This window comes from Acartia tonsa, chromosome 10 (genome assembly GCF_053477335.1).
Source record: "Acartia tonsa isolate MP-2025a chromosome 10, ASM5347733v1, whole genome shotgun sequence".
Lineage (NCBI taxonomy): Eukaryota > Metazoa > Arthropoda > Copepoda > Calanoida > Acartiidae > Acartia > Acartia tonsa.
In genome coordinates, this window is record NC_137269.1 from 6,929,538 (window position 1) to 7,148,535 (window position 218,998).

General features: G+C 34.4%; 10 protein-coding genes across 19 annotated transcripts in view; 8 read left to right on the forward strand and 2 right to left on the reverse strand.

The window, feature by feature from the left end:
* Positions 1–16,757, forward strand: part of LOC145329276 (leucine zipper transcription factor-like protein 1) — a 21,727-nt gene extending 4,970 nt beyond the window's left edge. The window contains exons 2-14 of the mRNA XM_080173331.1: positions 330–379; positions 1,524–1,587; positions 6,614–6,682; positions 7,542–7,610; positions 7,976–8,040; positions 9,473–9,527; positions 9,767–9,895; positions 10,165–10,237; positions 10,650–10,717; positions 11,419–11,525; positions 14,306–14,345; positions 15,882–15,961; positions 16,564–16,757. Of these exons, the coding sequence (XP_080029457.1) occupies positions 330–379; positions 1,524–1,587; positions 6,614–6,682; positions 7,542–7,610; positions 7,976–8,040; positions 9,473–9,527; positions 9,767–9,895; positions 10,165–10,237; positions 10,650–10,717; positions 11,419–11,525; positions 14,306–14,345; positions 15,882–15,961; positions 16,564–16,618 (924 nt within the window). The 3' untranslated portion in view covers positions 16,619–16,757. The remainder of the gene's footprint in view (positions 1–329; positions 380–1,523; positions 1,588–6,613; positions 6,683–7,541; positions 7,611–7,975; positions 8,041–9,472; positions 9,528–9,766; positions 9,896–10,164; positions 10,238–10,649; positions 10,718–11,418; positions 11,526–14,305; positions 14,346–15,881; positions 15,962–16,563) is intronic.
* A 5,393-nt stretch (positions 16,758–22,150) lies between these two features.
* Positions 22,151–33,058, forward strand: Droj2 (DnaJ heat shock protein family (Hsp40) member A4-like). Of its 5 annotated transcripts, none has more exons than XM_080173335.1 (13): positions 22,151–22,466; positions 23,112–23,190; positions 23,601–23,767; positions 24,096–24,205; positions 25,454–25,572; positions 26,215–26,307; positions 26,889–27,008; positions 27,690–27,816; positions 28,962–29,022; positions 30,049–30,153; positions 30,701–30,989; positions 31,804–32,258; positions 32,444–33,058. In XM_080173335.1, exons 1-11 carry the CDS (start codon positions 22,387–22,389, stop codon positions 30,861–30,863), a joined length of 1,224 nt encoding a protein of 407 aa, XP_080029461.1. In that variant the 5' UTR covers positions 22,151–22,386; the 3' UTR covers positions 30,864–30,989; positions 31,804–32,258; positions 32,444–33,058. The 5 variants fall into 5 exon arrangements, with proteins under 5 accessions (XP_080029461.1, XP_080029462.1, XP_080029465.1 ...); XM_080173336.1 differs by having other exon boundaries at positions 32,771–33,058; XM_080173339.1 differs by having other exon boundaries at positions 32,825–33,058.
* A 12,443-nt stretch (positions 33,059–45,501) lies between these two features.
* LOC145330412 (uncharacterized) lies at positions 45,502–98,529 on the forward strand. Its single transcript, XM_080175049.1, has 38 exons — positions 45,502–45,578; positions 46,858–46,935; positions 49,489–49,594; positions 59,347–59,388; positions 60,297–60,392; positions 60,947–61,004; positions 61,188–61,220; positions 61,966–62,054; positions 63,484–63,566; positions 64,090–64,173; positions 64,380–64,429; positions 65,123–65,197; positions 66,396–66,471; positions 67,109–67,136; positions 67,773–67,826; positions 68,387–68,458; positions 69,470–69,569; positions 70,501–70,575; positions 70,852–70,881; positions 73,070–73,107; positions 75,223–75,258; positions 75,993–76,074; positions 77,308–77,394; positions 78,501–78,562; positions 80,447–80,522; positions 82,281–82,366; positions 83,795–83,825; positions 84,905–85,013; positions 85,619–85,672; positions 86,493–86,577; positions 87,905–88,002; positions 90,738–90,822; positions 91,713–91,806; positions 93,670–93,701; positions 95,310–95,436; positions 96,507–96,568; positions 97,323–97,385; positions 97,661–98,529. The coding sequence occupies exons 2-38, from the start codon at positions 46,860–46,862 to the stop codon at positions 98,361–98,363; spliced, it is 3,237 nt and encodes a 1,078-aa protein (XP_080031175.1). The 5' UTR covers positions 45,502–45,578; positions 46,858–46,859; the 3' UTR covers positions 98,364–98,529.
* On the reverse strand, positions 56,511–59,121 carry LOC145330333 (uncharacterized). Its single transcript, XM_080174967.1, has 3 exons — positions 58,517–59,121; positions 57,011–58,022; positions 56,511–56,585 (listed from the first exon to the last, which is right to left on the reverse strand). Exons 2-3 carry the CDS (start codon positions 58,001–58,003, stop codon positions 56,511–56,513), a joined length of 1,068 nt encoding a protein of 355 aa, XP_080031093.1. The 5' UTR covers positions 58,004–58,022; positions 58,517–59,121.
* Positions 98,530–106,694: 8,165 nt separating the features above from the next.
* Positions 106,695–141,072, forward strand: ps (RNA-binding protein Nova-1-like protein passilla). Of its 5 annotated transcripts, none has more exons than XR_013883352.1 (15): positions 106,695–107,381; positions 108,123–108,190; positions 112,238–112,311; positions 113,035–113,122; positions 113,498–113,636; positions 114,316–114,462; positions 115,375–115,453; positions 116,752–116,820; positions 128,156–128,305; positions 128,806–128,906; positions 129,176–129,253; positions 129,463–130,420; positions 131,018–131,133; positions 134,238–134,554; positions 140,270–141,072. XR_013883352.1 is itself a non-coding variant. In XM_080174927.1 (14 exons), exons 2-13 carry the CDS (start codon positions 108,177–108,179, stop codon positions 131,128–131,130), a joined length of 2,010 nt encoding a protein of 669 aa, XP_080031053.1. In that variant the 5' UTR covers positions 106,695–107,381; positions 108,123–108,176; the 3' UTR covers positions 131,131–131,133; positions 134,238–140,045. The 5 variants fall into 5 exon arrangements, 1 of the variants encoding a protein (XP_080031053.1); XR_013883353.1 differs by having other exon boundaries at positions 140,297–141,072; XR_013883350.1 differs by lacking the exon at positions 140,270–141,072 and adding an exon at positions 136,942–140,045 and having other exon boundaries at positions 134,238–136,523.
* A 152-nt stretch (positions 141,073–141,224) lies between these two features.
* LOC145330285 (uncharacterized) lies at positions 141,225–168,902 on the forward strand. 2 transcript variants are annotated; one of them, XM_080174923.1, is made up of 25 exons: positions 141,225–141,826; positions 142,254–142,313; positions 142,665–142,811; positions 143,487–143,628; positions 144,344–144,555; positions 145,452–145,556; positions 146,067–146,237; positions 147,011–147,135; positions 152,003–152,172; positions 153,212–153,293; positions 154,782–154,963; positions 155,779–155,851; positions 158,868–158,976; positions 159,943–160,053; positions 160,612–160,730; positions 161,302–161,443; positions 161,660–161,896; positions 162,464–162,684; positions 163,004–163,162; positions 163,371–163,535; positions 164,069–164,234; positions 164,658–164,770; positions 165,767–165,892; positions 166,062–167,440; positions 168,619–168,902. In XM_080174923.1, exons 1-24 carry the CDS (start codon positions 141,758–141,760, stop codon positions 166,312–166,314), a joined length of 3,459 nt encoding a protein of 1,152 aa, XP_080031049.1. In that variant the 5' UTR covers positions 141,225–141,757; the 3' UTR covers positions 166,315–167,440; positions 168,619–168,902. The 2 variants fall into 2 exon arrangements, with proteins under 2 accessions (XP_080031049.1, XP_080031050.1); XM_080174924.1 differs by lacking the exons at positions 141,225–141,826; positions 142,254–142,313; positions 168,619–168,902 and adding an exon at positions 142,381–142,421 and having other exon boundaries at positions 166,062–166,422.
* Positions 157,082–158,352, reverse strand: LOC145329280 (uncharacterized). Its single transcript, XM_080173340.1, has 2 exons — positions 158,304–158,352; positions 157,082–157,722 (listed from the first exon to the last, which is right to left on the reverse strand). The coding sequence occupies exon 2, from the start codon at positions 157,714–157,716 to the stop codon at positions 157,198–157,200; it is 519 nt and encodes a 172-aa protein (XP_080029466.1). The 5' UTR covers positions 157,717–157,722; positions 158,304–158,352; the 3' UTR covers positions 157,082–157,197.
* Positions 168,903–168,944: 42 nt separating the features above from the next.
* On the forward strand, positions 168,945–170,641 carry LOC145330413 (mitochondrial import inner membrane translocase subunit TIM14). The gene is made up of 3 exons (XM_080175050.1): positions 168,945–169,010; positions 169,185–169,323; positions 170,505–170,641. The coding sequence occupies exons 1-3, from the start codon at positions 168,945–168,947 to the stop codon at positions 170,639–170,641; spliced, it is 342 nt and encodes a 113-aa protein (XP_080031176.1).
* Positions 170,642–171,063: 422 nt separating this feature from the next.
* Positions 171,064–181,349, forward strand: ND-SGDH (NADH dehydrogenase (ubiquinone) SGDH subunit). Its single transcript, XM_080174928.1, has 6 exons — positions 171,064–171,603; positions 178,061–178,186; positions 178,543–178,590; positions 179,069–179,128; positions 180,544–180,628; positions 180,786–181,349. The coding sequence occupies exons 1-6, from the start codon at positions 171,437–171,439 to the stop codon at positions 180,876–180,878; spliced, it is 579 nt and encodes a 192-aa protein (XP_080031054.1). The 5' UTR covers positions 171,064–171,436; the 3' UTR covers positions 180,879–181,349.
* A 1-nt stretch (position 181,350) lies between these two features.
* Positions 181,351–205,744, forward strand: LOC145330286 (protein C-mannosyl-transferase DPY19L1-like). Its single transcript, XM_080174925.1, has 22 exons — positions 181,351–181,431; positions 182,893–183,030; positions 188,856–188,942; positions 189,380–189,493; positions 189,865–189,931; positions 191,420–191,507; positions 192,075–192,138; positions 192,435–192,492; positions 193,074–193,181; positions 194,072–194,164; positions 195,604–195,701; positions 196,104–196,161; positions 196,639–196,702; positions 197,220–197,304; positions 198,042–198,180; positions 200,630–200,710; positions 201,858–201,995; positions 202,316–202,376; positions 202,779–202,871; positions 203,568–203,692; positions 204,198–204,287; positions 205,082–205,744. Exons 1-22 carry the CDS (start codon positions 181,358–181,360, stop codon positions 205,226–205,228), a joined length of 2,070 nt encoding a protein of 689 aa, XP_080031051.1. The 5' UTR covers positions 181,351–181,357; the 3' UTR covers positions 205,229–205,744.
* Positions 205,745–218,998: the final 13,254 nt, after the last annotated feature.

Here is a 218,998-nt window from a genome sequence, read left to right on the forward strand (position 1 = left end):
TTGTTTTAGGGATCAATTACGCTGCTTAGAGACTACTAATAAAGTAGTTTCGCTTCTAAAACTTTGGGTATAGTACCTTTCATGGCAACGCCTCTTAAGGGGCGTTTCGTCGTATTTTCACAGTAGCTTCTCCCTTATTTCCAGCCCCTAACTAACCTACCTTAACCTAAAATAACCAACAAAAGTTACTCTGAAAATACGACGAAACGTTCCTTAAGAGACGTTGCCACGAAAGGAACTATACCCAAAACTTTTTATTGAATATCCCTTATACCTGTAATAGTAACCCATAAAAAGAAAGCAATTAAAACTTAATGTCTTTTTTTCAGGCGGAAGATTTGGAGGCTGCCCATAAAGAACAAATTGTTTCCTATCTCAGGTTACAACTTTTGGGTATAGTCCCTTTCGTGACAACGCCTCTTAAGGGGCGTTACGTCGTAGTATTTTCATCGTAGCTTTTGATAGGTTAGAAATAGAGGAAAGGTTACCGAGAAACTACGATAAAACGCCCCTTAAGAAACGTTGTCACGAAAAGGACTATACCCCAACTTTTCAGTGAAGCTTTCAGTGGTTGACCTCAAAAAAAAAATTAATTTTGGCGGAAAAAAATTTCGAATAATTTTTCATCATCAATGGAACTATAAAAAGACAATAATTTTTAAAAATGTGTTCATGACAAATATATATTACATTAGGACGAATTTTTAGATGTTCCTACAAAAAAAAACTAATATAAGCTATAAAAAAAAATATTCAAAGTAAATTTTTATTTGTTTATTAGAACAGGGAATCTGCAAAGAAAAAATATAAAAATATTTCATCACAGCCAAGTATAGTTATTTATCTCATCATATAGTAAAAAATGATAATAGTTATTTCTTGCATCGTATTATAAACAGCTTTCCGCGGATATAAAATGTGCAATTATAAGATTAAAACAAAAGATTTTTGTATGGATTAGAACCTGTTCTAATCCACCGGATTCGAATGAATATGGGAAAATTAATTCTAGTTTTGTTGGTCCACCTGAAAAATTTCTAGAAGAGAATAGGCAATATGTTGTTGAAATTATCTGTTTACATTTAATCTATCTCCTTACCAACCCCCAAATATTATGTAATACATCTATCCTTCAGTTCAAATTTTTTGGGAAGGAGTCAATAATTTATCAACGCTTCGCGCTTCAGATATTAGAGTAAAACACTAGAGAGAAAAAGAGTTAAATAACTGTATCTCACCATCGCATCAACCTTGAGCAACCTTTCTATTGGGTCATTGAAATTCAAATTGGTGTTGCTTATATTAACACAGCCAAGTTGCAGAAAATAATTTAGAAACAGACAAAAAAGGTCTTTGAAAAAGAAAGGAAATAGTTATATACATCTATACTATAGATCTGTTCTTCACATAAACCCAACTCATTTTAATTGTGTCAACTAATTTTTTTAAATGTTCTTGCTAAATGTTATTTGTGTGCTTAATTGTATGAACATTAACGTAGTAAATTTTATTTTTTTGTTCAGGTTTGCCAAATATCAGCGCGAACAAGCCATAAAATGTGTAAAAGCCGCCATTGAGGACACTAAGGTGGGGACATACAATGCACATAGGGGCAACAAGGGGCAACAATTCACCACCCCCAAATCAAGTTTTAAACATTCTATGAGTATTATCATACCCAATGTACATCAGATTTCAAAGGAATCGTAAAAATACGCTTTTTAAGTAAGCATTCTAATGCATGGAAGTCAAGAAATGCAAAAATTTTCTTACAGAAAAAGGCATACTTTTTGTGTTTCACCAACTATTTTAAAAGTATTATAAAATCTCTTAGAATTAACGTAATTAGACAAAATAACTTCTGATGAGTCATGCATTACATATATTTTGACAGTATAAAAGAAAAAAACACAAATTGAAGAAATTAGTCTTAAATAATTCTAGTTGAAGTCAAGATTTTAGTTTTTATTTGTTTGTTTTTTAATCAACATTTCAGAAGACAGTAAGAGGAAACATGTTTTCACTGGTTGCCACCGACTAAAAATACGATATTTGATTACCCAAAGACATATCATAATCGCCTGTACTGGTCTCATTTACCCCCCCGCGCCCCCGTAGGGGTTTTTAGCCTGTTTTCTGAACGTGGGTGCACGAAAAGCTTGTAAGAAAAGGCGTTTAAACGCGCTTTTAAAGTCAAAACTTAAGATATAATTCAAATAAATAAAAGACACAGAAACATAGACATATTCGGAAATATTTATTCTGACTTAGAATTAAAGTTAATAATAAATATTTTCAAGTTCTATTGCACTAAATGATGCGGGGGGAGAGGGGGGGGGGGCTAAACCTAAATCTAAACCTCTTTATGTTTGATGTTTTAATGTTACTAAATAATCGTTTCTATAGATTATTACAAATATCAGGGATCTAAAGGGATAAGACAAAGGTCAATAAATTGTTGTACATCCCCAATGATAATACACAAAATTACCCTTTTTGTAGATCAAAGTTAGTAGTTAAAACGTTTGAACACACAACTGTAAAACTTTGGGGACTAGTGTTATAAACAGCCCAATGTCCCCTACCTCACTGCGAAAAGGTAAAGTTAATATGCAAATAACGTGAGGTTCTTATAATCATTCTAAATTTGAATTAGCAAGTAGTCTATCTGTCTGTCTATTGGTAATGCTTTGTTTTTAAATTATGTAGTTACAGGGTATTCATGTTTAAAGTCAGCAGTTTTATTTAGAAAGGGAGGGGACTGTTAATTACACTAGTCCCCAAATTTCAAAGTTTTATAATAACGTTTTTATATTCGTTAGCATAAGAACTTCAGGAAATTTAATTGATTTTTTATTGGTTGGTTCATTAAGTGCTGTTGATGAGTGTCAAAACTTTTCAACCACTAATTGTCATCTACAGACAAATAATTTTGTATTATAATTTATTAAATATGTATTTATTAAATATGTATCAATATTGGGGATGTACATATTAATCGGTTATTGTTTTGTTCCTTAGATCCCTAGGTGTTAATATATAATACAAAGTAGCTTGATGTCTGTTTGTCTGTCCGCCCATCCCTTAAGATCTCGCTAACCACTAAACTGATTGAATTCTACTCTTCAGGGAATATATCTACTGGTCCTGTGGTTGTTTAAAGATCTTTTTCAAAAATAAAAATCCCCCTAAATTTTTTCATATTTCTATAATTAGGGTCGGTCCGTCCGTACGTCTGGTACAGTTAGCTTTTTTACTTAACTTAAACAGGCTAGAATTGTCCTATCGATCTCAAACTTTTCATGCTGATTTCTACAACAGTTAGGTACGACTTAGAAAGCACAGCAACTCTATAATCGTTACCAGAAAGTCCGTACATCCATTTATAACAAGCTGATTTTTACTTTTTTTACAACAAATAATGGTTTTGAATGTTAAAAATATCCTATTCATCTGATTTTTTGAATACTGATTCCTATTTCAATAACGTCTATTGTTATAAGCGAAGCATCTCTATAATCAAGTCCTAAAAACGTCAGTATGTACTTAAACAGTAACATGTATTTAATCAGTTTTAATTACAATTTTGTATAGACATGCATTAATATTCAGTTCTGACACTTCACAAGTGTTAATGTTCGTTTGTCCTTCCATTTCAGAGCTTCGCTTCTTTCATGGATGTTGTCATCCTTGTTTAATTACCTCTTGGGGCAAATCCCCTAGAGGCTAGGGGCGAAGCCGCTAGTATACATATAAACAGTAATTATAATTATAAATATAGATATTAGTTAAAAAAAATTAGGTTAATCATGCCCACATTTATAATGAATTTATTAAACATAAAAATAAAGTGAAACTTGTAGCTTGCTAAAATAAGGATCCCCATCCACCCCCATTTACACCATCCCCTCCCCTCCTACTGAAATGAATTCCATGACCCCAAATTTGACACTTTGAACACTAAAATCGGACTACAATTAACCTAGTTACACTTTAAAGGGCCCAAAAAGCTAGTGAAAGGGTAGCTGCGCTACTAAAAAATTCTCATATTGCTCTGATAACCAAAACCCCTAATTAGACATTTTAAACACGAAATTCAAGATAGTTGATGGATAGATAGATGGATAGATAGATGGATAGGTAGATGAATAAATATATGGATAGATAGATGGATAAGTAAATGGATAGACAGATGGATAGATTAATGGATGGATAAATTGATAGTTGATGGATAAAGAGATGAATAGTTGATGGATAGATAGATGGATCGATATATAGATGGATAGACAGATGGATAGATAGATGGATAGATAGATGGATAGATAGATGGATAGATAGATGGATAGATAGATGGATATACAGATGGATAGATATATGGATAGATAGATGGATAGATTGATGGATAGATAGATGGATAGATTGATGGATAGATAGATGGATAGGGTAAGGGGGGACTATTTTCGGGAGGGGTTAATCTGGTAATTTTGCTATCTACCTTCATAATAATAGGTAGATGAATAGATATATGGATAGATAGATGGATAAGTAAATGGATAGACAGATAGATAGATGGATGGGTAGATAGAGGGATAGATTGATGGATGGATAAATTGATAGTTGATGGATAAAGAGATGAATAGTTGATGGATAGATAGATGGATCGATATATAGATGGATAGACAGATGGATAGATAGATGGATAGATAGATAGATGGATAGATAGATGGATAGATAGATTGATAGATAGATGGATAGATAGATGGATAGATATATGGATAGATAGATGGATAGATTGATGGATAGATAGATGGATAGGGTAAGGGGGGGGGGCTATTTTCGGGAGGGGTTAATCTGGTAATTCTCTATCTACCTTCATAAAATGACCTTTATCTCCATGTTCCTTTCAAATGACAGAAAAAAACATAAAAGCAAATTTGTTTGTTGTTAAATTACCTACAAAAAAGTATAAAATGAAATTTTTGTGAGATGAATTTTAAGGGTACTAAATAATTAAATCCCCTTTTTGGTTGATTTGCCCCAATGTGCAATGGTTTCTATTGCAGGGATCTAAAGGGATAAGACAATGGCCTACAAATTGATGTACATCCCCAGTGATAATACACAAAATTACCTTTTTGTAGATTATTAAACCAATTAAAATTTAATAAAAAAAGTCCACAAAGTTGTTAAGCAAACTATTAAGAAAACGTTATCATAAAACTTTTAGAACGATTGTAAGAAATAGCGCAATGTTCTCTCCCTACCTGGTCGTTCCATTGTAATTACACCCACACAGTAATATATGGCGCCCCTAGACTTTTCATAGGGCCTAACCGCTAATTGGAACTATCCATTAAGATAAATAAGTTGGAAAGAATTTTAATGTTAGAGGGAGATTTGAAATCTGCATCAAATTTTAAGGATTTTTTTTTATAAAATTCATTTTTTGTATAATTCTTTATCTAAAAGCGGAAATACAATTTAAGTTCATAAATTTTGACCAATGGGATAAAGGGTGTTAAAATAAAAACCAATCGCTTCACTTTTGTCAATATAAACCTGACAGTTTTGGTCCAAAACTATTAAAAAATAATACAATTCATGCCCAAGCAATGACAATAAGAAAACAATATTGAATTTTGAATCTACTCACCCTTCCAGAGCCCTAGAGCTTAAGACCTAGTCATTGCAGAGAAATTTGCCCTACGCCGAAAGTGCATATTTTATTACAAATTTGTCTTTTTAAAAACCAATCGCTCACAACTTGACCACAATAAGTACTTAAAATCTTGTAGATAGACCCCATAATGTTTGGAGTTTTTGATGGGGCATGTAAAGACCTTTCTTTAGACACCTCAACAAGGTTTCTAACACAATCTTAGCCAATTTGGCATCAAAAAGAAGGACCTGGCAATCATCAAGAACTAGGAATAGACAGAGCCGTCATGCCTCAAAGTTGGATGGGAATGTCTTTTTTATGTCAAATTGGCATAGATTGAGTTAGAAACCTTGTTAAGGTGTCTAAAGAAAGGTCTTAACATGCCCCATCAAAAACTCTAAACATTATGGGGCTTATCTCCAAGATTTGAAGTACTTATGGTGGTTCAAATTGTGGGCGATCGGTTATTTTTTTAACACCCTTTAGGTGGATTGGAAACTACCTGCGCTCTAATTAGTTTAATGATGTGCGACACTTAAATTTCTCCAATCAGAGCGCAGATAATTTTCAATCCACCAATCACAGATGTCAAAATTAATTAACTTAAATTGTATATGCGTTTTTGGATAAAGAATTATACAAAAAACGAATTTAAAAAAAAAATCCTTAAAATTTTATGCAGATTTCAAATCTATTATATACATTAAAATTCTTTCCAACTTATATATCTTACTATCCAAGTCACTGTGTCATAAATTTCTATGTTCAAGAGCGTCTAGGGAAGGGGAGTTAAAAATTTTTTAACCCCCCTTCCCAAAATCAAAATCTTTTTCAAATCCTTTCATTTGTAGCCTATTTAATTCAAATACAAAATACAAATATATCTTTCTATAGTTTGGTAAATTTCTGAATATAAATTAGATGGAAATAATTTTAATGGTTATTATTTTGTAGGATCCTAGATTGATTGATGATACCTTTACACTTGATGAGGTTGAAGATACTCTTTCTGCTGTTACTGAGGTAACCAAGAATGATCTTAGTTTTGTAAAAAAAATATTTTTGTCTCTTTAGATTAATTCTAGGGATCTAAAGGGATAAGACAATGGCAGATAAATCGATATACATCCCCAATAAAGCTACACAAAATTACAAGTGTTAATGTCCGTTTGTCCTTCCATTTCAGTGCTTCGCTTTTGTGGATGTTGTCATCCTTGTTTTCTTAATGAGTCCTAGAAGGTGCCTTTGAAATGTCACAAGAAAACTTTAGTTCAATTGTTTTCATTGCACCAATTGAAACATTCATCTAAACATTTATCAAACATTGCCCACTCCATCATCTTTACCAAGTTTGATCTTTTAAGGTCGCACAATTTTTGCAAATTCCTAGGCACTTGCCTGTTTAAATTATTAGTCTTTCGTACGTCCGGAACTTTTTGTTAACTTATACATGTTAGAATTGTCATATAAATTTTAAAACTTTGCATGATGATTCCTATAACAGTTAGGTAGGATTTAGAAAGCGAAGCAAATCTATAATTGTTGCCAGAAAGTCTTTACGTCCATGTTGCTTTTTAACCTTTAGAACAACACTTTTCAATGTGATATAATTATCTGTAATATTGCTTCCTATTACAACAAGGTTCACTATTATAAGCCTATAATCAAGTCTTAAATGTAAGTATGTCCTAAACAGTATTCTGTATTGAAGTTTTGCAACAAATTTACTTACAATTTTGTTTAGACTTACACATTTATTTTCTGCTTTTTTTTAAATTCTGACACTCTACAAGTTTTGATACTGGTTTGTCGAACCGTGTCAGGGCTTCGCTTTAAGGATGTTGTCATACTTGTTTATCTTTATATCTTTATTTTTGTTAAGGCTGTAGTAAGTGAGGTTGAAGCAGAATTAATAAATTCATCTCATACAAATGTTCTGCTTTTAAAACAGGTAAAATTTAAAAAGTCTAAAGTAAAACATGCATCCCATCTGTATACGTGACTCAAATACCTATAAGCTCAATGTTATATGTAAAACAATTGTCTTTAGTTAGAATTCTTCGGGGTTTTTTCTGTATGGCTTCGAAACTGACTAATATACGTCATACTGAAAAATCAAGTATAGCATTATATTTTAAAAAATTTCCACTAATATCAAAATTTAAAAAAAACATAATATTAAAACCAGTTTGGTAACATAATTTTCAATGTAAATATCTGAGGAAAGCTGTCTATAATACGATACGGTGAATAACTATTCTTTTCTCAAGTTTTGATATTGAAACACGAAATAATGTAAACAAAATTTATATTCAGGTTTTTTCTCAAGCAGAAAAGTGGCATTTGAACCTAGAAACCGACTTATCTGAGGTTGAGAACAGGTATAAGACGACGTTCTTGGTTGCGATGCTAGACTATAATTTCTTTTTAAAGCGAAGATTTTCTATAATTAGGGTCAGTCCGTCCGTCCGTCCTAGACGGATAGCTTTTTTTGTTAATGTAGGCATGTTAGAATTCTCCTATCTATTTTAAACTTTGCATGGTGATTCCTGGAGTCGTTTTAGGTACGATTTAGAAAGCGTAGCAACTCTATAATCATTACCAGAATTCCTTACGTCCATTTTAAACATGTTGATTTTTCTACTTTTTTAACAACAAATTTTTATGTGATCTAATTATCCGATTGATCTGATTTTTGGTACATTGATTCCTGGGACAACAAAGTACAATATTATGAGCGAAGCAAGTCTGTAACCAAGTCCTAAAAATGTAAGTATGTCCATAAACATTATATTCTGATTGTTCAGTTCTGACACTATACAAGTGTTAATGTCCGTTTGTCCTACCGTTTCAGTGGTTTGCTTTTATGGATTTTGTCATCCTTGTTTTATATGTACAACATTTTCTGGTCGCAGGAAAGACATTAGTACACAGAAAACGGGGGTTTTCCAAAAAAAATTCGAAAATCAACTAAATTAGAATATTTTAAGAACAAATGGCAAAATGAAAAACTTGTATAGAAGCTCTGCAAGTAAATATTTACAGTCGTTTTCCCTTAAAGTGACTTGATGAAATATTTTAAAACTAGCTGCTACGCCACTAGCGGCCTCTAGGGGCACTTGAGGAGGGGTGAGTCGAATTAGATAACCCAATTTCTTATTTCTTATTTTTTTAAGGGGGGGGGGGGAACTAAGGGCGATTTCTCTAGGGAGGTTGGTGGTACCCTCCCCCAAAATAGTTATAAACCTTCCCGGGACCTATAAAAAGCTACCCTGTTAAGGAGAGCCCGATCGGTTAAGCGGTTAGCAAGATCCTTCGGTACACACAAACAGTCAAAAAAACATCCTGTTACTTTATTATAAGGATTAAATTTAAGAAAAGGGGGGAGTGATTCAAGGTCAGGTTAGGTTAGGTTTTATTAGATACTTGATAGCCACGAATTGTTTGCCCCTCGCATGGGTTAGGCATTGTAAGAAAAAAATTTTCATTCTTCATATTTTTAACTTATTTAAAAAATAAGGAAGGGTTGTTCAATGTTCAGTGCTCGACCGGTATTTTAAGGGAAAGTACTAGGGTTGTCCGGCCATTTTCAATATCCGGCCGAATACCGGATATTGAAACTATCATGATGCCTGATATCCGGCTGATCTCTAATGTCGGATATCTGGTTATCCGGCCGGATATTTGGTAATTTGCCGGATATCAATCGTTTGCAAGATATCCGGATATCCAGCATTAGAAATTAGCCGGATATCCGGTATCCGGCCAAAAAAGTATCCGGCCCAACCCCAGAAAGTAAATCACTTTTTTTAGGGAGTTGTTGAACGCAGTTAGAGAATGGGAGGAAACACAGAGCAAAGAAACAAAGGTAAAAATAAATAATTCCTTCAAACAAGGGATCAACTGAAAATTAATTGCCTATTTCTTCCCTAATTTCCGAAGTTGTACTACCACTTGAATAGTGATAATCTTTAGCAATTAATGTTTTTAAACCTCAAGATTACAAAAAGACATAAATTTTCAAGTTAAGTTGATATTTTTTTAATCAATATAATGACTTATTTCAAAATCAATCAGCAAACAATCACTAATCCACCTGACCTGCAGGTAGAGCCCGCAACCCTGGAGAAGAAGAGACTGGCCCCGCTGAACGAGGGAGGTCCAGCTCAGCTTCTCAATATTCAGATTCAAAAGATTGAACTGGAAAACGCAGAGTTGAAAGCCAGACTAAAGACGGTAAGTTAGGCATGTTAGAATTGTCCTATCAATTTAAAACTTGAAAGTATTATACCTGTAACAGTTTCGCAACAAACTCACAACTCACGGCAAATTACCGGATATACATACAGCCGGATAACCGGATATTAAAGTAGAAAAAAATTATGTTTTGAGATTTTTAATATAAAATTTACAGCCATTTAAAACAGATATCCGGCCGGATAGTTTCAATATAGTTTTAAAATAGCCGGATATCCGGCCCAACTCTATTATTTTGTCAATTTAAGGTTGAGAAGCAGGCTATGGATGCCATGGATGAGAGAAGTAATGTGAAGAGGGAGCTGGAACAAACTAAAATAGGTTTAAACATATGCAATACAAAAAAATACACAGATATTTCAATTCCTTTAGTAACGCATTCTTTTAATCTGCTTTTTGAAAAAAAGTTCTGTTTTTTTTCCCTTAATATCACCTTACTTGCAACTACGCCCCTAGAGGCCCTTGAGGGGGTGGGGGATTGACTCCTTCCCCCACGCTCAAGAATTTTTCTTTAAGTCTTAAAAAGAAAAATATTTAGGGGGGAGGGTTCTTTGGGTGGGGGTACCCTCCATCAAAATATATAACCCTTTCAAGGACCTGTGAGAAGCTACACTGTAAAGGAGAACCGTATCAGTTCAGCGGTTAGCTAGAACCTTTGGTATAGACAGACACACAGTGATCGTGTTACTTTTTAATAAGGATTTGTATTGTTTGAAATAAAACTAAAAACTAGAACTTGCAGCCTCCAAGAATCAAGAGCCTGAAGTTATTGTACAGGATAACACTGAAGAAATACAACAGGTATAGTGAAGATTTTTTGTGTGGGGGGGGGGGAAAGATTAAAGGATAATGGCGCTTAATTCAATCTAAACTCTTCAGGAAATTTGTCTGTTTTTTTAAATTACCGCGCTACTTTGGAAGTTGTCATCCTTGTTTTTAATTAACTAGCAGATACGCCCGTAGAGGCCTCTAGGGGCCCTTGAGGTTTAGGAGAGGTAAGTCAACCCCATATTATGTAATAAGTTTTAAAAGTAAAAGTAAAAAAATTGTGAAATGAGGTGGGGGATATTTTCTTCGCAGAGTGGTTGTACCCTCCACCAATTAAAAACCTTCCCAAGACATATAAGAAGCTACACTGTTAAAGAGAACTATCTTAGTTCAGCGGTTACAGAAATCCTACTGTATAGACAGACACAGCTCCTGTTATGTAAGGTGGTACATGGCAGATTTACCACTAGCAAAAATACAGTAATAATACTGTCATAAACACAGTGATAATACTGTCATAAACACAGTAATAGTACTGTAATGAACACAGTGATTTGACTGTCAAAAACACAGTTTACTGTCAAATTCACACCTGCATTTTGCCAAATATTACTAAAAATACAGCTAAAAATGAAATTGACAAAAATACACCCACTTTTTGTCAAAAACACAATTGCTATACTTTTGCTAGTGGAAAAGTGGCAGCACCCCATATAAGGATTTAAATATTTTAGTTGACAGAAACTATGGAGGAAGTGAAGCTAAAGCTGGAGGCAGAAAAAGAATTAGCTTTGAAATCACAGAAAGAATTGGAGGATGATTTAACAAGTGCTAAGCATAGGTAGATTTCCAACCTTTTATAATTTTAAATTTTAAATAATCATCTGGAAGTTTAAATCTGACCCAAATATGCCAATCCATTTTTTAAAGCAAAGCTTTTCTATATTTAGGGTGGGTCTGTCCATACGCCCGTACGTCCGAGACGGATAGCTTTTTTCGTTAATTTAGGCATATTAGAATTGTCCTATCGATTTTAAACTTTGCATGGTGATTCCTGTAGTAGTTAGGTACGATTTAGAAAGCGTAGCAACTCTATAATCATTACCAAAATGTCCGCACGTCCATTTTTAACATGTTGATTTTTTTACTTTTGTAACAACAAATTTTTATGTGATCTAATCATCCGATTGATCTGATTTTTGGTATATTGATTCCTGAGACAACCAAGTACAATATTATAAGCGAAGCAACTCTATAATCAAGTCCTAAAATGTAAGTATGTCCATAAACATTATCCTGAATAAAACAGTTTTTCAACAAATTTACTTACAATTTTAATCGACTCTTATACATTTATATTCTGATTATTCAGTTCTGACACTCTACAAGTGTTGATGTTCATTTGTCCTACCGTTTCAGATCTTTGCTATTATGGATGTTGTCATCGTTGTTAAGTTTGTAGTTACAATGTCTTTATACTGCAGATATGAAGAGATTTTTATAAAAGGCTACTTATATGTAAACATATTCCGAAAAATTATTTGAAATAGCATGTCGAATTGTCGATATTAGGTCAGACAAGACCACTTTTTATTACCCTAATATTCATAAGAATAGAATCCAAACTGTTGTACAGGGCTTAAAGCTAAAAGGCTTACTCTATAGGTTTGTTTTACCGTCTGATTTATTCAGTTTCGCTTTAAGGCAGGGGTAGCTAATCAATTCTGCAAAAAATCACGAAACCTCTTAAAGTATGGTGAAAGTTTATTTTGTTTATTCATGTAATTGAAGAGGGTGGGTAAGAAGGGGAGGAAAAGGGGAAGGGGGTTGTGGGGAAATTTTCCTTTAGAATTGTTTGTCAGAATATCATTCCCTTTTCCCTGGCTTTAAGTATGTTGTCTTTAAATTACAGACAAGGATGATAACATCCATAAGTAATGAAGCACCAAAAACATGGATGAGAATACAGATAAAGAGATTTAAAGAGCATTTGTTAAGGTCAAGAATCTATAATACAAAGTAGCTTGATGTCTGTCCGTCCGTCCGTCTGTCTGTCCCTTAATATCTTGGTAACCACTGAACCGATTGGATTCGACTCTTCAGGGAATATACCTACTGGTCCTGTGTTGGTTTTAGGCTATTTTCTTGGGGGGTGGGACACCCAAAACCCATTGTAAATTGTATAAACTGTATACTCTAAGATATAGAAATCATCTTGAAAAATTAGCCGTTTATCTTGAATAGCGTATGAGAAAATAACATTTCCCCCCATAGGACTAAATGGCTGACGGACGGACAGGCATATGAAATTATAGAGTAGCCTCGCTACTCAAAAGTTTTTCCTATTAAAAAACTTTGACACACCCACAATATGAATAAGCGTAACAAGTCATTTATTGCCCAAAATACTGTGGTAAGCCGAAGCGTTTCAGCTCACCGGTTGCGAGTTCGAATCCAACGAGCCCTAGCCTTGAAGTATTCTACCAAAACAAACTAGCAGGATTTAGTCATACAGAAATTATATATTTAACTGAATGCATTTACAATGGATGTTTACTATATATATACAACAGATTATAACAATAGGTTAGGTTTGAAGGGGGTGTGGGACACAAGGGCTTAGCCCACGGCGGTAGACAGTCTGTGGGGGTAGCTGTGGTAAAAGGGGAGGCAGCGCCTCCCGGTTGTATAGTTGCGTGAGGGGCGCGTGATAGCTGCGTCTCCGTGCCCCTCCCCATATTTAGCCAGGCCAGTTTGACCGCTGCGCAGCGGGGTCACCGGCGGTCATGAGGTAAATGGTGATATAATGGGATTAGTGCAGAAGGCTTGTTATGATAAGCCACTGCGTAGCAATTCTGTAAACTACCCGTCCGTCTGTTGCCGTATTACCACAATACCCCAAATTCCCATTGTATAAAGTAATTAATTGTTGGTTTTTCTCTTGTAGAATACTAATTAAATATCAAATTTTAATAACAGATAACAAAAGATAATGGGATTTTTTTAATTACCGTAAAGGATTAATTTATAATCTTGCCCTCAGTGCTTAACAAAAGTGCCCCAGGCAAATTGAATTTGACCTTCGGGCATAAACTGAGCTTTGAGCGGTCATTCTGAGCATGCAAGGTTCCGCCTATTTAATTAACAATAACAATGGGATTAATTAAAATGCCAATTAAAGCATTAATTGATAGTTGTTAGACAATAGAATTTTATTATAATTAGGTTTAAATTATATTACCGTAAAGGATTGATTTATAATCTTGCTCTAATAAGGCCATATTCAAAGTGCCCCAGGCAAATTAAATTTGACCTGAGGGCATAAACTGAGCTTTGAGCGGTCATTCTGTACAGTCAAGGTTCCGCCCACTTAATTAAATATAACAATAGGATTAAATAAAAAAAACAATAGAAGCAATGTAGTATAGTAGTTAGACAATAGAATTTTATTTTAATTAGGTTTAAATTAATATGTTCCACCCATTTAATTCACAAAAACAATCAGATTTATTTAAATCCTTATACTAAAGTAATAGGATGCCTGTTTGTTTGTCTGTGTGTTTGTACCAAATGATATTGGATATAATCATTCTTGTAAAATGAAAGCATATTTTTATTTAGATATTTAGAGATTCAACATCAACTAACCCTAGCTGAAAAGGTAATATAACTTAATTAAGTAAAAAAATTACAATATAATTATACAAATGACCAATGATAGGCCAATACACAGACTAAATTACCAATGTCAGGCCAATATACATTTTAATTGACCAATGGTAGGCCCATATGACGTTTTTTATATGCACTATGAAAAGCTTTATTCTTACTATAAAACAGTTTTGCTACTATTAGACATATTAGTCCTATTTTCAAATGGAAAATATCTTTACATCATTTAAAACCTTGTCAATGCAACCCTTTTTTAAATTTAGGGTCTGTCCGTCCTTTCATAAACAATCAACGTTTCAATTAGTCTTTGCATACTTTTATTCTACAAAAATTTTATGGGAAACAAACATCTACATAGTGTGGTAGTCGGACAGACAGACTGTCATTTCCTAGAGCATACTACGCTCTGAGACTCCCGGCAAATGCAGGTGTTAAAACTCCACCCATCACATTCCTAAGCCAACTCTTTCTTCTATTTTGACCGCCAAAGAATGCGGTCAAAGTTATCAGCCGCTGATGTGGGGAGGGAGTTATCCCTCCCCCCTTCATGTTCCAGTTAACCTACTAAGAGCTTAAGGCTAGGGGCTCTTTTGACCGGACTCGCTCAGTAGGGTTGAACTGCTTCACCCCTACCACAATAGTATATTTTTATTAACTTGGTTTTTTGATTGGTGATTTCTATGAAGATTTAGCACAATCTTATAGGCAAAAAACCTGTATAAAATGTTAAGAATCATAGACGTCCAAGGGGGGGGGGTAAAGTGGGGATCACCCCCCCCTTTTTTTTCATTTTACCCCCCCCCCCCTCTTTAAAATTTACCCCTACCCTAGGGGTGCCGTAGGCACCCCCAACCATTTAGGAGGGGGTATTTTCCCACCCCCAAACAATTCTTTTTTTTGGGGGGGGGGGGGGTAAATACCCCCCCCAAAAAAAAAAAAAAATTACGAACACTTGCTTGACCGACTGTCAGATAATTTGTTGAGCTTCGCTTTTATGGAAGTTGTTATTCTTGTTAAAACTTTAAAAGCAAATCTTTTCTATAATAAGGATAGGTCCTTCCGTCCAGAACAGATTTTTTCGTTAATTTAGGCATGTTAGAATTGTCCTATTGATTTCAAACTTTGCATGGTGATTCCTGTAGTAGCTAGGGATGATTTAGAAAACATAGCAACTCTATAATCATTACCAGAATGTCCTTACGTCCATTTTTGACATGTTGATTTTTTTACTTTTTTAACAACAAATTTTTATGTAATATAATTATCCGATCAGAATTTTTGGTATACTGATTCCTAGGACAACAAAGTACAATAATATAAGAGAAGCAACACTATAATCAAGTTCTAAAAATGTAGGTATGCCCATAAATATTATCCTGTGTCAAGAAGTTTTTCAACAAATTTACTTACAATTTCTTCGACTCTTATACATTTCTTTTCTGATTATTCAGTTCTGACACTATATACAAGTATTAATGTCCGTTTGTTCTACTATTTCAAAGCTTCATCCTTGTTTTAATACTAGGAGTTGGAGAAAAAGTTTAGTGAAACCGGAGCTTACAGAAATTTTAAGAAGATGCTGCACAGCAAAAATGAAACTATTAAGTAAGTTTTTAATACTTTCAGCTCTATAGCAATCCTACTTATAATTTTGTAAAGCTTTTTTTTGTTTATCCATCAACTTTATATATCATTGTATCAAAGTAACAGAATGTATGTCTGTCTGTCTTTACCTTAGTATAAATTAACAGAGGTGAAATCTTTAAAAATTGCCTCACTAAAATCAGTGAGGCTCACTAAAAATTTAGAGGGGATAATTTTGCCTCACTAAAATTTTAGTGAGGCAAAATTTTTTTTTAAGAATTTACCTCAGGACTCGACCGATAAACACCTTTGTAGTGAAACTTCTTAAAATCAACCCGCCCCCCCCCCCCCGTACATTTCAGTGCAATTTTTTACAAAGAAAACTGGGGGGGGGAGCCCTTTTTTTCTATGGCTTAATTCTGTTTGAATGGTGGTGATACCTTTTACCAAAATATTTATAAACCTTCCCAGGACCTATGAGAAGCTACCTTGTAAAGGAGAATCAGATAGGTTCAGTGGTTAGCGGGATCCTTCGTTACACACAGAGACAGTCAGATTACTAGACATCCTGTTACTTTAAGGTGCAGCTTCGAGTTTTTTTTATAATTTTCTTTCTGTTTTAGGGTTCTAAGAAAGAAACTACAAGTTTATGAACCCGAGCAAGAGGCAGAAGATTAGTTTAATAAACATATCTAATTCATGAAGGCTCGGCAGCCATCCGCAAACATGCCAAATACTATGTATTTCTAAATTTTAAGTTATAACTTAAAAGGATCACTGGGTGCCTATAACAAAGTTGTAGCTGGACAAAGTGTCTCTAAAATCAGCCTTGTGACGTCATAAAAAATTAAGGGAATTTAGGGTTTTTCTTTCCCACTTCTCCTATCATCTCAATCATTTTTATGACGTGATTTTTGAGACACTTTGTCCAGCTACACCAAGTTCTATAAAGCTAAGCTATCCAAGGACGACGTAAAATCTTTTTTAGAAGGAGGCCAATGCAAGGGGGGGAGGTAAAACAAGAGACCAGAGGTGGATTCTTTAAAAAAATGCCCCACTAATCGCTTAGTGGGGCAAAATTGTTTTCGTGAAAAATCCACCAAAATCACATTAAAATCTACAAAAATTAAATAAAATCTTATGTTAATAACCCTTCTATGATTTTGTTTAATTTTTGTAGATTTTTAATGTGATTTTGGTGGATTTTTAACGAAAACAATTTTGCTCCACTAAGCGATTAGTGGGGCATTTTTTTAAAGAATCCACCCTTTTTTTAAATTTAGGGTCTGTCCGTCCTTTCATAAACAATCAACGTTTCAATTAGTCTTTGCATACTTTTATTCTACAAAAATTTTATGGGAAACAAACATCTACATAGTGTGGTAGTCGGACAGACAGACTGTCATTTCCTAGAGCATACTACGCTCTGAGACTCCCGGCAAATGCAGGTGTTAAAACTCCACCCATCACATTCCTAAGCCAACTCTTTCTTCTATTTTGACCGCCAAAGAATGCGGTCAAAGTTATCAGCCGCTGATGTGGGGAGGGAGTTATCCCTCCCCCCTTCATGTTCCAGTTAACCTACTAAGAGCTTAAGGCTAGGGGCTCTTTTGACCGGACTCGCTCAGTAGGGTTGAACTGCTTCACCCCTACCACAATAGTATATTTTTATTAACTTGGTTTTTTGATTGGTGATTTCTATGAAGATTTAGCACAATCTTATAGGCAAAAAACCTGTATAAAATGTTAAGAATCATAGACGTCCAAGGGGGGGGGGTAAAGTGGGGATCACCCCCCCCTTTTTTTTCATTTTACCCCCCCCCCCCTCTTTAAAATTTACCCCTACCCTAGGGGTGCCGTAGGCACCCCCAACCATTTAGGAGGGGGTATTTTCCCACCCCCAAACAATTCTTTTTTTTGGGGGGGGGGGGGGTAAATACCCCCCCCAAAAAAAAAAAAAAATTACGAACACTTGCTTGACCGACTGTCAGATAATTTGTTGAGCTTCGCTTTTATGGAAGTTGTTATTCTTGTTAAAACTTTAAAAGCAAATCTTTTCTATAATAAGGATAGGTCCTTCCGTCCAGAACAGATTTTTTCGTTAATTTAGGCATGTTAGAATTGTCCTATTGATTTCAAACTTTGCATGGTGATTCCTGTAGTAGCTAGGGATGATTTAGAAAACATAGCAACTCTATAATCATTACCAGAATGTCCTTACGTCCATTTTTGACATGTTGATTTTTTTACTTTTTTAACAACAAATTTTTATGTAATATAATTATCCGATCAGAATTTTTGGTATACTGATTCCTAGGACAACAAAGTACAATAATATAAGAGAAGCAACACTATAATCAAGTTCTAAAAATGTAGGTATGCCCATAAATATTATCCTGTGTCAAGAAGTTTTTCAACAAATTTACTTACAATTTCTTCGACTCTTATACATTTCTTTTCTGATTATTCAGTTCTGACACTATATACAAGTATTAATGTCCGTTTGTTCTACTATTTCAAAGCTTCATCCTTGTTTTAATACTAGGAGTTGGAGAAAAAGTTTAGTGAAACCGGAGCTTACAGAAATTTTAAGAAGATGCTGCACAGCAAAAATGAAACTATTAAGTAAGTTTTTAATACTTTCAGCTCTATAGCAATCCTACTTATAATTTTGTAAAGCTTTTTTTTGTTTATCCATCAACTTTATATATCATTGTATCAAAGTAACAGAATGTATGTCTGTCTGTCTTTACCTTAGTATAAATTAACAGAGGTGAAATCTTTAAAAATTGCCTCACTAAAATCAGTGAGGCTCACTAAAAATTTAGAGGGGATAATTTTGCCTCACTAAAATTTTAGTGAGGCAAAATTTTTTTTTAAGAATTTACCTCAGGACTCGACCGATAAACACCTTTGTAGTGAAACTTCTTAAAATCAACCCGCCCCCCCCCCCCCGTACATTTCAGTGCAATTTTTTACAAAGAAAACTGGGGGGGGGAGCCCTTTTTTTCTATGGCTTAATTCTGTTTGAATGGTGGTGATACCTTTTACCAAAATATTTATAAACCTTCCCAGGACCTATGAGAAGCTACCTTGTAAAGGAGAATCAGATAGGTTCAGTGGTTAGCGGGATCCTTCGTTACACACAGAGACAGTCAGATTACTAGACATCCTGTTACTTTAAGGTGCAGCTTCGAGTTTTTTTTATAATTTTCTTTCTGTTTTAGGGTTCTAAGAAAGAAACTACAAGTTTATGAACCCGAGCAAGAGGCAGAAGATTAGTTTAATAAACATATCTAATTCATGAAGGCTCGGCAGCCATCCGCAAACATGCCAAATACTATGTATTTCTAAATTTTAAGTTATAACTTAAAAGGATCACTGGGTGCCTATAACAAAGTTGTAGCTGGACAAAGTGTCTCTAAAATCAGCCTTGTGACGTCATAAAAAATTAAGGGAATTTAGGGTTTTTCTTTCCCACTTCTCCTATCATCTCAATCATTTTTATGACGTGATTTTTGAGACACTTTGTCCAGCTACACCAAGTTCTATAAAGCTAAGCTATCCAAGGACGACGTAAAATCTTTTTTAGAAGGAGGCCAATGCAAGGGGGGGAGGTAAAACAAGAGACCAGAGGTGGATTCTTTAAAAAAATGCCCCACTAATCGCTTAGTGGGGCAAAATTGTTTTCGTGAAAAATCCACCAAAATCACATTAAAATCTACAAAAATTAAATAAAATCTTATGTTAATAACCCTTCTATGATTTTGTTTAATTTTTGTAGATTTTTAATGTGATTTTGGTGGATTTTTAACGAAAACAATTTTGCTCCACTAAGCGATTAGTGGGGCAAATTTTTTTAAGAATCTACCTCAGAGTTTTTTTCACTATGGCAAAATTTTGCTCCTTTTCTTGGGAGGGGGAAAGTTGTAAGAGCCAAGCGATTTATTGGGTTGGTTCAATTGAGATATTTGTTGTTTGCTTGCCGAGCCCTGATTATTTAGCTATTTATTTAAGATGTATCTAAACTGTTTTGTTGCGTTTAGTTTAATTATAAAAGAAATGAATTAAAATAAAGAATTTTTACTGTGCTTTAGGACAATCTACCAATATAAATATTTATATTGATTGTATTTACTTACTTAAATTAATTTGAAGTTATATATAATTATCATGTCATTTTTATGTTTTAATGCCAGAAATTGAAAGAACTTTAGAGCAACTTTATTGTTATTTCAACATAGATTTTAATGAACAAGGATGACAACATCAATAAAAGCGAAGCTCTTAAAAGGGTTTGACAAACGAACATTAACTCTTGTAGAGTGCCAGAACTGTACGTACAAAATATGAATATATAAGTGTGGACACAATTATAAGTAAAACTTCCTAAATACAGAATTCTGTTTAAGGACATACTGACATTTTTAGGACTTGATTATAGAATATTGTACCTTATTGAATCAGTATTCCAAAAATCAGATCAAAACCAGATCAAGATCGATAAGACTATTCTAAAATGCCTAAATTAACGAAAAAAGCTATCCGTTACGGACGGACGGACTGACCGACCCTACCCAGCCAGAAAGTAGCATCACTATCGCGCTACTATAGCGCACGATATCGTGTAGCAATCGAGCACGAGTTCTTACGATATCGCTAAATAGTCGTCCAATGCACATCAACGATATGTTACGATAAATGGTCGAAAAGGTACTTAGAGCTGCGCGATACACCTACGAAATCGCAGGTGATATCGTAAAGATCGCGCGCGATATTGTACTAAAATCGTAAATAAAAAGTTCATTAAAAAATCAATTTAACATCATGTAGTTTTCTGTAAGGAAAGGTTAGGTAAATCAGTAATATTCATTCATAACATTATACACAAATTGTACTTTGCATACAGAAAGAGAGGGTGTTAATCTTTGTATTTCCTCTAAAATTATAAGGTTGATTTTAAATCTGTTTCCATTATAATTATAATTGTGAGAAAGTTAGAATTTCTTACTGAATTTATCTTATTTTAATTGCTATTTAGACATTTTTGTACACTTGCTGTGGTTTAAAATGAGAATGTTTAAAAACAAATTTTTTTTCAATAAAAGACAATTAACACATTATGATATTTTGTTATACCAGTTTTTAATTTATTTTGTTTGATAACAGAAAGATTTTAATTGTCTACACAAAGTACTGTGAATACCTAGTGGCCAATTTATAAACTATATTTCTCACACAATGATTTGGAAAATGTTGGTTGTGTGTCTGTTTGTAAGTGTGTGTTGACAAACATAAAATGCGAGATACATACGATTGTCACGATTTTTACTACAAATTCGAATTAATCCCTATAAAATCGTAAATTCGATTTTTGCGATAATATAGTAAATATCTCCTTACGACTTTCCTTACGACGTTTCTGGCTGGGTAATTATAGAAAAGCTTCGCTTTTAAAAATTATTCAATATTAGTAATATTACTTGGACGCATAAATAGCAAATGGATCTTTTTTGGGATAATTACAACTATATTAGTTGGCACGGGCTTAAAAAAACTGGTTTTAATCTTATACTTGTACATTCTATGTCCGCGGAAAGCTATTTATAATACGATGCGAGTAATAACTATTAGAACTCTATTATAGTGTAAACTTTTTCAAATGTCGTATTTGTATCAGCAACGACGACCTTAACATTTCTGATAAAATAACTGCGCGTTTGCTTTCTCAACTTCTCATTGTGCATTGCGAAAGTACATCGGGCAGGGGTAAATACTAAAAATTTTTAAACATTAAACTTATTATATTAATCATTCTAAAATTGAATTTAGAAATATAAATTTTGTCGACTAAATTTAATTTTGTGAGGTAGATTAATGGAAAAGCCTCGAATGTTCTAGAAATCTCTACAGAAACAGCTGAGTTGAGAAACAGGTTGCCAAACTAAATTATTTATGTAACATTTTATTAAAAAAATTATTATTTATAAATATTTATTTGTTTTTTATTAAAAAGAAGAATGATTTTTCCCAATTTTAAGTTTATTATTATTTTATTATATTTTATTTTTTGTAATATTTTTTTGTTAAACATGGCAACTGTATTCAAAATTATTGAATAAGCCCCCCGCTGCCTTCCCCAAAGTACACAACAATACGGTGTACTCCAAAATCTCCGCCACCCCCCATGAATGTTGCCAACCTTCCCCCGTTCCCATGTATTCTGTTGTTGCTGTTTTATGATTAGAAGAAAAGACAAGGAAATAGGAAGAAATTTCAACACGCGTTTTCATCACAGTCTCAGGAAAAGTTCTGGAAAATTTTATGTTCTTCTGCCTTTCTAAGTCATCATTTAGTTAAAGTTAAAACTTTTGATTGTGCATAATATATCATTATCTTGTTTTCATAAAAAAGAAATTTAAAAACACAAGTAAATATACAAAAAAATGGTGAAAGAAACCAAGTTTTACGATGTGCTGGGGGTGCCGCCGACGGCTTCCGATAGCGATTTGAAGAAAGCATATAGGTAATAAAAGGATTTATTTAACAAATTTTTGACTTAAATAACCATATTTATACATTTTAAATGATTATTGCGTCGTATTACCGGCTTTTGTACTTTCATAATTCTGGAATAGTTTAATCCTTATATAAATCTAACAGGATGTCTTTGTGTTCAATAAGATCTCAATAACCACTGGACCTATATGGTTCTCCTGTACAGAGAAGCTTCGTATAGGTCCTGGGAAGGTTTAAACCTCACACCCCCCCCCCCAAAAAAAAAAAATATTGCAATTTTTCTTTTTTTCTTTCATATAAGATCGACTTCCAACCCCCTCCCCCTCCCTCATTCTACATTGTACAAAGTTTTTTTTTTGTTCCACAAGGAACTCGTTAGCCCAGATTCTTTTGAGGTCTCCAAGTAAGGGAAGTTTTAAATAGGGATCAGGATGGCTTAATGCTATTTAAGTTTGTTTCAGTGTTAGATTTAGGCTGATTATCTATTCCCCTCCCCATTATCTCAGAACAAATTCCCACACCTCGCTATTTTAACCCAATTTGTGACTTTAAAAAAATGAAACATTTCTTTATATTGAATTAGAGGGGGGGGGGGGGATTGTTGAAAATATACGCCTGTAAACCTTCGACTTATATAATTTTTATTTTTAAGGAAACTTGCCATGAAATATCACCCTGACAAGAACCCAGAGGCTGGTGATAAATTCAAAGAAATTTCTCTTGCATACGAGGTAAGTAGAATTCATTTGATAATGCGAGGCAGGGAGGGGACATTGAACTGTAAATTACACTGGTATCCAGAGTTTTAAAACCTTCGGTACTTTAATTGAATTTGACTGGTTGGCTTAAAAATATTTTGTCCAAACTTGTCAACAAATAATTTACCTCGTATCATGGATAGACTTGTTATGTACATTGTTCTTAGGACTTTTCACTTTCAGAATTTTATATCAATCTTGGATGTTTCTAAATGTACTAAACTTAGTAGGTATCTAGGTATTTTGGGAGATTTGCATAAATAAATATCTCCTTTAAAATTAGAATAGTAAATGCATCATCCAACCCGCCTATACTACAAAAAAATAAGAAAAGACTGTAACCTATAAATACTTAAATATATGATAAATTTTCTTACTTTTAGGTCCTTTCAAACGCCGACAAGAGGCGCATCTATGACCAGGGCGGTGAACAAGCAATTAAGGAGGGCGGCAGTGGAGGCGGAGGCGGCTTTCACTCCCCCATGGACGTTTTCGACATGTTCTTTGGCGGTGGCGAAGGTTTTGGTGGCAGACGTCATCGTGGACCTAGGTATGGCAGCTTGTCGGATCAAATTAATGAAACTAAATCTAAGAAAAAAGAGTAAACCTCCCTCTCCATTCTCAAAATGTTACTTTTTTATGATTAAATATATAAAAATCACCTAATTCTAGTAAAGGCTTAGGTTAATAGATAAAAGATCTTTAGCGGTTAGAAACAAAAAAAATATAATTAGTAAGTGGGGAGGTCGATTGTCATTCAGCGATTTGAAGGATACCAAAAAAAATATTAAATAGAAATGGTTGACTTAAAGTGACGTAATACAGAGTAGGTATAAAATTCGCTAAAATTAATGATCTGACAAGCTGTTGCTCTACAGGCGTACAAAGAACCTTGTTCACCAGCTCTCGGTAACCCTGGAGGATCTGTACAAGGGCACAACCAGGAAGCTGGCACTACAGAAAAATGTTATCTGTGATTCATGTGAAGGTGGGTTACTTATTAAAGTGGATGAGTTTTAGATTATATTAAAATAAAAAAAATTTAGATGATGATACAGAATTTAAAGATACGGAGGGAAGGTACATATGACTGTATATAAATGTACCCAAAGTCATATAACTACGTTATCATTTTTATTGGCTCAGAAGCTTATGATGGTACTTTTTCAGAATTGTGATTTGCACTATTAAAGGGGTAATTTTCTTAATCATCATTGGGGATGTACATTTAAAAATCGTTCATTGTCTTATTCCTTTGGATTCCTGATTTCTCAAGATAAAGACATTATTCACTGAAAATAATTTTTTGCATTTTTCTCCCCTCCTTGGTGAAAAAAAACTAAGAATATATGGAAGGGGGGATGATACGAATAAAATAAAGAGTTCTGAAAATATTTTTCCATTTTTTCTCAATCCATGCTGGAAAAAAACTAGGAGGGGAAAAAATTAAAAATTTTGCAGCAGGGAAAAAAAATAATCTAACACCCTAATATGCAATATTTTCAAACAAATTTGGTTGTAAGCACAGTAAAGCCAGCAAATATAATAAGAAGAAAAAAAATAATGAACAAGTTAATCCATAATTCATAAAAATTTAAATATGGCAGGGGGCTTAATAGTTTTAAAGACAGGGATGTATATTCTGCAAATTTGACCCGGCTGAGGGGGGGGGGGGTGTAAAAATTATGAGAACTGAAAGCATTTTTTTTTTTCATTTTTCTCCCAGCTCTGGTGAAAAATAATTTAAAACATATGTGGGAGGGGGATAATATGAATAAAATAAAGAGTTTTAAAAATATTTTTCCATTTTATCCCCTTCCTTGCTGGAAAAAACTAGGAGGGAAAAAAATAAAAATTTTGCAGCAGGGGGAAAAAAATTAATCTTGTGCAGAATATACATTATAACTATACACCCCTGCAGTAAAAAAAAAAAAAAAAATAACTTAAAACAAAAACAAGGGTGTATATTCTGCACGGCCACGGGTTTCCTGCTAAAGTGGGAGGCGAAAGGGGGGACCAAAAAAATATGTGGGAGGGGTAAAAAAATGTAAAGGATACCTACCTACTAAAAACATTTTTTTCATTTTTTAATCCTAGGGGAAAAAGATAGGGGGTTGGGGGTACGGGGGGAAAAATTAATCTTGTGCAGAATATACGTACACCCCCGAACAAAAGACACACAATAAATAAATTAGTAATTTTATGGTCATCAAGTTAACAAATATATTTTCTGTAGGTGTTGGTGGCAAGGCCGGATGTTTCAAGAAGTGCGACAACTGCCGTGGCAGCGGTATGCAAGTTAGAATACAACAGATTGGCCCCGGTATGGTCCAACAGATCCAGTCCATGTGTCAGGTGAGCTTCAACACATAGTCAGCTGTTGTTTTGAATACAGTGCATTGTGGGACAAATAAAAACATAGGATTACGGGGGAGGGGGGGGGGAGGCAAGTCATAACTTGATCAGATGATTATATATTATTAGCGGCCGCGCTCCTGGCACCTAGTAGGAGTAAGAAAAGTAGTAAAATAGCCCAAAGCCAAACTTAGATATTAGGATTAAATAGCCTAAAACCTTCAAGGGACCTATAAGAAGGTCCAATAAGATGGAGAACCAATAGGAACTAATAGGTTATTGGATGGAGTTCCTAGCATATTTACACCACTGTGGAGTGACTAAATGTATGTATATAGGGAGGAGGAGGGTACAACTGATTGTTTGAAAGCTATGTATTAGACCCTCATTGCTAACTGAAGTATACTTTGACTCAATCTCATACTTATTTACCCCTTCGTCGTTCCCTTAAATACTGGAATTCCCCCCCCCCCCCCCCCCCCCCCACTGCACTGATGAGTTATGTATAACACCTCTCCCAATTAGAAAGCTTTGACATCCTTGAGAACCTGTATGAAGTAGGATATCAAGGGACAAACAAACATAAAATCATGTATTAAATATAACATCCATCATTTTACTTATTACATATTACCATTATAGGAATGCCACGGCGAAGGAGAAAGTGTTGATCCCAAGTTGAGATGTAAGAAATGTAATGGAAAGAAGGTCAACAGAGAAAGAAAAATTCTTGAGGTAAGAATCGGCCGTCGCCAACACTTAGGGGCTTTCACTCTGTGACTGTTTTGCACTGATACCCTGCCCCCCATTCTTTTTATATTAAGGTGACGTAAGGGTTCTAAACTTAAACCCTGCAGGGGGCCCTATCCCATTTTAATTTTACCTAAAATTATTAATGGACAAAAAAAATAATAAGCAACCACCTTTACTTTCAATTTATTTATTGATAAGGGTAGATAATATTTCAACAAAAAGGGGGGGGGGCATTTGTAGACAAATTCTGACTAGGTTAACAGCAATTTTTTTTTGTTTGTGCTCTTTATTTCGTTTTAGAATAATGGGAGAGGTAGGTTGTGCTAAAATTCCGTAAGGGTGTGAGTTTTAAGGCTTAAGAACTGTAGGTAGTAGAACGATAATATTTACTAAATATGTGTAATAATATTCCTTAATGAAAAGAACTAAAGACAAAAAAAAAATAAGATAACGATACCTGAAAAAGTTTTGAACTCCAACTAACCATTCCCTCAAGTGCCCCTAGAGCCCTCTAGGAGAGTAGCATCTAGTTACCAACATACTAAAATTGTAATTTTGCCCAGGTCAACGTGGACAAGGGTATGGAGGACAGTCAGAAGATCACGTTTACCGAGGAGGGTGATCAGGAGCCAGGACTAGAACCTGGGGATATCATCATTGTTCTAGACGAGAAACAACACGAGGTAAGATATATAAAATCCGGAGTTTTTTTTGAAATACCCAACTTATTGAATTTTTTAATAAACCAAGGGTTTCAGACGCTTTTAGGGTTTGTAAAAAAAAACAATGTTTCTTTAAGAGTTTTTAAATGCTGTTATTTACACCATGGCCATTAGACCAAAATATTCTTAAAATGTCTATTAGTTGACTAATAACAAGCGGCTACGCCCCCCAGGGGCCTCTGTTGCACTTAATTTAAATGTTTTTTTTAAATAATACGTAAAGCTATGTTGCTTTGAAGTCTCTACCTATGTAAAAAAATTATATTTTTTGGGAATGGTGGTGTTACCCTCCCATAAAGTTATAACTTTCCCGGGACCTATAAGAAGCTATCCTGTTAAGGAGAACCCGATCGGTTCAGCGGTTAGCGAGATCCTTCGGTACAAACAGACAAACACATCCTGTTACTAAGGATAATACTACCAAGACCAAAATTACTCCTTATGAGTCAAAATGTTTATTTTAATACCAACCTAGGGTAAGAAAATGCAAATGGTTCGAATCTATGGGTTGAAAAAGCCATTTTGGTGTATTTATTACAGTATTATCGTTTATCCTATGGCTAAGAACCGGTTCTAATCCGGCGGATATTAACCGATTTCGATGCCATGCTGGAATATTCCTTACCGTTATTCTGTTGTCAGGTATACAAGAGAAACGGCATGGACCTTATAATGAAGATGGACATCAGTTTGAGAGAATCATTGTGTGGATTTAAGAAGATCATCAACACACTTGATGACAGAACCCTTGTTATTCAAACTATCCCAGGTATGAATAGATGTGTTGGCTACATATACGAGAGGTGGCGAGCGCAGATAGCTGTTGCTTTCGGCGAAAGCGGCGGTTCCGACGCCGCTTCTCCACAGTTGCACAATGTAATTCGTTAAAGCTATTTATTTAAGGGGGGGGGGGCGAAAGTGACACTTTTTGAAACCAAAACTAAAAGTCAACTAAGGAACTCAACTAAAAAAAGAGTTACAGGTCTGAGATTTTGCATGGCAGTTGCTTTATAGGGGTACAATATTGAACTTTGAAGAAACGGCGGCGCAACCGCCGAAAACCGCCGTTTCCCGCCGAAATTTTTTTTGCCTTTCCTCGGCGGTTTTCGGCGGTTGCGCCGCCGTTTCTTCACAGTTCCATATTGTACCTCTATAAAGCAACTGCCATGCAAAATCTCAGACCTGTAACTCTTTTTTTTAGTTGAGTTCCTTTGACTTTTAGTTTTGGTTTCAAAAAGTGTCACTTTCGCCCCCCCCCCCCCCCCCTTTTAACGTTCTAATCCTGTTTTGAAGTCTTAGGAAACATAAAGGGAGGAGTAGGTTGCGCTAAAAATCCGTAAAGGTATGAGTTTTAAAGCTTAAAAATAGTAGTAGAACCAGGGGTGTATATTCTACATGGGATCCCCTGCTCAGGGGGGGGGGGATAAAAAATAAGTGGTTGGAGGGGAAAAAGATGTAAAAATTAAGAAAACTGAAAACATTTTTTCCATTTCCCCCCCTCCTTGGTAAAAAAAACTTTTAAAAATGTGTGGTAGGAGGGATAAAATAAATAAAATATAGAGTTCTTTAAATATTTTTCCATTTTCCCCCTACTTGGTGAGAAAAAACTAGGGGGGGAAGAAAAATAAAAAAAAATTTAGCAGGGGAAAAAAAATAAATCTTTAAGTTAAAACTCACAACCTTTACGGATTTTTAGCGCAACCTACTCCTCCCTTTATCTCCAAGCCTTTCTTTTATAAAATGAACAAGTACCTAAAGTTGTTGAACGTAGTTATACTTAAAACCATTGAAAAGCAAAAGATATGCAGTTCAGTAAATTCAAGTTCAAATGAATTTCGTTAAAGTAGCCCTTTACACTTTACATTGTTCTTACACTTTATTCAAATTAAATAATACCTACGTGTTTTTTTTTAGGTGAAGTGATCAAGACCGGTGACTTTAAGTCTATACAGGGTGAGGGTATGCCTCAATATAGGTATGTTCATAATATCCTGTTTTAGCTCTAAACTTTTGAATCCTTTCATCCTTGTTATATCCCTAGGATGAGTCTGTAGCTTTAGATCTCGCTAATCACTGGAACTAAATGTTTCTCTTTTATAGTGAAGCTTTTTATAGGCCCAGGGAATGTTTTATAACTAATTAGGGGTAGGGTATCTCAACCCTCCTAACAGAAATCCCCCCCACCCCCAAAAAGGAGTATTTCGTATCTTTTATATTACAAGTTTTAAGGATACCATATCGCAACCTGAAAACCGACATAACGGGGGCCAATTAAAACAGTATATTTACCTTATCATATTAAATACAGATTTCCGCAGAAAATATCATTAATACTTGCTTTGTTGGCCCCAAAGGGCCCAAGCAACCTAATAGGGTTAATACTGTCAACTTAAATTATTATTAGTTTTTCGTGCAGAACAAAATGGTGAGTCTTCCATAACAACTTTCCGCGCAAAGTTTAATGAAAAAAATTACTTCAGTTTTGTTGAATTTATTTAAGTGCCTTTGATACTTAAACTGACAGATATTAAACATATTTCTTTGATATATTTAAAGTATATTTTTTTCTGTTGTGTCTTATATTATAATCTCTTTCCAATAATTCTTAAGTCGTTTTCATATGTAAAAGGATTATTGTTCATAGTTATTCAGGGGTGTATATTCTGCAAATTTGACCCTGCTAAAGGGGGGGGGGGAAGAATTAGGTGGTTGGGGGGGGGGGGGGATGTAAAATTCAAGGGAAGTTAATTTTTTTTTCTCCGTTCCTTGTTGAAAAAAGTTAAAGAAAATGTGGGAGGGGGGATAATATGAATAAAATAAAGAGTTTTGAAAATATTTTTCCATTTTTCCTCTTCCTTGCTGGAAAAAACTAGGACAGGGAAAAAATATAAAATTTGCAGTAGGGAGAAAAATGAATTCTTCGCAGAATATTTATTAGGAATATACCCCTGTAGTTATTATTTTAACATTTTTTATCAATATTACTCTTTATTTTTTTTAGGAATCCATTTGAGAAGGGAAGGCTGATAATTTCCTTTAACGTTGTATTCCCCGACAGATTGGAGTCTGATATTGCTGCTAAAATTGCTGCCATCCTTCCTGCTGAGTAAGTAGAATCTTCATTGAGTCAGCTATCGAAAAAAAAACATAAAATTGATTGGTCGGTTTATTAAGTTTCGAGTCCAAACGTTTCAACCGCTAATTGAAATCCACAAAAGGGGTAATTTCGTGAATCATCATTGGAGCTGTAAAATACATCAATTTATTGGCCATTGTCTAATCCTGTTAGATCCCTGATTAATTCAGTTGTTGATTAAAGCTAGGTTTCTAAACGTAGTAAAATGATATTTTTTTTTAATTGAGGGGAGGGACATATGTCGTATACCCTCAAGTTTACTTTACACAAATCTGACATGATAATAGTTATTTCTCGCGTCGTATTATAAATAGCGTTGCGCGGATATAGAATGTACAATTATAAGATAAAACTGGTTTTAATCTTATGATTGTACATTTTTGCATTCGTAGAAAGCCGTTTAAAATACGATGCTAGACATAGTTTTTTCGTATGGATGAGAACCGGTTCCTATCCACCGGATTCGAATGAATACGAGAAAATGTATTCTCATTATTAAAATATATTTTATTACCAGGGCTGAACCTATGATTCCGGATGACCATGAGGAGGTCGACCTCAACGACTTCGACCCCAAGGCGGACCGTGCCCAGCAACAAGCCAGAAACCAGTACGACGAGGATGACGAGGGACACGGACATGGTGCCCACGGACCCGGCGTCTCTTGTGCTACACAATAAACTTGAAAAAAAATCGTGGATTTTTTTCCCTAGAAATTTTTGCGGATTTCTTAGGGATAAAGATTTGCGGATTTTTTGGCTCCTCATTCAGTTTGTTATCCCAGTTTATCATTCATTTGTTTAAAGGTAAACATTTCAATTTTGAAAAGAAGACGGATGCCAACATCCATAGGCAGCGAAAAAAATACACAAATGAAGCAGATGTTCAGTGGGGATGGAAAAAAAGAGAAAATCTCGAAACTTCAACAAAAATTAAACAGTATTCTTCTTGTGAGGTGGATTCTTCAAAAACTTTTTGGCTCACTGAAATCAGTGAGGCTCTCTAAAAATTAGGTGGGGAGGATTTTGCCTCACTGATTTTAGTGAGGCAGTGAGCCAAAAATGTTTTTTAAGAACTCGCCTCTGGTTGCTTTTAGGTTGGGAGTATATTTACAAAAATAATCAGTCTGTCTTAAATAGCAATTGAGAAAACATCTCATTACTTTCAGAAAGTTACAGACTTTTTTTTTAAATAAAGGGGAGGGGTACTTCAGGGGTGTATATTCTGCACAAGATTTATTTTTTTTCCCCTGCTACAAAATTTTTTATTTTTTTTCCCCCCTAGATTTTTCTTAAAAAGTAGGGGGGAAAATAGAAAAATATTTAAAGAACTCTATATTTTATTTATTTTATCCCTCCTACCACACATTTTTTTAGTTTTTTTTAACCAAGGAGGGGGGCGAATTGGAAAAAATGTTTTCAGTTTTCTTAATTTTTACATTTTTTTTCCCTCCAACCACTTATTTTTTATTTTTTTTCCCCCCCCCTGAGCCGGGGATCCCATGCAGAATATACACCCCTGGGGTACTTATAAGTGCACGACTGGGTAATTTGTGGGAAAATACCAAAAATTATAGGTAATTTATATGTATAGAAATAACAAAGGTTTCTTTAATTTCAGATTTCAGCAGTCAAACGTTCATCATTCAATCCGATAAATAAACCCATATCACAGCTTAATTAAAGAATCATCCAGTAATCAACTGCTTAAAACCCCCCAGCTACCATCGACCACCATCTCGCCTTCGAAATTTTATCCTTACTTCATGCTTAAATATTGAACTAAGTAAAAAATGTAAAACCCCTGCAATAGTATTTTATGTAAAGTTAATTGTAATATGTTGGTAAAAAAGATTTTTAGTAAGAAGTATGTGTTTTGTACATTTTCACACAAGATATTGTGCAAAAAAATAATATTTGTAAAAACCATAAAATGTAACTCTTTCACATTGTATTAAACACACATTTTTGCTTCAAATTAAAATGTTTCCCCCTTTAAAGAAGACTTCAACAAAAATTATAATACATTGCATTGGTTACTGATATAAATTAAAATCAATAACAATAAAGAGAGGGGTAGGTTTCGGGTAAAATCCGTAAAGGTGTGTGTTTTAAGGCTTAAAAATAGTAGTAGAACGATAATATTCACTAAATATGTGTATTTCTTATTGAAAAGAACTATAGACAAAAAAAATTTTAAGTTAACTTAAATTTAGCACATAACCTTTACGGATTTTAACCTACCCCTCTCTTTTGTGAAGTCTCTCTTACACAAATCTTGTAAATGTTTCTTGTACCCCCCACCCCACCCTCCCCTTCATATAGCTGTGAAATTGGAAAGTCAAATCACTCAAAAACTGTTTGCATTTTTAAGGCTAGAAATTAAACGCTAAACAATCAATATTTTTAAAATTAAAAAGCTAATAATTTTAAGAAGGTACCATGTTTTTCTTTGAGATCTTGTAATTAAATTTTTAATGAAATTTTACTGCATATTAAAAAATTAGCATGGTGCTATAGGGTACAAGGTTCTTATTTTTTTTCATTAATTTTTTCGAAAAAATTCTTATAACTTGATATTTTACAAGCACTTTTCTACATTTTGGAAAATAACTGAGTATTAAATATTCTCGTTATTTAAGAGAATCGCACTTAACATGTAGCTTTGATAATATTTGGTAAAAATTGATAACGGCAGTTTTAATGAAGTTTTTAGTGTAAATAATTTTCTTTTGGTTTATGTAATTTTTTGTGTATTTTTACATAATAATACAGCTATGTAAAAGTAATATGTAATTGATGAAGAAAAATTTCTTGTTTAATATTATTCATACACATACATAGTGTAAAGTTCAGAATAAAAATTGTAAAGCAAATGGAAACTTATTAAAAGCAAAGCTTTTCTATACCTAGGGTAGGTCCGCTCGTCGTTACGTAATAAATAGTTTTTCTTTCTTAATTTAGACTCGTTAGAAAATTGAACAGAGGTGGACTCTTAAAAAAAAATTGCCCCACCAATCGCTTTGTGGGGCAAAATTGTTTTCGTGAAAAATCCACCAAAATCACATTAAAAATCTACAAAAATTAAACAAGATCATATGTTAATAACCATTCTATGATTTTGTTTAATTTTTGTAGATTTTTAATGTGATTTTGGTGGATTTTTCACGAAAACAATCGCTTAGTGGGGCAAATTTTTTAAAGAATCCCAGGGGTGTATATTCTGCACAAGATTTATTTTTATTTATTTTATCCCTCCTACCACACATTTTTTTAGTTTTTTTTACGTAAATGGAAAAAATGTTTTCAGTTTTCTTAATTTTTACATTTTTTTCCCTTCAACCACTTATTTTTTATTTCCTTCCCCCCCCCCCCCCTGAGCAGGGGATCCCATGTAGAATATACACCCCTGAAGAATCCACCTCAGATTTCAAAGTTATGCTATGAACAAGTTCTAAAATGAAAGAATGTCAATTTTAAGCTTTTTACACGGCTTATGTTAATGGAGATTTATATGAAACTAGCGGCTGCACTTTTAGTATCCGGGGGATCTGTATATAAAGGGGTATAGAATAGGCAGTTTAATAGCTTAAAACCGTATCAAGAATTAAATCTGATGACAAAAACAGTCTAAAGCCAACCCGGGGTTTAAATTAAGAAAACTCCAATCATTTCAGTAGTTTAATGAGATCTCAATCTTAAGACAGACAAAAATGGTACTAAGCTGCTATGTATGGCACGTGACACTGATGGTGAGAGTAAGGGGGAATTCCTTGGCACTTAAAACCAGCGTTGTGATGCCGCCATATTTTGCTGGATCCGTTATTTTCGTTAAAAAATGGCTCCGGTACAGCTAAAATAAGAATTTTTTTATTAGTTATAAATTGGTAACTCTGTTGTGTCTTGTGCAAATGCCCCTTTTAAGTGTTTTAAGTTCATTTTATCAAAAATTTAACTTTTAAAACCTTCAAAAATAGACTTGGCAAAAAAATATGATGTTTTTTTCTTGATTTTAGGCCGTAGCCACTATCTTCACAGACGGCTCCGCAATGCTGCTTAAAACTATTCAATTCATTACCATGCACATTTAGGACTTTCAGACAAAAGTCGTGCAACTTCAGAGTGATTGTTTATTGAATGTTACTCAACCTCATATTCTATAGTGGGCTTTAAAATACAAGCTGATGCTCTGACTTCGCAATGGATGATCACATGAAATTGAAAGAGAATCCAGTCCAAACTAGTTAATTAATAATAACCAAAAACCCCACATCCCTCCCCACCTACTGGATGAACGAATTGACCAATAAACGGGTTCTATGTTGGAAAGTTAAATTGACGATAATTTTATCCTGTCATAAATGCATAATATCCACGTTAATTCTTCATTCATTTAGAATGTCAACGAAAATTATGGATAAAATTGCCCCTTCAGAAAATTGAAATTATGGGTAGAAAAGTTTGGGCATTGCTTGTTTGCTGCCAGGAATAGGTATAACCAACAAGCAAAATAAATATAAAATAATATTTGGGGGGCAAATGGAGAGGTCGTCAATTTTACGATGTGTTGCCCCCCAACGACAGCTGAAAAACATGTAAAGGTTTTGTGATTTTTTCCCGAATTAATTTCGTTATTGGTACCACCCAACCAAGCACAAAAGTCCCCTAGTGTTAACAAAGTTTGGGTACCAGCATAATCTATTTCATGTGTCCCCTCCCTTCCTGAATATCACGGAAAGAACGTGTCCTAACTTTTTTGATTTAAAAAAAATAGCTAGTCTGTATTTTTAGTAAGTAGTAGCTGTAAAATGATCCATAGAATTTAGATATGCAATCGTTTTTTTTGTAGACCTCTTATTTTGAAGTAATTTAATTTTTTTTTAAATAAAGTTGGTTTTAAGCTACTAAAACGCAACAAAAAAAAGAAAATTGCCATTATGAATAAAAATAATAAGATTTTTAATTTGACACCTTACTTTTTGAATTCTGTCGAGTAATTATTGAAAAAATCTATTTTGTTGTAACCCATTTAATCAAAACTTTTGGAGCTCGTCACGAATAGATTTTAAAAATTACAAAAGTTAGTACACGTTCTTTGATATTTATTTGGTATTTCTAAGATATATTATATTATATTCAACCTTTAATTTAGGTAAATATAAACAAATAAAAACATATTTGGTTCTTAAGTAGCGAGGCTGCTCTTTATTACACATGTGAAAGGTTTCGTGATTGTTGATATAAATATTTTTATAATTTATGACCTCTAAACATCTGCTCATAAAATCATATTGTAGATCCAGTGATCAATGATTTTTTAGCTTCGCTACTTATGTATGTTGTCATCCTTGTTTTAATTCATAAATATTAAATTGTATTAAATGATATTTGCTTGATATTTGTCCGAGAGATAAGGTTATGCGTGACTGGTGACACCTCCTTTATTCTTACCATTTGATCCGACGCGTGTATTGTATATGCAGGGATCTTAAGGGATAAGACAATTTTATTTGATTCATAATTAGAGTAAAACACTAGAGGGAGAAAGGGTTAGATAACTGTATCTCCCCATCGCAACCACTTTGTGCAACCTTTCTATTGGGTCATTGAAAATCAACCAATGGTGTCGCTTATATTACCACAGGCAAGTAACAGAAAATAATTTAGAAGCAGAATAAAGAGGTCTTTGAAAATGAAGGGAGGTAGTTGTCTGTTTATACATCCATACTATAGATCTGTTGATTCATATATATTCCCAAAGATCACCAATTTGTACACCCCTACTATTAATTGAAATTATTGGTTCAAATGTTTGGACAGTATAGTAAAACAAACTATTAAAATTTAATAGATATAGCATATCTAGATTGTCAAACTGTTCCTTAATCCGTTAAGCTTTAAACAAGGATGACAACATCCATAAGTAGCGAAGCTCAAAAATCATGGATAGACATCCGATAAAAACGAACTATTGAGTAGAGCTGGATCTTTAAATCATTTTAGTGGTGAGCCAGATCGGGGTGAGCCAACTTTCCACCAATGAGAGCACAGCATTTTATGAAATGCCGCGCAGTGATTAACTGAAATTCGGCTCACCCTGATCTGGCTCACCACTAAAATGATTTAAAGATCCAGAACATGCCTAAATTAATAAAAAAAAAGCTATCCGTTACAGACGTACGGACGGACGGATCTACCCTAATTATAGAAAAGCTTCGCTTTTAAAAAAGGTCAATTCATGTACGTCAAAACGGTAAATGTTTTCTTATTTAAAGTTTACTTTATTTTATTGTAAATGTTAAAAGTATGCTAGCATGCATAAAAGATTTAACTCCTGGAAATTAAGTATTATAGACAGCTTTCTGCGTATACGAAAATGAAAAAGATTATATCCATTTTTGTTAGCCCCGAGGGTCCAATGATGGTTAAAATCAAATTTTATGTTTGTAGAGATAAACTCCTCTCACAATAAAACAAGGATGACAACATCCATAAAAGCAAAGCTCAAAAACGGTAGGACAAACGAACATTAACACTTGTAGTGTGTAAGATCTGATTTATCAGAGTATATAAGTCGAAAAAAATTGGAAGTATATATGTCAAAAACTGCTGAAATATAAGGAAAATGTTTAAGGACATGCTTACATTTTAAGGACTTGATTATAGAGATGCTTCACTTATAACATTGTACATTGTTGTCCTAGGAATCAGTATATCAAAAATCAGATCAATCGGATAATATTATCACATTCAAATTTGTTGTTAAAAAAGCTAAAAATCGACTTGTAATAATGGACGTACGGACATTCAGGTTATGATTAAAGAGTTGCTACGCTTTCTAAATTGTTTCTAACTACTACAGGAATCACTGTGCAAAGTTTAAATCGATAAGCCAACTCTAACATGCCTAAATTAACGAAAAGAGCTATCTGTTACAGACGGATGTACTGACCTTAATTAAAGAAAAGCTTCGCTTTTGATAACTTTCAACTAAAATTAAGGAGCAAAATTGTTCTACTTTACAAATAAAGATAAATACTTCATCATCATCATCGCTATTTATCTCTTCTCAGCAAATTTTTGCTGGTCTGCGGAAATTCAGAATCATCCGCCTGACTGGTCCATTAGCGGTTTCCTAGCCAAACATCATATTGTTGTTTCCAACCTCTACTTCGTTCCCGAGCCCAAAGTTAAATTGGTCATTACTTTGTGCGGGTTGAACATAAGCAGGTTTTTTCTAGGGAAGGATTGTTAGCCCCACCCAAACCCCCTAGACTGGGGGAAGTGACCAGAATTCAGTCCGGCATGTACCCTGGGACCTTTCCAGCACAGTAGGACTCTTCTGGTGTAGCTCCCAGGGTCATTGATGCACGGTGCAGGATGGACGGCGTGCACGTACCTGGTCTCCCATCCCAAAAGATAAATACTTATTCGGTCTAAATCATTTATTTTTTCAAGAATGCAAGGATAATTTATATTTTGCATGCAGAATGTAAAGTGCATTAGTCCATCCTGCAGTTTTTCTCATTTCCAGGATAGCAAAAAAAAAGATTTAAAGTAACCACGAAACAAGATTAGGCAGAATGATAACCTCCTCATTTATTTATCAATCCAGTAAACTGATAAAGTTAGGTTTTATTGCTTGGGGGCCGAGCGCCTGTGGCTAGGCAGGCTAGGGGGAATTTGCGAATTGTTTTTGCTTTAGAACTTACAGCCAAATAATCAAGACAGATGGCATCGCCCCCTATGAAAAGGATTTTCCAATATTTTAATTTACCAGTATTACAAAAAAAAACTGCGAAATCTTTTGGTCAAACATGCAGACAAGAGCAAATTTGTTGGTATAGCCAAAAAGCGAAATAAATTTAAAATAATATTTGGAGGGAAGATAAAAAGGTCATCAATTCCCCCCCCCCCCCCCAACGACAGTTGAAAAAACACATATAGGTTTCGTGTTTTTTTAAAATAAATTTGTTGTTGGTATTAGCTGGCAAAAGGTATAGTTGCTTGAAGTGCATTTAAAACGTTTGATTGCAAGCAAAAGTTACAAGAATACCATCTAATATATATATTTTTGTATTACAATAAATAGCTATCAATTAGGCATCACCAAAATAGTCATCATGCTGTTTTCATTAAAACAGGACAGTCATATGAGTTGCATATATCCAAAAAATATGATTTTCAGTCTTGATATTTTTAAAACTACCTGGTAGAAAATTGATATTCTTTCAAATACAAATATATGTCATATAGATGTAGCTTAAACTATTAAACAGAAAAAAATATACAGTTCACTAAATTCAAGTTTAAATGCACTTCGTGCAACTACCCCCAAATTATCCCCCTAAAATTCTTGCTTTTCCTTAAACCTTCAGTTAGCAATTATCTAAACCCGCGACCATGGCTCAACACGTAGCGCATCCACTCGTCGTCGGGAAGGTGATAGGTTCGAATCTCGGTCCGACACCGCGTCATAACTAAAGACGTTAAAAAATTGTTCCTACTGCTGCTATGTCAGATGCGCGACATAAATAGTTAGAGTAGGGGGAATGCCTTGGCCCAAAACAGGCGCAAATCGTTACCATGCACAGTTGGGACTTTTCAGACAAAGGTCGTGCATCACAGAGAGTTGGTTGTCTGTTGGATGTTACCTAACCTAATATCCTTGGGTGTTTGGACAGAGAAGGGTGCGTAACAGTCATCCTTAGTTCTCCTGGATTGCTGGACCAGGACCTGGACAGTACATCAAGTCAATAAGGTCCTTGACTGCAATCCCGCCCGTACAAGGTAATTAAAGGTAGCAATTACCCTATCAATTTGACTCAGCAATATAAGGAAATAGTAAAAAAAAAACTTTCTAGGCTAAATATTGTTTTGTTATTCTAAAAGTAAAAAGAACTGAGATTTTTTTCTATATTTTGTCTCTGTTTTGAAGAGCAAAGCTTTTCTATAATTAGGGTCGGTCCGTCTGTACGTCCGTCCGAGATAGATAGCTTGTATTAGTTAATTTAGGCATGTTAGAATTGTCCTATCGATTTCAAACTTTGCATGATGATTTCTGTAGTAGTTAGGTACGATTTAGAAAGCGTAGCAACTCTATAATCATTACCAGAATGTCCGTACGTTCATTTTAAACATGTTGATTTTTCTACTTTTTTAACAAAAAATTTTTATTTGATCTAATTATCCGTTTGATCTGATTTTTGTATATTGATTCCTGGGACAACAAAGAACAATATTATAAGCGAAACAACTCTATAATCAAGTCCTAAAAATGTAAGTATGTATGTATGTCCATAAACATTATCCTGTATCAAGCAATTTTTCAACAAATTTACTTACAATTTTGCTTCGACTCTTATACTTTTATATTCTGATTATTCAGTTCAGACACTATACAAGTCCGTTTGTCCTACCGTTTCAGTGCTTCGCTTTTATGGATGGTGTCATCCTTGTTAAAGAAATTTTTCACCAAAATGTTAATAATAATCATAAAAATATATTTTCATCTTGGCGGACAACTGACTCAAGCAATGCATGCAGCAAAAGATTACGTGAAATCATAGAATATCATCTGCCAGATTTTACAGTTAAATTCCAACTTTCACCTAAATAATCCTTATTTAAAGGTAACAGTAACTGTGTGTACCGAAGTATCTAATCTAACCACTTAAACGATATGATTATGCTTTAGAGTGCAGCTTCTCATATGTCCTGGGAATGGATACAAATATATTTGGGTAGGACACCACCAACCGCCTGAGAAAAATCGAACCTAGAAAATAGGACCCCTTACAAGATTATTAACATACTTTGTCTTCTTAAAAAATTGAAAGTAGTTGAGGGTTAACGTCCCCGTCCCCCAAGAAATTTAGCTTTTAGTCCTATTATTTAAAGTTGCAAGGTTTCTAAAGCTATAGATCTAGTCCGCTTATTCTGGAAGCTTTATAAATGTTTTGGTGTAGTTTTAGAAAATTTTCCTAATGGCCACAACCCTTCTCTAGAGGCAAGGGGCAAGTGAAATTACAAAGTTTCTTTCTAAAAGTGCCACAATTCTTAAGTTTCTCTATGGGTGTCTCAAAGGCAGTGTTGCTGGAGCCGGACCCGTAATTTCGTTAAAAACGGCTCCGGCTCTGGACTAGATAAATAAAGAGATTTGTATAAATTATAATTTGGTAACTCTGTTTTGTCACGTGCAAATGCCTGGCCGTTTTAAGTTTTTCAAGTCCATTTTTATAAAAAATTGAACTTTTAAAACCTTCAAAAGTCAAAAATAAAAAATATTTTTTTAATGGGGAAAAAATATCTTGAGTTTTTCTTGATTTTAGGTCGGAGCCGGAGCTGGAGCCGGAGCCGGAGCTGGAGCCGGAGCCGGAGACGCCATCATTACAGACGGCTCCGCGGAGTCGGAATCGGAGCCAGAGCCGCACCAAAATCAAACGGCTCCGCAGCGCTGCTCAAAAGTTTAGTTTAAGTTGTTTGAAGATAATCATATTTTAGATTGGCTTCACATTTAATGATTAAAATCCCTTGAATACTAGGATCAGGTATAACTAGGATAAAAATAATAACAAGGATGACAACATCCAGCAAAGCTCAAAAATCATGAAGGGATATCGGGAAAAAATGTAATATAGAGCAGTATCATACAATAAACATAAAACTCGATAAAATAGGGAAATCAAGAATCTTTTAAAATCACGCAACCTTTAAAACATAAAAATCTAGGAATCCAAATAGCACAACAAATCTTAATGAAACTTGATGGAAAAATGTAGAATATGAGCATATTTAATCCCTGATAATTTTAGCCGTCAATCCTGAAAAGGAATTGAGAAAATCACGAAAACCTAGGAATCGATCTAGCTCCCCAATTTATAGACGAGCTTTTATAAAAACTTTGTGAAAATATGAATATGACAAATTAACATGAAACTTGATAAAATAAGGAAATCAAGAAACTTTTAAAATCACGCAACCTTTAAAACTAAAAAATCTAGGAATCTATCTAGCACAACAAATCTTAATGAAACTTGATTGAAAAATGTAGAATATGAGCAAATTCAATCCCTGATATTTTTAGCCGTCAATCCTGAAAAGGAATAGAGAAAATCATGAAAACGTAAAAATATAGGAATCGATATAGCACCCCAAATAACAGACAGATGGACAAAACAATGTATATATTAGATGGGCATATATAATGGGAATCTTCACTAAAAATTTCAGCTGTCTATCTATTATAGGAGCTGAGAAAATCTCGTTTCTTACAGACATACGGACAGAAGGACATTTCAAATTATAGAGTAGCTTCGCTGCTAATAAAAAGGAAAAAATATCAGACTTAGTGCGGTTCTTAAACACTTTCTATCACAGTGAAAACAGGCATTTTTATAAGGTATAATATGTAAGTTATTATAGAACAAAAATAACCATAGAACCATGGCTGTAACCATAAGGAAAAAGGATAAGAGGATGAATACTCACCCCCTTTTCATGGTAAAATACTACTTCCCTATCCCTAAATTTAGAAGCAGACGAAAATCAAAAGCCGCCCAGGGCTTTTTGTAAGTCAATCATAAATAATAATGTGAATAAAAAGAAAAGCAAAATTTAGCAAACAGCCGTGGGCGGTCAGAATCAGCTGAATGTTCATTATGAAAAAAAATTTCCACTTTTTAGAAATAGAAGGATTCATCTTTCATGAACAAATTTTTTAAAATAAAAATAAAATTCTATGTAATTTTTAATTAAAACATCTAAAACGAAAATATCTAATCTAATATTCTTGCCCAAAGTATGGAAATAGTAAAAAGTAAAAAAATATTTTTAAAAATAATTTTAATCCTCCCATTTGAAAAGTAGTGGAATAGTAATAAATTTTAACGCGGCAACAGCGCTGAGTAGGCCTCTAGGCCCACTGCCTATTTTCGTCTTCTAGTTGCTTCGATTCCTCTCTTTTATTTTTTTCTCTATGGCTGTAACATTTGATTAAAGTTCATAAATATTAGTAAGATCATATAAATAAGGAGGGGATAAGGAACTAAATATCATTTTAGCATATATTTCTAAGCAGTAAACACACTAAGACTTAGAATCAAGTTTAATAGTTGATTTTTTAGAATCAGACATTGAAAGAAAATAGTAGAAATTTGTAAAAAAAATCTTTTCAAATAAATTTGAATCTTTAATCTTTTGCTTAATACTTGGATTACGAAAAATCTACTAAAATAATCAATTCCATCTTCAAAAAAAATTTGGCATTTTCCCCTTAAAACACCTAGTTGAACATAGAAACCCACCCAACTGTTTTTAAAATAAATTCAAAATAAGAGGGGGTTATTTTTTAGTTTGTTTGTTACTTTATGTTAGACTAGCGGCTACGTCCCTAGAGGCCTCTAGTGGCACTTTAAATGTTTAGGTAGTTTTTTTTGTTGCGTTCAAGGTTGCATAGGAGTCTCTTTCTACGATACCTCGCAATGTTACGTAGGAGTCTCTATACTTAAAATAAAAATTTCGATTTATTGTGATTTCTCTTGGAAGGGTGGTGGTACCCTCCCCCAAAATAGTTATAAACCTTCCCGAGACCTATAAGAAGCTACCCTGTTAAGCAGAACCCGATCGGTTCAGCGGTTAGCGAGATCCTTCGGTACAGACACACAAACACACAGACATACATCCTGTTACTTTATTATAAGGATTAGGTTGTATTGGATACTTGGTAGTCCCACTCCCACAGGGTTAGAACACTTGCAGGAGGGGTTTTGCATAGCATAATAAAACTATTCCCCCTATCAATGAATTTCATCTTCAAAAGCGAACCTTTTATATAATTAGGGTCTGTCCGTCCGTCTGTACGTCCGTCCGAGGCGGATACCTTTTTTCGTTAATTTTGGCATGTTAGAATTGTCCTATCGATCTCAAACTTTGCATGGTGATTCCCGTAGTAGTTAGGTACGATTTAGAAAGCGTAACAACTCTATAATCATTATCAGAATGTCCGTACGTCCATTTTAATCATGTTGATTATATACATTTTTAACAACAAATTTTTATTTGATCTAATTATCCGATTGTTCTTATTTTTGGTAAACTGATTCCTGGGACAACAAAGTACAACATCATAAGCAAAGCAACTCTATAATCAAGTCCTAAAAATGTAAGTATGTCCATAAACATTATCCTGGAACAAGAATTTTTTCAACAAATTTACTCACAATTTTTCTTTGACTTTTATTCATTTATATTCTGATTATTCAGTTCTGAAAATATACAATTGTTAATGTCCGTTTGCCCTACTGTTTCAGAGCTTTGCTTTTATGGATGTTGTCATCCTTGTTTAAATATAAGGGGAGTGGTTCATAGCTTGATAATTTCTTTCAACCTTAATTTCAGGCGAATCAAAATGGAATGTAATTCTGCAGGCCTTTGCTTAGGCCTGTTCATTCTGAACTTATTAGGAATATAATTCAATTTGAAAGTTGTTACATTGTTACTAAATTATAGACTTATTCTTTGATTGTACGACTTTTGTCCAGAATCTTCAAAAGGAAGAAGAAGAAAGTCCCTCAAAAAATCAGCATGTTACGTCATAAAAACAAGGGATTGTCCGTCTCTTTTTTGAGGGGTTTTCTTTCCTACTCCTCTAATTCATTTTTATGACGCCATTAAGATACTTTCTTCATCTTCCCTAAAAGTGCACGGATCTGTTTATAGCCAAGGCATTCTAATCACATACTAAACGGCATGTTTCCCTCGTTTTTTTGTTCCAATATGCTAAAATGCAAAAAAAGGTTTGCAATTGTATAATATAAAAATGATTATCCAGGCGGTGCAATTTCACAAGATATTTATGAATTGGACTATGGTATGTAGCATTTATTTTGTCAATTTTAAAGTGCCTTATCTGTCACTGAAAGCGCCCACCTCTTATTTTGAAATAAATTGAAAATAAGAAGGCAGTAAGATGGGAAGGGGGTTTAGAGAAAAATAAACTCAAAGTGAAGAAGCTTCTGGAGGTTTTTTAGGATTGGATGGGTTTAAGTGCAGCCTACCTATTTCAGTTTGATTTTTAAAAGCGAAGCTTTTCTATTATTAGGGTCGGTCCGTCCGTCCGTATAGCTTTTTTTGTTAATTTAGGCATGTTAGAATTGTCCTATCGATTTCAAACTTTGCTTGTTGATTTTTTTACTTTTTTAACAACAAATTTTTATTTGATCTAATCATCCGATTGATCGGATTTTTGGTATGTTGATTCCTGGGACAACAAAGTATAATGTTATTAGCAAAGCAACTCTATAATCAAGTCCTAAAAATAGAAGTATGTCCATAAACATTATCCTGTATCAAGCAGTTTTTCAACAAATTTACTTACAATTTTGCTCCGATTCTTGTATATTTATATTCTGATTATTCAGTTCTGACACTATATAAGTGTTAATGTCCGTTTGTCCTACAGTTTCAGTGCTTCGTTTTTATGGATGTTGTCATCCTTGTTCTATTAAGTTTACACTTCAAGCAAAGAAGAATGGAAGGAGGCAAAGAACATCGTTGGAACTCTTCAAATATCAGGCAAAGTTTTACTTTATCTGAAACTAGCAGCTAAGCCCCTAGAGGCCTCTAGTGGCACTTTAAATGTTTGGTGTTTTAAAAAAATTATACGATACCTTGCAATGTTGTGAAGGAGTCTCTATCAAATTTCTACAATACTTTGCAATGTTACGAAGGAGTCTCTATTCGAGAAGAAAAAATGTCAATTTATTGTGATTTCTCTTGGGAGGGTGGTGGTACCCTCCCCCAAAATAGTTGAAAACCTTCCTGGGATCTATGAGAAGCTACCCTGTTAAGGAGAACCCGATCGGTTCAGCGGTTAGCGAGATCCTTCGGTACAAACATACAGACAAACAGACAAACATCCTAAACTTGCGGCTTTGCGGGTTGTAGGGAAACTTGGATTAAAAGGGTGGAAAGGAGGGTCAACTTTCAATTTCAGGTTTGAAAAGAAAAAGTACCCTTTCCCAAAATAGTTATAAACCTCTTTAAGACCTATGAGAAGCCATAATATAAGAATAATAATATCGGATTAGTGCACACCGACAGACATCCTGTTACTTTTACATAAAGATTAGCGATTTCGCAACTAATGTCCGGCCTGTTAAAGAAATATTTCGTTTTTATTTCTATTTTATTCTTGATTCATGATCACTTTATTAACATTTTCTCTTTATATGTCCTTATTTTTCATCTATGATTTTTTGGGCTTCTATACTTATGGATGTTGTCATCCTTGTTAAATTTACACTATAAGTTTAGATCTGAAAAGCGGCGGATCTACCCTTGTTGAACCAGAGTTTACAATATGCTATTCAACACTCGAGGAGAAGACTCATTATGGTAGGATAATCTATAGTTAATTTTGACTTGAATGTTGCACCAGATTTTTGTTCTCTAATAAAGGGATACTTTTAGCTGGCTAAATAATGATACCCCCCATCCATCTCCATTACACAATCCCCTCCCTTCCTATTTGATGAATGAACTGACCAATAAATGACAAATTTTTCCCTGTCAAAATATCCACATGTTTTATATCCAGTTGTGTTTTATTAGTAAAGATAGGATTTGACTTATCAGTTTAATTTTATGGCTTGGTTTCATATATTGTTAAAAGGACCCAAATAAAACCACTGTTTATATGCTTTCTAACAGTATGCCATTTATATTGTATTATTATTATTAACTAATCAAACACAATACCCATTTAACAAATAAGATTTTTATAACAAATTATTTAACCATCAATTAGAAAATTCTTACTCGCAACTTACACTTTTCAACGCAGCTCCTAAACTACAAATGACACAAAAATGATATTTATTTATCTGAAAATAGAGCTTATACAGTATGCATTTATAGCACATCATTTAGATTGCCGAATTATAGAATTAAGATACCTGTACAAAAATTATTAAAGTCCCTTAACATATTATGACGTCATACGATAGAATAGCCAATGAGAGGCCAGTATGCACTGTAATTGACCAATGGTAAATCTTATTCTGGCCTCTCATTAGTCATTCTATAAAATGACGTCATAATCTGTTGAGGGACTTTAATGATCTTCTACCTATACACTCTACAGTTAGCAAAAACAATTATTTTTCTTGATCTTCTTATTTTTGAATAGCGGAAAAATTGGCAAAATCAGATTGTTATTTATTCTTGTCACAGATTATATAGAAGACGAAGTACAATTTTAATAATGTAGGAATTATGTTCTTTGGACTTAATCAAGGCATTTGATTACAAATCGCTTATGAAAATTTTCTGTCGTATTCATAGTACAATTTATGTAGTTTAAACATAAAATCAGGTAATACATAATGTATGTGTTATAAAAGATATTAGGTATATCAATAATAGAAGAAATCAACTATAGAAACTGTATACAATATAAAGTATTGGAATCAAGAAAAAATATTATACTAAAATCACTTTGAAAACAATAGTTATAAAAATCTCCATAGATAATTTAAGTAATAAAATATTTTTTTTTCAAATTCTGGTGTGGAAATGTATAGAGAACAAGGACATATACTAATTTTGATAATAGGCCAAGAAATAAGGATTTTTTGTGATTATACTGTATCAATATCATTATTGTTTAATTAAGGTATGGATCTTGAATTCCATGATGCTGATAAAAACTGGATGGGTAACATTGCAGCATTTCTCAGCAGGATTCCACAGGGTAAGTCGGTCCTACTACAAACGTCAGAGTGGACACTTAACCTAACCTAACCTATTTTAGACCATCTTATAGGTTTTCTAAAGGCCTAACCCCTGCGGGGGGCTTATTTGTTCATTCATATCTTAACCTTACCTAATCTGTATAAAAATACTCAATAAAATTAATATTTTAACACTCCTTCGTTTGTCCACTCCGACGTTTGGGACTCCTGCGTTTGTCCTGGAACTGGTAAGTCTAAGAGACATGATTTAACTAAATAGTCCACATGAACCCAGTAATGTATCAAACTTAAAAAGGAAATGATAAATTTACTGAAAGAAAAAGTCTCTGTTACTTCCTATTTATTTATTGATATATATATTTTGGTGAACATGGCACCCTCTTCAGTCTAAATGACATAAATTTTATTAATTTAATTTACATATTAAAAGATAAATAGAAATAACAAAATTTGTAAAACTATAAAGGCAGAAAATGTTGCTTGAAAAGGAAAAATTGTTAATAAAATGATCAACCTTGTAGTTTAGCTGGATGTTAAATGTAAAATGATAGGATCTTTTACCAAAAGACAAGAATCCTCCCCAGGGGGGGGTTTGAAAAATATACAATAATATACATGAACTTAACATTTTTGTATGAAAAAAAACTAGTTTCTTTCTAATTAAATTATCTTTCAAAATCAAAGTCTACTTTTATTGATAAAATTCTAGCAGACAATCTAGAATTTATATATGCATGTTATACGCGATTCTTTCTAATAATACCAGCAACGTAAGTTTTCGCAAATATAATTTCCTGAAAGCTAGCTCTAAATAATTATTAAGCTATAAAAATTAGAAAGAATTTTAATGAATATAATAGATTTGAAATCGGCATAAAATTTTAAGGATTTTTTTATAAAATTCATTTTTTATATAATTCATTATTTAAAAGCGCAAATCCAATTTAAGTTAATAAATTTTGACCAATAGGATAGGTGGATTGAAAACTACCTGCGCTCTAATTGGTTGAATGATGTACGTCACTTAAGCTTCTCCAATCAGGGCGCAGATAGTTTTCAATCCACCAATCACAGAAGTCAAAATTATTTAACCTAATTTGTATTTGTGCTTATAAATAAAGAATTATACAAAAAACGAATTTTATAAAAATTCCTTAAAATTTTATGCAGATTACAAATCTATTATATTCATTAAAATTCTTTCCAATTTTTTTAGCTTAATAATTATGGCTGACTTATACATATTTTGTCATATCTATAATACAAAGTAGAACGATGTCTGTCTGTTTGTTTGTAACGAAGGATCTCGCTAACCGCTGAACTGATTGGGTTCTCCTTTACAGAGTAGCTTCTCATAGGTCCCAGGAAGGTTTATAACTATTTTCTTGGGGGGTGGGTCACCCCCAACACCCATAAAACATTACACTATTTATAGCTGACTAATTTTGCGAATTAAATGAAAAAATACCTGCCCTTTTTCACTAAAATCTGTACACTTTCTAACGGTCCTAGGACAAGCATAGGAGTCCCAAACGTCGGAGTGGACAAACGCAGGAGTGGACACTTAACCTAACCTAACCTATTCTAGATGTTTTAAATGCCTAACCACTGCGGGGGGCTTAATTGTACATTCATATCTTAACCTAACCTAATCTGTATAGAAATAATTATTTAAATTAATATTTTAACACTCCTGCGTTTGTCCTGGAACCTTTCTAACCAATAGAATGTCCGGATTGTTCCTCCTTTATTTTCCTATTGACAATTTAGAGTTAGGGTGTCTAGATTATCTATCCATGGTATTACTAATTCATCCCTAAATGGCTTCGAAACCGGTAAATATCCCCTGGATTAGAACTGGTTCTCAGCCATACTGAAAAATCATGTATAGCATCGTATAACAGACAATTTTCTACAAATATTAAAATAAAAATGATATGGTTGATAAGTTGATAAGTTTCATAAGCCTTGGCCTTCGGTCCCTCATGGCTATCAAAACTGGTTTTAATCTTTTAATTTTTCATTTACTGTCCGCGCAAAGCTGCCTTTCATACATACATTGCTATTATCTTGTTGCAGTGCTGTTTATAACTGATTTAAGAGGGGGGGAAGTTTTGATACATTTGAGTAAACAGTGAATAAAGGCTTTATCATAGGCCTCCAGGTTCAGTAGCTGCACGCCTCCAGGTGGTCTATGGACACGTAAAAAAAAAATTCAAATATTTTTTTAAGAGATAGAGGTCAACTTAAAAAAAATGCATCTTTTTTCTTCAAATATGTAAATAACATTTAAAAAGATGCCCATTTTGTTTTCTAAGTTGACCTCTAAATCTTAAAAAAATTTTTTAAATTTTTATCTTTCCAGTGACCAATTGGAAGCCTGCAGCTCCTGAATCTGGAGGCCTGCAGCTCCTAAACCTGGAGGTATATCCAAAAAAAATTCATCATATAAGAATGATTTTATCTTTAATAACCTATCCTCTCAGTCCAAAGATAAAGCCTATATTCACTGTTTACGCAAATGTGTCAAAACTTCCCCCCCTCTTGTTTAGGATCTGCAGGAACGGCCGGTGTCGAACCTGAGGTGAAAAAAGTTAACCTCCAGTTATCCATGAAAAACAACATTCTGCAAGAAATAAAGACCACAACTTTACAAAGGTTATTTCAAATTTGTCAATTACCTCATATATACAGGGGGAGGCTGCTGTCCATGACACCCTAGCGTTAGGTCCAACAACCAAGGTAACAAAGGAGAGCCAATCTCGAAACAACAGATCTATAGTATAAATGTATATACAGACAACTACCTCCCATCCTATTTCAACGACCCTTTTCGTCTGCTTCTAAATTATTTATTGCTACTTAGCTGTGTTAATATAAGCGACACCATTGGTTAATTTTCAATGATCCAATAGAAAGGTTGCACAAGGCGGTTGCGATGGAGAGATACAGTATTTTCTCCCTCTAGTGTTTTACTCTAATGTCGAAACACCCGGGTATTTTGTAAAGTAAGGGTGTTTCTTAAGTTTTGAGTAGTTGTCATATCAAAGAAAAAAGAGAGTTAATATTTCTAAAAATTAAAGAAAACTAGGAAAACATTAGATAAGATAAGATAAGATTTATTTTCCTCAAAGGTACAACATATTTTATTAGATATATATCATACATTATGTTACTATGCTTTGATCTGTTTGATTCTTCTGGTTTGTTATATTTGGTGCAGGTTTGATAATAATATAATAATATACATAATAACTATTATTAAGTACCTAGCATGGAATTGGCCGAACTTCGTCTCCACCTAGTTACCAGGCCAGTCCGAATAAGATGAAGATAACATTTTACAGTAAAATTCCATGCAACATTGTACCAGATAGTTAGCATAACCCTTTAAGGGTTGTGGAGCCACTGGTGTACTTTGACGCTTGCTAAGCCGATACAATGTTATATGTGCAAATAAATAATAATCTTAACAATGAAAGAATAAAATATCTTGCTGTGTATTTCAGACATCCTCCTACTATCAGTTGCAACTTCTCCAAGCGTAAATTTGGAACAATTAAGGAACCAAAACCTCCACCAGGAGTCGCTATTCCCGTTGTGATCCCTTTTCAGCTCTACATAGACAGTTTCCTTTATAACAAATTATTTTCATTATAGAGTGGAGTTTTGTCCGGGTCTAAGGACATCTCCACACCAATAATTACAGGATAACGGCAAATCTCGCGATAACACTTGGTCCAATCCAAAAATCCAAAATCCAAAAAATGAATAAGATATCCTAATATATAAACGTATCATGTACTAAGTGAACAAGGTGTAATGGTTGGTTTCGATTCCTACGGAATCTGATTTTTATTTTTGATAATGGATATAATAATCCTATGATGTACAATTGTATAATTGTACAGAATAAAGAATAGGTCATGTGCGATTCCTACGGAATCTGATTTTGGTTTTTTGATAATGGGAGTGTGTCCCTAAATATGTAAGGTTCGATTCCTCCGGAATCTGATTTTTGTGTTTTGAGAACTGGTCACAGCGTGGCTGTGAATGGGGCAACAATATGGGGGAGGGTGAGGTGAGGGAAGGTGAGAGGAGAGTGGTTTGTGCTAGAAAACGTTTACATTAATCCATTGATCTCACTCATTTTGAAAGTAAAGGGTGAAAGTGGGTCATGTTAAAAAAAGGCTGTGGCGTGCTATTGCGCGCACAATTTGTTATAGCTTTGCTTTAGTGGAGTTCAAATCTTTCTGTTGTTTAGGCACGAAAATGTTCGGAGAGGAAGAATACCAACAAATGTGGCAGCCGCTACGCAATAGACTGACAATAACAAATCAACGACTTCTCAATATAGTTTATGGTGACAATGTCAGTGAGGAAGTACGTCGTGAGGTAGCCCGTCTACTATACCAACAGGGTTATTTAGAAACCGAGTTGGCACTCACACTATACAACCCAAACAAGGATATGGAATATCATGAAACTAAATTAGGTGAAATTGCTGAGCGGATAACTGCACAAGAGGGGGCTTGTCTCCAACTATAGCTCCAGAAGTTGGCCATTCCTGGTCAGGACCAGTTATGGTCAAGTTCTCTTACAACTTTATATACAAGATATCCGCAAAATATCCGCAAAAACAACCGCGGAAATATCCGCAAACAACAGTGATGCAACAGAAAAAAATCTGCAAAGTGAGAAATAAATAATACAGTTTAGTTTTTTGAAAAAAAGTAGCCAAATATAATTTTTTTAAAAATAATTTACCATAAATTCATTGATTTGTTTTTTAATAAATCTTAGATATCTTGCTATGAACTTTTATTTTTTATTTGAAAGATGTACAAAGTAATAGGATGTCTGTTAATTAATATTTTGCTATGGATTAATTTAGTATTAGCATAAAAAAAGTAAGGATAAGAAATGTAAGTTGATGAAGTGAGAGACTAGTTAGAATAAGGGAGATGGGTCGAGGAATTGAACAGGTATGGGGAGGAGGGGAGGAAAACGGGGGGGATAAAATGGGGCGTGGTGAATGGTTTGTGCGCGGTCGTGGCTACCAGCCAGACAGACAGAGCGGCGCTTATCGTTTGGTATATGCTAGGGGGGGAGAAAAAGTAGGGGGTGGGGGGATGAGTGGTTTTCCGGTAAAGCACAGTAGAATAAAGGAAAAAAAGGGGGGGGAGGGAGACAATTGGTTGTAAAGCATAGGGGAAATACGCGGGAAATCGGAAGTGGGGAAAGTTATTTATTAATTAATAAGTTAAATTAAGATTGCATAATGCATGGTATTAAGACACAAGGGGGGTATAAATATGGGGTAGGTAAGGTCAAATTTCAATTGTCTCCAAGATGTCAGATCAAGAAGAGGAAGTTGAACAAGGCCAAGATGCTTTACCAGATGGGGCGCCGGAAGTTCCGGAGGAGGCTGGAGGTGAGGAAGATGTTCCCCTCCATGACCAGGTGCAGGAGCTCATCGCTATGCTCAATTCTAGCGATGAAGTCGATGATCCTGTACCCGTGCACGGCGTCCAGCAGCTGCTGAACCTCGCGGCAGTGCCTGATCTACTCCCATTTCCGGGGGTAGACAGGCGCTGTCTGGACCTCTGGTTTATGGTCAAGAGGAGGTTGTTGGGCGTTGTGCACGAGGGCGACATGTTGATGTGGAGGAGATTCCGCAACGACGCCATCGATGAGGAAATCCTCCGCATGATGTATTCCAACTATGGGTTAGTCGTGAGGTTAATATCAGTAATGCCCACGTACGCCCGCTCCTTCCAGGCCAACATGGATTCCATCGCCGCAATGGACCGCCTGGTCACCGTCCAGCAGGACCTTGTGGAGGAGCTCCTCCAACAGGAACCCGACGACATCGGCGACTCCAGCGACTACGACGAGTAGATGGCTATGCCCACTACATGAGCTTAACCAGTCAGCGATAGTCATTACAAAATTTTTGATATCTAAATTTAAATAAATATATTTTTGGTCAAAATTCTGAAAAAACTTTGTTATTTTTTATTAGATAGATAGAGGTAGAGGTTGCGCGATTCGTTAGCTGCTTGATAAAAAGTATATAATATAATGGAAAAAGTTAGAGTCAAAATATAAAATGTAAAATGAATAAAATGGATAAGAAACAAACTATGCTAAAGCTACTCTATACATAGGTATGTATGTCGGTTCCTACGGAACCTATTCGTTGAGATTTGAGGTTAAAGAAATGCTGTTTTATTGTTTTTTTGATATAGGAATTAAATGCTTACAAAAAGTCGAGGGCTAAAGATACGGATAGAAACTTAGTTAGAACAAAAATTGTTAAATAAAGGAAGAGAAAAAATAAAGTATTTGCTTTTTTTAAAATAATAAGTAATAGGTAAAACATCTTTCTTGAAAATATTTTTATTATCAATCAGTTTAATTTCAAAAATAAAATATTTGCTTTTTTTAAAACTCAATCTTGTTTAGGTAATAAGTAAAACATTTTTTCTTAAAAATATTTTTATTATCAATTAGTTTAATTTCAAGTGGAAGGTTGTTGAATATAGTTGGGAAAGAGTTAAGAGGGGCGTGCAGGAGAAAGTTTCTATTGGTGCCCGGTTCGTAAGCAAAGTTGTTCCTGTTCCTAGTGCCATACGTATGTCTGTCTTGAACAAAATTCCAGGTGTTTTCAAAGATTTTGGGAAAATTGCCTAATTTATAGGCGTGCATAAATTTACAAACATTGAATTCAATTAACAGGTTAAATGGAAGTATGCCATTAGATTTAAAGAATTCAGCTGTGTGAGCTCTGCTAGGTAAATTTTCGATTATTCTAATGGCCTGCTTCTGCAACTTAATGATTGGTGCTAACAGATACATAGGACAGGCAGTGAACAGGAGACAACAATATTCGATATTCGACTTAATATAAGAAGAATAGAGTAGCTTTAAGTGTTTCTTGTCCAACAAATGACGCATTACTTTCATACTATAAATTATTTTAGAGACTTTGCTATAGACTTTTTCAAGATGATAAGAAAACTTCATTTTCTCGTCCAATTGAATTCCCAAGTGTTTGATACTACCCTCATTGGTACCGCTCACAAGATCCAACTTAGTGATTTTTGACTCATCATTTTCATTATGATTATTCATGTTTACATAGACTTCAAAGTTGGTCTTAGCGGCGAGCTCAGCGGGGGTGAGTATCTCACGGGGGGAGGAAAAGACCATACATTTGGTCTTGCGGGGGTGAATAAGAAGTTTATTGGCATTGTACCATTGGGTCAGTCTGGGGACAAGCTCCTTTGCAAGGTTGATCAATTGTATAATATTCTGCTTTTCAATGAAGCCCACTGCGTCATCAGCGAAGAGATTGATTAGGATCTCTTCACTGCATGAAACAAGGTCATTGATAAAAATTAAAAAAAGAATTGGTCCCAGGACTGACCCCTGAAGTACGCCAATGATAATGAATTCAATTGTGGAGGAGAAAAGGCCCTTAAAAAATACACGCTGTTTTCTATTTGCATAATAACTACGGAACCAATCAAGTGCAACCCCCCTTATCCCTGAATTCTCCAGTTTGCTAAAAAGGATATCCCTATTTATCATGTCGAAACACTTCCTTATGTCCAAAAATATGGCCATACAGGAAGTGTCTCGACTGAGTGCTTGGGTGATCAATGTGCTTAAGTTCAATACGTTGTGAAAGGTTGAGATCCCTTTCATGAAGCCAAACTGGCGATTGCTAAAAAAAGACCGATCTTCCAAGAACTTAACCAGCGTTTCACAGACATATTTTTCAATGGGTTTGGAAAAGTTATCAATGAGTGAAATTCCTCGATGATTATCTGCCTCGCTGAGTGAACCTGATTTGTGAAGGACAACTATTTTGGAAGTTTTCATTTTTTCAGGAAAAGTGCCATTTTGAAGTGATAAATTATAAACATGTGTTAGGGGAGTGGCAATGGTATCAGCACAGCGAGACAGAACATACATCGAGACATCATTTATGTCTGTGGAACGCTTAGGTTTAATACTACGAATGATATTAATAACCTTGAAGGGGTACAATGGCTCAAAGAAGAGGGAATCTTGACATGGGGGTGGTAAATATTCAAAAAAGTTTTTGGGGGTGGAAGGAATTTCAGGCCTTAGGGAAGACCCAATCTGACTAAAATAACGATTAAATTCATTAGCTATTTCTTGGTCATTTTCAATTTTGTTTGGGCCTACTTGAAGGTATGTGCATTCAGGGGAAGATTTACTAAACCCAATGACTTCCTTTAGGGTTTTCCAGAGTTTTTTCCCATCCCCGTTTGCATCTCTTATTTGTTTTCTGTAATATTCAATCTTTGCTCTTCTCACTTGCCTATTGTAATTATTCCTATAGACATTGTAAATACTTTCATTTTCAATTGTTTTGTCTTTTAAAAAGTTGCTGTACAAAATATCTCTATGCAATCTACAACGCAATAAATAATCTGACATGAAAGGCTGCTGGGGCTGGGTACGTTTGTTTTTTCGTTTTTTCCTAACTGGACACTTTTCATTATAAAGTCTCAAAAAGGTTGAAATAAAGTTATCATAAGCAATGTTTGTGTTGTCTTGACTTAAAACGTGATTCCAGTTAGTGTGGTAGAGTGCATAGTTTAAGGCATCAAAGTTTTCATCATTCAATTCTCTTTTTTCAAAGAAATCTGGAGGTTTGGGTTTATTTACTCTGTCTATTCGGAATGAATTAATAATTGGCAAGTGATCGGAGATTTTTGATGTTAAAACAAAGGAAGACATTAGGTTTTGAATAAAGTTACCTACCCCGAATAAATCAAGAAGGGTTGCTGTGGTTCTAGTTACTCTAGTAGCTCTGGTAACGGTATTTATGATGCCGTTAAAAGAAAAAGACTCAATAATTCTCATGGAGTTGCTATTTATATTATTTATTTTGAAAAGATCAAAATTGAAATCTCCCACAATGAAGTATGGTATGCTTAAAGCTGCTATTCTATCAATCAGGTCTAAAAAAAGTTCAAAAAATTCTTCTATTTCAGCATTATTCTGATTGGGTGGCCGATAACAGTTTAGTATGCAAAACTTTAGTCCATTGTGGGAAATTTTTAAGCAAATAGATTCAAGAATATTTTCTTTAAATGAAAACTTATCAAATAGTTTATCTACTTTATAGTATTTGCTTACTAGAATACCCACCCCTCCCCCCCTACTTTTTGTGCGGAGTTTAACATGCCAATCGTAATTATTAATTCCATAGCAATCCATATTTACATCCTTATTTAGCCATAATTCTTGAAAACACAGAACATTTAAGTGGATATCATGTTGCCTAAAGAAGTCTACAGTGGAGACAATATCATTGTATTTAGAATGTAATGACTGACAATTAATACTAAAAATATTGAGAAGGTTTTCATTGAATGTTTTCAGTTTCTGTACGATACCTTGTTCACTTGAAAAAACGCAATTTATTCCGAATTCATTCTCAAAATCGTTAAAGTAGTCGCCGTAAATCGGATTCATAAGATTTAGACCAATGTTATCGTTTAAGTTACCGTAATCCTGGTTAATCTGATCATTAGGGAGGTTTGTCATAGCAGAGCTGGTCCAGGAGCACCGCAGGAGGAATCGTCTTAACATCAAGTATGGACATCTGAAACACAGTAGATATTAGTGGACAAATAAAAATAGTTAATATACAATATATTATCGTTAAAGCGAAAAAAATTACCATATTTACTATGGTTATTCCGATAGCGTTTAGTTTATGTGTGTGTTGGGGGTGGCAACACATTTCAAGCTAGTTTAGTTCCCCCTACTCATTTTCATACAAGTTCCATGTATTTTATATGCTAATCAGCAGAAAAGAAAAATAGATTGAAATTAATATGCTATGTGGGCGTTCTAACAAGTTAGGTAATATATAATAATAATATTATAGAGTTTACGTGGATACAAAACATTCAGTTTTTCGAAATAAATCACTTTGGAAATGATTTTAAAAATGATGATAATAATTTTTTGTTAGGTACCTTTTTTTTCCATCGTATAAGATACTTAACTTCATGATGTGATTACCGCCTTTGTTGCTTTGCTTTGCTTAGCTTTGTTGGCGGTGTCTCTAGCTTTGGCCCTCGTGGCCACAGGATCAGAAGATGCTGAGTCAACGACAGGGGCAGATGCGGCAGACGTGGCGGCAACGGTAAATGCCTTCATGGCAACAGGATCAGAAGGTGCTGAGTCAACGACAGGTGTAGATGTAGATGCGGCAGATGCGGCAGACGTGGCGGCAAGTGCGGCGGTGTGTGTGGCGGTAGGTGCGGCAATAGATGCTGCAGGTACGGCGACAGACACGGCGGCAAGTGCGGCAGACGTGGCGGCAGATGCGGCGGCGGTCACGGCGGCAGGTGCGGCGGTGAGCGCGGCGGCAGGTGCGGCAGTGAAATCAGCGGTAGCGGCGGCGGCGGATGCGACGGCGGCAGGTACTGACTGTGTGGGCTGTGCGGCTGGTGCAACGGCTGTATGTGCGGCGGTTGCGACGGTTGCGGCAGAGTCTATGGGAGGAAACACAGCTAGGTCCCCAAGAGCTGGGGCAGGGGCAGACGTTAAATTATGTTGAATCGTGCTGGAAGGGTGGGCTGTGATCGTACTAAACTGTCTTGGGAAGTCATCCTCTGTTAAGTCAGCCTGATTAGAGAAGAATGTTTTCCTTTCCTCAGGCGCTAGCTTGTTGAAACAAAGGATAGGCGGTGCCTCTGACAGAAAAAAATCCTCGCTTCCAGGTATGGGTTGGGCCATTTCCTTCAGGTCTTTGCCAAACGGGTTAAGGCAGCGTATCCAGCGGCTGCCATTCTTGAGCTGAAATTGGACATGTTGGCCAGCGACTTTGGCCCTCGAAATCTGGTTTGTGGCATATACAAAGGTCATGGTCTTCCTGTTGAGGTCGGACATATCTTGCTTCGCCTGGACTAACCTATTGGGGAAGAACGGGACCGGTGACGCATTGTTCCTGGGATTGAACCTCTTGATCTCGGCGTTGTAACGGTCAAGCACAGCCTTCTTATTGTTCATCCACGCGTCGAGGTAGGATCTAGACATAAAACGAAAAATAAAAACGGGGATCTGGCCCTTTGTATATGGGAGCATATGGGCACGCTCGACGATATCACAAAAATGTGAGGGAATATATTCTAATTCCCCACGTTTAAGAGCGGCTTCAAGGGTGGGCCTTATAATGTTTCTAAATATGATAAACTCTGTAATATTTTCACGGCTCCACGGCTGCTGAAAATTCACTATTCTACAACTCCAATCACGGCACCTTTGCTCTCTTATCGAGTTTTGTAGAAGTTGAAATTTGACGAAATTTTCTCTCGACGATTCGACAGAGTTTAGATAGTCTTTATGTTGTGTAATCGTGGTCCTAATCGCTTTTTGTTCACTTGCAACAGATTTAGCATCTACGAAATTTTCTATACCTTCGATAGATTGAATTTTAACATTTAAATCTGAGACTCTCAATTTAATATCGTTTATTTCGGTTTTATGACTGGCAAAAGTACTATGAATAAGCTCATCCCTTACCTTAGCTATATTCGCATCGTATTCTTTAAACTTAACATCCAAAGCAGCGTCCAAATTTGTTTTAAACTTTGACCAATATTCTGGGTTGTCACACGTACTACAGGCCATGATGAAGTGAAGATGGCGGAACCGAGGGTGCTGAGTGAGTGTGGGTCAGCTGACCAATGGTGGGACGCGAAAAAATGTTAGCCAATGGGAGAGCTTATTTGTCGGGAGTACTTTGCGCCGGTAAAATGTTGCCAGACCGATAAATTATCATAAAATTATCAAAAAAAATTTGAGAGTGTTTTCACCAAAATTTGTTCATTAAATTAAAGCGATTAGGTTACACATAAGTTAAAAAAAAAAAACTTTTAATTCATTAATGTTTTATTTTCACTTTTTTTGTGTTAACAATTGACCGATACGTTAACACATACACATTGCCAGGCCTAAATACGAGGTGCCCTCTGGCTACAGTGTCTTCCCTTTCCTCCAACTGCGGAGTGACCACGGGCAGTGGGGAGAGGGGAACTAGTTGAGAGAGAGGGGGAAGGTAGAACTGAGCTTAACACATGGGGTAGGGCGGGGGAGAGCTTGCTAAATGCGTGTTCTCAGCCCGACTCTCTGAACTAAAAACTAAAAAGGTTTTTGTCTTCTGTAGAATGACCAACAGACAGGAGGACAAAATATGTAAAGACTATATGCACATAAGCAATGAAAATTTTATCCGTATATTTCCCCTTAGCGTTACGTACTGACTGTCAGACAGACAACGTGAATAATAGAGTAGCTTCGCTACAAAAAAAAAGATATTTAGCTACAAATGATAATTTTATATTTGTTGTTAGATTTTCGTGGTGGCATGTGTGTTTTTATCTCAACACTGTCAGGTTATTACAAACCCAGTCGCCATTTTGCGAGAAATGCGTTAAAAAATTGCAAATTCGCGAACTTTTGCAAATGAATAAATGCGAATTATGAGAAAGACTAAACTACATAACTTTTGTATTACTTTTGAGGAAGACGATTCCCTTTTCTCCCATCTCTTTTGAAGAGATTTTCTTCCCCCTTCATTTTTTCTTTTCCCTTTATATGACGTCATATAGGAATCGTTTCCTCAAAAGTGACACAAAAGTTTTGTAGTTTAGTCTTTCTCCGAATTAGCAATATTTCGAATTAGTGAAAATTCTGTGAAATAAATAGGCAAAAAGTTGCAAATTCGCTATCTAAAAGTTGCTAATAATTGCAATTTTGGTGGTTAGATTAGATTAGCGATGAAGTATTTAGATATTAGCTTTTACCAGACAGTTTTTGAGTTACGTCCAAATATGTCAGAATAATTTAGAAACTTTTTCCCGTAAGTGCAATATTACAAAAATGCTATACATAATTTTTTTGTGTTTTCAGCAAAAATGTATGAATTCAGTATATAAAGATATACTGGATCGAAAACACAAATCATCCTTTTGGATACGATAATAGTTTTTTATCGCATCGTATTATTAACATCTTTCCGCGGATATTAAAATAAAATATCATTAGATTAAAAACAGTTTTGTTAGTCCCGAGGGGCCGAAGGCCCTGGCTAACAAAACTATTATTAATTTTATGATTTTTATTTTAATATTCATGGAAAATTATCTGTATTACATGGTTTTTCAGTATGACTAAGAGCCGGATCTTATCCAGCGGATATTGATCGGTTTCGAAACCATATTGGAAAAAAATTTTAACAATAATGCAAATATGATTTATTTTTGTTTTACATAACAATTTGGATTATTATGTTTACTTTAAGTGGAGAAACACAGGGAGCCATGAATGGATTAGTGACAACAGAAAATGTAGTCTCCAGCCTCAAAGGTTTTAGAGAGGCAGGATTTAGAGATTGGAGGTCATATTTTTCAAAATTTTCTATAATTAGGGTCGTTCTTTCCGTTCGTCCACAATGGTTACCCTTTTTCTTAATTGAGACATGATATAATTGTACTATTGATTTCAAACTTTGCGTGATGATTCATATTACAGTTAGGTACGATTTAGTAAATGTAGCAACTCTATAATCGTTGACAGAAAAGTCAGTACGTCCATTTAATACAGGCCAATGCTTAACTTTTTTGACAACAACTTTGTGTACGATATAATATTAATTATCCTATTCTTCTGATTTTTGAAATAATGATTCCTAGAACAACAATATTTTATAGATGTTGTCATCCTTGTTGGTGATAGATTTTATCCCAATTGATATTTCTAACAAGACTTAGAAGAGAACAAAAATCTAAATCCATTGTTTTTACATTTATCCTGAGCTGGATGTGGTGAGCCAGATCTGGCTCACCACTTAAATGATTTAAAGATCCAGCTCTGGTTTTTAGAGAGGGGTAAAACTAACTTTAAAATGAATTAAGTTAAAACATTTGGAATAACGCCTTATTGATAATTTAGAACTAGCTTGACAATTGGTAAACTAGAGCTGGCCAATGGTATCAGAGAACAAAAAGTGGCGAGTAAAAATACTATTAAATAGCATAAAACCTTTTTATGAGCCAATTTTAAGCATCTTTAGAAAATCAGGCATTTAAGTGATTTTACTGACCAAACATTTTATACATACACAAATACTTATATGAAATAACTTTAGCATATTGAATAAATTTATTCTTCTAATTGCTTCTAACTATTTTAGGGATTTTTCTCAAATCTGCAAATTTTCAACAAGGTAATCCTTATACTAAAGTAACAGGATGTCTATCTGTTTGTGTGTTTGTATCAAAGGATCTCGCTAACCACTGAACCAAACGGATTCTCCTTAACAGGGTAGATTATCATAGGTCCCGGGAAGGTTTATAACTATTTTGGTGGAGGGTACCACCACCCTCCCAAGAGAAATCACAAAAAATGAAAAAACAATTTACGTTTCTCGATTTAATAAAGAGAGTCCAACGAAACATAAACGTCAAACGCAACATAGATATATTTAAATATAAAAAAAAACATTTAAAGTGCCACTAGAGGCCTCTAGGGGCGCAGCCGCTAGTTTATGATATATAATATGTTTGTGCTTTCTCCCAAAATGCTTATCAAGCAAAGACCCCCCCCCCCTTCTTTTTCAAATGAATTGTAAATGAGAGAAGGGGTATTTTATCCAGTGGCATATGTACTCTAGGGCTACCTTGTACCAAATACAACCTAACCTAACATGATCTAAGCAAAAACAGAAAAATTGTCCCTCAAGAATTCATTTCAAAATAGGGAGGAGGGGGGGGGGCGAAGTTCTGTTTTAAGAGCTCAAATGTAAAACACCATGAATATTTTAAAATCGATATTCTCTAAATATGAAATATCATTTAGTTAATTTTATCATTATTATAATCCTATTGTGTTAAGTATTAAGCTTTTCTGCATAGCGAAGGATCTCGCTGAACAGATATGGTTCTCCTTTAAATTGTATCCTCTTGTTATAGAAAATAGATTTAAAGAAATGGACCCTAAAACCTTGTGAATTTGATGAACAAGCTGACTTACGCTGGGAGGATATGGTTATGAAAATTAAGTAAGACTATATTTCATTTATATTCAATCCTGATAATAAAGTAACAGGATGTCTATCTGTTTGTCTGTGTGTAACCAAGAATCTTAATAACAGCTGAACCGATCGGGTTCTCCTTAACAGGGTAGCTTCTCATAGAACCCGGGAAGGTTTATAAATATTTTAGAGGAGGAACCGCCACCCTCCCAAGAGAAATCGCCTCTAGAAAAAAATAACCCCCCCCCCCCCAATAAAAAAAATTATAATTTTTTTTAAATAAAATTAAAATTGGTGGGCACCCTCCCCCCCCACCCCCTAAAAAAAATCCCTCCAACCACCAAAAAAATTTTTTTTTTACTATTTAAAAAATCTAAAATGATAGATTGGGTTATCAAATTCGACTCTCCCCTCCTCATGTACCCCCAGAGGCCTCTAGGTGCGTAGCCGCTACTCCTCATAATAAAGTAACAGGATGTCTATCTGTTTGACTGTGTGTAACCAAGAATCTTAATAACCGCTTAACCGATATGGTTCTCCTTTACAATGTAGATTCTCATTGGTTCCATGTGCAGTGCAACTCACCCATACGACATTAACATTAACATATCAAATTCGACTCCCCTAGAGGCCTCTAGGGGCGTAGCCGCTAGTCCTCATAATAAAGTATCATGAAATATGTCTGTCTGTAACCAAGAATTTTAATAACAGCTGAACCTGTATGGTTCTCCTTTACAATGTAGCTTCTCAATGGTTCTGGGAAGGTTTATAACTATTTTGGAGGAGGGTTTCACCACCCTCCCAAGAGAAATCGCCTCTAGAAAAAAATAACCCCCCCCCCAATAAAAAAAAATTAAAATTTTTTTAACTAAAATTAAAATTGGTGGGCACCCCCCCACCCCCTAAAAAAAGCCCTCCAACCACCAAAAAAAATTTTTTTTTACTATTTAAAAAATCTAAAATGATAGATTGGGTTATCAAATTCGACTCTCCTCTCCCCATGTACCTCTAGAGGCCTCTAGGGGGCGTAGCCGCTACTCCTCATAATTAAGTAACATGATATATGTCTGTCTGTAACCAAGAATCTTAATAATCGCTAAACCTACATGGTTCTCCTTTAAAATGTAGCTTCTCAATGGTTCTGGGAAGGTTTATAACTATTTTGGAGGAGGGTTTCACCACCCTCCCAAGAAAACCTTAAGGAAGTAGGGCTAGACTGCGCCAATTTATATCTGGACTTCCCTTACAAGGGTGCTAAAACTTTGAAAACTTCATTTTAAAGCGGGGGGGGGGGGGAGGTTGACTTCTCACACCTCATGGACCTCTAGTTTCGTCGCCACTAGTAATATTAAAATTGTTTTTAATATATTTAGATATCTAATGCAAGTAAAAAGTTAGGCATGATTATTAAATGCTAACATTCAGCTTTTTATAAACACTTTTTGTTTTGTTTTAGTAACACATTGCAAGTAAAGAAAACTGACAAATACCGAGAATATCTATGCAAGAAAAGAGCCAAATATTATTACCCATTTTCTTGTAAGTTTTACCTTTTTAAAAGCTTTCTATGATTAGGGTCTGTCCGTCCGTCCATGACGGATAGCTTTTTTTCGTTAATTTAGGCACATTAGAATTGTCCTATAGATTTCAAATTTTGCATGGTGATTCCTGTAGTAGTTAGGTACAATTTAGAAAGGTTGGCAACTCTATAATCGTCACCAAAATGTCCTTACAGCCATTTTCAACATGTTGATTTTTTCCCTTTTTTAACAACAAATATTTTTATGATATAATTATTCGATTGATCTGACTTTTGGTATACTGATTCCTGGGACAACAAAGTACAATATTATAAGCGACGCAACTCTGTAATCAAGCCTAAAAATGTAAGTATGTTGTTAAACATTATCCTGCAACAAGGAATTTTTCAACAAATTTACTTACAATTTTCTAGAATGAATAATATTTAATTCTAAAAACAAGAGCCGAACGCTTCAATAAACAACCATAAAAACACAAAATTTAAGTAATAAAAATTTGTTAAATCTTTATAATATTTCAGATACGAGATTTTCTCAAGCCAAACACCCGTCTGGAGTAGCAACGTGCAGAAATATTGGAGGGAGAATGGCTGGCTTAGATAGAGGTAATGCTTTACAGGGGGGGGGGGGGGGGGGGGGCACTTGGCAAGTGTCAGCATTCGTTTATTGAGGCGTAATTCTTATTGCTAAATCATAAAAAATTATATTACTCTATGCATCTAGGACCGTTTCGTCTTGCATATTTAGTTAAAATATACCAAATATGTATATAACAAATTACTTTTAAATTAATTTATTTTTTATTATTAAGATGGCCGTTTTGTTCCCGAAGTAACAGCTGACTATCCGAAAATGGCAGAGGTACCACATTTACATTGACAAACGTCCGACCAATCAGATGATGATGCAACATGCAATCTCTGAATTCGACGCTAAAATGAACCAATAAAGTGTCTTCTTGTCAAAATACTATCGTATTATTGGTTGTATTTTAGGAGAAGCGTACTATTGGTTGATTTTAGCAACAAAATTTGTTTCTTTAATTATTGCGTTAAAGGATGTATTATTACTTGCATCATACACCAGATTATCATGTACCCTAAAGTGAAACTTGTAGCTAGCTAAAACAACGATCTCCCCACTCCTCCCCCTTTACCCGTTTCCTCCCCTCCTCCTGGATGAACGAATAGGTGATAACCATGTTAGTAACCTAAATTGAGGACAATTTTCCGTAGCTGGACAGTTTATCAAAAATCAGCCTTTTGACGTCATAAAATTGAGGGATTATCCAGCTCTTTTTACGGATACGGATTTTTTTCCCACTTCTCCTCTCACCTGCTTCATTTTTAAGACGTCACATGGATGATTTTTAAGACACTTTGCCCAACTAAAATTTTCCCCCTGTGTTATAAATGATATTAAGGTATATTTTACATCCATTAGTGCATTGATAACATCACTTTATCTGAGTACATGAAAATCTGGTGCAACATCCAAGTAATAATTTATCGAATCTCTAGATCCTGTGATTGAGCTTACTCTATATTGTTTAAGGAGTGTCAGACCTACCATATGCCTTGGAAATCATTACCTGGCAAGGAATTTAGAAATATCTACACCGGAGAAGAGGTGAGATGTCGTCTTTTTTTAATTGTTCACATAAATTATGTTACCTACAGGGGTTAGAAACTTTAGGTATAATCCCTTTCGTGGCAACGCCCCTTAAGGGTCGTTTCTTTGTATTTTCTTACCACAAGAGACAAGAAACTAGGATTATATCAAATGTAATACTAATTTAAAATTTTCCCACAACCCACTTCCTTATCCCCCCCCCCCCCCTTCTTACCAACTTCCTTTTAGTTACACCACAAAACAAGTTTTATGCCAACATTACGCCACAAAAACATCCAAATTTACAGCAATTTCAAAGAAAATTAATTTGCTGATTCACTGATTCACGGCACCTGGATAACCTTACTAAGAACACTAAACTTGATAAACCAACCAATCACTGAAGTCCCCAAAGTTATTAAGCCAACGAATGAAAAAAGTTATTATAAAACTTTGAGGTCTAGTGTATATAATAAACAGCCAATTGAATACTAGAGATGACAGAAGAATTTAACCACTATGAGTTTTAAGCAGTAAAAGTTTGGAGAACTCAAACTCAACTATAGCCACTTATTTCCTATATAGTTCTGACATGGATCTTCATGCAAGAAAACTGGCCGTTTCATAAAAAATCTGTCTAAAATATTTCATAATTTAAACAAGGATGACAATATCCGTAGGTAGCGAAGCACAATAATTATGGATGGGAATAGGTGCACGTAGAATGAAAGAGTATTCTTTAAAATCAAGAATAAATATATTGGAGAATATAAACACAAATCCTTATTTCATTTTGTATGATGAATGACATAACAACGGTCAAAGTAAATCAATTACTGGATTCTGGATGCTGTGATCTCAAAAAAAGTTTGAAAATCGGACCAAAAACTCCAAATATATCGGAAAATATGTAAAAAAATAAAAATAGCCAAAAACCTGCTAAAGGCAGTCCAATCACCCTAGATGTTTTTTTTTTCCAACGGAAAAATAACTTAACTTAATTCTTAACTACGTACTTAGTGATGGGAATGTTGTCAAAACGTTTCATCCATCCATCTGTCATAGGAACAGAAAAAAAAAATCACGTTTTCCCCACTTTGTCTCTAACAGACGGACGGACAAACAGACGGAAGGACATTTCGAATTATAGAGTAGCTTCGCTACTAAAAATAGTAAAAGTTGTTGCTCATATAGGTATAGAATAATTTTTATTCAGGTTTATCCAAACTTTACAACATCAAACCAGTTCAAAAATGATTCTGTCAACTATGCATACTATAATTTGTTATTAGGTTATATATTTTAAAAACAAAGCTTTTCTACAATTAGTGTCGGTCCGTCCATCGTCCGTCTATTCTACCTTCTCTAATAGAAAGCTCTTATAGTTAATTTAAGCGTGTTATAATAGACCTATCGATTTTAAACTTTATATGCTTGATAATGAAACAGTTAGGTAATGCGTAGAATAACTCTGTCTTTCCACGTGTCTAAACATGTCAATTGTATCTATATTTTAGTAAGAATTTTTATATGATTTAGTTGTCCTATTGCAATAATTTTTAAAACAGCGATTCATTGATGCATCTCAATGATGAAATCTAAAAAGGTGGAGGTAGGTTGTGCTAAAATTCAGTAAAATTGCGAGTAAGCTTCCAATCAAAGCGATTATTAAGTCAAACTGTTAATAAATATGCATTTAATTTTACTATGCGTTTTCTCAATATTAAGACCAGCTAGACTTAATAATCGCTTTTGACTGGAAGCTTAAATTGCTTAAAGTTGTGAGTAAGATTCCACTTATTAGGTCAAACTGCTTTTAAATATGTTTTTGATTATACTGAGTTTGGTCAACAATAAAAATATTTAGACTTAATAAGCGCATTTGACTGGAAGCTAATTTCCCCTTTTCAACCAAAATCTTTTTTTCAGATGAACTTTGGAGTACTTCAGACACGAGGTATCTTTAATTTATTCATATTAAATACAATACCTACCTTTATTCTAGAAATATTAGATTGAGAGAAGGGAATGGGTGATTGCAAATGTTAGGTAACCGTGAACTGTGGGATACTTGGTTTTCATGTGTAAAGCATGGCTCGGTAGCAGTGCGTCACCCGAGTAAAAGCCTTAGTGAAATCGTCATATTAAAACTTTCTGCTAGATATTTCCAAAAACTAGAGTTTATGACGATTCTAACGGTATGCATAACATTTTTCTACTATTAACACAAGTCGCGCAATTTGAATTTTAAAAATGTACACATTTTTACACACATTTTAAGTTTGTCATGATCCAAAAATCATCCAAAACGTGTACTTTGGAAAAACCGGTTTTAAGGCATAATTTGTTGAAATTTCTTATACAAAACTCCCCAACCCAATGAAGAAATTAAGATATAGATTATTAACTTCTGTCAATGACAAGTGGGTTAAATTAATTAATATTTTTGTACTATTAAAAGAAACACCCTGTATAAAATTAGATTTATTGAAAACACCCTGTAGAACACATTATATTGAAACTTTTTACAATTTTGTAAATCCTCCAAATTAAATTGTTAGTTTGTTTATGGATGTTTTAATTTGTGATCTAGTGCTCGTCATTGTTGGGTTTGTGAAACGGATAGAATGCCAGTAGTAGAACTAAGGTATTTTTTTAAAACAAAAACATCCATAAAAGCGAAGCTCTCAAAATGTAGAACAAAAAGGCATTAACACTTATACAGTGTCAGAACTGAATAATCAGAATATAAATGTACATATAAGAGTCGAAGCAAAATTGTAATAATCGGATAATTAGATCATATACCAAATTTGTTGTTAAGAAAGTGAAAAAAACAACTTATTAAAAATGGACGTATGAACATTCTGGTAATGATTATAGAATTGATACAATTCTGACATGCCTAAATTACCGAAAAAAGCCATCCGTCTTGGACGGACTGACCCTAATTATAGAAAAGCTTCGCTTTTAAAACTTTTAGTTTTGTTTATATTTATTTTTCACTTCGGAGGGTGATGGCACTCTCTTCCTAAACTAGTTGTAAACCTTCCCAGGACACATAAGCTTCACTATTAAGTTTAACAAAATTGGTTCAGTGGTTAGCGAGATCTGTCGGTACAAACAGACAGACATCCTGTTACATTTAGTAAATAGGATAATCTTTCATTGGAAATTCTTGAACTGATTTTGTTATTTTTTTTCCAGAGGATTGGAAAGGTGTTACACAACGGATAAATATTATTATATCATGTTTGAAGAGGGAAAACTGATAATGAGGTAATGCAATTTTACTACAGGGATGTTTCCAGTAATATTAAGGGATAATACAATGAAAGATACACTGATTTACACCCCCAATGAATGAAAAACAGTAGTACCCCTTGTGTAGATTAAAATAAACGGTCAAAAACTTGTACACGTCCAGGGGTAGCCAGTCTTACCAACAATTCTACAAAAAAAATCACGAAAATTTTTGGGGTATCTGGTGATATAGTTTGTTTTTGTCATGTGAGGGAAGAGGGGTGGGAAAAAAGGGGAAGAAAAGGGGAAGCGGGTTGTGGGGAAATTTCCTTTATAGTTGTTTGTCAGAATATCATTCCCTGGTCCCAGTTGAAGATGGCGGATTTTGTTGCTAGGATTCTCCTCACCAATGTCCATATAGTATTTGACTTACTTTGGTTTGTCGGTCATGCTGCTAAATATCTATATATCCAACTATCAATCAATGATTTTTTTATGTGGTATTTTGCTACTAATTAATATTGTCATACTGTTTTTTTAAAGCGAAGCTTTTCTATAATTAGGGTCGGTCCGTCCGTCCATTACAGTTGGCTCATTTTGTTAATTTAAACAGGTCAGAATTGTCAAACTTTGTATGATGATACAGTTAGGTACGACTCAGAAAGCGCAGCAACTCTTTAATTGCAACCTGAAAGTCCGTACGTCCATTTAAAACAAGCTGATAATTTTTTACTTTTTTGGCAACAATTTTTGTATGTTAAAATCATCCTATTCATCTGATTCTTTAAATTCTGATTCCTATTACAACAAGGTACAATGTGATAAGCGAAGCATCTCTATAATCAAGTCCTAAAAACGTCAGTATATTCTTAAACAGTATTTAATCAGTTTTGCAACAAATTTACTTCCAATTTTGTACATATAAACTTTTCCATTAATATTAAGTTTTTTTAGTTCTGACACTCTACAGGTGTTAATGTTCGTTTGTCATTACATTTCAGAGCTTCGCTTTTATGGATGTTGTCATCCTTGTTTATTATTATCTAGGGGAGAATCCAATTCTTTGGTGAGGTATAACTTTAATAAGAATGTTTGGGTCAACACTAAGAAGAATTATGATGGTTCCGTAGTAACTTCACATGTCTATGTAAGAATAAGAGTTATTTCTCGCATCGTATTATAAACAGCTTTCCGCGGATATGAAATGTACAATTATAAGATTAAAACCAGTTTGTTTTACTTCCGAGATGACGAAGGCACGGGATAAAAAAAATGGTTTCAATCTTATGATTGTACATTTTTATATTCGTAGAAAACTGGATATAATACGATGCTAGACATAGTTTTTTCGTATGGATGAGATCCGGTTCTTATCCACCAGATATTAATCGGTTTCGAATGAATACGAGAAGATTATTATTATCTTTTGTTTTACAACCTGGCGTGCACAGGATTTTGCTAGGGGGCAAGGAAACCTGAAAATTTTGAAATCCCCTATTTAAACAAAAATTGAGAAGGGTTGTATAACGGACAAAATAGTTAGAGTGTTATTTTAGAGTTAGGGGGGGGGGTAAATAAACACCCTTAAAAATTCGTACTTTTAACAGAACATCCAATTGCTGCGCGAAGCGCACAAATTAATTTTTACACTCCCTTTTAAGGGGTGTTTTTTACCTTTACACCCCTCTCCCCCTATTGTCTGTTTTATGGGGTTGTATCAGGGACGTGTATACACCCCGTTATCCAGAGGTGGATTCTTTAAAAAAATTTGCCCCACTAATCGCTTAGTGGGGCAAAATTGTTTTCGTAAAAAATCCTCCAAAATCACATAAAAAATCTACAAAAATTAAATAAAATATGATGTTTATAACCCTTCTATGATTTTGTTTATTTTTGTAGATATTTTATGTGATTTTGGTGGATTTATCATGAAAACAATTTTGCCCCACTAAGCGATTAGTGGGGCAAACTTTTTTTAAGAATCCACCTCAGGTGTCAAATAAACTGGAATTATTTTTTCTATTTCCTATCCGCGGAAATACCAATTTTTCTTTAAAATTAAACTTATTTTTTTCTAGTGTCCTTACAACGTTTTGGGGTTAGGAAATCATTACTGGCAAACTTGGAATGAAACTCAAACTTGCAAGTCTAAAGTAAGTACATTCAAACAACAAAGTCATTCAAAAGGATATTTATACAAACTAGAGTAAATTCCGTACAAAAAGGTTATTTAAAAAATATTTAGAAAAAAAAACAATGTAAAAGTATTTTGAAGACTCAAAAAGTGGACAAATGTTACAATTGACATCATATTAGTAGGAAATATGACGTCAATCAGCACAGTTAGAACCTCTGTCCAATTCTTTTAGATACATCATAAGCTGCTGCAATTTTTTTCAGTCGTTATTAACAATATTTTTTAAATCTAGTTTGGAGATGAAAATGGAGTCATTGGTCAGGTAGAGTTTTGTAACTGGACAAAGTGTCTCAAAAATCAGCCATGTGACGTCATAAAAATGAGGGATTATCCATCTCTTTTTTTAGGAGTTTTCTTTCCCACTTGTCCCACTCATTTTTATGACGTCACATGGCTGTTTTTTTGAGACACTCTATCTAGTTACTAGAGTTTTAAATATTAGATTTAACAGGGCTCGGCACCTGCGCGTCAGCCGCGTTTAAGCCTCAAATTTAAATTTTATGTTTTAATTTTTTGGAAGAAGGTATTGCTATATTTGGATCAGTTTTAGAAATCCAGCTGATTTTTTAAAAAGATTGTAAAAGGTTGATTTCTCGAACTGGTCGCAGGAAGGGAAAAGCAGTTTTTTGAAACAGGCTCTCTGAGATTATTACAGATTTTGATATATACATATATAGACTAATGAAAAATGCAAAAAACGAAATCAAAAGCGTTCCTTCTTGGGAGAAAATCCGGGAAAAAGATTTTAGCTATTTTTAACCTAAAATTCACATTGGCAAGCCTGCAAACAAATATACAGACATTTTAAACATGTTATTGCTCAGCACCTAGAAGTGGTAGAAAAATGCTACGCATACCATTGTAAAGCTCATAACCTCTAGTTTTCATATTGGTATATAACGTTTTTGTACTATTATTATTTTTTGAGCTATCCTCTGAAGTATACACAAGTTTTAAAAATGCAGTTTTTTCATGAATTTCATAAAAATAAGTTTAGACCTTAGATGTTAGTGTTTTGGAGCTGTTTTACCCCACTAGCCCCTCGAAGGATAGTGCCAAAATTCAATTTCAAATATTTTTACTGGTAGATTTAATCATTTAAGAGATCTTACAAAGAGAACCAGGTAAATAACTATAACAACAAACCCAAAAACATCCAGAGCAAGATTTTATACTTAATTCCATTGCCTATAAGTGTATAAACTCCCCCCACCTCCCTCCTTGGCTCTTACTACAATATCAAACCATACACATTTCAAAGACTATTTTGAATCAAGCTAAAATTAAATGCACTCAAAATATATAAATATACCTATATAAAATAATTATATAACTCCTAGGTGCTAAGCAAACAAATTTTTAAAAGGTTTGTGTAACAAGTATCAAACTTAAAATTCATGAAAAAACTGCATTTTTAAAACTTGTGTATACTTCAGAGGATAGCTCAAAAAATAATAATAGTACAAAAACGTTATATACCAATATGAAAACTAGATGTTATGAGCTTTACAATGGTATGCGTAATAATCTCAGGGAGCCTGTTTCAAAAAACTGCTTTTTCCTTCCGGCGACTAGTGTCTCTTAAGCTTACAGACGCGGCTGCCGAGACCTGATTTTAAAGTAAACTAAATTTATCCCGTTTTAATTAGAAAAAAAACATACATATAAAATTCTGTCTGTGGTAAATTGGTAAACTATATATTTGGATTTTCATCTTATTCTGATTTTTTTTTAAAGCGACAAAAATGATTTAAATCTTAATTGAATGATTTGAAGTAAAAACCCCTCTGATTATATATGTACCAATCCCTCCCCCCCCCCTTATAACCAGACATATTCGTTAATTTTTTTGTGTGCCTTTTGATGATTTATTACAGATGACACTCGTTTTTTTTGTTTTTTTTTCACCTAATAAGCAGAATAAAAAATTATATGATGATTACCAAAAACCTGCATTGTTGTATATAGACCAAAAAAATATTTTTTTTTACAATTGGCTTGCATCTTTTTTATTGTCTTGGTGATTCTTTTCGGGTCAAGTTCACGGTAAAATGGTTCCTGGTAGCGTTGCGGAGCCGTTTGATTTTGGTGCGGCTGTGGCTCCAGCAAAATATGGCGGCTCCACGGCTCCCGGCTCCGCAACACTGGATCTTGGTATTGATTATCTCCAAAGAACTATGAATTTTGAATGCTTCTAACGGTCAAACGGTGGATAGTATACATTATATAACTTTAATCTACAAAAGAAGGCAAATAAATAATCTGGAATAGTCAATAACCAATAATGCACAGTTATCTCGCAGTGCAAATGAATGCGCAAAAAAGACTTATTTAACGCATTTTTTGAAGTTTGAAGCTTTTTTAGCTAAATATTGAGATAGGATGAGGGTGCTATGTTCACAATCGGAAACTAAAATTCAGCTATCTTAATTTAAATATTTATTATTCAGAGGCTTGTATTGACAACGTGTTCTTTAGATGAATTCGCGTAAGATTTTTATCCTATCCTTATAATAAAGTAACAGGATGTCTCTGTGTTTGTGTGTCTGTGTGTTTGTACCAAAGGATCTCGCTAACCGCCGAACCGATCGGGTTCTCCTTAACAGGGTAGCTTCTCATGGGTACCGGGAAGGTTTATAAATATTTTTGGGAGGGTACCACCACCCTCCCAAGACCTATAGCCCCTAGAAAAAAAATTACCCCTCTCCCCAAAAACATTTATTTTTTTAACTAAAATTAAAAATAGGGGAACCCCCCCCCCCCAAAAAAAAAAAAAAATAAAACCCCCCCAAAAAATTTTTATACTTTTTCTTTTTATATCTAAATCTAAAATATGAAATTGGGTTATCATATTCGACTCTCCCCTCCTCAAGTACCCCTAGAGGCCTCTAGTCTATTACATAAAGTAGTAGGCTTTTTTATCTCTCGAAAAGGATCTCGCTAATCAATGAACTGGTTCTTTCTTACAGTGAAGCTTCTTATAGGTCCCTTGAAGGTTTTAGGCTCTTTTCCCGCTCTTCCATATCCGTATGAATATACAATTACATAGATACCCCAGATGCAAGGGGTTCAGTCGCTAGTACAAACAGGATATTTGTCTTCTGTGTCAAAAATGAACGCTCTCAAAACATTTTTCCTTTTATTTTTGAAACTTAGAAACTTAAATTTTATGTGGAGGGTCAATCCCCCTCCCCCCACCCCCCCACCCCTTCTATAATTAAGTTAATGGACATAATAAGGATTCATATAAGCATCCAAAGAGCTGACACTTATAAATAATTTAATCTAAAGAAGTTGTATCAACTTTTTTGCTTTTTATTTAAGATAGCTAGCCGGTCCTTTCAGTAAGTAGTAGATGTAAAATTTTTCATAGAATTCAGATATGCAATCGGTTTTTTTGTAGACCTCTTATTTTTTAAGTAATTTAAGTTTTTTATAAAAATAATTAAGTCGGTTTTAAGGTACTAAAACGCAACAAAATAAAAGAAGAAAATAGCCAGTATAAACAAAAATAGTAAGATCTTTAATTTGACACTTTACTTTTAAAATTCTGTTGAGTAATTGTTGAAAAAATCTATTTTTTTAACCTCGGTTTAATCAAAACATTAAACCTAAATATTTTCTCATACAGACATAAAAAATATGGGTTCATATATACCATTAGAATGAGAAAAATAATATGAATCCATTGTAAGCAAAATTGAAAAAGTTTTAAAAAATTGTAATAAAAAATAGAAAAAATAAAAAAGTTATTTTAAGAATTGTAACTACTAAACTAGCCAATCACAAATCGCAAAAATTGACGAATCGGGAAGCTTAATCTATAAAATTAACCTATAGAATTGCCAGAAAAAAAGGAGAACGTTCATACAATATATAAAATAGATACTACAATAAATATAGTGATATTAAAGAACATGTAAAGAATGAAAAATTATGAACAAATATGCATCAGTCTGTTTATAAACTTCAAAACAATGCAGTTAAAAATACATTATTGTTTCTTGTGTTTAAAAAATATCTGCTACATTGCATTGTCTTTTGTTTAGGTTTTTTTCAGGTTTGGTTTAAGCTAACCCTTTAAAGCCGAAAATTATGATTCTTAAAATAAACTTATTTTTTTTATTATAGTTTTATAAAACTTTTTCAATTTTGCTTAGAATAGATTCGTAATATTTTTCTGATTCTAAAGGTATATATGAACCCATGTTTTTTATGTCTGTTTGAGAAAATATTTAGGTCTAAAGTTTTTATTAAACCGAGGTTAAAAAAATAGATTTTTTCAATAATTACTCAACAGAATTTTAAAAGTAAGGTGTCAAATTAAAGATCTTACTATTTTTGTTCATACTGGCCATTTTCTTCTTTTATTTTGTTGCGTTTTAGTACCTTAAAACCGACTTAATTATTTTTTTAAAAAACTTAAATTACTTTAAAAATAAGAGGTCTACAAAAAAACGATTGCATATCTGAATTCTATGAAAAATTTTACATCTACTACTTACTGAAAGGACCGGCTAGCTATCTTAAATAAAAAGCAAAAAAGTTGATACAACTTCTTTTTTAATAATTTTAATTGTTGTCATCCTTGTTTTTTGTTTAGTTGTGCTGATGGTATTTGTGTTAATCTCAAGAATAGGTAACTACAGATTAGGAGAACTGCAATATAGGATTCGCTAACTGCAGAACTGATACGAGTTCTCTTTTGCAATATAGCTTCTCTTAGTTTTAGAAAAGGTTTATAACTTTTAGGGGGTAGGGTACCATCACCCTCCCGAGTGAAAGTTTGTGTGTTTTAACCTTACTTTCCATGCAAAAAAAAGCTTTTCTATACTTAGGGTCGGTCCGTACGTACGTCCATCCATTACGAATAGCTTTTTTCGTTAATTTAGGCATGTTAGAATTGTCCTATCGATTTCAAATTTTGCAAATTCTGTAGTAGTTAGAAAGCGTAGCAACTCTATATTCACTACCAGAATGTCCGTACGTCCATTTTAAACATGTTGATTTTTTAAAACTTTTTTAACAACAAATTTGTATGTGATCAAATCATTCGATTGATCTGATTTTTGGTATACTGATTCCTGGGACAACAAAGTACAATATTATAAGCGAAGCAACTCAATAATCAATAATAATAATTAAGTCCTAAAAATGTAAGCATGTCCATAAACATCATCTTGTATCAGGCAGTTTTTCAACAAATTTACTTACAATTTTACTTCGCCTCTTATATTTATATTCTGATTATTCAGTTCTGACAATCTACAAGTGTTAATGTCTGTTTGTCCTGCCGTTTCAGAGCTTCGCTTTTATTGATGTTGTCATCATTGTTTTATAAAAATTAACCCCATTCCAATATTTGATGTATAGATGTGATGGAAAGGCACAATGTCTGGATAAAACCGATGAATTAAACTGCGAAGTTGCCATTGTGGACAGAGCTTACTACAAGGTACAACCCCAAACGTAGGAGTCCCAAACGTCGGAGTGGACAAACGCAGGAGTCCCAAACGTCGGAGTGGACAAACGTAGAAGTGTGACAAACGTCGGAGTGGACATTGCTTAAGTAAAACCCAGGAATGTCCGCTATTTCAATAATATGACAATTTTGAAATTTTTTATACCAATGCAATGTCTACAAAATAATTACTATGACCGCAGCGCTCGGCCCCTAGCCTGCCTAGCCGCAGCGCTCGGCCCCCTGGCCTATAACCTAACCTAACCTAACTAAGAAAAATAACGGGACCGAGGGAGGGTGGTGGGGTGGGTTGTATTAAAAAAATTCAAAATTGAAAAAGTATTTGGGACTCCTGTGTTTGTCCACTCCGACGTTTGTCCCAAAAATCCTGCGTTTGTCCTTCTCCGACGTTTGGGACTCCTGCGTTTGTCCACTCCGATGTTTTTCCACTACTACGTTTGGGACTCCTACGTTTTGCGTGGAACTAGTACTCAGGAATATAGAGGGATAAGACAATGGCCAATAAATTGATCTACATCCCTAATTATGATACACAAAATTATCCCCAAAGTTCTTAAACCAACAAATAATTAGGAAAACGTTATTATGAAACTTTTGGGACTAGTGTAATTAATGGTCCAATGACTGCTCCCTTCCTGAATGATACGACAAGGTAACTGATCACTCAAGAAGGATGACAACCCTATTATAAAAAGTAGTAAGATTTTTCTCGTATCTATTCGAATCCAGTGGATAGGAACCGGTTCTCATCTATACGAAAAAAACTATGTCTATCATCGTATTATATCCAGCTTTCTACGAATATAAAAATGTAAAATCAAACTGGTTTTAATCTCATAATTGTACGTTCTATATCCACGGAAAGCTGTTTATAATACAATGCGAGAAATAACTATTATTTTGTCTGTAGCTTAATAGTTCGATAACAACTGAACTAATTAAGTTTCCCAGGAAGCTTAACATAGATCTCGTGATTGTTTTAGACTATCTCATGTTTAGAAAAAGGTCTTAGGATAGTTTTATGCTACTTTTCTGTCCTTCTCTAACTGATAAAAACACAATCCCACGATAAAACCAGACGGAACATTTAAATAAAATAAAAAAACATTCATGTATCTGCTTATTGTTATTATCGCGGGACTAATAAAATTAATATAACTAATCCGCGGAAAGCTGTCTATAATGCGATACGATTTGTTAATTTAGCAAATGTTACCACCCGGAATTGGAGAATCAGACGTTGCCTATGTAAATGTTTCATTCTCAGTCTTGTCCATTCTCAAAATAAGTGAGGTAAGGTTTTAAAAGCGAGGCTTTCTTATAATTAGGGTCGGTCCATACGCCCGTCCGTCCGTACGTGACGGATAGATTTTTTCGTTAATTTAGGCAGGTTAGAAGTTTCCTATCGATTTCACTTTGCAAGTTTATTCCTGTGGTAGTTAGGTACGATTTAGAAAGCGTAACAACTCTATAATTGTTAAAAGAATGTCCGTACGTCTATTTTAAACATGTCGATTTTCAACTTTTTTAACAACATTTTTTTGTGTGATATAATCATCCGATGATCTGAATTTTGGTGTACTATTAAAATAAGGTACAATGTTATAAGCGAGGCATCTCTATATTCAAGTTATAAAAATGTCTGTATGTCGTTATTCTGTATTTAAGAAGTTTTGCAACAAATTTATATATAATTTTGTCATAACTTATATATTTATATTTTTATATTCAGTTCTGACACTCTACAGGAGTTAATGTTCGTCTGTCATATCGTTTCAGAGCTTTGCTTCTATGAATGTTATCATCCTTGTTTTTTCAAAGCTACTCTATAAGTGTCTTTGTCATACTGTATGTACAGAGTTTATTTCTGTGTTTTAAATCCTTATACAAAAGTAACAAAATGAGTGTATGTCTGTCTATAGCTCAAAAATAGATAAGTTTTTCCTTTACTATAAAGATTCTTATAGGTGCAGGGAAGTTTAATATTTTTTAATGGTGGGTTCATACAGCCCTGAAATCGCCCCTAATCAAAAATACCGCAATAGTTATTTCTTTCATCGTATTATAAACGGCTTTCCGCGGATATAGAATGTACAATTTAAAAATTAAAACTAGTTTTTTTAGCCCCGAGATGCCGAAGGCACGGGCTAAAAAAAACTAGTTTTAATCTTATGATTGTACATTTCTATATTCGTAGAAAACTGGATATAATACGATGTTAGACATAGATTTTTCGTATGGATGAGAACCGGTTCCTATCCACCGGATTCGAATGAATACGAGAAAAAATTATACCTTTTATTTTTGTTTTTAAAACTAAATTCTAATAGTCTCTAGATGCGTAGTTGAAAAAGTGATCAAAAGTTAATTTAATGATATAAATATTTGTTGTGTTTTAGGTTGATGATGTGTTCTACGTTAAGTTTAGATTGTTTAGTGAATGGAGAGATCCAAGACTAAGGTATATAAATTAGGGTTGGGCCGGTTATCCAGTTTGGCAGGATATCTGGCCGGATATTGAAACTATCCGGATACCAAATAAGCGGCTAATTTTTAATGCCGGATATCTGGTTATCTGGTCGGATATCCAGTAATTTGCCAAATATCGAACATTAGCCATATATCCGGCAAGAAACGGATATCCGGCATTATAAATCAGCCGGATATCCGGTATCCGGCCGAGAAAGTATCCGGCCCAACCCTAATATAAATCAGGACTTGGCAGCTGCGCCTCAGCCGTTTGTAAGCCTCCGTGAAATCATCATATCATAATTCAAATTCAGCTGGAAATCTAAATATGTTCCTAAACAGACAATCCATCTTTTCAGAATTTCTTTTGCACACAAGCTGGTTTAAATTCGAGGCTGCCAAGCCATGATAGAAATAGTTAACTTTGAATCCGCAAAACCCCTTTATAGCTAAAGATTTTTCAATTGGCATCCCCTATTGCTAGGTTAGGCGCGTGACATAAAAGTGCAAAGTATACAGAGATATCATAAAAGTGAACCAATTTACCCAACGTTTTTAAATCAAGTTTTAATAAAACTAAAAATAAACATACATATATGGTTCCAGGACAAACGCAGGAGTCCCAAACGTCGGAGTGGACAAACGCAGGAGTGTTAAAATATTAATTTTAATACGTATTTCTATACAGATTAGGTTAGGTTAAGATATGAATGAACAAATAAGCCCCCCGCAGGGGTTATGCATTTTAAAAAACCTATAAGATGGTCTTAAATAGGTTAGGTTATGTTAAGTGTCCACTCCGACGTTTGGGACTCCTGCGTTTGTCGTAGGACAATATATATGATTAATTTTTTAAAAATTACATCTTTGTGATGCTTTTGATTGGACTGAACAGTCTACCCAAAAAAAACATCCACTAAACTTCCTCACTCCTATACTTTCTAAATACAATTATCTAGGACGGTTTCCCTTTGGTTATATATTACTAGCGGATTCGCCCCTAGCCTCTAGGGGCTTTGTCCCAAGAGGTTTGATCAACCTATTTGTGTTATTTAAATTTAAAAAGAAAAATAAAAAATAAAAAAGGAAAATTTAAATTTTAGTTTTAAAAAGAGAAAGTTTATTTTTTTGGGGGGGAGATTTTTCATTTTTTTTTGGGGGGGGGGTTGGGGGTGTCCCACCCACAAAGAAAATAGCTTAAAACCATCACAGGACCAGTAGGTATATTCCCTGAAGAGTAGAGCCCAATCGGTTCAGTGGTAACTGAGATCTTAAGCTTCAGACAGACAGACATCGTACTACTTATTATAGATACCTGACCATGCATCTATTGTTAAAAATGAAGCTATACTATAATTAGGGTCGGTCAATCCGTCCGTCAGTCTGTAACGGATAGCTTTTTTTGATAATTTAGGCAAGTTAGATTTGCCCTATCGATTTGAAACGTTGCATGATGATTCCTGTAGTAGATATATACTATTAGAAAGCGTAGCAACTTTATAATCGTTATCAGAATGTCCGTTCGTCTATTTTAAACATGTTGTTTTTAACTTTTTTAACAAAAATTTTTTATGTGATAAAATCATCCGATTGATCTGATTTTTGAATTACTGATTCCAATTACAGTAAGGTATAAAATTATGAGCGAAGCATCTCTATAATCAAGTCCTTTAAAAGTAAGTATGTCCTTAAACAGGATACTTTTTAAAAGAATTTTTACAACAAATTTACGTATAATTTTGTCAAAACTTATAAATTCTTATTTTGTATATTTAGTTCTGACACTCTACAAGAGTTGATGTTCTTCTGTCATATCGTTTCAGAACTTCGCTTTTAATGGATGTTGTCATCCTTGTTTTGATGTTTTCTATTTTAGTTACAAAAACTTGAAAGAGTCCAGGTATAAGAATGTATTATCTGAAGAACAGAGGGACCAAATTTGGGTACCAAAAGTAAGTCAAATTTAGGTACCAAAAGTAAGACTATTTTAGGTACCAAAAGTAAGTCAAATTTACGTACCAAAAGTAAGTCTATTTTAGGTACCAAAAGTAAGTCAAATTTAGGTACCAAAAGTAAGCCTAATTTAGGTACCAAAAGTAAGTCAAATTTAGGTACCAAAAATAAGTCTAATTTAGGTACCAAAAGTAAGCCTAATTTAGGTACCAAAAGTAAGTCAAATTTAGGTACCAAAAGTAAGTCAAATTTAGGTACCAAAAGTAAGTCTAATTTAGGTACCAAAAGTAAGTCAAATTTAGGTACCAAAAGTAAGTTAAATTTAAGTACCAAAAGTAAGACTATTTTAGTTACCAAAAGTAAGTCAAATTTACGTACCAAAAGTAAGTCTATTTTAGGTACCAAAAGTAAGTCAAATTTAGGTACCAAAAGTAAGCCTAATTTAGGTACCAAAAGTAAGTCAAATTTAGGTACCAAAAGAAAGTCAAATTTGTGTACCAAAAGTAAGTCAAATGCTAAAATAAAATCTGTGCTTTACCACAAAATGCCTGTTGCTTAACAACTTTGAGGGTTAATGCCATGCTTAACAACTGTGTTGGCTTAGTTTTTTATTGCAAAATATTTTGATCAACATGGCACTTTGCATAACAACTCTTGGCGTAAGGGTGGGGGGGGGGGGAGTAATGCAACCATCTGGTAATCAATGCGTAAATGGCACTTTGAATCAGAATTTCATTATGAAACTTGGAATAAATTATCCTTGATAGGTCTATTTTCCCAAAATCGAACAAAAAGTTGGAAAAGTAATGGCTAACGGCTGGCTAAGCAATTAAGCCACTTTTTGGCTATTTTCAAGATGTTTTCAATCTGTTCTAGCCGGTAGCCACTGGTACTAGAACTCTAAAAATGTTTTTTTTTATCATTTCACATGAATTGAGCAAAAATATGTTTTAAAAAGTTGATTCCTACGTAATTAATGCATGATTTTTCCCTAAAAATAGCCAAAGAAACGGCTAAAGGGCTGAGCCATTAGCCTTTACTTTTCCAACTTTTTGTTTGATTTTGGAAAATATACCTATCAAGGATGAAAGGAATACTCCTGCCAAGTTTTATTACGAAATTCGGATTTTAAGTGCTATTTGCGCATTGATTACCAGATGGTTGCATTAAAAAAAAACATTTGAAATGCAAAATATCCATGCATAGTCGTATATATAAGGAATAGATGAAAAAAAATTACAACCAAAAACAGTAGCAAGTCATGCAAAAAAAACCTTTAGGGTTACTACAACCTTAGGAATTATAAAACTCTGTTTGTTTTTGTTAATAGCACCATAGCCTAGGATTTATGTATTAAACAAACACCTCCTAAAATTAGAGAGAAGTAGTTTGTGCTTGTATTGCATAAAAATCTGTGAAAGCTTCAGTCAAAAGCGACTATTAAGTCTAATTGTTATTAAATATGCGTTTATTTATACTATGCGTTTTGTCAACTTAAAATGGCAGAAATTTTGGTTATTACGTTGGTAAATGTGGAAACAATGGATGCCGCGTTTTGGAAAGGAGATTTTGAGGAAAGGTCGTCGTAGTTTTCTTTTTGGTATAAGATGTTCAAAGGACAAAAGGATTTTCACAAATGCACGACTAAGGGCTAGAGGAGCGCTGTCTGTCTGGCACAGATAGGTAATAAGATTACTAAAGTAATGAGGGGTAATAAGGAAGTTGGTATGAAGAAATAACACAAATTCCTGGTTTAGATGGTTTTCTCGAATACTCAAGAAGATATCAACACACTCTTGGATGACAAAGTTTCTATTGAGATTATAAGAAATAAGAAAAATAAGTAAGTGTTATTTATTATTTTATTTTAATTATTTAATGACTTCAAAGCTTTTTTTAGGGGGGTAAAATTAGGGGTTTAAAAAATTTGAGGGGTTGATAGAAACGCCCTTGAACGTTTATGCTCTCATCTGTAACTTTCTTTTCTATCATCTTTTTTCCTAAATTATAAAGCAGTAAGGATTTTCAGTTTTCCTGTTAACATTTCACAGGCCATTCAACTTACTGAATTATATCTGGGAACAATCAATTAGGTCCAGGGATGGTTTTAGGATATTTTTTCAACCCTCACCCATAATAGAAATCAGAGGCCCTAGATGCTATGGGCATCGCTAGTAGAACAACTGAAATTTTTATATTAACTCATCATATTCTGTTTGGAAACAATATACAGGGTGCGCCACATAAATCCGGACTTTTTTCAAACGGCCATAGCACCAAAACTACTTGACCAATCATGACGTTTGACCACACTATGAAAAGCTTGGGTAGTTATCTTTTTGCCCATAAAATTTTTGAGACGATGGAGGACGTGTTCTCCAAGCTGGCAGCGCTTATGTTCAACATGGCAGAATCGAAACGCGCTGATAGTTTACCCTGGATTCTTGACTAGGGCCCACTAAATCTGACCTCAGCCCATCTGTAGGTGAGGTAGAGTTATACAACTTGCTGGGGATACTGTTAGATACATACGTAAGACACTAAAAAAGACTAGAGCTCTCTATCTGAAATGGCTTGGCCGTAGTACTCCATCAAAGTGAAACGTGGCAGATTTTGAGAGGTCAAAAACGTCAAAAATCGTGATAATTCGTGAAAATTTCTCGGTTCTCGACTACATGGGCCCATTTGTAACCTTAAAACTCGTTTTAGACTATGTGTTGCGATGATAACCCTAGCTTAATCTTCATGCCATTTCCAAAAAGGTATTGCACGTTGTTCTAGCTTAATTGTGGCCCAAATGAGAGCCGCCGTGTCGAAGGGTAGCTTGAAAGATGGGTGAATTTGGATCCTGCAGTTACTCACGTCCCTAAGGAGATATGGCCTCCCAGCAGCCCCGATCTTCATCCAATTGACTTTTGGGCCTAGAGCGCCATTAAAGCATGAACCAATAGACGCGCCCATACCACAAAGACCTCCCTCATTGCCACTATGAAGGAGAACTTCGCCAGCTTGGACAGGGACATGGTGACCAGGGTCTGGGGGCGGTTCAGGGGGCGGGTAGAGGCGGTGATTGAGGCTGGCGGCGATTTTATTGAATAATCTAATAGTCATATAGCTAGTTTGCTTCCCAGTTTTTAAAATTCAATAAAATCTTTGAAATTGACGATTTTATGTTCATTTTTTTAAAAATAAGAAAAAGTCCGGATTTATGTGGCGCACCCTGTAAATAGGTATAAAAGATTATTAAAAAATATTTGCTTTATTTTTTTAGGTTTAAAATGAGCGCTTTCTATAAAATGGAGGTATTTCTTTTTGCCCTTGCCTGAAATAGATAATTCAATTAAAGAATCTATTTATTGAATTCAATCAATAAATCAGCTAAAATAGTTATTTATCGTATCAAATAATAGAAAGCTTTCCGCGGATATTAAAATAAAAAATTATAAGATTAAAACCAGTTTTGCAAGGGTCAAATGACCTTTCTAACAAAACTTATATTAATCTTATGATTTTTATTTTGATATTCATGGAAAATTGTCTGTTTATCGATGCTATTCATGATATTTCATATGGCTGAGAACCGGTTCTAATCCAGCGGATATTTATCAGTTTTAAAGTCATAGGATAATCATGTAGCAACTAATTTATAATTTTGTTTCCTAAAGTCGACTTTTTTTACACATTAAAAAAATCAACTCATATATTGTTAATCTCAGTGGTGTGCACAGGTTTTTACAAGAGGGTTAAAAACAGCAAGACAGCCTTGCAATTACATTCATTGCAAATTTTTGTATCTATTTTTTTCTGATAATTTGTCAGAAATTAATCATAATATAAGAGGGGGGTTTTTAATGCAACCATCTCTTAATCAATGCGCCAATGGCACTTAGAATCCGAATTTCAGGATGAAATTTGTAATGAGTATTCCTTGGTAGGTCTATTTTCCCGAAATCGAATAAAAAGTTGGAAAATTAATGGCTGGCGGCTCAGCTGTTTATAGCTATTTTTAGGGCAAATCCATCATTAATTACGAAGGAATCAACTTTTTGAATGACAATTTTACATTTTTTGGTATAAAAATGATACTCTTGGCATTTTATAGCTACTACCAGCCTTTTTTAGTCGGTTCTAGATGTTAAGCAGCTGTTAATAGAAATCTTTTAAAAATTTATTTGTTTTATTATCGATAATTTTGCCCAAAAACGGCACATCCGGCAGCCGCTAGCCTTTACTTTTCCAATTTTTATTTGATTTAGGGAAAATAGGCCTACCAAGGAGTACTCATACAAAATTAAATCCTGAAATTCTGATTCGAAGTGCCATTTGCGCAATGATTACGAGATGGTTGCATTAAACCCCCCCTCCCCCCCTCTTATTACAGAATTACCGATTTTATGATGGATCATCTAACACCATATCATTGTCCCGAGTGTATAATATTGAATTCTTGTGCACCTATAACATGTTGTTCTATCCATTTGATTCTCAAGGTAATATTTTATCAATACTACGGTCCAGCCTGACGGACGGACGGACAGTCAAACAGAGACTTTTTTACAGTAACTAATCTCTTAAATAACCAACTAACTAAAGTAGTAAGTGTAGTAGAATTATACGCTATAAGGAATAGAAATAAGAATGAGATGTAAACCCCAGTTATGGCAAACAAAATTACCCTTGTGGAAATATTTGGACAATGTTATAACTCAATCATGCCTCCCCCTATGATTACTCTTAAACATAAGATAAAAAATGACAAGCTAACCTCCAAGATTTTAAACATAAACAAGGATGACATATCCATTAAAGCAAAGCTCTGAAATGGTAGGACAAACGAATATTAAAACTTATAGAGTGTCAGAACTGAATAATCAGAATATAAATGTATAAAATCGAAACAAATTGTAAGTAAATTAGTTTTAAAAAAACTGCTTGATACAGGATAACATTTTTGGACATACTTACATTTTAGGACTTGATTACAGAGATGCTTCCCTTAAAATATTGTACTCTAAAATACGGACGGACTGACCCTAATTATAGAAAAGCTAACCTAAAAGATTTTAAACATGAAAAATGGTATTTTTTTTTTTAGTTTGTTATGCTGACATTATTCTAAAAGATAACATTGAGGAATACCTAAAGCTAGGTAATATTATATCTATTTTTGTAAGTACTTATGTACATTTAGGCAGTTGAATCCATTTTTATAAAAGCAGAAATATAATCTATGATTACAGTTTTGACCCTTTAAAAAGCGTAATCTACCATTCCACTTTCCCCTCTCTTTGTAATGATATCATCAACACCGATACGATTTTTTAAAATGTACAATTCCACTTTCAGTAGAGGCGAAACTGGAATGGTACATTTCAAAAATCGTATCGGCGTTGATGATATCATCACCAAGAGAGGCAAAATTGGAATGGTGCATTTCAAAATCGTATCGGCATTGATGATATCATCACAAAGAGAGGCAAAAATGGAATAGTAGATTACAAAAATCATATTGGCGTTGATGATATAATCACCAAGAGAGGGGAAAGTGGAATGGTAGATTACGTTTTTTAGAGGGTCAAAACCGTAATCATAGATTATATTTCTGCTTCTATAAAAATGGATTCAACTCCCTAACTGTAGTAGGGGCTGCAGATGCTTTTCTTATAGCATTGTATTATTATTCCAAAAATGAAATGATTAGAACAATTTTGTCATATAAGAATGGTCGTCTAAAAGTTAAAATATTAACATTTTTAAATAAACCTACGGATATTCGGATAATGATTAATTATAGAGTTGCTACGCTTTCTTAATCGTACATAGATTTTCAAGGAGTTATCGTGTAAAGTCTGAAATTAATAGGGCAATTCTAACATGCCTAATACGACGACAAGAGCTATCCGTTACGGACGGACCGACCCTAATTATAGTAAAGCTTCGCTTAAAAAAAAACAGATTTATTTTGATAGTTCCTGGTAACATTGCATTCCCCGGAGAGAAAGAGTTGAGCCAATACTTTATCAGAGGATTCAATCATTGTCCAAAGATTATCAAGTAAGTATTTTTTATTTAGAAACATTTTTAACGAACATGTCCTACTAAATTTTGTGATTTTTTAACCCATTCGTGACGAGCTCCCAAAGTTCAAAGTTTTGATTCATTGGGCTTCAATAAAATAGATTTTTCAATAATTACTCAACAGTATTTAAAAAGTAAGGTCACAAGGTGTCAAAATAAAGAAGAGAACGCCAATAACGATCATTTTACATCTACTACTTACTAAAAGCGCCGACTAGCTATTTTTTTAAAAATCACAAAAGTTTCTAATGTGCTCTAACCCTACCTCACGTAATATAAAAACAAAAAAGAAAAACGACCACTCCACTCCACTCCATAGTTTAGATTTATTTTAAAAATAAGGTTGGGGGGTTATTGCTGAGCTGGGCACTTTGTGGGAAGTTGCCAGCTATCCATCAACTTATCTAGAGGCATGTTACCCTTCACGCTAATTCGACTGGTTATGCTAAAAGCCTACGCTTTTCTTAATTTTAATAGCTTCTCTTTAAGCGTCCTTTCTCCTATCTAACACATTATTTATTACTTTTAAAAGAAAAAGTAAAAAAAAAACTTTTTGGGGGGTGGAAATTTTTTTTTGGGGGGGGGTTGGATGTTGGGGGTGTCCCAACCCCCAAGAAAATAGTTATAAACCTTCCCGGGACCTATGAGAAGCTACCCTATTAAGGAGAACCCGATCGGTTCAGCGGTTAGCGAGATCCTTCGATAAAAACACACAAACACACAGACAAACAGACAGACATCCTGTTACTTTAGTATAAGGATATTTTTCTTTCTTTCTCTATTTGTATTCACTGACAGAAATATTGTATACCTACCACTACTATTGTACATAGTCGTCCCTGTTTTTTTGGATCTACTGCAGTTCACGGTAAAATATTGCTGGTAACGAATATTGCTTAAAATCTATAAATTTTAAAGGCTGCTAGCTGCCAAACGGTTGAACGTAAAGATCATACCCGCACACCATTTTAAGCGGTATAAGAAGGTCTACAAATAATCTGGAATAGCCATAAATCAATCTACTACTACTACTTATGCATAATTATCTCGCAGTGCAGAGAAATGCGCGAAAAAGACCTATTTTACGCGTTTTTTCTTCAGTGAAGCTTTCCCTGTACATAATTAGATCTTTGCTATTCCAGAGTATTTGTAGGCCTGCTTATGCCGCTTAAAATGGTGTGCGGGTATGATCTGTACGTTCAGCCGTTTGGCAGCTAGCAGCCTTTAAAATTCATAGATTTTTGGCAATATTCGTTACCACCAATATTTTACCGTGAACTGCAGTAGATCCGTTTTTTTCTAGTGGTAAAGAAGGTATCCGAGTAGAGATATTCTTGAGCCGAAGATTGCTGGGGACTGCCCTCACTGTGTACCTACCAACAATCATTATGAATATCATTGGTATATCTATCACTAGCGGATACGCCCCTAGAGTCCTCTAGTGGCACTTTAAATATTTTTTTTTTAATAATACGAAACATTTCTATGTTGCGTTCAAGTCTCTACATAAAAATCGATTTTATTGTGATTTCTCTTGGAAGAGTGGTGGTATCCTCCCTCAAAATAGTTATAAACCTTCCTATAACATATGAGAAGCTACCCTGTAAAGGAGAACCTGATTTGTTCAGCGGTTAGCGATATCATTTAGTACAGACAAACACACGTCCCAGGAATCAGTATACCAAAAATCAGATCAATCGGACAGTGGCGTGCGAACCGAAGGAGGCATTTGGGGCAATCACCCCCCCCCCCCCTAGCGACCAAAACACCCCCCCCCCTGCCCCCCCCCCCTAGTCACCGCCCCCCCTGCCCCCCCCTAAATGCTGAAAAATGCCCCATTTTGCCGCCCCCTGGTCAACAAAAATGCCCCTTTTTGCCCCCTACCCTACAAAAAGCAAAACTATCCCAGTTTCCAAAAAAAAGATCAAGAAATACTCAAAAAAAAATTTTTAACAGACAGTTGCTGTTCATTTAACCTTACCAAATTTTTTAATTAGTGTAGAAATTAGGTTATAATATTTTTTCACTGAACATAACAAACCAGGTAATAGAAAGTATATTATTTTGTATAATATAAACTTTTCACCAAAGAAATTTTGTACATCCCCAATGATGATACACAAAATTACCCCTTATATAGATTACAATCAGTGGATGAAATGTATGGAAACTCGACTTAATTAACCAACCAATCAAAATTCCATTAAAGTCCCCAAAGTTGTTGAGCCAACGAATAAGAAAATTTTATATGAAATATTGGGGACTAGTGTAATAAATAGCCCAAAAACCCCTCCCTCCCTGCATATTTGAAGAAAAAAATTTGCGCCTCACGCCCTTCCAAATGGTTTCTGCTTTTTATCACAACTGTATATTTTGTTTTTATTTCTATAAAAACATGTGTAAACAACAAATATTTAATCAAAAAGTTATTTTATATAAAAAAGAAACAGCGTTGATATTTATCTAAGCCTTTTTGTCAACACTGTATGTCTGTCTAAATGAATAACTATATATGATGTCATATTATTTTCAGGATAAGTTTATCATTTTTTTTGTGTACATACCCTTACAAAAAGACATGTTTTTTTATGGCAATTTTCATTAAAAACCCTTAAAACTAACTACACTCTATATTCCTAACTTGATAAAATACGCCACTCTTGTTGTCTATAATTGATTTTAGTTCAAAGGGGGAGTAAATATTTTTAGGTGCACTTCACGCACCGCCCTTATAAAACATTGGAAACACCACTTAATCAAAAATTAACAGAGTTTTAAAGTACCATTTAAAGAGGGTAGGATATGTTGATATAACTTTTTAGCTTCTCTATAATTCACTATGGCTGTCAGTACGTAATGCTAAAGGGGAAATGTAATTTTTTCAACTGCAATTGAAGATAGAAGGCTAAAACTTAATGTTAACATCCCCATCATTATGGAGTATAATTAACTATTAAAAATTCATGGAGGTCGGACTGCTTTTCAGGACGTTTTTGGCTATTTTTGTATCTTTTAAATTTCGGGTATAGTCCCTTTTGTGACATTGCCTCTTTAGGTGCATTTCGTCGTATTTTCACAGTAGCTTTTTACCTATTTATAGCTCCTGCGGGGCCAATTGCCTAACCCTGCGGGGAAATCACCTGACCTAACTTAACCTAGAATAACCTATTAAAAGCTACTATGAAAATACGACGAAATGCCCCTTAAGAGGCGTTGCCACAAAAGAGACTATACCCCAAAGTTTTCCATATTTCTAATAGATTTTTATATCTGTAGATGAAAGGACAAGTATTTTTTAATAAAATATATATTTATTTCAACAGATGCTCTTTAAATCTACTTGTTTGTATTCTTATTAATGATTTTTTTTGCTTTGCTACTTAAAGATGTTGTCATACAATAAAGAAATATTTAAAATCAGTTTTACATATTAGGTTAATTTTTGGTAAAATATTTCCAAAATGAGTGTTTTTATCTCCCCCCCAAAATTTTTTTTTAAATTGGGTTATTCATCCTTCCTGCTGAGATTTTATAACATCCCATTCCACCCATAAAAAATCTTTTGTGGTGGGGGAGGGGGGAGGTTAATTTATCTTCTGTACTTTTTTTTCAAAGATGTTTTCTAGCTCCCTTCCCTTCGGTCATTGCAGGGTGGGGAGAAGAGATGGGGGGGGGGGGAAGAGATGTGGGATATAAATGGGAAACAGGGATGGGGGAAGGGATGGGGAAGAAGGGATAAGAACTAGAAGGCCCATAATCATATAATCCCACCCCTTAAAACGCCCTTATTTAAAATTAATATATTTAATCAAAATGCAAAATTTTACAAAATCTTCAAAATGCCCCCCCCTAGACAAAGTGCTTCGCACGCCACTGCAATCGGATAATTAGATCAAAAAAAAAATTTTTTTTAAGTGAAAAAATCATCATGTTGAAAATGGACATACGGACATTCTGGTAACGATAGGAAAATTGAAATCGATAGGAAAATTCTAACGTGCCTAAATTAAAGAAAAAAATTATCCGTCACGGATTACCGGACCGACCGACCCTAATTATAGAAAAGCTTCGCTTTTGATAATTAATATAAGATAAATTATAGAAATCGAGTATTATAGATTTTATTTTCAATTTAGGTCACAACACAAACTATTTCCAAAGCTTTTACTTTGAGGCAATTATTGGTGTGAATCTGACTGTGATGCTTGTGTTGGCAACTATGTAAGTATGCAGCTCAATTTGTTGTGTACATTCCCCTGTTTAATTTGTTGTGTACATACCCCTGTTCAATATTAATATTTATTATTTACATAACTTTCTTAGTTCTCAGAAAAGGTTATAGTTCATTTTGTGGCAATGCCTCTTATAAGGCAATTCGTCGTATTTTACAGTAGCTTTTTATAGGTTATTTTAGGTTAGGTTAGGTTATTGCCCCGCAGGGTTAGACAATTGGCCCCGTAGGGTTAGAGCCCCCTGTAGGGGCTAGAATTAGGAGAAAAGCTGCTATGAAAATACGAGCAATCTCCCCTTAAGAGGCGTTGCCACGAAAGGGACAATACTCAGAAATACAAGAGGACATGAGATCTCTCTGTAAAAAGAAATTTGCTTCTGTCGTAGTTGGAGAGGTGATAAGTTCGAATCACAGCCCGACACCTCGGCATAACCGAAGACGTTAGAATGGTTCAGGTGCGCGACATAAATAGTAAGAATAGGGGGATGTCTTGGCCAGAAAAATGTGCAACTCATAACCATGCACAGTTAGGATTTTCAGACAACCATCGTGAACTCAAAGGGTTGGTTGTTTGAAGGATGTTTGATCATAAATCATGCACATTATCAAACAAGATTTGGTTCAAATATGCACTAAAATAAGATCTCTTGGTATATCCCTTCGTTCATAGGCTACCGTAATCCACTTGCTTTGTCGGTCAGTCAGTAATGCTATTTAAATTTATCTTAATTTAAAGTTTATTTTGCATTACAATTTGTTTCGAGCACAGATATTCATATGTATTGTATATTCTTCAGATGACAAATATTAATCAAATATTAGAAGTTTTTATTAAAAAAATATTGGAGAATTTAAATTTTTTATACAATTATGAATTAAGGTTTGTGAATATATCTGGTAATCTTCGTGATACAAGTTACATCAAATATATTGAAATATGGCTCATCTTTAATCTTCTCATACCATTCATTGAGGTAAACTTTAACAAGGGAGATTGTGGACAAAATAATGCCATTTCTCCCGGTCGTACGCCGTCATGCGTCATGTTGGAAGGATGACGCAATTTTCAGATATAAGTTTTCGCTATATTTTATTTGATTATTTTCTCTACAAGATAAAAGCGATGCTTGCAAGATTATTTAGTTCACTATAATATAATTAGAATCTGAAATTTGCGTTACCCTTCAAACATAACGCATGAAAATGACCGGGAGAAATGGCATTATTTTGTCTACTTTCTTAACTGGACCTTAAAAGGACTCTCCACAGAAAAATCAACTTTGGATTTTTGAAAATCTAACCTGAAATTATTATTCTCTGTTCAATTTTAGGCATTTTTTGTTTTTGTGGCATCGCGATCGAAGCCCTTTGAAATTTTTTACCTCCTTTAAGTGAATCCTCCCGCCATTTAATTTGTGCTGCTTTAGTGATTTTTAGCTTCTATTTTTGCCGCCGTTGCCGCATCCATCGCCCTTCTCCGCCGCTACTCCGCTGTACGTCGCTTTTTAATACATGCTCCCCTCTCCCTTGTTCAGAAATTAAATGGAGGCTGGGGGTGTTGTGTATAGCTACGTACGCAATGTATAGCGGAGTAGCGGCGGAGAAGGGCGGAGAATGCGGCAACTGCGGCAAAAGATGGTTATATTTGGCGGAGGCGAACACAAAATGGAGGCGGCAGGATTGTCAAGTCAAGGAAGAGAATAAATCGTAGAGCGGCCGGTTGCAATGGAGCAAATGTTCTTTAGCGGCAAACATATATTGAGTGGAGGAAAGTGAAGTATATATTGTTATAGCGGCAGTACAAATAGGCGGCGGACAAAATTTTCAAAGGGCTTCGATCGCGATGCCACAAAAACAAAAAATGCCTAAAATTGAACAGAGAATAATAATTTCAGGTTAGATTTTCAAAAATCCAAAGTTGATTTTTCTGTGGAGAGTCCTTTTAAGAAGCTTTAGCGTACAGGGAATCCAAGAAAATGCATCAGTTAAAGAGATCTTTACCTACAGACATACATTTTGTTACTTTAATATACGGACTATCAAATAAATTCAAATTGCTAAATTATGATTTCATTGTACATAAACTCTTAAAAAGCTGTCTTGCTACTGGGATAAGACATAGGAGAAAAAATTTAGATAAATCAAATTTCTCCTTAGGTAGATTAAGTATTTTCACTTCCTAAAAAACTTTAAAACGACCCCTGGCAGAACGAGGATAATAAAAATGTTTTAGGGAAGATTCATTTTTAGTCCATTGTCCACTCGTTATCAGCTTTAATCTATCTTTAGTTTAAATCATTTTTAAAAGCAAAGCTTTTCTATAATTAGGATCGGTTAGTTCTTTCTTCCGTCTGGAACGGATAGCTTTTTTCGCTAATTTATGCATGTTAGAATTACCCTATCTAGTTCAAACCTTGCATGGTGATTCCTGTAGTAGTTAGGTATGATTTAGAAAGCGTTGTAACTTTATAATCATTACCAGAATGTCCGTACGGTCATTTTAAACATGTTGAATTTTTACTTTTTTTACAACAAATTTTATGTGATCTAATTATCTGATTGAACTGATTTTTGGTATACTGATTCCTGGGACAACAAAGTACAATATTATAAGCAAAGCAACTCTATAATCAAGACCTAAAAAAGTATGTCCATAAACATTATCCTGTATCAAGAAATTTTTCAACACATTTACTCACAATTTTGCATTGACTCTTATTCATTTATATTCTGATTATTCAGTTCTGTCACTCTACAAGTGTTAATGTCCGTTTGTCCTATCGTTTCAGAGCTTTGCTTTTATGGATGTTGTCATCCTTGTTTTTTTTAATGTTTAGGTACTTCTGCATACTTACATGGATCTACAAAGGTATATATATAATTGTCCATCATTCTGGTAACGATTTTAGAGTACTTTTTATAAATCCTACCTAACTACTAACCATGCCAAGTTTGAAATAGAAAGGACAAGTCTAAGAATAAGAGCTATCCGTTACGAAAAGACCGACTCTAATTATACAAAAAAGCTTTGCTTTTAACAATAAATAATATTTAATGGGTAGAGGTTATAAAATGCACTGAAAGTTGAACTCTAATCTCTTCACTCATCTAGAGACTTAGTATTCAAAGTTGAAGGGTTAGGTGGATAAATAGCTGAAAACCATCCTATGACTTCCATTCAAAGAAGAAAATAGCCTAAAACCGCCTTGGGAGCCTCCCTATAATAGAGAACCCAATCAGTTCAGTAGTTATCGAAATCTTAAGCTACAGACAAAAAAATCATAGTACTTTATATAATAGGACTAGCGGCTATGCCCCTAGAGGTCTCTAGGTTATTCTTCTTTTTTGATGGGTAGGAGTGTCCCACACCGTAAGAAATTGCTTAAAACAATCACATGACCAGTAGGTATATTCCCTGAAGAGTAGAACCCAATCGGTTCAGTGGTTACTTAGATCTTAAAGGGCGAATATAGGTTGAATATAATATGGGCTCAAAAAAACCGTGCAATTCCATAGATTATAAGTAACTTTAAGATATTGACATATCCAAATGTATAAGTCTGTTATAGCTTAAAACCTGAACATTCTCAGGATAAATTTATGTAATAAGTGTGGTTCCCAAGGAACTCCAAACACCCTAGCATCACACAAGGCTTCGGTTTAAGGTTGAATTAAAAAGCTTTCGTTAAATGATAGTCGTAATAAAAGTGGAAACCAGTTATCAATCTATTTTTTTGTATTGTGGATTGTTTCTTCCTTGACAATATTCCCCAACAAAGTGTAAAGTATATGAATTTTATTTTTAAAAAAAACCTTTACAGGAGAAATCTTATTTCATGTAAGTATGAAAATTATATGGTAATTGTTATAATTAATTTAAAGAGGACAAAAATAATAGGTGAATAGTGTTTTTTTTCTTATATTTTTTTCTGGAGAAAATCTGGCGATCGGTGCGTTTGTGTGTGTGTGTTGAAAAATGCGTACTAGGGTAATTATATCATCAAGAATTAATCATTGATCTTTATACAGAAAAAAAAACTTTAAAACGTATTATTTACCCTAGTAATTACTCCGGACGCAAATTGACGCAAATTATTTTATGCTTTTTAAAAAATCAATAAAATAGTATATAATATAAAAAAAATAAACACTTTAATTATCAATTAAGATACATGCCAATGTAATAATCAATTTAACTTAAGAAAACTAGTCAAAAAAAAGTCTTGTAAAGGGGTAAAATAAACGATTTTGTTGACTTTCTCATTTATCATATGTTGAAGTAAAAGCAAAAATTGCAAAATCTACTTAAGGATTTTTTTGATTTTTTAAATTTAACATAGATATTTTAAAAGTATGTAATGGCACCTTTCATATAAGCTCATATCATATTGAAACTATATTCGCCCTTTAAGCTTCAGACAGACAAACAGCCATCGTTCTACTTTGTATTATAGATAATTAATTTTGCTAATGTCAGAGCTGAAGTGAGCTCGAAGGAGGAAGAATATGGGCCGCCAGAAGTTAAAACTGCTCGGGTAGAGAGACACGGTGCAAGAATTACTAAAGTGATGCCAATAGATAACTCTGATGAACAGAAAGCATGGGTATGTAAGGATCCTAACAGATAAGACAATGGATGATAAAATAATATCCTTCTTCAAATTACATTCTTTTGTTGAAAAATTTTAAGGGTATTAGTTTGTAACCAACAAATCAAAATTCTATAGTGTCCAAAGTTTTTGAGCCAACGAATAAGATAACTTGGTAAATATACTTTAGGTACTAGTTATTTTAATGTTTAATGTCCCCTCCCTTCCTGGTTGGTATGCTAGATTTAGCAATAAATTCTTTATTAATTTTTAAAGTTCCCGTGCAGTGTTTGAAAGCCAAATATAAACATAAGATACTCTTATTTGAAATTATTGTATCAGTAATAATTGGGTGGCTCCGTTTATCTTAAAACATCCGCGCACTTGTCTTAACTTCCCTTTCCCTGATATAATTTTCTAAAAGAACTAAAAATAATTTGTTTCTTGATTTTGTATTAAAGAAATCCAGCAAGAAATACCTACATCGAAATAACTGCTGAAAGACTGCTACTGCTACAAGAAGACCCAATACCCCAAATTTGAAGCCTTCAACTTTAATAACAATAAAGTTGTAGGCATTTTAAAATGACATTTTATGTACAATGAGAATTTTGAAAGATTTTCATTGCTCATGTTAGAAATTTTGAAATTAACTAAGTAGCCTAGAAACAAAATTATAAGCTTATTTTCTTCATAAATTTAGGTTGCCAGTAACTAATTATATTTTTACAATAAAAATACTCATTTTCCTAGTCAAAATCACAAAAAAAAATTAATTTTAACTTGAGTTGTACTTAGAGTACTGTAGTATTTCCAACCAATCAGAATTTTGAATCAGAAAAAACAACCAATCCCAGCTAAGCTCGTATTAGTTTAATTTGTTTCTGCTATGATTTTACCCTTACAAACGCAAATTAAACCAAATTTTTTCAGAGATTTTTACTTCAAATGTTGCGTTTTTATTGTAAAAATGTAATCAGTTTTTGTTATTGAAGATGAAGTCTTTAAATTTGGGGTATTGGGTCTTCTTGTGGCAGACTTTCAGCAGTTTTTAAGCATTGCATATCTTGCTTCCTGTAATTTAGGGATCTGCAAAGAATGTGACATCAAGAAATGAGAGCGACAAGAGTGCATATTATATTAACAAGTAACTTTTTCATGGATAACAACATCCATAAAAGTGAAGCTCCTAAAGCAGATGGTGAGACAGACAAACAAGGACGTCCAAGGGGGGGAGGGGTAAAGAGGTGATTCCCCCCTCCCCAAACAAATTTGGGGGTGCCGTAGTCACTCCCAAAATATTTTTGATTTTACCCCCCCCCCTCATGTAAAATTTACCCCTACATTGGGGATGCTGTAGGCATCCCCAACCATTTAGAAGCGGGTAAATACCCCCCCCCCCCCATAAAAAAATCCCATTTGCTTTGCGCGCATTTTTAATATTACATATTTAATAGTATTTCATTATTAGGTAGGTACCTTTTTAGTTTTACATTATTAAATTAACCCCCCCCCCCCCCCAAGAAAAAAAAAATTAACCCTGGGGTAATAAAATAAAAAAGCTTGGACGCCCCTGCAGACAAATATCAATACCTTCAAAATCCCTCTGGATTTAAGTTCATAGGAGATTTTCAGAAAACCCTGTTTACCCCACTTCATTGGTTAATTAAAATATAACATTTCCAATATTTATCTAAAGCCTGACATCTTTATTGTATCTTCTGATTGTATTATTGTGTGTTGTGACCGTTTTTGCTCCTGTTTTTGCACATTTTTTGAGGTTTCGATAGTCCAAAATGTTTCCAGGTCTCAAAAAACTTTTGTCCTTTTCAAATGTCCTTCTCTCTAAAAGATACAAATACCTAACATTGCCTTTGTATTAAAACCTTTATTTTATTTAGTATTAAAAACTCCTCATTCAAGGCCAGATCAAATTTATCAAAAGCTGAAAAGTTTACTCACAGGTTATATAACTTCATTTCTATTTTTAATTGAATGTTTTTTTTTGCCATTATAGCATTAACAAAAATTCCCATATAAATTCCATATATTCGCCCTTAAACCCCCCCCCCCTCCCCCATCCCAGAAACAAGTTATGTTTTTTATTTTCAAAACTTATATTTATTTATATGGGGGTAATTGATTTCTTTCCTACTTCAAGTGCCCCAAATAAATAAGATTGAATCTCTTAAAAACTAGATTATTATTACTAACGACTCAAATAATTTGAACTATTTAGAACTATCCCCATCATAGCATTACTGTTTGTGGTGATCTACTGGATTATTGGAATAATAACTAACATGTATCCTCTTGAACTGAACATTGTTGAGCATGTCTGTGATCTATCTAACCATGAAGGCATGATGGGGGCAATAAAGACAGGAGAAATATTCTTTAAGGAAGAGATGGAGAACCTTGAGAAATTAGAGGACTATGATAACTACAAAATTGACTATCAAAATGAACTCCTTTCAAAAGGAGCAAGAGATGGGAAAATTAGACCTGGAGGTCCTCCGGCCCTTAAACCTAGAAAACCAGGAGGGAGACCATCTGGAGGATCAAGTGGAGGACCACCTGGAAGACCAAATGGGGCACCACCTGAAGGACTAAGTGGGGGACCACCTGGAGGATCAAATGGGAAATCAACTGGAGGACCCAGTGAGGGGCCACCTGAAGGATCATTTAGCAGACCATCTGGAGAACAATTTCAAGGACCACCTGGAGAACCATATGATTATTATGACTGGCAACCTGGAGGACAGTATGAAGGGCCACCTGGAGGACAAAGTGACGGACCACATGGAGGACCAAATGATGCACCACACAGAGGCAAAAAAGATGGACCACATGAAGGACCAAATGACAATTCACCAGAAGAAAAACCAACACCTGGGCCTATTATAGGAACACTCAATAACCCTTGGGAAATCGCTGATTAGAAATGGACAAAAGTGCCAACAGAATGCAGTATAAGATTCCTTTGCTCTGCTGCAATCATCCCTTTTGATTATTTTGATTCAAGCTTGTAAAATTTTTAAATAAAGATACTTAATATGATTATTGATTATAACAAAAAATTTGAAAATAAATAGATTTAACATTTTACTTTTAAAATAATTGTAATGAAAGTTATTCTAAAGTCTGTTATTAGTGTTAGTGTTAACAGTACTAGACAGAGTGTTTAGTTGGCAACATATAAAGTGCAGATTGCGGCTATCCTTATAATAAAGTAACAGGATGTCTATCCGTTTGTCTGTACTGAAGGATCTGGCTAACCGCTGAACCTATCGGGTGCTTCTTAACAGGGTAGCTTTACATAGGTCTCAGGAAGGTTTATAACTATTTTGGGGGAGGGTACCACCAATCTCCCAAGAGAAATCACAATAAATCAAAATTTTTATGTTAAGTATAGAGACTTCTTCACAACATTGCGACTTGAAAAGATACTTGAAAGCAACATAGCTAGGTATCGTTGAGACTTGAACAAAAAAAAACATTTGAACGCTCCTATAGGCTTTACTTAACAGATCTTTTCCTTTTTTTATTGATTTTTATGAGTCTCAATGTTTGACTCTTTAGTAGCGAAGCTACTCTACAATTCACTTTGTTTGTTAGTAAGTATGTAACGCTATGGGGGGGGGGGGGAAATGATTTTCGCAGCAGCTATTCAAGGCGGCTGATTTATTTTTTTTTACAAAAATCAGCTTTTAGCGGCTATTAAATAAAAAAAGTATAAGGTTTAAATCCGTTTTGTCAGCCTTCTTACCGAAACTGAAATGGAAGTTATATAAACCTTGCAAGAACCTATGTGAAGCTGCATTGTAGAGTAGAACCATATCGGTTTAGCGTTTACCAAGATCCTTTGGTACAGATAGACAAACAGTCAGGCATAGATCCTGTTACTTTATTGTGAGGATTGTCTTGCAAAATTGTGCAGATGTGCTGCGTAATCGTTCTTGTTAAGCATAGAGAGAGGGAACAATGGGCTGTTCATTACACTAATCCCCAAAGTTTTGTAATAACGTTTCTTAGTTGTTGGCTCAACAACTTTGGGGACTTTAGTGAATTTTGGTTGGTTGATTCATAATTTTGGATGTTCAAGCATTGCAACCACTAATTTTATTCTACAGAAGGCGTAATTTTGTGTATCATCACTGAGGATGTACATAAATTTATCGTCCATTGTCTTATCCCTTTTGATCCCTGTTTGCTAAGTCACACATAATTAGCAACATTTGTTCTTGATTCATCAATCGTTCAACACCTTTCACTAAACTTTCATGCAACCAGGACCTACAGACAGGGATCTAAAGGGATAAGACAATAGCCGATAAATTCATCTACATCCTTAATGATGATACACAAAATTCAAAAGGTATTTTTAAAAATTCCAACTCTCAGTTATGTGTCATACCCATACTTAAAAAGTTACGCAGTTTGGGCTCTTTATCTTTCACACACAGAAAATAAGAAAGAAAAAACCGCAGGGGGGGGCCTTCAACGATCGTTTAGGGTTAAATTTTAATAGCGCAGCTACCAGAGAGGGAGATGACAATGGGCTGTCTATTACACTAGTCCTAAAAGTTTTATAATAACGTTTTCTTATTGGTTTGCTTAACAATTTTGAGGAATATCGTAATATTTGATTGGTTGATTCATTAAGTTGTGTGTTCAAACGTTTTAACCACTAATTTTCAACCACAGAAGGGGTTATTTAGTGTATTATCACAGGGGATGTACATCAATTTTTCAGCCATTGTCTTATCCCTAGAGCTACTCTATAATTCACTTTGTATTTTATCGGCTGCTATTAAAGGACGCCTGCAAGAAATAACACGCTTTAACTGCTGAAAGACTGCCACAAGAAGACCCAATACCCCAAATTTAAAGCCTTTAGCTTCAATAACAAAAAAGTTCTAGGCATTTCAAAATAGCATTTTATGTACAATGGAATTTTTGAAAGATTTCCAATGCTCATAAAAGAAAAAACAATATTAAATTACGTCGCCTAGACACAAAATTATAACCTTATATTTGTCAGAAACTTAGATTGCCTGTAACTGATTACATTTTTACAATGAAAACAACACATTTCATAGTCAAAATCTATGAAAAAAATTCGATTTAAATTGCATTTTTAAACGAAAATCATAGCGGAAACAAAGGGTTAAACTAATACAAGCTTAGCTGTGATTGGTTGTTAAGCTGATTCAGCCTTCTGATTGGCTACAGTACATTCGGTACAACGCAAGTAAAACCTAATTTTTTTTAATGATTTTGACTATGAAAATGGGTATTTTATTGTAAAAATATAATTAGTTACTGGAAACCTAAATTTATGACAAAAATAAGCTTATAATTTTGTTTCTAGGCCACGTAGTTTAATTTCAAAGTTTTCAACATGAGCATTGCAATTCTTTCTAAATTTTCATAGTACATAAAATGTCATTTTAAAATGCCTAGAACTTTTTTGTTATAGAAGCTGAAGTCTTCAAATTTGGGGTATTTGGTCTACTTGTGGCCTTCTTTCAGCAGTTAAAGCGTGGTATTTCTTGCAGGCTTCCTTTAAAGATACATCACTGAAGATTGACACATATGTACAGACATCCTGTTACTTTTACCTAAGGATTAATAAATAAGAAAGCACTTATAAATTTTAACTTTATTAACTTTGAAAGTGACATACTTATGTGTTTATTATGGTGTATATCCATAGTTGATTAATATTTCTTCTCCGGGTGCAATATCCCTGCCAGCAAACACACATGTTATTTTGTGGTAGGGGTGAGGCAGTTCAACCCTACTGAGCGAGTTCGATTGCCGCCTACCACAATTTTACTAAACCTAAAAAAAAGGCTTTCAAACTTTTCTCGTATTCATTTGAATCCGGTGGATAGGAACCGGTGCTCATGAATACGAAAAAACTATGTCTAGCATAATACGATACGAGAAATAACTATTCTCATATTCATTCAATTAATATACAGGTGGATTAGAACCGGTTCTCATCCATACAAAAAAAACTATGTCCAGCATCGTATTACATCAAGTTTTCTACGAATATAAAAATGTACAAACATAAGATTAAAGCCAGTTTTTTTAGCCCGTGCCTTTGGCTTCTCGGGGGCAGGCAATATAAAATTAGTATTAATCTTATAATTGTACATTAATATCCGCAGAAAGCTGTTTATTATACGGTGCGAGAAATATTTATTTTATCATTCATTATTGTCCAAGTTAAAACAAATATGTTAATATTCTTAAGTAATAGGATGTCCATATGTCTGTGTTTACCTAAGACCTCCCCCCACCCAAAACAAAAAATATATATATTTTAAAAACTAAAATTTAATAAAGGGGAAAGATTGTTTTAGGCTATTGTTCTTATATTCCCTACTCTTTTTAATACAGAGCTGGATTATCGGTGCGCACCCACTAGTTAATACAAAGTAATACAATGCAATGGCTGTCCGACTGTTTTCATATTGAAGATAATGATTTTGATACCTTGCAGTTTCACAGTGTCTTAAAAATGCATTTACATCTCCATTTTCTCCATGATTAACCTAAAAATTAACAATATTCATTAATGTAAATCATTTTCCAGTATGGCTTAAAAACCCATTAAAGTCTGCTGGATTAGAACCAGTTATAAGCCATACTGAAATATCACATTGTTTTACAGAAAATTAAATACTTAGATATCTTAATCTTATAATCTTTTGTTTTACTATTAACAGAAAGCTGTCTGAAATATACAAATGAAATATAGACTATAGTTCACAAATTTTATCTAAAATACTTTTCAAGTTTTTCTTCAAAATAGCTTTTTTAGTCTATGGTTCTTTTGTGTTTAAAAAATATAATAATGAAACTAATTTATATCCTTATAATAAAGTAAAAGGATGTTTGTTTGTCTGTACCAAAGGTTTTCCCTAACCGCTGAACCGATCGGGTTTTCCTTAACAGGGTAGCTTCTCATAGGTCCCAGAAAGGTTTATAACTATTTTGGGGGAGGACACCACCACCCTCCCAAGAGAAATTTAAAAAATCGAAATTTATAAATAAAAATATTCTTAAAAAACAAACATGTAAAGTGCCACTAGAGGCCTCTAGGGGCGTAACCGCTAAGAATTTTAAAAATTTATAGGCACAGGATGCCGGCGAATCTGCCATGATCATCCAGGTAAGGAAAAACTTGGCTTTGGAAATTATATTGAAAATAATTCAATAGTACATAAAGATTCAAAATTTAATCATTCTCCATGTCATGACAATAGAGAAATGCATTCAGGTGCTCTTTGAGAAGGATATGTATATAAAGAGAAAGGCTTCAAAACTGCCCTATAATAATCAAACCAGGAATAAAAATTAAAACTTGTTTGAATCTTTGAACAAAATTATGTAAAGTGTGTTACCTTTTTATATGTTTCATTATTATTTGGCAACAACTTGTTCAAAAATGCTCACAAATCAAACCTTTTTCGACCGAAGATACTCAAATGGTTACTTTACAAGCCCAATCAATCAGTTTTAAGATATCTTTATATTTAAAGGGAAATTGATAAAAATACTAAAAAAAGGCAAAATTGGATGTTAAGGGTAGCTTTTTTGACCAAGTTGTGGCCAAATAATAATGAAACATATAAAAAGGTAACACACTTTGATACTTCTAAAATATATACAAATTTAATTATTGCATATTACACCAGAGTATTGAAATATTCATAATATCCTATTTATTAAAACTCTTAGTCAAAAAAAATCCCTATAGAAAAGTAATACGATCTGTGTTTCTCTCTGTCTATACCAAAGAATCTCGCTCATCACTAAACTGAACTAAGGTTCTCCTTAACAGTGAAGCTTTCCCTTGGTCCAGAAAAGGTTTATAACTATTTAGGAGGAGGGTATCACCACCTACCAAGATTAAAAACTCTAAAAATCAATTTCCATGTTAAAAAATTGAAAGTTTGGGTTGGAGTCAGCTTATACAACAATGAAGTTATTCGGAAAAAATCACAAAACCTATACGCGTTTTTAAGCTCTCCATTTGCCCCCCCAAATGTTATTTAATATTTATTTCACTTGTTGGTTATAACTTATACCTGGGTTTGAGTTTGAAAATGTCGTTAAAAGTGCTTCTGTGGTAAGCCGAAGCGTTTCAGCTCACCGGTTGCGAGTTCAAATCCAACGAGCCCTAGCCTTGAAGTATTCTACCAAAACACACTAGCAGGATTTACTCATACAGAAATTATATATTTAACTGAATACATTTACAATGGGTGGTTACTATATATATACAAATAGATTATAACAAGGATGACAACATCCATAAGTAGCGAAGTACAAAAAATCGTCGATTGGAATACGTAGATTTAAAAGGTTTTTACTAAAATAAAGAATAGATTTATTGGATAAAATAAACATGAAACCTTGTTTTATTTTGCATGATGACGATGGTCAAAGTAAATTATATTAAAGATGCTCATAACAATGGGAAAAATTATTTTGATACAGATATCCCATAAAAGTTTGAAAATTGCATCAAAATTTACAAAGATATGGGGAAATATGTAAAACATATAAAAATAGCCAAAAACCTGATAAAAGGCAGTCTGGCCGTCATGGTTGTTTTATTAAAACGACAAAAAAATTTAATTTTTAAATCCCTAACTTAAAAAATTTGGAAAATTGGAGCATATACACTGAAGATATGGAAAAAGTGTTAAATATATAAAAATAGCCTAAAACCTGCTAAAAAAGGCAGTCTGGCCGTCATGGTTATTTTGTTTAAAAGACGGGAAATTTAATTTTGATATACATAACTGAAAAATTTTGAAAATCTGACTATAAACACTGAAGATATGGAGAAAAATGTTAAATATATAAAAAACAGCCTAAAACCTGCTAAAAAGGCAGTCTGGCCGTCATGGTTGTTTTCTTTAAACGGAAAATTTAATTTTGATATCCATAACTGAAAAAATTTTGAAAATCGGACCATAAACACTGAAGATATGGAGAAAAATGTGAAAAATATAAAAATAGCCTAAAACCTGCTGAAAAGGCAGTCTGGCCTTCATGGTTGTTCCTTTAAACAACAGGAAATTTAATTTTGATATCTGTAACTGAAAAATTTTTGAAAATCGGACCATAAACACTGAAGATATGGAGAAAAATGTGAAAAATATAACAATAGCCTAAAACCTGCTAAAAATCGGTCTGAACGCCAATGATGTTTTATAGTCAATTGTGCTCCTTAGTGATGGGAATGTTGTCAAAAAATTTCAGCATTCTACCTTTTATAGGAGCTGAGTAAATCCCATTTCCCCCATAGCGTTACGGACTGACGGACTGACGGACTGACTGACGGACTGACGGACTGACGGACGGACGGACAAAGTGAATTATAGAGTAGCTTCGCTACTAACAATAGGTTAGGTTTGAAGGGGGTGTGGGAGACAAGGGCGTAGCCCGCTGCGGTAGAATTCTGTGGGGGTAGCTGTGGTAAAAGGGGAGGCACCATCTCCCGGTTGTATAGTTGCCTGAGGGGCGCGGGGTTGCGAAGTGTCCGTGCCCCTCCCCTATTTAGCCAGTCCAGTTTGACCGCTACGCAACGGGGTCATCTGCGGTCATGAGGTGAATGGTGATATAATAGGATTAGTGCAGAAGGCTTGACATGATAAGCCACTGCGTAGCAACTCTGTAAACTACCCGTCCGTCTGTTGCCGTATTACCACACTTCTATTTATATCATATTTGGTTAATATGTCACAAATGTCAAATCAAAAGGGATTAAGAGATATAAAGGGGAGGGATAGGAGGAACGGTTATGAGAGCATAATTGAATGATCATGATTGAATCGTAATTAAAGCAAAAATAAAATTGGTTATTTATTCTTTAAAAAAGCATTATTGAATTAGATTTTAAATGTAATTATTAGAATATTTGGTTGAGCATGCTATAATGTCGTTTTCAAGTAAAAAGAAGAATTTAATTGGACGTTATAGCCCAAAATTCTACAAGAATAAAGCAACACACATACATTTTGAATTCTTTAAGCTCTAAAAAGCGCTATTGTTTTAAGAGATATTAAAAAACACCTTTTATAAAATTGATCCATATTTTTATAGAGATTAAGAATATATAATTATTTCTTTCATACTCCTACTGGTTGTTTCCCAAAACCGGAAAACGCAGTTTTATTTGAAACACCTTGTATATGATAATTTTGTCAAAACTTATATTATTATATTTTGTATATTCAGTTCTGACACTCTACAAGGGTTAATGTTCGTCTGTCATTCCGTTTCAGAGCTATGGATGTTGTCATCCTTGTTTCAATTAAATTTATTGAAAACATTAAATAAAAGTCCAAAGTATACAACACCTTGTCATCATGGAGTGATGGTTAATTAATAGACTATAATTACGGTACGATCGTCAAACCCTATAATACGTCAAACAATACGCTAGATATACGACAAACGCTAGAATGCGACAAACACTAGAATATGACAAACGCTAGATTTTTTTTCTAAAGGCGACCTACAATAGATACAACAAACGCTAGAATTAATCCTTATGATAAAGAAAAAGGCCGTTTGTTTGTCTGTACCAAAGGATCTCACTAACTGCTGAACCAATCGTAAACCTAAAAATCTAGGAATCGATCTAGCACCCCAATTAATAGACAAATCTTTTTTAAAAACTTGGTGGAAATATGTAAAATTAATTAAATAAATTTCAGCTCTTTTATCATAAAAAGGAATGGAGATAACCACAAAAACCTGAAAATCTAGGAATCGATCTAGCACCCATATGTCTATAGGAATCTTAACTTAAAATTTCAGCTGTCTATCTTGAAAAGAGGCCGAGAAAATCACGTTTCCCCCATAGAGTTACGGACGGAGAGACAAAGTGAATTATAGAGTAGCTTCACTACTAATAAGTATAAAATTTAGTTTTCACAAAATAAATAGTTATAAACCTTCCCAGGATCTATGAGAAGCTACCCTGTTAAGGAGAACCTAATCGGTTCAGCGGTTGGCGAGATCCTTTGGTACACACAGACACACATACATCATGTTACTTTATAATAAGGATTTGACTTATAAACGACGACATTGTCCAAGTTTCATAACTCACACATGACGCGGCAAGTGAGCAAGATGGATGCGAGAGAGAGAAAGAGAGAGAGATAGAGGGAGAAGGAGAGATTGAGAGAGAGAAAGAAAGAGAATCGAACACAAAAAGTAAAAGCAATATCGTTCAAAAACTTTTTTTTGCCAATAAAACCTCGTTAAAGCCAATTTTTGGCGTTTAAGTTAAAAAGTTTTGAATTCAATAGTTAAATAAAGTGACTCATATCTATATTAATCTTATTTTTTAGGGGCGATTTTTCTTAAGGGTCCCACAAAATAGTTATAAACCTTCCCAGGACCACAAAAAAGCTGCGCTGTAATAGAGAACCATATCGGTTCAGCGGTTAACACGGACAGACATATTCTGCTATTTAAAAAAAAAAAGATATTTTTGTTTATTTTTCACAGTAGTGTAAATTTATATTTATAAATGTACATTTATTGTAAATGTCATTAATGTTATGAACGATGTCTATCTGTTTGTTTGTTTGTACCAAAGGATCTCGCTAACCGCTGAACTGATCGGGTTCTCCTTTAATTACAGAGTAGCTTCTCAATCTTAATTTTTAAAATTTGGTTTTGTAAATAAACTCCCCCCTCCTCAATTCCCTCTAGAGGCCTCTAAGGGCGAAACCGCTAAAACAATATTTTATATGTTTTCTTTCAATTTCAGACTATTTAGACACAATTTTTTGCGTCAACAATCCATTTGTAATTAAATTTAGTTGCTGTGCAGCTTAGTTTTTATTAGTTTTATCATTTATTTTTTATTGATAAATCAACTAAAGAAATATATCTTCAAACATGGTAGTTAGGTAAGTTTTTTTTTTGAATTTATTATAACAATAATTACCTAGGTACCTACTTAAGCTTAAAGTTTTTTTGTGGAAAATATGAAACGTTTTGAAAAATCTTGTTTTTGCGACATAGCTACTCTTTAATGAACTTTTTTATAAGCATGATCGAAATCCTTAGTCAAAATTTAAGATGTAGGGACAGTTTTAACATGCCAAAATTAACGATGAGAGAGCTATTCTTTACGTACGGACGGACGGCCGGCCGTACTTGCCTTTTGCCCTTCAAAAGATCACGAATTTTCAACAATTAGATGATACTTTCCATAATAATTCTTGACAATCTAAAATACAATTTAGAACGATGTTTGTCTTGTCTGTCTGAAGCTTAAGATCTCAGTAACCGCTGAACCGATTAGATTTTACACTTCAGGGAATATACCTACTGGTCCTGTGGTGGTTTTAGGCTATTTTATTATGGGGGTGCGACACCTCAACCCCCCACCCCAAAAAAACCTCTTATTTGTTTATGTATCTAAAATTTTTTTTTTCAATTACCATTTGGGGAAAAGCTTCTAGAGGCTAGGGGGAAGCCACTAGTATCTTTAAAAAATACTTAGGTTATTTTATTAACTGTTTTTCATCAGAAATGTTGTTATCTTTTGTTTGTTGCATTGTGTATGGAAGCAATAGGCCTTGTTAATAATGTAACTATTGCTAAAGAAGAAAAGAATTTGAAGAAGAAATACTGTATTATTTTAGGTAAAGTTTCCTACAGAAACAACATGAAGGTGATATCTCGTAATAAGAGATAGAATGGATTCCGCTAGGTAAGGATTTAATTGGCTGGGTAATATTCAGGGATCTAAAGAGATAAGACAATGATAAATTAATGTACGTTCCCCATAATGATATACAAAATTACACCTTGTGCAGATTATAATTTATGGTTAAAACTTTTGAACACCTTAATGAATCAACCAATCAATATTCAATAAAAGTCCCCAAAATTGTTGAGCCAACGACTAAGAAAACGGTCTTCAAAAACTTGTGTGTAAACAGCCCAATTTTCCCTCCCTCCCTGGGAATAATGTTGTTATCTCCTAATTCTTGATGATAGTCCGCTTTTAACATTCAAACACCTCAGTCTTCTTCTATGTTACCTAATCTAAAGTTCAGGGGTGTATATTTTGGACAAGATTATTTTTTTCCCCTGCTGAAAAATATTTCATTCCCCCCCCCCCACAGTGGGATTTTTGGTCATTTTTTAAATTTCCTCAATTTTGAGTTAAATGTTCCAGGGGCTAGTATTACCATTCAAAAGTTGCCATGCAACAGATTTTTTTATAAACTACAAAATTAGGCAAAATACAGCCGTTTTGCTGAACGTGGTCAAAGGAATATTTTTAAAAAGTGAATTTTTTCAATAAAATCATCATACATTGCTTTTCCTACTTTTTCCTAGAGTAAATTGGTGTAAAAATCTGATTAAATGATATGTAACAATATTTCATTGATATATACAGATGTTTCTACTTTAAAATGCAAAGAAAAATAAGAAAAGTTGTCATAAATCTGTAATTTAAAATCCAAGAACACCTAATATTGCATCTTAAAATAACATGTATTTTTTACGTTTAAAGGTTTTTCTCACTTGGGGCTACGAGGTGCCAAAAGTTATTTAGGCCCTGATAAAATTCAAGTATTCATAATTCAAGATTAGTTCATAACTCTTGGCACCTCGTAGCCCCAAATGAGAAATCCAGCTTAGAAAATAGATACTGTGAAGTTGTATTAATATAAATTAAATACCATTATGAAGTCAAACTACTAAAAATTGATATAATTTAATAACACACATATTTAATCTTTAAAGGTTACCTTTCCGTTGTTAATAGTGAAGCTATTCTGTAAATGATACGTCCGTCTATCGGTACATCTGTCCGTTAGAAACATTATTAGGGAAAACGTGAATTTCTCGGCTGCTATTTAAAAGACTTTATTACCATACTAAGAAGCATCCAGATTATAATTTACTAAGTCCTTCAGTCTATCGGTAATGGTCTGACAACCAGTTGATTTATATTTGAACAAGGATGACAACATTCATAAAAGCAAAGCTCTGAAAAGGGGTGACAGACAAACAGCGTGAATATGTAAAATAAATAAAAATAAGTCTTGTCAAAATTTTGCCTAAATTTGTTGCAAAAGTTCTTAAATATAAAATACTGTTTAAGGGTAAACGGACATTGTTAGGAATTGATTATAGAGATGCTTCGCTTATAATATTGTACTTATAATATAAGTTAAAAATCAACAAAAACGTATTGACATTCTGGTAATGATTATAGGGTTGATACGCTTTCCAAATCGTACAGAACTAATGCAGGAATCAATAGAACAATTCTAACATGCCTAAGTTAACGAAAAAGCTAACGTTACGGACGCAGGGACGTAAGGACTGACCCTAATTATAGAAAAGCTACGCTGTAATTTTAAATAGACAGCTTTTTTTTTTTTTGGGGGGGGGAAGATTTACCTCATTGATGGTAATGCGCGCGCCCCTAGCATCTAGGATATTCGAAGGGATATAGAAGGGCAAAAAAATAGCTTAAAACAATAACCAGGCTTATTTATAAAAATGAAATAGCCTAAAACCATCCTATAAGAAGCTTCCCTCTAAAGAACTATATTGGTTCAGTGGTGAGTGAGATTCTTCGCTACACACAAAAAAAGCTTAGTACTTTATATTATGGGATATACTGAAAACATATATACAATGATTATTATGAAATAGTTTAAGTAACAAAGCTGCTCAATTTTTCTAAATGTGCGTATGTCTTCCTTTCTGTATTTCTGAAACATTTAAATTAAATTTGATTTCTAATCCACTATTTTTTTCTGTCTGTCCTTTAACTTTGTTTGAAATACTTAATTTATATTGTTCTTTCCTTTCAATGGCCTTGGTTTCTAAATTTATAGTAGTCCCTAAATCCACTTTCATTTACTGTATTACTAAAATTTTCCATCCAACTATTAAAATTTGAAAATAATAAGGATGACAACATCCATCAAAGCGAAGCTCTGAAATGGTGGGACAAACGAACATTACCACTTATAGATTGTCATAAATAATGAGAGCATAAATGTATAAAAGTTGAACAGAAATGTAAGTAAATTTGTTGAAAAACTTAATAATTACAGGATAATTACAAAACTTGTTGTTAAAAACAGTTAAAAATTGCCATGTTAAAAGTGGACATTCTGGTTATGATTATAGAGTTGCTACACATTCTAAATCGTACGTAACTACTACAGGAATCACCATGCAAAGTATGATAAGTTTGATAAGACAATTCTAACATGCCTATATTAACGAAAAAAAAGTTATCCGTTCCAAACAGATTGACAGACGTACGGACGGACCCTAATTATAGAAAAGCTTCACTTTTAAAAAAGATTTTACAATATAATAAGGATGACAACATCCATAAGTAATAAAGCACCAAAAAACTTGGCATAAACAAAAAGGCAACTTGAGTTATAAAGACATAAAAAGAGAGAGATAATATGCAAAAACTCTTTTGAAGCATGACAGATAAACGGACAAGATAATGTATAGATTAGATGCACATATATTTTAGTTGTAAAAATTACATTTTCCCCACAGCGTTACGGACTGATATCATATGTTATATTTTTTTAATGTTTAAAAAGTCATATTTGATAAGTAATAGCAAATAGTTAAAAGAAAACGATCAACAAGGAAGTTAAAAAAAACTTTTGTATAAGTAATACCACGATACATTAAAAAAAACTCTTAGATATTTTATAATATAAAGTAGTAAGATTTTTTTGTCTAAAGATTAAGATCTCAGTGAATACTGAACCGATTGTATTCTCTAAATTAATCCTGTGTTGGTTTTATTCTAATTTATTCTCAAATTTAAGACTTGGGATGGGTTTAGGCTATTTTTCTAGCGCTTCGCTGTCCCCCTGGACTCCAGAAGAATAGAAGAATATTTTTACTATAAACATCATTACTTAAAATCAGTAGGTATCGAATTGAGAATGCATATAAAATCTTGAAGAACATCATATTTTTTTCCTATTTTGTATGGTGTATGTTTGCAGGGCTCGGCAGCCTGTATACCTCAGGGAAACCATTTACAATTTTAAATATCAACTGAAAGTTTGAACCTGACCCAAGTATAACAATCCCTCTTATCAAAAATCTTTTAAAGCATCAAAATAGGTTTAAATTTACGGCTTAGTCACAGCTGATGCGCAGCTGCCGAGCCCTGTATACTATTTATTGATAACTTAGAATAATATATTATGTATATTAATCATATACACCTTAAAAACTCTCCAAAAGTTTTAATTGAGGTCTCTGTCGATGTTAAAATAATTTTTTTTTAATATGAATAATTTCAGAAATTTCGAACTTTTAACTATATGAGTAGATTAGTTCTAGGAACATTTTTCTTATATAAAATCACAATAATATGTATATAATATGTTATATTACATAAGCTATAACCTGTATATGAAAGGTTTTAACTTTATTTTTAGATAAAATAAGCTTTTGTTGGTATTTGTGACTCATAAAGTTAAAAAATCCCCAAAACAGCCAAAAAACCCACTGTGCCCCCTTTTCTTTTACCTACTCTTTATTTTATAAATTGTTTACCTCATTTCACATATTTTTCTATTTTTTTTTTCGTTAAGGAGGGACAAATTTTTTTTCTTTAGTTATCTTTATTTTTTCATTTATTCTTACCATTCCGATATATTTCTTTCTCCCGCAGATATTTCTTTAAAAACCCTACGGTAAGATTATATCCTTAACACTGAATAATTGTTTTTATTTTTAGTAAGAAGAGAACTTACTCAGGAGTATCAAATAAATCTGAAGAAAGTAATTCAAACAAGAAACTAAACATGACAGGTAAGTTCCTCCCGGGTTTTTCCTTAGTTAGGGTAGGTAAGTATATTTTAGTCTAATTTTGCGAGAAATTTATAATAAAAAGTGCGCAAATTTTAGGCGCATGTATTTGTTTGCACTTCTACAGGTTCTCTGTATTAGAAGGGTTAGGAATGGGCAGAAAAAAAGCCTGAAACTTCAATTTCAAAATAAAATAAAATGGAGAACTAAATCGCTGCAGAAGGTAGGTAGCTATCAAAAGATTAAGCTACAAACAAACAAAAAAGCCTTACTACTTTATACAATAGGAATATCGGCTGCGCTCCTAAAAGCCTCTAAGGTAGGTGGGGGAGAAGTGTATCTCCCGCCAATTTTCAATTTGATAGGTAATTAAGAATAGAAATATTAAAAATTGTGGGGGGTATTTTTATTGGGAAAGTGGAGATATTCTCTCCCGAAATAAATAAAAACCCTTATTGGACCCAGGAAAAGCTTCAAAGTAAAAATGAACCTAATCGGTTCAGTGGTTATAATAGTATCATTTTTAATTGTAAAGGTGAACCAAGTTACCCTCCGAAGATGTTAGTACCCCCAAGAAACACCCCCTCTCCACCAATTTTTTTTACTTTTTCTTTTAAATCTAAAATAAAATATTGGGTTATTGAATTCAACTACCCTCTCCTCAAGCACCGCCCCTAGAGGACTCTAGGGTCATACCTGCTACTAGTATATATTTTCATTGTTAAGGTGAATCAAGTTACCACCTGAAGATGTTGGTGCCAAGTGTGGCCGCTGGAGCAATCATTGGCAAGGGTGGAGAAACAATTGCTGAAATACAGGAGAATAAACATAAAAATATGTCGTTTCACTTACCCAACTACTACAGGAATTATCATGCAAAGTTCGAAATCGATGGGACAAATTTGTAACGAAAAAAAGCTATCCTAATTATAGAAAAGCTTCTCTTTTAACCAGCTTTGCTGATTTGAATCGGCTAAGGTAGCCAGATTAGGTACTAAATCTTATCTATAAATATGAAGAAAAGTGTTGAGAATTCATAGAAGAGACATCAACATAAGATTTATCTTATTTTGGGAGATTTTTAGTAAGATTTTGGAAGATTTTGTTACAAAAAAATCTTGATTTGGTGATACCTACCCTTTACTGTACTATGTTTTGATAAAGATTTTCATTTTATTTTATTCTGAAAACAGAAAAATGTTGGTGCAAGGGTGAAAATGTCGAAGCCCAATGACTTTTATCCTGGGACCAACGAGAGAGTGTGTCTCATCACAGGCAGCACAGATGCTATATCAACTATTGTTCAGTTTTTCAACATGAAAATTAAGGTAGGTCAAAGACGGGGACATTCGGCTGGTTATTATACTAGTCCCCAAAGTTTTATCTTATTCGTTGGCTCAATAACTTTGGGGACGAAAATTTTTATTGGTTGTTTAATCAAGTTGAGTGTCCAACCGTTTTAGCGACTAATTTTAATCAACAAAAGGAGTTATTTTGCGTATCATCATTGGAGATGAACATCAATTTATCGGCCATTGTCTTATCTCTTTAGATCCCTACAAATCAGCACTGTGATAAAATCCCGTAAGTCTGTGTTGTGTCCATTTAGAAGCATCTTAAAAATCTAAAAAATGATAAATAATTTCTCTTAACTTTATTACTTAGGTATTTAAGAAAAGTATGCAATTTTGTAATTATGATTTACGTTAATACGTAAGTACCTAAGTAATTTTCTTTACAATATACCAGTAACCGTGCACCATTTTTAAAATTCGGACACCTTAGTTTAATGATAGCTGCGGTATTAATTAGGGTTGGCCATTTTCAATATCCGGATATTGAAACTATCCGGATACCGATATCCTTCTGATTTTAATCCGGTTATTTGCCGGATATCGTACTTTGGTCAGATATCCGGCATTCGAAATCAGCCGGATATCCGGTAGACGGCAAAAAAAAGTATCCGGCCCAACCCTAGTATTAATAAAAGAAACTATTTTTAACCAGGAAAAGCCAGATCCCAATGCGAAGCCGGCGATAGATTTTGATAATAAGATTGCCGCAGAACGGGAACGGCAGATGAAGGTTATTGTACCCAACAGCACGGCTGGTATGATCATAGGCAAAGGAGGATCTTTCATCAAACATCTCAAGGTAGAATTATTACTTAAAGGAATAACTGCACAAAGTGCATTTAAGGGGGTGGGGGGAGGGCTTTGTACTTGTAAGAAGTGAACCTTTAAATATTTTTTTAGAATATGAAATATATATATAGGTTAGCTATGAAGATAAAAAAACTTATCAGGCAGTTTTTTAGTTATGTCCAAAACTGTCTAATTTGTGTAGGTAAAAGTCACGATTTCAGTCTTCATATTTAAAACTACGTGATAGAAGATTGAAATTCTTTCATGTATATATGTCCTCTAAATCTAGTTTAAACCATTAAAAAAAAATATGTGGTTCACTAAATTCACGTTCAAATGCATTTTATGCAATTATCCCTTCGAAATTGTCGGAACAAAAACGTTTAAGTCTATATGTAGAGCAACATAACAAGGATGACATGTTTCTTAAGTAGCGGGCACTTGGATATGACAGTACGAGCATCCAAACTATTAGAAGGGGAAAGCCAGCCTACCAGACAGGCAGACGGACATAATAAGCTGTATAGTGCATAGTATAGATGTTCAATAACCATATATTATTATTCATACAGAAATTATCAGAAAAAGAAATTTGAACTCTTTATGTAGTGCAACAAAAACAATGATGGCAACATTCATAAATATAAATGCATATTTCTTTCTATAGGTATTGGGGTTAATTTTAAAAAATAAGTTTGTCTCAGATGATTTCAAATACCTACCAAGCCCAAATAAGCAGGAGAAAAAATAAAAATACAATAGTTTTCGACGGGAGTGGTGGTTTCACTGCCGTTACTTCACAGGTTTATATTGTACCTTTTAAAGTGAACTGCCATGCTTAATTTTCAATTTTTTGTTGAGTTCCATTGTAATGTAGGTATTTTTACGTAAATTTAATATTTTCTATGTTTTTTTTTCGTAGGAACAATCAAGAGCATTTATCCAGCTCTCTCAGAAGTCAAAGGAAACACCTTTACCAGAACGAGTCATCACCGTTATAGGTAAGACTGTTTTTAAGAAGAATATATTAGAACCAGGGAGGTGGGAGGAGAGTTGATACCCCCATATCATATTCTATTGCACCATGACTTTTGGATTACTCTACCAAACGTTTAAAATCCCTAATTTACACCCCCCCCCCCAAAAAAGAAAAAAAAATCGTAGATGTCCTTCCTCGCGCAACACTTAAATCCTCAATTTAACATACTTTTCTATCTTTGTATCGATTGGTTCATAGTAAGGGAGGGAAGGGACATTGGACTGTAAATTACAATAGTACCACTACCCATAGTTTTATAATCACCGTTTTTTATTCGTTATTTTGATAAACTTGTAGTACTTTGTAATTGAATTTTAATTGGTCAGTGAAACTTTGAAGTGTCTAAACGTTTCAACCAATAAAATTAATATCAAATTAATTATTTTATTATCATCATTAAATATGTACATCAATTTACCATCCATTGTCCTATCCCTTAAGATCACCTGTATATTGTATATTGTTAAAACATTACTTTTATGTGTCATAATTTGCATTGTTCATTACGCATTTATGATTATGAAAGTAAATTTACGCTCTTTTGATTACTCTAATTGTTGCTTTTTATAAGATTTTCTTTTAAAAGCGAATGTTTTCTATAATTAGGGTCGGTCCTGAGGTCCATCTGGAACGGATAGCTTTTTTCGTTAATTTTTCGGTAAATATCTGTTATATGAATAAACATACAATGTTTTAAATCAATAGGACAATTCTAACGAGTTTAAATTATCGAAAGAGCTAACCGTTCCTGATGGCCGTACGGACCGATATTAATTATAGAAAAGCTTCGCTTTTAAAAATATTATTTTCATTAATACTATAAAAATAAGGGAAAATTATTCTTTATGCTTTAGCTGTCGGATAAGTGTCTCGGAAGTAATATTAAAATAAGGTTGACAATATCCAAAAGTAGCGAAGCTAAAATAAATCATGCATTGATAATCATTATTTTTTTTATTTGAATAATAAAGCTCTCTATAGGAAATACGATGTCATAATTTCACAAATTGGTTTTCCATTATGGCTTTGAAACCGATAAATATCTGTTGGATTAGAATTAGTTCTAAGCCATACTGAAAAATTATTCATTGTATTATACACACTTATATTATACCTAATAAAGTTAAAAAATAATAATATTAATACCAGTTTTGTTAGCACAGGAAAACAAAACTGGTATTAACTTTAGAAATAGTTTTAAATTTTACTATCCGCAGACAGTTGTCTAATACGAGGCTATAAATTATAAAAACTATTAAGGTGAGGATGAGAATTTGAAAGAGGCGCTGAACCTTATCCTGCAAAAAGTTGTCGAAGATCCGCAATCAGGCAGAATATTTGTAGTTTACATTTTAAAAACACTACCTAATAAATAGATGTATAACATCTAGATATATGCTCTTTAAATCAGCCAATAGGAAAACAGCTGAGGAACATGTTATTTGTTAGAAAGTGTACACATTTTTGTAAAAAGGACAGTTATTATTTTTAATAATAATAATAATAATAATAGAACTTTTATTCAATAACTCTTCAATCCTGTTATGAGTAAATCACATAGACAATTAATTATTATATTGAAATTACATGTTAATATTTCATACTATATCGATAATAATTATATGTTTTTTTTTATTACTGGTAAACATAATTGCGGATTTTGATAAACTAGGTGATTTCTCTTGGCGGCCCAGGTGTGGCTGAGCCTACTTCGGGCTGGACTGTGATTGGTGTCAGTACCACTTTCGCCGGCCGGTAACCGCCAAATAAATGCGGATCAGAAAGTTATCCGCTCGTGGTTCCACCGCTTTACCATCTGCGAGCTCGCCTTCACTTCAGCTTTGCCTGCACCTCCCTCTCCATACCCTCCATATGTCAACCTTTACAGCAATGTTGGTACATGACCGGTCAACGAATTGACCGGCTAGCGGTTAGACAGATAGATAAATTCTGCGCCCGACATGGGAATATGAACCTAATCATGACATATAGACATTTCGTGTGACTCAATATAAAAAAGAGAAAGCAAAAGAAAAAAGGTAAAGAGAAAGAAAAGGAATTTGCGAAAAAAAGGAATTTTGATTAAAATTGGAATAAAAATGGAATAAAAATATGAGAATATGAGAATCTCAGCAGGTTTCTAGATGCGCTCCCCCGTAAAAGTAATTTATTAAGTTGAAAAAAGGAAAAAGTAAAAGATTGTTAAAATTAAAAGTTAAATGTTTTTTTGTGAAAATTGTTGAAAATTAAAATATTGAAAGGAAAAAATTGCCAAAAAACTGTCTAAAACTGTAATGTAAGAAAAGAGAGTTTGTAAAGAATTTTGTTGGATGAATTTAATTGCAGGGGTTAACATCTAGTAAGAAATCTATTTTGAACGACGACCCGACGACGGGGATGTAGGTACTTAGGTCGGACTCGAAGGACACAATGTACGCTCTCCAGGAGCTCCTGGCTGTATTGACCCGGACAAAGTAGTCTAAAATAAATTTAATATTAATATTAAATTGAAGATTGAAAATTAGAAATTAAAATTTGGTGCTCGAAAAAAGAATTGTATTGAGAATAAGAATTTCTATGTGTATTAAGTCTTAGGTAGTATTCCACATTTATTAGTCACTTGTATTTAACGTTCCCTGGCCATTTACAAAAACCCCGTTGTTCTCGATTTAAGTTTCAACCCTTGCTAAAATTCTAATGTATCCCTTAGTCCCCGAGACGACCATGCGCAAGAACCATGTATAAACCTTCATGAATGAAAAAAAAAAGGAAAACGTTGCTTGAAGGCATCAAAATTTAGGTTAAAATTTAGGTTAAAACTTAGGATAGAAGGATCTGATGCTATAATTAAGTATGTCAAGATTGATGCGTGAAATTTTAAAATGTACTAAAGAACCTTGTAACCGTATACTCATTTTAAATATGATAAGGATAAAGATTCCAAAAAAGGAATCTTTGTAGAAAAATTCATACTTGAATCACAACTTAAACTGCTCTGGTGATTATGATTATGAATATGATGTTATGATATATTGTTGCCTGCATAAAGTGTAAAAAATAAACTATTGAGAAACTAAAAATAAAACTTAAGAAAAATACTAATGAAAATTAAGAATGAAGATTAAGAATGAAACCATTATATTGAGTTTAATACAAAGTAAAAAGCTTTTCGTTTAAATTCCAGGAATGTAGGTATAGTTTTTAAATTTTCAGGTAATGTATTCCAAAGTCTTGGGAAAAAATGTAATGGTGAATTAAAAATAAAATTTCTATTGGCTTGATCTACTATGAAATTGTTTCTAAATCTGGTTTCATAATCGTGAATTGTATCACGTGTGTTCCAAACACCATCAAATACTCTTGGCTGCATATTGTTTTTATATTTGTACATAAATAAAAACACTTCGTATTCCATTTGTTTCCTGATTGGTAAAATTTCCAACTGTTTAAATAAAATATTTGATGGAAAACGACGTGGTTTTTTTGCTATTAAGCGGCAGCACTCCTTTTGGAGCTTTAAGATTGGCTCCAATAAGATGTTTGGAACAGCAGTGAATACAATTAAACAGTAGTTAAGAACAGACTTTATGTAGGCAAAATAGAGCAATTTAAGATGTTGCGAGTCAAGTATATGACGCATTTGACGTAATGAGTATACGATTTTTAAAATTCTTTTGTGCATTAAATTAAAATGAATTTTGAAGGACAATTTCTCATCGATCTGAATACCCAAGTGCCTTGCGGCTTGTTCCCCAGGGTTACTATTTGAAAAAGTTATATGATCTAGCTTCTGGATTTTTTCTGGAAGGTCTTCTCCTTCATGATTAGAATTAATAAAAACTGGAAACTGTTTTATAAGATTTTTTTCCTCTTCCGTAAAGTTTTGCCTTGGCGATTGAAACAAAACAACCTTGGTGTTTTTGCTATTTATGATAAGTTTATTGCTGTTGTACCATTCGGTAATTTGAGGAAGAGTATTTTCAATCTTAATAAACAGATCCCTAATGTTGTCAGCTGTTAAAAGACAAAATGTGTCATCTGCAAAAAGAGACAGCAATGCGTCTCTAGTGGCAGAATCTAGATCATTAACTACGATAAGAAAGAGAAGAACACCGAGTGTACTTCCCTGGAGAACCCCGATAAGGATGGATAGGACATCAGAAAATTCTCCCCCAAACGCAACCTGTTGTGACCGTCCTTCAAAGTAGCTTTCGAACCACCTTAGGACCACTCCACGGCAGCCATAATGTTCCAGTTTCAACAAGATGTTTCGATCAACAAGATCGAAACACTTCTTGATATCAATCAATATCCCGGCGCACACTTTCTTTTCAGAAAGTGCTGCCGTGATACGATTGACAAGATCAAGAACATTATGTGCCGTGGAGAGTCCAGGGCGGAATCCGAATTGCCGTGTGGAGAAAAAGGATCTTTCATCTAAAAATTCATACAGTGTTTTATACATGATCTTCTCGAGTGGCTTCGAGAATGTGTTGATGATAGAAACCCCCCTCCAGCTATCTAAGCTGGTCAACGGCCCTGATTTATAAACAACTACATTCTTGCTCACTTTCATCCCTGAGGGGAAAATTCCTTGTGAAAAGCTAAGATTATATATGTGCGTCAACGGCCGCAGCAAGTTTGCGGCACATTGAATTAAGAGCTTACAACTCACGTCCTTGGCCGTCTTGGGCCTGCAACTCGTTATTATGTTAAATACCTGGAGCTCATCCAGGGGAGGAATGAATATACTATCATTGATGGGGGGGGGGGGGTAAATAATCCCTAAAATCTTTTGATGTTTGGGGGATTTCAGGGGTAAGGTTCTCACCCAATTTTGCAAAGTGGGAATTAAAGGCATTGGCTATTTCCTTTTTGTTCTCAATTTTTGCTCCATTAATTTCCAAATATTCAAGATCACTTGAATATTTGGATTTACCCATTACCTCCCTTAATACTTTGCCATACTTTGCGGCCATCACTGCCCGCTTTTTCAAGCTCAGATTGATAGTATATTTTCTTTCTCTCCCTGCAAGTTCTCTGGTAATTATTACGGTAAGTTGAGTACCTATCCTTATTTTCTTCTGTAGGACAATTCAAAGATTTCCTGTACAACTTATCCCTAAATCTATTGCATAACAGAAGATGCTGAGTCATCCACGGCGACTGCGGCATAGTCCTACGATTATTGCGAATTTTATCCTTGGGACAACAAGAGTTGTAAAGATTAAATAAAATTGAAAAAAATTTCGCATAGGCTAAATCAACATCTTCTGTGCTTAAGACCTCATCCCAATTTTGTATTGATAATTCATAATTGAGGTTATCAATATTTGCTTCTTCCAAAAATCTTTTTTCAAAATATTGTGGTCTTTTGGGGGGTTTTGGAATAGTATGTGAAAAAGAACTAGACAATACAAAATGGTCTGATAGGTCAGTGACAATTACATGTGAGTCAACAAAATTGTCCAGGAAATCCTTACAACAAATTGAATCAATCAATGAGTAAGAAAAATTGTGTACTCTAGTTGCTCTTAATGTTAAGGATAGATACCCATTACTTACCATTAAATTAAAAAAACGAGATGCAGGACTCAAGACGTCATAGGTCGTGAAGAGATTTAAGTTGTAGTCTCCTACAATGAATACAGGGAGGTTGCTATCATCAATCACATCTAAAAAGTCACCAAGTATGTTAAAAAATGATTCAAGGTCCTCAGGGTTTCTGTGTGGAGGTCTATAAACCACAATGCCATCGAAGGTGATTTGACTTTTGTGTCAGAACCTGTATTGAGACATAGTCCATTTCATTACCCTAGGTTAGGTAATTTCATTTCACTTTTCAATAAAATCTAAAATGCAGCCGTTTTTGCAGGAGGTACCATTTTCTGCGAAAATTTTAGAGGAAAATTAAACAGTTTTTAGTTAATTTCTACTTCTATTTTCAACTGAAGAAAAAATCCTTTTGTGTATATACAGAATCATTGTTGTTACTTAATCTTATCAAAAAAAAAATTTAAAAACTAACCCATAAAAGCCGATTTTTCATTTTGTTCAATATGGGTAAAATAAAAATATTACCATCTCCAAAGGGTTAAAATCAAAATTTCAAAGCTCTAAAATGTTGTTCATCGAAAATAAATAGCAGTTTATAAGGACTTTTTGCATCCATCTTCTCATTTAACAGGAAAAAAAAAACAAAAATAGAATCAATTTTTTCAGTGTTGACATAAAAAAAGCATTTGATTATAAATATAAATAATAATTTTTTTTAAAAGTGCAAAAAAGTAATACAGACTATTCAACTTTACCTCTGACATTTAATTAGATGTAAAAAAAATCTATTTATTATAGCAGACAATTATAATAATTTGTTTACAAAATTTTCGCCAAAGCATTACTGATAAACCAAGGACTTATTAGATAACATACTAATTGCTCCTTTGTAAAAAGATTCTATGTATTCTGTATTCTATAAGAAAATCATGTTTTCAAATAGACATTTCAAATTATAGAGTAGCTTTTAAAAAGTACAATTTAATCTTTAAAGAATTAAAATAAAGAATAAAAATTTTTTTGAATTTTATCTTGGCATATATATGACTAGCATGGCAGTATACATATAATTAGAAATGTAGATTGTTTTATAAATAATACCTGTTTATACTCTCGAACTTGAAAAGTGTCGCTTAATTTAAACTATGTTATTCAAAAGTTGGATTGGGTAGAAAATGTGATGGAAGGTTTTATTCTACTAACCTTTCACTAACTGCTTTTACCTGGTCCCGGAATGATTTTAGGAATTTCCCCATCCCTTTGAATTAAATTTAAAAGTATTAAAAGCTTCTAGATGCTAGTGGCGCATCCCCTAGTTTTACATAATATGATTAAAAACAATGTTTTTCTGTCCGACTTAATCCCAAATAAACATAATTTAGAAATAGTCACAATTTTAATAATGGATGTAGAATATTCATGGATATTATGACAGGGGGAAATTGTCGTCAATTAAGCTTGCTAACATGAAACCCATGTATTGGTCAGTTTGTGCATCCAGAAAGAGGGGAGGATATAAATGTGGTAGAGGGGGAAATGTTAATTTAGCCTTATTAGAGAACATGAAAATCCAAATAATAATATATCCATTATTAGTAGTGAAGCTACTCTATAATTCCAATGTCCGTTTATCTTTTTTATATTTTTTAAAACTGGTTTACTTTAGCAATGTATATAGAATACATGTATATATTAACAAGGGAAAATTTGTCGCCAATTTAGCTAGCTAATATGTACCTCGTTTATAGTTTGTTCATCCAGGGGGTGGATTGGGGTATTATAACTCTAGCTGGCTGTGAGAATTACTTTATTAGAGTACACGAAAATCTGGTGCAACATCCAAGTAATAGTAATATTTCTATAGCATTCAGCAAATCTGCACATGGTAGAGAAAGGTACGAATCTTAGCCTAAACAAACAAATTTCATAACTTAAAAGAAAATAAAGACCTACTGCTGCTATTTCAGATGAGCGGTATTCATAGTAAAAGTAGGGGAAATGCCTTCTCCCAAAAACAAGTGCAACCCATAAACATGATCATTTTGGAAAACGGGTATTTTACAATATAGTCTGCAATATTTTGGATCATAAGCGTGCAGAAGGGGATGTATACAACCCCATGAAACAACATTTTATGAAGATCTGCATTTCCCTTTTATCACCTTTGAATAGAGAGAGAAAGAGACAGAGAAACAAAGAGAGAGAGAGGGAGCATAAGAGAGCGTGAGTTAGAAAGACAATTTTACCTATATAATAGACATTAAACATTCAATCTTGTCATTCTAATATACATACAGTAGAAAGGTTTTTTGTCTGTATCCAAAATTCTCGGAAATCGCTGGTCCAACTTGGTTTCACTTTTATTTTGGTGTGGTTTTAGACTATTTTCAAGATCAATATCGCCCTAAAGTCAAAGGGTAGAACAACTCATGGATCTAAAGGGATAAGACAAAGGCCAATAAATTGATGTACATCCCCAATATTGAAACACAAAACTACCTTCTTTAGAGCTTAAGATTAGTGGTTGAAACGTTTGAACAGTCAACTTAATAAACTAACCAATTAAAAAAGTCCTCAAAGTTGTTAAACCAACGAATAAGAAACATGATTGTAAAAATTTAAGGGCTAGTGTAATAAACATTGGTATCTCTCACTCTGGGAATAGCTAGTCACTTGAATCTAGTCTTTAATTTGAAATGTCCGTTTGAAAATATGATTTTCTCATAGAATACAAATTTTTAAAGGAGCATTTAGTATGTTATCCAATAAGACCTTGGTTTATCAGTAATGCTCTGATGAGAATTTCCATAAGAAAATTTATTTTAATTGGCTGCTATACTAAATTGACTTTTTTTACATCTATTTCAATGTCAGAGGTAAAGACTGAATAGTCTGTACTACTTTTTAGCACTTTTAAAAAATATTATTATTTAAAGTTTTTTATCAAATGCTTTTTTATGTCAACACTGAAAAAATAGATTCTATTTTTGTTTTTTTTCCCTGTTAAATGAGAAGATGGATGCAAAAAGTCCTTATAAACTGCTATTTATTTTTGATGAACAACATTCTAGAGCTTTGAAATTTTGATTTTAACCCTTTGGAGATGGTAATATTTTTATTTTACCCATATTGAACAAAATGAAAAATCGGCTATTATGGGTTAGTTTTTAAATTTTTTTTTTTGATAAGATTAAGTAATAACAATGATTCTGTACATACACAAAAGGATTTTTTCTTCAGTTGAAAATAGAAGTAGAAATTAACTAAAAACTGTTTAATTTTCCTCTAAAATTTTCACAGAAAATTGTACCTCCTGCAAAAACGGCTGCATTTTAGATTTTATTGAAAAGTGAAATGAAGTTACCTAACCTAGGGTAATGAAATGGACTATGTCTCAATTCAGGTTCTGACACAAAAGTCAAATCACCTTCGATGGCATTGTGAAACGTTAACTATCAATGCTTTAAAACTCCCTAATGTGACTTTAACACACATAGTTTCAAAAATATGTGGCACAAAAAAATTTGAAAATAAAACTTTTGTTTGGTATTTGCTATGAACGAACAGCCCTACTCCCCCGCCCCTCCCTTCTGGTCGGGGGGTGGAGATAAAGTTGTAATTTATTAAACTTAAACTATCTGTGTTCGAGTCCTGTGACAACCAGGACTCCTGGACGGCAATGACCGAGGGACCTACTCCCTCCAGGGAAGCCGTTTCAATTAAATTTCTTAACTGCTGGATTTTACTATTGAGACTTTGGATATTAATTGAAAAAACTTTAAAAAGTTGCTCATTGGTATTTTTAAATTTATTAAAAAGAGAATCTATGTCTATATAGTCACACTTAATGTTATATTCGCTCGAGTATTCTCTAAACGTGTCGTCATAGAGAATGCTAGTGATATCGAAGTTCACATTCTCATTCAGACACAAAATATCATCTACCTGACTAGAACCAGCTGTCTAAGGATGTGTCTGGAGGCCATGGATCTGGAGATGCAGGTTCTGCTTCCGGTTCAGCTATGCAGGCAGAAGTTATCGGCAGGTGTTCCACTAAAATAATAACATATACAATGATCATGGTAAAAAAATCTCTACTATTCCCCCCCCCCCCCCCCCCCCACCCACATCCATTAAATATAATAATTCGACAAAAAAAATCGGTAAGAAAATATCGGTAAAAGGAATAAATCAGAAAATTAAGTTAATTAGAAAAAAAGAAGTTAGTTTGTTAATTACTAATTACCAATTACCAGTTTATGTTTACACACGATTATCATTAATCAGTCTTTTTCATTGAATTTTCGATTATTGACAGATTATACAGATTATAATAATAATAATAATAACAACTCACATGATATATAAGTACATATGGTACTTTTAACAATATTATAAAAACGGCTAAGCGTAATAAGTTGAGTTTGAGCTTTGTTATTGGTATGTACCTAGTAATACCTAGTAATTGCTCAATTTAAGTGAAATCTGTACAAGATGTACACTACTAGTATGACGATAACCTTTTCAAGGCTTAGATTTGACCCGATATCCATAGAGGAATGCTGATGGCTTTGCTCATGGCTTGGCAGCTGCTGACCTTGTCGATACCGAGGATGATGCTGCGTTAGTACCTGTGGTTGTAGAGCCTGGTGTTGTACCTGGGGCCGGACCTGTCTTGGCGGGAATTGCGGCACCAGAATTCTCAATGGCAGGAAATTCGGCTGTGGAGATAGCATCAGCAGTGATACTATGATCTGGAGAATGTTGATCCTCATGGTCCTGCTCTGTCTGGATTCCACGCAGCTTGTTGGTCTTCAGGTCCTGCAGCAGACTCTTGATCTCTGCTTCGAAACCTTGAAAGAAAAGGTTACGGTTAGATTGGCCATTCTCACGCATAAATTTAACTATCAGATTATCAGTGCTTAATATTTCCTGAAGGGGAGGCAGTGGAGAGATCAACCCAATGTGGCTTCGAGCCATAGGATTCTGCACTTTTATCCATTTAGGGGGGCCATCTTTGGGTTGGAAGGCGACGCTTGTACCCGACAGTTTGGTCCTAGATGCAATTCCTGCGCTATGTAGGTAGGTCATCAGGCTTCTATTTGTGTCCGCAAGATCGTGGGCGCACTTAAGATAACTCTTACCGTCGAATGATACTGCTGCGGCGCTGGTCCAACCTGTCTTGTCTCGAGCCTTCTTGTCCAACAACTGTAAATGCTTCTTCTTGTTGATCATGAACTGAAAAAGCATATGGCGAGAGTAAAATCTGAAGATATAATTCCTGGGACCTTTCACCCTCTGGCTTAGAGGGTGAGAGTACTCTATTGTATTAGAGTAGTTAACGTTCGCGTCAGGGTCCTGTTCGAGCAAGACAGGCTTGATGACAATGTCGAAAACTTCACGGCTTGTCGGCGTTTTTTCAAGCCATGGGCACTGTACATTGTTTACGCGAATGCTCCATAGACGGTCCCTTTGCTCCCTGTGAGCAAGTTGGGACAAAAAATAATCATTGAGCGTGGATTGACATTTTTCTCTCGCATTTGCGTTAACGACAAAGTTCTCAAAGTTTTTTGTTAACGACACTACATGTACAGCAATTTGCTGTTCCGACGAAAGTTCATCACCTTCCATTAGCGCTCGAAGTTCATTCATTTCATCGCGGTGTTTAACATTCAAAATTTCAATAGAATCATGCAGACCACGAATCTCAGATAAAAAAGTTTTATTAAGAGTGTCGTTGCTCACCTTTTGAAGTTTCTCATATGCTTGCACGCTCTGTGTTACCGCTTGACTGATGGCATCTTTTATGTCATCTTGTAAGAATGACCTTACTTGAGCTAAGGCGTCCTGCGTTAGCAATTTTTTTGACATTTTATAAAGCAACAACACTTATATAATTGATAATTGAGATGTATATTCAAGCGTGGTCAGATAAAAACTGGTGTAAAAACACGCGGGTTGCACTAATCAATCTAGATTAGCCAATAGCCTGAGGTCATGTGACCGAATGAATATGCGCTGGTCCAATCAGATCCCTTATCTGTTGGTAGGAAATAATTCCTCCAATGAGAGGGCTTTGTTACCGGCACCTTGTGTCAGCTGATAGCCCGCCTAGAGAGAGTGTGTGTGTGGTGGGGTAGGACAGCTGAGGGGAGAGGGGTAGATGTGCGCCTTGCGAGTGTGTGTAGATGAGGGTATGATGACTGGGGGATGGGGTATCCTTGGGGGGAGTCTAAAAGGGTAGAGTGTCTACTCAGTGGCTACCATAGATGTTGATAGCTGGAGGGTAGACTAAAGACTAAAGACTTCACCCCTAGCCTCTAGGGGCTTTGCCCCAAGAGATCACAAAAAAATAAGAACTAAAGAAATCTTCTACAAAAGAAATTTTCTACAAAAGAAATCTTCCTCAAAAGAATTCTTCTACAAAAGAAAATTTCTACAAAAGAATTCTTCTACAAAAAAAAAAAAAAATAATAAAAATAAAAAAAAAAATGGGGGGGGATTTTTTTGTTTTATGGGGGGTTTGGGGGTGTCCCACCCCCCGAGAAAATAGCTTAAAACCACCACAGGACCAATAGGTATATACCCTGAAGAGTAGAATCCGATCGGTTCATTGGTTACCGAGTTCTTAAGCTTCAGACGGACGGACGGACAGACATCAAGCTACTTTGTATTATAGATAATGAGTCAGCTAGAAAATGGTCGCATTTCTTAGGTTAGGATAAAGCTAGCTTTTGGAATATTATACTGTCTAGAAAAATTTCGTGCTTTGTTATTATTATTGAAATAAATCGTAGGTAATTTTAAATAACTTAAAGGGTTCGTCTGCTATTAATCCCTTTTTAACTTTGACGTATAATTGGGCCTTATTGACCGTCTAGATCCTCTATATCTTCTATTTACAAATTGTATAAAAGCCAATGTCCGGACAATATCATTGTTAATTAAAAGCTTGGGCGTCATTGCGTGTTAAACACACTTTGTTTTTAAATTATCTAATATAGACATATAATTTTCTTGGGATTATTATGTAAGGCAAAAGTAAAAAATCGCATGTCAAAGCAACAGTCCATTTTAGTGAAAATAAGAACACAAATATGATGATTAGGTTCATGCCTGAACATCTCCTACAAGATAACCAATGGACCGGTGGCCAACCCTAACCCTACAGGATCCCCGTTTGCCAATGGAGACTCGATGGGTCTGGATAAGAACGATGACAAGGATACTGAAGGTTACAGCATCCCATTGGCTGGAGGTAGGTTAATTAATTCCCATTGGCTGGAGATTTAATAGGTTGATAGATTTCCATTAGCTGGGGGTGTAGGTTGATTAATTCACATTGGCTGCAGGACGTTGGTTGATTTATTCCCATTGGCTGGAGGTAGGATGATTGATTCATTCCCATTGGCTGAAGGTAGATTGAAAAAATTCTTATTGGCTAGAGGTAGATTGGTAAATTCTTATTGGCTGCTTAGACACTATACAAGCTCTATGTGTGTTTTTATTTGTTGTTAATGTTAAATGTTAAAAATGACACTCTACTTACCTTTTCCCTTTATTACATATGGATCATACCTAAGAAAATTTCAATAATTCTATTAAATATATATTTCAACATAAGCATATAAAAAAAGATTTATAACTTATATTTACATAAGTTTATGCATAGTTTGGTACTTTCATAACCTGGGTTGGCCGTTGCAAAAGCTGAAATACCAATAAAATACTCCTTATCTTAAACTATCCTACTTTAAGGTGGCACCCTGAACCTAAAGCTAAACTTCAACCCTCACATCCAAGCAGAGGATGCCAGGATTATGTCCGAGTATCTTGGACATATCAACTCTAGTCTTAAGGTAATACCCTTTTTTTTTGCGTTATGGCCGTATGTGATCTTGTTTATAATAAAAACATTAGGTACCTAACATAAATTCAGAATCAAAACACATAATTTTTAGATATCTGGCTGAAATATACATAGATTTTAACCTTTTTTTTTGGGAAAAAATAAACAACTTGGAAGTCATTGTAAAGCTCAATTTTTAAAAAACATATACAGTTTTAGTGACTGCGTAATGTACCTAATCTATTTTAAAATATATTTTGACTTTTTATTTATTTTTAGATGAAGGGATATAATGACAAAGTAGCAGATGAAATTACTAAAGCTTTCGGAGCCCTTTCTCTTCATGGTGTTTTACAGGTAAATCATTTTATGTTGCTTGCTATAGTTAACTAGTTCTTAAGGAGTAAATGTTTTTAAAGGTTGTAAAGGGCCAAAAAAAACCTTCTAAACAATCTTGTTCTTATTACCTAATAAAAATGGATGTACCTATTATTGACAACTTATTTTCAAAAGAATTGCTTGGTTACTTACATTTACTTAAATCATCAAGGCTGTTTTATTTTCAGATTGATCTAATGCTACCCCAGTTGGCCAATGGCCTACTGGCCGAAGCTCCCGTTCAACACCCCTTTCCAATCATCGATGCTCTGGCTGCCATGCCCCCTCCCCTACCCCCAAGTGCTCACTCTAACCAGCCTACCACTATCGGACCACCCCCAAATATGTTGTCCTCCGTTAGTTCCCAGCTGACCTCCCCATCCAATATGCCACCCCCGGAGCCAACAGTTATAACCGACTCCCTTCGTGCAAACATGGGGCTACCCCCACCTCCCCCGACGCCTCCTAATCAGGGGCCGTTTGGCCCTTCAGGGCTCCTTACACCGGGAGGACATTCACACCAGCCGACGGCGGAACTTAGTCCCAATCAGGCTATGGCAGTTGCTGCGGCGGCTGCCGCAGCTGCTGCCGAATTGCAACAGCAGCAACAGTCGCCGTTCAAGCGATCTTCTAACCCTATGCAGCAGATGCACCCCCCAGATTTTAACTCCATGCTGCCGCCGATGAACAACAATTCATTTGGACTGGCCACCGCTGGCAACCCGTTGCCAACAATGAGTCAGGCTACCCAGGAAAGCGCTGCTGCTGCAAATCAGTTTGCCCAACAAATCGCCGCCCAACAGCAGGCACAAGCAGCGGCCGTGGCCGCAGTTACGACAATCGGCCACAGCGGTCCAATGGGAAGGGGTGGAGGATTAAATTCTATTGTAGCAACCGCTTCGCACCACCATCACGGCCAGTCGCAATCTTCTGGCCCCCTGGCTCTTACCGGCCCACCGCAAATGTCGGCCGAGGACTCGATTAACAAGATCGACATGGAGGTGAATGAGTCGATTGTGGGCGCCGTGATTGGGCAGGGTGGCAAGAGTATTGTGGAGATCCAGCAGTATTCTGGCACCAACATACAGATCTCCAAGAAGGGCAACTACTCGCCTGGCACCAGGAATAGGGTTGTCACAATTACAGGTATAGTAATCATTATTCCGATTAAGAACCGGTTCTCAGACAAATGGAAAAATAATGTATATATTGTATTATATCCAGTTTTCTACGAATATGAAAATGTACTGTACAATCAATATTAAAACCCGTCTCTTCGGCATCTCGGGTTTAACAAAATTGTTTTAATATTAGGTATGATTGTAAGTTTTTTTTTATCCGAGAAAAGGTGTATATAATGCAAAATGCTATAAATAACTATGATAGACTGATAGTTTATTTACAAATATAAATCATTATTATTTATTTTCATACGATATTTAAAAGATAAATCTTAAGTTACATTTTATACAGGAAGATATAAATGAAACCAAACAAATATTTATTCAAAATTCTTATGTTTTAAGATTTAGTAGGTATACATATCCAAAAGAAAGTTTGATTTTTATCTCTTCAAAGATTTTTATGTCGAGAATTTGCTAGACTTTGTAAATGACATGGTCTGTTAATATGTTAGTAATACTATTGTGATATCAATTCATCAGAGAAGATGTGTTTGTCAGTTTGCACTTATTACGTAAAACTCTTCGCTATTTTTAGAAGGATGATTAATTTTTTGTGCAGGTCCCCAGAAATGTTTGGGAGCCGCGCAGTATCTGATCAACCAGCGCGTTGCCGAGGAGGAGTTAAAGCGCCAACACAATGCCGCGGGTCAACACATTAACATTGGATTCTAAAAGGCGTGTTCTATGAAAAGCATAATTTTATCCTATAATCAGGGTTGTTAAAAAAACAGCTTTTTAATCAAAAGTTTGACCCATCCCGGGTACCCGCAAAAAAACGGGGTTTTCCCCCGAAAACCCGGGTTTTTGTGTTTTTTTTATAGAAAGGGGGGGGGGGGCGTAATGACATTTATTCGTAATCCGTGAGCAAAATGGTCTTAAAATTTAGCTAGACCCTTCAAACTTGGTATATAAGCCTAGTCCTATAGGTATTAAGTTCATTTTTTCCAATATATATCTTGTTATATATCAAAATATAGGTTTTTTAGGTCAAGAAACTCAAATTCTGAGCAAAAATTAACATTAGACTAACCTGAAGCTAACCCCCCCGGGCTAGGTTGGTTTTCTGCAGGGCTTAAGAGCATTTACATAACCTAACCTATAAACTTACTTATATTTTTACATGTTTTTTCTTGAATAAACTTTGTCTGTTAATGAGGACTTTATTTAAGATAATCCAGCTAGTCGGGAACCGACCCCAGCAGGTTAGGTTGGTGGCCCGCAGGGGTTAAGTGCATTTTTCCCAATATATATGTTGTTATACATCTAATTATAAGTTTTTTTAGGTCAGTTAACTCAAATTTAGAGCTAGAATTAGCATAAGACTAATCTGAAGCTAGCCCCAGCGGGCTAGGTCGGTGGCCCGCAGGGGTTAAATGCATTATTTTCCAATATATATCTTGTTATATATCAAAATATAGGTTTTTAAGGTCAAGAAACTCAAATTTAGAGCTAAAATAAGCATAAGTGTTACCTGAAGCTAACCCCCGCGGGCTAGGTAGATCTTCTGCAGGGCTTAAGTGCATTTTACCTAACCTAACCTAGAAACTTACTTATTTTTTTGGTTTTTTCCTTGAATGAACTGTGTCTATGAATGAGGAAATTTTTTTAGATGATCCAGCAAGTTGGGGACCTCCTTGGGTCAGCCTCCTGTATGAAGAATCTTTTAAATGATGGCTTTAGGACTGAACACTGTGTATCTAAGTAAAACCTAGCCCGCCTGGGTCAGTCCCCGACTTGCTAGATCATCTTAAATAATGTTCTCATGAACAGTTTATTCAATTAAAAAAACTTCAAAAAAGTAAGATTCTAGGTTAGGTTTGGTAAAATGCATTTAAGCCTTGCAGGCAACCCACTTAGCCCGCAGGGGCTAGCTTCAGATTAGTCTGATTCAATTATTAGCTCTCAATTTGAATTTCTGGACCTAAAAAACCTATAATTTTATGTATGACAGCACATACTTTTTAAAAATGCACTTAACCCCTGCGGGCCACCCACCTAGCCTACTGGGGTCGGTCCCCAACTTGCTTGATCATCTTAAATAATGTTCTCATAAATAGACACAGTTTATTCCAGAAAAAACCCTAAAAAAAAAAATAAGGTTCCAGGTTAGGTTAGATAAAATGCACTTAGGACTTGCAGGCAATCCACCTAGCCCGCTGGGGCTAGCTTCAGATTAGTCTGATCCTTTTATTAGCTGTAAATTTGAGTTTCTTGACCTAAAAAACCTATAATTTGATGTATGATAACACATACTTTTTCTAAAGAATGCATTTAACCCCTACGGGCCACCCACCTAGCCCGCTGGGGTCAGTCTTCGACTTGCTTGATCATCTGAAATAAGATCCACATGAATGGACAGTTTATTTGAGAAAAAAAACCTAAAAAAAAATTATATTAAATGTAAGTTTTTAGGTTAGGTTAGGTAAAATGTACTTAAGCCCTGTTGGCAACCCACCTAGCCCGCTGGTGTTAGCTTCAGATTAGTCTAATGCTTATTTCAGCTCTGAATTTGAGTTCTTTGACCTAAAAAAAAACTATAATTGGTTGTATCTCAACATATATATTGGGAAAATGCACTTAACCCCTGCAGGCCACCCACCTAGCCTGCTGGGGTTAGCTTCAGATTATTCTAATGCTTATTTTAGCTCTGAATTTGAGTTCTTGACCTTAAAAACCTATATTTTGATATATCACAAGATGTATTTTGGAAAATAATGCACTTAACCCCTGCAGGCCACCGACCTAGCCCGCTGGGGCTAACTTCAGATTAGTCGGTCCTCGACTTGCTGGATCATTTTAAATAAAGTCCTCATTAATAGACACAGTTTATTCAAGAAAAGAACCTGTAAAAATGTAAGTAAGTTTCTAGGTTAGGTTAGGTAAATGCTCTTAAGCCCTGCAGAAAACCAACCTAGCCCGGGGGGGTTAGCTTCAGGTTAGTCTAATGGTAATTTTCGCTCAGAATTTAAGTTTCTTGACCTAAAAAACCTATATTTTGATATATAACAAGATATATATTGGAAAAAATGAACTTAACCCCTGCGGGCCACCAACCTAGCCCGCTGGGGCTAGCTTCAGATTAGTCTAATGCTTATTTTAGCTCTAAATTTGAGTTCCTTGACCTAAAAAACCTATAATTAGATGTATTACAACATATGTATTGGGAAAAAGGCACTTAACCCCTGCGGGCCACCCACCTAGCCCCCTGGGGTCGGTCCCCGACTTGCTGAATCATCTTAAATAAAGTCCATATGAATAGATACAGTGTATTTAAGTTAAAACCCTAAGAAAAAACAATTTAAGTTAAGTGTCCGCATCAAAATAGACCAAAAAAAGCCTAAAAACCCCATTTCCGCAGGGTTTTTCTTACCTAACCTAACCTTAAAATAAATTTTTTAAGATTTTTTTGCCATTTAGATGTAATACCTATAGGACTAGGCTTATATACCAAGTTTGAAGGGTCTAGCTAAATTTTAAGACCATTTTGCTCACGGATTACGAATAAATGTCATTACGCCCCCCCCCCCCCCTTTATGAAAACTGATTGTTTTAGACATACAATTATGATCAATACAGAAGAGAATGACTTAGCGAAGTACCTAAAAGTAAATGAACAAACAGATTTTTAGTGCAAAATTTCAGTTTTCATTTAAAAAGTGAAATGGATGAAAAAACCTTGGTGAATTTATGTCTTTTGAAAATGACATCAGGCTGACGTACCAAGTAAAATAATATACTTGTTTAACATCACTTTTTGTGGAACAATCTGTTACGTTTAGTTGACCGTACCACCAGCACCAACAACATTCAATGTCACACTTCGCACAACAGTCAACCCCCCACATAATTCACCATGGTCACCATAGTTTAGGCTCAACAATTAGACGACGACACTAGGTCAACTCAACTCTTATCGGTTAAGGGAAAAAAATGTTTTTTTCCGAAACAAATGTTCAAGTTTTCTAGGCATTCAATGCTAAAATACTACAATATTGACCTAGCCACGTCTATAGTGTAAGAAGATTTATATTAATATTTAATATAAAAAAGCAACCTCAAATAATACAGTTAATACCACTGTTTCTCATAGCGTTTAGTACATATTTTATAACAAATAATCATTTCCATTGACACATTGTTAATAAGATTCACTCACCCCTCTTCTAGCCCCATTGTTCATAAGTTATATCAGGCTAGAGTTAGTTTAGGTTTAGTGTTTTCAAAAAAGGTGTTTTATTCCCCCTTAAACATTAAAGGAAATGCCTTTTTTTTATAATTGTAAATATTTATGGATGTTTGTTTAAAGATTGAAATCTTATTCTTTATTCTAATTATCAATTTTGACAAAATAATAGGCCAAAACTTGGCTTTCAAAAAGCCATTGAGTATTGAAAAAATTTGCATTTTTCACAATATACATATTTTTGTTAGGAAAAAAAAGCTTTCATAATTACACAATCATATAGTTTCAAGTTTGTACCTATTATATAGTGTACTTCAAATTCCTGCAGGCCACGGAACAATATTGATTATTTATTTGCATGATTTCATTCTTTCATAGCAACATAATCGCTAGGGGGTTTGAAAAATATAGGTTGTTGGGAAATACTTAGGATTTTATTTTATTCCCATAAATGATCTCCTTTTATATCAATACTAAAAGTTTTAATTTATTTTATTATTTTATAAATTAAAAATTTTGTATGTAGATGATTTTTTTTCTTCAAATAATGAAAATGAAAATTTTCATTGGACTTTGAAACCCTCTAATAAACATATATGATACTTTAGAATAGCACCCCTAGCATCTAGGGGTTTTATATCTAATTAATATGGAACGGCAGAAAAAATAGCCCAAAACCATACATACCCCGACTTTTTATAAAAATAAAATAGCCTAAAACCATCCCTTGACCTAAAAGTAGCTTCAGTGTAAAGGAGGACCATATCGGGTCAACGGTTAGCAAGATCCTTTGCTACACACAAAAAAGCTTACTACTTTATATAATAGGATACCATTAAATGGTAAAATCACATCTGTTGAAATACATGAAAGCTTTCCTTAGTAAAAGTTTTGATTTTCTTAGAAATATTTACTTTGCCTGATTAAATGCAAAACTAATATAAAAATTTTAATTTTTTTTAAAGCTTTATTTTTAATGGTTAATCTCTATGAGGTTTAAAACATGACTTAGATAATGATTAGTTTTTAAAGAAATAACATGTATCTTTTTCAGTAACGCAGCACTCAATAGTTGGTGTATGTACATCTGTTACACTATAATAGCCCCTACCATTTTGCGTTTGGTTTAAAAAGAAACTAGAATTATTTTTGTTCCGATGGGATCATTTATTTTCTAGGGGAGATTTTATGGTAACCTCCTCCCCTTTAATAGATAAAAGTCTGCCCAGCGGTTAGCAAGATCTAAGGCAACAAACACTCTAATGTATACTTTTGAAAAAACTATTATATTTGTTTTATATGTCTATGTAATAAATGCTGCGCTACTTGTAGAAATGATTGTCCTTGTTATATTTTATTAAAGATACCAAAAAGTAAAAAAATCATAATTGGCTGCCATGTAGCTTTTAATACGAATCAAACAAACCTTTTTTAAGTAAAGGTCTAAAATTACTTTTAAAAATACTAAATTAAATAAAAGTGTGTTTTTTTCTTCAATAAAATCAACTTCATTGCCGTTTTATAGATCTAATTGGACAAAATTAAGTTAATTTTGTGTAGATTTTGTAGTTTATTAAATATGTAAAAACTCCACACCCTCCCCCTTTCCCGAGTGATTTAACTACATGATTTCTGTGAAGTCGAGAATTTGATTTATTATGCCTATAATTTAAGTAGATTGTGGCGAAGCTACTCTATAAGTATTGCACGATTTTGACGGTTATTATCTAATAAGTCCGAAAGAGACATAATTATGACAGAAGGAAAAGTGTCCAATAACTATTAACATGTCATAAATGCATAATTATTATTGTTTTAATCGTTCCAAGTTCTAATTTTTTATCAAGTATAAAGGGACTATGAACGAATAAAAGCAAGTGATGTAAATAACCTTCCAGCGGTGATGCTTGACGTGTTTTTGTTTGATTTACTTTGTTTCTGTTTTATAGAGCTTAAAACAAGTTAAGTTCTACTGAGATCTTGACCAAAAATTTTTGAAAATGTATGATGAGTTGCGATTATTAATCATCAAATGCATACTTTTAGATATTTAGTAAAGTAGTGGAAAATAATGATAGCTTTAACAGTATGATTAATGTACTTCTGATTTTTACAGCATTTGATATTTCAACTAAAATCGCTGGACATTTCTAGAGTTTTTTTTTCTAATAAAATCGTCGTGGTACTTATTTTTTTCTGTTCATTTAACTATATCATACAGAAACTTAGTATATTATTCACACAAAAAAATGTGTCCAAAATCACTGATGAAGGTGCTATTCATCACTTGCTCCCATTAGTGCACAGTCCCTTTGAAAATTTTGTGAATAAATCAACGTGGTATAACCAAACTGAAAACGTGACAATATTTTTAGAGATTACCACGAATCGATTGTCTTGGTAAAGAACACACATATGTTAAAACTTAAAATTAAATTAAAATTTTAGAATGTATGTATTATACCTAATCCTGGTTAAGACACCTTTTTTTAAGCTTTCAGAATATTTGATACCTTTGGTACAAACAAACAGATAGACAAACACACATCCTGTTACTTTATTATAAGGCTATGACCAAAACCTAGAAACGAAAAACTATTGAAGTTTAAAATTTGTGTTTCTTACTCCATCCCTATAAAATCTAAGGGAGTAGCACACAGTGGTCTATTTTGGCCTTTTGGTGGACATTTCACCTACCTCTACTCAAAGTCAATTTTCTCAGCTTGTAGTTGATAGAATCGTTCAAAATAAAAAGCCTGCGCCTTATTATTACCCAATGCAACTCGTATATTCATATAGAGAAGAAAAACAAAAGCCAACTGGTCTAGAAAATACTTTGAAACTTAATTAAATTTCATATTTTCATAATATTTTCTTAATTGGTAAAGTGCCTAAATTCGATGTTTTATAGCAATAAAACATTGAAAAACCTTTAAGCATTAATAAATATTACTGTAGAAATGATTATATAAAGGTAAATGCCCAATCACCAACCTTATGCAACATACATTTGATACAACTAATTCAAGTTTCTTCACCCTTTTTTACGAAGTTATTTTCTCTTAGATAAGTAATAATACTTAATCTATATAGTAATGTTTTTAGCTGATTAACAGCTAAATCTAGAAATTAAAAAAATTATTAATATATCCAGTAAAATTAATTAGAAATGGGTATTAATGAAAGAAGTTAAATTTACCGAAATTCTTATTGTTAAAAAATATCATTAAATAGTCTTATAAAACGGCTAACAGCTGAGCAGAAGCTGTTTCCCAGCTGCCATATGGATGGGCCCCCACTATTTTTGGAAGTAATTTTGAGCTCAGCACCCATAAAAACCTACCCCTAGGAGTGGGGACAAAACCGCGACAAACAAAACCGCGACACGGACAAAACCGCGACATAACAAAACCGCGACAGGGACAAAACCGCAACAGTGACAAAACCGCGACAGTTACAAAACCGCGACAGTTAAAAAATAACAGAAATTTAACTATGTAGGATTTTTTTTGTAGAAATACATGGTCGCAGCGCTCGGTCCCCTGGCCTGCCTAGCCGCGGGCGCTCGGCCCCCTTGCCCATAACCTAACCTAACCTGACTATTGTAAAAAAATATCAAAAATTTGAAAAAAATCTACCAACCCCTTTTTGTAAAATCCATGAAATTCTAAACTATAAATAAGTTAATGTACATTAAACATTCAAACAAATAGGTTAGGTTAGGTTATAGGCAAGGGGGCCGAGCGCCCGCGGCTAGGCAGGTCAGGGGGCCGAGCTCTGCGGCCATGACCTTCTAGCATTAAGATTTTTTTATTATAGATTTTTTCGAATGTCGCGGTTTTGTCACTGTCGCGGTTTTGTCCCTGTCGCGGTTTTGTTATGTTGCGGTTTTGTCCCTGTCGTGGTTTTGTTTGTCGCGGTTTTGTCCCCACTCCCTACCCCTAGCTACGACACAAGCCCTATCTACACATCATACTCTTGGCCACTCCCAGCCGTTTCCGCTAGTTCTAGCCGTTGAGCAGCTGGTACAAGAAATTCTTATGGCTATTTAACATTTTAAGAATTTAACATCAATTATAGCAAAATTATGTTTCAAGAAGTTGTTTCCTATGTAATAAATGATGGATTTGCCCTGAAAATGGCCAAATAAAAACTGCTAAACGGCTGAGCCGCCAGCCGTTAGCCATTACTTTTCCAACTTTTTGTTTGATTTAGGGAAAATAGACCTAACAAGGAATATTCATGCGAAGTTTCATAACAAAATTCGGATTCTAAGTGCAATTTGCGCTTTGATTACGAAAAGGATGCATTAAACACCCCCCCCCCCCCCCTTAAAAAGATTAAAACATTCATTTTGAATCTCATAAAGTCTCTTAATTTATCGTAGGCACTTTATAAGCAGTTTAAATGCATCAGAAATTAAAATTAACAATGAAAAGAAAAAAAATTGCAACAATTTTTTCTTCTTGTATTGTAATTTTAGAGTTTGGCCCCTTAAATTAAAGTTAAAATTTGCAAGAAACCGGGCCCTGCAACAACCTAAACTAAACATCAAACTATGACATTATACCTGTATATTAAGAATAATATATGGTTTGGTATGTTGCGGGGCCCGGTTTTTGGTGAAAAACTTAAAAAACTGAAAATTATTGCCAAAATTTTTTGCAAAAATATTTAAGAAATGACATGAAAATTTTTAAAAAACAACATAAAAATGGATGAAAAATGTAAAAAAAAAATTTTAAACCCCAGTTTCCTAATAGATCATGTAGTATTATAAATATAAATAGGTGAAGAAACTTGATTGTATCAATGTAACACTGAAAAAAAAATATTTTTTCCAGAGATGGTGAAAATTCAAAAGGTAAAATTCATGACGTGAAAATAATTCTTAACCTTCATGTTTCAAAGTTCATAATTCATCAACCAATAATTAAAATGACAAAAACTCATCTGTTTTATATGAGATAGGGTATATATTTTCAAAATAATTTATTAATTTAGAGAAACTCCAAAGTTGATTTTTGGCGAAATGTCCGGCCTTAGACCGCTGTGTAGCAGCTTTACCTTAAAATCGTGAGCATGCTTCCAGTCAAATGCGCTTATTAAGTCTTAAATTGTTCTTAATGTTGACCAAACGCATATTTGAAAGAGTTTGACCTAATAAGCGCATTTGACTGGAATCTTACTCACAACTTCACCGAATTTTGCTAGAGCTACTATCTATAATACAAAGTAGCTTGATGTCTGTCTGTCCGTCCGGTCCTTAAGATCTCGGTCACCACTGAACTGATCGGATTCTACTCTTCAGGGTATACACCCATTGGTCCTAAGGTGTTTTAAGCTATTTTCTTGGGGGGTGGAACACCCGCAACCCCCCCCCCCCCCACAAAAAAAATAAAAATCTATTAAAAGATTGAAAAGCAAGCTTTATGGGGAACCCATAAATTATAGTTTGCAGCACCAAAATATGTCTTTTTTTTAATATGTTCGAAATAAGTGGTTGCATCTCTATTTTTTTATATTACCTCTTGGGGCAAAGCCCCCAGAGGCTAGGGGCGAAGCCGCTAGTTCTCCTCATAAAGCATATAGTAATAATATCGTTGCTGTAAGCTCTCAACTTTATAGGCACATTCACAAAATTAAAATTTAAAGTTTCACTATTCATATCTATCTGTTTTCACGCGCATTAACTTGAGTCTGTTCTAGGACTTGCTATAATCTTGTCTAGTGGTAAATATTGTGCTGTCCTTGAAGGCAATCTAGATTTAATGCAAGTTATAAAATAAGCCTTTATTATCTTCATTGCCTCAAAGGACAGCTTGAAAGGGAGGGGGCGGTTGTGACACTATAGTTTTTAAAATCAAAACTACAGGAATTTAACTTAAAAAAAAAGACAGTTGCTTTAAAGAGGTACAATGGGGGACTGTTAAGAAAAGTTGGTAAAATCACAGCTACTGCCGTTTCCCGCAAAAAAAATCGCCGATAGCGGCGGTTCCGCCGCCGTTTCTTCAGAGTTCCACATTGTACCTCTTTAACTGCTAAACCAAATTTCAGTGCTGTAACTCTTTTGTTAGTTGAGTTTCTTTGACTTTTAGTTTTGGTTTCAAAAAGTGTCACAACTTCCTCCCTCCTTGTTTTGTAATAATAATTGGTGTAATTGTTAACTTATGTGTAATGATTTGCTTTCTTTTTGATAGTTGAGTAAGTGAAAGATTTTTTCGCTTATTCCAATTTTCATTCTATTTATTGGTTAAAAATTTTATTTTAGCAATGTAAAAAATTCTAAATTAAATATTAAATCATCTCTTCATTATTATGTTTTCAAACACCAAACAAAACCTATGTATTTGCTAACAAAATGTTTTTATATGCATCATTTATATTCTGATGCTGTCTAAAATGGTGCATAAAATGGGGACAAATTTCAAATTGTTTTGGCGTGTGACATCATACCCCCATCTCTTTTCTAGGGGGTTTCTTTCCTCCTTCTCTTTTCTTTCCCCTCACTTGTGACGTAAATAAACAGCCCCGTCAAATCAATTTGAAATTTGTCCCCATTTTTTGCACCATTTTAGACAGCATCATTTATATTCTATCTCATTGTAATATCTTCATTTTATAATACTTTCAATTATCGTAGATTTGGGTTTGTTTGGTCAAGGACAAAAAGGCTAATTGTCAGTCCAATTCTACCTAGAATAATGTCATTAAATATGACTTTATGGCTGAAATTAGGCAACAAAATCAAAATCAAAAAGTCAACCGAACTTTCCCCGATCCACTTTAATTATTCTGCATAATTTTCATTGTAATGGTCTGTATCAGACTTAAAAATTAAACATTTACAATCATCATAATTGAACTCGCATGTTTTACTATAAACAAATTCGCACTCTTGATCGTCATACCATAATTTTTAACTCCAATATTCGAACCATAATCAATCAACTAATCAAATATGTTTTCAATTCATTTTTTTACGTCTTCACTACATTTGCATCAGGTCTATTATCAATATTCTCATACTATTACTAAATGTTTTTGTCCTTCTTTCCAGAAAAATAAGTTGGCCAATGGTCTGTTTGTGATCCGCTGCTGGTCTGTATGTAAGTGATGGATAATCCAGGTGTGAGCCTGTTTCAGAATGGCCTGTCTCTCCATGTGGATGCGGTCAATCAACAGGTTATGATTTATCTTTTTTAGTAGTAATTATATTCCCAGGGGTCTTAAGGGATAAGACATTGAACGATAAATTGATGTACATCCACATGGATGAATTCAAATTGTTGGTTGAAAAGTTTGGACACTAATAGTTTAGAAACAACCAATGGTAATTACAAAACTTAGGGGCCCAGTGAAATTTACAATCCTATGTCCCATCCATCCATATTAGGGTAGGTGCACAAAAATTGTGCTCTATTTAATGGACGTCCAAGGGGGGGGGGGTATAGGGATGATTATCCCCCCCCCCTCAAATAAAAAAGCTATGACATCCTTGCTCTATTTCAATTTTGTCAAACAATATTAATCCGTCCACTTAACAATTCATTTTTGTTTTTACTGGTATCATCTGTATTATTTTATTCTGAGTCACGCTGTAAATTTGTAGGAACAAGAAGAGGAGGAGGATGAGGCGGAGGAGAACTTGAGGATTCAACAGGAGCTACAGGTAAGGAAGGGGGCATGGTGAGGCGGAGGAGAACTTGAGGATTTAACAGGAGTTACAGGTAAGGAGGATGAGGAGATGGAGAACTTAAGGAATCAACAGGAGTTACAGGTAAGGAGGGGGAGGAGGATAACATGAGGATTCATCAGGATTTACAGGTAAGGAGGGGGGGGGGGGGGCGGAGGAGAACTTGAGGATTCCAGAGGAGCTACTGGTAGCAATGTTAGATTTTTGAATATCATTGTTATTATATAAGATCGGTCCGGCCTTAATGTGGCCTAAATCAAAACGAAATACTCTTTAGATGGCACATTTTTTAACCAAACAAAGAAATAATGACGCTCTCACTTACAGGCCAATCTCCATGGAGCTTTCGATGATCTATCCCTCTCCCTTGATGAATCAGATGATTATGATGGGGAAGAAACTGCGGAAAATTCGGAGCACCATTTGGGACCTAAGAGTAATGGTTATCCTCAAGAATTACTTACTCCTGGACAGGTATGAATATGCAACTTGGATTAAAATGGAAAGGGGAAGATATTTGGTTATTTGTCGAGGCTACTCTATAATTCACTTTGTCTGACCGTCAGTCCGTTACGCTATGGGGGAAATGAGATTTACTCAGCTCCTATAAAAGATAGAATGCTGAAACTTTTTGACAGCATTCCCACCATCAACAATTAACTAAAAAACATCAATTGAAGTGGGACTTCTTTTTAGCAGGTTTTAGGCTATTTTTATTTTTTTCACATTTTTGATGTTTATGGTCCGATTTTCAAAATTTTCACAGTTAATTAAATTTCCCATCGTTTGAAGAAAATAACAATGACGGTCAGACTGCCTTTTTGCACGTTTTTGGCTATTTTTATATTTTTCACATTTCCCTCCATATCTTTGGTGTTTATGGTCCGATTTTCAGATTTGTTTCAGTTACAGTTATTAGAATTAAATTTCCTGGTGTTTTAAAATAAGAAACAATGGCGGTCACACTGCCTTTTTAGCAGGGTTTTTTTTGGCGATTTTATAGGTTTTACATATTTCCCCATATCTTTGGTATTTTTGGTCCAATTTTCAAACTGGTATATTGTTTTTTAAAAAAAAAACCGTAGGTAATTGATTCACTATCGTTTAAAATACGATGAATTATATTGTAAAATACTAAAATGGTTGTAGGTACCCCTGAAAAATGTGACCAGCACGCCCTTCACAGCAAATCAATACACGCATGGATTTGGAGGAGGGGGACAGTTTCACCAGCTCGCCGTGGAGGAAACTAGTATGATGGAGGGGGAGGAACATGATAATACTTACACCCCAGGAATTTATTTTCATATTATTAACCAAAGAAATGAAATACCTACCTATAGAGGAAACTGACATTTGGCATTATAGAGTAGCTTTGCTACAGATAAATAATGTAAAATTAAGCTTAACAAGAATAATAATTCTCATATAAAACTTGTGCTACGCCCGTAGAGGCATCTAGGGGTACTTTAAGAGGGGGGGGGGGGGGGAAGGAAGTCGACCCATCTCAAATTTTCAATTTGAGCTTTAAAAATAAAAAAAATTGGATGTTGGTCAATTTTTTCTAGGGGCAGTTCTCTTGGAAATTGTTGTTGTACCCTCCCCCAAAATAGTTATAATCCTTCCTTAGACCCATAAGCAGCTACACTGTAAAGGAGAATCATATCGGTTCAGCAAATAGCGATATCCCTCGAAAACACATGGACTGACTGACACAGATCCTGTTACTTTTATAGAAACTAGCGGCTACGCCCCTCGAGGCCTCTAGGGGCACTTGAGGGATAATTTTCTTCTAGGGGCGATTTCTCTTGTGAATGTGGTGATACTCTCCCCCAAAATAGTTATAAACCTTCCCGGGACCTATGAGAAGCTACCCTGTTAAGGAGAACCCGATCGGTTCAGCGGTTAGCGAGATCCTTCGCTATAAACAAACAGACAGATAGACATCGTTCTACTTTGTATTATAAATACTGTCATCAAGTTAATATTGAAAATAAATACGTTAGCAGGACCAGACAACGAAGCACAATATCAATATAAACAAGAAAATCCCACAAATGTAAAAACAGTTAATTTCCAACACCTACCACCTTCATATAAAGCAGTTAACAATGGCGGATATTCGCCTGAAAATATTGGAGGAGGAGGTGGTGGTTTTGAGTCCAATGATCCAGTTAATAGAAAACCAGATTATCTAAATAAGTCAGATTCGGAAAAGGTATGTAATTACCAGGAATAAGGTATAACCAACAAGCGAAATAAATTTGAATTATTTTTTTTTTTTTTGGGGGGGGGGTACTTGTAGACTCGTAGAGGTGGTCATGTCTACATTGTGTTGACGCCAAACCCAAATTATGGCTGATTATGGCAACGAACCATTTCCGATAATTGTCATACAGTACTCCTATAAAAAAAGGCTAACTGTTTATTGGCGGCTGAAGATCAAAGTTCTATAAAAACAAGTATGACAACATCCATAATAGAAAACCTCTGAAATCCGACAGTAGGAAAAAATAACATTAACACTTGTCGAATGTGAGAACTTAATAAGCAGTAAATCAATTTATGGGTCGAAACAAAATTTCGTAAACACAGGATACTGTTTAAGGACACGCTTACATTTTTAGGACTTGCTTAAGATATTGCACTTTTTTGTCCTTAGAAATTGTCAAAAAGATAAAAATCATCATGTTCTAATAACGATTATAAAGTGGCTGCGCTTTCTTAATGGTGCCTAACTGTTAAAATAATCATCATTTAAAGTTTGAACTCGATGGAACATTTCTAACATGTTTAGATTAACGAAAGAGCCATCTGTTACGTACTTATGTATGTACACTGTACAGAACATTTTTTGTAGGGGGGGGGGGGGGATAGTCGATCCCACTATTTTAATTTTAGTTTTAAAAAGAAATTTTTTGTGGGGGGAAGGTAATCTTCATTTTTTTGGGAGGGAGGGTGTCCCACCCCCAAGAAAATAGTTATAAAGCTACCCTGTAAAGGAGAACCTGATCGGTTCAGCGGTTAGCAAGATTCTTCGGTACAAACATACAGACATCGTTGTACTTTGTTTTATAGAAAGAATACATAATGTAGTAAAACACTTTTCTTAAGGTAAAAGAGAATGAACGATTATTTGCCATGTATACAGCTAGAGGAAGACAAATAGAAGAATTAGAAGCACAGATGGATAAACTTAGAACAGAGCATGCCACGCAGGTAACATTGAACAAAAGGGTTGGCAATCCGAAATCCGCAATACGCCCAATTTTTGGACCCAGAATTTAAATTTGCACTTCAAATTGTGGATTCGGATTGTTAATTTTTACCTATGACTTTTGTATCATTTAAAAAAAATATTTAAATATGGCAGACAAAAACCAAAAAAGTATTTTATTATTTCTTAACTACAAGTAAAATGGTGGGTAGCATCTAAAGTTTTTTGTATTTTATTTCACAGTAGCTTTTCATGCTTATTTTAGGTTAAGTAAAGGTTAAGAAATGGCTCTAGAAAGGTGCTTGGTCAAGCTCAGACTCCCCCCCCCCTCCTCCTTATCTAAATTTAATTTGATTTAAAATAAGTGGTGGCGAATTTTTTTGTTTGTTTGTTTATTTCTTTCTTTCCTTAGGTACTTTAGATTAGGTTACGTTATACACAATTATATATCAGAGCTTATTGTATCCTTAAATCATTTTTCTGTGATGCACTTCATGCAACTATCCCTTTAGATAAGACAGCTGCGACAGCATCTAGCCACAACAGCTGTTGAGAAGGAGCAGCAAGGCCACAGCTTGGAAGAGCTAGAACAGCTGTTGGCTGATGCACGCAGGGAAAATCAGCTGTTGAAAGATGACATACATCCCATGAAAGAAAAGCTTTCCTCCCTACAAGATCTAAAGGTATGTATAATGTATTTTCATTAGGAAATTCTTATTTTAGTAACAGGATGTATGTCTGTCTGTAGCGAAGGATTTCGAGAATGAGATGAACCGATACTTTTATCGTTTGTAAAGTATCATCTCATAGGTTATGATAAAAGTAACAGGATTTCGTCCGCCTGAAGAATATTGCTAACTGCATACAGTTTAGCTTCTTATAGGTCCTGGGAAGGGTTATAACTATTTTTTGTAGGGTTGGCAATCCAAATCCGAAATCCGGAATAAGTCCAATTTTTGGCCAATATTAGAATGCAGAATCCGAATCCGGAATCCGTTATTTTAATAGCGGATTCGGATTCTTATTTCTTAACTCAAACCCCACTGTTTGAAGGCAAAAAACACCCCTCCCCCTATCTCTCCCCGCTGTAGGGTCTAGAAATAGGAGAAAAGCTACTGTGTAAATATGAAAAAATGCAGCTTTAGATTCTTCCCAGTACCCGATAAAATATAATCCCTTAATTTTTTTTAAGCCTTTTAAAATAGTTATATAAACCTTCCCGGGACCTATGAGAAGCTACCCTGTTAGGGAGAACCCAATCAGTCCAGCGTTTAGCGAGATCCTTCGATACAAACATACAAACACACAGACAGACAAACAGACATCTTTAGAATAAGGATTATGGAAATGCTATGCTTAATTTTGTCATATTCTAAGCGAAAAATATGAATTATTTTTAAAAAATCGTAGTTACTTTATTAATACAATATCGTTTGAAATACGATAAAATGATTAGGAAAAGCTGGAGATGGACCACAATGGGGATAAAGAGACAATAATCCAGCTGCAACAGAAAATCCGGCAGCTAGAAACAACAGATACAGTGCTGCGTGCCAGACAACAGTATGATGCTTTGTTAAGGTAACTCTAGCGGCGGCTCTTAGTTCAGAGTCTTTCTTAAAACTAGGGATGGCAATCCATCACATTTTTGGAACGGATTTGGATTCTTACAAGAATCCGTCCAAAAAAATGGCGGATTCCCGCGGATAACGGATTCTTATTTTTGGCGGATTCCGGATTCAATTCTAGCAATATTTTAAAAGGCTTTTTTTTAAAAATTAAGTGCTATAATTCACTTCCGAGAATTTAACCAGAAAGATTTTATATATAATGATGATAATCTTTGCCTTCAAAAAGGGGGAGTTGAAAAAAAAACTCAAGACGCTAATATTAGCCTACATATTAAGAATCCGCTTTTTTAAAAAACGGATTCTGGATTCGGATTCCAAAATTGACCAAAAATTGGGCGGATTCTGGATCCCGGATTCGGATACGGATTGCCAACCCTACTTAAAACCGTACTGTATATATATGAAATGGGGGGATATTGGACATTAGAGTAAAACACTAGTGGGAAAGGGTTAAATAACTGTATCTCCCCATCGCACTGTCCTTGTGCTCATTGTCAATTGGGTCATTGAAAATCAACCAATGGTGTGGTGTGCATTAACACAGCCAAGTAGCAAGAAATAGTTTGGTAGCAGACAAATAAGGTCATTGAAAAGGAAGGGAGGTAGTTATCTGTATATACATCGATGCAATAGATCTGTTTATTGGACTATAAATTTCACATGCATCTAAAGTTTTATAACCACGTTATCATAATTAAAAAAATCGTTGGCTCATAAACTTGAGGCAGATTTAGTGAATTGTAATTAAGGGGGGGGGGAAGTTTTGCCACTTTCGCTTACTCCGTGATTATTGGGCTAGGTATTAAAGTTAGACTATAGGTTATTTGGGATAAAAGTTTACTTTTGGGTAGTAGCTCACGTATTTTTAATCATTTTTTGGATAACCCCACCCCCTAGCCCCCCAGGGCTCAAAAACCCCCTAAAAATGAACCTAACCTTAATTTTCTCAGGAACAATTTGACCAATAGAGATGATTTTTTAAACTTAAGCTATTATGCTTATAAACTAACTTCTAGTTTAGAAGCCACCCCCCTGCTGCCAACCCCTAGCCCTCCGGGGCTCCAAAAAACCCTAAAAATGAACCTAACCTTAATTTTATCAGGAACCATTTGACCAATAGACATGATTTTTTAAACTTAAGCTTGTATGCTTATAAACTAACTTCTAGTTAAGAAGTCACACCCCTGCCGCCAACCCCTAGTCCTCCGGGGCTCCAAAAAACCTAAATATGAACCTAACCTTAATTTTCTCAGGAACCATTTGACCAATAGAGATGATTTTTAAAACTTAAGCTTTTATGCTTATAAACTAACTTCTAGTTTAGAAGTCACCCCCCTGCCGCCAACCCCTAGCCCTCCGGGGCTCCAAAAAAACCCTAAAAATGAACCTAACCATAATTTTCTCAGGAACCACTTGACTAATAGAGATGATTTCTTAAACTTAAGCTTTTATGGTTATAAACTAACTTTAAGTTTAGGAGACGCCCCCTGCCGCCAACCTCTAGCCCCTCGGGGCTCAAAAAAAACCTAAAAATGAACCTAACCTTATTTAAAATTTCTTATTTAAAGAGTTAGAGGTACACTTATTAAACAAAATATGCATCTTGTTGGATGTTATTGACATATCTGCTGAAAAAATAAGAATCGGCCACCAGGTTCAGGTGCTGCAGGCCTCCAGGTCCACTCTGGAGACAGGTAAAAATTAAAATTTCTTATTTGAAGAGTTAGAGGTACACTTATTAAACCAAATATGCATCTTTTTGGATTTTATTGACATATCTGATGAAAAAATTAGAATCGGCCTCCAGGTTCAGGTGCTGCAGGCCTCAAGGTCCACTCTCGACAGGTGAAAATTAAAATTTCTTATTTGAAGAGTTAGAGGCACACTTATTTAACCAAATATGCTTCTTTTTGGATGTTATTGACTTATCTGCTGAAAAAATTTAAATCGGCCTCCAGGTTCGGGTCCTACAGGCCTCCAGGTGGACACTGGATAGGTAAAAATAAATTTTCTTATTTGGAGAGTTAGAGGTTAACTTATAAAACAAACTATGCATTGTTTTTGATGTTAATAACATACTTGAAGATAAAATTTAAATCGGCCTCCAAGTTCAGGTGCTGCAGGCCTCCAGTTCAACACTAGACATGAAAAAATTTAAATTCTTAATTTAAGAGTTAGAGGTCAATTCACAAGAAAATAAGCATCTTGTTGGACAATATTACCATATTTAAAGATGGCTTTTTGGGGGTATTTTCAGATATTTTCGCTGTTTTTTTCTCAGTTTTTTAAGACATGTTAGGTATCATATTCATTGATACTTTTTGATATGGACACTTTTACCTGCGTCTTGGTGACTGCTGGTTGCAGCTGGCCAGGTGAATATCTGAACTTGGAGCCAAATTAATATTATTCTCCAGAAATTGTAATAACAGCCAAAAGATCCATATTCTGTTTTATAAGTTGCCCTCTAACTCTTCAAATAAGAAATTTGAATTTTTACCTGTCTCAGGAGTGGACCTGTAGGCCTGCAGCACCTAAAGTTGGAGGCCAATTTAAATTTTATCTTCAAGTATGTTATTAACATCAAAAACAATGCATAGTTTGTTTTATAAGTTAACCTCTAACTCTCCAAATAAGAAAATTTATTTTTTACCTATCCAGTGTCTACCTGGAGGCCTGTAGGACCCAAACCTGGAGGCCGATTTAAATTTTTAAAGCAGATATGTCAATAACATCCAAAAAGAAGCATGTTTGGTTAAATAAGTGTACCTCTAACTCTTCAAATAAGAAATTTTAATTTTCACCTGTCGAGAGTGGACCTGGAGGCCTGCAGCACCTGAACCTGGAGGCCAATTCAAATTTTTTTAAGCAGATATGTCAATAAAATCCAAAAAGATGCATATTTGGTTTAATAAGTGTACCTCTAACTCTTCAAATAAGAAATTTTAATTTTTACCTGTCGAGTGGACCTGGAGGCCTGCAGCATCTGAACCTGGAGGCCGATTCTAATTTTTTCAGCAGATATGCCAATAACATCGAAAAAGATGCATATTTTGATTAATAAGTGTATCTTTAACTCTTCAAATAAGAAATTTTAATTTTACCTGTCTCCAGAGTGGACCTGGAGGCCTGCAGCACCTAAACCTGGAGGCCGATTCTAATTTTTCCAGCAAATATGTCAACAACATCCAAAAATAAGCATATTTGGTTTAATAAATGTACCTCTAACTCTTCAAATAAGAAATTTTAATTAAGGTTAGGTTCATTTTTAGGGGTTTTTTTTAGCCCCGGGGGGCTAGAGGTTGGCGGCGACTTCTAAACTTAAAGTTAGTTTATAACCATAAAAGCTTAAGTTTAAGAAATCATCTCTATTAGTCAAGTGGTTCCTGAAAAAATTAAGGTTAGGTTCATTTTTAGGGTTTTTTGGAGCCCCGGAGGGCTAGGGGTTGGCGGCAGGGGGATGACTTCTAAATTAGAAGTTAGTTTATAAGCATAAAAGCTTAAGTTTTAAAAATCATCTCTATTGGTCAAATGGTTCCTGAGAAAATTAAGGTTAGGTTCATATTTAGGGTTTTTTGGAGCCCCGGAGTCCTAGGGGTTGGCGGCAGGGGGGTGACTTCTAAACTAGAAGTTAGTTTATAAGCATAAAAGCTTAAGTTTAAAAAATCAAGTTTATTGGTCAAATGGTTCCTGAGAAATTAAGGTTAGGTTCATTTTTAGGGTTTTTGGAGCCCCGGAGGGCTAGGGGTTGGCGGCAGGAGGGTGACTTCTAAACTAGAAGTTAGTTTTTAAGCATAATAGCTTAAGTTTAAAAAATCATCTCTATTGGTCAAATGGTTCCTGAGAAAATTAAGGTTAGGTTCATTTTTAGGGTTTTTTGGAGCCCCGGAGGGCTAGGGGTTGGCGGCAGGTGGGTGACTTCTAAACTAGAAGTTAGTTTATAAGCATAACAGCTTAAGTTTAAAAAATCATCTCTATTGGTCAAATTGTTCCTGAGAAAATTAAGGTTAGGTTCATTTTTAGTGGGTTTTTGAGCCCCGGGGGGCTAGGGGGTGGGGTTATCCAAAAAATGATTAAAAATACGTGAGCTACTACCCAAAAGTAAACTTTTATCCCAAATAACCTATAGTCTAACTTTAATACCTAGCCTAATAATCACGGAGTAAGCGAAAGTGGCAAAACTTCCCCCCCCCCTTGGTTCCAAACTTTTCCACCAATGATTTTCATATCATTTTGTGTATCATTATTGGCGAAGTATCGTCCATTGTCTTATCATTTAAGTTGTTTATCTGAATCAATTTTAAAGTTTTAGCTTCTCTTTTATGGATGTTGTCATCCTTATTTAAGGCTCAGTTTGTTGTTAATCATAAATATCCCTTTAGGAATATATATTATGCATATTAGGATATAGGAAGGAATTTTAATGTTAGGGGGAGATTTTAAAACTGCATCAAATTTTTTTTTTTATAAAATTCGTTTTTTTGTATAATTCTTTAACTAAAAGCGGGAATACAATTTAAGTTAATTAATTTTGATATCTGTGATTGGTGGATTGAAAATTATCTGCGCTTTGATTGGAGAAGCTTAAGTGTTGCACATCATTCAACCAATTAGAGCGCAGGTAGTTTCTAATCCATTTATCCTATTGGTCAAAATTAATTAACTTAAATTGTATTTCCGCTCTTAGATATAGAATTATACAAAAAATGAATTTTAAAAAAAAAATCCTTAAAATTTGATGCAGATTTCAAATCTCCCTCTAACATTAAACTTCTTTACAACTTATATATCCTAATACATATCCTAAAATTGTCTAGATCCTTAAAAGAACGTCACGAGGACGAGCTGCAGAAAGTACGTACGGAGGTTGACGCAGCAAATAGCGCAGCTAGAGACAAGGACCAACAGATCAATGGTCTGAGGTCGAAGCTGAGCGACGCCCAGAATAACTATGATTATATGCTGAGAGAGAAAACTAGTCTTATAGGTAAGAATAGGATTTATAGTGTTCATTCGAAACCGATTAATATCTGATGGATTAGAACCTGTTCTCATCGATACAAAAAATTATGTCTAGTATCATATTATAAAAAGTTCTCTAAGAATATAAAATGTAACAATTATAAACAGCTTTCCGCGGATGTAGAATGTACAATTTTAAGATTAAAACCAGTTTTTTTAGCCCCGACGTGCCGAAGGTACGGGCTAGAAAAAACTTGTTTTAATCTTATGATTGTACATTTTTATATTCGTAGAAAGCTGTATATAATACGATGCTAGACATAGTTTTTTCGTATGGATGAGAACCGGTTCCTATCCACCGGATTCAAATGAATACAAGAAATAACTATTATTGGATTGATAATAGTGGAGGGAAAATATGGCCATATTATTGGTTAGAAAGTGTACAGATTTTGTTACGAAGGGGGGAGTGTTATGTTTACAATTCATTCGTATAATGAGTCCTATATAAATAGTCGTATTTCTTAGGATAAAGCCTTGCTTGGGTAATTAAAATTATATCGTGCAAAAATGTCTTTCCTCGTATAATGTGAAGCATTTGACAAAACAAATCAATAAAATAAGTCAGCTATGAATAGTTGAATTTCTTGGGATAAAGTTAGCTTTCAAGAAATTATTTAATTAAAATATTTCGTCGCTCGTATTATTTGAATGAATCGTTAATAACAAAACAAAAAAAAGGTGTTTGTCTACTTTTCAAGTTTGACGGATTATGGTGCCAATTCTATCTTTTATATCTACTTTATCTATTACTAGCGGATACGCCACTAGCGGTCTCTGGTGGCACTTGAGAAGGGGGGAGTTGAATTCGATAACCCAATTTTTAATTTTAGATTGAAAAAGAAAAAAAATTGGAATCGACCATCCATTGTAAACTTTAGTTCTGAAGTTTTTTTTTTGGGTGGGGGGAAATTTTTTCTTTGGAGAGTGGTTACCGAGATCCTTCAGTACACACAGGCATACAGACAGACAGAGATCCTGATACTTTATTATAATGATTTTAGATGAGCTAAGCTGTAAATGTGACGAGTACCAGAAGAAATTGTTGCTCCACCAGTCAGATGACCAAGCCTTGGAAATTGCAAGGTTGTTCTTCTATTAAGTAGTGCAGCTAGTCTATGATTAGTATAATTCAGTGCGTCTGTAACTACCAATAGTCATAGGTTTGCATACTTACTAGGGTTGGCAATCCGGAATCCGGATCCGGAATCCGCCCAAGTTTTGGGCCAATTTTGGAATCCGGATCCGGAATCCGTTTTTTATTAGCGGATTCCGGATTCTTAATTGGTATGCTAAAATTAACGTCCCGAGTTTTTTCTTTCAACTATCGCTTTTTGAATGCAAAGATTATCATCATTACATATAAAAATTTTCAAAATCTGGTTCGATTCTCGGAAGTGAATTATAGAGAACACCAAGAACATTAATTTTTAGAAGATATGTAGCACTTAATTTTTTTAATTTTTATAAAAAGCCTTTAAAAATACTGCTAGAATCCGGAATCCGAACCCGGAATCCGTCAAAAATAAGAATCCGGAATCCGCAAGGAATCTGCCACTTTTTTTGACGGATTCTTTTAAGAATCCGGAATCCGAATCCGGCCCAAAAATTCGACGGATTGCCATCACTAATACTTACCAGTTTTTGTTATTTTTAATTGCGAATGTCTTATTATTTACTGAAAAGTCATTTGTTTTATGTGATTTTTCGGCTGTTATTCCTGTATTCCCTGTACCAATGAGACTCCATTATACAACTTATTTGTTTCGTCGGTCTGTCAGTTATAGTACAAGAACAAAGGGGGGGGGGGGGGCGAAAGTGACACTTTTTGAAACCAAAACTAAAAGTCAAAGGAACTCAACTAAAAAAAGAGTTACAGGTCTGACATTTTGCATGGCAGTTGCTTTATAGGGGTACAATATGGAACTGTGAAGAAACGGCGGCGCAACCGCCGAAAACCGCCGAGAAAAGGCAACAAAAATTTCGGCGGAAAACGGCGGTTTTCGGCGGTTGCGCCGCCGTTTCTTCACAGTTCCATATTGTACCCCTATAAAGCAACTGCCATGCAAAATCTCAGACCTGTAACTCTTTTTTTAGTTGAGTTCCTTTGACTTTTAGTTTTGGTTTCAAAAAGTGGCACATCCGCCTCCCCCCTTTTAAAAACATTAAAAAACAAACATCAAAGATTTTTTTTAAGGCAATTTATGTTTTATATTTTTTTAGGATGGTCTTTTAATTTGGCCATTTCAGTCATTCCCTCCTTTTCGAAAACAGATCTTTCTTTTTCCTGTTCAATGGTTCAAATTATATTTATAGGACATATATTTGAAATAAATTCAATTTTCCACCATGTAGTTTTTAAAATATCAAGACTTGCATTCTTGTGATATATTAAGTTTTACAAAAACAGCATGACGAATAATTTAGGGGTGTCTGTCTAATTGTTTGTTATTTATTGTTATACAAAATTAAATATGTTTGATGATATACTTGTGACGTATGTTTGAAATTAGTTTCTGAAATGCACTTCATGCAACTATCCCAATTATTCACTTATACATTATTAACTTTTAGATTAAAGACAGCTCTTGAGGCCGCCCACCGGCGTGCGAATGATTTGGAGGCGGAGTCACGCAACCGCAAAGCTGTGATTAGCCACCTGGAGTCAGAATTGAGCGGCTACGAGGCTATGGGTGTCGACGAATTGTCAGAATCAATGGTAGCGCTGGGTCTAGCTGGTACTTCCAAAGCGGATGGTAAGAAATTTGAGTTGGTCCCGCTACTCTATAATTTATGTACATATGTTGGTACATTGTTTTAAACTAAAGATATTTAATTTTTACAGTAAATATTTTTCTAGTAGGTATATCTTCGAATCTGCTGGATTCGAATCTACCCTAAGCCATACTAAAATAAAAATCGAATGCCCGCGACTCCAACCCTCGACAAAAGCCAACAAAAATGGAATATTAATTTTTCTCTCCGCGGATAAGCTGTCTATATTACGATGTGATAATAGTTATTTCTCGTATCGTATTATAAACGGCTTTCCACGGATATAGAATGTACAATTATAAGATTAAAACTAGTTTTTTTAGCCCCGTGGTGCCTAAGGCACCGGCTAAAAAAACTAGTTTTAATCTTATGATTGTACATTTCTATATTCGTAGAAAACTGGATATAATACGATGCTAGACAGTTTTTTCGTATTCATGAGAACCGGATCCTATCAACCGGATTCAAATGAATACGAGAAAAAACTATTAAAGTATTAACAAACTTTATATGCCTAATATAGACAGACATAGACATTCTGTTACTTTTATATATACTAGAGGCTAGCGGCTGTGCCCCAAGCATCTAGGGGTTCTATATAATATTCGAAGGGATATCATGGATGGGCAGAAAAATAGCATTAAACCATACCCAGACTTTTTTTTTATAAAAATAAAAAAAACCTAGTGTCATCTCAGAGCCTATACGAAGCCTCCAACTAAAGGAGAACTACATCGGTTCAGTGGTTACTAACAAAAAAAGGTTAGTACTTTAAATCATAGGATTATGTTTTAAGGTGTAACCAGATTGAAGGAAGAATTGCACAAATCTTTGAGCAACATCAAGAACAAAAGAGAACAAATATCAAGGTAGGGCGCATATTTTTACATTTTACGGAGCTATAAGGTTCATATTTGTACACTTTACACTATCATAGAGCTATAGGGTTCATATTTGTACACTTTACACAATCACAGAGCTATAGGGTTTATATTTGTACACTTTACACAATCACAGAGCTATAGGGTTCATATTTGTACACTTTACACTATCACAGAGCTATAGGGTTCATATTTGTATACTTTACACAATCACAGAGCTATAGGGTTCATATTTGTATACTTTACACTATCACAGAGCTATAGGGTTCATATTTGTACACTTTACACTATCACAGAGCTATAGGGTTCATATTTGTATACTTTACACTATCACAGAGTTATAGGGTTCATATTTGTATACTTTACACTATCACAGAGCTATAGGGTTCATATTTGTATACTTTACACAATCACAGAGCTATAGGGTTCATATTTGTATACTTTACACTATCACAGAGCTATAGGGTTCATATTTGTATACTTTACACAATCACAGAGCTATAGGGTTCATATTTGTATACTTTACACTATCACAGAGCTATAGGGTTCATATTTGTATACTTTACACAATCACAGAGCTATAGGGTTCATATTTGTATACTTTACACTATCACAGAGCTATAGGGTATATTACACAATCACGGAGCTATAGGGTTCATATTTGTACACTTTACACAATCACAGAGCTATAGGGTTTATATTTGTACACTTTACACAATCAAAGAGCTATAGGGTTCATATTTGTACACTTTACACAATCACAGAGCTATAGGGTTCATATTTGTATACTTTTTGAATGTTGTTTACATTGCCATGAAAGGACAGTAATCTTTTTATAAGCAAATTAGAAAAGAGCGACATTGTTTTAGATATTTTTACCTAAAGAGAAGGGTAGGTTTCTGTAGAATCCGTAAAGGTGTGTGTTTTAAGGCTTAAAAATAGTAGTAGAACGATAATATTCACTAAATATGTGTATTTCTTATTGAAAAGAACTATAGACAAATTTTTTTAAAAGTTAACATGAATTTTTATCGTTCTACTACTGTTTTTAACTTATAACACATAACCTTTACGGATTTTACCCGAAACCTAACCCTCTCTTTATATCCTATTTAGATTAACATTTGGGAAGTCACTCCCCCCCCCCCCCCCCACCTTAAGTGCTCCTAGAGACTTCTAGGGGGGGGGGGGCGTAGCCTTTAGTAGTAAACAAAGTAGTACGTTACAAACATTTATTTATTTATTTAAAGGAACATACAAAAATTTATTTACAATATATTTTTATTAGAATATATATTTTATAATAATTAAATAGAATCTGATTTGTTTACTTATTAAAGCTCATCAATTGAAATAAATCCATCATTGTTGGCATCGAAATACCCAAACCCCTCATACAAATCTACCTCTGGGAACACCCAGCCAAATTCATTTCTGTCAATCAAACCATCCGCGTTCACATCCACGCCCTCAGTGTTAACAAGAGTGTAGGCCATATATGCAACTTCATCAAATCGATTTGCAGCTTCTGGAGGAGGATTGGCATTTGCTGGATCAGGATTTCCATTTGCAGGATTAGGATTAGCATTTGCTGGATCAGGATTAGCATTTGCTGGATCAGGATTGGGATTTATTCTTGTAGACAGTGCATCTAGTAGCGCCTTCAAAAACAGTCCAGCCGTTCCGACGGTAAACAGTGTGTAGGGGTCGAGGGTTCTGGCTCGTAGGTCATAGTTGGCTTCGGCCAGAGCGCTGCGATACAAGTCATAATTTTGGTATATTTCTAGTTCGGTAGGGGGCGCAGGTGATGCCCCACACAGGGCAGCAGTAGACAGTAACAGAAACACAAGCATTCTAACCTATAACATAAAAGCATTAAGGTGTATTTGGATGTAGCGAGGAGTCTCGTTAAACGCTAATAACTGATACGGTTTTCCTTTACTACCCACCCCCCGCCCCCCAAAAATTCCCTACCCCCTTATATTATATTTACTTTTTGAAACTAGGGGCGTATTCACTAGTATATAAAAATAGTATTAGATTGAATTAATATGTATGTACATATATTGTTTTAATAATAAGCCTTAATATTTATGTACAATTTTGTTTATAAGAAGCGCAGCAATAAGTCAGTCTAAAGCTACTTTGCTTTATATGTAACCAGACAAAATGTTTTCTTTGGACAAAGATGGGTATTTATCCTTTATCCTATTATATAAAGTAGTTTTTTGTCTGTAGCAAAGGATCTCGCTAACCGCTGAATCGATTTATTTGAACTATTTTGGGGGAGGGTATAGATAAATCGCAAAAATTACCCCCTATCCCTAACATATTTTTAAAAAATAAAATTGAAAGGGGGGAGGTTCGACATCTTCCCCCTTCAAGTGCCCCTATAGGCCTCTATGGGGCGTATCCGCTAGTAAGGTTTTAAGTTGATTACCTGGTAGTTGTTGAGCTGTTGATGGCTAAAACAAGACTGATGCCCAACCCAATACAATCTACCTATTTATACCCTGCGCAAGTTAATCTGCCGCATTTTCACAGAATTATTACGAAATTTAGGGTGGGTTAATCCGCCGCTAAAATCTCCGCCCATTTTGACCATTTTTACCTGGGGTGGATTCTAAAAATAAATTTGCATCGCTTGTGAGGCAAAATTGTTTTTATGAAAAATCCTCCAAAATCACATAAAAAATCTACAAAAATGAAATAAATTTATAGAAGGGTTATTAACATAAGATTGTATTTAATTTTTGTACATTTTTATGTGATTTTGAGAATTTTTCACAAATATGTGTAGGTATTCCTCATTTAATAGAACATAAAATAGAACATAGACAAAAAAAATTGATATATTTATATTTATTGAATATTATTGTTCTACTACTGTTTTTAAGCCTTAAAACTCACACCTTTACGGAATTTTAGCACAACCTACCTCCCCCTTTATTGATTCTATCACTTAATACTCCTAGCATTGATGACATAAATATGTTTATTTTAGGCTAGAAGAAAAGTTAACAATTAAAACAGAAGAATTTAACGAGTTAACTAGTCGCTATGAAAAATTATCCCTCCAACTCACAAATCTACAACAAGAAATTCATAAAAAGGTAGGCAATGTTAATATTTAAATTTAATAATAAAATAGCCGAGAACTATAATGATGGTCCGTCCGTACGTCTGTATGTAACGGTTAGCTTTTTTCATTAATTTAGGCATGTTAGAATTGTCCTACTGATTTCAAACTTTGCATGATGATTCCTGTAGTAGTTAGGTACAATTCCGAAAGCGAAACAACTCAATAATCTTTACCAGAAAGTCCGTACGTCTATCTCAAACATGTTGATTTTTACCTTTTTGACAACTGACTTTTATGTGATAAAATTATCCGATTGATCTGATTTTTTGGAATATTGATTCTTTTATACATTTATGATCTGATTATTCAGTACTGACACTCTCAAGTGTTAATGTTCGTTTGTCCTACCGTTTCAGAGCTTCGCTTTTATGGATGTTGTCATCCTTGTAAATATGTTAGGATAGCGTAGCTACTTGGTAGTTTTTATACCAGGGCATAAACTTTGCCAGACTTTTTTGGTCATATTAAGATTATGCAATTCTCAATTGTAAGTGTCATTAAATGTTATATGTTAGTTTTAAACTAAAAGTATTGAAACTTTTTAACCTATAAATTTGATCTACAAACGGCTACTTTTGTCTATCATTATTGGAAGTTGGGTAAGTTAAATTTATCTTCCATTGTCTTATCCTTTAAGATCCCTGCATTAAATTACATATGTGAAATTAATGTATGAACGTGAGAAATACCATACCCCCCTCCCCCCCATTCTTAAAATTTTACATAAAGATATTAAGACAGGTTGACATTTTAGTCAAGTGGAATGTTTTAAAGGGGATTTGACGTGATAACATTTACCTTTTTAATTTAGAAAGGGGGAGAAATATTTAAGTATGGTTTTTGTCCATTCTTTGTACAGAATCTTATTTCTGTTTTTAAGATCTTAGAGTACCTACAGCAAACAAACTTGTATTCAACTAGAATCTTTTATTTTTAGACAAATGACACCGAAGAACTTAAAAAGACCAAAGAGTTGCTTGAAAAAGAGATGACCAAGACTAAAGAGCTAGAAAATGCTCTTAAAGAAGCAGAAGATCACAATATTAAGGTAATTTTATTTAAACAAGGATAACAACACCCATAAAAGCTAAGCTCTGAAACGGTAGGATAAACGAACATTCATTAACACTTGTCGAGTAATAGTACTGAATAAGCAGAATATTAATGCATAAGTCCAAACAAAATTGTAAATAAATTTGTTACATACTAACATTTTATTATAAAGCTTCGCTTATAACATTGTTCCTTGTTGTAATAGGAATCCGTATACTAAAAATCAGATGAATCGAACAATTTTAACAAACAAAATTTTGATTTAAAAAAAAGTTAAAGTACGGACTTTCTAGTAAAGATTATAGAGTTGCTGCGCTTTTTTAGTCGTACCTAACTGTTTTAGCAATCAACATGCAAAATTTGAAATAGATAGGACAATTCTAACATGCCTAAATCAACGAACAAAGCTATCCGTTTCAGACGAACGTACGGACGGACCGACCCGAATTATAAAAAAAAGCTTCGCTTCTAATTATCTGTATAAAGCAGGGCTATAAAAAAAGAAAAATTAGGTAATCTTTCGCCTATAAAATGTTTGTATAAAATATTTTAGGTAAAGAAATGTATGACCGAAATGTTGGAAGGTAACCAGGATGATAAAATGGAAGCTATAGACAGTCTCAGAGAGGAATATGAAGAACATTGTAAAAATGCTGTCGAACAGACTAAAAGGTAGTGTAAAGCATTTTTTTCTCCGTCTCGTTTTTTTTCGAGGGGGATATACTCTATATTATTGTTTGCCGATAATTGGAGCTTTCCCTCATAATGCTTAGCGAGCATAGAACCCATTTTCCTTATTTTAAATAAAAAATTTAAAATTAAGGGGGCTAGTTTTGTTTCTTTGCCCAACTCCAGTGGGGGATCTTATGGGAGCATGCTTTTCTTTTATATTTTTTTTACTGAAAAATGGATTTAACAAGTTTGATTTCAAGTATATGATTTTAATAATAAGTTACAAGTATATCATCAAACATATATAATTTTGTATTACAATAAATAACAATCATTTAGAAATCACTAAAATAGTCGTCATGGTGTTTTTGTGAAAATAAGCCAGCTATATAAATTGTATATATCACAAAATACGATTTTCAAGTCTTGATATTTTTAAAACTACCTGGTAAAAAAATGAAATTCTTTCAAATATATGTCCTATAGATGTAGTTGAAACTATTGAACAGAAAAAAATTTACATTTCACTTAATTCAAGTTTAAATGCACTTCATGCAACTACCCCTTTTAGTTTAATGGAAGGAGAAATACGAAGATTAAAGATCGAACTAGACGTGTACAACAAGACAATTCTGGAACTCAGGAAAAAGCTGGAGGCTTCTAGTAAACAAGCAAATCAAGAACTGGTTACTAGTTTACAGGGTAAAATAAAGGTGATTTTTAATAGCGAAGTTTTACATTTATGATAATCCTTAATTTTTGGAACAATGATTTTTAGAACGATTCGTTACAATGTTGTAAGCAAAGCATCTCTATAATCAAGTCCAAAAATATAAATGTTCTCATATTAATCCACCGTTCCTTAATAATGTTCATTAATTTAATTCTGGAAACAAATTTCGCGTACTATTATTTTATTATTACTTTAGGAGTTAGAAAAATCATTAGCGCTTACAAACACAGAAAAAGAAACATTAGAAGCTGCAAAGAACCACCTAGAACAGTCCATAGAAGAGCATAAGAAGAAGTATGATGAGTTGAGAGCTGATTATGAGGAAAAAGTAGGTGATGGCGCCTCTATACCAGAACACCTGGAGGCGGTCATCCAGAAAAGAATTGAAACTGTCAGAACTCAACTCAGAGAAGTCTGGGAGATTAACAGAAAGGTAAGGCTTACACGTCCATAGGGTCCATAGGGGGGGGGGGGGGTTAAAGGGATGTTGACCCCCCTATAACTTCAAATTCTTAATTTCGAAAGAAAGGATTGAACGTCTTTGGTAAGCGTATCTTTTTTCCTGGTAACGTTACTCAAACCTTGTTATATTATACCTGTTACAAGATTTTTCTATTTTCAAAAGCGAAGCTTTTCTACAATTATTACAGAATGTCCGTACGACCATTGAAATATATAATATTGATTTTGAACTTTTTTGACAACAATTTTTTTAGTAATATAACTTTTTATCCTATATATCTGAGTTTTGGAATACTGATTACTAGGACATTAAAGTATAATATAAGCAAATATCTCTGTAATCAAGTCCTAAAACTGTAAGTATGTCCTTTTAACAGTATCATGTATTTAACAGTTTTGCAACATATTTACGTACAATTTAATTGAAGATTAAACATTTTTATTCTGCTTATTCAGTTCTGACACTCTACAAGAGTTAATGTTCTTTTGTTCTACCGTTTTAGAGCTTCGCTTTTTATAGATGTTGTCATCCTTTTAGGGTGATATCGAGGAAGCTGTGGCAGCTGCACGGCTAGACTGGCTCAAGCGGCTGCCAGAGGTTGAGAAACCGGGCGGCGCGGCACGGATGAGCATCAGCCAATTAGAAGACGTAAAAAACAAGCTGTCAGCTGTTTCACAGGAGAAGGAGAAGCTGCAAGTTAAGCTGGCACAAGAGAAGACTCAATGTTTGGAACTTGAAAAAAATATTGAAAGTCTAAGGTAGAAATTCTAATAATATTGAAATTATAATTTATATACATGTTGTTGTGACTTATAAATTAATATTCTGCATATTAGTTTTATAAAGTATAGATGGTCGTAGTGGGACAAAATGACTAAAGTATCAGCCATGTTACGTCAATAAAATAAGGGATTATCCATCTTTTTTTTTTGGTGTTTTCTTTCCCACTTATCCTTTCATCTCTTCATTTTTATGACGTCACATGGCTGATTATTGAGACACTTTGTCCCACTACAGATGTTCATCTATTAGAGCTTCTCTTTTTTATGAATGTTGTCATCCGTGTTTATTATTTAGGAATGACTTGGTGATGTTACGTAAAGAGAAGCTTGAGTTTGAAAGTCAATCCCACTCTGATTTATGCTCAGCTCTGTCAAAGCAGGCTGACCAATGGCAGGACCGGTTGACAACTGCCAGAAAACAGGCGGAGGAACAAAGAAAGCTTATTAGTGATAGGTATAGTGTTAATTTGGTTAAATATCCATATGTATCTATATCTTCTACTAGCGGCTACGCGTGTAATTCCCCCAAAACAAATATAAACCGTCCCGGGACCTATGAGAAGCTACCCTGTTAAGGAGAACCCGATTGGTTCAGCAGTTAGCGAGACCCTTCCGTACAAACAAACATCCTGTTACTTTATTATAAGGATATTTATTTCTAGGCATGATACTGAGTTGGCCGAGCTTGAGACAAGGCTGCGCAGCCGCGAGAGGGAGGCCGGTGACCTCGAGGCGAAGCTTGACAGGGTTGAGTCGGAGCACGGGCTGGCTCTAGACAAGTGGAGGAGAGTGCTTGAAGAGAAAAATAGAACAATCCAGTCTTTACAGTAAGTGTTGATGTCTATGATAAATAAAAAATATTATTTAGTGTGGATAAACTACCTAGTAAAAGGAGGAAGGAAAAATGAATAAATATTTTTACCCCGTCCTTGGAGAAAAAACTATGGGGGTGGGGGGAAATCATGAATCTTGCAGAATATACACCCCTGAGGTCTCTTCAACTTAGATATTAAGATGAGATTGAAACCCCGCGTCTACGAGTCTACACTAGAGGCCTCGAGGGGAACTTGAGAAGAGGGAAGTTGAATTCTAACGGGTTTTTTAAAAAGAAAATTTTTAAAAAAAATTAAGCGATTTCTATGTTGCGTTCAAGTCTCTAGGTTCGAATATTTAAAAAAAAGATATTTCTCTTGTTACCCTCCTCCAAAATAGTTATAAACCTTCCCAGGACCTATGAGAAGCTACCCTGTTAAGGAGAACCCGATCGGTTCAGCGGTTAGCGAGATCCTTTGGTACAGACATACACATAGACAGACAAACACATCCTGTTACTTCATTACAAGGATATATTTATTTATAGAAAGAACAACAATGGCGACATAGAGCTGCTAAAGAACGAGCTGAACCTGCGGGTAGAAGAGGTTGACCGTCAGCGCAAAGAAATGGCCGCCATGGCAGACAGATGGACAGACGAAGTGAAGAGTATCCATGCTACGCACCAACAAGAGAAGAAAGAATTAGCTGAGGTTAGTTTTATGTATTTAGAAGCGCAGCTTATCTATAAGTTGTGATTACTCATTCATAAAGGGGGAGGTAAAGCGAAGCATTTCTATAATTAAGTACTTAAATGTAAGTATGTTCTCAAACATTATCCTGTATTTAAGCAGTTTTACAACAAATTTACTTACAAATTTATTTTGACTTTCATAAATTTACATTCTGATTATTCAGTTCTGACACGCGACAAGTGTTAATGATCGTTTGTCCTACCGTTTAAGCGCTTCGCTATTATGGGAGTTGTCATCCTTGTTAATTAAATTAAACTTTTATTAGGTATGATTTTAATGCCATCACATCGTAAAATTGACGACTTCTCCATTTGCCCCCCCCCCCCCATATATTATATTATATACTTCGCTTGTTGGTTATGCCTTATTCCTGGATTTTAGTTGACAGAGAAGTATAATGGCTTAAAGCAGAAGGTGCGGAAGTATCAGCGCCATGTCGAACAGAAAGAGAATCATTACAAACAAGAGTACGCCAGGCTAGAATCTGAATTCAAGTAAGATTTTTTTATGGGTAGCGCAGCTACTTCATAATTTAATTAGGTGTGTGTGTGTTAGTGTGTACATCCGTTCTATGACTATAACACAATCGCAGCATATTTACTTCTTAGTGTTTTAACATTTACCTATTGTTATAGGACTTTATGGTTCTCCTTTACCGGTTAGCTTTTTATAAGTCCTGGGAAGGTTTACAACTGTTTTGACGGGAGGGTACCACCACCCTCTCAAGAGAAATCTCCCCTAAAACAAAAATCACCCCCCCCCCCCTTTTTCTTTCTTTTAAAATATAAAATAAAAACTGCTTTATCGAATTTAACTCTCCGTCCTCAAGTGCCCCTAGCCTCTAGGGGCGTAACCGCTAGTTTGTATTAAATTTAAATAGGTTTTGCGGCTTTTGAACGCAATTATCATGTTTACATAGACGTTCAAGAAGAGGGGGGGAGGGAGGTGAAAAAGTTGTTAACCCCCCTATACTTTGAAACACATAATTTTTTCCCCCTAGGAATTTTTACAAAATACATTAGATAACCGTTCTCAAAGTCAAACCTTTTAAACCCCTCAATTTAACCCCCTCAAAGATAAGCTTAGACATCTTTGATGTTTTTTAAAAGCTTTTAGGGTCGGTCCGTTCGTACATCCGGAACGGATAGCTTTTTTCGTTAATTTAGGCATGTTAGAATTGTCCCATCGATTTCATGGCGATTCCTTTAGTAGTTATTAGTAGAGCTTATTGATTCCTGGGACAACAAAGTACAATATTATAAGCGAAGCAACTCTATAATCAATTCCAAAAAATGTAAGCATGTCCATAAACATTATCCTGTATGAAGCAGTTTTTCAACAAATTTACTTACAATTTTGCTTTCATTGTTATATTTATATTCTTATTATTCAGTTCTGACACTATACAAGTGTTAATGTCCGTTTGTCCTACCGTTTCAGTGCTGCGTTTTTATGGATGTTGTTATCCTTGTTAACCTCTTATGATTTAGGTCAACACTAGAGAGGCTGCGAGGTAGGATGGAGGAGGCGTACAGTGCCAAGGAAAGGGAGGTGGAAAGAGAACTGGGTCATATGAGGAATCAATTTACTGAGGAGTTGAAAAATATTGCATCCAGGTTGGTTTAAGATTTAAGTTTCAGAAATCTATATTTTATACCAGCCGAGAAAATCACTGTTTCCTATAGCGTTAAGGACTAAGGACCCGACGCATGTAGTAGTAGTTGAGTAGTTTTGCTACTTAATTATGCATTGCTACATTTGGGCTTAATCGTCGATTGTTTTCAGGAAAACCAACACTGAGCGTCCTATGACTCCGGTCGAACTTCGCGGCCATCACATATCAGCTGATTCTGCCGGGGGGAGGTCTGCAGTCTTGGGCAGGGGCGAGGGAGAGAATTTTTACGCGGGAAACAAGGAAAATGAGGAACCAACGCGGCAGCGCGCTGGGTCTCAGGATGCTTTGAACAATATTAGGAGTGCCTCCCTTAAACAGTATTATGTCGAAACCTCTAGAGAAATTCAACAGTTATTGAAATAAAATTGATATTTCAATTAATCCTTTAAAACTAAATATTTCGCCTGAAAAATATGTAAAGATTTATTGGAACATTGTGTTTTGTTTTTTTTCCTTTGAATATAATGAAAATTCATTCATTTTTTAAAGATAATTTAACTGTCTTTAAATCCGTTTTTTTTGTATGCTTTATAATCAATTGAGTAGAAAAATGAATATTCTTATGTATAGATAGATAGATATATATTTTAGTGAAAATTATAATGATAACCAAAAAAATGAATTGACTTATTACGCTTCATATTTTGCATATTTGTTATTAAAAATTGATCTCCATTAAATTGCTGCCATAGAAACTACCTAACGTTTTCATTTAGCAACATTACCTGTGAACATTTGTGTACCTTTTTGATACTTGAAAGTTAAAGGAGGGATGGGGGCATTACTTACCACAAAGGTTAGTTAAAATTTACTATGTGAATTTATGACACCTTTAGGTGCTTTCTCATAAAATCAGGGTTGGTATTTTTTGCGGTTGCGGGGCACTAACCCTGCAGTATTAGATAGCACCCCCTTAGAAATTAAATCTAAAAAGATCCTTTGGCATGTTTACCATAGATATTTCAATTTGTTCAATTTATTTTATTTTGCGACTGTTAAACACATACCATTTGAATATCTTATTAATTCATACATACTTTGAACACACCCCACCCGCTTTTCTAACCTAACACGCCTTTGGGTGGGGTGTGTGAAAGAAATGTCCCCTCCCCTCCCTCTTTATGAAACTTTTGATTAGTGAATATACATTTTTGTATCTGACTTGTCTATTAATGCAAAAAGTCACTTTGAAATTATTATTTATTGTAGGGTCGGGCCGGATATCCGGCCCGATACTGGATTTTGAAACTAACTGGATATCCGGCTTATTCCTTATGTCGAATATCCGGTCAGATATCCGGTTATTTTCCGGATTTCGTCCTATTTTCAATATCTGACCGGATATCCGGCATTATAAATAAATCCGGCCAAAAAAGTATCTGGCCCAACCCTAATTTATTGTGATTAATGTTATTTTGTAAATTTTTGTTACCTCACTGTCGACATTTATGTGATATTTAGTTTTTGTTACAAGGTTTTTCATTTTAAGGTAGGATTTATTTTGCTGAACCAAGTAACGCAGCATTGATTATATCAGGGGTGTATATTAGGGGATTTTTTTTCCTGGCTTTTTTTGAAATTCAAGTAGTGCAGTTGCAATTATTGTGCCTTTTGGTGAAAAAACACTTGTGTAAAAATTTTAACCATTTTGGACAAGTATTATGCCCAGTAATTTCACTTTGAAATTTTGACGCCCCCCTTATGGGGGTCAAAAAACCATTATCAGAATTATGGCTTCATGGTGCTCCCTGAATAGGTCGTGATGAGTAGAATCAGGAATTTTTGAAATTTTCAAAATATCTCGTTCCTAGGCTGAGAAAAGTTCAGGGAGCACCATGAAGCCATAATTCTAACGCAAGTATTTTTTCACCAAAAGGCATAATAATTGCAACTCAACTACTTGAATTTCAAAAAAAGCCGGGGAAAAAATCCCCTAGTGTATATTCTGTACAAGATTCATTTTTTCCCCTACTGCAAATTTTTTTATTTTTTACCACTCCTAGTTTTTTTCCAGCAAGGAAGGGAAAAAATGGAAAAACTCTTTATTTTATTCATATTATCACCTCTTCCACATATTCGCCAGGCGTTAGCCGTTACCTTTCCAACTTTTTGTTCGATTTAGGGAAAATAGACCCACCAAGAATTACTCATACAAAATTTAAGATCGAAATTCGAATTCTAGGTGCCATTTAATCATTGATTACAATAAGGTTGCATTAACCTCCCCCCCCCCCCCCTTCTTTTGCTAGATACTGAACCTATCGTGTTCTAAATGCTAAAGGGGCAGCCGCTAGTAAACAAAAAATTGACAGGGGTGTATATTTTACATGGGATCCCCTGCTCAGGGGGGGGGGGGGGGGAAATAAAAAATAAGTGGTTGGAGGGAAAAAAAATGTAAAAATTAAGAAAACTGAAAACATTTTTTCCAGTTCCCGAGGGGGGAATCAGGCTGGTGGTGAAAAAAAATTTTAAAAATGTGTGGTAGGAGGAATAAAATAAATAAATAGGTAAAGAGTTCTTTAAATATTTTTTCATTTTCCCCCTACTTGGTGAGAAAAAACTAGGGGGGGAAGAAAAATAAAAAAATTTTGTAGCAGGGGAAAAAAAATAAATCTTGTGCAGAATATACACCCCTGAAAATTGACAAGTACTACTTTAAATGACAAGTCTTGTAACAAAATATTTTCGTTCCACTTTATGTACCTTATGCAACAGAAACATAATTTTGCGCATTTTTTTATGGGGAATATGGGGATTATGAATTTTTCTGCAAATGATCCAGACTTCAATGTAAAAAAAACTTCCTTTTTTTTCTAACTGAAAACTTTTTTATACATTCCTATACTAAATATAGATGACATTTATACCATATTAACATTTTATAGTTATACATTTATATTATAATCTTTTATACAATGCACCCTAAATAATTTGTGTGTGTTATATTTCAGCTTATCTAAATATAAAAAATAAAAATGGGAGGCTCCCTAATAATGGCGGGCCTTGGTATGGCAGCTGTAGGATTTGCCGGCCGCTATGCTGTGCGCTCAATGCCGCAGGTATGAAAAAAGCAGAGATAATTTAAAAATCATCATGTTTGTCTGTCTGAAATTTTATGATAAACATAATTACCCCTTAGAATATTAAAATTATTGGTTAAAATATTTGAACACTGGTAGTTTGTTCCCAAAAGTTTTAGATCCATAAAGTATTTATAGATTTAATATTTTTAGATGGCGCAAAAGATGGAGGAAGCAATGAAGACAATGCCCACCATGCCCAAGCTGGACAGTGAGTCATGGGCAAACTCCAAATATTACAAGGGTGGCTTCGATCCCAAAATGAACAAGAGAGAGGCTGCGCTTATTTTAGGCAATTTTTTATAACATGCATTAAGTTATGTTAGTAGCGAAGCTACTCTGTAATTAACATTGTCTCTCCGTCTGTTCGTCCTTCATTGGAAGGAACGCTATGGGGAAAATATGATTTTCTCGGCTGCTATTTGAGATGAACAGCTGAAATTTTTAATACATTTTCATAAGGCATATGTGCGTATCTAGTTTATACATTGATTTGTTCGTATGTCTGTTGTTAATGTTTAAAGACATAAAAACTTAGATTATTATTATAAAAATTGTTGATTTTCTAACTAAACTTCTGCTCTGTAACTCACTTTGTCGGTTTGTCCATTAATGATTTTTTTGCTTTTAAAATACATATTCTACAGACAGTCTAGATTCTACTTTGCAGTTTTTATCCATAGCTTTATTGAGTTTCTTTATTTTAATATAGAAAAAATACAATGGACGACAAACTAATGTATGCTTTTTATAGGTTATTTTAGGTTAGGTTATATTGGGTTAGGTGATTGCCCCACGGGGTTAGAGCACCCTGCAGGGGCTAGAAATAGGAGAAAAGCTACTGTGAAAAATACGAAGAATTGCCCCATAAGGTGCGATGTTACAAAAGGGACTATACCCCTTTTTTTGTAGATTGAAATTATTGGTTTAAATGTTTGGATCAGCCAATCCAATCAAGATTTTATATAGGTATAAAAAAATTGAGCTAAGCTGGATCTTTGAATTATTTTAGTGGTGAGCCAGATCGGGGTTGCGCCGAATTTCAGCCAATCATAGCGCGGCATTTCATAAAATGATGTGCTCACCACTGAAATGATTTAAAGATCCAGCTCTATATAATGAAAACCATTATTATTAATTTCCAGTCCCATGTTCCCTCCCTACCTGTATTACTGCATAACCTATATAGACATAATTGTCCTTTTTAGCAGGGGTCTAAAGGGATAAGACAATTGCAAATGAAATAATGTACATCCCCAATGATGATACACAAAATTACCCCTTCTTTAGATTAAAATTAGTAATTGAATTGGTTTAACTCTCAACTAAAGTCCCCGAAGTTGTTTAGCCAACAAATAAAAAACGTTATTATTAAACTTTGGGGACTACTGTTAATGTAATAAATAGCCAATTGTCCACTCTCTCTCTCTCTCTTTGCCTTAATAGCATGTTACTAACAATTCCGTAAAACAGGAGTAAGCCCGACTGCGAATGTGAAGAAAATCCGCGAAGCGCACAAACGTATCATGATCCTGAACCACCCAGACCGCGGGGGCAGCCCCTACCTGGCAGCAAAGATCAATGAAGCCAAAGACTTTATGGATAAATAATGTTCTATCTAATTTCTAATAAATGCCATAAGAACAAATATTCATACATTAAAGTGTCCCGCCCTGAAATTTTTTTTATAAATTTTTGCTTCCAATGTGGTTGATTTATGTAAAAAAATGACCCCTGCAAAATATTTCTTTTGTAATGCAAAAATTGCGACCACACAAGCACTGCAAAGTTTTGAAAATCTGCAAAAAGACCTGAAATTTATTGAATCAGAACTAGGGCTTCATGGTGCTCCCATGAAAGGCCTTGAGGAGTAGAAACATTTTTCCAGGGCGGGACACTTTCATCACATATCTATCCTAGGTGAAAGAGATTCTACAAACCTTTCTATCTATAATTACCAGTTAATCTTTTTAGTTGAACAACTTCGAAATTTAAAAATGAATACTATTTTCTCCTAATTTAAAAAAAAATATTCTGCCTTCAAAGGCATATTCTAAGTTGTTCTCTTAAACTTAAATTAAAAATCTTGGCTGTTATTTTTGTTGTCCCGTTTGATAGCAACATTGTGATTTTCGATTCACAACCAACTTGTGGTGATTTGGCTGAATTTAGTAAAATGTTATGAAACGGCTTGATAGCTACATGAAAATTCATTCTTATTGTTTATTATTTGCAATTTTATTGTTATGCAAGTTAACTTGAGAAATATTTGATATTTTTTCTCAGGTTTATAAATTCATGCTCCATACATGTAAATATGAAACATAGAGGGGGATATGATTTTGTTCAGATTAAGTATCCCCCAAAATTAAAACATTGTAATTTCGCATTATATTTTTCATCTTATGTATGAACTAAACCTAAACCATGTGCCTGAAAATATTCCCTGTACTTTTTCAGACATCATCAGGATGGCGGTTCTGTCCAGGTTGTCCAACCTTCGCCAGGTCATGGTGAAGCAGGTCAGGCATGGAGGCGGTATTGGCGGCCCCATCGAGAACAGACCCAGCAGGTACGTTACATTCCGTCATCCCGTACCCCCCCACTCTTAAATAAATTATTGTAATATTTGACATTTGACAATATTGTTCCCGTGTATAGCGATGAGATAAAAGGGGGATGTGGAAAATAACCATTTGGGCAGGGGGGGGGGGGGGTTTACTCGAGAACCCTTAGAGCTAGAGGGAGCTAATTTTGGATATAAGCTTCTATGGGGCCAAAGTTACTTTTAAAATTATCGTCGACCCCCCACCCCCCCCCCCCCAAATTTTTTTTTTTTGGGGGGGGGGCGGGTGGATTATACTATAGGATGTTTCTCATAAACGACTTGAGATAAATGGAGCAAACCTTGGGATACAAGTTTTGTAGGCCTATATTTGATTTTAGAATTATCGTTGACCACCCACCCACCCCAAAACCCCTAATTTGGGGGGGGGGGGCGGGTGAATTATACTATAGGGTGTTTCTCATAAACGACTTGAGATAAATGGAGCAAACCTTAGGATACAAGTTTTGTAGGCCTATATTTGATTTTAGAATTTTCGTTGACCACCCTACCACCCCAAAACCCCTAATTTGGGGGGGGGGGAGTGGGCGGGTGAATTATACTATGGGGTGTTTCTCATAAACGACTTGAGATAAATGGAGCAAACCTTAGGATACAAGTTTTGTAGGCCTATATTTGATTTTATAATTATCGTTGACCACCCACTCACCCCCAAACCCCTAATTTTTTTTTTGGGGGGGGCGGGTGGATTATACTATAGGGTGTTTCTCATAAACGACTTGCAGCAATTTTATTTTGGGTGCTACTCCCTTAGTTTTAGAGATAATTGGATGAAATCTTTTGGGCTGGGTCACTAATTACCCCAACTATTGGTATCTTTAAAAAAACGGCTGCGAGACCGCCGCTCCCGCCGCCCGCCGCCATTTACCGCCGCCACCAAAAAAATTTTTTTATTGCATTTCTCGCTGAATTAGGCATATGGAATCATTTGAGACCATGTTATTTTTTTCTAAAATTTTTCGCCTTACAAGCAACCTTGCGGGGGATTTAGTCATTTTTTTCAAATTCTCGAAAAAAATAACATGGTCTCAAATGATTCCAAAATTGCATAATTCGGCGAGAAATGCAATAAAAAATTTTTTTTTATGGCGGCTGTAAACGGCTGCGGGCGGCGGGAGCGGCGGTCCCGCCGCCGTTTTTTTAAAAAGATACCAATAGTTGGGGTAATTAGTGACCCAGCCCAAAAGATTTCATCCAATTATCTCTAAAACTAAGGGAGTAGCACCCAAAATAAAAGTCGAAACAAAATTGTAAGTAAAGGGGGGGGGGGAAATGTGGTGACTCGTCACACGACATACCAGCAATTTTATTTTGGGTGCTACGACCTTAGTTTTAGAGATAATTGGATGAAATCTTTTGGGCTGGGTCACTAATTACCCTAACTACTGGTATCTTTAAAAAAACGGCTGCGTGACCGCCGCTCCCGCCGCCCGCCGCCATTTACCGCCGCCACCAAAAAAAATTTTTTTATTGCATTTCTCGCCGAATTAGGCAAATTTGGAATCATTTGAGACCATGTTATTTTTTTCGAGAATTTGAAAAAAATGACTTAATCCCCCGCAGGGTTGCTTGTAAGGCGAAAAATTTTTGAAAAAAATAACATGGTCTCAAATGATTCCAAATTGCCTAATTCGGCGAGAAATGCAATTTTTTGGTGGCGGCAGTAAATGGCGACGGGCGGCGGGAGCGGCGGTCCCGCCGCCGTTTTTTTTAAAGATACCAATAGTTGGGGTAATTAGTGACCCAGCCCAAAAGATTTCATACAATTATCTCTAAAACTAAGGGAGTAGCACCCAAAATAAAATTGCTGGTATGTCATGTGACAAGTCACCACATTTCCCCCCCCCCCCTTTACTTACAATTTTGTTTCGACTTTTATTTTGGGTGCTACTCCCTTAGTTTTAGAGATAAATGGATGAAATCTTTTGGGCTGGGTCACTAATTACCCCAACTATTGGTATCTTTTAAAAAAAACGGCGGCGGGACCGCCGTTCCCGCCGCCCGCCGCCGTTTACAGCTGCAACCAAAAAAAATTTTTTTATTGCATTTCTCGCTGAATTAGGCAATTTGGAATCATTTGAGACCATGTTATTTTTTTTGAGAATTTGAAAAAAATGACTAAATCCCCCGCAGGGTTGCTTGGAAGGCGAAAAATTTTTGAAAAAAATAACATGGTCTCAAATGATTCCAAATTGCCTAATTCGGCGAGAAATGCAATTTTTTGGTGGCGGCGGTAAATAGCGGGGGGGCGGCGTGAGCGGCGGTCACGCAGCCGTTTTTTTTAAAGATACCAGTAGTTAGGGTAATTAGTGACCCAGCCCAAAAGATTTCATCCAATTATCTCTAAAACTAAGGTCGTAGCACCCAAAATAAAATTGCTGGTATGTCGTGTGACGAGTCACCACATTTCCCCCCCCCCCCCCCCCCCTTTACTCACAATGGGGGAGGTCATTTTCTAGTAAATTCCGTAAAGGTGTGTGTGTTATAAGGCCTAAAAATAGTAGTAGAACGATAAGGTGCTCTATATATTTGTATTCCCTATTGAATAGAACAATAGGGAGCACCTTATCGTTGTACTACTATTTTTAGGCCTTATAACACACACACCTTTACGGAATTTACTAGAAAATGACCGCCCCCTTTGTTTCAACTTTTATTTTGGGTGCTACTCCCTTAGTTTTAGAGATAATTGGATGAAATCTTTTGGGCTGGGTCACTAATTACCCCAACTATTGGTATATTTAAAAAAAAAACGGCGGCGGGACCGCCGCTCCCGCCGACCGCCGCCGTTTACAGCCGCCACAAAAAAAAAAAATTTTATTGCATTTCTCGCTGAATTAGGCAATTTGGAATCATTTGAGACCATGTTATTTATTTTGAGAATTTGAAAAAAATGACTAAATCCCCCACAGGGTTGCTTGTAAGGCGGAAAATTTTTGAAAAAAATAACATGGTCTCAAATAATTCAAAATTGCCTAATTCGGCGAGAAATGCAATAAAAAAATTTTTTTGGTGGCAGCGGTAAATGGCGGCGGGAGCGGCAGTCACACAGCAGTTTTTTTTAAAGATACCAGTAGTTGGGGTAATTAGTGACCCAGCCCAAAAGATTTCATCCAATTTTCTCTAAAACTAAGGTTGTAGCACCCAAAATAAAATTGCTGGTATGTCGTGTGACAAGTCACCACATTTCCCCCCCCCCCCTTTACTTACAATTTTGTTTCGACTTTTATTTTGGGTGCTACTCCCTTAGTTTTAGAGATAATTGGGTGAAATCTTTTGGGCTGGGTCACTAATTACCCCAACTATTGGTATCTTTTAAAAAAAACGGCGGCGGGACCGCCGCTCCCGCCGCCCACAGCCGTTTACAGCCGCCACGAAAAAAAATTTTTTTATTGCATTTCTCGCCGAATTAGGCAATTTGGAATCATTTGAGACTATGTTATTTTTTTCGAGAATTTGAAAAAAATGACTAAATCCCCTGCAGGGTTGCTTGTAAGGCGAAAATTTTTTAAAAAAAATAACATGGTCTCAAATGATTCCAAATTGCCTAATTCAGCGAGAAATGCAATAAAAAAATTTTTTTTGGTGGCGGCGGTAAATGGCGGCGGGCGGCGGGAGCGGCGGTCTCGCAGCCGTTTTTTTAAAGATACCAGTAGTTGAGGTAATTAGTGACCCAGCCCAAAAGATTTCATCCAATTATCTCTAAAACTAAGGTCGTAGCACCCAAAATAAAATTGCTGGTATGTCGTGTGACGAGTCACCACATTTCCCCCCCCCCCCCTTTACTTACAATTTTGTTTCGACTTTTATTTTGGGTGCTACTCCCTTAGTTTTAGAGATAATTGGATGAAATCTTTTGGGCTGGGTCACAAATTATCCCAACTATTGGTATCTTTTAAAAAAAAACGGCGCAGCCGTTTACAGCCGCCACAAAAAAAAAAATTTTTATTGCATTTCTCGCCGAATTAGGCAATTTGGAATCATTTGAGACCATGTTATTTTTTTCGAGAATTTGAAAAAATGACTAAATCCCCCGCAGTGTTGCTTGTAAGGCGAAAATTTTTTAAAAAAAATAACATGGTCTCAAATGATTCCAAATTGCCTAATTCAGCGAGAAATGCAATAAAAAAATTTTTTTTTGTGGCGGCGGTAAATGGCGGCGGGCGGCGGGAGCGGCGGTCTCGCAGCCATTTTTTTTAAAGATACCAGTAGTTGGGGTAATTAGTGACCCAGCCCAAAAGATTTCATCCAATTATCTCTAAAACTAAGGTCGTAGCACCCAAAATAAAATTGCTGGTATGTCGTGTGACGAGTCACCACATTTCCCCCCCCCCCTTTACTTACAATTTTGTTTCGACTTTTATTTTGGGTGCTACTCCCTTAGTTTTAGAGATAATTGGATGAAATCTTTTGGGCTGCGTCACTAATTACCCCAACTATTGGTATCTTTTAAAAAAAACGGCGGCGGGACCGCCGCTCCCGCCGCCGTTTACAGCTGCCACAAAAAAATTTTTATTGCATTTCTCGCTGAATTAGGCAATTTGGAATCATTTGAGACCATGTTATTTTTTTCGAGAATTTGAAAAAAATGACTAAATCCCCCACAGGGTTGCTTGTAAGGCGAAAAATTTTAGAAAAAAATAACATTGTCTCAAATGATTCCAAATTGCCTAATTCGGCGAGAAATGCAATAAAAAAAAATTTTTTGGTGGCGGCGGTAAATGGCGGCGGGAGCGGCGGTCACGCAGCCGTTTTTTTTAAAGATACCAGTAGTTGGGGTAATTAGTGACCCAGCCCAAAAGATTTCATCCAATTATCTCTAAAACTAAGGTCGTAGTACCCAAAATAAAATTGCTTGTATGTCGTGTGACGAGTCACCACATTTCCCCCCCCCCCCACTTTACTTACAATTTTGTTTCGACTTTTATTTTGGGTGCTTCTCCCTTAGTTTTAGAGATAATTGGATGAAATCTTTTGGGCTGGGTCACTAATTACCCCAACTATTGGTATCTTTTAAAAAAAACGGCGGCGGGACCGCCGCTCCCGCTGCCCGCAGCCGTTTACAGCTGCCACAAAAAAAAAAAAAATTTTATTGCATTTCTCGCCGAATTAGGCAATTTGGAATCATTTGAGACCATGTTATTTTTTTCGAGAATTTGAAAAAAATGACTTAATCCCCCGCAGGGTTGCTTGTAAGGCGAAAAATTTTAGAAAAAAATAACATGGTCTCAAATGATTCCAAATTGCCTAATTCAGCGAGAAATGCAATAAAAAAAATATTTTTGGTGGCGGCGGTAAATGGCGGCGGGCGGCGGGAGCGGCGGTCTCGCAGCCCTTTTTTTTAAAGATACCAATAGTTGGGGTAATTAGTGACCCAGCCCAAAAGATTTCATCCAATTATCTCTAAAACTAAGGGAGTAGCACCCAAAATAAAATTGCTGCAAGTCGTTTATGAGAAACACCCTATAGTATAATCCACCCGCCCCCCCCCCCCAAAAAAAAAGATTAGGGGTTTGGGGATGAGTGGGTGGTCAACGATAATTATAAAATCAAATATAGGCCTACAAAACTTGTATCCTAAGGTTTGCTCCATTTATCTCAAGTCGTTTATGAGAAACACCCTATAGTATAATTCACCCGCCCCCCCCCCCCAAATTAGGGGTTTTTGGGGTGGGTGGGTGGTCAACGAAAATTCTAAAATCAAATATAGGCCTACAAAACTTTTATCCTAAGGTTTGCTCCATTTATCTCAAGTCGTTTATGAGAAACACCCTATAGTATAATTCACCCGCCCCCCCCCCCCCAAATTAGGGGTTTTGGGGTGGGTGGGTGGTCAACGATAATTCTAAAATCAAATATAGGCCTACAAAACTTGTATCCCAAGGTTTGCTCCATTTATCTCAAGTCGTTTATGAGAAACATCCTATAGTATAATCCACCCGCCCCCCCCCCAAAAAAAAAAAAAATTGGGGGGGGGGGGGGGGGTGGGGGGTCGACGATAATTTTAAAAGTAACTTTGGCCCCATAGAAGCTTATATCCAAAATTTGCTCCCTCTAGCTCTAAGGGTTCTCGAGTAAACCCCCCCCCCCTGCCCAAATGGTTATTTTCCACATCCCCCTTTAAGGAGAGAGTTGACATTGGACTGTTTATTACACAACACTAGTCCCCAAAGTCTTATAATAACGTTATCTTATTCGTTGGCTTAACATTAACAACCTTTGGAACTTTTACCGAATTTTGATTGGTTCATTTAGTTGAGTGTCCAAACGTTTCAACCACTAATTGTTATCTACAGATGTGGTAATGTATATTATTATTGGGGATGTATATCAATTTATCAGCCATTGTCGTATCCTTTTAGGTCCCTGACTTCTTAGATACTTATTTTTTTTTTTTTTTTAGATGGAACTATGAAAAGTTCAAGGACTACATGCACTTTTATATCATGCTGGGCGCTATCCCCCTGGGAGCTCTAATCATTGCCAGCAACCTGATGGTCGGCCAGGCTGTCCTCAAACCCATCCCAGAAGGAAAATTCAATTCCAAACTTGATATGATGATCTTTCAGATAAAAGTAACTAGCTGTTAGGCCTCTAGGGGCACTTGAGGGGGTTTTAGAAAGAAACTATTTTTATAAAGAAATGAGGGGGGTGAGAGCATATTTTTCTAGGGGCGATTTCTCTTTGGAGGGTTGTGGTAACCTTCCCTAAAATATTTATAAACCTTCACAGGACTCTTAAGAAGGTACAATGTAAAGGAGAACCATATCGGTTCAGCAGTTAGCGAGATTCTTCAGTACAAAGAGACAGTCATCACTCCTAGATATCCTGTAATTTTTGTACTAGAAGTATAAAATGACTTTGAATTGAATTTTGTGTCTAATTAGGATATGAACCAGAGGAATATGAATACTATAAGAGTCCTATTACAAGGTTTGCCATTTTACATTTAAAACCACAATGTATCAATGACCTACAGCTTTCCGCGGATATTAAAATAAAAAAAATCAGTTTTGTTAGTCCCGAGTGACCAAAAATATGATTTCTAATAGTTTTTTTTTTATCCCCGTATTCATTCGAAACCGATTAATATCTGGTGGATTAGATCCGGTACTCATCCATACGAAAAAAAACTATGTCTAGCATCGTATTATATCCAGTTTTATTCAAGTATAAAAATGTACAACCATAAGATTAAAGCCAGTTTTTAGCCCATGCCTTCGGCATCTCGGGGCTAAAAAACTGGTTTTAATCTTATAATTATACATTTAATATCCGCGGAAAGCTGTATATAATACTATGCGAGAAATAACTAATAATTTTCCTCTATGAACTGATAGATTTTCAAGACAAGTTCTAAGTAAGAATTAATATTGTTTGCATCAAATTGATTCTTATGTTTTATTTGTAGATGGATGGTTAAAAATGTTTACCGCGGGACTCAACAGCGCTACGAGATGAACATTGCTGAGTAAGTTTTTTTTAGTTTCTAAAGTAGTAGAAAGATGTCTGCCTGTCTGTTTGTAACGAAGGATCTCACTAACCGCTGAACCGAACGGGTTCTCTTTGACAGGGTAGCTTCTCTAAGATCCCGGGAAGTTTTATAACTATTTGGGAGGAGGGTACCACTATCCTCCCAAGAGAAATCGCCCCTAGGAATAAATTACCCCCCCCCCCCAAAAAAAAAAAAATATATTTTTTAAAAACTAAAATAATTTTTTTTAAATCTAAAGGGGAGTATCCACGAACAAGAGCAAGTGATTCTAAGCACCTTCCAGAATTGATCCATAGTATTTGTTTAGTGAATGTACTAGGTTTATGTTTAATATTTGGTTTATGGACTAAAAAGTTAGGTTTCACCATGGTTTTATATGAAAAAACTTTGAAATATATTTTTTTGTGCAATATCATCAAATGTTTTGATGAGTTCAAACTGTTGTTTTAAAGCCTTGACACAAAAGTATATTATTTTTTTTAATGTATATTAAGAAAAAGAGTTGGTAAATACTATTATTTCAAACAGTCAATTAATGTGCTTTTGCAATTCACAGCAATTGATGCTTTTCTGCCGTGTTATTCTATTTTGTCTCTTGAACTCAACAAAGCATTTTATGATATTACATTAAAAATGCTTAACATTTCAAAGTTTATATCATATAAAACCATGGTGAAACCTAACTTTTTAACCGACAAACCAAATAATAAACATAAACCTAGTATATTCACCAAAAAATTACTATAGATCATTGCTGGAAGGTGCTTAGAATCACTTGCTCTTGTTCGTGGATAGTCCCCTTTAAAATATGTGTTTTGGGATTCAACTCTCCCCAATCAAGTGCCCCTAGAGCCTTTTTCTCGGCGTCTATCTCGGCTTTTACTTAAGATAAATAGTTGAAAATTTCAGATCTCTGACTATTAGGGATGGCAATCCGTCAAAATTTTGGACCGGATTCGGATTCTTAAAAGAATCCGTCCAAAAAAAGGCGGAATCCCGCGGATTCCGGATTCTTATTTTTGGCGGATTCCGGATTCTAACAATATTTTTTAAGGCTTTTTAAATTAAAAAATTTAAGTGCTACATATAGTAGTACATATGTCTTAAAAATTAATTTTCTTGGTGTTCTCTAAAATTCACTTCCGAGAATAGAACCAAATTTTATAAAGATATTATAAATAATAATGATAATCTTTGCCTTCAAAAAGGCGGAGTTGAAAGAAGAAACTCAAGACGCTAATTTTAGCCTACTAATTAAGAATCCGAATCCGCTATTAAAAAAGGATTCCGGATTTGGATTCGGATTCCAAAATTGGCTAAAAATTGGTTGGATTCCGGATCCCGGAATTGGATTTCCAACCCTACTGACTATTAACACCCTTTTAATTCAGTGTTTGGGAAAAGCAGAGGAAGAATGAACTCTACTTTCTGATGAAGGAAGTCCGCAGGGTTCAATCACTTAACCAAGATTATAAGGTCAGTACGGGCTTTGACTAATTTAGTGATTTCTAACTGTTTGTTATTTATTGTAATACAAAATTATATATGTTTGTAGCTAGGCTTGCAATCTGTTTTCTGAAATGTACTTCATGCAACTACCCCTTTACATGAAAATCAATGTTATTATATTCAGGGCTGGTACACCAAGGAGAACGATGCTGCCATGTATCTGCGTATGTCCATGGCTGGCCATAACGAGGCCATCCTCAACAGTGGTAACGATTAAACACATTAACCATCATTTAATTTGTAACTGAACAGCGTGTATCAAAAATCAGCCATGTGTCGTCATAGAAATAATGGAGATGAGAGGAGAAGTGGGGATGAAAACCTCTTAAAGAGAGTTAGATAATCCCGCATTTTTGACGTCACATGGCTGATTTTTTAGACACTTTGTCCAGTTACCTTAATTTCATTCTTTTATTATACATTTCATTGTTGTAGTAAATAAATAACTATATTTGTAATTTTTCATTAAAAATGTAACTGTTCAATTTTCTATTTTAAAAAGTCATGTTTTAATAGACCGTCATCCTGTTAACTGGAATATTTTATATATTCTGTAAAGTGTTATTTCAGTTTTTAATAAAAATTGAATACCTAATATGAATTGTAGTCGTGATTATTAGACATTGCCTGAATAAATAATATAAAAATAGAAAATTTTTGAGTAGTTTTCTTTTTTTCTCTTTGCAGATTTTAAAAATGTGTAAAACAGAAAAACAAAATGCGCGGAGGAAAAAAGTTACGTTTAAAGAGCCAGTTAAGGATCCAAACAGGTAGTAATAAGGGGGCGGGGTTTCAATGCAACTATGTCGTAATTAAAGCGCAAATGGCATTTAGAATCCGAATGTCGTTATGAAACTTGGCATGAATATTCCTTGGTAGGTCTATTTTCCTAAAATCGAATAAAAAGTTTAAAAAGTAACGGCAAAGTATTTTCAGGGCAAATCTCTCACAAGCCATATCGACACATCCTACTCTTTGCCGCTCCCAGACGTTTTTAACTTGTTCTAGCCGGTAGCCGCTGGTACTAGAATTCAAAAAAAATTGTTTTTGGTATCATTTCACTTGAGATAAAGCAAAAATATGTTTTTAAAAAGTTGATTTCTACGTAATTAATGATAGATTTGCCCTAAAAATAATCAAAAACGGATAAAGTTTAATAACGAAATTCAGATTTTAAGTGCCATTTGCGCATTGATTACGAGATGGTTGCATTACCCCCCCCCCCCCCTTTAAACAGGGAAATTTTTCCTAGGGCCAGCTTTGAGAAGTTTGTGAATTCTGCATTTTTTAAAGGCGAGGCTTTTCTATAATTAGGGTAGGTCCGTCCGTTCGGGACAGTTGGATCTTTACGTTAATTTAAATAGGTTAGAATTGTCTTATCGATATCTAACTTTGCATGCTGTATTAGTTAGGTACGATTTAGAAAGCGTAGCAACTCTATAATCGTTACCAGAATGTCCGTACGTTTATATAAAACATTTACTTTTTTGGCCAATTTGTATGTTTTAATTTTCTTATTTGTTTGATTTTTGGAATTCATATTTCAACAAAGTACAATGCTATAAACGATGCATTTCTATAATCAAGTCCTAAAATTGTAAGTATCATTATACAATTAGTCAGCTATGAACAGTGAACACTGACAGTTGAATTTCTTAGGATAAAGATAGCTTTCGGAAATTATAGTCATAAGAGCTTAAAATAACCAGGGAAAAAGGGAAAGATAATCTGACAATCAATTCTAAAGGAAAATTTCCCCACAACCCCCTTCTCAGTCTCACCCACCCCTTTTTAGTTACATGAAAAAAACAAGATACACCCCCCACCTTACTTTCAAAGGTTTCGTGATTTTTTGTAAAATTGATTGTTAGAATAGCTAGGCCTGAACATAACAAACACTAAGACATTTGTATTACATCTTTAAGTTTGAATATTTTTATATCCAGAATCCGCAATCGGTTCTTTTAAAAGCGGATTTAGATTGTGAATTGCTAGGCTAAAATTAGCGTCTTGAGTTTTTTGGTCCAAATATATATTTCAATTTTTAACAAAGTTAGGTTAGGTTGAGTAAAGGTTAGAAAATCTTTTAAGATATTGCTAGAATCCGGAATTCGTCAAAAAAAATAAGAATCAGGAATCTACGGATTAATCATTTTTGGGCGGATTTTTGTAAGAATCCGAATCCGTTCAAAAAATTGGACAGATTGCCAACCCTACATGATAACCATTAGATGGAGTATGGGCTACAAAGTATTGATATTCCTGCTGGCCCTGATAAGTGGATACCTAAACCACCACCACGTGGCCACTCTCTTCGAGAATGACCGCCACTTCAGTCATCTGTCCAACCTGGAACGAGAAATGACTTTCAGGAAGCTTAATAATTTACTCTTTTCTTAACACTAAATCTAAATCACTAGAAACGGGATCTAAAGGGATAAGACAATGTCCGATAAATTGATGTACATCCCCAATGATGACACACAAAATTTCACTTATTGTAGATTACAATTAGTGGTTAAAACTAAATGAACCAACCAATCAAATTTCAATAAAAGTCCCCAAGGTTATTAAGTCAACGAATAAGAAAATAAAACTTTGGGGACTAGTGCAGACTGGCCAGAATGTACGTTTTGTACGTAACGTATCGAATCTGAGTACGTTCTGGACGTTATATTGAGATGTGTACGTAACGTATTTTATATTTTGTATTTTTGTACGTTTTACGTTTTTTTTTTTAAGAATAATAATCAAATATTAGTAGAAAAGTAATTTGTATGTTTTGTACGAAAATTTTTGCAAAAACAATAGGTGTATTATATCAAATAAATTCAATAATATCTTCAATTTTCATAGAACAAAAATATGTAGGTAAATTATGCATATATGTTATTAGAACTTACAGTTTAAACTTATGGATTTAAAATATATGTCCTATAGATTTAGTTTAAACTATTGAACAGAAAGAGATATGCAGTTGACTAAATTCAAGTTTAAATGCATTTCATGCAACTATCCCTTTAATAGATTTTACGATAATTTTTTCAAATTCTTTATATACTTGGGTAAATTTTCCGAGATATAATATGGTGCTCAGTTTAGGATTAAGAAGTCTTATTTTTTGGTATCTTCAGTTTTTAAAGAAAAAGAATCAAATATAAGTATAAAAGTATTTGTATATTTATTTGTATTTGTACAAAAAGTATTACAAAAATAGTATATTATCTATAATACAAAGTAGGCCCAAACAAAATCGAAAATGATCAAGAAATAGCTAATGAATTCAATCGTTATTTTAGTCAAATTGGGTCTTCCTTAAGGCCTGAAATTCCTACCACTCCCAAAAACTTTTTTGAATATTTACCCCCCCCATGTCAGGATTCCCTCTTTTTTGAACCATTGTACCCCTTTAAGGTTATTAATATTATCCGTAGCATTAAACCTAAGCGTTCCACAGACATCAATGATGTCTCAATGTTTGTCTTGTCTTGCTGTGCTGATACCATTGCCACCCCCTTAACACATGTTTATAATTTATCACTTCAAAATGGCATTTTTCCTGAAAAAATGAAAACTTCTAAAATAGTTGTCCTTCACAAATCTGGTTCACTCAGCGAGGCAGATAATCATCGAGGCATTTCTCTCATTGATAACTTTTCCAAACCCATCGAAAAATATGTCTGTGACACGCTGGTTAAGTTTTTAGAGGATCGGTCTTTTTTTAGCAATCGCCAGTTTGGCTTCATGAAAGGGATCTCAACCTTCCATAATGTATTAAATTTAAGTACAATGATTACCCAAGCACTCAGTCGAAGCGCTTCCTGTATGGCCATATTTTTGGACATAAGGAAGTGCTTCGACATGATAAATAGAGATATCCTTTTTAGTAAACTTGAGAATTCAGGGATAAGGGGGGTTGCACTCGAATGGTTCCGTAGTTATTATGCAAATAGGAAGCAACGTGTATTTTTCAAGGGTCTTTTCTCCTCTACTATTGAATTCATTATTATTGGCGTACTCCAGGGGTCAGTCCTGGGACCTATTCTTTTTTTAATTTTCATAAATGACCTTGTTTTATGCAGTGAAGAGATACTAATCAATCTCTTTGCTGATGACGCAGTGGGCTTTCTTGAAAAGCAAAACATTATTCAATTAATAAATCTTGCAAAGGAACTCGTCCCCAGATTGACCCAATGGTACAACGCCAATAAACTTCTCATACACCCCCGCAAGACCAAATGCATGGTCTTCTCCTCCCCCCGAGAGATACTCACCCCCGCTGAGCTCGCAGCTAAGACCAACTTCGAAGTTTATGTAGATATGAATAATCACAATGAAAATGATGAATCAAAAATTACTAAGTTGGATCTTGTCAGCGGTACCAACGAGGGTAGTATCAAGCACCTAGGAATTCAAATTGATGAAAAAATGAAGTTTTCTTATCATCTTGAAAAAGTCTATAGTAAAGTTTCTAAGATAATTTATAGTATGAAAGTAATGCGACACCTATTGGATAAAAAGCATTTAAGGTTACTCTATTCTTCTTACATTAAGTCGAATATCGAATACTGTTGTCTCCTGTTCACTGCTTGCCCTATGTATTTGTTAGCACCAATTATTAAACTACAAAAACAAGCCATTAGAATAATTGAAAATTTACCAAGCAGAGCTCACACAGCTGAATTCTTTAAATCTAATGGCATACTCCCATTCAATCTTTTAATTGAATTTAATGTTTGTAAATTCATGCACACCTATAAATTAGGTATTTTCCCTAAAATCTTTGAAAACACTTGGAACTTTGTTCAAGACAGACACACATACGGCACAAGGAACAGGAATAACTTTGCTTACGAACCAGGCACTAATAGAAACTTTCTCCTGCACGCCCCTCTTAACTCTTTTCCAACTATCTTTAACAGCCTCCCACTTGAAATTAAGTTGATTGATAATAAAAATATTTTTAAGAAGAAATGTTTTACTTATTTCCTAAACAAAATCGAGTTTTAATTAGAATGCAAATTTTTCTTTCCCTTTACTCAACATTGGTCAATACCAAAGTGTAATTAACATTGTTTTTTTATTGATTTTCTTTTTAAGCCATCCAGGAAAAGATTTTGAGTTTTTTAAGATTTTAAGATTTTCGCTTGTCTGTTTCTATTCGCACTTTTTATTCTATTTTTGCCCTCGACTTTTTGTAAGCACTGAACTTATTTTGATAATATTAAATAAAACAGCATTTTTTTAACCTCAAATCATACCGTATAGGTTCCGTAGGAACCGACACACATACCCAAGTATAGAGTAGCTTGACATAACTTGCTTTTTATCCATTTTATCGGTCATCTATCGGTTTTTTATCGGTTTTTTTATCGGTTTTTATCGATTTTTTACCTATTTTCATAACCATATTTTTTTAAAAACATATTTTATTTCTTTTATATTTATTTTATCCAGCAGCTAACATTTCATTTAGGCTTCGCCCCAGGGTGCGGTGGGGGTTCCCCCACCCCGCTGATTTGCATTAGTTTACAAAAATAAATTGAGGGGTGGTTGATTTTTTTGGGGGGTTGGGTTTCCCACACTCTAAGAAAATAGCCTAAAACTACCACAGGACCAGTAGATATATTCCCTGAAGATTAGAACCCAATCTGTTTAGCGGTTACCAAGATCTTAAGCTTTAGACAGACAGGCATTGATTTACTTTGTATTAAAGAGTAGTATTTTCTGAGATCTTTAGCAATAGACAAAATAACCCTATATCCTATTATATGTTTATTGTTTATCCTATAAATCCTTTTTTTTCTGTAACGAAGAATCTCGCTAACTGCTGAACCGACATGATCTATGTGAGGTTGTAGGCTATTTTCTCTGTCCTTCCATATCCCTTCAAGAACCTGTATTCAAAATGGTAGAAAAATAGCCTAAAACCATCTCGGTAACTGTGTGAAGTAGTTATGAAAATCTTAAGCATCAGACAAAAAACTTACTACTTTATTTAATAGAATATACTTAGTACGTAATAACAGGATATATGTCTCTCTGTCAGTTTATTTGTACCGAAGGTTCTCGCTAACCGCTGAACCGATATGGTTCTCCTTTACAGGGTAGCTTCTCATAGGTCCTGGGAGAGGGTACAACCACCCTCCCAAGAGAAATTACTCTTAGAAAAAAATCACCACCCTTCCCCTATTTTTTCTTTCTTTTTAAAATTGAAATCAGAAATGGGGGTGGTCTACTCCCCCCTCCCTCACTAAAAAATTTATTAGCGAAGCTACTCTATAATCACTTTGTCAGTCCGTTATATGCTATCGGAGAAACCTGATTTTCTCGGCTCCTGTTTTTTGATTGAATAAGTTCACATTCTACATATTTTCATTGAGATTTGCCTTTTGGTTGGGGTGCTAGATCTATTCCTAGATTTTCTTTTTTTATGGTTTTCTCGACTTCTATTCAAGATAGACGACTGAAATTTTCAGGGAATAAATAAATTCACATTCTACATATTTTCAAAAAGTTTCTTTAAGGTTTGTCTATTTGTTGCAGTGCTAGATCGATTCCTAGATGTATAGGTTTTTGATTTTCTCTACTCATAATCCTGATAGACGGTTGTAATTTTAGGGATTGTATTAGTTTTCATTCTTAATACTTCTACTAAATTTCATTGAGATTTGCTTATTGGTTGGGGGGCTGAATTTATTCCCAGATTTTCACGTTATTATATATTTTTAAAAGGTTTTGTGATTTATTTATATAAGTTAAATGCTTATTTCTTACGACACTACTCTATCTATAATACAAAGTAGAACGATGTCTGTCTGTCTGTCCGTCTGTCTGTCCGTCTGTCTGTCCGTCCCTTAAGATCTCGGTAACCACTGAACCGATCGGATTCTACTCTTCAGGGAATATACCTACAGGTCCTGTGGTGGTTTTAGGCCATTTTCTTGGAGGGTGGGACACCCCTAACCCCCCCAAAAGGGGGATTTCCTTGGTCCTTTTACGTATTTCGCCCAAATTTTTTTTATCACCTCTTTGGGCAGAGCCCCTAAAGGCTAGGGGCGAAGTTGCTAGTAGTTTAAATAGTTCCCAAATTTCCATCCATAACTTTTGAGCTTCGCTACTTAAGGATGTTGTCATCCTTGTTTTTTACTTTTTATTTTTAAATAAAAAAAATTGGTTTTTGAATTCAACTCCCCCCCCCCCCTTAATCAAGTTCCTCTAGAGGCCTCTAAGGGCGTAGTCGCTGGTCCTTATAATAGGATATACTTTGTACAAAATAACAGGATGTCTGTTTGTTTGAACCAAAGAATCTCGCTAACCACGGAACCGATATGGTTCTCCTTAACAGGATAGCTTCTCATAGGTTTTTGAAAGTTTTATAACTATTTTGGGGAAGAGTATCACCATCCACCCTCCCAAGAGAAATTGACTTTAGAAAAAAAACTACCTCCTCCCCCAAAAAATGAATTTTAATTGCTCACTGATTTTTAGTTAATTTTTTTCCAGATGCCTATAAATAACTTTTGAGCTTCGCTACTTATGTATGTTGTAATCCATGTTTTTTTATTGAATTCAACTCTCTTCTCCTCAAGTGCCCCTAGAGGCCTTTAGGAGCGTAGACGCTAGTTCTTTTAATTAGAGTAATAGGATATCTTGTGTCTGTCAGTTCGCTATGGTTCTCCTTTACAGGTAGCTGCTAGTAGACTTAAATGTATTGATAAAAGGTAACTAGGAAATTATTTAACTTATTTTTATTAGGAATGTACGTTTTTTACGTACAATATTTCTCGTATTTATAAATATAATAGGTATATTTTATTATTTATTCTATGTTAAATCATGTTAATAACATACTTATATAAGTATCACCATCTCTGTCTGTGTGTATATAAGGATCTCGCTAACCTATAATTTAATTTTGATTTAAGGATCAAGTCTGAAATACAAAGGCACGTCTATTTTGACAACTTTTAAATACTGCTAGTTCGAGGAGACTCAATATGCACGTAAATTCTTTATGGTGTTTGTGCTGGTGTTAGTAGCTACGTCGAAAAATGTTAGGAAGGGTGAGAAAAAAGTCAAATGTATTTTTCTACCATTAATACAAGCCGCGTAATTTAAGCTAGAAAATTTGTATTTTTGCACTCATTTTATGTACATTGTACAAAAGAGTAAAAAGCTTTATATTTGTAACCAGAACTGAAATGGGAATGTATTATTCGTACTACAAAACTCTGGTGAATGCTGATACATTTACAGATGGATTATATGCGCTATACAGGTATAATTATACATTTGTTATAATATTTCCATGAAACACATTTGAACTAGGTGATACAAATATGTTTTCCAAATTACATATAAAAGAATTTCTATTTTGTACTATGAAAGTATTAACATATTAAGACTTGAAAATTATACTCATGTGTTATGTGCATCTTTAAAGGGGAGAAATTCTTGACTTTTCTGCCCACCTGAGTAATAGGTTACGTATACTTTAAGATGTGCAATCTTTATCTTGTAGTCCTAACTGTACGTACACATCAAAGAGTTGGACCAGGCCCTCTCCAAACTTTCACTGTAAATGTCGTGCACCTGTCATAGTAGCAGTAGGAACATTAACGTCTGCGGTTATAAAAATGTGTTGAGCCAGGAAAATGTTCAGAGTAACGTAATGCGACTATGACTGCCGAGCCCTTCTAATTTTTTCTTTTTCAGGAATAACAAGACCGAATATCCCGACACCATCAACACACTGAAGAGGTTCAACCTGTATCCAGAGCTCGTCATTGGAGCCCTCTACAGGATGGCCAATCAGTCTGGCTTTATCAGGTCTGTAATATATTAACAGATAATGAGACAGGGGTCTTAAGGGATAAGACAATGGACAATAAATTGATATACATTCTTAACATAATAGCACAATTACCCTTATATACCTAGATTAGAAACGTTTGGACATTGCTAGAATTTGTTGTAATATTGATAGAAAAGAAAAAAAAAAGTTGGAACCTTTTCATTACTCCTTTACAGAGTAGCTTCTCATAGGTCCGGGAAAGGTTTTTTAACTATTTTGGGGGAGAATACCACCACCCTCCCAAGAGAAATAGTCTCTAGGTGAAATTTACCCCCTCCCAAAAAAACCCATAGATATTTAAGGTTTTAACTATTATTTTCATTATAAATATATTTATTTTTTCCAGCCAAGAATGTTGGAAGGTTGAAAGGGGCCAAGGCATGGCGCCCGTTTACAGCTGTGAAGGATTACAGGTAAACTTATTTTATTCTCCCATCCTCCAATAATATAAAGTACCTAGGGTAAAGCGGGGCGATCCCGGTTTTGAGGTGAAGTCGGTATTTTTTTTACCACCTTCATTAAATGACATTTTTCTCCATGTTCTAATCGACTGACAGAAAAAAAACATAAAATCAAATTTGTTCCTTATTAAATTGCCTACAAAAAAGTATAAAATGAAATTTTTGTGAGATGAATTTTTAGGGTACTTATTGGGTCTTAAAGTCGGACGACAAAAAATTTTTTTTTCGATTTTTTTGCTTCGGTCGGAAAAACGGTAAGTTGGACAAAAACTGGTAAGAGCTAGAGCTTAGACGTCTTCAGGGGACTTATTAGGAATCTAATAGGCTATCCATTTCCGTTTAAAACTTTAAAAAAGCTTGTATAGTTTTTTCTTAAATCGACTAAAAGTGAAGCGGGGCGAATTCGGTTTTTTCACTTTTTATACTAACTTTTTCAATTTTATATAAAAAAGTGAAATTTTCGAGAGAAAAAGTCAAATTTCTCGTACTTAGAAAAAATTGTCCGATCTTCAAAATTTTTTTTGTGAATGCTCTTTATTACATTTAGCAACTTTAACCTTTCGGGCATGCTGTAATTAAATCAATATGTCATAGGTTTTTTGAAGCTGGAAAATCGACCACAGATTTTCCAAACTTTTCTCTTTTTTTCAACTTGATTTTTTAAAGGAAATTTTGCTAATAGAACTATTTTTTTTTTGGCCAAATCTATTCAAAATTGCCTGAATTTTAAGGATCAGGCCTTTAAAGTCATAAAAAGTCATTTTTTCTAGTAGTATTTTTATGTTTTTTATCAAAAAAATTTTCGAAAAAAAGTCAAATTTCGCGTACTTCGGAAAAATTATTTTTTTTGGTAGAAAAAATTGACCTATCTTAATAAAATTTTTTGTGCATACTCTTTATTACATTTAGCAACTTTTACCTTTTGGGCATGCTGTAATAAAATCAATACGTCATCGATTTTTCGAAGCTTGAAAATGCCCTACCGACTTCGCCTCAAGGCGGGGCGAAGTCGGTGCCGTTTTAGAGATCAATTTTGACAAACTTCCCAAAGTCCTAGGTTTACGTCCTTTTAGGACCTGATCGACTTTTCCGAGATCTTTCTACTGGTCTTGGTCCCATTCAAAAAAAATAATTTTTACGATTTGCAGGTTCAAAAAACCGAAAAAAACACCGAGTTCGCCCCGCTTTACCCTAGTTCTTTACTGAATGTTTTTATCAAATAGCATTTATAGCACCAATTAACTCCTCAGTGGGGTATTGAAATAGCATAAACCCATCTAAGACCAAAGTTAAGCTCTCCTTACAGGGAGAACTCAATCAGTTCTGTAGTAACTAAAATCTTAATCTTCAGACAAAAACAAACATAGGATCAAACATTTTTCGATGTCGTGCAGATTAAACTTCCTTCTTTGTCATAATCCAATTATTTTCGTTCTCTAGGATCCACCACATTTTTACCTAGCCGGAGTATGGCTGTGTGCCGGACTCACAACATTTGTACTCTTCATTCTTGCTACAGTTATTTCAGGTACAAGTGTATTGAAATGTAAACATAGATCAGCTGATTGTAAAGCATGGTACAGCTGAGTTGGTGTGTGATTGCCGCGTAACTTACCTACAATGTCGTCTTATTGTGTTGAAATAATATTATGAATGAATAATGTAAATGACCATAATTTTCTTACAATTAGAAAACATTTCCAGTATAGCTTAGAAACCGATTGATATCCGTTGGATTAGAATTTAGAACCGGTTCTCAGCAATACTGAAAAATCTTGTATCGTATCATATTAAAAACATTACATTAAAATCATAAGATAAATATTATAATTTTTCATTTTAATATCTGCAGAAAGCTGTCTAAGATGCGATACGTAAATAATACCAACTGAGATCCAAAATAACTGCAGACTAACTTTGTAACCATGGACGTCCAAGCTTTTTTTGAGGGGGTTAATATAAGGGGTTTTAAAGCTTCAATGGGATAGGAAATCTAATGTATTTTATAAGAGGGATAAAATAATTTGAAGTCTATGTTGAAAATTGCCACACAATAATATATTTTTTAGCTATTTATATTTTTTTCATTATTTAGAGTCTTTGATTGGAGGGGTGATAGCCACCGCTTGTTTCTTTTTTAACCATGGAGAAAGTACAAGGTTAAACATTTTATTAGATGTTTTATGTTCGCACGTCTTTTTGTCTTTTTTTTTATTTAGTTTTCAAAGTTTTACCTTATTTGGGCTGGATTCTTCCTATACTTTGGGTAGAGATAGTGTATAATAGAATATTAAAAAGCACCAGTGAATGTACAGTTTTTGTCTATGACATTTGTTTTATAGATATAATTGCCGTTGTTTTCAAGCGTCTACGTACGCCCCCTAGAGGCCTATAGAGGCACTTAAGGTGGAAGGGGACACTCATCATGTTACTTTTATATTTTTATTATTTGTAGAGTGATGTGGACACCGCCTCTGAGAGAAAGTTTTGCCTTTCCAATTTGTCTTCTACAGGTAAAATAAACTTTGGTGCTTTCATTCCCTATTGCGCACTGACCCCCCCCCCCCCCCCCTATCACTTATTTTTAAAATAATAAAGGGGAGGTCCTCTCCCTCTCGGAAGGTGGTTTTATTTTCTATGCCTAACCAATTGGGGGGAGGGGGGGGGGAAGCTGCGGAGCCTATACCTTTGATTCCCTAACACAGTACTCAATAAATCTAACCTGACCTAATGTAATAAAAAGGCTACCTACCCTTTTTCGAAATTTATTTAAGAAGTATATGGTGGGGTGGTGTTTAGGCAGGGAAGTTATCAGTGCTTAATAAGGTGAAAGAGCCAATTTTTTTTTATTAACAAGTACAGATAAAATATTATATGTTGTTGGAGTTCAGAGGGGATGTGAACGCCCTTTTAAAATGATGGAGGTATGTTTTTTTGGACCTATCTGCAGTATCGCTAAAGATCTTTGAATTCGGAATCCTCCTATGCCCTGTACTATAAAATTCTTTTCATGCCATACCTAAACATTTTAATTTTTTCTTGGTTTGTTATTTTCCTTTGAAAAAAAAATACCTAATATTGGTCTTTTTTTCAGGTTCTGTCAGTAACCTGTGCCCTGAACTGTGTGAAAACCGGATGGAAAAACCTGTTCTCCATCTCCCTAACAACACTGGCATTCATCCTTTGTTGGCAATTTGCCCAGGTATTTCAACATTAGCGGCTTCGGGCACTTGAGGAGGGAGGAGTTGAATCCCAAAAGATTTTTTTTTTGGGGGGGGGGGTTAATTTTTTATATAGGGGCGATTTCTCTTGAGAGGGTGGTGTTATCCTCCTCCAAAATAGTTATGAACCTTCCCGGGACCTATGAGAAGCTACCCTGTTAAGGAGCACCCGATCGGTTCAGCAGTTAGCGAGATCCTCGGGTACAAACAAACAAACATCAAACTTTATTATAAGGATTGTTTACTAGGATATATAAGTTGGAAGGAATTTTAATGTTAGGGGGAGAATTGAAATCTGCATCAAATTTTAAGGATTTTTTTTTATAAAATTCGTTTTTTTATAATTCTTTATCTAAAAGCGGAAATACAATTTAAGTTAATTAATATTGACATCTGTGATTGGTGGATTGAAAACTATCTGCGCTCTGATTGGAATAGCTTAAGCGTCGTACATCATTCACCTAATTAGAGCGCAGGTAGTTTCTAATCCACTTATCCTATTAGTCAAAATTAATTAACTTCAAAATTCCTTCCAACCTATATATCCTATTGTTTACAGCAGTTCTATGAATTTTAAATAAACACAATAACATGAAGAAAAATTATAGATTGGCAATTATTGTAAGTAGGTAGCGGCTGCGCTCCTAGCATCTAGAGACTTTGTAGTATTGGGATTGGGATGTCATAACTATGGCTAAAAACCATTCCAATACTATTTTTAAATAAATCCTTTCAATTAGTTTTAGAATATAAATAGATACTTTTGTTAGAGTAGGGGGGGGTGGGGGGGGGGGGAGTAACTTGATAAAGGCTAATACAAAACTACAGCCGTTTTCGAGATCTCATAGATTTCTTACTTTTATATTTTCAGTTTATGTTGTTTACCCAAGTGTGTGCTGTGTACATGTTGTATGTCTTCAGAGTTATATCTAAAGATGTTTTGGCTAGCTTCAATATTTCAGTGGTAAGTAATTTTCTTCGTGCATTTACCTAAAAATATTGAATATTAAAATTACTACTTTATATAGGGTTGGCAATCCGTCCAATCTTAGGGTCACATTCGAATTCTTACAAAAATCCACCCAAAAAATATCACATTAATCTGTGGATTCAGATTGTGGATTGCGGATTCTAGCAATATTTTTAATATTTTGTTGTAAATAAAAAAAATTCTAGCCCCTACAGCGGCCAATTTCTAACCCTTACTTAACCTAACCTAACCATGAAAAGCTACTGTGAAAATAGAATACAAAAATCTTTGAATCCTACCCACCATTAATTGATAAAAAACATAAGTCATAAAAACTAACAATCCGAATCTGCAATGTCAATTGCTGATTAGTATTCTGGTTCCAAAAATTGGGCGGAGCTTATAAATTGGTTTGAAATGGGAGAATGGTATTTTTTCACAAATTTTTTTAAAACAAAGAACATGTCATGTGTAAAATAATTCTAAGAAATAAGATCGCCTGAAGTTTGATGTTTTTAAAGGGTGGATTGACGGCTATTGTCAATATTAGAATAGCTCCACTGTTAACTAGAGGATACTTTTACTTGCGAAGCTAATCTATAATTTACTTTGTCCGTCAGTCGGTCCTTAACTCTATGGGGAATTCTAATTTTCTCGGCTTCTATGTAAGATAGGCATCTAAAATTTCCAGAGAATCTTTCTATGGCCTGTACATTGTTTTGTCTGTATATCTGTCTTTTAAAAAACATGACAACTTAAATTCTTATAAAGGTTTCGCGATTTATTTTCTTAAGTATTTTCTATTTTGACACCTGAACATCTGCTCTATAACTCACTTTGTCTGTTTGTCCATACATTTGTATATTTGAATCGAACACTACCAAGCAAAAATAAACTATTTAAATTTAAATTAGTCGATTCAAATATTTGCAACAAATGTAAAACAGAAAGCAATACAGATCATGCATTATTCTTTTGTATATTTCCTTCTTATTTTATTCATAAACTATCTGTCTTTTAGATATTAAGTATAATAATGGACAACCTCAATTTATTTTTCTAAAAGAAAGCTTTTACCTCAACTATTAAATCTTATTTTAGCTGCAAAGGACAAATCACTCAAATTAAGCAAAGAAGAATGTATTTCAAATAGGAATAAAAACAACCTGTATGCCCATACAATTCTCCTAACCCAATTTCCCTTCAAACTGTTACAAAATGCAGGGCAAGAAACTAATTTTATCTCTGATTTTCTTAATTTTTTAATAACACAGTGATTACTTTTTTTCGTATTAATTCCTAGCTACCAAGCTATGTTGATGTAAATAAAAGTCTATTATATTATGTATTATTATATGTAATTTTGTATGTATATGTTTCTCTATGAAATACATATCTTTAAAAACAAAACAAACTTATGGATATTTTTTTAGTTGATTGGTCTGCTACACGCAGTTGCTCTGATGTTTGGTAATGAGATGTTGTTTAGTTCTATGCTGTTTGCTTCACTATCGGCTTCTATTTTAATAAGGTATTTTTACATCTTTAATAGCATAGTTTTTTTTTATAATTAGAGAACGTCCGAAACGGATAGCTCTTAATTTAGAATGTTCGAATTGTCCTATCGATTAAAACTTTGCAAGGTGGTTCCTGTAACAGTTATGTACGATTTAGAAAGTTAAAATGATTGAAAAAGTTTTGACACTTAATTTTGTAAAGACCGATCATAAATCAACCTAGACCTTAAAAGTATTAAAATTAACGATTGGCAGAACGTGTTCATTAGCTTTAGAATTTGATATACAGTCCAATGTCCTGTTCCTGACTAGGCTTACAAATATGAGATTTTAATTACTGTTTTATAAGATAGGCTTCTGAATAATTTTGTGTAGATTTCCAAACATTGTTGATTCTTTACCTATAATTTTTTTAGTCTGCTGTTTGATGCCCCTCTAAGTGCTCTTCCAAGTTTTATAAAAATTACAATTCAGGTTAGTTTCAAAAATGGGGTAGGGGGGCGAAGCCTAAAACACATAGGATCTCCATTAAAAAAGAGTTACATCACAGAAATTTGAAATATTTTATCGCATTAAAACAACTTCCATGCCAAATTGACTCTTTTTTTTGTTGATTTTCTTTGTTTTTTTGGGGTAGTAACATAAAGACCTTTTAGTATTTTTAAGGTTTAAGAAAAATTTAGGTATATTTTAAATATTACTTTCAAATAGCAAATACAAATAGCACCTCTTGCTCCCCCCACCCCCGCCGGCCACCCTTTTATATAATATTTAAGATTAATGGGTGTGAAGCAAAGGATTTCAAATTGTCTAGTTAGATAAGAAAAAGCAAAACAAATAGGCGGACAATGGCGGTTTTCTGCGGCAGCAGTGGTTCGGCTCTCGTTCTTTTTTTACAATTTGTATCGAAAATGTAAAATTAATTCCTTAGGTAAACAAGTATTTTTATAGATTTTACTGTTTGGAGTTGTTTCTGTTGGAATCAAAATTGGCCTCTCCAAAGCTATGATGCTACAGGAACATTATTTATTTTTAAAACTACTTTTATTCTCATACAGTTAGGAGGTTAAAACCAGCTTTTTAGGGTTGGGTCGGATATCTGGCAATATACCTAATATTTTGAATTATTTTAAAAATCTCAATTTTTTAAATTTTAAATGGCTTTAATTTTCTTATTTTTGAAGCTAAAGATACTTTTTTAAAGAAAATGTTTATTTATTTGAAAACTTTATATTAGAAATCTCAAAACATGATTTTTGGCTGCGGCAGCTGTACTTGGCATGTGCCAGCCACCGCAGAAGAAATTTGACTGCTACTTCAATATCCTGCCTTAGAAATCATCCGGTATCCGGCCCATCCCTTGATTATCAATCCATAAAGTTTCAAAAATTTAAAATGTTTATTGTTTATAAAGTTAAAAAAGACTTGCTCTTTTTTATTACAATTATAAAAAGATTTTGACAAGTTTCATAATAACCGGACCATTCTTCCATATATTTTATTCATATGATTAGAGATAAATAATGTTTAATAGGACGATGCCCATGTAATGGAAATTTTCAAATCAAAATTTACAAATTTTAAAAGTTTCAACACACAGCTCTACAATTGTGCTAAAGGAATTCAATACCTTTATGATGTCAACTTGTAGAGCAGCTACGATAAAATAATATTTTAGTATGGTTTTGAAACTGATTAATATCCACTGAATTCAAAATGGTTCCGAGCCATGCTTAAAAATTCATGAATTTAAGACTAGATGTGTTGGCCCAAGCCTTGGTCCCCTTGGGGCCAATAAACCAGGACTTGATCTTAACAATTTTCATTTTACTATCCGCAGAAAGTTGTCTATAATTCGATGCGATAAAAAAACTAATTAACATGTTTATATTGGAATAGTATTTATAATTAACAATGAATTATGAGCAATCCTGTATGCATATATAGACCATTGTTGTTTATACTTACATATTTCTTCTGAAAACTTATGCACTCAATAAAATTATAGAGTAGCTTTACTCCTTCAATACAAAATTATTGTTATATAAAAGTAATAGGATCTCTGTATGTTTGTCTGTACCGAAGGATCCTGCTAACTGCTGAACCGATATTTTATTTCTTTATGTATGGCAGCTTCTCATAATTCCTAGGAAGGTTTTTAACCATTTTTAGGAAAGGTATCACCACCCTCCCAAGAGAAATCTCCCCTAAAAAATTACCCCCCCCCCCCCTCGAACTCAACCCCCCGCAAGTGCCCCTAGAGGCCTTTAGGGGTTTAGTTGCTAGAAATAAAAATTATAACAAAAACTTTATAATTGGTAACCTAATCATAAAGTTATTTTTACAACACAATCAGAATTTGACTTTCTTGGCTGGGAAACCCCCCTGTTGCTGAGCAAAACCCTCCTGTTACCCGCTGCCTGTTTGGCGGTCCTCTGCACTCTTTATCCGGTTTTGGTATTGATGAAAAATATGATTACCAAAAATTTGGAGGTATTTTTTTCCCCTAATTAAACTTTTTAATATTTATGATATTATTAATACTATGTGTTAATTGAAGAACTTTAATCGTCTTTTCTCGTGCTAGGATCAATATACAGCGTGGCAACATTTTTCAGTATACTGAAAATATTCAGTATTCTTCAGTATTTGGAAATTGGGGGTTCAGTATTTTCAGTAAATACTGAATAGGTATTCAGTATTTGAAAATTTTATTCAGTATTTTTCAGTTTTTGGAAATTTTCATGATTCAGAATTTTCATTATTTCTTAAATTCCAAAAATTTTTGCATAAATAAGATGTTTTTTCAAGTAGTTGACGTCAGATTTTTTTCTTCAGCGCTTCGCGCCTCACTTTACTTTCCTTTAAATTACCCTATAACTTTGTACATTAATTTTGCTTTTTTTTATGGTAAAATACATTTTTTTTCAATTTCATCTCAAATATAAATTTTTTAGATATTTGAGATGCTTTTATACAGTATTTTTTTCAGATATTTTTTTTGTCTATTAATAGAATGAATATGCTAAGGTGAGTACTTTGCATGATTATTGAAGGTAAAGTTTTTTAGCATGCTCTTAACCATAGACGTCCAAGGGGGGGGGGTAAAGTGGTGATTATTTTTTTTCATTTTACCCCTACCCTAAGGGTGCTTACGGCACCCCCAACTATTTAGCAGGGGGTATTTCCTCCCCCCAAACAATTTTGGGGGGGTAAATACCCCCCCCCCCCCATAATAAAAATCTCTATCAAAAAAAAATTTTGCGCGCTTCGCGCCCATTTTTAATACTAAATATTTAATAAAATTTAAATTACCCTCCCGAAAAATTTTACCCCAAGGGTAAATTTTGAGGGGGGGGGTAAACAAAATTTACCCCTGCCAACAGATTTTATAGGGGGTAATCACCCCCCCCCCCAAACAAATTTTACCCCCGGGGTAAAAATTTTAGGGGGGGGTAAAAAAAAATTTGCGCCATTTTACCCCCCCCCCCCCCATTAAAAAAATTTTACCCCCCCCAAAAAAAAAAAAAAGGTTGGACGTCTAAGCTCTTAACTCAACTAAAAAGTATTTAAGTTTTGTAATCATTTAAAATATTTATCAGTCATTTTCTGCTTAATTGGTGCAAAATTAAAAGATCTTTAGAATATCCCCCTAACTAGAGTTGGCTCGATAAAATTATCTCCCTATTGGCTAGTTTTCTATATGCATATCTATTTCTCAATAAATCTATTTTCCTCACCCGGCATTACTATCTAAAAGAAAGTAAATATTTAATAATTTAAATGATTTTTAAAAGATTTTTAAAAGATTTTTTTAAATTATATTTTTTTCTTTACATTACCATCACCAAAGGGTTAATGATGATGATTACAATTTTAGTTTAATATTTGAACACACAAAATGTCGCCACAATCGAATTCTTTTAAAACCTAATTTTCTTAAATTTATCATATTATAAATTTAAATTTTCTTTTTTATGATTAGAAATTAAATACATCAATATAAGGTAAATAGCAACATGAAATGAAAAAAATGAATTTATTTTTAATAAAGTAAAATAATGGGTCTTATCGTTTTGGGCAATGAGAGTTTATTATGGATTATTGGAGCACTATGAGTTTTAATCATATATTCCTTAGAAAACTTGAGCTCGTTTATAGACATTTATTTCCTATATAGATCTGATATGGATCTTGAAGCAATTAAGCAGGCCGTTTTGTACATGTTAAAAATTGGAAGATTTCATTAAATAAAAGTAATCGCAAATATACTTAGTAAATAATAAAGCTATGATGATATGAAATTTTGAAATGAGGAATCATATAAAAAAATACTTATTCAGTATTTGTATTTTTTTGTTCAGTATTTCAGTATTTTTTCTTATTTCAGGATTCAGTATTTTCAGTATTTCCTTTTTTTTCTTCAGTATCAGTATTTTTTTGGTTGTGGCCACACTGAATATATTTGAAGAATTTTCAAAATTCTTTTTCTCGTTTTCATTTGACGGAAACCGATTAATATCCGGTGGATAAGAACCGTCTCTCAACCATACGAAAAAAACTATGTCTAGCATTCTACGAATATAAAAATAGACAATCATAAGATTAAACTCAGTTTTTTTAGCCCCGAGATGCCGAAGGCACCGGCTAAATAACTGATGTTAATCTTGTTCATTTTATATCTGCGGAAAGCTGTTTATAATACGATGCTAGAATTAACTATTCCAATCTTGTATACTTTACACTTTCATATATACACTAGGTATACTTTTATAAAATCTTGAGTGTCTAAACTTTTCCACCATTAATTTAAATCTACTGAAGGGGTAATTTTGTTTAACAACATTGTGGATGTAAAATAGTTTTTCGTCCATTATCTTATCCCTTTAGACCCTTGAGTTTTGAATACTCTTTATTAAATCCACTTAATATATTTGTTTAGAATGTAGAGTTACCAAAGCCAGGTGTTTGTTACAACATAATACAGACTGGTGCCTATGCCATCATGGCTGTCCTAATCATGAGGAAAGTGTCGGGTCAATCAAATAACAGATAATTTGAGGAATAACAATTGTTATCCTTGGATAAAAGTAACTATATCTGAGTCTACATGTCTTTACCGAATAATAACCATTGAACCGATATGGTTCTTCTTTACAGTAAAGCTTCTAATAGGTCCTGGGAAGGTTTATAACTATTTTAGGGGAGGGTAGAACCCACCTTCCCAGTGAAATCGCCCCTAGAAAAAAAATGAAAATGTTTTTGTTTAATTTTCTTTAAATAAAACTAATATTGAAAATGGGATGGGGTGGGGGTCCATTTCTCCCATTCCCTCACAACAGGTCAGGTGCCCCTAGAGGACTCTATGGACACTTGAGGGAAGTGGAGTTCACCCTCAACTTTCAATTCTAAGTTTAAAGGTTTAAAGAGAATCAGCAAAAAAAAGAAATAACTATCTTTTTCAGAGACCATTTCTCTTGAAGCCTCCCTTTAAAAAGTTTTAAACCTTCTTTGGACATATAAGAAGCTACACAGTGGGTTAGCGAGATTATTCACCTCACAGAGACAGATACCTAGACATCATGTTACTTTTATATAAGAAAGACAGGGGTATAAATTCTGCCAATTTGATCTTGCTAAGGGGGGGGGGGGGGGTAAAAAAATATGTGGTTGGGGGGTAAAAAAATGTAAAAATTAAGAGAAATGAAAGCATTTTTTCCATTTTTCTTCCCTCTTTGGTGAAAAAAACTAAAAGAATAAAATAAAGAGTTTTGAAAAGATTTTTTCTATTTTATCCCCTTCCTTGCTGGAAAAAACTAGAAGGGGAAAAAGTAAAAATTTTTGCAGCAGGGAAAAAAATTAATCTTGTGCAGAATATACACCCCTGAAGAAAGATAATATGACTGTAAATGATTAAACAACCAAAAATTTTAACCTGTTTTTACAAAGGAAATAGTGAGCAAGCTTCCAGTCAAATGCACTAAGTCTAACTGTTCTTAATGTTGACCAAACGCATAGTATAATCAAACTCATATTTAAAAACAGTTTGATCTAATAAGCGCATTTGACTTGAATCTTACTCACAACTTTACTTTACTTTACGGAACGAAAACTACTATTCCCTTTTTAATTTGCATAACTTCTTACCTAACCTAACACTTATTATCACCAGGCTAAAATTATTCTTGACGCCGCATCTTTGCATTTTTGCGGCTATTTTGGCGGCTCCAAGATTAGCCGCCACATTCCGAGGAAGAGAATATCAGATTGCATTTATTGTTGCTCTTGTAGCTGCCATGTCCTATCAGGTGAGATAATTTGTTAATTGAACAAGGTATCTTTTAAAATAATATGTTTTTTTTTCATCGGCAACGCCCACTAGAGGCCCATAGGGTCACTTGAGGTCGAGGGGGGTAAATCGACTTTGCCCCACTTTCAATATCTGTTTTTAAAAAAAGAAAAAAAATGAGGGGATGGTATTTTTTTCTAGGGGTGTTTTCTCTGTTTAGGGTGGTGGTACCCTCCCCCTGAACCTATAAAAAGCTTCTCTATGAAGGAAAACCGGTTCAGTGGTTAGCGAGATACTTCGGTACACACAGACACACATAAAATGTCTATCTATTTTTAGGGAATCCATAATATTGGCGAGCAAAGAAAAATTATGGGAGAATATTCGGATCCAGAACTAGGTCAGTTTTTCACATTTTTAAAGGCGAAGGATTTCTAGGTATAATTTTTCTCTTGTTTTTCGTTCAGTTAGACATGTTAGAATTGTCCTATAGATTTCAAACTTTCCACGAGTAGCTCTTTAATTATTACCAGAAAGCCCATACGTCCATGTAAAACACGCTGTTTTTTACCTATAACATTTTTTATTCTAATCATCTGATTTTTAGCAATTGTGATTGCTATTTTCTTTTTAGTGGAAGATTTACATAAGTCCCAGGATGGTTTTGTTGCTATTTATATTTAAGCCTTTGTCTGGCTCGATCGAGGCCGGCCATTTCTAGGCTCTATTCTTACCCCTAGACTCACTAGATGCTAGGGGAGTAGCGACTAGTTACTACTACTAAGTATTTCAATTATTTCAGAGGAATTATTTGACTGGGTTGGTGAGAACACAGACGACCAGTCTGTCTTTGCTGGCTCCATGCCTTTGATGGCAAACTTGATGCTCTCTACAGGTATGCAAACATCTATAACAACAACTTTCTTGGAACTATAAGAAGCTTAACTGTAATAGAGAACTATAATGCCCCAGTAAGGGGGGGGGGGGGTTAATGCAACCATCTCGTAATCAATGTAGAAATGGCACTTTGAATTCGAATTTTGATCTGAAATTTTGCATGAGTAATCCTTGGTAGATCTATTTTCCCTAAATCGAACAAAAAGTTAAAAAAGTAGCGGCTAACGGCTGGCGGCTCATCCGTTTAGCCATTTGTTGGGTATTTTCAAGCGAAATCCATCATGAAACCTCTCTCCACTTAATGCTCTTTCTCGATCCAAAACTTTTTCAAACGGTTCTAGCCGGTAATTGCTGGTACTAGAAATCTAAAAAATGTTTTTTTGTATCATTTCACATGATTTAAAGCAAAAATATGTTTCAAAAAGTTGATTTCTAAGTAATTTATGACAGATTTGCCCTAAAAATAGCCAAAAAACGGCTAAACGGCTGAGCCAAGGATTACTCATGCAAAATTTCTGATCAAAATTCGAATTTTAAGTGCCATTTATACATTGATTACGAGATAGTTGCATTAAAAACCCCCCCTTATCGAGATCTTAGGCTACAGAAATAGAATCACAGTTAGACTTCTTGTAATTTTCATAAAAGGATGATTGTAATAAATGATTCATTAGAGTATGTATTTGTTGTGTAGGTCGGCCAGTTGTGAATCATCCCCATTTTGAGGATATAGGCAGCAGGGGGAGGACCAAATCTGTGTACACAATATTCAGTAGAAAACCTCAAGAACAAGTATTCCAGATTCTCAAGAACATGCAGGTTTGTTATTGTGTAATAAAACAAGTTATATATCGGATTGTACTTAAGACAGGTTTCCGCGAACAACAAAAGTGTAAAATTATAAGATTAAACCAGATTAAGATCATAATTGGACATGTTTACATTCGTAGAAAAATGGATATAATACGATGTTATACATATTTTTTCAGTATGGCTGAGAACTGGTTTTAATCCATCGGATATTAAGCGATACTGGAACTGTTCTTATGTATATATGTAGCTCTTATACTCTCTAAGTTAAGATTCAGATGCACATGAAGATTTTAATGAAAAATCCTTTGACTAATCTTTGATTGGTAAGCTGAGTGTATTCTATGTTACATTAAAACTAATCCGCAATTCTTGTGGAAGCTACTCAATTATTACTTCACCCTGGCCTAGAGTTTGAAGAGAGATCCTTCGGTGCACACAGATAGACAGATAGACATCCTCTTACTGTTATTTTTATGTAAGGTTAACAGTCGATAAAATATTAACTATCTAGGTTGACTATGTGGTTATATCCCAAGGGTGGTGCCTGTCTGTCAAACGAGATGGCTGTGCTATGCCAGAGCTTTGGGATCTAGAGGATAAGGTAACCCGCGATCGTTGCTCAACACGTAGCTCATATGCTCGTCGCCGCGCCGAATCTCGGGCCGAAACCGCGTCATAACTAAAGACGTTAAAAATGGTTTCTAATGCTACTATGTCAGGTGCGCGACATAAATAGTAAGAGTAGGGGGAATGCCTTGGCCCATAAACTGACGCAACTCAATACCATGCACAGTTAGGACTCCTCAGACAAAGGTCGAACAATCAAATAGTCGGTTGTCTGATGGATGTTACTTAACCTAATATCCTTGGGTGTCGCATCCCATTACACGTGGATGATGTTCTGGATTCTCTAGATGATTACTTAAATCGAAGGAGAATCCCGCCCTTACGAGGTATTGGTAAATGGATGTACCAGTTAATTCGAATACCATTCTGTTTCAGATTAATAATCCACTTTTTTGTACCAAATATTTGAAATCCGTGTAAATTCGGTATTTTGGGTTGCTCGAACTCGGTCAGAATGCAAATATATTTTAATGAATCTTGACAATGACAACCTCCATAAATCCGAAGCTTTAAAGTTAAACGTTAGTACAATTGAACATTAACACTTGAAAAGTCTGGAATAGTCCCTTTCGTGGCAACGCCCCTTAAGTGGCGATTCGTCGTATTTTTAAAATGGCTTTTACTAACTATTACAGTAATCATCTTGAACAGTTTTAAATCGATAGGACAACTCATACATCATATACCTAAATTAACGATTAAAGGTATCTGTTTCTCCTTGCTTTTAAAAATAGTAACCATAAAATTTAGATATTTTGTTTTATTTAGGAAAATGCGCACTACCCGCCTGTGTGTCCGATACTGTGGAAAAATCCGCGGCCATTTGTGCTCGTTTTCAAGAACCCTGTCTATATGGTACTGCAAATACCCAAAAAGATCGTTGAAATCAAAGAAACGCCTAAACTAAAAATTTAGAATAATATTTATTATAGGATACTTTTTTGGCCTTATACCGGACATCCGGCTGATTTTTTATGCCGGATATCCGGTATCCGGCTGGATAGCGGGCCAACGTTCGATATCCAGCAAATTACCGGTTATCCGGCATTATAATTCAGCCGTATATCCGGTATCCTGATAGTTTCAATATCCGGTATCCGGTCGGATATTGAATTTGCCCGGATATCCGGCCTAACCATAATTTAGAATAAACTTGTTTTAAAGTTGACCTAATATTTTGTAATGTTATTTGTTGAAATTAACTTTACTGTAATGTTTTACAAATTGTAATATTTAAGACTTGATTAAACTGTACAAATTGAAACACAGTCTCAAAAATCAAAACAAAACTGCCATTTATGTTAAAAGAAGAGGGGGGGGGGGGGTAAGAATTAAAATATTTTGAAATCTTAGAATTTGTGATTTTAGAAAACCATTTTATGATAATATTATAATATTGTCGAATAAAATTAATTATCAAGAAACAAAAAATCTCACTAACTTGATGTAACATTTTGAATCTCAAACCAAGAACGTCAACGCATTTTTAGTGGGTTAGGGGGACAAAATATCCTTTAAGGGGGTAATTATTTTTTTTTAGTGGGGGAGGGGTAAAATCCAGTATTTTTCACTCACCGAAAAAAACATTGTGGTGGGTTTTCACCCCCTTACACCCCCGCCCCTAAGACGTCCCCTTTTTTAAAGGACGTGTCCTAACTTTTGTGATTTTTTCTAATCCATTCGTGACGAGCTCCCAAAGTTCAAAGTTTTGATTCAATAGGGTTCAATAAAATAGAGGGGGGGGGGGGGGGTTAATGCAACCATCTCATAATCAATGATTAAATGGCACTTAGAATTCGAATTTCGATCTGAAATTTTTCATGAGTAATCCTTGGTAGGTCTAGTTTCCCTAAATCGAACAAAAAGTTGGAAAAGTAACGGCTGGCGGCTCAGCCGTTTAGCCGTATTTTGCCTATTTTCAGGGCAAATTCATCATTAATTACGTAGGAATCAACTTTTTAAAACATATTTTTGGTTTAATTCATGTTAAATGATAGCAATAACAATATTTTAAATTTCTAGTACCAACAGCTACCGGCTAGAACCGTTTGATAGGGTTTTTGAGCGAGAAAGAGTATTATGTGGAGATAGGTTTCGTGACTAATATGCTCTTAAGATTGGCAAAAACTGGCAAAACGGCTGAGCCGCCAGCCGTTAACCTTTACTTTTCCAACTTTTTGTTCGATTTAGGGAAAATAGACCTACCAAGGATTATTCATGCAAAATTTCAGATCGAAATTCGAATTCTAAGTGCCATTTAATCACTGATTACGAGATGGTTGCATTAACCCCCCCCCCCTTTTTTTTAATAATTACTCTACAGAAATAAAAAAGTAAGTTGTCAAATTAAAGATCTTACTATTTTTCTTCATAATGGCAATTTTCTTCTTTTTTTGTTGCATTTTAGTACCTTAAAACCAACTTAATTTTTTCAAAACTTAAATTACTTCAAAATTCAGAGGTCTACAAAAAAAACGATTGCATATCTAAATTCTATGGATCATTTCACATCTACTACTCAACAACTACAAAAGTTAGGACATGTTCTTTTCATTTTCTGCTTGAATACAAAACATAGGCTTCCAGAATTTCACTGAGGTTTTTTTTTATTTAGTGTCCTTTTTACCATCCCCTACGATCCCTTAGAAAAACCTATGAACAGCTGTTTCCAATCTACAGTGTGCTAAATGATAATTATTTGATTTTCCAATTATTCACAGCTGATTATTTTTACATTTACACCATATATGTAAATTTTCATTTATATATGTGTTATTTATATCACACAGTAATTGTACATAGTTTTTATTGAAACAGCATTTTTTTATGCTTTTAATCTTTGTTTAATTTATATATTTTTAGTTAATTATTACATTTAAAATTGTTTTTTTTTTGTTGAATGTTAAAATGTCCTAAAGTTACCCTAAAATAAACAAAAAATGTGACTTGATTTAATCTATCAAAAAAGATAGGGTAAGGGGGGGGAAGTTTCGGTAAGGGGCTATTTTCGGTAATTTCGACCTACCTTCATTAAATGACCTTTTTCTCCATGTTCCTTTCAAATGACAGAAAAAAACATAAAAGCAAATTTGTTCCTTATTAAATTGCCTACAAAAAAGTATAAAATGAATTTTTTGTGAGATGAATATTAAGGGTACTTATTGGGTCTCAAAGTCGGACGAAAAAATTTTTTTTTTCAAAAATTGTCTAGTAGGTGTGTAAAGATCGACCTACACAAAAATTGGTAAGACCTAGAGCTGATCCAAAAAACTTTTTGAACTAAGAATTGCCCGCTTTTTCCAAATCCGTTGAGAGCTTTAAAATCGGGTTAATATTTTTTTCAAAAATGACCAAAGTTGGCGCCGGGGGAAAAATCGGTAATTTCCAAAAATAATTTACTATAAGTATTTCACTAACCTAACCTTGATTTCTTAAACTTAAGCTTTTATGCTTATAAACTACCTTCTAGTTTAGAAGTCACCCCCTTGCCGCCAACCCCTAGCCCTCCGGGGCTCAAAAAAACCTAAAAATTAACCTAACCTTAATTTTCTCAGGAACCATTTGACCAATAGAGAAAATTTCTTAAACTTAGGCTTTTATGCTTATAAACTACTTTCTAGTTTAGAAATCACCCCCCTGCCACCAACCCCTAGCCCTCTGGGGCTCAAAAAAAACCTAAAAATGAACCTAACCTTAATTTTCTCAGGAACCATTTGACCAATTGAGATGATTTCTTAAACTTAAGCTTTTATACTTATAAACTAAGTTTAAGTTTAGAAGTTGCCCCCCTGCCGCCAACCCCTAGCCCCCCAGGGCTCAAAAAACCCTTAAAATGAACCTAACCTTAATTTTTTTCAGAAACTATTTGACCAGTAGAGATGATTTCTTCAACTTTAGCTTTTATGCTTATAAACTAACTTCTAGATTAGAAGTCACCCCCTTGCCACCAACCCCTAGCCCTCCAGGGCTCAAAAAACCCTAAAAATGAACCTAACTTTAATTTTTTCAGGAACCATTTGACCAATAGATATGATTTCTTAAACTTAAGCTTGTATGCTTTTAAGCTACCTTCTAGGTTAGAAGTCACCTCCCCCCCCCCCCGCCAACCCCTAGCCCTTCGGAGCTCAAATTAAATTTAAAATTGAACCTAACCTTAATTTTCTCAGGAACTATTTGACCAAGAGAGATGATTTCTTATACATAAGCTTTCATGCTTGTAAACTAACTTCTAGTTTAGAAGTCACCCCACTGCCGCTAACCCCTAACCCTCCGGGGCTCAAAATTTAAATAAGAAATTTTAAATAAGGTTAGGTTCATTTTTAGGGTTTTTTTTGAGCCTGAATATCTTACCTACTAACAACCTAGATGAACCCTATTGATGTTATAAACAACATTTTGACACAATATCATGTTATTCCTAGATAAAAATGAACAGAAAGAAATATCATAAATGAAAATGTATGCAGGGTGAAAATGGTGAATTTTTTTCAAAGATGACACTTTTGCTTCAAATTCAATTTTTGAGGTCAATTTTTAATCAATTTTCATGTTTTTTGGGCTAAATCTATAGTCCAATGTGAGCTTTTTTAGGATCAGGCCTAAAAAGTAATAAAATACTTTTTTTTCTTATATTAATTTTAAGTTTTTAAAAAAAAATTTTTTGAAAAAAAAATCGAAAATTTGCGTCTTTCAAAAAAATTCATTTTTAACATAGAAGGAATAGTCCGATCATTATGAAACTTTTTGTGGATAATCCCTATAACCTATACTAATTATGATTATTTATGTTCGACTGGCCGTTTTTCATCGATTTTTTTTAGGTTGAAAAAAATTACCGATATTTCCCCCGGTGGTGGGGAATTTTCGGTAACTTTTTTGCGGTCATTTTCGGCAAACTTCTAAAAGTCCTAGGATAACGACCTTTTAGGACCTGATAGTCCTTTCCGTAAGCTTTCTACTGGTCTTGGTTTCATTTGAAAATATTAATATTTACCCCATTTTTTTTCAAAAAAACGAAATTTCCCCCCCCCTTACCCTATTAACTTCCTATAGTATAGGTAGTAAGGATTTTTTTGTCAGAAGCTTAGATCTCAAAAAGTACTGAACCGAATGAGTTCTCTTTTTTTTGGTAGGCTTGACAAAGCTCCTTTAATGGTTTTAATCAATTCTATTTTTAGATTTATGGGATGGATTGGTTATAAGCTTTTTTCTAGCTCCTTTCTGCATGCATCTACAAATAAAAAGACAATACAGGCTATTGGCGTAGCCGCTAGTAACAAAAAAAACAAGGATGACAACATCCATTAAAGCGAAGCTCTAAAACATTAGTACAAACGAATATTAGCACTTGTAGAGTGTCGGAACTGAATAAGCAGAATGAAATATAAAAAAGTAAAAAAAATTGTAAGTAAATTTGTTGAAAAACTGCTTATATATAGAATAATAATTAAGGACATACTTACTTTTTTGGGAATTTATTATGAAGATGCTTTGCTTATTGCATTGTACTTTGTTGTCCTACGAATCAGTATTCCATAAATCGGATAATTTTATCACACAAAAATTTGTTTCTAAAAAGATAAAAATCTACATGTTTAAGATGGACTTACGTTCATTCTGGTAACAATTATAGAGTGGCTACGCTTTCTAACTGCTACAGGAATCACCATGCACAGTTTTAAATCGACAGGACAAACAAAAACATGCCTAAATTAACAAATAAAGTTCTCTGTTCCAGACGGACGTACGGACCGACCCTAATTATAGAAAAGCTTCGCTTTTTAAAAAGTGCGAACTCTGATAATATTATATCAGTATATTCTGTGACTCCTCGGGAAGTGACATATCAGATAACATAACAGAAAATTTACTTATAAACAAATATACACTAGGTATACAGTAGGATATATAAGTTGGGAGGAATTTTAATGTTAGAGGGAGATTTGAAATCTGCATCAAATTTTGAGGATTTTTTTTAAATTAGTTTTTTCTATAATTCTTTATCTAAAAGCGGAAATGCAATTTAAGTTAATTAATTTTGACCAATATGATAGGTGGATTGGAAACTACCTGCGCTCTAATTGGGTGAATGATGTGCGACACTTAAGCTTCTCCAATCAGAGCGCAGATAGTTTTCAATCCACCAACCACAGAAGTCAAAATTAATTAACTTAAATTGTATTTCCGCTTTTAGATAAAGAATTATACAAAAAACGAACTTTATAAAAAAATGCTTAAAATTTGATGCAGATTTCAAATCTCCCTCTAACATTAAAATTCTTTCAAACTTATATATCTTAAACAGGAAGGGATTGGACATTGGACTATAAATTACACTTATATCCAAAGATTTATAAACACTATATCTCGTTAGTTTAAAAAGTTTTTTAAGATTAGATCTTGGCTGGTTTGTTTAAATTTTTTCACTAATACAGAAGGTATAATTATGTTAATTGTAATTGGGTATTATCGACTTCGCTTCAATAAATAATTCACCAAAAGTCAGCCGTTAAAGAAAACAAGGATGATAACCAGCGTTGCGGAGCCGTTTGATTTTGGTACGGTTCCAGCTCCGCGGAGCCGCTTGTTAAGATTCCAGCTCCGGCCCGTTATTTGGCTCCGGCTCCGACCTAAAATCAAGAAAAACGTCTATTTTTTACTTTTATTTTGAAGGTTTTAAAAGTTCAAGTTTTTGAGAAAAACTTTAAAGGGGCATTTGCACATGACAAAACATAGTTACCAAATTATAATAAATAAAAAAATCTCTTTATTTAGCTAACCCGGAGCCGTTTTTTAACGAAAATTACGGTTCCAGCAAAATATGGCGGGTCCACGGCTCCGGCTCCACAACGCTAATGATAACATCCATAAAAGCGAAGCACTAAAATCAAACAAACAATATTACTTTTACAATGTTAGAACTTGAAAAGTAGATTAATAATTCTTAACTAAAATTACTTAAATGCAGGATATTGTTAAAAAAGGACATAATTACAGTTTTAGCCAAGTTCTAATGCCTCCCCCGTTCACAAATAAAACCTTGCTACTCATCACCCATAGCAGGTCCGTATGTCTGCATGTAATCAACACATTTGCAAGCTGACCGTTGACTGTGCTGAGCTGGATCTTTAAATGTGTAGCTGTGGCCGTAGTCGTAGCCGTCGCCACCCAATTTGATTTAATTAAAGATAGGTTAGTGACTGTACCTCTGGCTACATTTAAAGATGAAGCTGTGGTGAATTTTATAGATTTCAAAATGTCATTTGATTTTGCTTGGAAAAAAATACAAAATCGATTTACATTTTACAATGGATGATTGACATTTTCGTCAGTTTAGGTTACAATTTCCCTCCACATTTATTGGTCGGGCCGTTTATCTAGTAGGAGGAATTTGGATTGGGTAAAGGGGGGGAGGGATGGGCGATATTGTTATTTTAGCCCGCTACAGAGTTCACTGTAATATATAACATGAAAATCTTGTGTAAAATGGAAAAATCTTTCTTTTTTCTTGCGGTGCAGTGTAGCAAAAAATTAACAAGTTATTAATTTGTACTTTGATCTACGCTCTTGTTTAAATCTATCCTTGTTTAATGGGGATATTAGGACGGTCAATGGAAGACAAACAAATCTTTCAACCTCAATCAAAACTTTTTTTGTTTGTAATTTCATTACTTAGCCTTAAAAAGTTTTAAGAAATAAATATATCTTCAATGAATCTATCCTAGCTTGTCATTTATTTTAGCATAGCTACTCTTAACTAATGCATGTCTGTTTTAACTTCAAATACATCTTGGGGACGGTGGATAACAACGTAGGATCAGACTTTTATACTAGGTCCTAAGGGACAAGCATCAAAATTAACTATTACACAACTAACACTTTGATTGCACGACACTTGTCTGGAAGTCCTAACTGTGCTTAGAAATAAGTTGCATCTGTTTTATGCCAAGGCATAATAATGTCGCGCATCTGACATAGCAGCAGTAAGTATAATTTGCGACGTCTTTAGTTATGACATAGTTTGAACCGAGTATCGATCTTATAACTTCACAAACCACAAGCGGACGCGCTAAGTGTAACGCTACAGTCGCGGATTTTGACGTCATAAAAATTGTTATTCATCGCATCGTATCATAGACAGTTTTCCGCGGACATTTAAATGGAAAATTATCAGATTAACCCCAGTTTTTTTTTAGACCCGAGGGGCTAAAGGCCCGGGCTAACAAAAAATTTGTTGCTTTTTATCTTAATATTCGTGGAAAATTGGCTGTATACAAACATATATGATTTGATTTTCAGTATGGTTGAGAACCGGTTCTAATCCAGCGGATATTAATGGGTTTCGAAGCTATACTGGAATAACAATGCATCTAAATTGTTATTGCTTCGCTGCCTAAGGGCATGCTTATTCTTGTCCTAACTTATTAATGGCTTCTTTATGCCTTGCTTCGCGTATTATATTACATTCCTTCGACATTGGCGGCCGCACATTTTACAATGAATTAGGAGAAAAGTGTGTTTCATATTTTTTAAGTTGCATAAAAATCCTGGAGGGATCGAGGACACATTGGACTGTAAATTACACTGGTACCCAAAGTTTTATAACAATCTAATTTGTTATCAAACTTTGGGTACTATTTATAAATTTTTATTGGTTAGTTGAAAACTTTTAGAGTCCAATCCATTCATTACAAAGTGGTAAATTTGGGTATTATTATTTAAGTATAATATCCTTTTTTAATGTCAATTGTCTTATCTCTCAAGATTCTTGATAAAAACAAGGATGACAACATCCATAAAAGCGAAGCACTAAAACGGTAGGACAAACGGACATTAACAATTGTTTAGTGTCTGAACTGAATAATCATAATATGAATGTATAAGAGTCAAAGCAAAATTGTGAGTAAATTTGTTGAAAAACTGCTTGATTTAGGATAATTTTTATGGACATACTTACATTTTTAGGACTTGATTATAGAGTTGCTTCGCTTATTACATTACACTTTGTTGTCCCAGGAATCAATATACCAAAAATCAGATCAATCGGATGATTAGATCACATAAAAATTTGTTGTTAAAAAAGTAAAAAAATCAACATGTTTAAAATGGACGTACGGACATTTTGGTGATGATTATAGAGTTGCTACGCTTTCTAAATCGTACCTAACTATTAAAGGAATCACCATACAAAATTTGAAATCGATAGGACCAGGGTTTCGGATCCGGATCCGGATCCGGATCCGCAAGGATCCGCATATTTTGAGTCCAAGGATCCGGATCCGGATCCGCAAAAAAAATGCGGATCCGGATCCGGATCCTTAGACTCCAAAAAATGCGGAAAAAATGGAAAAATCTACCTAAATTTATATAAAATCTCAGACATTCTCTTGATGAGAGCCAATCTTTAAGGTTTAGGTTCAGACTTGAAAATTAAAAGTATTTTTGACTTCGAATTGAAGAATAAATTTTTTTGAAAAATTTGGTGATTTTATTTTTATTGTCAAAGATCCGGATCCGGATCCAGTAGGATCCGGATCCGGATCCGGATCCGGATCCGGATCCGCACTGACCAAATTTTGAGGATCCGGATCCGGATCCGGATCCGCATAAAATCAATGCGGATCCGAAACCCTGGATAGGACAATTCTAACATGCCTAAATTAACGAAAAAAGCTATCCGTTACGGACGTACGGACGGACCGACCCTAATTATAGAAAAGCTTCGCTTTTAAAAAGGAATATTTAAAATATGAAATAATTTTAGAATCACAGCATGTTTGTATCTTATCTATCTTGATAATCCTATTTTGTAAAGTAGTAAGCCTTTTTGTTTGTAGCGAAGGATCTTGATAAGCGCTGATCAGATATGGTTCTCCCCTACTGTGAAGCGTCTTATAGGTTCTGGAAGGTTTAAAAATATTTTGGGGGAGGGTACAACCCCCCCCCCCCCCCAATAAAAAATAATTTATTTTTTTTCGGGGAGGGTACAACCCCCCCCCCCCCCAATAAAAAATAATTTATTTTTTTTCTTTTTAAATCCAAAAGGAAAAATTGGGTTAACAAATTTAACTCCCCCCTCCTCAAGTGCTCCTCTAGGGGCGTAGCCGCTAGTCATAAATAAAATAATTTTCTACAATAGCAGCCGAGAAATTCACATTTACCTCCTAGCGTTATGGACTAACCGACGGACATACAAAGTTAATTATGAAGTAGGCCTAAATAAAATTAATCTGTACATGTTTATATTTTTTAAGTTTTATAAATAAATCTTTGATAAGAAGATTTTATAATTTGCAATATTTACTCAAGAGATAAGATAATCCTTATAATAAAGTAAAATGATGTTTGTCTGTGCGTCTGTACCAAAGGATCTCGCTAACCGCTGAACCGATCAGGTTCTCCTTAACAGGGTAGCTTCTCAAAGGTCCCGGGAAGGTTTATAACTATTTTAGGGGAGGGTACCACCACCCTCTTCACAGAAATCGCCTCTAGAAAAAATAACCCACCCCAAAAAAAATTCTTCCCCCCCCATAAATATAAAATAAAAAAAAAGGTTATCAACTCCCCTCTCCTTAAATGCCCCTAGAGGCCTCTAGGGGCGTAACCGCTGGATAATAAATTAACATTAAGTCACAATGATAATAACACGGGTAAGCTAAAAAAAATTCCAGGGTTTTGAAAATATCCATTTAAGCAGTTTGCACAGCCTTAAAGTCACATGTCTTGGTATACTGGAAAAGGTAACAATTAAATTTTATATTGGGCGCTTTCTGAAAAAATCCGCAAAATATTTTTTTCCCATTCGCCTAAAATCCTCTAAAATGTTAGGGTAGGCTTTTTATAAAACTGTTATTGCTTAGCTCATAGTTATCCTAAAAAGAATATTAGACATACCAACGGAAAGCTTATCTCTTCTAGTTTTCAAAACCATAAACATTTTTAAAGTGCATTGTATGGTTTTGTATCTATGATGCTAAATATAAAAAGTATCATCAATTACATTAACATGTACATGTGCATGGTTTGATTGTGCTTCAAACCCCCCCCCCCCCCCTCATTCCTCTAGCTAAATATTTCAACCTGAATAAAAACCTTGGGTGCCAGGATTAAAAACCTTGGGTACCAGAATAAAAAATCTTGTTTCCATCTTTACTTAGACATTATTGATGTTGTCATCCTTGTTATCTAAATATACTAATTTGGTATTGATTGAATTTCTTTTGAATATGTGATTCATATGACGACTAGGCACTATGCTATGTAAGTTCTAAAATTGCATTTATATTTTTTACCCCCGTTGTTTGCCATAGGTGCTGTTTAATATTTATACCCTTGATAAACTTGATAAAACGCCGAAAGATAATAAAAATATACAAAGATTTTTACTTTTTATTTAAGAGAAATCCTTTGTTAAACAATCTTTAAGGCGAAGCTTTAAACAGTATTCTGTATTTAAGAAGTTTTGCAAAAAATTTATGTACAATTGTGTCAAAACTTATATATTTAAACTTTGCATATTTAGTTATGACACTCTACAAGATTTATTGTTCGTCTGACTTATCATTTCAGAGTTTCGCTTTTATATATGTTGTCATATGTTATTTATTGTTCCTTTAAAGGCTAGATTATATATATAATTGTCCCTAAATTTTTATGCAATGATTTTTTTTGCAATATTTTTGAACTTTGTAACCTTAAGTTAAAAATGTTTTTTTTTCATAAGTTGTTCAGCTTACAAAATCATTCACTCTATATCACACTAGTTGCCTCGCTCCTAACTTCTAGGGGATAGTGGTGGAGGTCAGAAAAATAGCCTAAACCCACCCCAAAGACATACATAAAGCTTTCCTAAAAAGTAAAATCCATTCTGACCAACAATTTCTGGATTCTTAAGCTTCAGACAAAAAAAACTTACAACTATATATAATAGGATTGATGAAATGTTATTGCCTGTTTTTTTATGTGATTATCCTATTCAGCTGATTTATGGAATAATGATTCTTAGGAAAACAGGGTAAAGTATTATAAGCGAGGCAACTCTATCCTAATAAAATATGAAAAATGAAAGTATGTTCTTATACTGTATACTATATTTGCACAATTTTGCAACAAATGTATGTACAATTTTGTTCAGACTTAGAAATTATTGTTCTGTACATCAATTTCTGAAACTCTACAAGAGTTATTGTTCGTTTGTCCTTTCTTCTGATTTTAGAGCTTCACTTTTATGGATGTTATAATCATTTTTAATTATATATTGTTGAAAACCATCTGCTTTATAACTAGCCTAGTATGTATGTCATTGTCTTTCCATGATTTTTGTGCTTCGCTACTTATGTTCTGATCTTTGTTCTTGTTTAATTTCCTGCTAAAAACGCCACATTCTAAAAGTGTAAAATATACAATTTGAACTTTAAACGTGGCCAATCATAGAGGATTAAAAATGACAATTTGTTATCGTGTCTTTTAATGATAACATAAAATATTTTTTTGCTTTTTTATTGACGAGAAGATATTAGGTAATATTTTTAAAAGCGAAACTTTTCTATAATTAGGGTCTGTCCGTACGTCCGTAACGGATAGCTTTTTCCGTTAATTTATGCATGTTAGAATTGCCCTTTCGACTTTAAACTATGCATGATGATTCCTGTAACAGCTAGTTACGGTTAAGAAAGCATAGCAACTCTATGCTCTCGTTACAGAAAGTTCATACGTCCATTTAAACAAGCTAATCATCACTTTTGATAAAACAATTATGTTATCCAATTCATCTGATTTTTAATAGTATTATAAACGGCTTTCCGCGGATATAGAATGTACAATTATAAGATTAAAACTAGTTTTTTAGCCCTGTGGTGCCGAAGGCACCGGCTAAAAAAACTAGTTTTAATCTTATGATTGTACATTTCTATATTCGTAGAAAACTGGATATAATACGATGCTAGACATAGTTTTTTCGTATGAATGAGAACCGGTTCCTATCCACCGGATTCGAATGAATACGAGAAAATATTTTACAACAAGTACAATATTATAAATTCATAGCACCTCTATAATTCTTACCTAAAAATGTAAGTATGTCCTTAAACATTAACCTGTATTTACAACAATCTTTTAAACAATTTTGTTTAGACTTTGTAATTATGTATTTTATTTTAATTACAAAAAGTTATTACAAAAATTGGGATGGTCATTTTTTTTTCTTAGGATTGTGTTGGTACCCTCCCCCAAAATTGTTATAAACTTTCCCAGGACCTGAGATCATTCGGTACATACACACATATACATAAACATGTTCTTTTTATGTAAGAATTGTTTTAAAATTAAAATCTAGTTTTATTTTACTATCAATGATAGATTTAAAGTATGTACATAATGAATATTTTTGTTGCTAAGGGCGTTGTTACTTCAGACGTAATGTTCAAGAACAATTAATATCCATGTATGTATAGCATAGTTCAGAACAATTTTCATAAACTGTTGGCTACGCCCTCAGGCCTCTAGGGGCACATAAAGGTGGAAGCGACAACTGCATTGATATCTTAAATTTTGGTTATTAAAAGAATTTGGGGTGAGATTTCTCTTGGGAGGGTGTGGTACCCTCCTCCAAAATAGTTATAAACCTTCCCTGGACCATAAATAAGCTAAGGTGTAAATAAGAACCATATCGGTTCAGTGGTTTGGGAGATCCTTCGGTACAGACAAACAAACATCCTGTTACTTTTATATAAGAATGAAAACATTTTTTTCATCAGTTAATAAATCATTGGCCTGTAACATGATTTCTTTGAGATTTTCATTGTGATCTATAACTGAATGATACAACCTTTAAAGTGACGGATATATTTAAGTTGTAGAGTAGAAGCGCTTTAGGCAATATCTTCTTACAATAGCTTAACTAAGCGAAAGCACTTTTTAACAAGGATGTCAACATCTATAAAAGCGAAGCAATGAAACGGTAGGACAAACGGACATGAACACTTGTATAGTGTCAGAACTGAATAATCAGAATATAAATGAATAAGAGTCAAAGCAAATTGAGAGTAAATTTGTTGAAAAACTTCTTGGTACAGGATAATGTTTACGGACATACTTCCATTGTTAGGACTTGATTATAGAGTTGCTTTGCTTATAATATTGTACTTTCTTGTCCCAGGAATCAATATACCAAAAATCAGAACTATCGGATAATTAGATCACACAAAAATTTGTTGTTAAAAAAGTAGAAAAATCAACATGTTTAAAATGGACGTACGGCCATTCTGGTAATGATTATAGAGTTTCTACGCTTTCTAAATCGTACCTAACTACCACAGCAATCACCATGCAAAGTTTGAAATCGATAGGACAATTCTAACATCCATAAATTAACGAAAAAAGCTATCCGGACGGACTCCAATTATAGAAAAGCTTCGCCTTTAAAAACCTCATACTATTGGTTAACATTTAAAGCAAACATAATATATATAAATGTCAAGAATAGGGCAATAAACATTAAATAAAATCCACTCCCTTTTTGTCTGATATATGTGATTTGTAGATTTATAAGAATCATAATTATTAGGGGGTTAGGGGAAGTGTAGAATAATTTGAGTGCCATTGTCCCTACCTTCCTGATTCTATCATACTGTATACTTGCTGCAGACGATTACATAAGACCGTAATTTGCTAAGTCAAAGGCTTAAA

Excerpts from the sequence above, each read along its gene's own strand:
- Droj2 (XM_080173334.1), top strand. The coding sequence starts at position 22,387 with ATGGTGAAAGAAACCAAGTTTTACGATGTGCTGGGGGTGCCGCCGACG. Across the intron at positions 27,009-27,689 it reads TAGACGAGAAACAACACGAG|GTATACAAGAGAAACGGCAT; the intron begins GTAAGATATATA and ends TTCTGTTGTCAG. Across the intron at positions 27,817-28,961 it reads TGTTATTCAAACTATCCCAG|GTGAAGTGATCAAGACCGGT; the intron begins GTATGAATAGAT and ends GTTTTTTTTTAG.
- LOC145330412 (XM_080175049.1), top strand. The coding sequence starts at position 46,860 with ATGGATCTTGAATTCCATGATGCTGATAAAAACTGGATGGGTAACATT. Across the intron at positions 77,395-78,500 it reads CCATTCTCAAAATAAGTGAG|GTTGATGATGTGTTCTACGT; the intron begins GTAAGGTTTTAA and ends GTTGTGTTTTAG. Across the intron at positions 78,563-80,446 it reads TGGAGAGATCCAAGACTAAG|TTACAAAAACTTGAAAGAGT; the intron begins GTATATAAATTA and ends TTTCTATTTTAG.
- LOC145330333 (XM_080174967.1), bottom strand. The coding sequence starts at position 58,003 with ATGAACAATAAGAAGGCTGTGCTTGACCGTTACAACGCCGAGATCAAG. Across the intron at positions 56,586-57,010 it reads AAAGCAAAGCAACAAAGGCG|ATGTCCATACTTGATGTTAA; the intron begins GTAATCACATCA and ends ACTGTGTTTCAG.
- ps (XM_080174927.1), top strand. Across the intron at positions 113,637-114,315 it reads TTTTCAACATGAAAATTAAG|GAAAAGCCAGATCCCAATGC; the intron begins GTAGGTCAAAGA and ends ATTTTTAACCAG. Across the intron at positions 128,907-129,175 it reads ATATCAACTCTAGTCTTAAG|ATGAAGGGATATAATGACAA; the intron begins GTAATACCCTTT and ends ATTTATTTTTAG.
- LOC145330285 (XM_080174923.1), top strand. The coding sequence starts at position 141,758 with ATGGATAATCCAGGTGTGAGCCTGTTTCAGAATGGCCTGTCTCTCCAT. Across the intron at positions 162,685-163,003 it reads AAAAATATTGAAAGTCTAAG|GAATGACTTGGTGATGTTAC; the intron begins GTAGAAATTCTA and ends TTTATTATTTAG. Across the intron at positions 164,771-165,766 it reads AGGCTAGAATCTGAATTCAA|GTCAACACTAGAGAGGCTGC; the intron begins GTAAGATTTTTT and ends CTTATGATTTAG.
- LOC145329280 (XM_080173340.1), bottom strand. The coding sequence starts at position 157,716 with ATGCTTGTGTTTCTGTTACTGTCTACTGCTGCCCTGTGTGGGGCATCA.
- LOC145330413 (XM_080175050.1), top strand. The coding sequence starts at position 168,945 with ATGGCGGGCCTTGGTATGGCAGCTGTAGGATTTGCCGGCCGCTATGCT. Across the intron at positions 169,011-169,184 it reads CTGTGCGCTCAATGCCGCAG|ATGGCGCAAAAGATGGAGGA; the intron begins GTATGAAAAAAG and ends TAATATTTTTAG. Across the intron at positions 169,324-170,504 it reads AGAGGCTGCGCTTATTTTAG|GAGTAAGCCCGACTGCGAAT; the intron begins GCAATTTTTTAT and ends TCCGTAAAACAG.
- ND-SGDH (XM_080174928.1), top strand. The coding sequence starts at position 171,437 with ATGTATGAACTAAACCTAAACCATGTGCCTGAAAATATTCCCTGTACT. Across the intron at positions 178,591-179,068 it reads TATAAGAGTCCTATTACAAG|ATGGATGGTTAAAAATGTTT; the intron begins GTTTGCCATTTT and ends TTTTATTTGTAG. Across the intron at positions 179,129-180,543 it reads TACGAGATGAACATTGCTGA|TGTTTGGGAAAAGCAGAGGA; the intron begins GTAAGTTTTTTT and ends CTTTTAATTCAG.
- LOC145330286 (XM_080174925.1), top strand. The coding sequence starts at position 181,358 with ATGTGTAAAACAGAAAAACAAAATGCGCGGAGGAAAAAAGTTACGTTT. Across the intron at positions 181,432-182,892 it reads CCAGTTAAGGATCCAAACAG|ATGGAGTATGGGCTACAAAG; the intron begins GTAGTAATAAGG and ends GATAACCATTAG. Across the intron at positions 202,872-203,567 it reads AAACTTGATGCTCTCTACAG|GTCGGCCAGTTGTGAATCAT; the intron begins GTATGCAAACAT and ends TTTGTTGTGTAG.